This window comes from Rhipicephalus sanguineus, chromosome 1, assembly GCF_013339695.2.
Source record: "Rhipicephalus sanguineus isolate Rsan-2018 chromosome 1, BIME_Rsan_1.4, whole genome shotgun sequence".
Classification (NCBI taxonomy): domain Eukaryota; kingdom Metazoa; phylum Arthropoda; class Arachnida; order Ixodida; family Ixodidae; genus Rhipicephalus; species Rhipicephalus sanguineus.
This window is the reverse complement of record NC_051176.1, coordinates 225,807,803-226,024,499: the sequence shown is the minus strand read 5'-3', so window position 1 is coordinate 226,024,499 and position 216,697 is coordinate 225,807,803. Positions and strand designations below refer to the sequence as shown.

The following is a 216,697-nucleotide window of genomic DNA, read 5'->3' as shown; positions in this document are numbered from 1 at the left end:
CAGTCCTCACGAGCTCTCTCCAACTTCGGCTTTTTCCTCTTCCCTCGGGTGCCGCACGTTCTTGTTGCTCTGTTCCGGTTTATTCTTTAACAAGCCCTACGAGGATTCTGGCGGTGCCGTGAAAGCTTCCAAATTTTCAAGCATGCACGTTCGAAAAATGTGCACCTGTGTCATCCTTATTAATGATGCGTTTGGCGCCTCCCTAACGGTGTCATAGTTTTCTCACAACAGCCTGCCGTCCCCATATTTTGCTTTCTTTTAATACAAACCGTTTATAACAGTTATCGGTTATAACGATGGGATTTTCGTAGCACAGTTGAGTATTGTTATAAGTGCGTTCGACTGTATACGTGTAGAAATTGATACTTCTAACGTCCCGGCGAAGTCCCATTTACAGTGATTTTGGGACGTCCTACGGATGGCGTATATTGAAGTTTTGGGGATCAGTCACGGGTATCCTTCAGACGTCCCCGAAATTCCATGGGGGACATTTTTACAACACCCGTCAGATACATGTATGTCGTTTGGCTGCGAATCCATTGTACCAGCGGCATACGAAACAAATGTAAAAAGAGAACACATTCTAGGGAGACTTCGTTGAAATGTTTTGTGGTAGTGGAATAGAAGTAGGGGTGTGCGAATATTCGAAAATTTCGAATAACGAATCGTATAGCGTTCTATTCGATTGGGTACTCGAATCGAATAGTGCATATTCGAAATACTGAACATTTTTCGAATAATCAGCAACGACGACAAATGCTCGAAGGAACGAGACGTTGGAACAACAGGGGTAAGTTTTCTTGTTTTCGTCATCGAATTACCCAGATATATGCAGCCCATGTGCTTACGGAACTATCGACGCTATATTGATCACATGACGAAGGTGTTTTTGCTAAAACTACAGTATCGCCAAGGCGGCAGTGTCGTCAATCCACTCTCTTCACCATAACACTCATGATGTAAACTCATGAAACTTGGTGAACATTTATGCATCAGTTTTATTTAAAAGGTGTTGACAAAGTACCACGTTGAATACTGCCGTCACTGCTATATTTCAGCCTGCAGACACAAAATATTTCAAAGGTTCTAGTTGCTGCTGTATACGAGCTTGCCTCAGTTTAAATAATGCTGTTATTTTTGTCGGTGAAATGTAATCGTAATGATATTTTGTTAAAGCCTGTGAGTATTTGTTCAAAAAGAAATGTTTTGAAATTGCTGAGGTGGAAACAGCGCAAAAACAGGACGAAGTAAGAATGACCACACAACAATTTTGAAATTCTTGGGATGTTTTGAAAATTGTTAGCTTATCAGTCTAGGGCTGCTAGGAAAATAATTGCCTTACTATTCGAAAACTATTCGAACAGTGTTCCGTGTGTATTCGTATTCGATTCGGTGTCATCACTATTCGATTAGTATTCGATTCGGTTCAAAAATTCACTATTCGTACACCCCCAAATAGAAGCCTTCTCTATAGGACAAGCTGTAAAACCGCGTGGAGGATTGTACGCATCAGGAAAATTCTGACTTTGTGAAAATTTAGTGTCAAACACGCGTTTCGGTGGTCGCGGGATGCGCCTTCCCTTGGGCCGCTCCAAGCGCTGACGAGCACTAGAAAGAAGATGGAAGGCGCAGTGCCGATGCCGCCCGAAAGCAGCGTTCCAGAGAAAGACGCAACCGTGGAGTTTCCCACAGCAAAACTCTACGTCGTCTAACGTTGGACTTGTGGAAGTCAATAACATTTACAAGTGCACGGTTGCATACCTTGGACCTTGATCTTGAACTACGTATCCCGTCCGGCTATCGCGACGTGACTCTACCCTGCTGGTCCATCTGTGGCTTGGAGTGGCCTTCTCAAACGCCTATTCATTTATTATTGGAATCGCTGAGAGCCCGTCATGTGAAGTCTGCGGGTGCAGTAAAACAGTCACGCGCCTTCTCGGTGAGTGCACTTGGGCTACGGTCATGACATTGTTATTTTTTGTCGCCTGCTGTCGTCACAAGCTCTTCTTCTCTTTCATTCTTTCACATTCCCTTTCCCCTTCCCAAGTGCAGGGTAGCAAACCGGAGGCCTGTCTTTCCTTTATCTTTCTCTCTCCATACGCTAACGCATCACTTTGACAGCGTTATGGAGGTAACGCTTACGCAGCTCTCCCAGTAAGCGCTGCCGCCATAGCGCTTTCCGATAAAGAGCTGGCGTTTTTACGCGTGCAAAACAGATCCCTTTGACAGCCTTCAAAGCATTTTTTAACTGCGTATTAGGCATTGGTGTCAAGCAGCCAACGCAGCTACGCTTAACCTATGCGAGTGAGCGCGGCATCCATTACTGGGCGATTACGAGTTTAAGCGGGTACACGTCCCCATGACGCAAGTGTTGCGTTAAAGGGCCCCTCACCAGGCCACATAGCATATTTTAGTTAGACGGTGGAAGTTGTTGTGTGCCGAATGAAGAGCAGTATGCCGCAAGAATTTTTCAAATCGGTTCATTACGAGCTGAGAAAAACAATAATTTGTAGCGGCGCGAAACCATGATGCGAGGAGGCGAGTTTCAAACCCTTGCCACTCGCTCCGTGTAGCCTTAGCAAGCCAAATCCCTTCCGTGCCCTCTTCACTTGACAAATACGCATGAACACGTCATGCGCATGCATGGTCACGTGCGCATGACGTGCCCGAGCCAGCCCGAGCACGCGAGCGGCGTTGCACGGCCGCTACCTTTCTTTTTTATGTAGCGGCCGTGGGCGTTTTGTCGGCGTTCTATGTGGTGTACTGCCTGTTTCTGCGGGACGGGCATGAAAGTTGAGACATTTGTACGGGCACGAGAGTGGCGGTATCATGAGCCAGTGCCGCATCAACGTTTACTTGGACGCGGTAGAATAAATGAGCATAATGAGTGCTCGAACGCGCCAGAACATTACTTTCGTTTCCAGGGCTGGCGTCTGCTCGATGCGCTAACCTCGGGGACACGAACGCATGGGAAAGGGAGGCGCATTAGCTGCAATTCACAAAAAAAAAATGAAAAAGACGCACACATTCTCTTTGTGTGTCTCATTATTCCTCTCATGTTTTGTTAATCTATTCAAGCAACAAATTGCACAAACTACACTGTCGTGTCAAATAATTATCGCAGTGTCACGTGCTACTGTTGGCGACGTCAGAGCACGGTCGTCTACGCAGAGGAGCGATGTCACAGCACTACCATCTACGTAGTGCCATTTTCTCATGTACGTCATCCCCTCATTCTCTAAAGCGCGCGCCCGCGAGAGGAAGGGCAAGCAGCGTTCACCTTGAAATTTGACCCATTTCCGCGGCGCGTGGCGTTGCAAATTTTGGCAGACGTGATCGTGAACGCCCAGCGTACGCATTGCGCTCGTTAACTCAAAATTGTCAAACCTGGTGAGGGGCCCTTTAAGTTACGTTAACGGGCAGATTTTACAAACGCAGTGCTAAGGGTCAGTGCTGAGAATTTAGGCTGTCATTTTAGGGGCGAAGCTCCTTAAGGCGGCACGCGTTCGTCCCTCGTAGTCGTCGTGGTCGTAGTAGTGAGTAACAAGTCTTACGCTTTGACCTCCAAGGTGGTGCCGGTGGGAGATTTCTCCTGTGCGTTGTTGAACAATAAAAAATTCGCAGCGTGCGCGTTAACTAAAAGCCGAATTCTTCTGTCTCTCATTCCCCATTAGCAGCCATTGGCATGTTCCAGTAGGAAATGTTAGTAGAAGTAGAAGTCTAAGTGTTAGCTAAAAGCCGACTTCTTCTGTCTCTCATTGCCATTAGCAGCCATTGTTTACCCCCAAGGTAGTGCCTGGTGAGATTTCTCCTGTGCGTGATTAAACAATAAAAATTTTGTTCAAAACGCCGTTGATTGATGAAATAAACCAACGAAAGACGCCAGATGTTTTGCAAAAGCAGAACGAAAGAACGCCAGATGTTTTTCTTAAAGTGTAGTAGTAGTAGTTGCATGTAGCCACCTCGCCCGATCGTCAACGGGCGAGGTGGACCGGCAACGGCGCGAGGACCCTGCCGTACGAGAGTTAAATCACACTAAAAGACATACTTTGCGGGCGATACACTCTAGTGAGCTTTCAACTTTTCGTCTTAATGTACATGATAAAGAAATTATTTCTACGAAAAACGCAAGGCACACCTTGAGCAATATGTTTGGTTTTGGGACGCTAAATGGAACCATGAGGCGATGCGAAGCCGGAGCACTTGCACGATCGCGTTCCGTTGGCTTTCGTTGGGCATGCTACCGACCTCGCGTCGTGGAACGCGCGTCCTGTCTTCCCTCTAGCCTTGCCTTTAATTCGCACAGGGCGAGCGGGGAATGCGGTCGCTCTTGGCGCTCTTTCGCTCGGGAGCGGACTTCTTCCTTGCATTTCACCGATCACAAGTGATAATGAAAGGACCACGTAAACCAACAGTACAATAAAAGTTTGATGTTTAATATATACACGATGTTTCACACTCTTTATATTATGTACTGGGCGCATTTCACGGAAGAGTTTCACGGTTTACAGATGATTCCCTCCGTAGCTTCGCCCCACTCATCATCATTCACCCCGTGGATATGCTGTGATTTGCTGGATATGCTGGATATGCTGTGACATAATCAGGGGCGATTATGTTTAATAGCGTAAGCGCAGCAGTCCGCTCGCTAATGGGTCATTCGATGCCGAACGTCCCAGCCATTTTGGCGACTATCTCAAATATTATCGGAAAAAAAATCGTGCTGATTGCTTCCATGAAAAACATCAAATTGCTAGAATATTTCGGAGAGAAAAAAATTTTTTGGTCACGTCACGTGAGAGCCTTCCGAATTTCTCAGAATGTTGTAAGAGTGACGTTTGTCAAAAAATTAATTCTGAGCATCGTTTCTTGTTTCAATGCCAAAATTGGTGTACGTATTAAGCAAAAGCGTTTGAGTAAGGTGTTTGAATTTTAGTAATATTATTGCATTTTTTCTTCCATATACGCCTCCACAAATTTTGCCAAAATGTTCTACGTTTGCATTTTTTCCATTGTAATACCGCCCTATGTATGAATACCCCAGTAATCAGTACTTACTCTACTGAAGGTATATTTCCCGGTAAAAATATTTTCAGACCTCTGAAATTTGTAAATCTGGCAAGAAAATATAGTTTCGCTGTTAAAAGCTCGCGAAACATATGACATGGCATTACGTGGAAAGAACTTTATGTTGGTCCAGAGAAACTAGGGCCCGAGGGAAAGAGCCCCCATGCTAACTCGGTGCCTCCGCCCACGTAGGCACCGGTAGGCCAAAGGCTTTCCAGATGTCGTGAGCTCTCCGGACGGCTAAAGCCTGTTTCACATGCAGCGATTTTGCTCCAAGAGCGGAGCGGCTGCCGTCGCGGAAGCCCAAAAACAGGTTTTTTAGAGCGACCAGTGGACGCGCGATTGAGATCGCCGGAGTTGGAAAAATTCGCTGGCGGCAGAGCGGCTGCCCAAGGTCAACCAATGGGGGAGCAGTGACGCGGGGAGCACGTGACCGTAGGGATGGAGACGAGAGCAGCCGCGCGCGCCGGGAGGAACTCGCTCCGACTCGGTTTCCTAGCAGACGACATTCGCTGCAACGAGCTGGCAGTGTAGAAAACGCCGTTCTTTTCCTTTTGTTGTTCTTTACTGCGCTTCCATCAAAGCAGACAAATCGTTTGCACGTGTCATTTTGTTCTTTTGTATTTTTATCGAATCGTGACACCAACATAGGTCCGGACAGGGGGAACCTACGACACTCCGCACTTGTTCGCAGTAGACGTTTCAGTTTTTTTTTTACTACTCTGGTGCAGCACGTTCGAACAGTTTACTGTTTTCTTTTCCTTTTTTTTTAGTGGTCACGTACCCCGAAGACGACAAATGCCGCCGCCTCTTTACTGCAGAATGCCCATAGGCAAAAAAAAAAAAAAAAAAAAAAGAGACGAGCTCCTTCACAAACCCACAATGTCGTCGACTGGGCCGTTGGCATCCGCTTGCCGGCCCATACGGCGCACCAACGCCTTGCGGCATTCGAGACCAAAAGCCACCGAAAGCCCTGTGAAAGCTTAAAACCCCAAAAACAAATTCTTTCTTTTGCTTTTCCATGGCCAAGCGTATGTGCGTGCAACATGACTTGCGTGGTAAAAAAAAAGAAAGCTGGAACAGAAATAAACGTGACTACTGAAGTTGTTTAATTGCACTCTGATAAACTGCACATTTTCATCATTCAAGGTTTAGGCGCGTGAAAATCGATCACCGAAGTAGAAGGCTGGTGAAACTTGCAACCCAAGCGCACCAAAGCAAGCGAGCCCGGAGAAAGGAAACCCGCGGATAACGGGCGCGTCCCACAACCATCACTGCGCATCGCAGAGGCGCGCGCCGCGCAAAAGCGGTGCATGTGAAACGAAGCCGCGTGCGAGCGTCCTGTCGCCGCTCAATCGCCGCGGGCCCCGCCGCTCAGTCGCTCGCATGTGAAACAGGCTTAAGAGTTGACCTTGGAGGAATTCGCTGGATATGCGCCGACACCAGTCCACCTCACTGTTGAGATCTGAAGCCCTTTGGCCGGGGCACATGCAGAAATAGACGCGGAGTGTGTCCGCAGCTTTTACATTCCGCGGGAAAATTCCCGTCAATTTTGCTAAGCGCAAAAGGTGTGGGATAGGATTCGGTTTGAATCATTCTTAATGCGACAGCCTGAGCTCGGTTGAGCTTTCCATGAGGGGAGGAAAAAAATTGGCGAAGCTTGCACTAAGCCGCGCGAGGCTTGACACGGCGAAACTGGACAATTCTGAAGACTAATCTGGTTGCTTCTAGGTTGTTTCGTGGCCTTAGCTGGGTGATGAGTAGAGGCCGGATTTTTAGGCGCGCTGCGAGTATGGAGCTGCTTGTCGTTCTTCGTGTGACATTCCAATTTCTTGCTATCGCATTCATTGCTTCGCCCTTGCGGCGAAAGTGTCACTGTTTCTGTTACATGGTGAGTCAAGCGTCCACTGTCCAATCAGCACACTCCTTGGTCTCTTTCTTTTCGGCATGACGGAGAAGGGCAGCACAGGAACAGATAGCCAGACCGCTAAAAGACCAGGAGGGAGGGGTGCCTCGTATGGGCCGGGTCTAATCGCGTAGGGTAAATCTTTCCCCTGTCGGTGAACACCTTAAGAAGTAAATTACATACAAAACAAAAGCCGCGTGCACATCAGGTTTTAACACGATAGCGTTTCGCAGAAATTCTGGTGTCGACGTCGTTGCTTGTGAGCGAAAAATCAGCGTTGTCCGTGAGCGAAAAGTCGAGAAATAATAATTGTTGGGGATTTACGCCCCAAAACAACGACATGATTATGAGGAACGACGTAGTCGAGGGCTCCGGAAATTTCGGCCACCTGGGCGCACCTAAATCTAAGTATATGGGCCTCAAGCATTTTCGCCTCCACCGAAAATGCGGCCGCCGCGACCGGGATTCGATCCCGTTACCTTTGGTTCAGCAGTCGAGCACCACAACCGCTATGCAACCGTGGCGCTTTGAAGCAAAAAAAAAAAAAAGGCACAGTTTCGCCGCAAAGGCGAAGCAATGAATGCGATAGCAACAAATTACAAAGTCACAAAAAGAGCACCAAGCAGCTGGATACTTGCAGCGCGCCCATCAAGCGCAAAGGACTCACGAAAAGAACGCACACACAATGACGACGAACTAACAACGGCAACAGCTCGACACATGCAGCGCGCTGCGCTGCTTAAATACAACGAAGGACGCTCGAAAAGAACGCACAGGTATACCCAGGACGAGCGCGAACTAACAACTATCATTTATTCATTCGTGTTTGAGCGGTGCGCTACAACCCAACCTCTTAGATGTTTTTATTTTCTTGAAAACTGCGGCGCGTGGAGTGGCCCCTCCGCTACTCCTGCCGCGCGGTATCCGCCTCGTGCGTTGCTGCTTTCAGTGGTACTGGTGGCGCCACCAACGGCGGACGGTGGCGATATGTGGATATGCGCGGCTCACAGAAGCCGTGGGCAAAGCGCCTGTTACTCTCCGTTTTTCTATTCATGTTTCATTCTGGTTTGATATTTGTACTGCCGACGCTGCTCCACTAGACAACCATGCCGTCTGTTACGTCCATTGTTCTATATTATTTGTTTTAAAATGACAGGCCCGTTTTTTTATGCGTGCGCGCGATGCACTGCGTACTTTTCTTACGTGCATGTGTCCAAGTTGTTTGCGTGATCTGTTAACACAGATGAAATAAAAATTGTTGCAGTACAAAACAGCATTCTTGTTTTAATGAACACCCCAAACAGTACAACAACAATGACTATTACGGCTGTATGCCTGCTTAAGAAACGCACAAAAGACACGCGATTTTATCTTCGCCCAACACTCGTAGCACTCAACTAGGCCAAGAAAACCAAAATCTAACTTCCTGAACGTTTTAACAGCCGTCACACAGCTGCATAATAATGCGTGAAAGTACTGTAGCAAATGACCAACAAACATTCACACAGCGTTTTTTTTTTTTTTGCTCACAGACCGTATTAACATATGAGGAAGTTCCAACTGCATTGCAATCACATATTTCAGAATATCTAATCACTTTCACCATTGAAGCCACAATCCTCTAACACATGCGCTTTAAATTGAGCATGGCATTACTCAGACTTATATAGGAAATGCGCACGCGTGGCATTACTCAGATTTATATAGGAAATGCGCTCGCGTGTAATGTATCTCGTATGCTAGATTCTCCTTTGGTACGTGCAGCGCAAAATAAAATGCGATTCTAGAAGTAATGTTCGTGGAGTAGCGAGCATATAGCAGGACAACTACTTACAGCTTCACTTACTTTTGCAAAAACGGTATTCCAATTGCAATTCAATATTAACCGACGCAACAACGATAACAAGACGCTTGTTGCACACAGGCGTACCAGGTTGACGCTCGAGGCCAAGCGCGGTATTTTAAGTGTAGCACAATCGTGCGCGTACAGTACGCTAGAATATTCTGGCACAATGTCGTCAAGCTTGCAGTCACTTCAGCGGTTCCCACGATGTAGCACCAGTTGACGTCCTCGCGTCATCAAACTGCTACGACGCCGAGAACTACACACACAGCTGACTTGGAAAAACGCGGTCTTGCAGGAGGCCATCTTGTCCAGCAACCAACGGACAAAAGTACACAGCTGAGGCGTCTGAAACATTTCCGTTGATGAGATGGCAGCTGAACGAAATCAGGGCTCATCGTCCGACGTGTGGCCACCGCCTTAACACAATATTAACGTTGCAACGTTCAAGGAAGACGCGACGAAAGCGACGAGCCCAGCCGGTCTTGCCGGGTGCGCTACAGCACAGTGCACAGCGCGCGCTCTCACGGCCACCGAAAGAAATAAAAGAAAGTGGAGAGAGGGGCACCTAGGAGCATCGCGTATCGGTGGAAGCAAGAGGAAGTGTTGCGTCGTCGGTGTGGCGTATTGTCGAGAGATGGCGCTAGTTTGTTTTTGCGCAACGAAATCGCAAACTTCATTCAAAATGCATGGGATCCTATGGGGGGTTGGGAGAGGGTACAACCGCCTTAGCCGAGCGGTGGCGCCATCATACCGATGCACGAGGCGGATAGCGTTCGACGCATTGTTTATCCGGCGTTCCACATCGCGTGTGGGTGCACCAATGGGCCAATTTTTAGTGCGCGTCTCAAGGGCAGATTTCAAACAAAAGCAATATTTAGGAGCATTGCTTTAAAGCGCGCCCTGTGGGCAACCTCGCGGGTGATACTGCACATGCGGAAGCACCTCCGAGACCTGCATACCGCCAGCGTTAAATTGTGTATATAAATAGCTCGCCGTTAGTATGCTACCAGCGTGTATTCTACACAACCGGTGGCGCGTAGCCGAGTTTTTAAGCGCCACGCTGAGGAGCGAACGGTCGCAGGTTCGAATCGAATCCCGGTGGTGCACTTCGAAATTTTTTCTTCCGATTTACGTTTCTTTGTTGGTTTTATTTATATGTACATACATATACATATCCGGGACATGACGGCGACGGCAAAAATCAGCCGAGAGTGTCCATATGCTTGCTATTGCAATAAAAAATGCAGAAGTATGTGATGACATCAAGCGTACATCGCGCTATCGCTATGATTGAATAGAAGCATCCCATAATTATGCGCACCTCTGGTCGCCTAGGCATGTAAATCAAGTCACAGAGAGGCGCTTGAAAATACTGCCGAAAAATATCCTATAAAGGCATCATGACCGGCGAGGGGTCACGGTGGCAGCGATGCAATATTCCGTGGCAGAAACGTAGGATCGCACCAGCCGTCACCCCATGTGAAATATGTAACGAACGAGTGAGGGGTTTAAAGCTGCCCACGCATTACAAAGGGGTCAGCCATAACTATCATCAACAGCCACAGCATTAACAAAGTGGTGCGCATATTAGCTTACAGAGGCGTGGCGAGTAATTCGCTGCTTTGCAAAATGTGAATTATAGCCATTTAGGTAGCCAGATGAACGGATGGGGGATTCAAACCCCACTCTCCCAAAATTTGTACGTTTTGTGTGTAAAATTATAAAGAAGAAATTGGCATGGACGTGGAAGTAGTGAGAAGCCAACATCACTGCTGGTCATGAAGAGTACCAGACTGGATTCCAAGAGAAGGCAAGCGCACCAGAGGAAGGCGGATAGTTCGGTTTGTAGATGAGATTAAGAAGTTTGCAGGCATAACGTGCCCACAGCAAGCACAGGACCGGGTTAACTGGAGAAACATGGGAGAGGCCTATGCCCTTGCAGTGGGTATGATTAGGCTATCGATGATGATGATTGTGATAGGACAACTGCCCAGTAGGGAGAGAAGACAACTTTATTGATTTCCGAGAGGTTGTTGGGCTGGGCTCCCACCTAGGAGCTAGCGGAGAGAGCGTGTCTCCCAGCAGCTTCCTCGGCTTGCTGGAGGAGGAGGAGGAGGAGGAATAAACATTTTATTCAAATGGCAAACTGCGTTCCCGTGGGTGGAGCCCCTATTCCAGGGCCCCACTGGCTTGAGCGGCTCGCTTGGCCTGGTCCAAGGTTGCCTGCTGGCTTCCCAAGTCCTGCCGGGTGAGTCGCACCTCCCACGACTTATCGAATTGGTTGCGTGTGATGCTGGATCGCCCAGAGTCTCTGGTCGAGGTCAGAACTGAGCAGCCCAGTCCGCCAACGCGCCTGAAAGCCTTCAATGGAGGCCGCGACCCCAGTATAGGGAACCCAAGCTCAAGTTTGCGGCGCGACGACAGCGCCGCGCCAGCCGCGCTGCGGCTCTGTCGGACAACACTGAACCGTCGCGCGGCCGACTCAGCCTCAGCCCCTTTCACGGTAGCGGTAGGGCGGTAGCGCACGTGCGCTCGCGTTCTTCTCTCGGTGCGGGTAACTGTGGGGCCGTCAGCTCGGCACGTTGAACCGAGAGGCTTGCTGTGCGAAGCTGCGCATTTCCACGATGGCAGAAGCGACCCCGCGGAAGCGCAAGCGTGGTCCGAAGTATTGCGGTTTAGTGGCCAGCCACAACAGTGCAGACAAGGCACACGATTCACGTGTTAAACTGTATCGGTTCCCGGGCGTGTCGCACGAGAAATAAAGGCGGCAAGCGTGGATAGCTGACAGCGCTGTCTCGCCTTCTATTTTGGCTGTCTGAGTTCATCGCTTTCGTTCGTTCGGACTACCTGAATCGGTAAGTAACGGGACGCATGCACGCAGCGACTACAGTAATGATTACTCGCTGTCTTCTCGCATTGTTAAAGTCCAGTTACGGTTGTAGGTGAAGCAACTTTGTGTTTTGATTCCCCGTGCTCGTGAGACCTACCCGTCGTTGTTGAACGTTCACATTCGCGTTATACCGTTAGCGTTGCGCGGTTGGTTGAATTCAACTGAACTCCGCACATTGTCAGAAGTTCGGCGCCTGCATTTCACGCGTCGGGAAGGCTGCTTTATCACGCCGGAACGGACGTCTGTGCATTTTCAGCAAGCTTTGACATCGTTCTGCAGGTTTGCCTTGTTTTTGTCACTTTATTGGGGTGATATATATTTAAGCCGCTAAATATAACTGGCACTTCATACATGCTTTGCAATTGCAACCTTGAATTAACCACCTTCTGACTTTGTGCGATTTTCTAGCCGCGTTCACGCAACAGGTTTTATACGCCTGTCAAGTCGGTATCATAAAAAGAGACTGCAAGCATGACGCGACAGCCGAAAAAACGAGGCGAGCAGTTCATCTTGCTTCACAGTGGTTGAAGCTCAGCTAGCTGCCTCGCGTCTTAATCGGCGGGTGATTCTCTAGCGGCACGGAGGACTTGACTCTAACCTTCTCAGGAAGCAGTGCCATGGCCGTATAATCTTTTTTTCGCACGCCGCAAACGTTTGTTCACGAAAGTACGCGGCTGCTACTGTAAGCATGCCATATCAAAACAACAATCATATGATTCGTAGTCCACGCCGCAGAACATCGATAGCGTGTACGGCTTCATTTCGGAGTGCATGTGGACCATTATTCATCTTTAACGTGACAGAATGAGACTTACCTCGAGGTATACGTCCTACACGGTGTAATCGCGACTTGGGAAATGCATTTCGCTTTGAGTCGGGCGTGGTTGTCGTCGATCGTCTGCTCTTCACCGTTAACGTGATTGACGAGCTTTCCTCATTTTATCAAGTTCGCTTTGCGGAAGTGCCAGTCAAGCTTGAAGATCCTTTTGAAGCCGCACTGCACGCGGTACATTGTGAGACGCCGCAAGTGCACCGCGAGAGCTCTGCACGTGCACGGAAGCGAGCGGCAACGCGGTGGCGAGAAGGGAAAGCGCTCGCTGATCACGCCCCAGTTTCTCTTTTTCTGCCAGAGATGGCGCTGCCTGTCAAGAGCAGCAGCGCCGCTAAGCGTTGCTTGGGAAGCATCTAGTGTGGCTTTGGTGTTACAATACTGGCATAGATTAATTATATATATGTTCCTGGAACACTTAGCTGGGCAGCGCAAAAAGACACGGCAAGCTAGAGTTGAACAAGCAATAGTTCCGATGGTGTGCACGTTTTTTTTTTTTTTTTTGGCAGCGCGTGCATGAATGCGAGCCCGGCTCGCGCTAAGCGATGCGCGCGGCGGGCAAACGGCATTCGCGGCGTCGCGGGCAAGCTTAACCGACCCAGTTATAGAACCAGTTACACACCATCACAAGTGCTGCTTGACGAAATATTGAAATATAGGGCTCGAAAATCATAGCGGACAACATTCTATAAGCTTTCTCCGCCGTCTTGGTTTGCCCAGCAAGTCTGCAACGGACTTGCTGCGTACTGCTCTCCCATAGTAAAATACACATTGTACTCTAACTTGTTCACTGACTTTTTCTAAATTGTTCACTATTTAAGAATTAAAAATAAGAATTTTGTTCCTCGCCATCATCATTAACCGCCAACTTTTGTCTCCGTGAGAGTGCGAAGTGAGGGCAAGCTAACCAAGGAGATCAAGAGCAGAGATTGCCAGTATGTAGCGGAGTCCGTATGCTTTCGCGAATGCGCAGACAACTTGAGTTGTGTTCTGCCCAATTTTGTTTTTCTTGTCTATTATGTTGAGAAATGCGAAAAATGTGACTTACAGGTTTTCGTAGTAAAAACGGTTCTCCTGCTTCTTTTGCGTTTCAGCATGCACCATTTGTTGCCGATCGTAGTGGGAATGTCCAAAGCAAAGAGAAGCAATTGCGCAGTTTTGGGTAGAATTGTAAATCGAACCAACGGAATTCACATGGTGTGCTACATGAACTGACGAACTAACGCTTTCAGTTCATCAGCACTTCACCCGAGCCATTGTTCTATGGAATGATCTTCCCGATAATATTGCATCCATCAGTAACCACCAATCATTTCTTGATCAATTGCTGAAACATTTTCCGAAATAGTATCAAGTTGACATCATTCTTTTCTAATTCGCGAAGTTTTCATGCATTCTTTCTTTCGCGCTCTCGTGCGCGTGTGCGTGTGTGTGTGTCAGACAACTAGAAGAGGAAATGCTGAAGAGAAAAGAGGAAGAGGAAATTGAAGAGGAAATGCTGTTTCTCTTATTGAAAATGTTTTGCACTGTATTTTCTGCAGATTTTTTGCCCTGTGTAATAATTTCTCATTAACTGCGCTGTAAAATTTTATCCATTTATTTCCCTGTATTTATTGATGTTTTTTTCTCTTATATTCACTTTGTACTTGTCCCCGTACTCAAGCCCTATTAGGTTCTGTAAGGTGTCATGAACGAATAAATAAATAAATAAATAAATAAATAAATAAATAAATAAATAAATAAATAAATAAATAAATAAATAAAAGGCGAGTACAGCAGCGTGCTTGTGTGATAAGCATCTGGATCCGACTTTGACTGTTGGTTGCGTAACTAATTGTGGCATATATTGTAAATAATCTTTTTTCAACACCTGCCACAACATAGACTTGAAAAGCAAGGATCTAGTTCATTCGTAGAATCGGAAGTCGCTTTGGCAGAATGATGGTGTACCTATCTATATCCAGAGGGTATAATTTCCGAGGCAGAGGCCAGGGGGCTGCGATACGTATATAGGAGGCCATAGAAACTTTGGAAGTTACAAGAACAGCTCCCAGAAGCATAAAAGTTTTCGAGAAAACAGGGCTGCATTTTTATGTTTCAAAACACACGATTAGTTGACACTGGAATTGAGGTTTTTTTGTTTTTTTTTTTCTGCGGAAAAGTGACATTCAACTTAAGTACACTCGGAGTAAGCCCCGACCTTTGAAGGAAGTTAGCGTGGATGACTCCTTCACTGACGCTGCTTTCGTGGCTGGAACTCTCGATTACCAATGTAGAATTATTGCGTTTTTCAATATAAAATGTGCAGGAACCTTCATTAGGTACAAGGCAAATACGAAGACTCCCTAAGTGACCGCGTTTGGCAGCCGCCGTACGCCTGCTCTTGCAGCACGGGGAAACCAATGTTTGTGATTCACGTGGGGCGTCGCTGTCCAGCATGTAACGTTCGCCTGGTTCATTCAGGGTGTGCATGTGAGGCTGGTATAACAAAGGGCTGTGTTCTTAGCTTTTTATTTAAATTTTGTTTGCCGGTGGTATAGCCCGCACATATGCCGTCACACGTGTGATGAAGTCGCTTCAAGGCACCTCCTGCTTTTAGCGATGGCAACCTCATTGAGATGGTTTCGTGTGCCTTTACTTACCAACGTTGCTTGGCCTATACGAATGCAAAACACACTCAAAGTGCAGAAGCGCACACATTCTGTGGCAACGCTTCGTTCGACAAAACCTCCATCTTTCTTGCAATTAATGAGAACAATTGAACTCTGCCGTTTCATAACAACAGTTTATTTCCTTCGCATCGTGTCGTAGTAGACATGGCAAACCAGAAACATGTTTGGAATGTTTTTGTACGTGTTTTGAGTGTTTTGATGCACCTTTAACAAGACAACAAGAGTCCATTGCGAGGATGTCATGACACCGTTCATGTTCCCAAATCGTGTGCTGTTTTCTCTTTTAATTTTTGAAGCACATAAGCTTGACGCATAGGATGATTATTGGCTGTTTGCCCATGTTAACTGTGCCTGACGCTAAGCATTACGGAGAATACAGTTTCGCCAGAGGAAGCTAGCTTGATCTGCAGAGCTAATGAGCGTCGTTTCTCTATCACGTCCCTGTTGATCTTGCATGCGGTCGCAATAAATACAACAATACAAAGGAAAAAGAAACAAACTATGCTTTACTTTTCTATGTACATGCATTGTTATATGTGCTTATGACCTCTGCAGTAGAAGAAGAAGAAGAAAGAAGACGGACTTGAATTCACATATCGACGCAATGAAAATTAAACACCTAAGCAGAAAAAAAAAAGAGAACTTAACGTGATACGATTCGGTGCAGTATGCTATTACTCGAAAAAGTTGGTGGGTGATTTCGCGCTCTCGTCACAGTAAACATAGTCGAACTGGCTTGTCGTACGAGAGTCGCTGTCCTTGACTTGACCTTGCCGAGAATAACAGCACGGCAGCCAGCTACTCAGACACGTAAACAACCACTACACAACTCACAAACGTGCACTTTCATTTCAATGAAACAGTCAGGAGGACGAATGGTTGTTCTGCTCGTGCTCGAAACAATGATAATGCAGACAGTGTAAGGAAGGAGGGACTCAAGGCAAAAAAACGGCACTCGTTTCTCTGCCAGGGAGAGCAAAACAAATAGCTGATTTCAGATCTCAGTGGAAAGGATGTTCTAGGAACTTCGTTACGTGACGGCTACTACATGCACACGAAGAGTGGCGCGCCGCAGTCATGCAGTTTAGCTGTATGAAGCTTTCTCATCCGCTTGCTCGCGCATGGATGCATTGACTAAGATGCAAGCTGAAAATATAACGAGGGTGTGATTGTCGCACGGGCGCTCCCAATTGACAGACGCTAAGCGCACTGGCCTGACAGTTAATAGGCGCGCTCTATGGAACTGTATGACGCCACTTAGACCAAAATATACGTTTCTCTGCTCTCACTATAGGGCGGCCTTTTTGCTTCCGCAAGAGTGCTTGGCGTTTTCATAAACGTCAGTATGAAAGCGTCGCGGCATATCACTGAGGCCGTTTGTGTGTAGGCCGCAGAGCTCGGTTCGTTATCATTATGCATCATTAAAGGAACGCTTGTGTGGGCTATTCACTGTAAGCAGCAACACATGTGCGGTGAAAATATCAGCGAAAGTCTGGAATGAAGTTTTCGGTCGCAACAGCGATAAACGCGACGAATTTTCTGTTAGCACTGAAGATTGCCGTTTCTCCCCGTCTGCAAGCCAAATATGCCGGAGTTGTTGGTAAAGACGGTCACAGCGCAGTGTTCGGCCCTCTCTGTGCACCAACGGCTAAAGAGCTCAGGTTTTCATCAGTGGACGCAGAATAATCAGGGCAACGAGAAAACAGCGAAAAGGCATCAAGGTTATGCAATACGCAGAAGCTCGGTGTCTACCCTCCAGAATGGTCCCATGAAGCACCGCGGCACGTTTTGCCATTTGTGGTTTAACGAACGGTCTTACCCTGCGCACAGTATGCTTAATGATATAGATAGGCTTATCCGGCGCGTCTAAGCATTACGGCCAAGAGAGGCACCGGAGAAAGCGTCCTTACATTCAAATAGCTGACGATGGACACAGGTGAAAAGAAGTCTCTCACAACGTACTCATACGGGTTGTATATACTACCAACTTGCTAAGCTGTTCATTTAACTTCATAGCCGTTATGAGCAAAGGTATTCTGTTTCGTCTAGCTCGTGTTGGGTTACGAAGCAGACAGTGATCCCTAATTCACCCAATTTTACTACGAATACCGCACTAACCTGCGAGCTTCGAGAAAAGTTTTCTCGTTTTTTTTTCGATAATTCCTGGCTGTGTTCTCTTTACGTCATTGCGCATGTTTAATTAAGTAATAATTAATTTTGCCCCGATAGCAGGCGTAGTCATGTTTGAAACGGCGACAGACAACTACAAGAAAGTATGGAAGCGCGAAGCTAATTTCTTCGGCTTTCTGACCCGAGTTTTTTTCCTGAGCTTAGAAAAAAAAAAGAGGTGGGGTGGGGATAGATAAAAGGCGTAGCAGATTTTGACCACTGTCGGAGGGCAGCGAGAGAGAGAACGTTCCTAACTCAGTTCAATGCCCAAACTGTCTTTCCAAGAAGGCGACGCGACTAGTAGAGGCATTGATACTTTTCATCGGGAAGGTAATCGTAGGATGTCGGGGAGACGAGGACGGCTTACGGTAAAATGTCAAGGCTATGTGCAGCGCTACTTTGCCAGCGATAGGCGCCACCGCTCAAAGACCTCGTTACTCAAGCGACTACACAAGCGCGTGACTAGGAAGGCTCCGCTCAGCACGCGGCACTGCACCTTTAAACTCTTAAAAAGTGCAAACACAGCTGTGTACACATGTACAGACTTCGATGCACACCGCACTAGTAAATAAGCCTCAGGCTTTACTCATTCACATTATACTATGCGACCAAGGGCTGAAGAGTGACATAGTTAGCACTGGCACGATAAGTTACGTCGCGCTTTACCGGTGAATTCACGGGAACTTGCTCGTAAGGTTTTTTTTTTTTAGAAGCTGTTCATCACTCATTTAAGGATAAAGAACGGAATTGCCCCACGCTGTTTAAGCTGCGTGGCTGTAACCTGAGCTTGATCCCAAGTCCAGTCAGGTAAGACACAAATTTTCTCGTACGTCTTCTCTGAAATAATATTTCAGCTGAAACTAAGAACATACTTATAGCCTCTAACGACAATGTGTATGTTTTTACACACTCTTAGGTCCACCGAAAAAAAAGGGAGTATACATTTGATATAGGCTGGGCGTGAAATGTAGATACAATCTTTTCCTTCGTAGGGTCTAGCACGACTCAGTTCAGCACAATCAGTTTATAAAGCCGCGCGTAACGTAAACAAATTACAAGAACCAAACCATCCTCCTACACCATGTGCCGCAGTGCGTACGGCCGCTACTCACCGTGTCCCAGTGCTCAGTGCTTACGCTAAAGCGATTACACTACCGGACATAAGAGCACTCGCCAGAGTTCACTCTTGAGCTGTTCAGCTCCTATGCAGAGATGGTAATAACTGTCGATGTCACTTGGATCTTGCGCGCCAATGGCGGCGCCTTCAAGGCTAATAAATCTGAATAAAAGTAAACTAACGACTAAGTTTAACATGGATTCTTACGTCCTTGATGTCATCGCAGTAACGGCGGCGACATGATATATATGCGTGCCGCAGGTCGCTATGTCTAAATACAAGGAGAACAGGGAAACGGATTCGTTCTCGCTTTTCTATGTCACACTACCTGAACGTTACTGGTGGAGTACAATGGAATGCTACGTTCCTTAGGACATGTAATCTACTGTTACCTGGAAACATTGTCACCCATACACTGGTGCGGGAATATTAAGAACAAACTATGATGGTAAGACATCTGGAAAACTTCGGGTCTGACAATACATGTATACTACAAGGTAGCGAAACTTGGCAAGTTCGATTTATTTCTTGAAGTGGTGCCGGATTGTACTTGTTTGCCACAACAGCATTGTTTGCCTTAGGCCATGAAGTAACGAGCGCAACAAGTTTTTGGACCGCGACGTGTGCTCTAAAAGAAGAACTTTCTTGGCGTATGGACATCTATCAATATATTGGGAAGGTAAACTAAGCGGCACCAACCCTGCATCGCTCCCGCGGTAAGCCACAGCATAAGCTTCTACAAGCTAGGAAGTGTTTGGGAAAGAAGTACGCGATAAATGCGGCATGCTCCGTTGTTTTACACATCTGAAACATCTCAGGAAGCGCAAGGCTCATCATGATTATCAGAGGACGCGCTCAAGTTCCCACTGCCTGACCATTCTCCACCAAGACTATAGCGAAGCTATTTCACTTGCAGTCTGATTACTGCGTCTGTTCTTCCTGAGTGTCAAGACCTCCCACTGAACAACATTTCTGTCAAAGTGCTTTACTCAAGCAATCAAGCAGGTTATCTATGTAGCACTGAGAAAACCTGCACTGCGTACTTTCCGGCCTCTGGAGCCTTCTCATGGCCATTGACCATTTCTGTGCGGCATGGTTTGCCACCTGCTGTAAGCACGCATTTGTTTGTGCTCGTATGTACAAAGCTAAAAGGAAAGAGCACACCTCCTCTTAAATGCACATCTATCAGAGATCCCGCGTGTTCTCGTAAGCTGGCAACGGCAGCTGTTCTTACAAATCGCGTGGCGCCACACGCGAAAGAAAAGAAACATTGATTTCAGCGGTATGACACAGCATAAAATTATTTGTGAAAAGTGTCACTTTTTGTCACATTTGACATTTCGTACGCCGCTGCTTTAAACCATGACAAAGGACAACGAAAACGGCTTTCGTAAAACCTTGTGGGGGGATTCTTGTCCCACATGATCCATGCAAAAGAATTATGAAAGCCAGTTATTCAATACGGCTAGAATAAATCCCACATCTGGATCTGGTAGCTGTACGTACACCCAGGCTAAAACAGCAATATAGAAGACGCACACGAAGTGTGCTTATATATCAGTTCTCTGTGCCAATGCTTCATACGAATGAAGAGACATCGTCATCATGAACATTGTAGTTTGCCATGGGAGGGGTCTGTCGAATGCTAACCTTCTCACTGGTATAGCCGAGCACAGGTTGTCACGCACGGATAGAAGCACAGTCGTCATCCGCTGTTTCTCACCATTGGGCCACCACAGCAAGACACCTTGTCCATCAGGGTTGCCTGTGGTGGCCACGGGTCACAGGAACATCAACAACTCCGTCCACATCACAGCCGCACATGCCTCGAGCCACCGCTCTCAGAATCGTCGCTCTCTAAGTCAATGACTGTCTCTTCCCAACGAGAAGTCGGAGCTAGCGGTTCTGTCGACGTTGTAGAGGGCGGGCCTTCTTCGTCGCCTCCTTCAGCGCCTTCTCCCTGCGATGGCGCCTGTGCGAGCTCGGCACCGAGCTCCGACGGGGCGCCGGCGATTTCCGGAGAAGGGCTGTCTTGGTCCTCCTCGGTCACCTCTTCCATCGGGGCGGCCGGCGCGCCCGATGACTTGAGTTGGAACACCTCGAAGACATCCGGAGTTGAGCGCTTGTGGCGGTCCAGCCGACCGAGAATCGTGGACGTGGGTGACTGGTAGGCGATGTACTCGCGATTGTCGATCCATGACGGGAACTCCCGCTGGCGGACGCCGCCGTCACCGCTGCCGCAGCGGGCGCGCACTCCCGCCGCGTCAGGCACGTCGTCGCGCTTCCAGGGGAGGGTGGTCTCGGTCTCCGTCAGGGCCTCCGCTTCGGGAGGTGGCGAATACGATCGCGGAGAGCCTGCGCAGAAGTGACCGCGCACAGTTACGGCTGTGCAACATCAACAGACCCATTGCAGAGCTGGTCGAGTTTCTTGTTTAACTTTTACTGTTTGAGCAGAAACATTCTCAAATTCTTTGTACAACGCTACTAATCATTCCGCAGTGCAAGCCGTGAGAATGCGTGCAGCTCGAGCAGCTCTTAAAGGCACTGAAGGTTTCAGCTTGTGACTATATGTTATATGTGACAGTGAGAAGTTTTTACGCCACGTGTTAAACGTTATACGCCCGTAGTTTATACGATGCTTCCCAGCAATCAGGAGCTAAATTGTTTCGTGGATTTTAGCTCAGTGCCTCGCGTATAATCCACTGCTTCAATGTGAAATGCCCAGAAGCATAGTGATGAGACGTCGTTGAACAGGGAACGTCACTGGAGCCAACGTTTCGACAAGTGTACTTGTCCTCGTCAAGGCAGCAACTATAGAAATATATAGTGCAACATAGTAGCGCTTATAGTGCAGCAGAGATAAGCGACGTGCAAACTACTCAAGGAAATTAGCAGTGCATATGTACGCAAGCAACACTCTGCAGTCTCGTCCCCCAAACCGTCAAATAGCGGACTCTGACAGCAGCTTGACATTTCCTACCAAAGGCGCATAGGAGTGAAAATTATCCTCAAACGACGATAAATATTTATAGAAAAATTAGAAAGGAAAAGAAAAATGGGCGTGATGAGCACCAGTGAATTCCTTATGTGCGTGAAGTAAATAAATTCTCTGCAATAGCGAAGCAGTTGACACCCGCGTTGTGGCAGCAGCTGATCGTAATATTTTTTAAGTGCCAGAAAGTGATTTACAAAGCTTCCGCACTAACATACTTTCAATTCAAAGGGAATACTTTCACATTTACAATAGTTAAAACTCGTAGGACGATTACTTGTTTGAAGGTCCACTGCAACCAAATTTTTGGCCCCGTATCAAACATAATTTGAAATAGTGTACATTTACACAGGAGCTTCCGTACGAAAAAAACAGACAAACAAACAAAGACGGTATTACCGCTCGCCAGAAGCGCGTACACATGACCGCGTACACATGACCGAGTACGCGTGGATCCTCGACACGACCTCAGAGGTTTTGAGGCGTCCGCGGCTGTACGCGACACGCTAAAAAAAAAAAAAAAATCTAGGAGTGTACAGTCGCGCTCAATATGAGTTGCAACATGCTGCCCGTGGCCAAAGCGGCGCCAACACTACACGGTGGCGCCGACGTAGAAAACAGTAGATGACGTAAAGATTGTTTCGACCACTGGTATTTCCAAAACCAATTTCACCTTTGTCGGTGTTACAGTATAGATTTGGGGCCCCTTCAATAATAACCACCGTGTTGCAACTCATATTGAGCGCCACTGTACGTGCTGGGACTTTCGCCATATGCGTTCACGCATCATTTGCTTAGTGGCATCTAAAAAATTCGACATTTGCCACTCCTAAGCCTTCACGATTGCTACAATTGCATTACTACTCATTTGCAATCAATGCAGCCTAAGTGAAAGTTCGTTGCAGTTCACCTTAATGCGACCGGGTTGTTGGAGGAGAGAGATGCACTCTGTTCACTATATATATGTAGTCGCTGCAATATCGCGACATGTTTGTGTGTCATGTGACATGTGTGATGAGCCACAGTAACAAAACAACAGGCATTCAGGAAGAGAATCACTTGGCCAGACTGCCAGGCCAAACCTGCTAGTAACCTCCATCTCTACCATTACCATATTAGAAGCCACCTCGCTCATATGCTTCCGTTGCATGAGAGCGTTGGAAGGGAATGCAACACACCATCTCGCCTAGCGTTTCCATTTTTCGTAAGGATCCTGGTCCCACGGACTGACCTTTGAGCGCCGTTTCGTCTCTGGGACGGGCCACGAAGACGATGCCTTCATCGTCCCCGGCTTGCTGCAGGCTCGAGTTTACCTCGGGCTTCGACGTCCCATTGCCCGGCGCCGTAACCTTGTGGGAGTCGATGTTTAACGAGCAGTCGCCGTTCATCGGAAGACTGAAGCGAAGCTGCGGTTTATCTGAAAGAGAACAGCTTGTTTTAAACATGGTTACGCTGAATGTTTGCTGCTCGGACACCTTCGAGATCGAAGTAGGCATACTGCCTAACATGGCAAGAACGTATAAATTTGTTCCACAAGCGAGGCAAGGTTTACATTGATAGCTCCTGCTACGCGAACGCCGGGAAGAAGAAAAAAGCCCCTAATTCTTTTTCATTGTACAAAACTATCACTTCTTTTGGCTCTTGACTGCAGCTATTTTTAAAATCCACATTATCTTCTCCCTATCAGCCATTCTTCCTTTGCATACATCATTCGTCAGCCACACCAAACCCACCTTCCTTGTACGCCTGCCACTTTTTCCACCTATATACTGGTAAATTACGGGATGGGAAATTACGTGTTCCGACCTGTCAAAAATATGCTCCTTAGCTATGTTTTGCACTTAGGAGTGCGCTGACTTGCTGTGTGGTACATAATTATGCATCTCGGACGCTCAGCCCTTTCTATTCAACTTTGATTTCTCAGTAAGAGAGCCTGGCAATTTATAAACAGAAAACTGCATTTTTGGCAACACTGGCATATGGGTAGCCATAAACTATAGCGTGTGAGGCAAAATGAATTGTCTTCTGCAGTTATGCAGCCATGGGGCGTTTGACAAAAAGATGTCATCCACTTGGTTATTGGCCTTTATAATCAGAAGTACTTATCCGGTCATTATCCGGCTATCACTTACATGCAATATCTGATCTAGAAGAACGTAATGCGCATTAAATGCATATGCACTTGATGATTAATATACATTAAATAGGGGCAATAACAAAGGGCGACACAAAGAGCGCCTAAAGTGCTTGCGTTTGGTGATCATTCCTCTTCAGTTCTTGCTTAGTATCAAGTGCACAATACCAACTAGGCATCTGGCACCGAATTCACAAAACTTCTCTTTCGTAAGTGCATTTTCCCATTTGTCAGTCGGCTTCGCTAATGATATGTCCCGCATAGGGATTGGCTGAAATATTCTCTTACAAAAATTTTTAGCGTAAGACATTTTTGTGACTACGGGCCCTGATGGTACGCAGTTGGAAAGAAAACTCTGCCGCTCTCTCGCCATCTTGACTAAGTAAGGCATGCAGCGGCCGTTGCAATTACTGTAATTGACATTGCTGTTACACAGGTGCACATTTTAGTGGGAGGTTATTCAATCTAAAGAACTATGAAATTGATAACATGTAGCGTCGCTGTTGCGAATGTTAACGTGACCGAGGCATTATTCAATGTGCCATTTTGGCGCTCTGCGCCAGAAGCCGACGCTTGCCACTCAACTCTACGTGCGTTTAGAGGTAGCAGTTTGATACTGACTAAACAAGGTCTGTATTGAGGTCGTGCGGCGTCGGTTGCATGGCAGTTTGCATCTGTCTGTATCTCAAAGGCCCCCCAGAAAACCACGCCAGTTGCTCACTGAAACTTTTGCATCGTCGCAGTTCTTGCGAATCTCGTCTTTTGAGAGTCGAACCACACACCTCCATTAGGAATCTTGCGAGGTTCGTGCACGTGTCGGCACGTGAGCGGAGCCCCATCGTTGCCATCGTGGCGCGGCAGGCGGCCGTTACGGGCCTTGCGCATGCGTCGTCTCTCTTCTCCCAAGAAGGTGCGGATTTGCATGCGCATGTGATGGTGGAAGGGCGGGTGGTCCTCAGTTCCGTCCACACGGTCCCTGTACAGCCGCTTGACCTGCGAACGCCGCCGGCATGAGACTCCTTTCGCGAACTCGCACCACCCAGTCGTGCAGTGGGAGACAAATGGAAAGTGAGGGAACGTTCCGCACGGCACACATCGACAACAGTTTGCGCGAGTGACGAACACATTCGACATGAGCCGCTGAGTGTCAGAGAATCACCGCAGCAATATTTGCTTCATATGCTCGTCGTGACTATGCGTATAGGTAATAGTTATGCAAGTCAGCGATACGATCAGCGGTGTTCTGATTTACCTGAGAAGGATCCGTTGAATTGGTTTAGGAGGGTTTTGCACGGGCCAGTCACAGAGTATCAAGGCGCCATGCCAGTACATTAGGCGAAGTCGCAATACTCTAGCACTTAAAACTGTCAGGAAAAAAAAATACGAAAATATTGCAACGGTAATTGCCATATAACCCGTGCATGCTAAATGCAATGATGAGCTGAAGTCTGAGGCTGCTGCAAGGGAAAGGAGACGTTACATGCATACATTCAGCCCGTGTGTAGCTGTATAAGCGCCGGTTCAGCTCCCGCAAGAAGCTTTTACGAAGCGTTGATGTCTTTCGTCGCGTCTGTTACTCGTGCCCTGCTCTGTTCTCGGTTGGCACTTAGACCGTATTCAAGAGCCTTTAACTAATCATTTTGTTTCGCTGCACACGGGTGATGTTGTCATTGCCGTGTTGTGTAGCACTTCAGAACGTATGAAACGCATTAACGAGCCTTTAATTACTCCTTTTGCACCACAGCACATGACGGGCGCGTGAAATTGAAAAACAGGGGAACTCCTAGGATATGACTGCAAGCACTATATTCAACTGACAGCGCTGTTTGAATGCTTGCGAGACTATAATACTGCTTGAACAGTGTAGCTCCCATTTTTTGAAGTTCTCATGATTCATCACATTATACTAGATCCCCGGTTCAGGATAGACAAGTCTGCCGAATGTCCGCATGAATAACGGTTGCCTTTTCTCGTTTCTTCGCTTTGTCTGGCATTGGGGTACGTGCAATATTTAACAATTAACCTAACTAACTAACTAACTAACTAACTAACTAACTAACTAACTAACTAACTAACTAACTAACTAACTAACTAACTAACTAACTAACTAACTAACTAACTAACTAACTAACTAACTAACTCACTCACTCACTCACTCACTCACTCACTCACTCACTCACTCACTCACTCACTCACTCACTCACTCACTCACTCACTCACTCACTCACTCACTCACTCACTCACTCACTCGATTAGTCCTATCTGCTCACAGTTTTAACGCTGCGCCCTTGCTGATTCAGAAAAACATCGACACTTTATATTATATTACAAACGTCAAAAAAGAAAGCCTTGAGACAGCAGCGTTATCACATTCACGTATTTGTACGAACACTAGCCGAATTCGAGGCCAGCATACATGTCTACAGATAGTTTCGGAAGCCTGTCAATTGCAGTCTCGGTTTGAAACACATTTTTTTTTTCGCCTGAACAACGTAATTATATAAAATGATGATGGATTTCTAAAGTACGAGGCGTATGTTAAACCTTCCCAACTCCTTCTCTTATTTCGAGGAATCATGCTTGAGCTCAGAAAGCTCCCGTGACGTCAGTAAAGAAGAGTATCAGGAATACTTTTGTTACTGATAATTCATGTTCAAATCAAAGCGGATTAGCATAGCGTGTTTTCAAGCCGCAGAGTTTCCTCCACTTGAGATGCAGTCATATCTCAACAGTTCACTTTTCACATGATGTCCTCGGTGCCCGCGAAAAGCGAGCTCAAAACTGGTTTTTAGTGCCTAGCAGTACTGAGTTTTATATTACGCATATAAAAGCACATTTTGGTCACACATACCCAGGTGAAAGTATCGTCTCTACATACATTAACTGAAATTAACTTCTGAAACGTTTCCCTAGGAACTCCTGTCTCTGTTCGTGTCCACGTCAGACGGAGGTCGCTCACCTTCCTGGATGGCTTGAACATTGAGTCGGACAGTATGTGGTGTAGCTGGGCGTCTGCGTAGTCCTTGCTGCTGGGCGAATACTGCAGCTCGTTCATGTCGAAGTTGAGCACGGTGGCCGACCGGTCGACCGGGAGGTCGAGCTCGCGCAGCGTGTCGCCGCTGGCCGACGCGGCACCCTTGCTCAGGTTGGTCTGTGTGTAGCTTCGGAAGAGTGAAGCTAATGACACGCCATTTTCACCATTCATTACAGGCACCAGGCTGTTGTTGTTCTTCAGCAAGTTCATTGCGTCGGCAAGGTTCAGCTTGGAGTAGGTTTCGATGATCTTAGGTTCACGTATACTGTGGTCCTTGAGCAGCATCGGCCTCAGAAAACGATTGTTGTAGTACTTGAATCTGCGCGACAGTCAACATGCGCTATGAGCCAACAAGCCAATCGACACTGGACACTGGGCACACGCTACTCGACGAATAACAGGCCGCTATTCGCACGCCAAGCAGAAGGAACAACACGTCCTTCAAAGCAGAATGAACAACGCGTGCAGGGTTCTGGCAATCAATGTATAGTTACATATAGAATACTTTAAACAGATCTTGCAGATAGATCGCGAATGAAGGCACGAATTATTGGAGCAAATAAATAAAAGAATGGGAAGAGGGCGGATTTAAAGACATGACGCCTGTTTGTGTATACATACAAGATTATACGTGGTTTGTTGAGCGTAGTTATTTTCACGACTATAAGATTGCGACACAATAGCTTGCTGAGTGTCGATACCTTGTATGGCGGTTTTTTGTCGCCACTAAAGCTGATAAATTTATATGCCCCAATACCTGCCTCCGTGCACAAAACTCGGCGCTATTATGAAGGTGGGCAAATTACCACGAAACTTTCTTAATAATGTTAACTGGTCAACACGGGAAATCAAAAACAATACATGGCTTTGTAAGATAGTGACTGCAGTGTAAATGGCGAATATTTGCTTATAAGCATGAGCACAACTGCGTGTGCATAAAGAATGCATTTGATGATGCTGCGTTGGTTTGCAAGCCGAACTTACTTGTCTCGTATTTTGTAGTTGCCCATGAACTGCCCCGTCACGTCTTCCAGGCCAGCCATTAAGTGGTCCATTAACTGCAATATGACGGTAGTGCACCTTTCGTTAGCACACAAAACTGAGCACTGGGTAGCTATCGTGCTCGTGACTGTAAAAATGTAGCGTATGATGCTTACCCTTGTGTGCAGCCTCTCGTTCATTGACATCTGGCCCTTGACACTCCGTGGTACATTGAGCAGGCGCACTAGAGGCCCAATTGTCATCCCCTACAATAAGAAGAAAACACGTTTGGCCTTTCCTCTACCGCATTTCTCCCTTATATTACGAAGACAGCATAGTCGCATAATGGGGCAACACTCGACATTTTACTTCTGAAATAAAATGCCGAAAATGGATTTGACTTTAATGAACTTCCGGCATAAATTCTGCTGAGTTATAGTAATAACATTATAATTGTTGGGGTTTAACGTCCCAAAACCACGATATGATAACGAGAGACGCCGTAGTGGAGGGCTCCGGAGATTTCGACCACCTGAGGTTCTTTAACGTGCACCTAAATCTAAGCACACGGGCCTCAAGCATTTTCGCCTCCATCGAAAATGCGGCCGCCGCGGTCGGGATTCGATCCCGCGACCAGCGGGTCAGCAGTCGAGCGCCACAGCCACCGTGGCGGGTAAAAAAAATTCTGCTGAGTTAAGAGAGAGTTAATAGCATGTCGCTGTTTTGTTCCTCCTTGGTCACGTTCCTTTCAAGGCTTGTATACCACTGCTACAAGTTATTTTGACTCCTCTCCCCCTTCCTTTCACCTCCGTGGCGGGTTCTACGAATCGTGGCAGTGTGGGGCCCACCAAAGGTGCCTCACCTGGACGAACACGGTGAAGTAGATGACTGCTATGGTGGTCGTCACGAGCATCTTCTTTGTCGGTATGACGTCTTCGTTGACAACCAGCACTAGGGCGAAGGCCACGGCTCCCCGGAGGCCTCCGTACGCCATGATGAACTGATCCACTTTGTTGAGTGTATGTACGCGGAACCGGTTGATGGGCCACGTCAGCAGAACCACTCCTGCACAAAAGGGGCTCAGTGAGACGCGTTGTCGGGAATGTAGGTGCACAGTTTATGGACTGACGGTAAGGCAGCGCCAAAGGAGAAAAGGCACGTTACAAAACGGGCACATTTCAGCCAAACTGCGACGTATTGTCTATCTTGCCCTTGTCTCATTTGCAGCTATTTTCCAATTAAACGCGACGTACACAAAAAATGCGGCGTCTTGTCATGTCCACATCTGGTCTGGTAATATGCTTAGGCTTGTGCCAGCACAAACGTGCAAGGTTGCTTGTCTCGAACGGCGCACATGTTGTAGCTAAGAAAATACTGAGCATCACCAAATTTTTCGCGGCCCAGCTGTTTATACACTATGTCGGATGCATATTAACGCAGCCGCCGACGGCGTGCTTGCCCGAAAAAGGAAACAAGCAGATTCACGCTCTAGTTGTCACGAACGTCAACTGAAATCGAAAGTGAGCTGGGTGCGAATGTAGGCATCAAGAAAAGGAGAAACAGCTCGTGCTTACTGAAGCGTATAGCTGGATTCTTCACAAGCTTCTCATTCCATTCAAATTTTAACGGTTCAACAGCATTGCGGAGACAGTGCGCTAGATACGACTACACGACAGTTAAAGAACAAAGTAAAAGTACCGCGCTTTGAAGCCGAAAACAAGTGTCTTGAATTTGTCGTTGGCTTCTTCAGATCAAGGAGAAAAGTGTGTCCTTGACACCTTTCGCGGCCGTCCCAGTCATACCTCTCTCCGAGAACGGAGCTCAGCCTCGACCTGTACTATCATTTTCTTGTTCAACAAGTGTCATCGTAAGAAAGGACCCAGAGTTCCTAATCCTAATACCTGTGATGATTCGGCGTTTGTGTGTTTCACAGTGATCTGGTTCGCCGCTGGCTTCTACTGCACAAATCAAAATAAGAGGAAAATAACAAATACGAGGGGTATTCATAAGAAGGCCCGTTTGGCAGCGAAGAAAAAATATTTTCGGGAATAAAAGTTTCTTATGGCGGTTTTAGCTTCGCACAGACCTTCATTTTTCTTCAGAATTGCGGTAACTTCCGAGCACTTTTCGCAACGCTGTACTAGTTTTTAAATCCACCTGCATTGAAGTTCGTGTTTCTCATAGCCCGATTCCCTAGGGACGTTAAACCCCGTAAACTAACATTGAATTGCGCCGCCTGGGAATGGAACCAATTGACAACAGGGGACTTGAAACTTTTTTTTTATGCATTGGTGAAGAAGAGTGGCACCACTGCATTGACTTTCATTTAGTTTTTGCGTTAGTATAGATTATATATTGAACTTTCCTGGCCTCTTTTGTTCATACCGTTCCGAAAACGGTCGTTCGCTTGACATTCTTTACTCTCTGTGTTGTTCGTTAAGAATTTTCGGTACCCGTTTTGCATACAATTAGCAATATCTGGGATTTTGTGTTACAGCCGAGTAAATAGTGGAGGCGTCCAACGGATGGAAATATCAGTAAGAACACTTATCGTCAGTCATTGATCAAATTGCAGATCTTGCTTCACTTATTGAATGGTTTCAACGGCGTGGATACTTGGCGTGCCACTCCGCTTCTCACCATGCATGTTTCTGTTGCCAGTTTTGAAGACTTGACATCATTGCATAAGGTTTCCTTCACTCATTGTTGTAAGCCTGTAAACTAGACAACTCTCGATGAATTTTGGCACCTGGTGATCCTTTCGCACAAAGAAATCGAATCACAGCACGCACTCGGCAACTGGCGGGAGTGGCGAATTCCTCGTCGTCTGCATTCACCGAAAAGCTAACTGCTGGATCCCAACAATAACCCAACTGCCTGCTGAAGTAACCGGTAGCTAGCCCTGCATGTGTACAACTTCGTTTTTACTCTCCAACACTTAAATATGGTCAAATCGTCAAACGGCCTTTTCATTCTGAATATGTCTCGTGTTTTATTAGCTTGGGAGGCAGAAAGTTATGTGGGCAGATACGATGAATAAGTTTGCGGAGATAACGTGGCCGCAGCAAGCACAAGACCGGGTTAATTGGAGAAGCTCGAAAGTGGCCTTTGTCCTGCAGTGGGCATAGCCAGGCTGATGATGATGCGATATGCTGAAACGTTCTGCGCATGTTAGAAATCTTGTGTCAACGGTTTTGTAGCATCCGCGTGTATTCCATTTTAGGCAAGATCGCATCTATTCTTGGCAAAAAAAAGTAAAAAGCGGACAAAAAAGAGCGAGGGCACCAAAAAAAAAAACGATTATTGAAATTTTCATCAATATTTTTGTCAAGCGCAATAAAGTAGATGAGCCCTGGAAGAAGTGTCTTACCGACAGAACGAAAGACGGTGATGAAGACTATGGTGAGGATGACGAACCAAGTGTTCCATCTGTGGATGTCGTTGACGGTCGATACACCGAGGAACATAAATATGATCGTCTCCGAGCAGTTGGCTAACATCTTCATTCCATATTTCAGCGTGGTGTGAGACTTCTGAGAGATGTTCTCCTCGACATAGTTTTTCATTGTCAGGCCACAGAAGGTCAACCTGCGCACGTACAAAAAACAAATTGAAGCGACAATCGAGAAATCCCGGTTCCCTTATAGCTTTGCTAAGCATTTCGAAATCTTAATGCAGTCTGACGACGCATGCTTCACCATGTGGCAACCCTGTAAGCTTTCGTTCTTCCTGTTTGGCATTCGTACACCCAGAGCAAATATCTAGATTAGTTACGGACACTCCTGGAAAATGACACCCTGGTAGCTCGGATTTGACCAGCCGGCACACATTCGATAAACATCATATTTGCAGTATCACTCTAGACGAGCGCTGCAATGACGAATAAAGCACAACCGGGTTAACGCACTGTTCAATGGCTTTCCTTAACTATATAGATGCTCAGCAGACGCTGTTCGCAGGATAAACCCAGAGGCAGGAAGTGAACATTAGCGCGGTGTTTGGGCGCGCTCCTTTTGTCCCGTGCTTGTTTTCTTACCCCCCTCTTCGTAGTATACGTTGCTCAAACTACGAAGCGCAACATGCGCGCATGGATCCTAGGCACAATAACTCTCACTGTTCGCTACACTTCCCGAATAACGCACGCTAAGATGTGTGAGGTGTGAGGGTTCTAAGGGAAGCGTGGAACGGGGACTCACGCGAGGATTCCGGACAAGTGGAACAGTTCGGCGCTGAGGTAGGACAGGTAGCCCAGGATGAAGACGAACAGGGGCTCGATGGCGCGCACGTGGTGCGTGAAGCGTGACACGAAGGCAGCCACCAGGCCCCAGAGGATGCCGACGGCCGTGCCACCCAGCGCCACCACGAAGAAGGAGGCCACGCCATACACGTAGTCAGTCGGTATTATGTTCTCCGTGCCCATGTCCGTGTAGCCCTCGAACATGCGGTACAGCACCTGCGCACATACATCCCACGGCCCCGGTTTATCGTCTCGTGCCGATACCAGAGAAAATGGTCACACCATGCGTTGGCTAACCGATACACGTTGTAGTTATAATACACGGCCACACATGGCATTTATAAAGCTCTAAGAGGATTACCTGCATTCCAAGTACCGGCACAGCCGGCACTTGAACATAACTGTCGGGATTTCGCGGCAGTGTCTTCTCGTGTGACAGTGTATAACCACCAAACTGTAAATCTATAGAGGTGACGCCAGCTGATCAAAGGTCATATAAGTAGTGCGCACATGTCATATGCAGTTTCTATGATGAACATTTAAGTACGAATTTCTCTCGCACTGCTTGATGGCTATGGCGACATTTCCTGCATGCAGTAAAAATATAAAGCTAATAGTTTCCCTACATCAGTTATCTTCACGAGTTTTGGGGGAGAACTCCAGACCCGCAAAAATGCAGCGTTCACAAAAGGAGGCAATTCCCATGATTACCGCTGTGATTGCGATGCACGTATTAAGCCCATTATCTGAAGCGTGAAAATGTTGGTTATAACCAACTAATACCTTTCGCTTTTCGTAAGAACTTCATGGAACTAATAAAAAGATACAAGTAATAGTTGAAGAACCTTGCTGATATAGAAGAAAATGTTGTCCCTTTTAATACTGGAAAAAAGATCGGTGGTCCACACTCTGTCTACGTACTATATATGAAGAACTTTTGATACATTGCGCCTAATGTCTGAAAAGAACACCGGGGCTGTAAGAGATCAAGCTTAATAGAGGGCTCCGGGTTAGTTTTGACCACCAGTGGTTTCTAAACGTGCGCCTAAATATATGAGCGCGAACCGAACCCGCGACCTCCTCCTGCTCATGAGCAAATCGCGATAGCCACTCAACTCAGCCACTGCTGCTGTTCAATGCTCTGAAGAGAAGGAGGACAAGAAGGAAAGGCACGAAAGTTAAATAGACTTTGTGCGGTACGTTACCCTTCACGAAAGTTCTCATTGAGGTTTTACACTGCTTATTATTTGTGTTATTTTGCAGAATTCGTGACAGCCTTAGTTATCTTGGTTCTCCACCAGTTAGCCATCGTATCAAGTTCAAGCCATTGTTGCCGTTCTCAAAGGCATCAAACTTGCTTGCACAAACGGCTTTAGCAGTGACTGGTTACAACCTGTGTCGAATAAGGGGCCTCTTTCTCTCTCTCTCTCTCTCCATTTATGTACATTTCTGTCTCGCCCACTATCTCCTTCTGCAGTACCAGTACACGGCAGCCAACTGAACATTACATTTTGGTTGACCTCCCTTCCGTGGCTTTCTCCATTTTTTTCTTCTTTCTAGCTATCTCACTGGCAGTTGCTTCAGTAGTGAAAGCCGTGAGCGCACGAAAAAAAAAGCACTTCCATTAAGTGTTAGTGCATTAAGCTCACGAATTAACAGTTTCAACTTATACGAGAAAAGTTCCGGCGACACGTATAATCAATACTGAAACGTGTAATTACAGTCGGGTAGATAACCACGCTTGCCACTTCTCTCCCAATGGGAAAAGCGTGTAAGAGAGGTTCCCGGGGGATTTATCGCTATATGGCTTGGACGTGCAGCTCTCACTGACCACTGTGACGGCGTCGTTGAGCAGGCTTTCACCGAAGACGAGGATGTATAGGACGTCGTTGACGTGGATCTCCTCGAAGACGGCCAGCACGGCCACCGGGTCAACGGCCGAGATGATGGAGCTGAAGAGCAGTGCGTCCAGAAGGGGCACGGACGTGCCGTACAGGCCGGTCAGGCCCACCGCCCACAGGCAGAGGCCGATGGTAAGCGCGTTCCACACAGTGCCCAACACGGCGTACGTCATGATCGACCCCAGGTTGTCGAAGAAAGAGCGGTTGGGCATGTAGTAGCCGGCGTCCAGCACGATGGGCGGCAACATGAACAGGAAGAACACGTCCGGCGTCAGTGGCCCCACTGACGTCAGGCCCGTGTAGAAGAGCAACAGCCCGATCACCACACCGATCACGATCAGAATACAGCTCTCGGGGCAGATCAGGTGCAACTTGGGTGTCACATGGAAACCTGCGACAAGAGAAACATCACCACGCATGTAAAGGTTGTTGCCAGAGAATACACCGTCGGAGAATGTCCTAGGTGGACATCGTAGTTCACACCACAAAATAATGTTGAATTCTTGAAAATTTCATGTACTTGCTGTCCTCGGTTACTATCATACTTGTTTCATTCATTTATTTTCCCTAGTAAACGTGTTCATGCACTCCGTTTAACGGATTTCGGAAAGGACGCGGTTCCTCAGCTAACGTACTCACGTTTTCCCGGTTTCTTAAAGTCATGCGATTCTTTTTCTGGGATTCATCAGTGATGGAGGAGAGCGGATGGTCTTATGCAACGTTACGCCTCCCATTATACAATCTCAGAAGAAAAGAGTAGTCTAGCTTACTCTTTCTGGTGAGTATTGACTGGTAACATGTACAACTCTTTTTAAAGATATACGTTAACTCCCTTAGGATATCATTATACTCTCTTTGGAGCGTCGTGGGAGGCGCGACCCTCCAAAAGAGAGCTAACGTGTATCCTTAGAGTTATACATGTGAGGAGTCAGGACTCACCAGGAGTAGTAACAGGGGCTCTTTTTTTTTCTCTTTAGAATGCAGAACGTGAACAAAACGCAGCCTGTGTAAGGAGGAGGCAATTTATTGAACTGTACAGACACTTTCACCATCGAGTCCTTTCCCGTGATTTTGTTTCACACGCCGTTTACACCACAGAATAAATGCCAGGCATGCTACAGCGTCTGTCCAATATAATCCGAAGGAGTCTACGTACTGCACAGGTGCGTCATACTAGTGTCAAGCATCAAAATGCAGTTGCCATTGTCTCTCACAGAGACGTACTACATTACAACCATTGGCGCTGAGCTGTGCTTCCACCAGGGTTGCAGAAGACAGCGCCATCCTTCCTAATTCATCAAGAACCAGTATATTACAGCCAGCATTATTTACAGGCACTGGTTAATTAGGAGTAATTATCGCAATAGAGGTCACGCAAAAGCCATTTCAAGGAGAAGTAGCCCATAAATAGCAGCTAATTAAAAGGCGATTTTCGAAATATTCAGAAACCTTTACAGCAAGCTCTAGATTGGATAGCGTCGCCTGACTGCAAATTTGACAGCTCTCAGCTTTCTTCTTTCCTGAAAATCAGGGATGATCTTTTTTATTATTATTTATTTTTCCCTGTGTGCATGATATCAGTTCGGTGGTAATCCGGTTGAGTGCTTTCGGTGGGAAATATGGGGTCACGCCGGTTATCGGTGCACCCACAGCGGTGCTCGCACTCGTATCGGTTTCCGCGGTCTTGGCGGTCCCCCTCCCGACGACTATAAAAGCGAAACGCGGTCAAGCCCGAGAGGTGGCGCGGCCCAAGGTGCACTCCGCGCACGAAGCCATCACTATGACCCGCACGGCATGGAATGAGTTCGGAACCAGAGGAGTCTCCGGGACGCCGTTTTCTGAATGTCGAAAGAAACGCGGAAGCGCGACAACGTTTACAAATTCACCGGGCCGATAAGAACAAGCTCCGATTGCCCGCATGTGTCGTGCACTCGTGGCACTCATTATGTGCGCGCAGTTTCCTTTTCTTCTTTTCCGTATTATCGCCCATGCCGCATTCAAGAAGCACGTTTTCGTGTTACGCGTTCATCACAGGTGGGCAGGTTAATGGAAACACGAGGCGGATAAACTTTTCAATTTGAAGTACACGATAGCATGCATGCGGACGTCCTCATATCATAAATGCACAAAATGTGGCTAAATATCCGAGGCAGCCCCCGCCGGGAGTTTTGAAATTGGTACTCAATTGCTCAATCACTCACAGAGAATTCGAACGTCCCCATCGTGCCGAAGAGTGGGGAAGGGGACAGGGGGGGGGGGGGGGGGGGCATTATTACTGTCATTCGCCAAAAGTGAAACAAACGTACACTTGCAAAACTTCAAGAATTGAAATTTAGGCGAGTTTGTAGGGATTCATACTTGAACAAGTAGCGCAATAGGAACAGGAAGGAACAGAACAGGAACACAAGAACGAACAGGAAGACCCGACGAGCGCTAACTTCAAAGTAAAGTTTATTCCCAGAAATCAACGCCTATTTATCAATCAACACTGATCCCTAAACTACATCAACATGCACAATTAGCAAGCAAGCACAAATGAGAAGGGTAGTTATCAAATGACAAGAATATCCCTTATTATGACGAATATATACGAGTGATGGCGTGAGAATATTGCCTTTAAGTTTTTCTTTCTGGACATTTTCACCGATAAATTCATGCTCGACCGACGCTTAGTAAACAGTGCCTTTCTGAAGATCGCAGAGAAGCCATTCAACCGCTAGAGCAAAACGAGGTTGGCTAAATAGACACTTCTAGGTATACTGGCGGGCGCCACCGTTTAAAAAACACTCAAAGCCTGGCAAAAAAAAACAAAAAAAGAAAAGAAAAAAAGAAGAAAGTAAAACATGATTAGCTACACGGTTTCGGCCAGTAAAAACGTCGCTCGCTAGCGCATTGACATCAGTACGGCTTCCGAACCGTGGTGATGACGCTCTTCAAGGCGCGACTTTCCAGTGGAAGACGCGGGGCTTCTATATGTCTCGGTATGCGATTCGTGAACTTCGAGCCATACATTTCACTCGTGGGATTTCTCTTATATCCGCGTATAAGAGATTTTATTCATCTTCCTCATTCGTGATGTCTTTGTTCCATCTATATAACTATATGGAGCATTCATAAACATTTTTTTATGAAACGGTAATTGTCAACGAGAACGATGCTTTCGTCAAGGCCACTGTACTGCGAAATAAAATTGAAGAGCATCAAGCGAACGTTGTTGTTTCTTGTCACTACCCCAAACCGCAGCTACGGTAACTTCTTTCCCATAAGGTGTTGTGTGACGTACAAGATGAAGATTGTTCATTTTGAAGACAAACTAACGGAGAAGCGCGCCATATCTACCTTTCGCGTCCCCACAACCACTACGTTCATGAAACTTAGCTGTTGCTGACCTAGCTGATGTAGTGGTTCACGCACGTGAGACGCGCGTCAATGACGAGGGAAAAAGTCGAGTTGTGATTGGGCACGTCCGGCGACTTTCGAAGGCCGATCAGTGAAGGGAAAAAAAGTGTGGGTGAAAAAAATGTGTGTGTGTGTGTGTGTGTGTGTGTGTGTGTGTGTGTGTGTGTGTGTGTGCGTGTGCGTGCGTGTGCGTGCGTGTGCGTGTGTGTGTGTGTGTGTGTGTGCGTGTGTGCGTGTGTGCGTGTGTGTGTGTGTGTGTGTGTGTGTGTGTGTGTGTGTGTGTGTGTGTGTGTGTGTGTGTGTGTGTGTTGCTCATGTATGCCCCTGTGCGATTCGTTTGAACTGACGACTCCTGCTGATTGCTTTCAGAAACGCCGTAGTGGTACGGTGTGGAACTTCTTGTCTTGCTCGCATAGCTCGCACCTATCTGAACACAGTAAGAGCATCAACAGCCAGCATCAACTGCTTGCCTCCGAACGCCGGACCGCACTGGAAGGCAAACTTCCTAGCTTCACCAGAACCATTCCATCGAAGGCAGTGCGTTCTCTTTATTCCGAGTCACGCACCGGAAGAAGCGAGACGGAACTGCGAAGAGGGTGATTCGGAAACGAGTTGCGCGACGTGATCACGCAACGGGTGACACACGTCTCTCCTTTGCTGGCGTTCGTGTGCAAACTGCGTCACGTTGCTCATAATCCCAAATGAACAGAACAAAACAGCAGCCGGCACCGCCGGCACGTAGTCGATTTCCTTGTCGGCCTCCCTCGCTGTGTTCGCGAACAGCGCCTCGTCGTACTTTGATGTTGCGCAAGCTCGGGTATATTTTGGATGGTGAATTCAATTCCTTCCTTTTTTTCTTTACATGAAAAGGAAATATATTACATTTAGTAGCTTGACGGGGTGAATTATTGCTCCCTCGACACGACGGCAAAGAACACGACAAATTCACAGATTTTGTTGTGTGTGCGTGTGTGGCCCATGCTATCGGAGCGCTTCTTCCCTCGGCAGTGCACGCTCGAAGCACGGAGAAATCAGAGTACAAATGACGGAGCATCGTTGTCTGATTGACGCATCCACTCCACCACGCATATGTGGGAAATGACGTCACACTGCTGGGCGCCTAAATCGTCCAGTACTTACGTGTGAATGGTTCCTAAGCGGGAATAATTAAAAAAAAATTCTAGGGCTTTACGTGCCAAAACCACGATATCGTTATGAGGCACACCGTAGTAAGGGCTCCGGATTGGTTCTGACCATCTGGAGTCTTTTTAACGCACACCTAAATCTGGGTACAAGGGTGTTCTTGCATTTAGCCGCCATATTAGTGCGAACACCATGGCTGGGAATCGTACCCGCGTCCTCGAGCTTAGCAGCACCACACTTTAGGCGCTAAGCTGTCATGGCGGGTCGGGGATAATTCGACTCAACGCTGCGTTTTCAAAACAGGCGGTTGTGATGCGCATTTTCGGCAGGCGCGCATCCACAGCTGTCAAAGTGGCTGCGAAGCGTGCTTCCTTGAAAACAGACAATTAAAAAAAAAAGGAAGGAGAACGGGGAACCATAAAGAAGACTGCTGAAGATCGCGAAACTAAAAGAAAGGGAAAAAAAACTATCTTCGCATGTTTGTCTTAGCCGTGCGTGACGTCGCTGAAAGAAATAAATCGGGAAAGAGGAAACGTTTGGGTAGCTGTCAGTCCTTGCCTCTAAATTCAGTCACGGAGGCGAATACTCGCCCAGGGCTGAAGTACGGCGCCTCATCCGTCGCAACTCCTAGAATAGACGTCAATGGCATGCACGGGAGAATACGCGTGCATTCTGATTTTGGCTCCTAGCGCAAGATGCTGACGTCGTCCGGCGCAAGATGCGACGGACGACGTCAGCTCGCTCGTCCGTCGTGAATGCCAAAGGACACCAACGCACACAGCGGAGATCGCCTATTGCTACTTTTGTGCCGGCACTACCTTCACTACTGCAAGCGCGCACTTTAGCGCGAGTTGCGGCGCAACCTACATGCATCACTTTGCGCGCTCGAGCAGTGCCGTATATTAGCGGTGCCGCAAGGCGACGGATGAGTAAAAGTCGAGAGGTATTCGCTGTCACGCCCAGAGGGAATGCACATTACCCCAGACTGTCTCTTGTTCGTCCGCGTGAGAAACTGCCTAATGAAGGCCATGCCGTTTCAACACTGCGCCCAGTCATTTGTCCGTATACACTGGGCGGGAAGACGTTAAAGCAAATTGCAGGCGCCAAACTGTCGCCTTGCAGTGGCTTCGGAAGGAGTAGGCTAAAAAAACAAAACAAAACAAAAGTTTAAACGAACGGCATTGCGGATTTCTGGGAACTGTGCAGTTCCTGTTCTTTATTTCGTTTTTGATAAACGGCATAGCTGCACAGAGACAACTCTACGCATGTAACCCGTAGCGGCAGTGACCATAACGTGTAAAATGCCGCGCCACGTTTGCATTGGAAGGAAGTCCCTGCGAACGAGGTAGCGGGTAGCGGCGCGTGCTGTATTGCGGCCCCGATTTATCCGCCGTATGGTCGCTCGGGGTACTCTGCGCGTGATTCTGCCCGGCCTCGCCGCCCGCTTGCTGAGCCACTGGTGGTTGTACAAACGTGCGTGTTAGAACAAATTAATTTAGACACGCTAACAAACCTTAGGCAGTAAACGACACGTACATCGTTCAAGAGCCAGTCCATACGAGTAAACGAGAGGCATGAGACATGCATGGAATGACTAGCTCAGGCCACTCACTTGCATTCGGAGAGTCATGACGTAATATGGATAGAAAGTGGCATGGCTTTCAATAACGGCTCCCCAGCAAGGTGCAGCCAGTGGAGCCCACGAACCGCGTCTCATTGAAAGTAATTTTAAACGCCAAAGTTACAAAAATTTTGCGTGTTAATCACATAGGGTCATTTAAGAAGCGTGATCATTTCGGTGGGGGGATGTCACTGCCGTCCAATTTTCTCGAATCGATGTCAAGTCTTCGGAGTGCCGAGTGTAGAGAGAGAGAAACGATGGGGAAAGGTAGGGAGGTTAACCAAGCCCGCGCTCGGTTGACCATCCTAAACGTGGGGAGGGGTAACAGAGAATATAGAAACGAAAAAAAGAAGAGTATGAAAAATGACAAATGGACAGTTAGTGCGAACACACAGAACGAGAACACAGTAGTTAACGAACGTTAGTGAAGTCCAGCTGACTTCAGGAAACCCAATAGGGCTTTTGTGGCCTTGCGCACTTGCGAAAGCGTACGCCAAGGTCCCGGGATCTTGTTTGCCGAAAGTGGTCTTACGTCAAGGTGATGGAGTTTGGCTTCTTCAGCACGTCGTTGAGTTTGGTAGCATGAACAGTGACACGGAATGTGTTCAATCGTCTCTTCAAAGCCGTAAAAGCTGCATGCCGCGCTGTCGGCTATTCCAATGATAAAATAATATGCCGAGTGGAACGACGTACTGGAATATACATGCGGAGTAACTCAACACTAATCGCTTCGCTCGCGTGTCTCGCCGCGACAGATCCATATGATACGACTATTTCGGATGCATTGCGCAATCGTCAGATTGCGAATAAAATTCGCCGTTGACAAGCAGCCAATTAAAGTACGTGACGCTAAGCTGAAATCATACACGTGTGGTCAGCGAGCTAAAAAATAAAAGGAAAGGGAGCGAACGGACGAAAAAAAAAATCTCGGAACAAACAGGAGTTCGAGCTATGCTCTTCAACCAGGCCATTTTCAGGCTCGCGGCGGTCATGCGCCGTTTTGGCACGTGCGCATAGAGCAAGAATTCTTTCTCTGTTTCATTCTATTCGAGAAACCTGCCATCTCTTAAAGGCTCGTTGTTTGCGTGTTGGTCATTTCATAGGTGAATACAGCCTGTCACAGTGCCGGACTGGCAGCTCCTCGGGATCTGGGGGCCGTGTTTACGATACCATCACCGTCACGTAGACTTATTTGCCCATGCCATGAGTCTAGGGCCAAAGCGACTTGTCACCTGTCAGGTTTTCCCACGCTCCTTGGAGGCTTGCTCAAGAAGAAGAAGAAAAGGCGAGTCTCTCGCAATGGCAAAAGGGTGGAGTGACATGCACGTGAACACCGCTGCCGCTTCTTTCATCACCCTGTCGACACCGAATATTAGCGTGCGTGTGTGGACCACGTGTCGTTCTGCTGCGACTCGAAAGGGCGTACGAATTAAAAAAATATCTAAACTATATACGACATGCTGTGACCTCGCTTTCCGTAACTTGCGCGCCGCTCTACGTTACCACGACAAACTTAGTGTTCTTTTTTTTTCTGTTCGAAACGAGAAGAGGCAATGGTAATAGTACTGATACTGATATGGTATGAAACAATGGCGTCGAATCATCTACTATCCTTTTCTCGTTAGTAAGAACAAATTTTGCGTGCATCAGAATTGTTGCAAAGAGAGCGAACAGAAAAGAATGTTCGTTTGGCGAAGAAGGAAGAGCTTTCATGCACAGTATACAGTGGTGGGCTATACAGTAGATGACTAAGCGATGCAGTCTTGCTTAGCGGGAACAGATTCATTACAAAATTAACTGTTGTCGAACCGTAGCACGGCATCTATTTGCCGGCAAAAGAATGACTGCTGCTGAGCGTTTAGAAGACTTTGCCGCGGAGGCTGAGGCTGGACTGAGGTATGCTTCCATGACAGTTAACCTGACGAATCGCATCGCAGGCTTTCTTTTTTTTTCTTTCTTAAAATAGAGAAGTGATTTTCAAAAACAAATCGCATGGAGCGTTTAAATAGCGCGATTCGGTTTGTTTAGCTGAACAAACTTGAGCACACAGGCGTTACTTGTACGACAAAATCGCAATGTCCAGGTAGCTAGTTTCACATATACTGCTATTAAATTTTTAATCATGCTCTTTGGGTACACGCTAAAAATGCAGAATTGAAACCTATATATACGAGTATTGAATTCATGGCTGCTTAGTAGAGATCCTGAGTATGGCAGCACTTTCGAGACATCTGTTTCCAAATCTCGCTAAAGCATTGGTATTTCGGCTCAGGTCGCCCCGAACTGCTAGACGAATGCTACGGGGAAACTATTTCACGGAAACGCCAATGTAGTACATTGCAATATTTTGAAAATGAAGCTATTCTTAAGATTTCAGCTATGAAGACGTAACTTCACTACTGAACTCGAAGTGAGTTTCACTGTTCCAACTTGTGCCTAAAGTGCTTAACTTATGAGGCATTTCAGCGCTTCACTTTTGTCCTGCAGGTGATTTATGCGAAGGTAATCTATTTGAAATAGAAAACAAATAGAAAAAAGCACACGCACACACGCAACAGGTGGTTCACATACGCACATTATATCATGTACAACGCATCGAGCGCAGACACTGTGAGTGAAACTGGGTAATGCAGCGATTCTTACGCGAGGCCGTGCATTGATTCCAGACACGTATGCGATCACGCGATAGCCGCGCGAATACGCGATACGCGGTTATAGGTCTGTAGTTGCATCGCTTTGCGAGCTCAGAACCTTTCGTAAAAATTGATCCAATTATTGGGGCATGAACCTCGAGGGGCGCAGACCTGCGTAGGCATCCGCGCAATGCGGAGATTTACAGAAGGAGTGAATTCCGAAAGGAAAGTATTTTAAGCGCCTCGAGGGTTTCGCAGGGAGTGCGTCGTGCAAGAATTCAAGCGCACGTGCGCTTGCAAAATGCGTTCCACGATGCATGGCATTCACATCATTCGCAAACATATGGCAGTATCTTGTTTTTTCGTAGTGGTACTCCCACAGCGACCGCTTCACTTTTTTTTTTCTTCTTGTAGCAGCAAATGTACCGCTAGTTTCACCGGTGCTGTTTATTTAAATGATATGCGCCACATAAGGCCATAAAACGTACGTTTTATGGATGTGCCGCGAACACGTTCGTCATAAAAAATACGCCGAAGTTGCTGACTACGGAATTTGCCTTGCACATGTTCACTTTCGATGATTTGAAGGCCATGCGCGGAGTTCGCCGCTTCATCAACCCATTTGTACTTTTTTATTAGTCGAATATACCGCAGGCCCGTCGCGACTCGCGCGTGGAGTGCATGGCTATATAGACGCGTTAAAAGTAGAAGGTGTACATAAATAGAAACTTTTCACGGCAGCCGCGGTGATACAGTGGTTACGGCCGGTGCTCGGCTGCTAACCCGAAAGTCGCGTGCTCGATCCCGGCCGCGGCGGTTGCATTTTGATTGGGGCGAAATGGTATAGGCGCGTGTACTGTGCGGTGTCTGTGCACCTTAAAGGAGTACCAGATGGTCGAAATTTCCAGAGCCGTCCACTGCGGCGTGCCTCATAATCATATCGTGGTTTTGGCGCGTAAAGCCCCAGATGTTACTATTATTATTAGGTAATCTTCCCGGTGGAAATTCAATATACTGTATTAGGTTTATAAAAGAGCCAGTGTCATCGCAAAACACAATATCGTCAAGCAAATTGTTCCGATGGAGGATAGGTAACGGAAAAGGCGAGTATTTGCGAACGTTAACACGGCATTATATAAATAAGGAAGAAATTTCATAGACTTATCAGCTCAGCTTGGTTCACTTGTGTATCATTAAAACCGGTTATAACAACATGCGCAAATATATTAAAAAGAAAAAGTGCCGCCTACATTGAACACCGCAATTTGCCTGTCGGTGTAAAGCATTTAGAAATGAAAATTAATACGTCCAACTGTGAAGGCACTCTTCTGCATTCCACCAGGAACACACGTGCTATTGATGCTCTGGGTGTCTGGCTTTGTTCAAGGACAAACTGGACATGGTAGTGCCTGTGACTGCTCAAAACTCGGCTTGACTTTCAGTAGCACCGCACTTGAAACCGTAAACCTCTCAAGCCCAATTCTCACGATAGCGGCGAACACGCGCTGTAACTTGAAGAAGGAATGGCAGGTCAAGAGAGCCATCTTTAATTTAAAATATAAAGTAAAATAGTGACCGTACATACTGCTACATTACACTCGAATTTTTTCGGTATAGGATCCCGGTTTAATGTATCACCGCATGTGAATTCCACTATAATAGTATCAATTGTGGGGTTTTACGTCCCAAAAAGCCAACACACTCACGTTTGCAGTGATGGTTGTCTAGCTATGTTGGCATTATCAGCGCGCACTATCATGCAACCAAACGTCACGTGAGGCGAATTGCGTGCTGCGCGTTATCACCGTTCCTTATCAGAAGAGCGCACTAAACTAATAATAATAATATCTGGGGTTTAACGTCCCAAAACCACGATATGATTATGAGAGACGCCGTAGTGGAGGGCTCCGGAAATTTCGACCACCTGGGGTTCTTTAACGTGCACCTAAATCTAAGTACACGGGCCTCAGACATTTTCGCCTGCGCACTAAACTACAGCTGCGTCTATATCGAGAATGCTATAAAAAATCTGAGAGGCGCTGCGAAATGGTGCAAGCATAGCTAATTAACAACATGTTATCGAATACTAGCGCATGCAATGTACGAGCAAAACTGGCACAGTTTATCTGCTATGCAGTCGATCGAGGCGTATCACAGCACCGCTCATCTATAGACTATGCGCCGCACAGGGGTTTAGTTTACAAAGCTTCTAATTAATTTATAAGCGCTGGTGTCCGCTTGCAAGACACTTTCGTTTAAAAAAACATTCCCAGCATCAGTATTGGCTATAATTTCGTCTTGCGAACAATTGTACAGCTCAATAGCTTTTTTGTTATAGGAACCAAGCTGTTTTGCGAGCGCAGGAGGCAGCCCTGAAAGTACACGCCGTCGCCGAGGCATCGCCGTGAGCACTGTATGCGCGACTATATAGCTGCTTTAGACCTGCGCCTATAGTCTCCGCCAAGGTGTGGCAGGTCGCTGCAGAAGCCGTGCATGGTGGAAGGTGCACAGACTGCGAGGCCGCGCTGCTCTGAGCAGCAATAACAGCAGCAGCAGCAGTAGCAGCAGCAGCAACGGTGACAGCACTGAACAGCGCAAAGGCCGACGCCCCTTCAGAATGCCCTCCCCTTTGCACGGTGAATGGGGCGGCGGACATGCGCGGGCGCCAAGACGCTTTATGCAGCGGCGCGTTCAAAAAGCGCCGCGTCTAAGGTGGGGACGGGGAATCAAACCAAAGCCGGAGACTCGCGAAAGCGCCGCCAGCAGCATTTAGGCCGCGTTGTTTGTTTTCCCCTTTAACGCCGTTCTTTTAGTCAGCTGAAGTATGTTAACGGCCTCCGTGGGTGTGCACTGTAGCGGTACTCGAAGAGGGTCAGGTCGCCTTCGGAGGACGAAATAATTAAAATCGCGAGCGTGCCTTCAGGATGAGCGTGGAGGGCACGCGTCTTGGATGGAATGGAACGCGCGCAAGAAAGTGTAAAGAAGGAAAAAAAAAGCGCCATTTTGGCGGCGCAACTAACGGTATCAGTAAAAACAAACATACAAGTATCATGACATAACATTGAGCACTGATACTCGAACTTAACTGCGAAAGTTGTGAGCACGCGATCGCTCGCTAAACTGGTGAGGTGGCACATACAGTTGAACATTAGAAAAGCAGAATCAACATCGTATGAACTTCACCAGTCCACCTCGTCCAATCAATAAATGTTAAGGATGCATCTTGTGTGGCGTTTATTATGAGGAAGAGAAAAGAAAAGAATATGCAGTCCAGAATCGCTGCATGCGCCAATTAAGTAGAAGGGTTCATCAAACACAGATACATAGCTGACGTTCTCTTTGTTGCGTTGTCACACGTGGTTCCTTAGTCGTGTAAACGCACAGGAAGCTTTACTGCCACCCACTAAAACCAACAGGTGCACTATACCGCGCACCGACCGAGATCTCTCAGAGCGATAACGACTGCATTTACGAGCATGCACTGACGCATATGTCCTTATACATGAGAATCGCTGTCATCAAATGACTGCGCAACACGCTTGCAAGAAAAGAAAGGCGAGACGGCAGCTTACGATTACGATACGCGTCAATTCTTATCTCCTATAGGACATAAAGCTCCTACTAACATGAAAAGCGGAAAGAAACATTCTTTTTTTTTTGCCTAAGTAGCTTTCTCAATTTAGTGGTTTCCGCTTTTAACCTGTGCCGTTTGTGCTACTGACTGTCCGCAATAGACGGTCTTGTTTTTTTAAATAATCTACACAAGTGGTCCCGTTAGACAAGAACAGTCATAAATATGAGTATACCGATAACTCGGTCAAGTACAGATGCGTAGCAAACAATTTCTAGCGCTCAATTACATATCTTTACCTGCAACAACAACAACAACAACAACAACAACAATTTTTTTTTTACATTCACTTGGAGAAATTTCTTCTCTAGACCTTACATGCTGAGTTCTATGTCGGAGGTGACATCCAGGCGTCGCCCTTCAAGAGTACAAGAAAAGAGTGTGGGACACTGATCTTAGTTACTACAGCATGACGGCTAATGAAGGCGCCTCTTGTGCCCGAGTAGAATCCGAAAGCGTGGACGATCTAGTTTGTTGCGTGGTATATTAAAGACAGGTCCCGTGGGGACAGCGTCAGTGGGCGGAAAGCGTGGGGTTACGTGACTTAAGTGTAACGCGCGCCCCAATAACCTATATTGCATATATGTACGATAAACGGGGCACTTGCTATGCTCATTTGAAAAGACCATTACGCGATGCACAAGTTACGAGACGTGCAAGCTTTTTTTTTTTTTTATCGTTCTTACCGATGTTTATTCGAGGAGCGTAATGAGAAAAAAGAAGAGCGACTAAATGAAAAAAGAAAAGGGAGGAGTAAATTCGTACTTTCTCTCATCCTTTCCTTCGGCACTATTGTACGTATACCTTCGTGTCAACGCTACCGAAAGGACAGTTGGCAGGTCCAACCCAATGGGTTGATCGAAGAGCGTATAAGCAGTCATACCACATGGCATGTGCCCGGCCCGTTCTGTCTTCGACAAAGAAAGACGTGGTGCGCGACCCATTTCGGCCTTTCATTTAAACCCAGCGACGTTTAGCAGTTTGCTGGACACGCGGGGCAGTGGTGGCGAACAGGGCCCGTGTGTACGCGAGGACCAGGGAAGAAGCAGCAGCGGTGCCGAGAAATGACAATAATAATAAAAAGCTGGCCGTGCAGCTCTTCATGTACGCGAGCGTATACGACCGCGCACACATCCGTAAACAGTGCACCTCGCTTTCAGCCTTCCAAGGGCCAAAGGTCGTTGTCGTCGGGAAAGAGGTGCAACGACAGGTCGCGTGCTGCGAGCGTCGAATGCGCGTGAAGGGGGCTCGCGCGGCATGGATGCTGGTATTCATGCCGTCGCATGGCCTCTGTTAGAATGTCTCCATATATAGATCAACTTTTCATTAAAGCGCCAATGTGTCCACTATTTTGCTTTTCCATAGTAAGTACGTACCGAATTTTTTTATGTTGCGAACAACTGCCCACGACACAAAGGTGACCTTCAAGAAGAACGAGGAGACTACATCAAGCTGACTTGAGGGTTATGTGCCAAGCGTGCTCCGAAGGTCTAATAATTTTGTCAGGAAATTTCTCTTGAAAATACCGTGCAAATATGCTCTCGGGAGGGAAGTTTTGTAAACCGACGTAAGCTACAGCTATCGTAAATGAAGGAGCCTATATATACTCTGTTCACGTTTACGGCAACAAACTCCAGTGAGCACGGCATAATAACGAATGCATGTGCACTGAAGTCGGCCGCATACGAACGCCGAAGTTTCTGTTTTATTACAACTGCTCTGCGTTTTTTTTAAGGCGAAAGCCTTATATGCCTCTCTAAACACGAAATTTGACCGTCGGCGTAGGCGTCCCGCGTCGTCGGTGGCGTCTCGCATCCTGCGGCGTCGGGGACGAGTGGTGCAAAACAATCATCACCACGTGATGATGTCACCGTATGACGTCACAGATTGCAAATTTCGTGGCGTCATCGTGACGTCACTAATTCTAGCGTGACGTCATGTGGCGTAACGCCACATAATGCCGTTTTAACGCCCTCTTTTGGGCGGCGAACAAAACCGGAGACCGCGCGACCTCAAGAGAAGAAAATAAAGACGGCACTTCGCAGTGACACATGAAGTCACGGCTCGCGTTCCCTGCTGGCGTCGATTCTGGTTCAGCCGTCTCGTTCCTTCGCTCCTGTGGCATAAGCCTACACCGTCATCACATGACATCGTAGCTTGGTCAATGGAGGGCTGATCACGGAGGCAGTGCAAAAGCAGGTGAGGTGCCTCCAATCCTGGAGGCAGTGCGAAATCACGCTAGGTGCTCAAAGCTTTCGGAGCGTGGCGGGGCAGGATAAATACATCTAGGGAGCCTATATGACCGGTCGTTCATGTAGGCTCCCGAATACATCGGCTGAGAAGAAAAAGAAGATGGCTTTCGCCTTCGAGTCGTTTCAGGTGAATGCACAAGGGACCATGTGACTTAATATATATTTTTTTCGCTGTTCCCTTTTCTCTTTGTGTGTCCGAATTCACGAAGCTTTCTTTTTTTTTCGTAGGTGAAGTTTTGTGGACCAATTTTTTGTTTCGATCTCCGTATCGCCTCCCATTTTCGCCGCTTCTCCTGCGAATAACATATCGTCCATATGGCTAGACTAACATATCCCCTTTCCATCAGTGCTTGCGTCTCTGCAGTCCTCGTCGACACGGCTGCTTCCGAGGCGCCTGCACGGCTGACTTATATTTGTCTCGCAGCGAGCATCCATTCGGGAGTCACAAGAGCCTCACGAATGGTGTGGGCACGACTCGGACAGCCAGATCTGCGAATTGCGGACGCGAGGACCAAGCGTCGCATTGCGTCCGGCAGAGACCACTCAATCGTCTTAAGTGGCGGAAGAATGAGCGTGAGAGCAGGACACCCTCGTCGGCGCCCATATCGCCCCTTACGATCGATCAGTCGAAGCAGCGCCGCCACAACGGTGGACACTGCAGCGGAGGCCGCGAGAAATCACTCCACAGAGAAATGAAAAAGGCAAGAAACACGAAGGAAAACTCATTTAAGAGAGATTCGCGTATACGCAACGGCATGCTGGGCCAACAAAAAGGTGCGAAGCAGGTAAGCGCTGAAATTCGTTTGCTCGAACGATACCGCAAATGTCCACAACACCCTCATGATCTTCTTGTCATAGGCGTTCAGGCAAATTTTACGGACGAGGAGGGAAAGCAAAATAAAAAAAAGAGTGACAATAGACACAAAGAAGAACGATAAAACAATAGGTTGCTGCAAGAGAAAGAGTGCTGGGGTAGTTGGCGTGACAATATCAGAAGTAAGATTATATAAGCAACAAAAAAAAGTTCGAAATTTTAAGATTTCGAAAGAAAACTGAATGTACGAGGTAGTACTCATAGATTACCTCATCGTCCAGGCTGAGTAGAAATCTAAGATATTTAATGTATGCTGCACGTATTAACATCCGTTATTTTAGCGGGCCAAGGAGACCAGTGTGCTGCTTTCTAGAAATATATTCCTTGGAGTGGCTCTGCTCTCTGTGTATAGAAGGTGGATGCGCTCGTTGCAAGTCGAGCGCCTTCCAGAAGATAGGCGTGTTTCGCAGCCGAACGATATAGCCCTGGCGCTACAGAAACTACGAAGCCAGAGCGAGATGAGCGCACAAAACGTGCGTGGGTGGAGCGAAAAAACAAGAACAAAAAACCCCACACGCTTGACTGAGAAAAACGATCGTTCGGGCGAGCCGCTGGACCAAACCGCTCTTCTGTCTCTTTGTGGCACTCCACACGCCCGTCACGCACACAAACGGTCTTGCCGGCGACAACGTCGGCGACACCTCAAGGAGCGAGCCACAAGAAAGCGAGAGAGAAAAAGACAAGTGCGAAGAAAGGCGCCGACCTCCATAGCTATTCGGGCGGCCGCGCTGCTCTCTATACGGATAGAGCCAGTGCGTGGTCGCTACCGCCAACCGAATTACGTGCGGGGAGCATAGGTCCCGGCCACAAGCGAACGGCGTCTTCGTCGTCCCGCTTTCGGACATGGCCGTGCTTTGTGCGCAGAGGCAAGCACCGCGCCCGCGTCCAGGGCGTCGTTCGGTCGTGCGCACGAGACCGCGGCACGTGTTCAAGCGCAACAGTGTCGAAGTGGAACAGCTGATCTACCTATCCATGGCAGCCCAGTTTCGAATGCCGGCAGCGAGAACTGAGTAGGATGGGCGCACGCGTCGTGGGCAACAGTTGCCCATGACGGGTGCCTGTTCCATTATGTTCCATCTTTTTTTTTTTGTGCACATTGTCATTGATGGGTAGGAGATAGTCTATAAAGGGTAGACCTGTCGTCCACGGCCCGCGCAGACGCTATACTGGAACATTGTCCGTACCGATCGTCTGCCTCGAAAACATCGAAGGCACCTTTCGAGCTTTTTTCAGAGTGGTCCTCTGATTGCGTGGTGCTTGCTGTCCACGCGCGTGCAGGCACTGGCGCACGTTTTTTTTTTTTTTTTTTTTTGTTCAGCTACCTTCCCTCTCTGCTCCATAAAACAGTGCTTGTTTTTGTCCGACTGTGCTTAAACGAGAAAAACCTCGGCACCGACGCTTCCACAAAAGGAATGTTTGTTTGTCTATTGGTGTTCATCTTTGCGCGCTGACTCCCTTATCCCCACACTTGTCGGTGTCGGTCTTGCCCGTTCTTACTTGTGGCGGGTGAACTTATGCTCCTCACTTACATTTGTTTAGGCGTAAATAAAAAAAAAATATGTGTGACTAGACGTGTGAAATATAGTGCCCATGATCGCAGAGATCTTCGCTAAAGTATGTCCTTGTCTGTCCACCATGTGTTACAGTATTATACGGTGTATATATAAACTGTGATGACAGTTCTTTGGTTTTTTTCCTCCCACCCCTGCAATGACTGTGTTGAACTTGGGTGTCCTGTCTTGCGAACTTGGACTGTGCAATTGCAGTTTCTGTAGAGACAGTTTTGCAATGCCTTTTTTTTTTTCTTCCAGAGCGCTCCTCTTTTTATCGCACGTAGAAGCAAAGCAGTTTAGCCGGCGGCGCGTCCAGGAGGCGCCATTTCCTCACATACGCTTAATGAAGAAGAAAAAAGAAAAGAAACACGGGATCTTCAGTATTGCTGCATCGCTACTAGAAGCTTTTTTTTCTGGAGGGGGGGTTGGGGGGGGGGGGGGTTAGAGCAGGGCAGATGCTGCATGCCTTTGTTAGAGGAGCTTCTGAATTTTTTATCTACCGCGTGAATAAGTTACCTTACACCTTGTGAATTCTCACATCTGTGTGTGCACACACGTTTTCGCCTGCCTGTCTGCATATGTTACCAAGTGTCCCCGTTCTGACTCTAAACATCATGCTCTGAGAACATGATGACATACATCCGCATTCCTGGTTAGGCGTAATGATGCTTTTCACGTGTGCTGTTCGTTCACGCCACTTGCTCGTGGAGGCGTAGTAAGTTCATTCATAAACTAATAATTGTGGGGTTCAATATACATCGTTTTGTACCAAGCGCAAACGTTTGCAATGTCGCGGCGTTCTTTTCCACACGGACTGTATCATCTATTCAGCCGTAGCGGTATATAGGAGCCGGTAGAGAAGGCTGCTGACAAGAGGTCAGATAGCTTTCCGTTTCAAGGTATATAGGCAAATGTGGGTTCCGTTAAATCCGAAATAAACTGCAATTTAAAATTTAATTTAAGTAAAAATTCCAGGGTCCTGAGTGACAAAACCACGATATTGTGATGAGGCATGCCGTAGGGGGAGGGGGGGGACTTCGGATTAATTTAGACACCAAGGGTTTCTTCACCGTGCGCCTAAATATAAGAACTAACATAAGTATAAATATACATAGAAATATCTATCATCGAAACTGACCTTGCGTGCTGACATAACGTCGCTTCGAAAGAATGTAGACATAGAGAGAGTGAGCTATCGGTTTAGAAAAAAATAGCCTCCGAATTACGACGCTCTCTTGCTCCTTGGTGTTAGGTCACTGTAATGCGGACATTTAAGTTATCAATAATAATAATAATAATAATAATAATAATAATAATAATAATAATAATAATAATAATAATAATAATAATAAGAAGAAGAAGAAGAAGAAGAAGAAGAAGAAGAAGAAGAATGTCATAGGAATACCACCGTTCTGGTGTCCAATCACATTTCAGACAATCTCGTTGTATATGCGGCCCATTGGGAACGGGTTGTCAGCTGCGACATAAAATATGAGCCCTATGTTCCGCTAGAAAAGTAAAAAGAAAAAGCGCTGCGTTTCCCCTCCCCCTTCTCCTCCTTTCTCTTTCATGAGATTCCTCTCTAGTCTCTCTAAACATGGCGACAAGGATAATCTTTCTCCGTTAATTTATGCTGCCTGCACGACAGCATGATAACCGAGGGACGTCACAAGGCCATTACGTTTTGATCAATTAACGACTTCTTCGAACGAACGAGCGCTACTTCGTAAACATTTAGAAGTGCTGGATTGAATCGTTGCGACATATGCAGGTGACCTTGACCTTGCAACGAGACTCTCTTTAAGTATCTGTGCCGAGCGCATTCCCAGTGCAAGCCGCGGCTCCTTGAGCACGCGGATCACGTACGTGCGGATTCACAGATGTGCCCGGCCTAAATGTCGTCCCTTGTGGCCGCTGTTACGTCTCCCTCTACGCGAAAGCGGTTCCCGCGAGGCGTTGTAGAGGTAGTGTGGTCTTTTGAAAGCACAGCACTGGCACACGATCGAACAACGCGAGAGAGGGGCCTGCAAGGTCGGAACTGCGTCGCCATGGTTACCTTCACTTTCCAAACATGTAGCCGCGGCATCGCCCACCCCAGTCACGTGGCGGAAGCGTCACCGCGGGCCTGGGCAGTGCAGGGGTCGCGACGTACCCGGAGTACACGCGTGCGCCGCGGCCGGACTCCGCTAACGTCCCGTACACGAGTTCGTGTGCCGCGCGTGAAGCTGCATCGATCTCGAAGCGCGCGGAGCAGTACACTGCTGCGCGCGCTTTGAGCAAGTGTGCAGCAGCAGTAGTACACTGCTGCGCGCGCAGTGCACGTGCGCTAGGGCAATGCGTGCTGCAAGATGCGCTCCTGGATGGCGGCGCGGCGCACGCGGACACTCAGAGCCTGATACGGTGTGTTTTTTCATAGTTTCGACGGGTGCGATGATGGATGTGTGCGGATACAGCGCTCCCTCGTTCGAGCACGTGGTGGCTCTAGTGGAGGCAGCCGCTGACGTAAAAGGCACAGTTTCACAAGTCGACCTTCTCGAATCTTTGCAATAACAAAACACAACACACGTTCGTATGGCTACACAGCGCAGTGGAAGAAGAAAAGCGGGACCCGTATACAATACCAAAACACCAATGCATGTTTCGACACATTGCCGCCAGCTGTGCTCACCCAAAACAGATTACGAAAGGGACAGAAGGAATGGATGAAAAAAAAAATTGTTACTTCTTCCTCACGCAATCGCACGGCCGCTTGCTGCGAGATGAGGGAAGCAGCAACCACCGCGGTTGTAAGCGTCGCTCGTTCACTCGCTCGGAGATACACGACGACGAGTCGTGAACGGAACACAGCCGAAGACGACACCCCGCATGAGCGCTAGGCGACAATTCGCAGCAACGTCCCTGTGGGCGTGTAATACACACGGTCGGTCGTTAACAATCCATTAGCCGGGAACACGCGTGGCGGGAGCACTCGCGTCGGGCACACCCCTCTCGTTTCGCCGCCGTTCGAGGCCCACTCAACAGCGGCGCACGTCCCCTTGAAGCATGCCATGTGCAAACGCCACGCAGGCAGGCAAGGGTTCATGCAGGAGCCGGATCGCCCGACGCTGCGCGTCTGCACACTTGCCGTCTTTGCCTACTTGCTTTTCCTCTGTTGACTGTCCTTCTCGGAGCCAGAGGCTCGAGGTGTACGTGCGGTTGCATGTTGAGCGATGCAGCGATCGACTTGCTTTCCCTGAGTAGGGTGTGCACTGTGTGCGCCATCATGCAAATGGGTGCTCTTTACTTTTCTGGACGTCACTTATGGCTCTACTTATAAGGAGATAAGAGCTCACGTATGGAAACGCGAACATTCGCGTATCGCATTCCTTGTCACATTTCTCCCTCTTCCCCCGGAAAAAGTAAATATTGCGAAAAAAAAAAGAGATTGTTCCATGCATCATATATATATTTAACCTGGTTTGGAAGTGCCCACACCGCAGCCTGCGACCATTCAGCACATTCCGTGCGACTGCCCGCATTAAAGTGTACAGGAACAATGGCTTCCCATCGTGCCCAAGCGCTTGTGCGACTGTCCTAGCATCGCATCAGAGGGCTGCGCAAACGCTAATCCTCTTCTTGCGATCCACCCGCATGTGTGAACGCCTCTAATTGGAACGCCCCTTGTAGGATTTAAAAAAAAAAATTCTTTGTCTCTCTTTTTCTCTCTCTCCTCTTTTACACACAAGATACAGTCTCGTCACATAACAGTATAGTTCACATAAAATGTAAGCACACGAACACTGCATATGCTGTAAATAACACGAAACGTCCAGTCACAAAACAGTACTGAAGTTCGCGAATTCCAGTCATATGGATACCAAATGAGTTTGCACATGAAGCGACAGATAAAATGCCTATTTTCACTCCCTCAGTGTAGGGCAGCAAACGGAAACTGGCACATGATTATTTGTGCCTATATTCGAATGCAACTGTAAGTAAATCGGAGATAGCCCCCGGACAAAGAAAGAACACGACGTAGGCGTTTGCGTCGTGTTCTCCCCCTGTCTCCGTGTCTTGGTGTTTTACTTGCAGTATGTTATACCGTTTCGGCAAGCGGACTTAATACTTAGTAAAACTATAGTTGTTGGGCTAGTTGGTACATGCTTACCGAAATACAAAAAAGACGCGTAACCATCAAGGAGGAATTTCAGACAGAACAGAAAAGGGCGTCGCAGCAACGGCTCCGTATTAGAAAGAGGGGAACAGAAGGCAGATACCACTATAGAAGAAATGTAGCTTAGTCCTTAGTCGACACGACTTAGTCCATTTGTCGAAACGTTGGCTCTGGCGACATTTACTGTTCAATGATTAGTCATCATTATGAGCACACTGTATGTTTGTAGGTATGATGTAGTTAGCCTGTCGTTTTCGTGTTGTTCTGCGCTGTTCTAAACTTTTAACATGGTGCACTAATTTATTGTTTGATTGCACAGAACAAACATTCATTCACTGGCTCCTTTATGCGGCTCAGAATGCCATCCTCTAAAAGCCAGTTCTCTGAAGAACTTGGGTTATCTGCACACGAGCAATGTAGTGGCCGTGGTGGAGAAAGCTGTCTTTTCCTTCGTCCCTATTGTTACATTGCGCTTAAGATGAGGAGGTGGCGTGATAACAACGCAATAACGCTATTTACGACAAATGGTCGCAATCGACCACGTGGAATGGGTTTTATTTGTAACTTGTTATAAGCGGGCGGATGACGATTTTTTATTTCCGTGAACTTGTCTGTCGTCTCGCTTCGTCGTTGTCCCTTGCGCTGCTCTTAACCATGAACATTCCTGCATCCTTCGGGCTTCCACTGGGCTGATTTGTCAAACTGAACGTCCCTCTGCTTCGACAGCAATACAGAAATGTGAAGAATTCAGCTACAAAGAAGTGAAAATCGACAGGCGGCAAAAGTAACTGGGGGCGAAGAAAGAACTGAACAGGAGGGGACAAAGGCGTGTATTGAGTGAGAAGCGTGGAGCCACAAGAATTGACAGAGTCAACAACGGAGAGGGATACGGTAACGAGAGGGCTGCGCAGGAGATAATTTTTTTAATGGTGTACCGCTACATTGATTCAATGCTAATAGAAAACACGTCAATTTCATTGTGAGATGAAATCTGGGGGATGGCTCTTTTTTTTTTTCACTTTTAAACAATGTCGTAACAGTAGACGCTATTCCAGGACAAGCTACGTAAAAGTAAACACGGTCCAAACAAAACACAGGATGCGCAACACACAGCAGAATGAGGGCGACATGTGTCTTTCTCTTTGTCCCATGCTCGTTGAATTACGTATACACTCGCCGTGCCTTTCGTTCAAGCATGCAAAACTATAGGTCAGCGCCACCTCTTTTTGAATAAAGCACACCTTCGAAATTTGAGTTACAGCAGGTAAAATACGGAATTCGGCGGTCGAAGAGCGGGTTTTTCAGGGCGTCTCACACAAGTGCTCCTTGTTGATTCACGAATGTGCGGCGCACTCTTTCGGACGCCACGCCGAGTCTTGGTCCGACCGGTAGTTTCCTGCCATTCACGCTGCTGCTTGAGCACCTATATAGAGCCATTGTGCTGTTAACCCAATTAGGCGCGCGCGAGGCCTCTTGCCCGTTGCCCCCACCGTTGTTTATGAGTGCTCTGCCTGGGCACCGCGGTCAGGCCGCGCCGGGGCCACGCACGGGCGACACACGCGCTCCTGCTATAAGGTCTTGCTTAATTAACACGACAGTGGCAGGTTCTTCGCAAGCGCGCATGGACATCACATTCAGTATAAGCGTATGTCTTCAATCTCCAAAAGAAGCTGAGCTGTTTGCCCCGATAGTAAGTCGTGCAGGTGCATGAGTTTTTGTAGAGTTCGATAACGTATACATACAGTTTCCGTTCCATTGAAACACTGTCACTTAAACTTGCTGGAGCAGTCGATCGGATTAAACACTGCGAAAGATAATATTAGGATGAAATCACAAATCTTTTTGATCGTGATGTATACTATTGGCCACTGACCGGCTACCTTCGCTATTATTATGAGTGGAGGTCACGACCTCCTACTCATAAGAGCAGAGGCCACACACGGCCTCTGCTCTCACGAACGGCTTTAGCGGAACGACTCCTTTTCTTTTTTCGTTTTAAATACGGATTATCGGGAGGAATTCGCAAGCCCTTAGATCGTAAGAACTGCATGTGATTTACTGAGCAATGGCCATTATATTTCCTGTCATGGTTTCCTGGTGCCTTCTTTCACTACCACATCAACGTATGAATTGTTTTATGAATATCACAAACATACGAAACCTTCCTTGCGCAAAAATGCTTCTTAGGAGGATACGTCGAACAACGGTGAGAGTGAGCTTTGAGCGGTGGTGTACTGACCATGTTTTAAGCGAGATCGAGCGGCCTAGCATTTATATCTATACTTGCAAGCACAAATAACTACGAGAAATCGGCATCTGCTTAGTCTTCAGTGACACAATACGTGACGGTCGTGAAACGTAAACAGTCAAATAAACGAACGACTGGCCATGCAGTAGTCCAAGTGCATTGTGCGAGCCCATCTGCTGCCCACACAAACCGTTAAATTTCACCGGTATATAATGTAATGATACGTTTCACTGTATCGTATTCCTTTACCACTCACCTTTCACGAGCAGTCGATCCTATTTATAATGGAACACTGATGAAGAGCGAGGAGGAATATCTTTGTAATGAAATCGTTGCGTGTTTTCTCTCTCTCTTTTATTGCGACAAGGCTTAACCCTTAAGGCACAATTCTTTGTGTGTATATGTGCATTAGATGTGTGCTGCAAGTCCTGTGTTGTGTATGAATTGTAGCAGACTCTTATCGACCTTGGATTTTTTTAGCGTGTATGAGAAAATTACTGAGCATCGCGAGGCTTGGGGTTTTATGTACATGCGCAGTTTTCCTAAGAACCTTGTACGAGCCAGAAAGGTCACTAATTACGCAGTCTTCTTTCTTTGTTTGGCTTTATTATCATTATTATAATTATTATTTTCCTACTGCATACCAAGAGGCAATGGGTGTGGGGACACAGTAGGCTGAGAGGCTGAAAATGATGCTCACAGCGCGATCTTCCAAGGCCCACAGCGTCACGAACAGTGACTTCCGCATCCTGCATGCCTGAACGACTGGTGGAGACGAGCAAGGTTCAGCAGGTCCATTACTTTCGAGGTCGTTACGCTTCCTTCTTGCTGTGCACAGAGGGTTGCCGCCGATGAATTCTTTCTCGCTAGCGGTGAGCTAATATTGCTCTTCGGCGAACCTGACTCCATATATACCGCAGCAATGGACATGACGTAAATACGTTTCTCGCACTTCACTGAAAGTCGTTGCGCTTTTGCCGCCGCTGAACCACTGCAGAACAGGCGTCTGCTGCGATTACGAAACTTTACGTCCGCTGTACATTCCCCGGCCAACTTGTGTACGGAGCGCGGGAACGGTGATGAGCTTCTGGGCACGTCAGCGCATTCACGGAGAAGCCGTTGGTTTCAGGCACACCTGCAGAGAACACCTTTAACCAACTATACATCTCGCTGCAGTGGGATTCGGAGTGGCGCCGTGCTAATCGTGCGCCTTGCTTTTGTTTCGTGCAGCTCTAACTTATCAATTACCTCGCGCTACTGTAAAGGAGCAGAAGGGTTCGCATTTGGGCAGGTTGGTTCGTGATTACGGAACAGAAAACAGCGCTGAGAGACGGGAGGGACAGAGAAGATCAAGGAGCCCTCCGCAGATATGCAGTCACTCGACGGCGAGGCCTTATCGCTGTGCGTGTCCTACCTGTCACCGCTGCAGCCATCACCTTTGCCAGGCTGGCTGATCCGACCACGCATGCGCAAGAACAACGCTGTTTAGAAACAAGGGCGCGTACGAAACAAGGTGCTATATATGTGATGATGGCGGGCTGGCTTGACAGCTTTCATATATGCAGTGCGCGCGCGGGCCTTGGCGCCGATCTCAGAAATATTATGCTCATTACGCCCATCGGCTTCCTCCACTTTCTTCCTTGCGCATTAGCGACGAACTGCTCCCAGGAGCGCAATTATGTCGCCGCCATCCGAATGACCGTTGCTTGAAGTGCGGGTGCACTACGGAGCAGTGTAATCTAGTGCTTCCTCTTGCCTGCCTCCTCTTTTCGTGTGCGGGTGTGTCGAGATCACTCTTTCCTTCCGTATCTATGTATTCCCCTAATGCATTGCAGACAAGCGGCTATTCTCGATTCTTCGTAGGTCTGAAATAGAAACACATGTTCACTTAGGACGTGCGATCAGTTGTAAGGGGAACGTTTGGAATGTGATAACTGTGTTGGCTCGGGTACACGGCCAAAGGAACTGGATGTTTCTTCTCTTTTTAATTCTCCCAGAGAAGGATGGCCGTTGCCCCGGTATTTTTAGCCGTTCATTTTCTTTTTTATTCTTTAAGCGCACCTCCGCTGCGTTTCGCTCTCACGCGTTCTATTCATGCTGAGTAAAGAGCGGTGTATTTTAAGCGTCTGCACTATCCGCACAATTTCCTTTCTTCAAGCCTCAAAGACGCTAGCATGCAAGACACCCCGCAAACCGCGCACAAAGGAGCGTTGACGTGCACAAAGCCCTAGCTTTGTTGTGCTTTCCCGATATAATTCAATCGTTGAAAACGCCATTTTCGATGTTACTTCTATGAAAGGCGCGAAATAATTTGCAGCATGTACAGGTGCCAGAGGGGCAAACTGCAGCTTTTATAAGAGTGCGACCCCTAAGCGGGAGAACGCTATTTTCTCCCGCGTTTCTGGAAATGTAGGCCAATAACTCTTGTCGCCAAAGGTCAGATCATTTTCGTCGCGTACTTGTAAAAATTCCGCCAAAGCGCACAAGCATAAAAGCGCGAGCAGCCAGAGAACACTGCGCCTAATTGAGAGCAATTATACAGTGTGTGCGAAAGCAAGCTTCTCTGTCCCGGTTATCTTTGGCCAGAAAGAGGCCAGCAAAAGAAGGGCGTCTCGCGAAGGCCTCCCAAAGCCCGTGCACAAGTGCGAAGGAATTACCCCGTGATAAACACTACGCACATTATCACTATAAAAATTACGGGGACAGGTCCGAGAAGTAATGATGACAAACGGACTAAAGCTTAAAAAAAAAATGGCCCTATAACTGCCTGGAAACATGAGCCTTTCGGTATAGCGTACGTATTAATTGCATCAAATGGTTTACAGAACGTGACCAAGTGCCTAGCAAAGTACTGGCAATATACAAAGCACATTCCGCTTCAGTTCTCGCTTGATAATGTGAAGTATCTTGGCGGCAGGTTTTCAACACCTGTATAATGTGATAGGATTCCACAGTTTAAACTCAGAGATATATGATGTCATCAGTGACGCTATTCTCACAGCTCAACCGACAGAACGACAAATCTCTTTAGTCGCATGAATGGCAAAGTTCATACTGCGCTGGGGTAAGAGCTTGAATTACAGAGACATATTTAGAAACGTGAAGAATTTTCTAGGCGCACCATAGATAATGGTGTTTATTGAAAACTGAATGGCTTCATATATGCATATGCATCATCGTAACGCTACGCAACGAGCTCTTGTATCTGAATCAAGGTTCGTACCCGGGCTATCTGACACAAAAAGATTTAAACGATGCTAAAGGGGTATTCAGACGGGGGAGAAATGCTCGGGGGAGACGGGGGGATTGCGGATCACGTGACCGCGACGTCACGGATTAGCGAGTGGGCGTGACCCCCCCCGCGCCTCCTCGGGCGAGACGGGGACCTTTTCCCCGAAATGACAAACGATTTCGCGGCGGTGGGGGATATGGCGGAATTTCGGGCTCTTGTTTGGCCACATTGTTGCACTTGCTCCTGCAGAGAGCGGCAGCGGGTGTACAGTCTGCAGCCGCATGGTCGTCTGCAGCTCGTCGTCAGCAGCTCGTCAAACGGGTGGTGCAAGCCACCAGAGTAGTCTAGTAACACTGGTCTCCCCCTCCGTGCGCCTCGTCCGTGTGAGTGGGGGGCATTTGTGGAGACTTCTCCTCGCGAGCTGACGTCACTATACTCCGCCTTTATCCCCCGAGCATTTCTCCCCCGTCTGAATACCCCTTAAGGACAGGACGAGAAGGAAACACACGTGTGTTTACTTCTTGTCCCGTACTTTGAACTGTTTATAGGTCTTTCTATCTATCTTACTGCTGAACCTTGAAACCTAGATGTGTTTTTCTTACAACAAGATTGAAGGGGCCGTACCGACATATTTGGGACCTACGTTGATTGCGGCTTTTATTTCTATAATTTGTCGCGTTCACTTATTCTTGTGGGATTTGGTTATGATAAAGTGCGAAATATAATATTTAAGCTTAGTTCCGTGTCTCAACTATATTTCATCCCGGGCCTCAGATATGTAAGGACTGCAACTTCACCCTCCGCAGCAAGTGCGCCCTTGCTGGCATATATCTGGCTTTGACTTGACAATTGTAGGATAGCACATACTAAATCATATTAAGAATGAAATAAGAGCCTCGGGTGGTAAACATTTTCATAATTTTTTGCGAAATAAGATAGCAAAGTGGGAACGTGCATAAAAATTAAAAATGCGAGCTCCTTTTACACATGAACCCCTAATAACTCAGCTTTCTTTTTTTTTTCTCTGTCTAACCACTCTGACACGGTTCATTGCCACCAACGCGTGCTACGAGGTTCCAGTTGGAGGACTTACACATTAGCGAACATTTAACGTGCGAAGGACAGACGGATCTGGAGCCGGCCGACGACTAAGCCAAACCGAGCCAACTCAAGGACTACGAGAGCGCCGGATACACTTCGAGTGAAGGCGATTGGGAGGACAGACAAGCGCTTTCTGCTTCTTCCGCGCCAGCCGCCGACGATCGTTGCAGACAGCAGGACTTCGCCACAAGGCCGGCCCGAACTGCGGCATCCAAGGAACGTCGAAACCGAGTCGCTATGGGAGCTTTCGAGCAACACTGCATGTTCTGCGTGCATTAGTTAATGACCCGCTGTAAGACCGCATGGACACCGATGCTGTACCAGCGACTGGCGTTTTCGAAATACGAGACACAAAGGGAAAAGGAGGTGCTCGCAGTTTAAGAAACTGGCGACGGTGCCGCAACCGGGCCAACGGCATATCTCGTAACGTCAGATTTGTGATGACAGATGAGTCGACGCATATAAGAAAAGCGTACGCCGCCTGCCACGCACCCCTCACCGTTACATGCCTTGTCGCCCTTACGAAATCCGGAAGGCGCCACCTTCGCGTGCAAAACACAGCAGGTGCTTTCCCAGCAGCTTGAAGCACGGCTCCTGACACCAGTGTAGCGTATACATACTGCAGTGACCATGTCCAAACCAAAGCCTGATAGTATATGGATGATCCACGATGGATGATCGCCGGTCGTGGCGACCACTCCGGCTGGAGGGCACCACCATTAGGAAATATATTTCCACACGATATATCCCACCTGCTTCCTTCCCTTGTGACTCTCGATCAACCTTTCTTTCCCAATCATCGCGCTTTCGGGATATACTTGGATTTACGCGCCTTAGCCCTTCTGGGTGTATACCTGCCTCCTTCGACGTTTCTCTGGAGGAGCAAGTCGTCTAAGCGTTCGGTCTGCGTCGGCCTTTAACACTTTCCGTCACTGGCATCAACAGCTGAAGATGCCGTGAGCTGTCCAAAATGTTCTCTTTAGTACTTTTGGAGAATGTTCACCATCCGCTGTGGCTTTGCCCAAGAGCAAGGACTACGATTGTGCGCGTTCTAAGAAGTGTCAACTTCTTGTATTACGAAACTGCCAGTCATATAGTACTGGTTCAAAGATTATAAGTTTTCTAAGTTTGTACCTCATTGTTCAAATAAATAAAGCCTGCACATTTTCATTTGGGCACGCATACTGATGTGTAAAAATGAAAGAAAGAGAGAGAGAGAAAGCGCGTTTTAATCAACGTCGCACTGAAACACGTATTCAGTCGTCAAAGATGGATTTCTTGGCATCTTTCTACCTGTTTCAGAAGTCTTAATTATTTTCCTTCTCCCCATGTTTGTCTTCGGCCCTTTCCCTTTCCAACGTACTCAAGAGGTCAGGCAATAGTCTTTTACTGCAAAAAATAACAATAATAAAAAGATCAAGATATTAATGCTGTAATGTGTTAACATATACTACTAAGTAGTAGTCGTGCCGACAGATCTATTGAAACGGCGTAGCAATTGCTTTATCACATTTTGGATTACGCAATTATGTAAGCCTCGGCTTCACGAGTGATTTATTTGCCTCGCGTTCGTCTGCGGATTGCGAATCCGGTGCAACGTACTTTCGTGGATGAGCTATAAAGATGGAAACACACTTGTGCTCGACGCAGACAGATTCACACTCTTTTGAGGGGCCCCAGCTGCCGGGACGATTGAAAAACTTCGCCGCAGCAGGTGGTGAGTTTGGAATGCGCTCTTATAAACATGAATTCGTATGCCCATCAACGATGCGAGCCTGACTCTCGTACATCTGTATTGACTGCGCTCGGATGATCGGCAGAGGCTCGTTCTTGGAAGGCTGCATTTAGTCAGTAGCCTTGAATCCACGGCGGTGTCGACAGCGTGTGCGCCCACGTTTAATAGAGAACGGCTATAATGACAACCGCCCCTTCCAGCTGACTGCCTTCCAACGCGAATTCCGAGTAAGAGGGACACGCCTGAAGAGTGCGCTGTTTGTTTGTTTTCTCTGTAGACGTCGGTGGCGCAGCTGCGTTCGTGGATCTCAAAAGCTTACGGCATGTATTATAAAGACGGCATGCCGAGTGCTTATGTATTCTCTGTTACTTTATTTACTGACATTCACTCAGTTAATTAATTATTGAGTGATCTATCGGTCGAGCAAAACTTTATTGTCTATGGTATCAAAGTTTACTCCCAAGCCACGTAGAAAGAGAAGCTTTCGCGTAATGTTACATTGCGCCGGTTCAAGTTATGATAAAGAGAGAGGGAGAAAGAAAGAGATTTGTGTATGCATCATCAGTCAAGGAGGCCAGCTCCCATGGCCGCCTTGACTCAAGACTTGGAGGAATGAGCAAAAAGGACCATAATTTATTTCGCTACACGTTTGTAATCTATCTGGAACACTGCCATTTTCCTGAGTCATTTTAGACTTTTATACAGTACCCGCCTAGAAGGTAAGATGTTCCGCCGCTTAGCTCGAGCAGGTGAGTCCGATTCCTGGCCATGGGAATCGAACTGATATTTAGACAACGCCCGCGTAATTGTATTTAGAAGAAGGTTAACGAACCCCAGGTGGTAGAAATGGATTCGAAGACTCCCACCTGCGGCGCGCCTCATAATCATATACTATTTTCTTGCACGTAAAACTAAAAAAAAAACAATATATATTTTTAAAATAATAATAATAATAATTGTTGGGGTTTCACGTCCAAAAACCACGATTTGATTATGAGAGACGCCGTAGTGGAGGGCTTCGGAAATTTTGACTATCTAGTGTTCGTTAACGTGCACCTAAATCTAAGTACACGGGCCTCAAGCATTTTCGCCTCCATCGAAAATGCGGCCGCAGCGGCAAGGATTCGATCCCGCGACCTGCAGGTCAGCAGTCGAGCACCGTAACCACTAGACCACCGTGGCGGTAAAAATAATTCCACGAGCGCGCTAAGATTGAATGTATTTCATTTTTCGTTGTCACCTCTTCTTCCCCGTTCCACTTCTCTACACCGAATATATAAAAGGCAGGGCTACAGAATCGCCAAGCTGCCTTTCTGTACAAATTTCTCCTCGCTCTCCCTGATTTTATACCCTCTGTAAAATGTAACACTCTAAGTGTTTATAGAATGAAATATTAGTTGACTTTTTCGTGCCAGTGTGCTCCTATAACACAGAAAAAAAAAACAAAAAAAAACATGCCTGATCCTTCCGTCATAGGAATCGGCATAACACGAAAGTGAAACGTGTCTACACAGAGGTAGTGCTTATTGTGTAGTGATATATAAGAACTTGTAGAATGTCTATTGGCGTTTGGCAGCTATAGCACCGTTTGACGTGGATTCCCCAACTCCAACAACGAGCCGTCGAACGCTAACACGAAGCGAATGGCAAATAATGTAAGTGCATCTAGGGCGACAGCCCGTCGCCAGCGCGGCCAGTGTTCTTCGCTGGTATCGAGACGCTTTAACCATGGCCTCCGAGACTGCACGCCGGCGCGCAATCTCGGAGGTCATGCTTTAACTGCGTCGTCGCCGCATCGTTCTCTATTGGCGCTAATAAGTGTCATGCCGCATTACTTCACTGCACCGCCCGCCCCGTCTAGTCCCGCCAACGGAGATAACCGTGCGAGAGAATGTGTGAGAGATATAACGCGCCTTTGTGAGGTGTCATGCATCTGCCTCGTTAGCTTAGTCGGTAGAGCGCCGGGCGCTTATCGTCGCTGAGCAAGAGGTCGTACGTTCGATTCCTGGCGGGGAACTTTTTGTACAGTCTTCTCTTTCTCATCCGTTAGCATCGATTTCGTGAACGTCATATCTGTGACGGAAATACGTCACTGAAGTCTTACTAAACCCGGCATTAAATAAACTTTCGTGTTAAAAGAAAAAAGCAAAAGAAAATTTACTCGCGCTTTGCCATTGGAATATTCAGAACACAATACCGAATGCAGTACCCCGCTTCTCAAACTTGAATAGAGCAATCTGTAAACTTGTCGGGAAGCTGTATGCAATACGGTTCTCAATTTCGGACTGTATAGCTACCTTGCGAACGAACTCTTTCTTTTTTAGATGCTGCAAAACATTGTATTTATTCGCCGACATTACATTAGGCTTGTTTCTCAGTCCCGTATCTGGTTCATAAAAGCGTATTTCGATAGCGAAACATGTAAGACAAGCCTGGCCTGTGTGTGTAGGTGCGATGAATAATGGATCAACTGGTAAAGTACCAAGGAATACGTGCGGACACGCAAGTACCCGCTGTGCAGCGCAAGGCGACGCATCGGTGCACAGATAACACAGTGGCACGGCCACAACGTTACAAGCTAATGCTCTCTGACACGGCACTCATTACTCACTGCAGTACACCAAACAATATGCATCATACGTATGTGCCATTGCATGGTAACAACATGAGCCCTTGACCGAACACCCAGTGCAAATGCTTCCTGTCCAACGCGACAACCTTTTAACTCGCAACTTTCAAGCTCGAATATCAATCTTGGGTGTGGAAAACCTATTTCTTATAACTGAGGAACCCATTTGGAGATATGTATATGGAGTGATATCAAGTTCAAACATTGGGCACAGCGCAGCGTGGCCTAAATGATAAGCTTGCGTTCTTGAAAATTTATTTGCTTATTTTCTACAACGTGTGGAATGCAAATAAGGCCCATTAAAAGATAACGACAAATCCTTGGGAACGCGGTCTCCGCGTCCGCAAGGTTAATCGACGCTGTACTGTGAGAAGAACAGCGGTCGTCCAGCTAGGCGGAGGAGGTTGGTGTCGCTGCGCGGCTGCGCCGCCACTCTTTGCATCCCGCGCACCTGTTGCGCGTGACGGCTGTCAGGTGGCGCCAGCCGCACGACAGCCGCGAGCCACGCTCGGGAGGATGAAACCAAGCGCCCGCTGACCGACCCGCTTTCTCGGATTCAAGGTCAAGAATTGGGTCCCTGCGGTCTAACGAAGGTTACTCTCGCTTCAGCGGGTTCGGGGTGACCGAAAGGTAAACGCGGCCTAATGAGGTCGAAACCGTTTACGAAGCGCGCACCACCTCCTCGTTGCGCCTCTCGCGACAGAACGGCAGCTCCAATTCATTCCCGGGCAAAGGCCTTCGTCGGTCGGCAAAGGCATGCCGACGACGAATCCCGACCCATGCGTGCCCTGTGTATGCAGCGGCCGCAAATGAGCGCATGCATTGATGCCTCGCTGCCGGCGATGCTGCGGTTACTGCGACACGCTTGCACGTTTGTGCTCGAGGCAGGACCTGTACTGCTGCTCTCACGGTCACTCCTCTGCAAATGTCGCGCTGCTTTGAGCAACAGCGCATCTCTTCTGCGCGTGCTTCATGTGCGCGCTGCCCTTTCGTTCTCTTCTTTAGCGAAGCACTTCAAGCACAATTATACATCAGCCAATGAAAAGCAAGCGGAGCGTAACTAGCTTGCAGGTCATGAATGAAGGACCGTTCATTGTTCCAGGGTCTTTACCACGCCGCTAAATCAACTGCAGTCCACGTTATATAGTGAGCGTAAGTAGTGATAGCAGCTATTAGCGAGCATCTCACTTTCGGGAAATCGAGCCACTCCCGCTTAGCAGCACGCACGAACGCTCCTAGCGACTGTCCCGCAGCCAAACGGCAATTCCGGCGTGTATGTAGTGGCGCGCACATATAGGCGGCACTTTCTTTGAAGTGGTTCCGAGAATGGCTTCTTTTCCAAGGTCAGTATTGTCCTTGTGCTGTCTGTGAGAAAGGGGCAGACTTAACTGGCATTTGGGACGGCATTTTAGTTAACGCAACGCGTCAATGAGCCCGCGACCAGAGAAAGAACTCATTTGTGTGCGCGCCGCCGGAAGCGCAGCTGGGGGCAGACAGGCCAGTAAGTATTTTGAGCACGTCGGTGCCTACAGAGGTTCTTTTGCGGCAGCGACGATGTCCGGAGGGAGCGAGCCGCAGCTTCTGTAACATGCTTAGGAACAACCGTCATTAGCTATTAACACGCTTCAACTTCTCATTTTACAGGCTGGCTTTAACGCAGACCACCACGACATGTTTCACCTTTCATGTGTGAGCGCTGAATAGCAAGGTTGAAAGAATCTGAAGGAGAGAAAGAGGCAGTTGTCATGGTCATGGGGTGCTTACAGCATGAGTTAAGATAAATTTCAGCTCAACAAAAACGTCGTGTTTTCTAAGCAACGTCCCTGCGACGGAGCCACGCACTCTAAACGGTATAACTTGTGAAATAGAAGTTGGACCGGTCATTGCGTGCGCGCGCGTTCAGGTACAAACAAAAAGGATGACGTTCGAACATCATGTCGTTTTTGTTTGTGCTTGTACGCGAGCTGGAACTGATTTTGTGAGCGTTGCTCGCCGACTTCAGTAATCCGGATGTTCACGCATTTGTCTGAGAGATAATTTAGAATATCATAATATCTGGGATTTTACGTGCCAAGACCACGATGTGATTACGATAGATTAGTGGAGTGCTCCGGAAATTTCGACCACCTGGGGTTCTCTAACGTGCACTATAATTAGGAATATTGAGTGTCGTAAAGCAGCATTAAACACGGAGACAGTGGCATTGGCTCCGATGGGCTGCCAGTTTGCCTTCTTCATTAACTATGAGACAGGCGTTCATATGTCTCATCCTGTACTCTAATATATATATATATATATATATATATATATATATATATTCGCCTCTCACCCGCCTTGCTCATCTTGCAGCAGTGTCATTTGCCGGTTTCTTAGGATCGCGCTCGCTCCTATAACCACCGCGGGAAACCGTGTCACACAGCGACCGAATCAGGACAGAGCCGCACCGCCAAAACATGGGTGTGAGGGAGAGAAAAAGTCGCGAGTCGTATTCAAACGGTAATGACAAAAGAAAACCGCCGGGTGAAAGCACAGCTCGCCGGCGGGGTAAACGAAGCGGTCCCGGGGGCCGCACGAGCATTGTATGGATATGCGTGGGCGTGACTCCAACGGGACGCTCGCGCGCTCCTCCGCAAATGGACTGTAGAGCCATTCACGCATGCACACGCAACCGATGACCCGCGAAGTTCTCTCCCCTACGCGGCGCGCGCGTATCGCCAAAAAGTGGCAGACGAATTTGTTGCGCACACCTCAGGCTAGACGCGACACGAGTTGCTGTAAGCCGATTCAGAGCCTGAATGTCCAACCGAGACGGAATGTCCAACGAGACTGTATGTCCAACGAGACTGAATGTCCAACCGAGACGGAATGTCCAACGAGACGAAATGTCCAACGAGACTGAATGTCCAACCGAGACGGAATGTCCAACGAGACGAAATGTCCAACGAGACTGAATGTCCACTATTGGACATTCAGTCTCATTGTACATTCCGTCTCGTTGGACATTCAGGCCGCAAGCGGCTTTAAGCCCCGTCGCCCAAACCTCTTTACCCGGCACGGGCGGACTGTGTGCCGCGCAATGAACGCTCACTCTTACAGCAATCACTTTACGACTGGGAGCGGTGTTTTCACTCTACCTGATACGGAGGTGACGCCTGCGAGTGTTGCACACGCGGCGTAAGCATTACAAGACGAATTGCCAGGTGTGAGTTACGCACTCAAACTTTGACGTCTGCACAGGTCTCTCTCGTTCGTCTTATGAGGCGCATGCGCGAAGACAGCCATTTGCTCACTGAAGAGTCACTTCACTAAAGTTTTCAACAGATGTGACTGCCTGTAAATTGCGCTTCAAGGACAGCAGTGAAAGTTGCCTCGAAAGCTGACATACGTACGTGAACCGGAAAGGGACTTTCGACACAAAATCAAGTCGAATCGTCCTCATCTTACTTTTATCAATGATGGATGTCATTCACTTGGCTTTCGTTGCCCACAAGGGGCGAAGGAAATGGACAGCACAGAGAAGAATTCTACACAGCCGGAGAAGGCAGAACACTTTCGGCTTGCTACCTCACCCGTAGGGGGAGGGATTTACGTTGAACTAACAACAAGATGATATACGGAAAGAGTATATCCGCTCAGCGCAGCAAACGGTGGTAGGTCATCGCATCTATACTTTAGCAAATGCAGAAATACCCACGCTTCTTTCCGAGCTATAGACGTGGGAGGCCAGAAACTTTGGGTCTCTTTCACCAGTCTGTTCAAACTTGACAACATTCAAGCCATAGCGGGCCCATGCTCTAGATGAAAGCGGAAAACAGCCTTAGCGCAATACTTATTCGATCCATGAAAATGAAACAGTAGAAACTACCATTCAACGTGTAGCTAAGCATCGACGTTGTCCACATATTAAGCGTCGTAATTTATGCCCGCCGATTGATAACGTGGGGGTCGTTTCATATTGGAAATAACACAGCCTACAATGGGAGCTTTGTTTGCCACCTTTGCGTTATCTATTTTACATTCTCTTCGTACCGCTTCGCAGTTACAAATAATTACCCACATTAAAAGCTGACAAATCCCCATTACGAAGAGTGTCAAGCAAGAGGGCACATTACCTGAAAACCTATACACGGTATAGTCGGAAGAAGCGTTAAAGATGTCAGATGACATCGTGTAATTCAACCGTGAATGGAAACGACTTATACGAGATCATCGAAGATCCTAGCGGTCATAGGCTTGACGATTAATGTCCAAAATACCAAGGAAACGTTGAACCTTGACTTTGCAGGCGGGTAAGCATTCGTGATTAATAGATAGCCTCTTGAAGTTCTGCAATAATAAGTTTATATAGGCGATCGAGGAATACGGGTCGTGATAAAGAAACTTGTGGAAGAATAAAAATGGATAGGAGCGTATACGACCGACAGTTACTGTTATGTTTGAAATGAATACAGTCAATGCGTGACGCCTGTATACTTACCTCTGGGACAAAAAAACTGAGGGGTAGCAGAAAACAAAGCAAAGCTTGCGAAGAAACTACCGACAGTGATAACTAACTCAATCGACGTAACTAGAAAACGTGTGTAGGTGAATATTTTATTCACCTAATAGAAATGGCGTCGTACAGATCATAGAATGCGTTGAAGATAAGTCTAGTGCGTTGCCTTTTGTATTAACGGAGTGGACGCTGAAAGGCAAACGCGGTCGAGCAAGGCATCGGATTATATGGTGCTATGTTAAGAAATTAGCCTATTAGCCTATTGTGTTTTCAGATTTCTCGCGCAAGTAATATCCACCGCTTGAAATAATCGAGCTCAAAGACAGCTAGTATGGTGCTTACCTGTCACGGGTGATTATTTTCTTAAAATTCTCTATAGTATAAGAAATAACTGTAGACATGGCTGGTGGTGCGATGTGATGTGATGTGCTCTCCCTGGAAATACAGAGAAGCGATTCGGATGTTCTTATAGTTAATATGCCCTTCCTCTCACCTGCGCTGTTCCGTCGAAAAATATTTGTCGCTCGTGCAATTTCATACGCATCGCTGTGTGCCTCGGCGGTTACATACGCGTACTTCGGCGAGACAGTAAGCGGGGAAGGGGGAAGTTTAGGGAGAGACATAACAAGCCATCGCGAATCTACGGCGCCAGAGATTGGCATACACAAACGTGCATTCGAGGGAATCGCTTTTTTTTTTAACAGGAAGAAGACACCCTATACGGACACGACATCTGATCCCATACAGAGATACAGGTTCGGCACACGTGGTGCGGACTTATATATACTTCTCGGCTGTTGTCATCTCCCTGTCAGCTTGCGGCTGTTATCGCTCCAAGGTGCGCATGCGAGAGTGCCCATCGCCTAGGACATTCCCAACTCTTCGTCTACTTCCATGCGTATAAATGCGGGAATTAATTGCACACTAATTAGCAATAGCCGTAACGTTGAAAATGGAAGCATGAAGAAAAACAAACGCCGAATGATTGCGCTAAGCGAGAGGTATTATCCCACAAGGGTCACGGCTCTTGTCTCTCATGCCTTCTCGTGTATACGCCAGCGTGTACCGATGGAGCGAGGTATTTCCCGTAAGTGCAATAGCACCCAATTAGCGCCTTGGAGCGATTGCGCTTTCCCGCTCGCATGCTCTCGTGTGCAGTCTTGCTGCTTCGGGGTATGCCGCTAATCCAGCGAAAACTTGTGCTTTGTCCAGCGGCTAAACAAGTATGCGGACAAGTTTTACTTGTACTTGAGTAAGGCAAACAAGATTGCCGTAGCTTTCTGTTTATTTTTGTCTTGCAAGGCTGGGACGCTGAAAGACTTGAGAAAGACGTTTCAGAATTCTCGGTGGAAAGCGTCGCTCAATATATGACAACGCCGAGCTATGGAGAGCCTCAAGCAAATAAACGCGGGTCGTAGATTGCAGTATTTCCTTCACGTTTGTTTAATGTAATTTTATTTTAAAACACAACCTTTAATGGAGCATAGTCGGGGGGCACGGTCTACCTATACCGATTGAAATATCTGTGCGCTAGCAGCAAGCAACGAGTATGAGCCCGTCAGGTCGTGTTGTAAACAGTTGTTGTCTGCTTATGAAGCTGCACGTTCCGTAGGAGTTCTCAGAAGGGGCAAAAACAGGCGAAAAGAAAGAAATAGTGCCTCAGGCACATCTCAAGGTTAACTTGCGCGAGACTCCTTCGGCGTTTCCGTTATTTGCGACGATCGGGAATTTTGTTTGTGTAGCTCAGTTGGGCGACAGAGAAAGGTGAAGGGTATGCGCGCTTACGTGAGCGTCGGCCTCTCGTTTAGAACAACTACGCGTATGGGAAAGCCGGTATTGTGCCCACACTTTGGCACGAGCGAGCGCTCTTGTTCGAAGGTACAGAAGGGCTTGCTGGTATACAGGAGGCACAATCGAGTTGGAACGATCTTGGCGCCGGCCCCGCCGACGTTCCCTATTCGTATTCGGGGCAAGCAAACAGTACCGGACTTCCCCTCTCATGTGTCTGCGGCTGCTTGCCATTCCGCTTTCCGTCTTGTGAGCGGCGAGCAAAGAAGAGCGCCGCAAGAAGCCGCGCCGCTTCGTGACTTGTCAGAGTCCGTGCGCGAAGTCGAGCACACTGTGCGGAGGAAGACGGAGAAAAGGGGGCCGCAGCCAAAGTTTGCACAACGACAGCAAAGCTTCCTACACGAAACGTGCCTAGCGAAGGAAAATAACGATAAATGCGTTAGCGTCGAGCGCAACCGATACGGACGTGACGATATATATTTACCATGCGGCGGTCATCCTATAGCAGTATCGGTGTGTGTGTGTGTGTGTGTGTGTGTGTGTGTGTGTGTGTGTGTGTGTGTGTGTCTGGTGATGAAAGACACCGCTGCAGATGGCACCGAAGAGATCAATCGACGCTAGCCGAAAGGTAGACGCGACGTTGAAGTCAAAATGATCGCGCACATGCACCCTCCCCCCTTTCCCATAAAAACAAATAATAATAAGCCTGCACGTTTTTCAGACATACTTGCTTCACCAGGCCACGAACTTATGGTATCTTGCACCTGTTTAAAAAAAAAGAAAAGAACAAAAAAGGGGGGCGGGGGTAGGGAATAATGTACACAAATAAGATCAAGTGTCTGCTCTTTAGAGTCGTGTGGAAAAACTACAAGTATATGTCTTCTAGTCCCTGCCATACAAGAACTTCTGTTCCGTTCTAACATGCTTGCTGTGGAGAGCTTGAGACTTGTATCACCTCAGCTACTCCATTTTCACCAGAATTTAACCAAACATAATTATTTAACTTTTAATTGCAGTCCTCATTGTAAAGATGTCGCTTGAGTGCTTCTGGAGAATATAAGACATCTGAAAATGTTATGTTGCCCACCAGGTGCACATTACATCTTTATTATTTTTTTCCCTACAATTATACAAAGCCCACAAGATATCAGCAATGCCATGTGACTGAGCACAGAATAGCAGCGCCATTACACAGTCTCAGTAGGAAATCGAGCTGTTCAGATCAGTTTCGCCGTTCGTGGCTGTGCATATTTCCTTGATATTGAATGCGAAAATAATGACCCAACGCTGTCGGTCGCGCGGAAAGTACGCGTTTCGCTGCACGATGTTTTCGTCATCGCTTGGCCGACAGAACGTGCGCGAAAAGAAAAAAAAAAGAATCTTGATGTAAGTCATATGCTGACATGTGTCGTGCATTTTCCGTGATGTAAAATTACCTAATATCTGGGGTGGTCGTATTTCGATGCCGGGATCGAACCAGCGACCTGCGGGTGAAGATGTAAAAAAGAGCGAATAAAAATTCAATTAAACTGAATCGAAACGCCAGGTTCCAGAGCCCTGGGAGTACTTTCGATGCTACTGATAGAGCGCGTGACGTGAAGTATACAAACAAGAACGTTACAGCAAGAGATCGTCTATTGAGTACTCGCATATAACGTTATATGCGAGTGTAGTTTTTTCTATGTGTGCTCCTTGGGTGGCAGCGTCAATTTTTCGCTTCGAAGTCCCCGCCCCCCGCCTCCGAGTTTCTGTACTTCACTGTGGTATTTAATTTCGTTTTTTCAACGACTGTATCTAAAGCTTCAATGAGATGTCCAAGTTCTTTGTTCGAATCTCACCAGCTGAGGTGCCTGAATGGCTATGGCACTGTGCTGCTTGAAGACGAAGTCGAAGACTCTACGTCTGGTCGGAGTGGCTGCATTTCGCTTGTATATAGCTTTTTCGAAACGATACAGTTGTTTGACTCATTCGCTTCAACACAGTGCGTGAAAATGGCGCACTCGAGTTCGGAATCATCCGTTGTCTCGAGCGCGTCTGCAAATTGCGATTTGGTTGACGACAGCCTACGTGCCGCGTCGCCTTGCTTGCCACGCTGTCGAGCGAGTGTATAGTCCAAATAAATGAGTTGACGCTAACCAGCTACCTATATCACGTGTGTACAGCTCGAGAAACGACGAGGAAAGATGCGATCGTACTTGCAATGGCCCGATGTCTGATGGCTGCGATTATGAGCCGATAATGCGGGACATATTTACGATGTATAGTATTGCTGCATCTATATCAAGCCACACACTAACCAAGCCGTCATCGCTGTTAAAATGCGCCCAATGTATCAAAGTGTTGAGTTGCGAGGTATATGCCGATAGGAAGTGCCAAAATAATTATGTTTTCATTCATTCGGTTTAAGGTGTGCAAATGCATGGGGAACGAATCAACTGAGATTGTAAGAGAAAATGCATCTGGTGTGTGTGTGTGTGTGTGTGTGTGTGTGTGTGTGTGTGTGTGTGTGTGTGTGTGTGTGTGTGTGTGTGTGTGTGTGTGTGTGTGTGTGTGTGTGTGTGTGTGTGTGTGTAAATAGACGCGCGCATGTATTTACAAATGCGCAAATATTTCAGCCGTGTCCACCAAACTTTGCATGGCTATTGATGTCCGATCTGACGCTTTTTCTGGCTGCAGAGACCACGTTCAAGTGGAGACATAACACATAATACCACACCATGTCTGCTATTGTTTCGGAATACGTTAAGACCCGCCGCGATGGTCTAGTGGTTACGGTGCTCGACTGCTGACCTGCAGGTCGCGGGATCGAATCCCGGCCGCGTCGGCTGCATTTTCGATGGAGGCGACAATGCTTGAGGCCCGTGAGCGTAGATTTAGGTGCGCATTAAAGAACCCCAAGTGGTCGAAATTTCGAGAGCCCTCCACTACGGCGTCTCTCATAATCATATAGTGGTTTTGGGACGTTAAACCCCAACAGATATATTATTATCGGAATACGATAAGTGATCCCTTAGTCAAATATAACGACTATACGACGCCTCCCATTATCAAAGTAAGCGTCTATATAGGATTCATGTCTCGCTGTTTAGCCCGTTATATGTCACAAACGGAAAAAGGGGCGAACTGATCGAGGGCCTGTATACAATGACAGGGTTGTCTTTTCCGGAGCTTCGGACCGACACAGGCCTCTGATTGTTGTGCGATTCTCGGTGGGAGAGTTCGCGCAGAGCGCATTGAAACGCTATATAGCGGCGAGGCTGGCAATCAACTGTCGTGTTGCGCGCGAACGCGTGTCCATGGTCTTTCCGCTAATCCGATCACGGGCGCCGTATATGATCGATCTCGCAAGCGTCGCGGAACACGCGCTCGCTTTAGACGCTCTTAGGTTTGCGTACTGTACTCAGTTATCCTTCCTTATGTGGTCAGCACATTGTCTCACGTGGTTTCCGTCGACATGTATCGAAGCGGGAAAACCACGGCATCCTGCGGTGTGGTGATCGGACGCCGCAGTAATGAAATGGGCGCCTCCGCAACAGTCCGTTGCCGAAGCTAAATATATCATCTGCTCTGTGCATCGCGCGGGAGATAAAATTAGAGTTGCAGAAAATAATTCCGCTCGCCTGTATGCCGAAATAATCGGCTGTTAGGCAGGACGTTACAACGACGCGTATCCCACCGAACACGCTGCAGGTACCGGTTTGGGAACGTGACCTGTGCGAAGAGCGCTGCTGCTAGGTATACGGTGATGCGAAACGCAGGTCGATGCCTGACGGACACATTTTCCGCATGGGCAAGCGTACGCGGTGTCTAAATGAATTATGCGAGGGGACGGCCTGCATAATTAATTCCGGTCCGATCTGCATCATACACACGCAATTACGTCAGACAACTCACACGGCGTGGAGGTTTCGGGCGAAGCTACATGCGGTGGTAAAAAAAGGCCGCTTGATAGAGATTCATTAAGAAAGGCGAGATCAATCAATTGCCACGATGCATTCATTGCGTTGCGAAGAGCCATTTATTGGCTGTTCGTTAACGAGGAGCCGGATGGAGACACAAATAAGTGACAGCGCGAAGAAGACGCCATGGACTGTGCAGGTTCTTTGATGAAGGAATATTCGCAGCCGAGCCCGTTATATATCAAGCTAGCGAGAGCCGTAAGCCGCGAACTACCTGCGGCGTTTTGTTTTCGTTTGTTTGATTTTTCCTTTGTTTATCGACAGCAGTAAATAAGTAGGTGATGATACCAACACGTGGCGCGGGTTACTTGTTTTCGCATGAGTGAGAAATAAAAATAATGCCCTCCTACTTTATTAGATGAGAAACGTTAAATGAAAATGATCAGTTTTTCTGTTCATATGATCATTTATAAGTTAAAAGAAAAAAAAAAACAGCTCAATACAGTAGTGTATGATGCAGGGAACAGCTCCGAGCAACAGATACGACACGCTTTATAGCGAAGTCGTAACGAACGCGAAACACACCCTGAAACGACTTCTGTAAACGTACACATGATTTGCGTGAAAGCTACGGGCATCCAAAAACTTCAGAGCCTACCTAACTATAACCTTGTTGACTGTTTCTTGGCGGGTGTGTTGCTGCATTGCAACGTGGGACTCGGGCAAGCGGAATGCCACACGATCTTCGCTCGTCGTGTGTAAGTCTCTCAAGTCGCAGGATTGCGTGCACGAGTTGCTCAAACAAGGATGCGAGCCATCTGCCCGGAGAATGCTTGTCAGCGTCCCGCACGTCGGTGTTGTTATAGTACACGTGGCTCCCACAGGGCACGCGAGGTATAACAACGGCCACGAGACGCGAAGGCCGTTTCTGGAGGCGAAAAAAACAAAAAACAAAGTAAACACGTTCTGCAGTTTCGATGGCCCCGTTGACGTTATTGCTACGGAACTGAGGAGCACTCACATTACAGAAGACTCTGATCTCGTATTGTTTTACGGGGAAGGAAGTACAGGTTTGTCCGGTGGTATACATTGTGCGCAGCTTGTCGCGCGCGTTGCAAACGGCTCGTTGTCATTCATTCATATCAAATGCAAGTGAATGTATGAAGCGGCGCGAGCTGGGCGGGCTGGCGAAGACAATGGTCCATGAGTGCCGGCCTCATATCTGCAGTGCGCATCTGGGCGTGGGAAGAGAGAGGGAGGAGCATTGGAAAGTGGTCGCGGCTTCATCGTTCGCCCCTCGTAACGGAAATTCGAGTGCAGCTATATATGTTAAACGCTAACGCCCTTTTGACCTGTGGTGGACCAAGAAAGCAGAAACGAGAGCACCAATGGGCCTTGGACACCCTCAACTGCCCAGATTGCCACGCATATAGAGCGCTCGCTGCTTTCTCCACCGGCGCGTCGGCCAAACAACCGTGTTTCCTGTGGTTCCACGAAGGACATCGCATATACATATGCAGCCATTTATATATGCGCGCTTCGCGAGACTACAGGGCCGCTACGCATCTACGCTATATATGAAGAATCTAAGCACCACACTCCAGGAAGTAAGGCAACGCGTTTGGTTCGGGACGGAGGCCCACACAGCGGCTGTTACCACCACTGGCAGCCGAGCTATGACTTAACGCTGACTCTGGGTACGGTGGTTTGTCGTTGACTTTTGAATTTATGCTAATTTGTATTTTTTAAGCAATCAAAAAGCACAACTGACTCAGTCTTTAGTAGCTACTAAAGAAGCTTACTGAAGATGGAAAAAACATTATAATTTAGTGGCTTGAACGCTGTACGTCATGAGAGGAGAGAAAGTATAGGACGTGTAAGGCTGCTTCTATTCTTTCGTGCGCAATCAATGATTTTTGTTCTCTCTCTCTCTCTCTCTCTCTCGTTCATTTTGCCCTACGAAGATTGTTAAAAGGGACAAGTAGATAGGATCAAAAACACGATGCTTCCGACAGTTTTGTCGTCAAAAATATAAGTGCCGCTAAGATGAAGCGTCTTGATCGAGAAACTGCGCGTCCACTGTCGGCTCACTTGAGATGCACTTTGATAGAAAAGATAGAGGATAATGGGCAAATACTTCTTTGTAGCGCCAGTAACAGGTTGTCTAAAGTATACGGGAAACACTTTTAGTGCCGTGTGGGACTGTCTTTCTGGAAAGCCACTTCTGACATATCCTTTTTTCGAGACACGCGCTTCAGTGACCTTTGGACAGTTCAGCTGCCTAAGGCGCTGCAAAATAAATCGCGTTTGTCCTCCCACTTTTCGTGCTTCAGTCTTGCAGAGGAGACTTACAGAACGTGACTAGATGGCGAGAAAGAAACACACAAGGTAGCGACCGAAAGAGAAAGAAATTGAGAGAAGACTGACAGGAGCTGTGCGACCAAGTAAGTGCGTGCGGGAAGGAAGAGCCATAGTTCCCCCCTCGTTACGTCCCCGCCTGGAGCTCACACGATTGCTCCCATTGTAACGGTCTATTTTTAATTCGCCTCTCGCCCCCTCTCCTCTCCGTCTCTATAACAAGAGTCACGCCTGGCTGTCCGACCGTACGGCTCAGCACGGGAGGGCCAGCAGAAAAGTGGACGCCACCAACGACAACCTTTCGGTGAGAAGAGCCCATTCTATCGGGGGGCCCCATCGCTTCCTGAGGTTAACAAGGTCCACTTCCGGGATGCCGGAACTGAGCTTCCCTTAACCCAGGAAGGAATGCCAGCGGCTCCGGCAGTCGGACACGCCGCGGCGACAGCGGCGTCAACAACAACAACACGGCCGGCACCGCGGAGTGAGTGGTCAGTTTCCCAGAGGCCGAAGTGCGCCCTGTCCCCGCGCTGAAAGGCCGCCTCCTCATATTGCACGGCGGGTCAGACAGGCCTGCAGACCCCCCTCCCGACAGTGCCGTTATGTATAATGACTGAAGCGTGCTTTCTGAAACAGAGGAGTGGTATACGCTCTTGCCGCCGCGATGGTGACCGGTTCGCGCGACTGTGCATACTTCGCCAAACCGGTCAGCTGAGCTGCCCCGTGCAGTGCTCGCGCGCTGAGCGTGCTGTTCGAACGCGTTCCGCTGCATGGGAACTAGAGCTGCCGACGAGGATGTGCGATCCACTCCTATCCGAGAAAAAAAATAAAAAGAAAGAGAGCGAGAGGGCCAGGATGGGAAGACATGAACAAACACGGTTTTCACACGAGGTAAGGAGGTGTGCACGCTAAACGGCTATTAAAGAAATACAGGCAATGCGGTGCGAAGTAATATATACACGGAGACAGCTGTACATTGAAAGAGCGGTGTGGATTTCTGGGCGTCTGAATAAAACGTTTTTCAGGGCGCGGCTGCCCAAACATGTTTTGTCAGCCACAAGGTTACCTGGACCGGCAAGGTTCGTTTCAGTGCGCATGGCGCTCCTAAAACCACGGCTAAAATTTATGCAGTTCGACGAATTCCACCAGAGCCGCAGCTATAAGAAAAAGGAGAGAGGCATGAATTATTGAGTGGAGAAACCTGCAAAGTCCCTCGCGTGGTCTGCGAAAGATATTTTCTGTTGACAACCTCACTCAGTGCCCAGATACCTCATTCAACATTCTGTGTCAGATATGTATTCTGCGTCTATATGCGGTGGATGCACAATATATGTAATTCCCTTCATTAGTATTGCATTACTCCGCGCATATATTACCTCGTCGTCTTTCTCGACCGCCGTATAGTTCACCCTGGTGTTCTTTTTCATATTATTAAATTGAACGTATACGTAAAGCCAGACGAATAGTCGTAGTAATCAAATGAAACATCTAAATCATATTGTTGCTGCATACTTCTTACAGTGTTGTTTAACTGAAACTCTCTTTGGTTTTAGCTGAAATTTATTGTGTATACGCGCGTGCGCGCGTGTGTTTCTTCTACTTTGACACATCTTCCTGCTTTATTAAAAATCGAAAGTTTATTATTTATTTCATTCCAGTTCCTCATTACTTATATAGTTCAATAAACAGACAGTTAATTTTCCTTATACTCCTGCTGGCTTACGAACTTATGTCGTGCTGGCTTTATGAATGAATTTTTTATAAGTTTATACACTGTGTACTAGGTGATGAGATGATTTTTCAATAGCTGCCAGTTGGAGAACAGGCTTCGAAATGTGTGTTATCACACGGGCATACCGACACTAGAATTTTGGCACGACACTAAAAAGAAAAAGACGAACTTCGGAGTCCACTTTCTCTTGCCGCAAGCCAACGTTTTACCGTTAAGATCATAAAGATGACTTTTAAAAGAATACCTTATCAGTTTAAACAGAATTATTATTTTGCGTTCGTACCCATTTAGCTGGTAATAACGATTTCTGTTGGCGTCTTCTTGGAAACCGAAGGGCGTAAAATATTCATCTAGTCTGCTTGAGCGAACCAGGTACTAAAGATATGTGCATAACAGTCTAGAATGTTGCCTATCTCTAATTGATTTTTTTTAAATTTTTGTTCAAACATATATATCTGTACTGGACAAATATCTATGCCTGTTACAAGTCCGTTTATATCAATCTCTTCCCTATTTTCTTTTTTGACAATAATCTAAACGTCCCTTGATCATGTCGACTGCTGGTCAGTCAGTGCTTACATCCGCTTTCAACCACGGCGCTTCTGGACGGTGAACTTTCTTAAGGGTCTTGCAGGATCTTGGCATCCCATTAGGATGCGCCGCGTCGTTTCCGAACTCCTAAAGTACACAACAGGCCTGTTACGAATATTTGGTCCGGTACGCTTTTATCCTCAAGCAGCCATGAAGCAACTCGGGCCTCAAATAGCTGATGACCGTCTCCTTGAAGCGGCACGGTGACAAAATGGTGCGCTACAACCTACTTAAACACTGGCGCTACCTACAGTACTGGTAACAAAGGTAACTATTCAAAGAAAGACATACAAACGGGGGTGCGGAACAAACCTTGTCCTACTGTGCGTTCTATTACTTTTGGGTCACCTGGTGTGTGTTTATGTGAACAGCCGACGTCAAGGTCAGCTCGCAGCCGCCTCTCCAGAGCTCCGCGGCGCGAGCGTCGAGAGAGAGATTCAAACGAGGTGTTTTACCACGCACCGGCGGCATGATTCGCGGCGAGTTTTATTGCGCCCTGTCGCCGACGCTCATTGGGGTCCCCTATCGGAACGCTGACCTATATTCGCTGTCGCCCGGTATTTCAGCAACTTTCTCCGCGGCCATCCGTTCTTTCTTTTCTCCTCTGACGGCGCGACCTCTGCGCACGTGCTCGCTGGTTTCCGCGGCGGCGTATATGGGCCCACCTGACTGCCAGCAGGGCCCGCTGCGATCGCTATCACGCAACTCTATACTTCAAGTGTGGCGCGCCCCGAAACAAGAAGACCCGCTACGAGCCTGAACGGCTTTTGCTCCCTCTCTATGTCGCACGTACAGCGCCGTTTCCTTTGCAGGTGAATCGCGAGCGCCGTAAGATGCGACAACAGTGGACTTGGAAAGGGAAGCGAGCGGCGGGGGTCCGGATTTCTCACCTTATTGGACTTGGCTGATGAGATTTCCGATAACGGTGCTAAAGTACAGCTAAACAGGTAGCGGCGAGCCGCATAAGATGCAAATGGGCTGAAACGAGGTATCCGCTTTGGCATTGGACAGTTTGCCTTGAAAGGGAGGGTGAAATCCAGACTTTTACTTCTAACGACGGCGACGCTATAATAACCAACAATTAGTCGTTCCACATACATACACTTTTATACCTCACGGCGTGGTATTGGAAGTTTCCGTTCGGCGCACTTCAGGTGTGAGTATTCGAAAGTATGTTCTCACGTTCTTGGCCGAAGCGACTCCTTGCAAGGAAGCCCATTCAAGCCCATCGAAAGGATGAACTCAGTACACATTCAACTGTAAACGCGAATCTTACATAGATAGCATTCATGTGTTTTCGCGATGCGAAAGTTTAGATGTCATGGAAGGCAGCGTGAGAGAGAATCAGGGGATATATGAAGGGAAAGAAGCTTTTCGCAGATGTTCCAGGCCAGTTAAAGCAAAACAACAACGACAACAACAACAGCAGCAGCAACAACGGCGACGATGACAACGACATGAAGCGCGTGCAAGACTTGCTTGTTCCCAATATCCCATCCATAGCTCCGCACAATACCATATTTTTTGTTGTTTTTGCAACCAGCAATACATCCTGTCTAACGAATCACTCCTCATGTCAAGGCTACACAGCGATTCCGCAATCCGTGAAAGATCGTCGAGGCGTACGTGCACATCATGTTCATCCGTCGCTTTCATAGTCTGCTAGACAGTTATTTCTAATGGAAACCACAGAGAACCGTCTTCTTCCTATATGGCTTCTACTTTTGCGACGTTTTCCTGCTACCTTTGATCAGACAGCGACAGGATTTTTTGGCCGTTTCTGGCAAAATTCATTACGAAGTAAGCTGAGCGGCTGTCACAGCTGTAGCTGTAGTATACGAAAAACAGGGTTTGTCAAAGGTCACACCGGTTATCCTCAAAGCCTACTAGCTCACACAATGCTGGTTTGTTTTGTTGAAATGATAAAAAAAAACGTGATTAGGAATTTATCATAATTATTCATTTAAAAGCACGTCTAACTGTGACCTTCTATGGTAATGACCATTAGGTAAGTATTATTAATGCAATGTTTTGTTACTATTGCTCACACTACTTGTTGCATGGACTAGTTATTGCAGAACACCTGGAGAGATAAGTTCGGTTGCGGGAAGTTGGGAATACTGAAACACACGATTCTCCATCATGGCCTGTCCTTACAGATGCTCTCAAAGAGTAAAATTTTGATCTACAAGGTGCAGCCATTATGAATTTTAAACAAAATAATAAATTGGTAACTGAAAAAGTTTCAGTGTTGAAGTAATCAAGCCGGAGCAAACTTGTGGGGAATTAACTGTTAAGTTTAATTGAAATGTAGAATTAATAAGGAAAAGACAAAAGAAAGTGGACGAAATGAATAACCGCTTGTAGGTGGGAGCTGCGAACCCACATCCTCCGCTGTGCGCGTGCAGTGCGGTTGATTGGCCATTTACGTGTACTTCTAGCTATACGCTCGTGTACTTCGTATCATTGAAGGCTCAAATGATGTTCCACATCAGCCGCCATGACCGTTAGAGGCGCCGGTTAATTAATCAATTAATCTATTTCCATTTATTACGGAATGTTGTCAGTCCTGAGGGATGATTATTACAGGAACAGGTATAAAATGCACACATTATACAAGCATAGCTAATGCACTGCTTATACAACAAGAACACACAAGAAAAAGGCACCCAAGAGTATTGAGATGGACACGCACATTTGTCTGTCACTCTCACAGGAACATTGGGATTATATATGCATAAAATTGGCAAGCACGATAATGCGTTGGTTACAGAACCAGAACGACACAGAAATGAATGAAGAAAATAAACGTTCCAGTGAAAAGGCCTACACACGTACACACGTACGCAAGCACTAGGAACTTGGGAGCACTGGGATGAGATGCAGTAACGCTTTTGTTTGGGCCATTCGGTGCATCTTAGAACTCTTAGCAGGGCAGCGCTAAAAGACACGGACAAAGACCACTCTTCCGTGTCCGTGTCTTTTCGCGCTGCCCTGCTAAGTGTTCTGGGATGAGATTCTAAATTTTTTCTAAAAGCTTTTCTGGCGTTGGCTGTGCTACAGTAAATGGATCAAGCGCATTCTATTCTATTATTACTTGAGGGACAAATGAAAAAAAAAAACGGAATGTATTATTATCGGAGATGTATTCTTTAAGCACTTGGTCGTGTTTTTAGCGCACTTTCGCTCCTTAATATAAATAAGCGAAGGCTGAGGCATTAGTTTTAAAGTGACCACTCAACAATTGATAAGAGAACCTCAGACCAAGCATCTTAGCACTGTCACGAAGTGTATAGATAACTTTGCCCGGTGCAGGAGTTCGGTAGGGGAATCAGCTCGCTTTGTCGTGGTTAAAGGTAAATCTTGTTGCCTTGCGCTGTACGTTATCAATACCACCAGGTTTAATATTATGCTCATACAGAGACACCCAAGAAAGGGGACGGGAGGTTGGCCGAAGCGGTAGTTTAATTATAGTTCAGTACCGTGCCCGTAAGGCGCGAAATGTGAGTTAGCTATAGCGCTCCTACCAGTGACTAATTATCGTTTCTTTCATTTTGATTTGCCGTCTCCTCGTTATTTATGCATTTTAATTAAACATAACAGCCAATTTCTCCAATAGCTGCCTAGAAACATCATACGAAAATGGAGTCATTGAAGGAGAAGTGTGTGCGTGCGTGTGTTTGTTTGTGAGCGCCGGATCTATGTAACTTCGCCCTTATCACGAACAGGCCGTCATATATATCAGTGCGTTATGCCACGGCGCATTCAAGTAACGGTGGCCATGCGGTGCTCGCGCCACGACGACATCCGCGCGTGTCTATCTCTCGACACCCTTTTTTTTGCCTTTTTACCTGAGGCCGACCCGACGTCGTGGCTAAGAATACAGCTTCTCTTTACGTCCGACCCTGGCGGTGGCCCCTTCACGGAATTGCGCGATGGATTCCTCGAATCCCTGCCATGCACAGCGAAGTCTTTTTTCGGTTCTTATATAAACGGTGCTCCGCGCGGCGTCTATACAGCTCGTACCCGTTCTCCAGCAAGCTCGTCCGTGCAGATTCTGCGGACCTCCTGCAGCGCGCCCATATTACGCCGTCGATCCACTTCACGTGCTTCACTGCTCAAGCGCGTTGTAGTCGCCAGCATTCAGCAGCCCAGCTGTTTGTAAGAGATGTCAAGTAATGCCGCTCATTTCGAGTTCCTCCTGTTTCGCATTTTGCTGCATGGCGTCGTAAATAGATACACAGTTTTCTTGTCTATGATATGCGCCCCCATGGGTTGTCCTCCGCCATGTACGTTTATCGGCCTACAGAGGTCCATCGCAAACACAGCATAAGACGCACGAGGAAAACAAGCGCGTTTCAGCGCCGCACTATACATACGACTGGCAGGGTCTGTTCAAGCCAGGTGCCTGTTCTTAATCTCACACAATGGAATGCAACCAGAGAGCTGACCTTAACGGTAACTTTCTTTTCGCATTCTTCAGCAGTCTTGGCAACCTTATTTTTTTGTAGGAGCAACCGTTCGGCTGTATCATTCGGTGATGTGTTTCTCTTGACGCCCGCGCTGAATGAGCTCAATTCTTGAATAAACGGCATCGCGTACTCAGACTATACGAAACAATTCGCAAAGAAAGATGCCCAGACCCCCAGCGAAGGTTGAACGGCCTCGAGCTCGACACGGATGGTGGTGGCCGACAGTGCGGGCTTATATGAGGCTGAATGCACGAATGTCAGTCTCCAATACGATCCATATCGGCGTCGAGTCCCGCTACATCCTCTTGTTTGTTCAGATGGGCCCGGGATAAGACCGAGCGCCTTTTGTCAAACACCCCTTTTCACGTCAGCTCTCTCGACCGCTCTGGGCATCGCCTCCTTTGTTAAGGATGTGGGCCACCGTGCTCGACAGTGGTTCTCAAAACGCGCTCGGGTTCGCCCGTTGATGCTAGTGAGAGAACGACGACGCGCGCGCTCGTGCGCCGCGAGATGTTTCCATTTCGAACCCGGCGCAACAAAAGGCGCACGGGCGGGCATCGAGAACCACCTTCCCCTCAGCGCCCCACATGCGGACGAGCTATCGCATGAGTGGTCAGATATCGTCGTCATCGTCGTTCGTCCGTGCGCAGGCCGATCGCCGCCGAAAACGACCTGGAACCGCGCTCTCCGAACGAACTGACTGCTCTTCCGTGTCAACGAACGAGCCGCGGTCACTTGGCGAGAGCATGGAAAGTATCGTTCCTGCGAGGGGGGCCGGTCGGGAGTCCGCCTTACAACGGGGCCCTCTGCCACGCGGGCGTCGAACAAACTTTGACCTTTTCCCGCGCCGGGACGCATGTGGTTGTAAGTAGCCGGCAGCCCGCATGTCCTCCTCCGGGCAGGTTCGACTCGTGGCCCCTTTGTGGCGCCGCCTTATGCGATCAAAGCCTTTGTTCTTTTGCTGCTGCGTGGAGGCACCTCCCACTCGTGAGGCGTCTGTTTGCGAATGCAGTCGCTAATGACGTCTCGTTCCCTTTTGTCATTTATTCGCTACGCGGTGCAGTGAACTCGCTGCAGTGTAACCTCGTTTATAGGAGCAGCCTCGCGCCGCTGCGACACAGGTCCATCCTGGCCTCAATTCGCGCGAGCAGGCATTGAGCGCACTTTTGTGAGCTTCATCAGATTGCAGAAGGCGAAGCTCAAGGGAGAGAAGACGAGAGTGTCGCAGCAGCATCACGTCGGTGTGATTATTTTCCTATGGCGACCACTAAACGAACGTCGCGGAAAAGTGCGCGCGAGAGCCCTCCTACGTAGTCCGCTCGCCCCTTAACAGCTTGTTTCGCTTCTTCATTCAGCTCGAGGCGAAAAATGCGATGCTGACCTTTGAATGTTATCTCAGCCACGCGTGTTGAGACTACACGACACTCATCATGCGTCAATGTGTTTTTGATATTATGTGCCAAGAAAGTGTGTCGCGTAGTTGGCTTTCGCTGACGGACGTCCTGTCCTATCGATCTTAACATCTACGATGCTATCTCGTATAAACCTCCGTTGGCCCGCTGAAACGCTGTACCGTAATACAAAACGAATAAAAAAAGCAAGCCCACAAACTTACACGGTACAAAGTATACGGGGTAAAAAAAAGTCAACTACGCCCCCCCCCCCCTTTTTTTTTCTTTAAATAGAAGGGGGGAGTGGGGGGGGGGGGCGTAATTAACAGCCCACACGGTACTTTTTGCTCTCACCATGGGTGACACAATGCATGTTCGTAAGAGGCTGAGCACTGACAATTATCGGTACAAGCAAGTATAACAAACAAATGCAAGTCGACACTAAGGCATCGGCGGCAGCCAGAGTACCCACTTTTGAGTTTGCAGGTGAGAACACACATTCTTCCTCTCTCGCCTCATATATATATAAGTGTCAGCTCACGTTTTCTTGCGACAAACGAAAAGTGAAAGTGCGCCACTCGCGTTCCGGCCCAAAAAAGCGAACGCACGTGGGACGCGTGCACTGTGTAGGGAGAGAGCAATCAAAGTGGGAAATCCGAATGCGTGCCGGCTCTCGCTCCCGGTATTCCCGGACAGCGGCATCTGAACGGGGAAAAACACCTTTGATAGTCGAAGTGGGGCCAACATCCGCCACGCGCTGGAGTCGGATTGCGCTTCCTGGTGTATACAATAACGGCCCCAGATGTCCAGGACATCACGAACTGGTGCCGGCGCGGCTGCGAGCCTCGATCTCACATATACAGGCACGCCTCCGGCCGCCCTTTGGCACGAACCTGGGACGCGCACCGCACGCCGACGGGCCGCCTGCCGTCTGGAAACGTTGCTGTTTCATTCGTACATATAGAGGACATCATGCCAAATCACCTGCTCATGCTTATTCGATAGCCAGGAGGTAAACAGCGAGCAACATAATTCTGCAGGATGCGAAGCCAAGTAAACTTGGTTGCGGGCAGTTCAGTATGACATCTTGCGATGTCACGTGACTACCAGCGTTGTCTTTGGAAGGTCACGATGTCACCTTATTGCAAGCGTACACGTTTGTACCGATCTTGCTATACTGCGTTTTTATAATGAGTTCTACATAATATAAGGAACGACGATATCGCCACACCCACTGCGAACGAGTCCTCCGGAACAATGTAGCACCAGCTTACCAGATGATGACATCGTCAGATGAGTCATTTGTTAATATTAGGCGTTATATGAATAAAGTAGTGCACGTTCCACGTCTCTGCTGTAACAGAATTGCAACTGGGTGCTGAATCCGACGTCCTGTTGATCATGTTAAGAAAATGGCAACGGCAAAGCTTACGGAACAATGATGCACAGTCAACAGCAGCTATACTAGCAGCTGATGGTGGCGTTTACTCAGCGCATGCGGGGGGAATGAGGAACACATACACACAAAAAAAGCCTTACGCACAGTCATATGTATATTTCTAGGTGCTCTCTACAATATACCGGGAATGTATTAGTATATTCAGAGCTACTTCATAGAAGTATTAATTTACTGTAAATACTTGTCTATGATGGTGTAAGCATAAAACACATCGTTGCGCAATCTGTGAATGAAGATTGTGTATGTAAACTTTAATCACACCTGATAAACTAATTCTCAAGTATTCCTAAAACGCTGCACAAAATGAAAAAAAAAATTATGTTCATTTTGGAGAGTGCAAGAGATTGCGGTTGTCGTCACTCATACAAACCAGATATAATACAGGGCCCCATAATAAGTGCGAAAATAAAAGCGAGACGGTGCACATGACATCAAAAGATACATCCAATAAACGGAGTGAAACGAAAATAGGGTGTGATGTTATACGAATAGAGCATGTGTACCTCTTGTTGAAGTTGCATCTGCACACTTTCTCTATGTCTAATGCAAGCGAATTGCGCCGTAAACGACTGGAGCAAGTAAGCGCGCAATAAAGCGGCAGCACGTCTCAATACCAGCCTTCGCCACGTGCCACCAGGCGGTCGCCCAGCCTTCCATGTGCGCGAGTGAAAGTGGAAGGTCGTTTCGCGGGCGCACCGCACAGTTCGCTCTGAACCGCAACCACCGCATTCTGCGCCATGTCGCGTGCGCGGGTATGCCACGGCACCAAGAGGACGGCGGGGTGTGTGCCGCTCGCGGGCCAGGCGCAATTTGTAGCTGCGACGCGCGATCCACAGCGGTGCGGCGAGTTGTCCCGCGCACCGGGTAGACTGAAGGCGAAAATCTTTTCCTGGTTCCAAGCACGCGACACTTTGGAACCCGGAATCGCTTGGATTGCCGGACCTCGGAAGACCTCAAGGAACGCTCACACGAAGCGATTGAGCGCGTGGACTACAAATGAGCGCACATATTGGGAGCTACGAGTTGAGGCGCATTTCCGTCGCTTGCGTCAGCAGGGTGCGACTGCTGCCAATGTACCTTGACTCAGTGTTCAGTGAAGGGCTTCGACTTCCGAATCGGGTAATGCATTCGAGGAGGACCAATAGGTGTTTATCCCCTGTCTGAGACAAAGAGAAAAAAAAGGAACGAAAAAGAACGACAGCACGTTTTCATTAAAAAACTGCCACCCTATACAGGCTTGCGACTCGTACAGGACCATATCACAAAAGCTGTGCCTTTTGGTACATTGTTTGTAGTGAGGTCTTACTAATGCTCTCAAAAAGGACCATAAGGTAGTTCTTGCTTCCCGTTTACTTTCTTGCTTCCCTACTCTCTCTCTCTCTCTCATCTTTCTGTTCCCTTTCCCATTCCTCCAGCATAGTGTAGTCAACCCACATGCTTTTCTGGTTAACCTCCCTGCCTCTACCGTTTTGTTTCCCGAGAGCCGATGGAGGCTAAATTCGACTACTCCCGTGTTATGAGACTTCTGTACCAATGAAGTTTTTCCTTATTAACATTCTCATCCGGCTAATAATAATAAGTGCCATCATATACACGTCTATTCCTTGAATTTAAGAGGTCCCGCTTCCTGTTTTTCCATCGCATCTCCCGTGCACACTGTCACTACATACATGTTGCCATATTTTTGTCAATAATACTCAATCGCATTTGAGCTAAATTAAGTTACATTAGCTATCACACTTTTGTTTTTTGTTTGACCATGATATTCGGAGAGAACAGTAACGTGAGAGTTTATTTGACAGAAATAAGATATATTTGAATACTAATTGCAGCTGGGTTAAAAAAACTTCACTTACTATCTTGAGTATCCTAACTGCGACAGCATGTAGTGTGCTGACAAATGGAGGCTGAATTCATAAAGCTTTAAGGTCACTAGTACCACTTACCGAGCTCCGTTTCAAAGTAGGACTCTTTCGTGTATTCGCTTTCCTGTTACGCTAGCGATAAACCATTTGTCAATGTCAGCCGCTTTTCGCTATATCGCGATGGATGGTACTTCTTCTTGCGAATCTTTGCAGAGTACGAGCCACTTAGCGAACATGCTTTGAGCTTTGATGCCCCTGCAAGTGTAAAGCATGTATGTATACTGCAAACCAGGCACGTAGCCAGGATTTTTTTTCGGGGGGGGGGGGGGGGGGGGGGGGCAAGGCCTAACTGTTCGAACGACAGTCTTTCCATGGCAAAAACAAAAAAAAAGTTGCCTGGAAATATAGAGGGCTGGAAAAATTTCGGGGGGGGGGGGCGCCCCCCCCCCCCCCTTGCCTACGTGCCTGCTGCAAACAACGACACTGCCTCCGGATCCATATCGAACATACGTATGTTGGACGCACTCATGAGCCGCGCCGAGTTGCATGACGATCGTAAGGCTCGTGACAGTGCGGTGATAACTCCGTACCGCCCGCTGCCAGACGTCGCGTTTGGACAAAACGAGAAAAGCGACGCTTTCCTGTCAGGTCATGGCGGTCGGTGGTCGGCTCAGATGACGTGCACCGAGATGCGAGTAAGGACCTTCTCTCTTCTCGGCCTGCTCATAACAGGCGTTTTGTTCACAGGCGCTCGAAATGGAGCGCCGTTGTTGATTGTCTATGAGGAAGGCCATGGCACAGATAAAGAAAGCGAGGATTGCATGTTCATTTTCTTTCCTTTAGTACTCCTCTCTTCATGCTCTTTTATGGCACCGAAAGCGACGAGCACGCATTGTACATATGCTGCGACCGTTCAGTTTCGCTCGGCGAGGCTTCCAGCACTGCTCATGAATATGAAGCACAAATAATCATTTTAGTTAGCACGACGCGCGAAGTAAACATTCCATAGAATAACAAGGGTGTTGTTGAAAAGCTTCTCAACTTTAAGAACAACACAAAGGCGGCATATGGCTGCTACGCATTGTTTTATGCATTTCGCGTGTGTTTTTTGAAAGGCAGGCCCGTAGCGCTTAATTTTGATATAGATCAATGCGATTGATACCTTAACTTGGCCCGAACAGGAAGCAGGAAATATCTGCATGTTTCAGCAGACTCTGTCCAACCTTCCAAAGTTGAGTTGGCAGGCAGCCAACAAGCGGTGCCTGTTACTAAGCAATTTTCGAAGAACGCTTTCGGCTTCGAATAGCCTATCGTATACTTCAGAACAATTGAACATCCGCGCATCGCTGTTCTATAAAAAGAAAACAATAGGTTCTCTGCGACCTTTGACAAAAGCAATTTTTGCCTGTCCCGAATGCTACACGTCTTTTGTGCGGAGTTTCTACGGTGGTTACGAAGGCGATTCGGTAGAGAGGCCGGCCGACCATCTGTGGTGAATTTCGCTTGGCAAGCTAATATAGAGCGACCAAGGAAGCAAATTGTCGGCGCCTAGCCACAGTTAGATTGTAACAGAGTATAGCGCCATTGCAGCCATTTCAATGGCATGTATCCTAGTGCGTGTGTGTGTGTGTATGTGTGTGAGAGAGAGAGTGTGTGTGTTTTGTATGCGCGTGTGCGTGTGTGTGTGAGGAGGAGAGAGGAGATGGCGCCTGCCGGTGATGCTTGCCCATGTATACAACACGTTTTTGGTAGGGGTGTGCGAATATCAAATTTTTCGAATACGAATCGAATACGAATATCCACCTTCGAATATCGAATCGAATATCGAATATCAAAGGAAAAATGCCTCCGCAATAACAATATTTTATTTAACATTATCCATTTGAAGAAAAAAACATTAACAGCCTGACTGGCAACACAACATACACTGCTATCTTCAGAACACAATGTCCAGGCTAGCACAATGCACATCACAACACAAGCAAATATCACGGCACAATGAATGTAATGACTCGATGTTATCATGAAGAAATAGGAGTTGCTCCACATGATCAGGCAGCAGGCGCTCCCTTCTAACAAGGACACCCCCCCCCCCCCCGCCTGCCACTGAAAAGGCACGCTCCCTTGGAACAGAAGTGGCTGGTATAGGGAGGTACATGGGGCAAAGCTTTGCCAGACTGGGGTATCTGAAGGTGCCTACAGTCCGCCGCCAGTCACATGGGTCACTGTCTTTCTTCAGAAGTGGTCCCGCATAGTGAACGAGTGGTAGTGCGGCACGTTACTGCCGCCTAACATTGAAAATGTGTGGTCACATGATCGCCAACAGCGCTGCACGTCGGAGATGCACCAGCAATAAATCATACGTATTGGGGAGCTCGTCGCAGGCAGATATCGTGCCTCCGTGTACTTACGATGTTGATCGCTCCTCTCGGCAACGTTTTTAGCTATACGAACGCTGAAGAAATGTGGAAGACGAGTTATTTTATGCATGCTAATCGAATAGCATATGCGAATTTTTCGAATATGCGAAGTTATCGAATATTCGAAACTTTTCGAATACACAATTTTCGAATCGAATACGAATATTGCGAATGGAATATGCGACGAATATTCGAAACTTTCGAATATTCGCACACCCCTAGTTTTTGGCGATAGCGCTGTGATGAAGCATAAAAACGGCCAGGTGTCCATTGAGATGTATATGTGGCACGGAAATCGCCAAAACATAGTCTCAGCACATGGTCAGGAAACATAAATCGCGCTATAATTGTTTTTAAGAGAAGCTAGCAGCCAATCGTCATTCTGGACATACTGTTACCAAAGGTGATTGGAAAATGGCTAACATGTAGTCTACACGAACAAGAACCTTTTTCGGTACTCATAAACCTTGCATGTCGTAAGGGTCATCAACTGCCTCCTAGACAAGGATGTCTTTATAGTTAAGTTGACGAAGAGCCACGGAAAGCGCAGCAAGTAACATTTTAAGAATGATAACTGCCCTGGAAAACTGCACACGCGACATGGAAAACATAGAAAGAAAACAGAAAAAAAAAAGAAATGCTGTCAGTGGGTTGCTAAAAGCCAGGAAACGGCAGGGCCGATGACAAAAGAAACTCTAATAAAAAGCTCTCTTTCTGCGGGTGCGGGCATCCGTATCCGGAATAACTCCACTTTCCATTTTACCTCGTTTTCACTCTCTGAATCAAACCTGCCGTTGTGGTGATGTTGCAGCAGGCGGGGTTAGCCTGGCACAGAAGCTGCCCCTTTTATTCGCGTCTGCTGTTTTATGCGTGAATGTGTTTAATGCGCAAATTTCTGCATATATTTCGGGCGTAGCTGAAGAGGCATATACCTGGCTTCTCATCGCGTGCTCTAAAGAAGAGCTATTGCTTGTTTATCTGACTGCACCATCGTATAGGCGGAAAAAAAAGTGATACACGAACGCAAATACGCGCGCTTTCACTGATTGACTTAGATGAGAATGTTGGCTATGTTCGATGAATGCAGCACTTGTACGTAATAATATACAGCTGGGAAAATGTATGCGCCAACATATTACCACCCCCTTGTCGGCACTCTGAAATATCATCTTTCACAGATCATTTTTCCTTCTCTATAATATGAGGTAGCCAACATCTCGTCTATTTTGCCTAATCTCCCGGTGTTTGTTTCAGTTTTATCTATTTCGTGCATATAGTTTGTCCTTCTGCAGCGAGCTTTAAAGGGGTGGTGCCACCAAATTTGCGGCTTGCGCGTTCTTTGCTGTAAGCGTTTCCTATAGCTCCTGGAAGCATGATGCACGCACCAAGATTCATGTATTCTCGCTAAATAATTTAATATCGCCTTTTGATGTGGACAACTTTCGGTTTCGGTTTCTGGGCGCCGAGGTTGTGCAGTGACGTAGAAGTGTAGGAGGCGTGGTCACGTGACCACACAAGGCTGTGACGCACTTAGCCAGGAAGCGATCGAAACTCGGCGAGTGATGCAGCAACCGATGCTTTGCCGGTACTATAGTGAACTAGAATATATTCTAGTTCACTACAGCCGGTACGTACGTTGCGGAAGTGGCGGAGGTCCGGAGGTCACTCACGTTACTACAGCAAATTTGGTGTGACGTCACTACAACTTTCGTTGCCAATCCTACAGATCTACGTCAGTGTTGGCGCGCTAGCGATGGGTTTCGCTCGGGAGAATGGGCATTTAGGTACACTTTGGAAGTGAATTAAAATATATTCTAAACGTTTGCTGTGTCCGACACTTCGTGTGGAGTGTCCTTGCATACAGAGGAAACCAACAACAGGCTTGTTATAGCCTCGAAATTTGATGGCACCACCCCTTTAAGGACGGCGGTTTTGAGACACCTTTGTTTTCTGTAGAAACACGCATATGTGAAATCTGGGCAGTTCCTTCACGCAGGCCGTCGATGTGGCGCTATATTGCCAGAAATGGACCTCGCGCGAAGAAGAAAAAAAAACAAACATTAGTGATCATATTGCCAGAGACCGCGTCATCTCGAAAGAGAGTGGCGCCCTTTTACAATGGAGAAACGTGGTGCATCAGTACGCGCACTCGTGTCAGCTAGACAACACCGTTGAGTGGCGTCGTAAAACACAGAAGCACGCCAGCGCGCTCCACGTGTCAGCCGCGCACTCGCTATATGAACGCGTGTAGCGACCGCGCCAGCCAGTGTGGCAGCAGGCAGAGCAAAACTCGGCAGTTATTTACACTTATTTTACTTTTCCCGCGTCAAGGGGTACTGCCTGCGGCCCGTGATCATTTTGAGGCACCAGTAATAACACAGGACGGCTCGCGCCGGGAACAAGAAAAACAGCGACAAAACGAGGCCGAACAGATTAACTCGTCCTGGCCGTAATAACGCCGCTCTGTCCTCCGGAACGCGCCGGGCGCTCCCTTTGCCCCACGGCTTTCCCCTGCCGTCTCGTAAAAACAAAAACAAAAACCAAATCAAGAAACACAAACACAAGCATCTTGGTTGCCGATTCGCAGGAAACGAGAAAACGAGCCCGAAACGCCTAACGAGACGCAGCACGGACGACGACAACGACGCTAAGCATTTTCGCACTAACACGCGCGCCGCTCTCCTTTCCACCTCAAAAGAGTGACACGCTCTTCTCTCTCGGGAGTAGGCTTTAGTTGGCCGTGTTTTTGTTTGCAGCCTTCCTTTACGCCGTGTCTGCGCATGCGCCTCGTAATTGCCGTGATATAATCCTGGAACGCGTCCCCCCCCCCCCCCCCCCCCCCCCGCCCCGCTACCCCACCTCCGGAAGGGAATTCCCCGACCCGTCGTGCACCACCTACGAGACGCTCTGTTTTTGCGAGGCCGTCCCCTTCTCGTACCGTCGGCGAGCCACAGTTCTCGCATCGGTGATCGCGTTTACAGTGCGCGCTTCGCCGGCGCACATCTCCGGAGATTCGTGACACTGTTCCTTTCCGAGCGCATGCGCTGCGGGCCTTTTGTTGCTAGACGAGCGAAGAGTTCGCACTCTTTCGTTGTGATGAAACGGAAGCACGAGGTCGGCGGCCGCGCAAGGCGGGTTTTGCGTATACGCCTCGGCTGCAGCAGAGAAGGGGCTTCCCCCGACCAAGCACTGACCCCGTGGCGCGGCAGACGGTCGCTGCGGCGGCCACTGCGAGGCCAAGAGCCGCCGGCCTTGATCCGGGACGTGTGGGCAGGCCGTCTCTGCGCGGCTCGTGAGCTTCGAGGTGAGAGTGGACCTGTCGCCTTCCGAGACTTGAACTCCACGTCAAAGATTCGCGTCGGCGCGACGAACAATACACCGCTGATAGTAATTTCGTCGAAGCGCCGATGAAAAACTTAGTATACGTATCTGACACCGCTAAATTTCGCTGTCTATATCGCTCACGTGTTTTTTAGTCGGTGTCACTTGCTTGACAGCTGCACTACAGCTTTGAAATAGTGCATACGTACGTTTACTGATGGGCAGCTGCGCATGCGACAAAGCAAGTCACTTGAATTGTTCTCATGAATTCATGAAACTGCTTGTTTTTGTTGTCGTCAAGTGCGAGTGGCTTGTCACGGAGAGGCCGGAATAGCAAGTTCTTCATTGATTCGCGTAATTTTTAGTGCACCAAAATAAATAAATAAATAAATAAATAAATAAATAAATAAATAAATAAAAAATTACACCATCTCCCGCTAAAGGGGACCATGAGGCGATGCGAAGCCGGAGCACTTGCACGATCGCGTTCCGTTGGCGTTCGTTGGGCGTGCTACCGACCTCGCGTCGTGGAAGGCGAAGAGGGACGCTACGCGCGTCGTATCTTCCATCTAGCCTGGCCGTTAATTCTCACAGGGCGAGCGGGGAACGCGGTCGACAGGCGGGCGAGAGGGGGGCAGCGTAGGAGAGGAGAGAGAAGGGGAGGGGACGCGCATGCGCTCGAGCTCATCGCGGCGTTGCGCAGGAGAGAATTTCGGCATGTCTAGCCCGCGTTTCAGAGGAAGAGTGGAAAGGGGGAGGGGAGAGGGAAAGCGGAGAGGTGAAGGGGAGAGGGTGAGTGGAGAGGGTATGCGCATGCGCAGTAAGGGTGGTCACGCCACACACCACCACCACCACCGGATTGAGCTCCGCCTTAAGATACTTCGCATCTAATAAATTAACGTTGTCGTTGTACAAGAGGTTTAGGGGCACGAGAGAGTCCATCCAATGCTATGCTTGTTTTCGCCGATACCCACCAGTCTGCGAACCCCTTACACGTCCTCCCACTCCTTCACTGGTGAGTTGCGGGCAGTTCCCTGATGGGGTTCTTTACTTTCGAGGGGAAACGATCGCAGAAAGGCCAGTGACCGTTTGGCAAACAACATTCTCCTAGGAAATGTTGGTGTAGCTCGTAGTACATATATTTGCAAAAAAAAAAGTAACACGCGCTGCTATGCGGGCGGAAATGACTGCACCAGGCAAAGAACTGGGCGAACCACCCACTATGTGCGAAAAGGATACGAGCTTTTCCGGGATGAGCTACACTTCGAAGAACTGATCGGTCAGTTAGGCTGAGAGAGTGCGCCAACATGTTTTCTAGCAGGCCTCGGCTGCAGCGAAGCTGCAAGCCCACCGCCCACGGTGCCCCCGCCCACACGGCGTAAGGAAAGTGTGGGAAGCGTCGGCTAAATAAAAAAAGAAGAAAAAAAAGAAAGAAAACTTATGTCTCGCGAGCATGAAATAATGCAACAATTTTATTCCAACCTTTGTTTTTTTCCTTTCGAAGCTTCGTAAGTTCAGCTTGCCGCCTATGTTATCAGGCAGCTTTGACTGGTCGTGAGTGCTCGATTACCAGAAACGAATGGAAAAGACCATAAAAAAAAATTCGCACCCTCTTCGATTATCTTGTCCCACAACAATAATCGTCGTCAATCTTGTGTAGACCTTTATTTAACACTCTTCTCCCGCTACTTTCTTGTCAGGAACGCCTATGCCATGACTCCGTTCACGTGCGTGCCGTTCGTGACCTGAAATCATACCGGGAGAACACAGCAATAAAGAGAGGAAACGCGCGCAAGATGGATGAAGCTTATTGTTTGAGGGACCAGATAATCCTCAAAGGGTGCGAAGTGTGTGTGTGTGTGTGTGTGTGTGTGTGTGTGTGTGTGTGTGTGTGTGTGTGTGTGTGTGTGTGTGTGTGTGTGTGTGTGTGTGTGTGTGTGTGTGTGTGTGTGTGTGTGTGTGTGTGTGTGTGTGTGTGTGTGTGTGTGTGTGTGTGTGTGTGTGTGTGTGTGTGTGTGTGTGTGTGTGTGTGTGTAGTTTTAGAGCGCATACTTTTGGAGGCTTACAACGCATGGAAAGATGAGGACAAAGGAGGACGTGACACGCAGAGGCGCTAACTTGCAGCAGACTTTATCACGAGCTGGGAACCATAGTATATAGGTAACATTTTCGCATAGGCCATCATACATGCGCTGTCCTCGTCTTTCCATGCGCTATATACCTCGTGATGCCATATCAACAAGCCCGAAACACTATACATTACTGCAAGGTATACACTGGCAAAATACGCAAAGCAGTGCACATGCGACGCAAGGATGGGCAACATGGTCTAATTCGCCGTGTTTCCGCATAAAAAGAAAATAATAGTTCGAGGGAAGAGGTAAACAGTATACGTGCTGAAGAAAGCTCGACGTAGCACAGTCACAACTATACAGCTATCGCGAAGATCATGAGAGCCCCAGGATTTGGTTGTGAAGGAGGAGAGCTCGGCATCAGAGACTGTACAGTACAGAAATGAAAACGCGTTCGCCCATGCGAAGACACAGAAAGATATAACAAAAAGCGGTTTCTCCACGGCGTTGGCGGTTGGTACAACGGTTCAGAAGACGTAACTGCAAGTCATGGAACATTAGATGAGAGTTACTGTCGAAGACGTGACCATGAGAAATATTGAAAAGCATCCGCCCTTGTTCATTATCATTTATGACAGTGTGGCGGTGAACGCGAGCCCGATTTTCGGCCGCGTTGACTTATTACGGTATGGGAAGACGGTAATATAGTTTCCAAAAATAATGATATATACCAATAGATAATGGATATAGAAATCTCGTCTAAGAAAGTTTTGGGGCGTGTTATCCCATGTTCTCAAGTGCGATTAAGAGCATTCCTCTGCGGCTTCCATCACAGCACACGTTTGGGAGTTGAAACAGGTTAATTGTGCGTCAGGGAATTTGGACATGACTTACAACGCTGTTATTACATTTAATTGGATGAACCAACGCTTTTGCAACGGTGTCGTCGAATAACGAGGTACACTGTATCGGAGACAGCGCTGTGTAACGCCGGCGCGTATAGTCACGCGTCGAGACAAACGACTCGTAGCAGGACACCCCAGGTATCGTGCAAGTACACGTACCGGGTGAGCATGCGTCGTCCGGGTTTGTCCAGCAGCCGGAAGACGGTGCACGGAACGAATTGGGCAATGCAAAGCGGATCACTCACTGGGCGAGCGGTACACGCTGGCCGGATGAGGCGTGCGTTCCAGTTTCGGCTTCCTGCGGCCCTGGACGGCGCCGTCGCACGCAGAGAACAAAAAAACTCGGCTGGCCGGCGAGTCCTCCCGACGTCGGGGACGCCACTTTTTTTCAAAGAGCACTGCTGCTGGGCGCACCAAGTGGGATTTCCCGCAGTGAATATTGGATCGCGCCCGCTTAGCGCTTAACAAACCACTGCGCAGCTGGATCACCTGTTGCACAACGAGCGAAAGGGAAGAATGGCCGAGTCCTCGTTTATTTCATCTCTTACCAAGTGGCACGGTAAATGACTGCCACTGAAGCAAGCGCACGGTGATAGGATCAACATATTATTATTATTATTATTATTATTATTATTATTATTATTATTATTATTATTATTATTATTATTATTATTATTATTATTATTATTAGTACTACTACTGCTACTACTACTACTACTACTACTACTACTACTACAACTACTACTTTGCAGACTGGATTCGTGCGAGGTCTGTAATGCCGAGACAGCCAGTTCAAAGTCACCTGTTTTAAGTATATATCTGCCGTATTGTTTTGGCGGCCAATTTACTGTATACAGTTCAAACCTCCTTAATGTTGATGCTTCAAAGAGCATCGCTCCATACGGCTGTTCGGTTAATCACGCCCTCTTCGATGAGTACCGTGGTACGTCGTTTTTATACTGCATGAAGCCTGAGAGATTTCTTATAGCCGGGCGTTCCAACCTTTGGAGCGGACGCATGAGCCGTGCTACGCGGTTTGAGCGGATGGCCGGCTGCAGAGCAGCGCGAAAGCAGCGGTCCTATTCAAGGGCCACGACTAGAACGCGATGCAGCTTGCGCTACGCAGTGCACTCCGCAGCTCCACTAGGTCTCATTGATAGCCGGTACCTGCCGCGATCTCGGCAGTTCCCGCCCCCAATCCGGCTTGCACTCGTCGCGGCGCCGTCTCGCGTCCCGAAAGACGCACGCCACCCGACAACGCACGGCGACGCGGCTCAACGGCGATGAAACATCCGGGTCTTCTTTTTACCCTCTCTTTTCCCAACTCCTCAGCCCCCGCAGCCCTTTGGCTTCTGTAATATTTTATTTTGGTGTCGCTCTTGCGCTTCCTTCCAAGCAGCCAAGTCCGCGCCGGGCGTGGCAGCTTAGAAACGTGGCAGCATGTCAGGTTGGCAGGGCTTCGCGGAGACGTAACACGCGGAAGGGCTGGGTCAGAGCGAGTTATCTAGGCTGCCCCCATGGCATGCCTGCCCTACTCTCAAAAACGGTCAGCCGGAGAAAACTTGGACGCGTCCCCAGCCATGATTGAAATGAAACATAGCAGCGATTGACTGGCGCAAGCCGTTAACGAAGCCCATCAGAAGTGTCGAAAGAGGAAGACGCGAAATTTATAAACGAAGAGAAAAGTGCAGCTGAGAGAACAGGGCAAAGATGATCGCAGCACTCTGGTATTTGCTTTCAATGCACAAGAAGGTGTACCGGCAAGAGCTGTGCGACAAAATAAACATGAAGAAGGGGGGGGGGGGGAGGGCACGAATTCGGAAGCCGAATCGAATGACAATCGAACGAACCGAACACTTTTCGAATAGTACGTGTATCCCTGAATACTAGCATTTCTGTGAAACAGTTTTTGATCGCTTCAGTCAGCCGCTTCAAAATTATGCGAGAAGCGTTTGCTCTCGACTGCCTCAACATTACATCCAGAAGGTTGTGATTGAAACAAGAGCGCTTGCATTTGTCGAATTAACAGATAAACGGACTAATCAATACTGCTGCAGTGCATCCATACGTCTCCTTGCAGGAGGCCTCGTGCACGAGCTATTGAATAAACTTGACCGCTATTAGTGCAAGCTGACAGGCTTTAATTAAATAGCGTAGAATGACGTTAGTAATAGAACATATGACGATGCAGAAGACGCCTCTAGCGCCACTTCATAGATCCTTGTGAGCCGCGAGAATAGGCAACTTCGTCAGCGATAAACTTGTGAAGAAGTTGCGTATTGGTCTTGGTTAGAAATGCGCATTCTAAACGTAAGGGGATTCGTTGATAATATGTTGTCAACATGCACGATAAAAAAAAAAAAAACGCTAATGGCGCTTTAACCGTACTAGAAATTCCGAGAGAAAGAGATATGACACAGAGTAGAAGTAGAGAGGTTAACCGGAACGAATGTCCTCTTTGCGGCTCTACACTGAGGAGCGGGCGAAGAGACTATTTAATACCGACTTTCGATTCGAGGATTGAATGGGACCATACCGAATAGCGGGATAACCTCATCATTACGCGAACAAATTTAGATATACTAGACATTCCATCACGCTATAGTTACAATAACATTTAACGGTGGTAAGAACGAGTTCGAGAAATAGTTATTTGTGACGTGTTCTTTTAGCGTTCGCGATGTTCCAAACGCAATTCTCAAGACATTCTTTTTCCCTTTAGAGAAAATTATGTGCCGCAGTTTTTTAGCGACGCGGCAGACTGTAGCCGACAGTCATTTATTCTCAGACGCTGCAGGGACAGCGCGGCTTCGTGAGGGGGAGGTGTCGCGAAAAAGAAAAAAAAAAAGGTAAAAGCACGCGATCGGGGAGGAGGCCGCGGAGCCACACCCTAACCAGCTGCGCCAGAAATTCCGCCTTCGAGCGCGCCGTGAGCGGCGGCGAGAGGCTAAACCGAGAATCAAAGCAATGTCAAGACCGCAATCAGAGCAGAAACGCGACAAAAAGAGGTGCGAGCCGCGCGGAGTAAAAAAAGGAGGCAAGAAAGAGAGTGTGACCACAACGGCCCAAAGGCGCCGCGCAAGTAAAAGGCGACCGTGGTGTGTGTGCGTGTGCGTATACACACTTGTACACTGACGACGGAAACTGCTGGCGGAGGTCGCCCAGCTGTCTAGCGTGCGGACAGCACCGTTCAGGTGGCAGATATACGACGCACTCGGCGCGTCCGGTTCGCTGTGTTTCTTCGCAAGGTTGCCCGGCCATTGGGCTCACCGATTGCCAGAGCCAATGCCGCGGCCCCGCACGCCTGCAGAGACACTGCTATACACGACAAGTTGTACCTGGCTGTTATTACGTTATAACATTCTGCTTTGTTCACGAGCTCAGAGGTGTTAATAATAATAATGCGGAGGACTGATGCTGCCTTATTGTTACGGCGTTTCAGACAATCTTCGCGCGGGTACACGTGGAGATAAAGAAATCAGATGACATAAAAGTGCTAGCTGCCAAGCAGCCAGCTGGCGCTCATGTGTTCTCTTCCGCTTGTGCTTGTCTGAGCTACAATTTCATGAAACAACAGCATGCGTGAGCCATATTTTTAGCAGTTTATAACAATATATGTAGTCTTACATACGGTAGCATTGCCTCTTTTCCATTGTCGGAGCTGCTTCCACACCACCATGTGTGATGTGATGTACAATCATGACAACGACGTTATGATATTATAGCGTTCCTTGAGTAAATTTGCGGATATTCCTTAGTGCGGTCTATCACAGGGATGATCATCGGTCTAGCAGCCAGTGCAGCTTCCCGTTGTAATTTGTACTGAGCTTGATTTTACGCCTAAGTACACCTGGCTGCTGTTTTCAACCTTGGCGCGAGCACGAAACCATGACTCACGCTCGGTAAGGGACGCGCTGACCCTACGCGAATCGCACCAGTGCTACGGGCGCTCTCCTTGTCCGGCGGAGTTCGCGGTATACCCGTATATATAAGCAGCCGTCCAACCTCGGATGATATGCACATAGCCACGTGCGGCTGTAGTACGCGACCTTCAGAGATGAATGATTAACGTTTAAGACGAATGGTTCGCAAATGAAGGCTGCAGCGAAAGGCAGATTTCATTTCGTGATCCTTCCGTCCCATGCGGAGTTCCGCCCGCCCACCGCTTGCGCCGGAAAAGGGCTTTTGCGTTTAGTAGACGATAGCCGAAGCAGCGCTTCGATCAGCGATTAATGAATGAAAGTCACGTCTGGGAAATTATAGCAGTCGGCACGACATGAACACGAAGAGCCCCTCAAATGACGACGCTGCGCAAAATGCCCTTCAGTCTTCATTCGAACAATGCAGCAACTTTTCTCGTAGGAAGGCGTAATAAGGTAGCACATATACGCCGTCGTCGTCCAGTCGAAAAAGCAAGTGGAAAGCGGCAAAATGTCGCTGCCTGACAAACGCGGGCGCAAGCTGAAACGGTCGATCGTTTGCGTTCTTGGCGCACCTATAGTATACGTGCCCCGCGGCGGCAGGCAGCGCCGGATTCTCCTTGACGTGTGGCGTCCACGGACCACGTTCGGTTGCCGATCCTTGGTGCGATTGTGTCAATCGTCGCGGTCCACTGCGCGTGCCGGCTGCTCGTTGTTTCTCGCCAGGGGTGTTCGTCTTGCTCCGGAGTCGACCGGATAGCACGCCCGCACTGCAAGGTCCTGCGCATTTACATCCCTGCGCCGTCTCTAGCGCCTCTGATCGAGGGCGTGTCCTGTGCACGCGCCACACGACTCGCTGTCTTACGGACTTTTACACGCTGACAGATCCCTTTGACAAGCGCTCGGCTTGGTGTAGCCAACTCCTTTGAGAGCGGCCATATCAACGGTTCGTCGAACGCTGTCGGCTTGGGTTCTTTCTTTCTTTCTTTCTTTCTTTCTTTCTTTCTTTCTTTCTTTCTTTCTTTCTTTCTTTCTTTCTTTCTTTCTTTCTTTCTTTCTTTCTTTCTTTCTTGTTGTCGCAAATGAAATGACTGTCGCAGGCTGACAGCGGGCAAATAGCTCCGATCAACGCTTTCATTTTTATGTGTTGCTCTTTTAATCCATGAGCACTTCTTGGCGAGCTCCCTGCCAAAACCGCCCCTGCAACGTAACGCCTTGTAATTGGAAAATAATTTAATAACTGGACAATTTGTGGCAGTGGAAAGTTATGGCATTACAAATTTGGATAATTGGAAACATTAGGGTGGTCCTTAAAAATAATACAACGAAAAAATATGCCACGGGAATGCACAGGGCTCCGTAGGAAATATTTTGGAGAGTGGTTAGAGTGAACAACGAATTGAAGCCGTGACTTACCTAGTGTGCCGAGGCTCGAACCTTCCACCCTCCGAGCATTCAGGGTATCGAACCCGCGACCTCCGACGTGTATAGAACTCGAACCCCGAACTTTCCAAATGCGTAGGATATCAAACCATTGACCCTCGAGTGGACTTTCTGCATACCTTTTTTTTTTCTTTTTTTTTCGGAACTTAAACACACGAGTGCGAGCAAACACGGGCTAAGAAAACAACTGGGCGGGCATTTGTTTCTTGTTGTGAAATTGCCATCAAACGTAAAGACGACTAGAGCGAAGTAGACATAGAAAAGCTTATAGCGTACGGTCTCCTGCATGCTTGCATACATCGCCTCATAAGTGGAACTCCTACAACGAACGTTGTTGCCCTTCGGGCTGATACCAATTTTAAGTTGAGGACAGTGGCTGTACGCATTTTCAAGCTGTATATTTTTCGAGCGCAGTTTGCAAAGGAGCTGCAGCTGGGGAAAGCTTGTGCCAAACGCTCATTTTTCAGGCACTCGTTCGATTTTATTTGTCCCCATCGTCACCGGAAATAATCTTGTTTGAACATTCTTCCCTTGTAACGGAGGGTACCAGTCTGGATGATTGTACCTCGATCGGGCCGATCTCCTTGCACGTCGTTAAATAAACTTCCATTCCTATTTCGTTCCACGAACGCAAAGCGACTACCGCAACGCAGATATCCACGATAATCAATGCTCCCTCTTGAGACCGGATATACGTAGATAATAATTACACAGGCTCACGAAGCGGCGCCGAACTTTAGATGACGTTAAAAGCACGAAAAGGTAATCTGGAACGATTGTTTGCCTCAACGCGAAAGAACGTGTGGATGAGCCGGCGATCCTATAGCATTGACGTATTTCCAACGCAACTATATCTATACGCGTATCATTATCTGGTGGATGCCTGCAGCGCGAAAGGGGTCGACAAGCATTGACACCATTGATTGACAGTGACGCAAGTACATTTGCCGATGTTAAAATTCGAACGCATATATACACAGCCAGAAGATTTTAAAGCACCAGTGTAAATTGGGGCAGGAAATTTGTCAGAAATATATCCCGATAATTCCTAGGCGCGGTTAGCTCGTCTCTCGGTGCCAGTATATGTGACGTACGCTACATGCGTACCACGCGAGCGTGCGCGTGTGAAGATGCCTAACGAGGAGTCTGCTGAGGTACAAAACATGCGAAAGTATTGTTAATCGAGGTCCCGCTGCAGCTCCGCGTAACTGTCTGACCGCGAGAGAGTGCCGGTGCGGGTGATGGCAGGTTCGCATCAGATCTCTGATACCTAGCTGCATACGGGCTCGGCGCATGCCGACGGCTTGAGAACGTATCTCTCAAATTTGCTTCGGTATGAATCTGAGTCGAGGGTAAATGCGCTCTAGCAAAGGACCGCTGAGCTGATACCACGGCGCAGGGCTATGGGCTGTCACGACCATGCGGATGGCTGGTTGCTGGCTGTTTCGTGGTCCATGATCGTAAACAGGGACGAGCGCATATGTCTGGACTCCTCATGACCACCTTGGGTTCACGGATTTTACCACTCGGAATCTTGGTATACACGGACCACTCGTTACACTGAAGCAGTCGCAATACCGCCGTCGAAGACGCGATTCCAACCCACGACATCGTTTCTCAACAGCCGGTTATAACATAGTCACTGCGTCAGAGCGAGTAAACGAGGGAAACGATGATGAAGAATTTCGGGCAAGTTTGTAGACATCATAAATTGCGATAACTGTCTGCTCTTCAGGCAACGGCGAACACTGTACTCAACTGTTTTTCGGCTTTGAGGGAGAGAGTGTCCGTCCGATATGTCGGCGGAGGAAACTACTTACGCGTCACGTTCGGAAAGGAAACAGAGTTATTTCCTATTTCTGGAGACTATAAAGACGTCCGAGCCTCTCGCACGTCCTTTTGCATTTTTCGTGTCAGGCGCTGCACCCCCGCGCTTTTACGATGTTCGTTACAGTATGGTGTTCCGCGCGCAGTCTCGCGAAGCGCTTCTCAACGCGACCAAAGAATTACATCTTGGCCACTTTGGCATTCCTCCTATTGCTAGAACTGTCTAGGTGTGACTCCGAAGCACGTCGTCTGCCAGATGTTCATGTGCCTTCCATAATGTTGACCCTGCTCACGTGAGTTACTAGTGCCTGAAGCCTCGAAAGCTTTGCGTATTACGGTCGTACTGGGCGCCGCGCTTCCTCATGACGAGTGTCTCGAACTTTGCTAAAAATGTCGCAGTAATTGGGTTGATACTCTCTTGCTTGAAGTCAGAATACGTAAACAATCTTAAATGTGCTAGAAAATGCGGCGAGACACAAGACCTTACTAAACTGTGCCATTCTAAAGAAAACATGGTGACAGCAACCTTGCACCGAAATAGTGGCGGCTTGGACTAGGTGGTGGTAACACATGAGGACGAGCGCTCGTCCTCGTGTGTTACCCGTCCTCCGTCTCCAGCTTGAGCCGTAGCTTTTGTCTTGAAATGAAACATTGAAAATGCTTCGCTTCAAGGTCACTGTTCAAGTTCTAATGCGACAAAAGTGCTTTTTTCGAGGTTTGTCTTCCTTCATGTTCTTTTGTCTTTGTTAATCTGCGCTATTGATTTTTGACATGTATATCCAACTCACCGAAATTATTACTCTCTCGAAGCATTAATTCTTATCTGTTTCGAAGGGCAGAGTTGACTATGGTCCTCCTAGCTGTTACCAGCGCTATTTTTTCACCTTATTCAATAGCATGATCTATATAGCATTATCCAATAGCAATAGGGGCGAGAAACAGCCGTCTAGCTGTTTCTCGACCTATTTTAGCTCCTTATCCAATAGCATGATCGATGTACCATTATTTAATTGCATATAGGGCGAGAAACAGTCTTCTAGCCGTTTGTCGCCCTATTTTTGCTCCTTATCCATTATATAACATTATCTATAGCAAGTGGAACGAGAAACAGTCATCTAGCTGTTTCTCGCCCTGTTTTTACTTCTTATCCAATATATTACGTTATACAATAGCAAATAAGACAAGAAAAAGTCCTGTAGCTGTTTCTCGCCCTATATTTTCTCCTTATTCAATAGCATGATTTATGTAGCATTATCCGGTGGCAAATAGGGCGAGAAACAACCCTCCAGCTGCTTCTCGCCCTGTATTTGCTCTTTATCCAATATCATCATATATGTAGCATATTCCAATAGCAAATAGGACGCGAAACAACCCTCTAGTTGTTTCTCGGCCTATTTTGCTCCTTATCCAATAGGGTGGTCGCGTGATTCCAGGCAATAGCCCCGCCAGTTTTTATTAAAGAGCATGTCTCTATATATATTGTTCGTGCCGCTACATGTATGTATACACTTCAATATGGTCTAGCTTTCGTTTTTCTTTAATCGGTTACTCCGCAAATGTTATGTCCTTTTCGTTAGCGCATTTTATTCTTCTCTGAAAGGCTTAATTTTATATTTGTGCCCACGAAAGCCTGATGTTTGGTGGATGTAATATTGTAAATTGCGTCCGCAATAAACGTGTTTCTTCATATAAAGCACCAATCCCCAGTGTGGATAATATACGCATAAACGTGCTTGGAGAGTTTTGTTGACCGTGCCTGCTCATTAATTTAGAATTTGCACTTATTTTTGAATTGCTGCTGTGCTTCCTTGGGACCCGATAGACGTTTCGGTGCGTTCGACGCAGTAGGAAACTGTTCTCTCCGGAAGAGCAATTATCGCGAAGTCTTGTATCAAACTGTGCAAACAGAGACGTAACAAAAAGATACTAGCGTTTTTATCGTTACTTATCAACTCCATCGTTGCAAATATGGTGCTAGATGTTTCAAGATATCGTCCTCGCAGAACATCTCTTTGACAGTCTTTTTTTTTTCTTGAAATCTAGGCTTCTATTCTCGTGGTGCTGTTTCTTTGGTAGTGCGCGTTTGCTAACCAACTGTCCGATGGTGGTAGTAAGCGCCCTCCGTTCTTGTCTGTTCTTACCCTTGTCTCGCGTTTAGATATTTGCTAAATAGAATAGTTTGGTATAGTGCTAACTAATCGCATTCCGCGTGCTTGGACATCTGATGTATGTATACTTTTACAAGGCCCTGGGTAAAGTGCTAGCTATAGCCAGGAAACTAGACCAAGAGACCTGGTTTCCTGAATATAGCTGGCACTTTACGCAGGAACTGGTTAACAGCGTACAGGTTAATGTTGTGTAAGCCTGGACAATGCACGGAGTTAATGAGTGCATCAGTGAAACCTCACTTGAACGAACTTCAAAGATTCTCAATTAGCTGGTCGCTCAAATGAAAATGAATGCCACAACTTCTTTGCACGTTGATATGAATAAACACTATGTTCAAGTGATGGTCGGTCACCTGGCATTTTACCGTACTCGGGCGCACCAGTATCACTGCCATGAAGGCATTCGAGTTGGGATTCCTAAAATGGTTGCGCGTCCTCGTATAAGGTCTGCGTTGGGCCCGTATAATGTTGGCGTGAAGATTTCTTTACTGTAGTCCCCTGCAGAACGCCGCTAACTAAGTGCGCTGACGAAACACGAAATATATATATATATATATATATATATATATATATATATATATATATATATATATATATATATATATATATATATATATATATATATATATATATATATATATATATGAAATGGAATACTAACATTATCGCCTCACTAGTGTCAAATTAACAGGCCACAAGTATCGATGAGCTCTTTCGTAGATTAATGCTTTATATTGGAAGTGATGAGCTTGATGAGTGTCACGACGATTGCACCATACCTTGTAATTTTTATAGAGAAATTTGATTACTGAGCATGTCTTTGGTTTTTTTTTTTGTGTACGCAAAACTTTTCTACTAATTTAGAGATATTTTTGCCCAACCGACGCCACTTTTTAAAATCAGCGAACTCTGTAATCTTAATTCCATGCCCTGGGGTAGGCTTGTCTGAACAGATTGCAGTTTCAGTTCGTTATCGCACCATGTTCAAGGTGATATGGACACATTCAGTGAACACTATAGCACGAATAAAAATAAGTTATAAAATGCGCAAGTGCTAGTAGGAAGGGATTGTTTATCGTAGATATACAGAACGCCATAGCGGTAACCGCGTAGTCGATTTAGAACTAATCGCATGCACGCAAGGCTTCGAGAAATGTATCTTTGCTCTCCACCTCCCTTTCCCTCAGTACTCAGTTCCCTCAGTCAACTGGAGCCTATCCAGGTTAACCCACCTTTCTATTTCCTTCCTTTATTAATTCTCTTCATTTATTCTGTATCCTTCTCTGAAGCCAACATTCTATGACTCTTTTTTTTTTCATTTTTGCCTTGTGCTTTCAGGAAAGATACTTTTAAAAATTGCGACTCAGAGGGCCCAGTGATCAGCATTCCTGCCAACAAACCAAACGCTAATAATGGTAAGGGCGAAACTTGAGCAAACCTCGTGCTCTAGAGGTGCGAATTCACTGTCAAAAAGCTTCCGTTGGCTTTTGTGTTTGCCTGTGCCATCATTCCATCATCCTCCCCATCATATAGCATTCATCCGCTTACCTTACCTCTGTCGTTTTCTGAAACCTCTTCGCCAGCGTGGAGTAGCAGGACAGCGCTCGTCCCTTGTCCCTCCTTTTCTGCGTGTCTCCGTCGTTCTTGCGCTCGTTTTTCAAGGCATGCGCCGATTCAAACTCGCTCACCTTTCTGCCTTAGTAGCAGGTGGGATTGAGAGCACTCAGGGCGACCTCTCCACCTTCTTTTATTAATGTTCCTCCCTCTCTGTGCTGTTGTTTAAGTTATTCAATGTTCTACCTTTTCGCATCTATACCGTTATTCCATTTCACTGGAAACTCTGAGTGCTTATAAGTTAAACTTTATTTTTGTTCTGGTTGCGCGAAGCCTCGAGGCTATAATGGCTTCCTGACATTAAGCTCCTGACTTCCTGATTTACTAGTAGTGCGGTGGCACATTATTCTGGTGGCTCTGCAACTCTGCTTCGAGCTTTGTCAAGCTTTGTTATTTGTCGCAGTTCTGTATAGCTGGGGCCTGTGTATGTATGCAAGCTGCATCATAGTGTGCTTGAATAAGCTGCTTCAGTACTTGCACACACAAAATAGCGAGTATGTAATGAGCAAAAGCCCAGCTGGGGTGCTGTGGGGAAGTCTTGTGCACCAAAAGCTACAGGCACGCTATTAGAGGTTAATACACAGGTACGCGTTGACTTTCAAACATGGCTCCTTCCCCAGGACGTCCTTTAATGCGTATACTGTGTATGACGCGAGCAATTAAGGGATTTTCTACTTTGCCTCCTTTTCGTCGCATCTTAAGGTGTCAGAAAACAGGGCAGGGAAATGTGTTATTCCCTCGAACAACATCTGCGTACGCTTGCACAAGTTAAAGAACAAAACGTAATCGCCAGAATCACCGCAACTGCGCTTTTGCCAAGCACGTATGTGAAAGCCCTTCGTTATTCCTATAGGCTCACTCATCGTTTAGTTCTGCGCAAGCCGGTAGACGTGGAGAGGAATGGTGATGGAGCTGCATAGCAAATTGCGCCTGCTGCGTTTCTTTCTCAGAAAGAACGTCGCCCATTCAATCAAGGAACTGCGTATATACGAATACCAACGGTGGCTGCTCGCCCCAAAACAAAATGGATGCGTAGTGGGCGCGTCATTCTTTGTTTTCTTCGGCAAAGTATGCACCTTAGTACACCGCCTGTTCCTTCTTCCCGCTGAACAGAGATCCGGTCAGAGCAACGAGCTTCAAGTACCGCTGGCTCACGCATTTTACGAGAAGTTGTACGCTCCTTCACCGAAGAATCGATTACTATGATCGCAGGCTTGAGTCCGAAGCTGGGCGATTCGACCTTTGTTTCAAATGAGCTTATTAATGAGTACAGGCTGAACCTTCCGTCCATATACTCCCACCTTTTGCGCCGATGGCTCACGTCCAAGACTGCGAAACTGAGTTAAAACCGCGCAGAGGATGGAACACAAGTATAAGTAGACAGGACCCGAGCGCATCTGCACTCGTCCTGTCTACTTCTTCTATACTTGTGTTCCGTCCTCGGTGAAGCTCCAACTCCGTTTCCATTAGGTGCCAAACACCAACGCACTTTACTCAAGACTGCGAAGCAAGTATGTTTTCAGTGCAACCAAGAAAGGCCGTGTATGTAAAGGCAAACGCCGCAGTGTCACTCAGCAGTATCTAACACGTGCGGCACTTTCGGAATCGTCTTCGTGAATATTAGCCATGTGAGGATAGAGCAATTTTTTCCCTGCTACCCCGCTCTCATACAAGCTGACCGTACGAGGGTAAGCGCCAGTACTGCATCGAAGTTATCTTCGACTAGCTTGCCTCTCATGGCATCGCTCCTGAGCCAAAAAAAAAAGTGTAAGACGAACTATACGACTTAAGTAAACGAGACAGAAAAAACAAAACAAAAAACGAAGCAGGACACAGGTGATATTTTCGAAGAAGTCGAATAAATACCGCGATTAGGTATGCATAACAACATATAAAAGCGCATATTGAGAGGAATTAGGTATGTGTTTCACATATGTGAAATGCAAAGAGGCTGAAGGAAAGAAAACATTCGATTTGCTACCCTGCATTGGAGCAGGATGGAGACAAAGTGATAGCAAGATAAAGGGCGAATAAGAGACATGCACCCGAAGGAAAGCTCCCACAGCAATGGTACGAAAATTACCCGAGCAATTGTTCTTCTGGAGATAGAGATCTAATCAGGGCGCGATTAGTTACGCCGTGTTTATCATCGCTGCCAGTATTTACCTTCCATGTCATGATGCCACCAAAATGCTCCATACTCAGCAAACGCATAAGCGGGAGCTATCTGAACCGTATGCTCAGCAGTGGAGGAGACCAGTGGAATCAATCAATGAAGCATCCAATAGACCCGTTTGAGTTGCAGTGGTGCGCATGTATGATCTATAAAGCAACCTCAAGTTCGAGGGAATGAACGATGCTCTTTTGCTCACTGCGCTCCTTCTTTTTCTGTCCGTGTTCGCTTTTGTGCCGTTTGACTTTCATTCATGAACGAACTGCAGCGACCTCGCATGCAACGTTCTACATGACAATTAGTCCCCGCAACTGAAATGCATTATCAATTGGCGCCACTTTAATCCCTGTGTTAGTGCGCGCATTCATCGCTGCATGATCCGAGGTGAAAGGCTCGAAGACTACGGCGGACAAGAAGCCGCGTCTTGGCGCCTTTCCCCACGGACCATGCTAACGCCCAGCGGTCCACCCCAAAAATGCTCATTGCACGTCTTTGCGCGTTCCAGCCAAACAGACCCTATCTGCCGCTGAGGACGTGAGGAACTTCGTCTTCCCTTTGCGGCTGGAAGAGGTGAGGGCACTACTGCTGTCGCGCCGAACCAAGTTGGCGCTGGACTTGTCGGAGGAGTGCACTCCGAAGACCGATGGACTTAGGATGACAGCCCCGGTGATGGCGTCTGGCTGGACAGGAAGCCGCAAGCTCGCGTTTCGCCTGCGCTCGGGTAGCTTTCTCGCGACCCTCAAGTCGCCTCTGCACAACGGCACCATTTTTCAAATAACCATTTGGGTGAGCGCCCGTTTACTGGCCCCCTCGTTGTGAGGGATTGATTTTCTTTTCTTTTCAGGGTTTTTCCAGAATCGCCAGTGCGCTTTTGCAGAGGAAATCTCGTGTCTACATGGCCGCTTGACAGCGTAGACTGACCACGAGGAAGATTCGCGATTTCCCTTCGCGGCATCCGCAGCGCTGCAAGGAACGCGTATCGACGCGAAAGCATTACATGCTCCTTGAAGCGGAAATTCGGGCATCCGTCCGGCATTCACATCCGATGATGACAAAACCTCTGTGACAAAGAGATCACGTCACCCACCAAATCTACATCACACAATTCGAAAACTCAGTTGACCCACGTTGAAAACCGACCTGGCTCACTTTCAAAATTCACTCTGCCTATTTCCAAAATTGTATTAACCCGCGTTCAAAACCGCCTTGTCACGCCCCCTCCCCCGGGATTGACTTGGCTCACATCAGAATTTGGGTGCCTACCCTCAAAACTGCCTTTGCCCAACTCGAGCGCATGACCAAGGGATCACGTCATGTGACGTAGCCACGTGACCAAGTAAGAACCCTACGTTGCAAGTGCGCATGGCTAAGTGATGACGTCTTGTGGCAATGTCACGTGAGAAAAAAAAAGATATTACGAACTTCGGTATAGTGTGCACGCCCAGACACGCCATGGTCTCGCCGTCCGCGCGTCATTTCTCCATGTCTGTGTGATCCGCGCTGCTTTCGTATTTATTGCACGTTGAGAGACTCAAGAGCCTTTGTATCTTTATTATTATTATTATTATTATTATTATTATTATTATTATTATTATTATTATTATTATTATTATTATTATTATTATTATTATTATTATTATCATCATCATCATCATCATCATCATTAGTAGTAGTAGTAGTAGTAGTATTTATTCAGTCATTCATAACCTAACCCCCGTATTCCATAGAACGTCCCTCGAATAACCGCTTCAACTCGACTTGAGAATGTAGACGCCAGCGCCGCTCCTCGGCTGCGCATGAGCGATGATCCGGCAGCACTTCTTGAACAGCGCGGTGTCACATTTCAGTCGAGCAGCGGCGCTGTGCTCAACTTGGTCGAGTGAAGGACGAACGTCGATTCGAAGCTTGTTCGGAAATACGGAGATCAGTCTAGTCGATTACGAACGACGCTTCATGTGATCTCAGACAATTAATTACGACAACGATTCAACTACTTATACGAGCGTCATATTTCCAGCTGAACAAAAGCCACGGCCTTCCATGCTCTCCGAACGAGGCTTCCGCGAGCATCATCGCCAATTTCCCCACCTGTCGTAAAAGTTCAGAGCAACGTGTCAAACGGTCCTTCTACGAGCCTGCGCCACAGTTGACAGCCCCCTTCTCGTGAGTACTGCCGCATGTTTCAAAACGTTGAGGCAACACATTAAATGTCATTTCACCTTGTCTGCCGACTACGCCAGGTCTTTTACTTGCATGTTTAGGGTTATATGCAGAAACACCTGCCCGGGGGATACTGGATTGGCTGATGAGTCGCAAAAGCGAGTAACTTGATTTTCTTAAGTAACAGGCGGGTGAATGCAGGCAGCTTTCAAGGCTAAATGCGCCTGCAGTGTCCCCCCCCCCCCAACCCGCGCTCTCTCTCTCTCTTTCACACACACACACACACACACACACACACACACACACACACACACACACACACACACACACACACACACACACACACACACCACACACACACACACACCCACACACACCCACACACACACACACACACACACACACACACACACACACACACACACACACACACACACACACACACACACACACACACACACACACACACACACACACACACACACACACACACACGATTCAAGCTAGTTAAAAGCTAATCTTGTCCAAGAGCTTAGTTAACGTGCTTGAAAGGACGAATGAGATTTATAATGCCCTCTTTGATGGAGCTGTGTCGACACCTTCCATCGTAGCTTCCCGAGAATGGAGATTCGTTGTTTGTTTGAGCTATCACCTTTATAACCTGCTGTTCGGCGAGTTGGTTACATTTTGCTGAGAGAGATATCACCGCATAAAAAAAAAACAACTTCTCTAACAATAAAAACTCGCTGGTAACACTCTTTGTCGCATTTGTCACAACAAACACTCTTTTTCGTATTTCTTGCGCGCTTCTGCTTTCTTTCTTTTTTCGTTATCTCGCTTATATCATAGTGCTGCGTCGGCGTTCCAGTCACCCAAGTTTTCAGCGAGAATGGCATTTGTTGCAGGGAGCCGTGGATATTGCGGGACCATCCGGAGCAGGATCCCGTTCGCCGGAGGGGTCCGAATCCCAACGGTTGCCAAGTGGTCTCCCTCAGTGTGCCCCTAGGAGGCGACGTCCCAGACAACTGGGTGCTGGCGCCGAGGACATACCGGGCGAACAAGTGCTTCGGCAAATGCCTTTTCCCTAACATGTTGTCACTCAACAGCACGGGTCACTCGAAGCTGCTATACCTCTCTAGTCTCTACCGTTCGAGCATCAATTACAAAGTGTGCTGCGTGCCCATCAGTTACGAGTCACAGAGCCTCATCTACGTCGACAACTACGGACACGTGGTGCTCAAGAATTTTGCCAACATGCGGGTATCAGCATGCGGGTGCCGCTGACAGTTCCATCGTAGCAAGTCCGCGCTGTTCAACACATAAGCAGTTGGTCAGTGACGATAGGCCTAAAAACGCAAGCGGTTATATATCGTGGCGACCGCTGTTCTGTCTATACAGTATTCAAGGAGCTGCACCCCCTTTAACTCGCTTGTGTGAAAAGTTCGCCAGACGTGAGTCTGGTCAACAACCTCCCCGCATTCCCTCTCTTTTATCTCTCTCTGCGACACCACCTGTAACTGCCTTCTCGTTCGACCTCCTCAATCATATTCGGTGATCCTGTACCGTTGAAAAGCCACTGGTTCTGAGAAAACGTGGATCATGTGCTCTGTATATTATGGATCCGATCGCTCGGAACGTCCCGTGACTGAATTCTGCGCCCTCAAGAATTAATCTAATCAATTAAACATCTCACGCACCGTCCAATCCGGGAACGACCAGGCGAGCAACCTCTGGTGTCAGAGAGCTGCTGAAGGAATCTGACGAAAGCACGAAAGAACAGAGCTGGGAATGCGTACGATTTGCATGTACATTTAAACGAATGCCTGCCCATTTTTGAACAATAATGTCACGTGAGAAAGTCAACGAGCCACGAATGTCGTCAGGCGATAGTTTGGGCGGTCTTATTTCTAAACCAATTTATTCAATAAGGGCGTCGGGCTTTGATGTGAATATGCACAGGTCTTTCGTTGCATAGGAAGTGTAGCTGGCTTATATAGCATAATGCGCAATGAATAGGGAAATGCAGGATATATACAAGTCACACACGCTGAAATAAAGAAAAGCGGACGTGAATAGTCGGATACAGTTAGACGGTCGGTTAACAAACGTGCCAAAGCTTGCGGGGTTCGAGTTCGCGAGTGTGGATCATTCCACGGTTCAAACGCACCTTCTACAGCAAAAGGATTGTTGATCTTGAAGCTCACTGCTATGTGGTTCATAAAGAGAAGGATCTAAGATGACATGTATAACTCCCTAAAATCTGGGGGCCTTCGAGTGTTCATTACTAGCACTCTATCGTCTTCTTCTGTCTCCCGCTTCAATATTCTTTCTTTCCTGATTAACAGCCTGCTTTTTACCTCCTCCACTTGCTGCCGTTCTTGACCATGACAATTTATGCAAGATGTTAAACGTTCCCGCACGGGTGACTGCACTTGTAACAACGAAATATTACACGGCGTGTCCATTAAAGGAAGCTGCCCGTTCGTGCAACATCGAGTGTACGTCGGTAACCTCAAGAAACCATCCTCGTTCCTGCTTCCATGGATGCAGAAACGAGGATGATTTCTGCTTTCATGTCTAAAAAATACATGGTGGGATACTGCAGTATGCCATCAGGTATTTGTTAGACCGCAAAGTATATCCCGAATTTGTACAGGAGCATAGGCAGCTGTTAGATGTTGCCTCATGGCAGCCCTATGTTACTGTAATACCTTATATCACTATTTATTTATTTATTTATTTATTTATTTATTTATTTATTTATTTATTTATTTATTTATTTATTTATTTATTTATTTATTTATATTATCGCTGCAGTACAGTTGCAAATGAAATGGTCCATTTCAACCCAAGTCTGTCCACACAAGCCCAATCATAACAGAAACAAACCGATGATACTGGAAAACATTTGCGAAGTGTCAAAGATAAATAACACCAGTAAAAGAGCGAGCGTTGCGAGTTTATCTGATGCTTCTTTCTTTTTACTGCGTCCTCGTTGCCGCGTTGAAAAGTTCAGTGATTGCAATTACAGTGTGGCTATGTATAGAATTTACTTGTTGCTTTCTTTTTGCGTTTGTGCGTGTTGACTCTTTCAGAAATAACGAAAATGGTTAAAAATTGGCTGGCGAGGTCAAAAGGGTCAATCGACTTCGAGCAGTTGTATGGGGTTGCTATGTTTGCTTATTTATTGACTTTATAATGTCATAGCATAGCTCTAGGAGCATTCACCGCTGCCCTACTTACATACTTGAAGGTTTCAGCTGCTAGAAATGTCCTGTTTTTCTTTCATAATCGAAAAATTATGACTATCAGTTGACGTGAACGTGGCATCTGGTGACCTGGTTGAGACGTCACCTTATTCATGCAGTAAGCAAAGTGAAATAGAGGATATGTACTTTAGGCTGGTATTACATTTATGAAGCATGCCTGAAAAGTTCTCGATAGTATACTGGGAGAGGTTTACTACCAGTTATAGCAATGAGTTGCTTCTTTTCTTCTCAGTGTCAGATGCCATAGTGAAGTATCGATCGTTATCATCAAACAGGCACGCGTAAGATATCGCTACGTTTCGCGAGCGACTCCATCTTGATAATATATTGTACTTCCTACTATAGTGAGCCCTTATTGTGTTTTCTTATGGCGCGTTTCATTTGTCCTGTTGAGACCCGTAGTTTCTGTGCCAGACTGTTTTATTTCTTGTTGCGTACTGCATGTCCGCAGTTGGTTTCATACTTGCACCTTAATTTAGCAACATCGTACGCTTGCATTGCTATACTTTTCGTAACGAGCCCCACTGCGCAGCTTGCAGTAGCATTGACTAATGTATAATGTATATCACACACACACACACACACACACACACACACACACACACACACACACACACACACACACACACACACACACACACACACACAAATACTATATATATATATATATATTATATATATATATATATATATATATATATATATATATATATATATATATATATATATATATATATATATATATATATATATATATAAAATGCTCGTGCGTGTCCCTTGCTTGTCGATGTGTTTGTTATTTGTATGCAATGTACCATGAATCGATGCCTGTATACCTTTGATAAAAAAGCCATGTGTACCCTTTCTTTCCTTTGATTCCTTCGTCCTTTTCTGTATTTAACTGACGTATACGAGCGGCACGCTTTTCATCGCTCAAGGCTCACGCCAGCACACAGGCAACAGTACCTCATTCGAACATTGCTTTATCGTTTATTCATTATTTTATTTTTACTGAACTAGCGATTACGAAAATGCAACATCAGAACACCTATAGCTTCATAGTTTGCGCGGGACATGGTGCGAGGGAGTTGCGCAGCTCGTTTTAACGTCGACAGCCCACCTTTCACTCGTGCGCTGCTGCAAGAGAGACACGCCAGCAAGTTTATGGAACGTCTACAGGCGCCCGGTACATTTTTCATGCCAGAACTCTTTGTATAAGCGTCAGAATATGACTGAAAGCAATTACGAAACAACCGAAAATAAAGCTGTGTGAATTTAACCCCTGCTGCATTTCTACACCCCCACTGGAGAGAGCGGCTTGCGTTCTGTAGGGAGCGCACGAAAGCAGTTGTAAAGTAAGACCGGTCATAGAACACAATATCACTTCGCAGGAGCGCTGACAAAGCACGAAAATAATAAGCGACTATACGCCGTATGCGTGCACTTCCGCTGCGAGTATGAAAGAACGTTGCTGCACCAAAACTCATGAGACCGAGCGCAGTAACTGCAGGCGACTGCTACAGCGGGCGCCGCGACAGCCTCGGGGTGAAAAAGGAAGGGCACAAGCGGACGCCTGGTCGTCCATAAAGGAGAGAGAGCGACAGCAAAACTCTACAGGCAGGTTTCATTTCCTACGTCGCCTAACGTATATATAGGCGCTCATCTGACATAATTGCCACGTTTCGCTGCCGCCCCCCGCATGGCAAGGATCGTTCCTGCTTTCGCGCTCTTTAATGGCCATCATTGTGGTTAAGAAAAGAAGCAGAAAGCGGGTGCCAGATGCTCTAATGAGAGGAAGTGCACCGGCCCTACACTCTGCACAACGACGATGCTGCGTGGTCGACTTCTGAACTTGCGATCGTATATAATACTCAAAGGGGGCGCCGTTTCCACCATCCCTTCCTCCCTCTTAAATTCACGCCCCTAAGTGATCGAGACAAACATTACACGAGATGTGCGAGAAAGCGTCTTTCAAAGCCCCAGCTCGTGCTACACACTGGCGTGGCGTGCGCTGAAAGAGCAAGGACGTCGCGAGCATTAGCGCGATACTCCAAATGTAAGAAGTAAGCACGGAACTAAGCGATGCAAGAAGAAAGAAAAAGACACGCCGGAACTCATCGGAAAGCCAGCTCCCGCGATTCGGACACGCCTCAGTGGCTCTGAGCCAACACAGACCGGAGGCCCAGATACACAGCAGGCAAGCGGGTCTCGTCCCGCCGCACGCATGATCGCGGAGCTATGCCGGCGTTGTGGCGACGTCGAAATAAGTGTCCCCGGAGGTGCGTGCGAGAAATAGAGACATTGCAAAACGCATCCTGTGCGTCGTACGCCGAACGGTCCGTGGCTCGTGTCACCTTGGCCAGCGGCCCTCGTGCGCGAGTGTGTGGCGCGTGCCACTGGCCGTATAATGAGTGGTCGGCCATTATGCATGTTGGTACTACACTAAGGTGCGCGAGCTTGTATCTACGGCGCGCACAGGGATGCACGCAACAGTAACCACGGACATTCTCTGCGACGGCGGCGCGCCGCTGCGTCGATCCCAAGGCATGAATACGATTGCGCCGCAGCGCCAACAGGACATGCATGCTCCAGGGTGGCGCTGCAGCAGTTTCTGAGGGCGGTATAGATATGCATGCTACATACTGCCCTGTGCGGTGACTCAGCGCAACTACAACGTTCTCTTGCTGTCTACGAGGTCGTGGGTTCGATTATCCTCCGAGACTGCTGCATTACGGCGGGGAGCGGATGGTCGAAATGCCCGTATATGTGTAGACAGACGTGAAATGCAGTGAATGCGGATCTCTCGCGGTAGGTTATTCGGCATTCATTCGGATCCCTCACCCACGGCGCCTTTCTTACAAAGCAAATGTTGCTTCGAGACTTTAAAGTCGCTGCTTGAAACTATACAGTGCGACAGAGCACGAAAAAGAAGACACGCCGGACTGCGCTCGTCCTTCATGTCTTCTTTTTCGTCCTGTGTAGTTTGGCGCTGTAGCTTCAAGCGCGTATTACAAGCACGTCCAAAATGGCATTATTTTCTTTAGGGTCAGTCAGTCAACTGGTTTGTTCCGTATACGTACGTGTTTCAAAAAGATCAGACGAAGGTCTGAGAAATAATAAAGTACTCTATTGCACTAAGCACTTACTCATGATACTAAAAGCGTGCGGCTTATAACAAGAAGCTCCATGATTATGGGGTACTATAGCCTAAATATTCCAGCCATATTTTGGGGCACGGAAAGAATTTTAAGTATTCAGAAAAGCTCCAAGCCCTCCATGCAGCGCCTCCCCTGTGAGACCTCGGCATGTGACAGATACACATAAGTGAGATACAAAAGGTGGGGACGTTAATTCGAAGATAATTATCCAGTTTGCTACCCTGCGCCTTTGAAGGGGAGAGTGAAATGGAGAAAAATAAAAGCATACGCAGATATAGCATAAACTGTATACATGACTCGGATTTAGTCAGTCCTGGTGCTAGACATATATTTGTCTAGGCGGCTGCCCAGCGGCAAAGAGCATATAAGAACAAATAGCTTTGTGAATTTCGGCCCCACTGTCCTGTTATGCACCCGCCATGGTGGCTCAGCAGGTAAGGTGTACCATTGCTCGAGGACGCGGGTTCGATTCCCAGCCACGGTGGCCACAGTTAAATGAGGGCGATATGCAAGAACACCCGTGCACTTAGATTTAGGTGCACGTTAAATAACCCCAGGTGGCCGAAATTAATCCGGAGTCCCCGGCTGCGGCGTGCCTCGATCGTACATCCCTAGTGTGCTGTGTACGCTCCTTGTGGCCCACAGCGTCAATCTCGCTGCCGCTGCGGCGGCATCTGGAATGCAAGCGCTCCTATCGCAGCGCTCATCTTACGCGTAGCACCCGTCTGCTTGTTTTCCTTGGGATCGTTTTTCCACCATCGACAGGAGAATTTGCTGGGGCAGGGTGTTTCTTCTCTGCGACGCTACACCGGATTAGACTGGTTGCCGCCGCGGTTGCATGTGGCGATCGGAAGAAGCTCGCGATGGCAGCGCCGTGTCAGAGGAGAGAGGACGGAAGTGAATGGATGGAGGGCAATGCAAGAGAGCAGGATTTCCTTCTCGGCTCTCCTTCGACAGAGAAATCACCAGAGATGAAATAAAGCGTTTAACCAGGGGCGTAGCCAGGGGGGGGGGGGGTTGAAACCTCCCCTCCAAATTTTTTTTAATTTTGCATGTGTATATATACACGCACACATACAAACGCACGCACGAACATAAAAAAAGGATGACTGATCACCCCCCCCCCCCCTCAAAAAAAAAAATTCTGGCTACGCTTCTGCGTTTAACAATATGGCTGCTGGCATAGGTTGCAGCAGAGAGGGCCACGATATGAAACTACACGATATGAAAACACGATATGAAAACAGTAAAGCACCCGCAGTCATCAGTGCACATCGTCGCATACAACCGATACACGCGCCCATAGAATAGAAAGAAGGAAAGAGCGAGCGAGAGAGAGAGAGAGAGAGAGCGAAAAGTCGATGTTTAATCAAACTACGTAAGCAGAATAACCGGCCCCTCGGTGCATAATTTGATACAGCCACGCTTTTAATAGGCTGTACGTGACAAATTTCGAGCTATCTCGTCGCGCGCTCGCCACGGGTGAACATCTCTAGGCGTGTGGAAAGGCCATACAAAGTTCAACAAAGCGCAAGCTAGCGAAAACTTGGCAACGAAGTGAACATAACAACTTATGCTGCTTCACATGCGTGCGCGTGTTCTGGGGCATTTCTGCGCGAGTTGGTGACTCCATGCGTGTTTCAGGCGCTTTTCCAGTCAGCGCCGTGAATGTCCTCACACATGCACAAAATAATAATAATATTTTTTCTCGTCCAATAATGGCACAAAGATCGCTAAGATAGGCCCATGTTTATAAAGTAGTTTGGCAAGGATGGGCCCCGCCCTGTCGAAATTACGGAAGAAGTATCCGCGAAGACGTGCAGGTAATCAAAAACATTCTTTGCGAATGCAACACTTTGTCAATTGGGCCGTTGCTTCTTCAGCACTTCTGCATGACTTTCTTTGATAAAATAGACCGATATGTCTTACGCAAACAGCGTTGCTCACAGAGCCTCGCGGATAATGCAATAAAAGAATGTTCCGCGAAGTGCCGAATGGCTCCCCGCCAATACGAGAGGTTTCCCATCCACGTTTTCAGACGAGCCATTCATTTCAATAAAAGCCTGCAAAAGGCAGCCTGCAACTAACTCCAATCGGACATCCGAGGCACGCCGTTATCTTTGTGAACTATATACAGTATAGAGTACGTGAACGTACTGAACAAGGACGTAGGCACTGTCTGACAAGCAACGCAGCGTTTTTTACATGCCCAGAAATGCATGTACGCCCTCAGCGTTGTTTTGCCGTGAGGGGAGGAGTAAGAAGCTAGGCCTAGTTTTCCAATGTGACTGCGAATGACGAAAAAACAACAGGAAAAAAAACGTTCACGATAACGATGGTTCGCTGTACAGTGCATACGACTTCGTACTGCTGATACTTCGAGTGCATCTGCATAATTGTTTCCGCCATAGCCTCCAGTCCTGAAAGGCGGTGCATGAGTGTGTGTCAGAGGTAAACTAATTTCCTCTTCAGGATCTGAGCTATAAGGGCAAAATAGCGCGCTGGCATTGCACTCACACGACCATACAGGGCAGCGATGAAACACGAAGGCGCCAGGAAAAGCAACGAACACGCGTCGGCGCCTCTCTCTCTCATTCTTCCTCCTCCCGGTGATTCTGCTGCATGCAGGTATACAGGCATCGTCGCGCGTGCTTCCACAGCGAAGAAGTCGCTCGCCCACGTAAACGGCTGGAAAGCTGGTCGCCGCCGAGCAGTGCAATTCGATCCGGCCTCCTCCGCGTTCATTTGACGTAGAGTGCGGCGAGCCGTCACGCTTCACGGACTCACCACAGACAGACCGCATTTTCATCTCTCTCTGCGTGCGAGATGAAATCTCTCATAAAGGTGGCGTACTTAGACTAAGCCAAAGTCCCCCTTCTTCTTCCCTTATTTCTCGCTTTGTCTCGTTCTTTTCTGCCTCCAAGCTTTGCTATAGTTGTACGTCGGTCTGGGAAGTACGAGCGCAAGAACGGTGGCTCGAATTGAATGGAGTTGTGCCTGCTGCGGTGCCGAGAGAGAAATTGGTTTCCAGTGCTACCGCCGTTCGGCAAAGCAAGGAACTGGCGCTGTTCTGCTCGATTCTTGGTCGCTTGCCCAGCAGCTGCCGCTCAATGTAGGAAATTTTGCTGAAAGCTTTGCTTGGGTTTTCGCAAAGCCACGTGTAGTTCCGCTGAACGCTGCCGTTGCGTATGGATTAAGGGAAGCTCCTGCTTCTAAATTTGCTCATTTCGCAACGTTACTGCATTAACTCGGCGAGCATCCCATCTATACACATATCACACGGGGGCGCACACGATAAATAACGGGCGTCGACCTACCTATGCATTTCGGAATAACGGGAGTGAAAATGTGAACTTCGCGGATATCCGTTAGCCGGAGAACGCTTCACAGAAAGTCTTGAAAAGCGTGTGCAATTCCGCTGCTTCCCGTTGTACTTTCAGTTGTACACAAACTTTTCACTTCGTGCTGATACGACGGTGTATTATGGGCGAGCAAATCACTTTCATAGGGAGTAAACTGATATATTTAAGTTCTTAAGTTCTTTATTGCGCGAAGCGTTATCACTGGGTATCATATAAACGTGGGTGCCAGCAGCTCTCGTGGAAGTTCTAAAGGGGGCCCCTAGGTTATGTCTTGTTATAACAGAGGGGTGCCCTATGTGAAGGATTCCATGCAATAAAAGAAAGAGAGAGCTGCATAGCATGGCACGATTTTCTCTCTCTCTCTCCGGCTTGCCTGCGTGATATCCCAACTTGTGGAGGTTAACAAAAGCTGTAGCAGGCATACCTGTCCATGAAACGTTTCTCAAGGAGAACACAGAGCAGACCAAATCATCCCATGTAATTTGTGGAGCTTCCTTTTCAATCGTTCATTCTAGTGCATGCGAACGAAAAACTTCCGGAACGTTGTACAGAATAAAAATAAAAGAAAAGAAGTCTGAGAGCGTTAACAGAAAGTAATCTAAGAGCACCGCCGTGGCACACTGCATAATTAGGGCGTGGTCGCTATTAGAGTAGGATGGCTCAAAGTTTGTTTGACGCCGGAAAAAAAAAATGCTGAAAGTAAACGAGGGACGCATGCAACTTAGGCTCGTACGATTATAGAATGTCCGGTCGGGTCGGGTCGACGGGTGGGTGGCAAAGGGATGAGAGCTCATCAAGAACGAGGCGACGCTCCAAAACGGGGGTCAATCCGGCATGCTTCAGGGGATAAGGACGCGCCGACGGGAAAACCGGAGCAGCAGGCGGCTGGCGGCTCTCTTTACCAGACGCGAAGCCCGCCCGAGACAGCTCCGCGAGACGATAAGTTCAAGTGCACAGAAGCCCCCGCGCTGCGCATCAACGCATAAGGCTGCCAGGGTGAGCAAACTTTGGCCGCCGGCTTTGCAGGGAAACCGGAGAGAGGCATGCTGAAGCTTTCACAAATTATGCACTCATCTCCATTCGAAGCTTTCGAAAAATAAGTCGAGCAGACAAAACTGAGTCAAAAAAAAAAAAAAGAATAGGATGGAGACCTAACCGTATTCAATGGGACGCCCTGTAGGGATTTACTCCTGCGCCTCTTGTTTAATGTCCACTTAATCGGTCGAACTCGGGCAAGCAAGGCTCGGGTGACGTTCCGAGGAATATGCATGCTAACCCGCCGCAGTGCGGAGGCGTACTCTGAGCCAGTATTGCGCTGGTTTAACGCTTTCTTTCTCTCTTTAAGGGTGCCGCGCGTTGAAGCTTTTCCATATCGCCTCCACTCTCTCGCGAACGTAATTATAAACTTTGATTAACTCGGTGTCCCGTTAGTAAGGGAGAGTATACGGTTAACTGCATGGGCTCCCAATAAGAAGGCTGAAAGCAGCATGCCTCTGTCTATTCCATTCTACTTCTTGACAAAATAACAATAATAATTCAGCAGAGAAAGAGAGAGAGAGAGGGAGAAATAGATTGGGAGCTTTTAATTCATTTGCATGTTCCTGCCAGATGTAGATGTTACAGGTTCCAGTGGTGAGTATCCATATAGGGACGCTAACGCCTGCACCATGTTGCTCGGAAAGATACGGCTTTAACTTCATAATTAAGGGCTTGCTAATACCCAAATAACAGACAAAGTGAGTGGGAAGATGGCCGCCACGGTAGCTTAATTGGCAAGACACCACATAAATTGGAATTGTGCGGGTTAGACTCCTACCGGCGTCAAGTTTTCTCTTCGTCCACGTTAGAATTTTACTTTCCTCCTAGTTGTTTATACGCTTCCATTGAATACAGCAACTGATTTCTCCCATGAGTGTCCAGGCTTCATGGACTGTTTTCTTAGAGGCATAGGTTTCCCATTTGCATGGAGGAGGAGGTTCGGGGGTTTGAGTCCCGTTGGACGAACTGCGCATTGAGAGTGACGTACGCAAAGATACATCTGCCACTGATCAAAATTTGGAAGGTCTTCTATACAATGTTCATTCCAGCATATATGCTGCGGGTCTAGAACAGAGTACAGCCGCTAAGTAGAGCTGTAAGGGGGGGGGGGAATGGTGAGGGTGGTGCGAGCACTTCGTCAATCCTCATTTTCTTCGCGCTTCTTTGAGAAAGATGCGATATATCTCAGCGGGTGCAGTTATAAGTACACTACAAAAATTATACATAGAAAAATTGGAATCAGGAACATAAATCCCCCCTATTTAACTCGTCGGGAAGGGCATACGGAGAGAGGTATAGAGAAAGGGAGATAGTAAATTTAGCGATGTCAGGCAAATTCGTATAGCGAGAAAGCTCGCGCGATACTCCAGCTGAGCTGGCGAAATATCAGAGCAAAATAATGAGGGCGTGGATGGAACAAATGCGTGCTTTAAAACTTAAACCACGTTCCTCTCAACGAGGTAGCACGGCTTATTTTTTTTTTTCGGCCTTTGACCTTTCATAAGCGTCAGTGGGGCAGAACTTGCCAGGGAACAAGAATTGGTTAAGTTGAAAAGAGACATCTGGTGGTGAGATGACGCATGATGAAGAGGTATGGCTTGGCCATAAGACTCAATGCGCTAAACTCGAGAAGGGAAATGGGCGCGAGATGGCACGATGGCGTCACCATGGCGCATAAAAATTATATTTAGAGATCGTGAAGTCGTTAAATAAGCGAGTCAAAGTAGTGCTTTCGGCTGCGCGCGCGGTTACTATGATATGTATATTTCGACTTGCTCCGGGCCTGTACGAGACAGATAAATCAGTGGTCCTTATACGAGGTCTATCTCAACGAGGAAAGATCACAGCGCTTCATATTTCCTTGCTGTCTGCGTTGTGTTCTCACAGGGCAGGTAGCGTCAAGCGAATAAATAATACCAGCACGCTGGAGCTGCAAGAACGAATGGTTCTCTTCTTCTTCTGCTTTTTTTTTTTTTGTAATTGTGACAAATCGAAGCACGCTAGCTTTTATGGGCCTATGTAAAATAAACGTATTTATCCAGAAGAAGCATTTGTTTGAGAACACACTCCCATGCGAATTTTCTCAACACCCGACGTGATAGCTCATTGGTTGTGACGTTTTGTTTGTGCACACAGTGTTTCAGGCACAATTACTGGGCACACCGATAGCCTTCTGATGGGAGCCGAAACGCAAGCACACTGGTTACCACGCTTTAGACAACATTAAGTAGTAAACATTTATTCGAAGATTTTCTAAAGCCACCCACCACTCGTATGTTGCTTCGGGAGGTTAAGCAGGAAGGCGCCGCCAGCATTTTTCTTAAAGCACATTTGCGCAATGCTCATGGGACGCGCTATTTTGAAGCGAGGGCTGCGAGTGAAGAAAGACAGGCGCATTCCTTTAACGAAGGAATCGCACGCCTGCATTTGTTGTGCCACATGTTTTTGGCGGCTTGGAAGAAACGCATTAGCCATTAGCATACTAGTGCGCATGCGCCTGCACGGACTTTATAAAGACGATTAAGCATATGTAATGCCCTTATGCATTGCTATTTTAAGACTGTATTAAGCATTCTTGCAGGGCGTCTATAAACATCCTGCAACAGTCAGCGAGCTATAGTCGAGCAAACAAAGAAGTGTGGTCGTCGAAAACACTATGCAACCAATGGTGAATTAAATAGCCGTTACGACGGGAGCTAATGGCCTTACGACATAAGTTCACGACAGGAAATGAAACAAGAAAAATGTAGAGAAAACGAAAAAGAGACACACAGTGAATGCGTCGTTTTCATTCCGGGTGACCTAAGGGGTCGAGGTGCAGCATGGGCAATGAATGGTAAAGAAAGAAAAAAAAATGAAAGAACGCCGTATGCGAGCGCGAAATAGTTGCTGTCCGTGCCCCCAGAGACCACAAGCAGTTTACTTCAGCTTCCAAAGTTGTATGCCAGCATCCGCCCTTCCCTTGCCATTAAGCCTTCCCACGCACGCAAGGGCCTGACACTTTTTATCGTACAGTGTGCACTCGGCCGCAGGTGTACGGCCAACATTCCGGGTACACAGCGGCGCTTTACGGCGGCTCCTGACGGCTGCTATAGGTTTTCTCTCTCTGGCTTCGGAGGAACGCGCGCGTACGCTGCGTGCTTCGGTGGAATCAGCGCCGTTGACGAGGAACGGCCGTTCACGTGGCTTGCATGTGTAGTACTACTACTACGCGTATGCAGCCACTTCCCTCGTGTCCTGCCCCGTCTTTCCTGCCGACTCGCTCTCTCTGTGCACCGTGGCGTCCCTGGCCGTCGAAACGCGCGCCGGGGATGATTGCTAGCAAGGGGGTGCGCAGCCATCATCAGGGACCGATTACGTGCGAGCCGAAACAGAGTCCCCATGCATGCATCCTGGCGCATTATGCGCGTTGACTGTCAGCCGCCACAGTGTATTTCTTCTCTTTTAGTTCTCCATATCTCCAAGGCCCTGCACGCTTCTAATATGTCCCGGCACGCACTGAAGACGAGGCACGCGCGTAATTACTGCTCCCTCTCATGGGTGGCAGCCGAGGACAACATTATTCACGCGGCAGCTTCTACACTCGCACACGGCAAACGTGCGAACAGGCTGTTTTTACGGACCGTACTTTCCGAGACGTCGACGCACACAGCGCCCACTCCTTTTTACTCATTCGCTCTTGAACTTTCCACAGACCCCTGCGCATCGTTGCACGGAGATCTACGGTGTATATATATATATATGCAGTTCAAGGTGTAGGAATTTATTCCCAGTGGCGTGGGTTGAGCTAACGCTTCAGGACTGCATGCAGGATAAAATGAGACGAGAGACCGCGGCAGAATGCCAATTGGCAACAGGCCGTTCGAAATTCTGTGGAAGTACGCTCAACGCCGACTAACTGTCTGGCACCAGCGCATTTTAAAATTATTATATTCAGTTCACGTGGTATACAGTTGCTACGGTTTATCGGCAGTGCTGGAAACCGAATGTCATTCGTAGTGTTAGGGCGTAGACTTTCGGGTGCTTCGATATTAGCCGGCAAACACTCGACGTGTGCATCAAGTTACTTGTAAAAAGAAAGTTTAACGTCAGAAATAATTAAGTAACATGTCTTAAAAATATTTTGCTACATGATAAATTGTGAGGTAAAAAGAGTGACTGAGACGTGTCTGATATCTCACATTGAGAAACGCGCGGATAAGTTAACGGGACCGAAAGTCAGGATATGACGTGAATTGGAGCGGCCTACGCAGTGCTAGGTCCGTGTCGTAAGCGGTCGCTCAATCCAGTTCAGCTTCCAGGAATCGCTGCAGCTCTACTGTGCCTTCCCACAGCTGTAAAATGCGGAACCATAATGACCAAGCACAATTATGCTAGGAACGTAGGGTGCGTACCAAACACCTTACACCTTTCTAAGCATTCACGCACTTTTCACACCCATAAGAGTGTTTCGATCACTGAAACAGCCTTATTCCTGCCATGTTTTCTTTTTTTCAAAGGGTGTAAATACGACAGAAACGCCCTTTGCACACCCTTATTTTAAATAAGGGCGCAAGAAGGGCATATGTTCAAATATAACACCCTAATAACTGGTAGGATGTGAGGGTGTTCATTGGAAATGTCAAGGGGCGAGAAGGTGCCGCAGCTCCAAGCTAGAGCCGCGCAACACAAAAGCGCTGTTGGTGTTCTTCAGGAACACTCGACTTCACGAAAGTTTGTGAATTGCTATTTTGTGTATATATGCGCGTTTGTGACTGCACGTGCTATTTGTGTGTATATGTGATCATTGTATATATCATAGTCATCACCGACACATGGAGTAGCAAGCTAGCCGATTAACCAGGCTAACATCTCCGGGAATTTCATTCAAGATTGTTATCTCTGTCTTGCAATGTTACACCTATACATTTTTTGAAGAAGTTTCGGTATGTTACCCTGGGGAAAATTTTAAGCTGTTTAGCCTCAGTTACAATTTACAGCTGCGAAGTGCGACATCCCGCTTTTCTTTTTTCTCTCGATTATGATCGTTGTGCGCACACACCCACTGCTACAACGTTTTACGATATAGCATGCATGCACGAAATAAGCACAGTTGCATCCGGTATTCTCCCAGAGTGGGTGGTGAATTACAGCTCTCCCCTGGAAGAACTATATACTATGGGATTTGCTTTATAGTGCTTCAGAAGGAAGGGAGGAGGGGGGGGGCATATTTATTTATATTTTTTTTTAGAGGGACGCCACGGTGGTCTAGTGGTTATAGTGCTCGACTGCTGACCCGCAGGCCGCGGGATCGAATCCCGGCCGCGGCGACCGCATTTTCGATGGAGGCGAAAATGCTTGAGGCCCGTGTATTTAGATTTAGGTGCGCGTTAAAGAACACCAGGTGGTCGAAATTTCCGAAGCCCTCCACTATGGCGTCTCTCATAATCATATCGTGGTTTTGGGACGTTAAACCCCAACATTTATTATTATATATTTTGAAAGGGTATTAGGGCGTATGTTTGCTGAAACACCTCATTCCACTTTTGCCATAAGGGTGTAGTTTTCATATTACCTTCTTGAAAATTGATGAATAAAGGGTGTAAGTCCGTGAAGTATGCCCATGAAAAGGGTGTAATCCTGCTTGTTACGCCCTTTCTGTGGGGTGTATGGGTATGAGTTATAGACACCAAGAAACACCTATATGGGTGTAATATGGTTTACGGTGTAGCGCTTGTAAATGTGCGATATACACTGCGGTACCCTTCTCCAAACGCGGCGCACGTGATTTGAGCCTCAAGTGCAAGAACAAAACTTTTTTTTGTCAACAGCATCTCGTAGCGAAAGCTCTCGATTCTCAGCGCGTGGGAAAAAAAGATCGCGTGCTTTTGGTTAGCAAAAAAAAAGAGTTTAAGGCCGAAGACGAAAAGCTGCGAGCGCGCGCTCCCAGCGCCACTCCTGACCGTGGAGTGAAGTTTAATTAAGGCTAGCTGCGGCTGGCCCACATCACTCAGGGGAGGCTCAGACGTTAGCGCTTGCACCAACGAAAATAAACGACTTGGCAGGGAGCGCAGAATAGGCCAGTGCATAAGCCGGGACTGCGCAACGCCGGTAGCGGCGTGCCACTCCCGCCAGACCGATCGTTCGCCGATACCGGCGAACGCAGGCACGACGCGTGCGCGCCCAGCGTTGAAAAGTGGGGAGAGTCTCGAAAGCGCGTCGCGCCACTCGGCCACTTGGCGTGTCCGACGGGATTGCTTATGCTCGCCGATCGCACTTCACTGGAAGTCCAGCGACACAACAAGCAAAAGCGCTCGTCGAGGGTGAAAGAGATCAAGGTTGGCAGGCGGAGAACGGCAATCAGCGCGCGCTGTTCCTTGAGGTGGATGACTATAGCGATGCTTCCAGGAAGTCCTCCGTGAGGCGGTTGTTACGTGCGCTCTGCCACCCTCAGAAGAATTAGACAATTTACCTAGTGGGCTTTGCCGAGAGAGCGGACGGCGCATTGCGAGGTGTTCATGAAGGATCAAGCGCCAAGGCTTCGGGGCCGTTTGAAGGGGTGTTGGGGTGTTCTTCATGGCGCCTGTATTTAGCAACAATCTTCCTGTACTCACTTCCGATAAACTAGAAAGGGTCCATGCCCTTACGAATAATCTAGGCCTTTGCACGCAGAGCGAACCTTTCGATGAGTGTTGTAACGTGGGCTTGTTGGTTACTCATATTAAAGGCTTTTGGTGTAGCGCGAAAGGAAACGCGGACACGAGAAGGCACATAGGAACGCCACACAGCGCTGTACGGTGTTCCTATGTGTGGCGTTCCTATGTGCCTTCCGGCGCTACACCAAAGGCCTTTCATACGAACCTTTCGGCTCTCTTGTATAAGGTTTAACCACGCCCAAGGGAAATTCTATTGACCGCGCTTCATCTCGCCAATATTACAACGAGGATCTTGTATTTGAGCTAGGGCTTCCAGTCCAAAGTTTTGTCGGTCTTTGCAGGAAATTCAAGAAATAACGGAAAGCAAGGGGCCTGCAAGTACCTCAATGCATACCTGATCATGGCAACACCGCGACCCAAGGAAGGAGTGGAAGATTATTTATTTAACACACACACACACACACACACACACACACACGCACACACACACACACACACACACACACACACACACACACACATATATATATATATATATATATATATATATATATATATATATATATATATATATATATATATATATATATATATATATATATATATATATATATATATATATATATGACTTATCTGCCCGAAGTACACAGCAGGAAAAGCGGACTATTTCAGGGGGCGACAGACCTAGTAGCACCAAATGTTGACACAACGTTGCCGCCACATTGAGAAAGCTGCTTCAACGTTGTGGCAACATTGCGTGCTACTGGGAAGGCATTTGTCCACATAGGGGATATCGTAAAATGTCCGAAGATATAAATGAAAAAACAAAAAAACAATAATAATAAGACGTTTAATAACAGAAGATGAAAGGAAAGGCAACATTAAATTATGGGCTTAACGCGCCGATACCGCACAGGGCGCCGGATTAAGATATGTATACATAAACGTGCAACGAAAGCCCGATACGCCAGCATTCTCGCGTTCAGCCTACATCGAGACGCACAGCCTTGCTTTTACAGCGCAGACTCATCGCGGCTGGTGGCACAGCTTCTCGATGAACGCTCTGCACGGACTAGCGTAGTGCATGGTTGTCCACAAGCTTAGCTTGAAGAAAAACAAGAGGATCTTTGCCAGCGTCCTATAAACACAAATGTTATACAAGAGCGTCTTTGCGTATACGTGGAAAACGACCTTGCCTAGTGGTTAAAATGATCTCCTTTGAACGGGGATCGTTTCATTTTCATTCGATTATATTCATTTTTGCGCAATGTCGCGTCGTATTTGTAGGAAAGCATGGAGAACCAGCGCACATATTTTATAGCTCCTAACTGCAGATCGCAGTCTTCTGTTTGCGGAGCCAGTGAAAGACGTATTTTGCCACAAGTTAAGATACACACATGAGGAAGGCACATGGACGGCGGCACGGTCGGTACATTGCTTTTACACGCACAGGAAATGGTTTCACAGAACTTGATCGCCCCCCCCCCCCCTCTCGCTCCCTTTTTTTTACGCGGTGTTCTCTTTTAATTCTCACCCGCAAGTGCGTTTTCTGATCTTTGACGACCTTCGAGTGGCTTTCGATATGTTCAAGACCTGTATTCATGCTTTCGAGTCTCGACGACCTTCAGACTCACCTCCGCGCTGCCTTCCATGGGCTCACTCGTCTTGCCTTCTCTTCGCAACGCCCCATTTGTCACAGCACGTCACGCCGCTAATGGACGTTGCGGCGTCCAGAAAGAGGCGTGTGCATTACATGCACACCGCAAGCTGCGTCGAGTGGGTATCGGATCCTTTCGTAGCATGCCGGATATAGCAATCGGTTGAGCAGGAAACTCGGGAATCGATACAGGGACAAGGTTCGATCTCTGCGGATGTGTCTTTTGTCTTTGTGTACGACGATGTTTAATGTTTCCATGGAAACTCTATTCGTTGCGCAGGCTCATAATAAGCGCGTTCGATATGCCGCAGCTATTAACTTGCACAATGCTGATAATTACTTACTGAATCGACTTTCCTCCCGTACGACCTAAATCTGGGGGAGGTCAGCGTCAAATTGTCGACTGCATGCCGTGCACAGACCTGCGATATATTGTTCCGGCTCTCATATACATCGCATCCCTCGGTGTTTCAAATGCAATGATCTATCCGCTGGCACTTTTCGCACCACCATTGAGCGCTTGATGATCGTTGCGGGGCCAAATGCAGTCACAGTTCGTCACAATGGCCCTCGACTTCATCGCATACCACAATGGATCAACGCCCAACGGTGGCGCGCCAGTCGCTATGCTCGTCGATTAGCTCGTTTGAATCACTGAGAACTCTATCGGGCCACTTACCAAACGATTCGTCCTTTCTGATGTCTATTTTCCTTTACTTTTCAGTCTAGCAGCGCCAAAACTATCGGTCATTAAACCTGTGTAGGTCACGTTTTACGAATTACCGGTTGAAAACTTCACAGCATTCGACGATTACCATATTGTATACGCTACTCCAAGACCAGTAAGATAAGCTGCGTCAATACGACCACTGCACAAACATAATGCGGCTCTATGTGGGTCTGTGTTCAGACCACCTGGAAGCTACTGTATTCGAGAAGGAACTGTATAGTGTAGAAGACGAGACACAAATCAAATCCTCATCGGAGTCATTGAAAACATGACAGCGCAATTGCCGGCATAGATTGTCAGGCTAACTTCATCACCTGGAGAAACACCTAAATCAACTAACAGTGTGTGCCTCATTACCAAAAAGAAAAAAAAAAGGCGCTGAATGATAAATCGCTCTCGCAGCGTTGTTGTAGCCCGCGTATTCACTTGACACATGTTCGCGAGAACTTGTTGTGGTGTGCATGACAGCATTGGGTCAACAGTAATATATACATTGATACACATTAGACCGAGCTCCCATGTGATGCAGTGAGTATCAAATAAGAACACACGCGCGTGAAATGTTTGCTTCCTTTTCAGCAAAGGCGAGAATCCGTGGTGTAGAATGGCGACTGGAAACATGCATCTCATCGACATGCGCCTGCGTCGACGAGAGTGTCTCAAGCATACTGTCACAATCTATATATGTCACACCGATAGAAGGACGACGATACCTATGGTAGTTTGCGCACATCTATATCGGTCTCGAATGTCGCGTTCTGCATGCACTACGGCATCAGACGCGTTCACTAGAAGAATTTACATTTTTCATATCGTTGTCTGAATCTGTTGCGTCTGCGTAGCCTGGCCGTGATCTTCCTTTCTCTCGTTTCTTCTCATGCCTTGCACCGCGATGTGCATCTGTTCTACCCTGTTTCACTTATCGCAGTAAGTAAACTCCGCGGCGGCTAGAACAAAAGCTCCGTTTTTTTTTCTCCCCTCCGTCTGCGCGGTCGGCACCCAATTTTTGACCATGGAGCTATTCAGTTGCGCTAGGTCCTCCTGCCCGGTGTGTTTGGCAATGAGTGCGGGCTGAGCTAGAAGAAGCGGGCGGGCAGATTGTACGATGCGATGGGAAGAAAAGCCAATATAATTCGAGCGGTCACAGTGAGACGGCGCGGCGCCTCCATTATTTGCCTAGTTTGCGTTCGGCGCTGCACGCTCAGAAAACTCGTTTGTGGCGCGTGCGCTTTCCTTTGTCGAGGCCCCCTTTCGGCTATAACCGCGGGCTCTCTTCTTCGCACTGCAGTGTCGCGCCGGGCTCTAGGAACAAGTCGCACCGGCACGACGCACGCGAGCAAAGTAACCGACACTGCAAAAGGGAGACGCCGCCGCACCAGAATAGCAAAACAGCCTCCAGGTAGCCAAAAAAAGCTGGTTGGTCAGTAAACGCGCTGCCTTTCTTATCCGTTTTTCTCTTCTTGGTTTCTTCTTGCTTCGCGGCGCCTGGCCAGTCACGCCGAACGATTCTCGCCGTGTCCGTCACTGCCTTTGTTGAAGTCTGGTCACAATGGCACCTCGAAGGCGACGCTATAGCGCTCTGTCTTCCTGCTGCGCTACGACAAGGCGCGAGAGAAGGACTAAAAGAAAGAACGCATAAAGGGAAGAAAAAGAAAGTGCCCCATAGAGCAGTTAAAGCGATCGCTGGTTTTTACTGTCCGCGACGAGTTGAATTAGAATTACGCCAAGGAGCTGCAGCCCCGCAGCACCGTCTTCGCGGACACACGCGTGCTCCGACTCTTCTGGCGCATGCAACGCCGACGACAAGGCATGCACGTGGAATGGAGAAGGAGCAATAGAACACGTTGCACGTACCATGCGTTGCAATCAGCGAACTAAATTGAGCGCGATCTATTTGGGTCGTTTCAACGAGCTATCGCGCGAACGCAGCGTTTGTGTCACGGCTTACGATCACACACTGGGGCTGAACGAAGTCGCTTACCTACACAAGTGATACTGATTCGTTAAGTACCTGTGTCGGGAAGGCCCGCATACTTAGAAATCTTGTGCATGAAATCAATAATAATTATAACAATATCTGGGGTTTAACGTCCCCAAACCACGATATGATTATGAGAGACGCCGTAGTGGAGGGCTCCGGAAATTTCGACCACCTGGGGTTCTTTAACGTGCACCTAAAGCTAAGTACACGGGCCTCAAACATTTTCGCCTCCATCGAAAATGCAGCCGCCGCGGCCGGGATTCGATCCCGCGACCTTCGGGTCAGCAGTCGAGCGCCATAACCACTAGACCACCGTGGCGGGGCCTGTGCATGAAATCAATGCAGTCAGACATTTATTATTCAAGTTCAGTTGGTATATCCTATTGCTCTAACATCGACGCTGCTTCTGGGTTAACGATGACTGTCAACAAAATTTGCTCTTTTTAAATAATCGACGTTCTACAAACTCTATAACCTCCAGACCATAGCCTTGCGCATTCTACAACGCGCATGACACCGGCGTCCCGAGCATGCCAGCGAGTAACTTTAGCCTCGTGGTATCATTTTGCTCGCACTGCGGTCGTGGTGGGTTCATGCAGGTCAGCCGCGTATGCGCTTCGCACCAAAATGTCGGTCTAGGCTTCGAGCACGCTGCCAAGAGCACGGAATCTCGCAAATCGCACTGAAACTGTCAACACGGTGGTTCTATAATGGGAGGGGAGAGAAGAGGCCTGATGGATTCTCGGAAACCTAATTATTCTACGCAAGGTCTGGCGTCAGATGCGCTGCCGCCTGTCCGCCACTGTTTCCGGTATATCAGGCCAGCGGCACGGTGCGCGGGAGCGTGGCGGCGGGATCTCGACGGGGGTGCCGCGCGCGGTGACACCTCTCGACACCTTCTCAGCTGGTCGCTGCCACGTGACCGGAGGGGTCGCCGGGTCACATACTTCTGGCGGTGAGTGGAATGCAGCCCACCGGCATGCCTCACGCATGTCGCGTGCGGATCACCGACATACAGCGCTTGAAACCGTGACCTGTTCACCGCGGGCGCTGCGGCGAGGAGCGTCGAGGCGGAATATCGGTGAAACGGCGGAACGACCCGATCGTACAAACAAAGACACCTTGCTTGTTTTAGGGAGTGCTGTAACAATCATCGCTCACCATCGCGGATATGCGACACGCAGTTCTGGAAAACAAAAGTACGGCAGACTAAAACGTGCTAAAGCCCTGCGTATACAGTACCGCATGCACGGCGTGGAGCTTGTCCACCGTGTCCTACTTTTGCGCTGGGAGTTGCCGTTTTGCGGAAGAAGCCTCATCATAGCTATGTAGACTTGAAAGTACGCGGTGTTTCGAGCGATATTGGGCATGCACGCTGTGCGGATCACTTGCGTGTTCATATTCGAGAAATACGTGCACAACGCGCCCACTGCACACTCCCCTCGGATCCTTGCGCTGTCCTCGCGTCTGTCGAAGCAACGCCGGCACAAAGACTGTCGGCGTTTCTGTCATTCTACGAGGATGCTGCCCGGAAGAGTTAAAGGACCGCGTCCGGGGTGCCAGCGCAGCCTCTTTGGTGTATACGTCGCCGCGTAGACAAACAAGGTTAACCGGCGTGACTCGTTTCCGCGTCTCAAAGCGCACGAAAGTCTAGCCCGGTTAGCTCTTAATTGTTGTCGGCCGGATCGTTAGCGTCCCACTACCGGTAATCTGTGTCGCTCCGCGTGTACAGCGTGCGCGGCGCGCTAACGGACTTCGCTTCTTTCCGCATTGCTGGACACGTCGAAAGACGCAGCTCAACGCATAAGGGAAAGCGAGCGTGACCGAATGACAAACGCTCAAGGGTGGTAGAAAGACAAGTTGGAGACAGTTGGGAAAAAAAAAAATACGAAGAGGAACCGATGTAAAATGTTCGGCGTAGTGCTTTCAGACGAGACAATATCTTACAGACAATGGTGGACATCTGTACATGCATGAAAAGGCTGAACATTTATATTACGCAGCTTGGACATTAAAGTTCACTGCCTGGAATTGCGTACGGTACTTGTAATATGAGGTCGACAGTATTTTCCACGCCTTGGCAACGAGAAAACTCACTTCGCTTTCTTACTTTTTTTGTTTTATTATTTTTAGCGGTGTTGCTTAGATTTGCTCATGTGTGCATGTTAATTCACAAGAAGTTATCGATGCAGAAATAGCATTATTCTAAATACGCAAAGAAAAGCAATTACAGGGAGATGAACTGATGGGAGAGCGCCGCAAGAGCAATGAAAGCGCATGCTTAGACTGCCATACACGTATGAAAGAAAAAAAAAATCAATAGGAATTGTGAAATACCTAGAAATTATCAAAGGTGGCTAAGACGGGGCATTACGGCTGGCACTAGGATCACCTGTCGACGTTTCACATCAAGATATGCAACCACTGCACTGTATGTTACACACTCTTGACAGTTCTTCGCGGGCCTTCTGCATTCGCAGTAATACATCCCGGGTGAATCGTCTAACTCGGACCAAGACTTTAAAAGAAATCATGCACTCTAGGAAAGTTTTACCTGCTGTGTATTAGTGGTGGTCGTGTGTACTTACAACCTGTATTTTTTTTTCATTACAAACTATTAGTTGAATAATTATATTTCATTAGCCAACTTTATAATCGTTACTTCAATACGTAAAATAGCGTTGGTGGTGGTGTTGATGCTGCAGCAGGCGGTGTTAAGGGCGAGACAGACGGTACGATTTTTCATGCGATTCGACATCCGACACGGCGGAGGGGAAACCGGAATGGTAACCTTTCATAGCATCGTACAGCCACCATTCCCTCTCGCCCACCGCGGCGTCGGCCGTCGGATCGCATGGAAAATCGGACCCGTCTGGCCTGGCCTACACGGCCGGCAATAGTTCCGGCTAAGCATCTCCTGACTTGTAGGGGTCTGTCACCAATTGTTTAAACAGCCCAGTGTCTTGCAGGATGGCCATCAGAATTCGCAGTTTGTAGGCCGCCTCAAATAACCTCGGAATCAAGCATTTAGTTTGTGCTGAAATCGGGCTGATTTTTTTTGCCGAGAAAAAAAAAACAAAAACAAAAGCCCGCGAAACACGCCAAACATGCCCCAGACGCGCCCTCGCGCGCCGCTACTCAAACGCTTCCAAGCGTTCTTAGGTTGATACACAGCTGCATTCGTTCATCGCCGCATTGTACAGAGTTTCACGCTCTTTGATGGGCTCGTCAGCGGGGAGTTTTCATGCCGGGTTTTAGATTTACGAAAGCTTTCTCCATGACAACAAAATTGGCATAGAGAAGACAGACATGCAAGTTCATTTTAGCAGTTCAAGAAAAAAATCATTGTTATAAAAAGTGGTGGGTGCTTAGAATGAACACTATCTTAAGGTATCGATGAATATCTCGTATTTCAAAACAACGTCCGTACCAGCGATGTATACTGTCGGCTGCAGTAAAGTTACGCCTTGCTGCCACGAAAAGTCGTGGTTGTCGTTAGTATACGAGTTATGAGCGAGAATATTGTTGTTTCTGTACAATTGAGTCTGACGGAGACCGTCATGCGTCGATGAAAAGCGAGGCGAGCGTTTCTCTACGCGGCCGCATTGTTTATAATAGCTCGCCGTGCGCGCGAAAACGAAGCCTTTGTTCCAATATTTGTACTTCCAGCCCAGACGATCAACTTTATAGTCCCGCAAGTGAATGTATGAGTACACCGCGCGCTCTGCGCTTTTCAAATGGCGGAAGTAATGTGAACGTCGGCATCGCGCGAAACTGCAGTGGACGATGTAATGAAACGTATATAGTTAGCGCTAACAAGCACCGCGTTGTCTGTATACGTGTTGTTCTGTGTGAGCCAACCATATTCCCAGGCGGAAGTACATATAAGCCGCGTGGTGTGTTTGATGAGATGGAGCGGCGGCGCGCCATGCACCGATCCGCTCGACGACGACGACGACAGGCGTCCAGAAGGCGAGGAGAGACAACACGGAAGGCGACGACTCCTGGCCTCTTGCGCAACCGGGATGGAGCCCGCGTTTCTGCGTGCTGCACGTACGGGATCAGTGCGTGCAGGCGCCATATCGACACGCACGACTCATTTCGCGCAGCACACGCTGCTCATCCGCCTCCGCTGTGACCCCCATAGCGGCATCGAAGCCGGCCACACGGTGAGGCTCGGTGACAGTGTCGTCCCCCCAACTTCCCTCAACAAGTCAGTTAATATTTGCTCAGATGGCTGGAGCGTACGTGATAACCACAAATAAACCAATGTCAAATGGGAAAGCTTATACAAATACACTAATTGGTGATAAGAATTTTGTTTTAGATTGCCGTGACGCGCGTGCTAGTATATACTGTAGAATGGGAGCGTGTCGTGCGACGCAGGATTCTTGGTTAAAGGAACGACGAAGGTCACCAACATTTTACACCCATGAACAAAACAAAACAAACAAAAACGCTCTCAGTTTTTGTCTGCCGGCTTTGCACTGTAATGCCCGAATTTCGTTTATCCGGGAGTGTTCACGTTACCACGCCAAGTTTTCTCTCATCCCGAACGAATCAAGCACACCATTCCAGACAAGCGCGTTCAGTCTCTACACGTGATACTAATTGGAGCGAAAATTAGTTTAATTACTATCGAAAAGGACATAACAAAAATAAGTAAAGTTGATGCCGTCAATCGTTTGTCACGGAAGGGCTTTTCATTTACAGCTGCGTGCCGCACGCGATGCATCGAGACAGTGTGAACCTGTCTAGACAGCATGTACAAAAATAGCCCAATATGAGAGAGAAGGAAGGTGAAGAAAGGAACTAAGAAAAACAGAAGGTCAGAGAAGTATATTGCATTCGGCCGACACAAACTATATATATGCTTCATCAGTAATACGACGTTTGTTAGGCTAACTCACTAAACCTTTTAAGGTCGCCCCTTTCTTCTGAAAGTGCTCAGATCATGGATTTCATCGTCAGGTACTTAAATCACTAACATCGTACAACATCTCTATCGAAACGAAATAATCTCGCGAAGTCTGCCACGCCTCAACCATATATATATATATATATATATATATATATATATATATATAGCGCACATGCTCACCATAGTGATTTCCCATGTTGGCACTGGCGAACATAGCTTTTGTTCGAGCCTGTCACACTGTACATGCTAACAAGGGGACATCCCATGCGCTTCATATATAACAGAACTGTCTACATACGGCGGCCGGCCAATAAGTGTCCTTCTGGCGTTCAACGTTGTGACAAGAAGCCCCTTGCTTCGGGTTGTAGTAGTAGTAATAAGCTTCATTGAAAAGAGCAAATGACTTCTCGTCGTTCTTGGCGGATGGCCTTCTTAAAGCGGGATGTCATGGGCCCTGGCGTCCGCTTCGCCCTGCCCACAATTTTTCTTTTTGTTCATTCAAAAATGATCAGCGTTGTTCGCTGCTGCAGACGCAGCCAGAGCCAAATGAGCAGCCTTGGCTTATTTATAGCTCACCGCGTCTGCCTCCCAGTGTGTGGTAATCGAATGGCAGAGAAGACAACGACAAGCGTGCGTACGAGTCCGTGCAAAGTAACCTCCGCGCGCGCGCGCCCTTTGCGAGTAAGCCGCAAGAAAATGGCGCGAGAGAAAGGCGTTCGGCGACACTCTCGAACAAGCCGTGCGGAAGGCATATACACGACTGGTATCGAAAGCAAACGAACACAGAGATCGCGAGAGGTTACGCTGCCGCGACATTTCGGTTTCGTTTCTTATAGTTTTTTTTTTATTTGTCTCTCCCCTTAAGAATGTGCCGATGTTATCTGGGACGCCCTCCTTTGTTTCTCGAACGTTTAGGTGTATACATGCATGAGGGAGTTTCGCGGTATGGCGTTCGGTATGAATCGCAACCTAGATTGACGCGATACGCGCGTTGCTCCGGGGTTGCGGAGTTTTGTGACGCCCTGTGGCGCGACGTCACAAGTGGCCAAGGTCACTCGCACCTATTGGGGAAACTCTCTTTAGACCTCAGTCAGACTATCATCGCATTTCCTCGGGATAAGTCAAGCTTGCTGACATCTATTCCGGAGTATACCGGCTCCTACAAGTATTAGTTGTAACCGCTCGCGTCAAAGCAAAATGGGCTGCAAAAAAAAAAAAAAAAAAAAGACGAAGCAAAATTGAACTCAGACATTCTGGAGTTCACAATTTGCCGGAGCAGAAATTTACTCGTGACTGCGAAAAAGAGGGTACGTGCTTTCGCGATGAAAAATAGTAAAATCGAAAATTCTTGGCACTGACGGATACTCTAATCGCATTGCGCAGTTGGCATGGCGCGTTATAATTACACCGACACCAGTGCCGCTCAAAACGTAATTTTCTCGTAGTCTGGAGGCCAGTGGACGCGTGGTAACAGCGTTAACCTCGGGCACACCTAGGCGGCTGCCAAGTTGTGCACCTCTTCGAGAGACACTGTGCTTGAGTGTGTGCGCTGCAATATATGTGAATGCCGTTGAGCTTGAAAACTGGGTCTAAGATAAGCAACAATACCATCGACTACATTACAGAAAAAGAACGAAAAGCTGAATCCCTCGATATTGGTGACACAGGGTCGATTTAACTATATGGTAGCCCCCGTCGACGCGAAACAGCGTTCAAGAATATATTAAAGACGGCCTGTGTTAGGGCAATGAATCATTTTTTTCGTAAATCATCGTCGGGCCATTGAACGAGGGGCGTCGCCACGTTAAAAAAAAATGGTAATGCCAGGTCCCTGCGAGTTATGCGTTGCAGTCGCGAGGGTGGGCTCGCCTTGAGCAGTGGTTGCCGGACGGTTGCTCACTTTCGGCCGCGCGGATATCGCCAAGGCTGAGGCACGAGTCGAAGCGTGCGCGCGAAATAAACATTAACAAAAAGCAAGGTGCTGCTGCAGTACACAGACTGATCGGAACCGCGCGTGCCCTTGGCTCTGTCTCCAGCCGAGCCATTACACAAGTTACGGTGCGAGTCAGTCAGCTATATTGTATATTATAGCTATAGCAGTGCACCCGAACATAGCAAGCACCTCGCCATAGCATTGCAAGGGCCAGCCCGGTTTTGTTGATCTTGCGTTTCTCGTGCGCATATACAGGCGCGTATATCAGCCATTCGCTTCCGTTCTTGACCCCCCCCCCCCCTCTAACCGAGTCGCGTTGTATGACGCAACTCGTTTCCTACCGCAGTCGGCCGTTACTTTTTGCTCCTAGACGCGCGCTTGGCAACACTGCTTGGGTTGCCGAGTCCGTTGGTAACAAGAAACGGGCGTCGCACCTGTCCTTTCCACCACAGCCTGGCTGGACACGCTGTCCTTAGCGCCAGAAGGACAGAACGGGCCGACGCCTCTGTTCAGCCCCTCTCCCTTCTTTTGGCAACGCATTCCGGCTGTCACACGAACGCAGTCGCTAACGCGAAATCAGCGGTTCTGCCTTAATTAACTTTCCCTGCTTCTTCCTTAACATTTAGAGGAGACGAAACGAAATTTCCCGTCCCCAAGCTCTTCGCGAAGTGTTGATTTATGGCGCTAGCCGAAGGGGCGCGACGCAAAGAGGGAAATATGCTTCTCTCTGAGAGCGCAAGCCTGATTCCGTTTGGCGTATGCGAAAGTACCGGCTAGAGGCAGTCAGTGCGCAGCTGTCGGAGAAGCTATATTTGTGAGCCAATGTCGCATTGACTTAGGTGCCAGAACTGGGAAATGCTGCCAATAACGCGATGCTATACATTTCGTTGGAGCCCCGTACTTTGAGCGAATGCAAAGCCCTTGGTACGTCATCGATAGCTTCACCGGTTCTTTCAGAAAGCCTGCCTTTCTGCGTTTCGCTGAGCCGGCTTCCGAGACGGCAGCTTTCCACGAGACATTCGACCAGTGCACTGACCACCGTGTAAATGCGGATGCGCATGGCTGCTTTCCTCGTACGCGTCTATGCTTGCTATTTCTGTATCCTTGCTGAGAATAAAAGAAATTTCATCCAGGCAGTGACCTTATATAAAGTGCGCTTTTATGCATATAACGCAAGCCTCGGTTCATCTGCACCGCGATGTCAAGGCTCCCATTACGAAGCGTATATGGTATAAACCACGAGCACAGCTCCGTACTCTTCGCGCAGCACACGCAGGAAACGCGGAGAGATTGACCTACACTGGAGTAGGCGCTGCTAGTTGGCCGAACAAAGCTGCACGAAAGGCAAAGTCTGGCGCATCCAAACGCAGCCATGAGGAAGAGACCTAGTTTCGAGCTGTTCGGAGAAAATGATGCGCAAAACAGCGTGTACCTGACTATATGCTGGGAAGCCGCCAGCCAGCGTAATTCTGCTACGTGCCTACGCTGAAGTGTGTCCGAAGTACGCTATCTTTGTCAGAGGTCTCCAAGCCATATCGCACGTGTTCTGTGCGCACGTTCCTCGACGCACGTGTACCGGCCGTCTTAGGAGATTTCAAATAAGTCTCGAATTACATATCTGTTTGCCTGTGGCACGTGGGCTTACATAAGACTTGACGCGTGACGAACGTCATGCAGCCCACATTTTGATGCAGCTATGACCTTTTCATCGACAGCGTCAAGCCGCACAGATTGGATCCACTGAAAGAAAAAAGCGAAAACAAATAAATAAAATGTACACAGAGAGGTAAAACAAAACTGTCGGCGAACAGATTGAAGGACTATTTTCAGACTGTACTCTTCTCATTAATCCTCAAGCAAAAAAAAAAAGAGCTTGACTCGACAAATTTTCGTTTTCGTAACGCCGCCTTTCGTAACAAACCGATTTATTTAAAGTGACGAAGAGAAAGCAGTGTGGGCCCTTTGCCGAGAACTCAATGTTTTTTCTACAAGAGCCACTGGCGAGGTCGCCGTAACGCCAACGGTTGTTATGAATACGCACATGCCGCACTTCTGTACCGGAGAAACGAAGTTTAATACGACCAAGTTTAGTGCTAGTATTAAAGAAAAAAAAAGATATTAAGTCATATTGCCTAGTCCCACACAAGCTGCGGGTCTCAGTGGCTGCTGCGCTTCTAAACAGATGCGCTATAGTCGACTGCCACACCACTGCCTTGAACCAGTGAGGCGCGAAGCCGAAACAGCAGCAAGCACAGTGGGAACGCCGAAAGTGCATATCTAATTGTACCTACACAGGTGCACCTGGAGGGTGACAGTCATCCTGCTTTAAAGCGAGCGCGTGTGCCTCGCATATTAACGAAACTCAACTAAACAGAAACGCTGCACGGACGGCGGGTAAGGTTGCCCTGCCCACGACCTCGGAGGCCTGGCGAGCGCATTTCAAGGAGACGCAGTGCTTTGCACGGTCTACGTTTTCGACTCCCGGTATTTTTCCTACGCCGGCGGCCGTCGAGGAAAGGATCGAGAAAAATGAAAGGCACAGTATCTATGCAGTTTACACCGCGAAGCCAAAATAAATACGACCGAGCGGAAACACAACGTCGTTTGTTTGGTAGCAACTTCACATCTGCAGTAAACGACACGAATATTATTTAGGATACACTTAGCGTGTATCCACACGACGGACTAAATCCGTCTTTTCCGCGGCGGACGGCGCATCACGTGATCCCGCGTCACGGATATGTGCCATCCGTCCCGCGTCCGCGGACCTCGCGGACGGAAAATGCCAAGCTAGTTTTCGCATCCGGATTTTGGCGGTCTAACACAGTAACACAGCCGAGAGTGTCATTGTAAGTCTGGCAACAAGCGCTGCTTTTTTTTTTCGCTTTGTTTTGCAGATTTAGCCGACGAAAGGTCTGGCAAAGGGCGCTACCGTCCTTTCATTTTTCGCTTGTTTTGTTCGCGCTTTTGCGTGGACAGTTCGCTCGCCCTGCTGCGACGAACTACAACTATGAACTCGTGCAACGACGCAACTTTTTTTCCGCTACATCTTGTTGAGCAGTTCCCCGCATTGTGGGATATCACACTCGCTGAGTACGCGTACACAAGAGTGAAGAAAACTATATGGGAGCGCATTCTAAGCGAAATGAACACGGAGTGGCCTGCAAACGGGCCCTACGATGCTCGTAAGTACTATTTATTCTGCGTTATCACATCGGTAGGTTTCGTGATAATAACCTTCAGGAATGCATCTGTTGTGCATGGCGTGGGGCACCTCGGTGGCTACTAACGACAGCAGCGGTCAGTCCTACTGCCAAACATGCTGCCATGCCGCAGGTAGGGACGCTTAATTCAAACGCTAGTTTCGATCAAGGAATGGCCGCACAGGTCGGGGTCACTGTGAATGCCGACGTATCCGTCAAACCTCGCTTGTGGTATGTAATCTTGCTGCGAAAGTGAGGACAATCGCGGCACAATTCGTCAGAGCACCGCGTACAAAGACAAAAACAATAACAACCCCATTAAAAGCTCCTACCCTTTGCGCCATCTAGAGCGAGAAGAAACAAGCAAACATTCATACACTATGGCCTCTGAGATTTCCTAGCACTCGAGCTACCTCGAATCTCCAAGCTCATGTTCTGCCAATAGAGGCACTCGCTGAGCCTACAGCTCCGTGAATACGAGTACGGCTCTCTGAAACAGTGGCAAATGGTCATAAATGCTCTGCCGTCGAAGCTTTCGGACACAAACCTAAAGCAACTACAAGCCTCAGCTTGGAACCAACAGGCCACGCAATGCGCGACGATGAGCTTAAAGATTCGAAGCGGGCAGCTCTCGCTTCAGACGGCGCCGCCATGCTTTTTTTTCTCCGGCGCGTTCTTCTACTCGCTTCGTCCGCCGTCTGGATGCACTTCACAGCCGGACGGGCCGCGGAACCATCGTTCGCGGAAGGGATTTCCGCGGGTTGTGGAGGCATGCATGCTAGCGCAAAAGGCGCTGATAACAATCGCTGACGTGCACTGATTATCTGAGATTACGATCCTTCGTGAGGACACCGCTGCGGCTAGGGTTCGATTCCTACAGCGACTGCGCACTGCGGTGGGAATTATAAGCGCACTGTAAAACGCTCGGTTGTGTAATTTTAGTATTACACGTGGAAGAAAAAAAACACCACACCCCGAATGTCGTCCATCTGCCGCTCGTCACAATGTGGTTAATGTAGCCCTAATCTCCACCTCAGATGCCTTTTTTTTTTGTCTTTACGATATTTTATGAGTTCAAATCTCTCACAACATTCATCTTGTTTGCTGTTTTATGTCTTTATGCTCCGTTGTTCCGGGTCGTTCTATTTCAGTATACTCACTTTTGTTTTAATGATGGAAATAATGGTGACTGTTCGACGTGTTGCTCATGATTGCGAAACTGCGTAATAATCCCATTGAACTCGTAGGGCTGGGAAAGATTATGCTTATAGCCAGTTCCTACGGACCACGTAAACAGTGAAGTTGAAGACATTCCGAATAGAGCAGGTTTTGCTCATTTTCTTTTCTCTTTCTTTGTTTCACGAAAACTGTGCCGTGAGAACACAAACATGCCCGATGAAGCAGCCTCGCAGCTCAGTCGAGTTGCTTTCAGCACAAGTGTCAGCGATCTGTGGTACTTTTCCTAATGCCATTCGGATCGCCACACCAGTTGCTATCGCAGCCTGTATACGGGCAGTTTTATCGCCGCAGTGCATCTGCGTCCCTCAGGCTTCGCTATAACGCCTTGCATGTATACGAAAGAAAAAAAGTAAATTCGAGGAAAAATAAAACTTGTTACAGTTGGACGTTTACGAACTCGAGACGGAGAAGACTTGAACGCAAAACTTAACAAAACCCAGCCTTTCGCTTGTGCAACGCGAAGCATCGAGTTTAAATAAGGGGAATGGGGCGTGCCCTCCTCCACTGATCCTGTATATAGAGTCTACATAGCGGCAGCCGGCTGAATCTTCAGGGCGTGGGATTCTGCCTGAATATAGTGACGCGCGTTGGCTCGTTTAAAAACCGTCGATTAAAGAGGCGTATAGCATTTATCGGCGCGGCCATGGCGAAGACTCGTCGAGGAAATGTCTGCGAGCGCCCGGCTACCGATAGGACTCCCTTTATTTTTTTATTCCAGGAGGACAGATGGCTCAGATTTTTCCGCTTTCTTTTTTCTTGCTCTCGCTGAGTTTTGTTTTCTTTGCCGATGTTCGCACGCGGACCGATAGCTTCAATTTGCTTCTTTTTTTCTGTCCTCTCTAGCAATCGCGTTTTTTTTTTCTCTTCCTTTTGCAGTTGTTACGAGCGTTACAATCGCGCCACGCCGAAGACTCCAAACGCACTGCATGACGCGTGTACGGCGTCTTGGATGCTCCGACGCGTGAATTCTTCTGCTCCTTCCAAGCGCACATAGCGAAATCACTACACGCGGAGGCATTTGCACGGCCTTCGGCTGTGTGGCTGCGATGCTCATGATTCGCGGAAATCAGGCGCAATGCACGCGAGAACTCCCGGGTGCGACAACCGAACAAACGAGAGGAACAAAGGACGAGAACTTGCGGCACTTCTTTGGTTTAGTTCTGCGCCTACACCCAACTAGGGAGCTCGAAGCGATATAATGCAGGGAAATATTTTTTTTTTTTTGAATTTATCTGTAGGCAAGGTAAGGAAGAAAACTAAAGTTTGCAAACATAGCCCTCTTCTTTTTTTTTTAATATGTTAGCGCCCCAGTGCAAACAGGCAACGAGCCGTCGCTTCGAGAGCACTTACCGAGTGCAGGCACCGATAGAACCCATGCATACGTCGAAGTTGAAATAAGAAGGGAAATGAGTGTTATTTAAAGAACTCCTTACATTAAAGAATTTATATGAAAGAATTCTTGAATTTAACTTCCATTGCATCAGCGCGAATTTTTTTAATGTAACACCTAGACAACGTTTGGCACCCACCACCATATTTTTTGAGGACCCTAAATAAAATAACCGGACAATGAGTCGCGAATGGATAGTGCCCTTTTTTGTGCCATGTGTGACGTCTCAGTTACAGCCGACATTGCGCCATAGCGCGCGAGTCGGTGAACACGATTAGCTTTCTCAATTAGCTGCAGGCGGGACGCGGACGAACGAAACGAGAAGAAGGGGCCGCTCGAAAAATATAAAAGAATGCGACGAACAAAGCGAAAAACGTAAGGGTCGGACATGCTTCGACGGCGCTCGTGGCGCACATACCGTGTCGTTTACAGCGCGCTCATCCCGCGTCCTTGATGGCGCCAGAAACACCAGGCACGCGCCTTGTATACGCATGCACCCCTCGTCATGTCTTCCAAACAGAAGAATGACACAGTCGCGGCCGCGGCAGGTCGTTCGCCAGGACGTGACACCTGTTTTTACTTCGTACGAAACGTCGGCACGTGGCACGATGGGGCATGAAGTTTGCGTCGGGATGAAGGGCAACGTGAACGAGTGCCCGTACCGCTGGCAACCAAGTTATACGCGTATATAATGACGAGGGTCGTTATGTACGCGTATACGTTTAACGACGTGTGCCACAGTACACTCAGTGACTGTGGTGTTTAGCTACTGAGCACCAGGTAGAGCGCTTCGGTTGCGCCAACCCCGTTTCGATGGTGGCAGAATGCAAGAACGCTGTGGTATACCAGGCTGCACCTTTTGACGCAATCAATTTGCGTGGCCATAGTCCATAATGTGGACTCGACAGCCTCCATCCCTGAAGTTGCAGCTCGCACTGTTCCTCTCCTGCTGCCGCGGCACACAGTACTCTAAGATGAACGTGCGCACTGTTTTAAAGACGCTAGTCTTTCTTGGGATACTTAAACGGAAAAATTTTGGTCTGTCTGTCTGTCTTTCTGTTTGTCGGCACGTCCCTCGATTCAGCCACTTGGCCAAAGTTGAACCACATGCCCAAGGGCCAGCCATCTTGAACGGCTGACTAGGTTCATACCTGTGTACATTGTCGATCAAAAAGCAAACATTACGCATATATGAAACGCAACATCAAAGTATTAGGTGGTGTGTTCCTTTAATAGAAAATGCATACATACGTAATTCTAAAGACCGTAGTTTCTTAAGCTGCGCTGAAAATGCGACTGCGCTGAAACTTGCCTTCCTCCGTGCCTTCTGCACGAGCTCATTGTTGTGTTTCGGTTTCAGTTCTGTATTGCACTGCAGGAATGCCATGGGGCGCCGCTCTGGCATTCCTGTTTTCCCTAGGCGACGTGTAAATAAAAGAGTGTGTGGAGAGTACTCGTTGAGTGCCGACGTTTCTTCTGCTTCAGCGCTTCGCGCCAAACCGCGTGTTCGGGCTGGCTGGCGTCCCCGCCGGTCGCGCTGGTCACCGGCGGTCTTCGCCTGCTGCTGCGCCGGGACTACCGGCCCGCCACACAGCGCTCATGTTTCCCGACGTATTGCCAGATGGTGTCCATATCTCACGCAGCGCCTCTTCTATCGTCTTTAGACGACATTTGCAGCGAAGCACGCAGATACGTGGCCAATTTTTTCTTCCCGCTTACAAGTATCCTTGGGCCGCTGTCAAATGCTCTACAAGTCTCAGAACGGGACACATGCATGGCTGCATTACAGAGGTCCACGTCAGCGACCGGGCCTGTGCACTTTTGATGTGCGCCTCCGGATCGATGGTCAGGCCCTCAGTGTTCTCTCTCCTTTTCGTCTTTCTTTTCATATATTCGTTCGCCTGCGCAGGGAAACAAATCGACCTGGGTGAAATTCTCCAGTCTTTCATTCCTTCCTCTTTCTCTCATCTCAGAACTCTCATTCCAGAGTCTTAACTCTAGTTCTTTAGCAGCGTGACATGCGAACAGGAACTGCTGTTCGATCATGTGTCCCGCAAGGGGGGAACACCGCAACGTCATGTGGCGACCCCTCCCTCTTCTTGGTACTCGTCTTCACAGCTGGCTGTTGCAGCCTATAATGATTTATCTATTTAGTTCGTCAACAACAACAGCTCTCATCGAATACGATACAACACTAAATAACAGGAAAAAGAACAAAGCAAGCACATAGTTGCAATATGCCTTCCAGGAGACTCGATACGGCTATCTTCTGGCTTGAACCCTGTCTTTCAAAGGTCGGGCTTGAGAGGACTCGTGGGTTTCTATAGCGCACGCCTCGTTTTTCAAGACCAACGTGTAATGAAGCACTTAAGGCTTTCGCTTAACATTAAAGTAGGAGCAGCACCTCCATTATTTAGCCATGAAATAAGTAACTAATTCAAAACTTCACAGTAAAAAAGTATGTGCGGAAGTTCTGAATTAAGTGCGGGTAATTGCATCATATACATATGCGGACGAGTGCAGTTCTGAAGATTTAAAATTTTGTACATGCCTAAATTTTTCTTAAATTAATCTTTTATTTGGGAAGAGCCAGAATGGGGGAGTTGTGGTCAAGACCTAAAGATAGCCTTTTTCAGACCAATACTTTGTGAGCATTTGGAATAAAAGAGCACTGCTTGGAGAGCACCTGCTGCTACGCTCCCATTTGCATATTGCACACAATAGTGCTCAAAGCGTGCGAGCGTGGCCTCGATATTACGATCTGCCAGTGTTTCGTGCGGGCATTCAGAGCGTGAAAAAAAAAAAAGAAGAAAAAGACTGGAAGAGTAACAGCATCGTTCCGGAAATTGCACCGTTGGGTGTTATTTCACGCTGTACGACTTTACAACTTGGCCATTTTCACGCATATTTCACGCAATGGTGAGACGCTTCTTTCATTAGGTAGTGAATTCTCAGTCTACATCTTCCTATTGTTTCCGTCGCAGTGTAAATATGTTCTTTATGTTACCGAGTCGGTTTAATAAGCGACGTCTTTGCTGCCGTTTTTAGCGACTCTATAACCCGGCCCTTCAGAGCGTGTTATATAATCCTGTTTATGTCACAAAACTTACGAACAGATACTGTCCGATGTTTTGGAAGGCTTACCATTATGTTCCCGATACATTCCCGTGGCATTGGAGTGATTGTTTACATGCTAGTAGACGGTACGCGGCATATTTTGTAATGGATTCGCTTACGGTATTAACGATAGTACTCAGGGTTCCGATCCCTTATGTAGAACATGTGAAGACTCAAGGGAATCCCCGATAGCATAGGACCATGGCCACATGCATCGCTATACTTTAAGCCTGAAAGCAACACTGGTATTTAAGTCAGCAAACCCAACATTTTGCACAGACCTGAAGTACAGTGGGGATGGAAAGAAACGCGAACAGTGCGGCATCTACATTCTCTTCTGTATCGCCTTACTTTGCAAGCGGTTGTAGCCTGGGTGGTAATAAAAAGCCGCTAGAGTCATCCATGATACAATCAAGAACCATTCTAGCATTTCTTTATTGCCACTAAGGCCAGAGCGCAATGAAAACAGCGCGCCGCGCTGTTCGCGTTTCTTTCCATCCCCCGTGCACATCTTCTGATGTGGGTGCAATCAGTATTATCTATCGGTCACTTCTTTCTCTGTTTTCACGTGTTGCATGTCCACACTTCGAAGGATAGCAAAGTGGGCTTGCAGCAAGTTAATCTCTTTGCCCCCTGCTCCCCTACGTTATTCAACCGCACTCGAGATAATCACGTCAGGGATCGAACAACTAATCCATACAACAGTCAGTCGTACTCTTTATCCACTTCACGCCCCTGTAGTCTCATATAGACGAAGAGCGCTTCCAGAGAGGTGCCTCCGGAAGACATCTCATCATTTTCAGCGTCAAAGCATCACTCTCTGCATTCATCTCCCTGTTTCATCACCTGAGCCTTAAAGCATGTTCACTTGCAAGAGCTGCTGGATACGACCCCCTTTCTGTAGTCTTTAACAGTGCTCACTAACACACCGCGGAGCCTACGGAATGGCTCCTACGGTGACACTAGAGAACGCTAAGCAGGTACGCTGAAACTGGGAGGCGGCCTCCAACACGAGAGTCGGTTACACGTTTGCGCTTTTCGGCACCGTGCGCGCTTTGAAAAAGACGCCTGTGGAACTCACGTTATCGCTGCTCTAGCTGGTTACCCTCCTTGCGGCTACGCATTTGTTTTTTTGTTTTTTTTTCCCCGGTTCGTATGCATAACAGAGGCGCGCTGTAGCTAATCTGAGGCCCGGTATGCATAATAAATAGAAGTCGTGCAGAGAAAGGGTCCGAGATTGAGTGCTGGTCAAGTAAGACGCTGCAGCCACGCAGGTGCCATAACTACAAATATATAGCTGTACCGAGGCTGACGCGAAACAGGTTCTTGCCCCATTAGACGTTAGCCATACTGACTATACTCGGATGGTGTCGAAGCTCGTTATGCCAACTTACCCTGCAATTTAGCAGTTTGTCCAATATGGGATACATAACACCTGTAGAAGAATTGCGACTCGAAAAATCTGCAAAAGTAACCGTGTAAACAGCGCATTCAAGGTAAAAAAAAATAAATAACAAAAATAAAGAGACCAAAGCAACGAAGAAGTCGGTAGTGAAAGCGTGCCGAGCAAATAGAGGTAGAGTCACACAATGGCTCTCTCTTTCTTCGTGAGAACGTTCACTGCACCTAGAGCACACTTCACTCGCTAAAGAATACGGCTCGTTTCCACGACTGAGAAACGCAATGTTTTGTTAAGCGGCGGCGAAGACGATGGTGCTCCACGTGGCAGAGAGCTGACCAGCTCTCGGAGACCGTGAAGTGCGGAGAAAGAGTGAAAAAAATGTATATATATATAAAATTAGAAAAAAAAAAAGCCAGCCCGGCACGCAGCATGGTGACGAGGACCTTTCGCTCTCGGTGAGTGCGCTCAAGCCGGCGGCGCTCCTTCACGGCCCGTGCGCAGTCAACCTCTGTCCTCCTCGCCGAGGCGCTCAGAGGTTACCGCCACTTCCTTCCTGGAGCGTTTCGGAAGTGCATTTCCTTACTCGCTTCCTGCTCGCCAGTCATTACTCTGCAGCAGCCCCCGGTCCGGTTTGTAAACACTCTCTCCGGCTGACGAGTGCTGCCGACCGAAATAGAGGAGCCGATGCCCTCCGCCCGATCGCCGCCGCCGCCCGCAGCGAAAGCCGCGCACTGGCGCATCGCACGCGACGGAACAATGGGGCACCGCGGCAGCCGATCGCCGCGACATCACGGCGACGAAATGACGCGTGTATGTAGACGGTGGCAGAACGGGAGCCAAATGTTGCCAGCGGAATATAAATAAAAGTGCCGTGCATTAAGTATACCGTACTTTCTTTTCTCTTTTTCAACACACGCACGCACACACACACACACACACACACACACACACACACACACACACACACACACACACACACACACACACACACACACACACACACACACACACACACACACACACACACACACCCCTGCTGTAGCGGCGCACATGGTAATAGGAATCGGTTATTTTAATTTTTTACTTTAGGACACATATTGAAATTGCGAAATTCTGACCTACACATTAGTGCCTGGTTAGTGGCAATCCTAGGACTTGCGCATTTAAATCTATATCTCTTCCCCAGATCTGCTGAACAATGCTTGGACTTTCCACCTTAAAGGGACATACGTTGACGGTCTCCGCATACCGGAATCAGACGACACATATAAAATATTTTAATCTGATTTTAAAGTTTTCGTCGCTGAGCATCAGAAAGCCATCCCCACCGCAATGGACATTATCCCGACGAGCCAACACAGTTCCACTGAGTTTGCGAATTCTGCATCCTGCATGCAGCCTAAATCGCAGAAATCACTGTCGGGATCACTGGACGACAATTCACTCATCGTTTACGTGCACCACGAGCAGATGACAGATCTGCCGCTAGTATGTCGCCAGTTGCTGTTTCCCCGTGACGTGACTCTGGGATGGCAGGTCACTGAGAAGCCGCCCCCTCGACATCGAAACCGAAAGTGTTTGTTTTTTTAAGTTAGTGGTATTAAAAATATATTCAATACATTCCAGGCACTACAATGTTCTTTTTAGGGTTCTCGACACCAGTGTTTTTATTTAGAGCAACAATCCGAAAATATTCGAAATTTGTGTCAGTTCAGCAGTCCAATTTAAGATCGTCCCAACAGTTATGAGGATGCTTGTTAAAACCTCAGCTGAAACGCCTATGTATTCAGTAGCACATTTTAAGGAGACACGCGCAGGAACTAACGCAGAGAGATAGATGGAAAGAGAGAATTAATGCAAGTAAACAGAAAAAAAAAAGAAGACAGTTATTACAACAACGCAGTTTACGAATGCCTGAGTGTACGGTGTGCTCGTACGTAACAGGCAAAAGCAAGGCAGGCGGCTGCAGCTCGTGCGCACAAGATCTGCACATATACAACCGCCACAAACAATTATACTCGTTGCGAAAGCCCCAGCCATTAGCGCATGCAGCATCCGTGTGCCACCCGAAGGAACGGACTGCATGTCTTGACCGTGCTCGCCCATTGTCTTGTTTCCCGGACATCCCTATCGGGCCTTCAGCCGCAAGAAAGTGAGAACTTAACGAACGGGACGGTTGCCAGAAAGACGGAAGGGCGCGCACCTTCGTAAAAATAAGCGGCCAACAGGGGATTCCCGAAGGCGGAAACGATGATCCCGACCTGGGGGTGGCCGTCGGCAGTGCCTTGGTTGCAGCGGCGTTTCAGAGGAGAGTTCGATTAGGAACAAGCACCTTTGTAGTCCTAAAGGAATCCGTGAATCGCGGAAGCGAGCAAGGGGGCGCCCCCTAACGTACGTGCTCAATCTCTATACCTTCGTATCCACGTTCACACGGGTCGTTGTTGTCGTAGGTCGCAAACTTTGCGGGGAAGAACGGCACGGGTAAAGCCCGCCGTTCCACTCTCCTGCTGGCTCGCAATTACGTAATCCTGGCGCGATCGCCATCGGCTCTCGAAATAGCAGGTGGTACCGCGGGGCATGTGCACGTGCTCCCGCCTCCCGCACAACGCGACTGGGAAAGGAGGGGACGCCGAGGCATTGGAGCCGATAAAGGAAACCGCGCGGAAAATAAGAGCAAAACAAGTGGCCCGAACGAAATAGCGCGAAACGATTGAAAGGACATTGAGTTGTGGTGGCGGAAGCGGAGTGGGCGCGTCGCTGGCAACAACGACGAGCTTTACCCGCTACAAAAGTGCGTGTGGCGCTGACGCCGGGCGCGAGAGGGAATGAGGCTGAGAATAACTTCGAGGGCGTGTAAAAGCCCCAGGAGAGAAAGAAACGAAAAAACGAGGGCAACCCTTCCGTTACTTGCTCCTGTTGAACGCAGCCTGCTTTCTATATTTGAAGAGATGAAGCCAAGATTGCGTAACCCGTGGGCATGACTGCTGTTTTCTTGCTTTCATCTCGGTCTTCGTGCTTTGCTGTCGACCATTTATCTTCGATGAGAGTTCGCGAAACAGAATTCGTATGCCCGGAGGGCTGATGGCAGTGCCGTTTTTGTAAAGGATCCACAAGTGGCGATGAACCCGCTGATGCACGAAGCGCCACGAATGCAGCGAGCTCTCCTCTCGGGAAACGGAGCAGCCGCCGTTCGGCCTTTTCAAAGAAATCAGAATGTATAGAATGCTTCACATTACCTAAACAGAGCACTTTGGTTGAAATCCTGTGACTTCTATGGATTATATGAAATTGCACCGCAAGGAAGCCGAGTATTTATAATGCAACGAAAACGCCCCAGAAAGCCTGGAATGACCGTTCACCTGTAGCGCTAGTGTTCACGGAAAGCGTCATGTCATGATATAAATTTTGCTAGTGCTGCTAGACAAAACAGAAAAACAAACGAGAAAGCAAATTAAGGCTCCTGCAGTGACGTCCCAGCATCGATCTCTCGCAATAATTGAGTCTTTGAAGTCATAACTTCAAAGGACTCAGGCATTCGCAGTGAGTATGTTGTTTCTGGGAATACCTGGCCGGAGCATTATTTCATAAGGCCAAGTTTCATTTCCGTCTAGCCTGCCTGTGTTCCTTCTTCTGGTATGACTCGTGAATAATGAATGAATAGATTATTAAGAGGTAGAGTGTAACCAGTTGGATTAGCGATCGAACCGAAACGGTTCAAGCGACGAGTCCGTGAATGGATTTCACTGTTGTGGTATGCAGATATATAAACAAACACTTGTATAACCAAATATTACGAATAATAGTCAAGCATGGAGCGCCTAAGCTACCATACCAACGCAACGTGTAGCTTCGCAATGTCTCTTTTCGACGCGGCTCACGTACCTACTCTGGAAGAGCCCGTTATGAACAGCGTCACAACACACTTTCCTCAACCTACACATCTCGTTTAGTGATTGAGACGACTTTCGCGCGTGGTCCTTATCATAACTTGCCTCCGACCCTGCTACGTGGAATCTGGTCGTCATTCTGTTTTAGGAGATGGAGCCTACAGGAAGCCCTGAGGCCAGTTTTTCTTGTTTTTCTTTTTTTATGAGCACGTTGACACCGCGCTAATCCCGTGACCACTGCTGTCGCATCAGCTGTATACTTCTGCAACATATGTAACGTGGAACACTACGCGGGAACTTCAGATCAGTTTAAGTGGCAGCAGAATTAAGCTTCCCCTTACGTAATTCCATGCGTATTTGTATAGGAGAAGAAACATTCCTTAGTAATTGGAAGAAGAGTTGTAGTAAAGACTGTATTTTACTTTGGGCGCTATAGGGCAAGCGTGAGTGAGTCTCCTAGGTTAGGGGCCCACTGTCCTGCGCGCCTTGCTGGGCTTGGTCGAGCAGAGCAACTTGGCTCTCTATATACTTGCTCCTAAGCTAGACCTCTCACTGCCTGTCGAATGGGTTTCTCCCTAATAAGAGATTTTTCAAAAGTATGACAATTGGCTATGTGCCATGGTAGAAACAAAAGGAACGGAACCTATAAAGTCATAATAGGGCTTTGGGAGAGGGGGCGCGTTAAAGATATATGACATTTCGACACGCGTACGTTTCTTGGTGTTGGGGTGCTTAAGTATTCCGATAGACATCTTTAAGTTGATCTTATAGGGGTATGTTTCTGAAAACATGTTCAACAAGGAACATGCAAAGGTTTAAAAACATCTATCTATAGCAACCTTTGTCCCCTTCTTGGGCAGTGCATGCATCTTAGAAGGAACTTCTTGCTGGGCGTGTTGGGGCATGTCTTATTGTAGGATATCTGCGCAAAGATCGGACGAACACCGGAAAAACCAAGTAGACAGAAGGAGCGCAAACTATCAACTGGTTTATCCGTTCTTGAAACAGCTTATATAAGCTTCTTCAAACGTCACAGGGAAAGGGGTTAAGGAGAAAATGCAAACAATGAATGTCCACCTCATGGCAAGCAAAACCTGCGCCGGAAATTGCCTTCTGTCTTGTATAGGTCAACCGAAGTGTCGCTTCGGTTAATCACATGGACGCCATGACGATTTGCTTGGTGGCAGCACCGAGTGCCCGCCGAAAAAGAAACCCATTGTTGTGCCGTATATGCACAAGGTCGGCCATGACATGAAAAAAGTGGCAAATCGGCATGGCGTCCGTGTCGTTTTTTTCGGCACCCAGAAAGCTAGCCGGATTATGCTCTAGGATCGGTGGAAAGGTACCCTTACGCAATGGTTGCGGAATCAAGCATGCTGAAAGCTTTGTGAAATGTGCCACGAAAGTGGAGTATGAAATACCGCGCAAATGTGGAAGGTCCTACGTGGGACAAACGGGGCGCTGCCTGAATGAGCGCGCCAAGGAGCATGCCTTGTCAGTTCTACATAGAGAAGGAGCGCACATGCCGGCTCATTGTGGCACATGCTTAGGATGCGAGCCTTTGCTCAAAAAGATAGAATTTAGGAAAGAGGAGGGTGATGATAAAGAAAAGGGTGATGATTGCGTAAACGACACTTCGGTTAACCTATATAAGACAGAAGGCAATTTCGCGCGCAGGTTTTGCTTGACATGAGGTGGGCATAAATTGTTTGCATTCTCCCCTTAACCCCCTTCCCTGTGGCGTGACGCCCGAAGAAGTTTATATAAGCTGTTTCAATAACGAATAAAGCAGTTTGCGATCCTTCTGTCTACTTCGTTTTTCCTGTGTTCGTCCGATCTTTGCGCACATATCCTACAATAGGTCAGTGCATGCACTTGTAGTTTTGTAATTTCCCAGAAGTCCCATACTGCGGGCCTATCACGCGGAGCTATATTTGCAAAAGAAACCCGAGCGTTTCCTGCATTTCCCTTGTGCGTCCCGATGCCCCCCCCCCCCCCCTCACATACAGAAACGGCATGCGCGCCGTAATTGTCGCACGTCGGTACCCGGCTACGCACTCGAATGCTGCTTGAGGCTGTGATGGTGTCCAGTGCGCCAGCAGATGGCGGAACAGAACGCAAACCGCATGCATGCACGCCGCGCTCTGAAAACGTTCCCGCCGTCGCCGTTAGCGGGGTGCGCCCGCGGACAATGGGACTGAAGACACAATTGCGGATTGGCTGCGGAGTTCCCCTGCTGTCGTTTGGATGTCGCATTCAGAGACGGCCGCTAATTTGATATTCGCTAGCTAACATCGGCAAGTTATAATGCCTCTTTAGCTTTGCGTACTTCCTTCTTCTTTCTCGTTTGCCGAGACGGAGTGGAATGGAGCTGGTAGTTGTTGCTGTCAGTGTACAGCGACGCAAATTAAATAAAGAAACATTGAAAGGCAAGTGCAGCGTCCACCATATCGGTTTTGCTTTAGTTAAAGAAGGCGTGCAACCGCCAAGCCCCCTTACGGCAATAACACAGGAACTCGACAAAAAAAGCAACAACAAAAAACACGTGATTCTTGCTCAACGATACTTAAATGTTGAGACCTCAGCAAGGCGGTGTTATGAATACGTACAACAGTAGTACGCACGCAAAATAGGATATTCTGTACAGTGGACATACTGACCAATGCCTAATTTGCCATTGATCCTATATTATTAACCTTTCTAGGCGAATATATATATATATATATATATATATATATATATATATATATATATATATATATATATATATATATATATATATATATATAAGGGAGGTCAACAGGAAACAGGAACTGCGCAATATTGAAGAAAATTTTGCGCTTAGATTTTGCACCAAGCGTTGCGAAACACGCGTGGGCGCTTTCCTATTCTGGGCGTAGTTCTTGCGTAAAGGGACAGCAAATGAAAAAGTGCTTTCAGCGCTATCGCTGACGCACTTTTCGTTATAGGATTGCTTCGGTACCGTTTGATAAACGGATATCATAAACGATCGCCCGTTAACGGCAGAGATGTAAGGGCTATTCAGGATGAAAGAAAAATTGAGCAAACAGAGGCTACGTTGCAAATTTAGCTCAAGCATATTAAGCCGCTTCTGCTAAATAGCGTATTAACACGCGAGAAAATGAATACTAAAGCCAGTTACATGTAGTAGTAAGAAAGACGCAAGTAATAAAAAGAAAGTTCTTATAAAAGCCCGGCCTCGCACCTCCGTCTGCAGCAGCGCTCGCCACGGAAGCCCCGGGAAAGAAAAAAAAACAACAAGAAAAGAAACGGAAATGGTCTGCGTGGCGCCAGCCAACTCATAAACGCACTTCCCTTGCAAGTGACTGAAGCCGGCATGCTAGGGCAGAAGGCGCAGTACTTGACCGCGACTCCCGCTTTAACGGTGCTGTGCATTACTGCGAGCACTCGTGAAGAAGGGCATGCACAAGAAGAAAACAGCACGAGCACGTATAGTCATTGCAGGCTGATGAGTCCGGCAGAATCTCATTTGTCGCGGCATGCTGGGCGTCCTTTGAAGTTCTGAAACTGTCGAAGCAATGCGAATCGCTCGCTTGGAACCGCTACTCGTGCAAAATGACTATGAATTAGCGCTACCCAAAGCTGTCGCGCTGCTGGACAAGGCAGTCTGATACCGCATCGCTTCTGATGCAGATTACAAATCAAGAGAGGTGTACGCAGGAAGATGGAGACTCGAGCTCATTAAGAGCACAAAGAATGTCGCTGAAACGAAAGTTACGGCAAGATTTCCCATGCGAAGAGAATTAATCACGACTAAAAAACAGCGCTACTTGAAAACACGGACAAGAAATAACACACAAGGACGGGCGCTGCATGCCTCGTGTGTTCTTTCCTGTCCGTGTTTTCAGGCAGCGCTGTTTTTCCTCACGATGAATATACACCAAGGAGCTCGCATTCGACCCGTTGAAGAGAATTAAGTCAGCTTATGGCATCGAGTGACATTTTTTATTCTATGCTACTGTTAATCCCCTGGAATGGGACACTGATATTTCTTGTCGGGGCCACCAGCCGCACGTTTTGGGCTGGACGCCGGACAAAGGCGCACCCGGGGGCTGGTTTCCTATATCGCGTGCCACTCAGCAACGTCCAGCTTCCCAGAATAGGAGACGCGGCTCGATCAGTGTTGTCCGGAGACATCAGCGGGAGAACGGGCGCGCCTGTCATGGCTGGCCATGCGTGGAGAGATCGTGCGACCGATGACGGACGCGTGCTCGCGTAACAAACACCGACGTGGCGGTAACCTTGTTCCTCCGTGCAGCTGACTGGAGGGGTGCGTTATGCGCGCACGCGTCAGCCGAAAAACGACAAAATGCCTTCGGCGTGTTTCCTCGAGTAAGCCACCGGCATCGCGGCAGCAGCCGCGACTCCGCGAGGCATCAACAATGCGCGCGGCGCGGCACTTCCTGGTAATGGTTGCGGGACACGAACTGCCACGGTTCGCCGGCCGTGGCTAATGTGGCGGACGGGCTATCGGCGGCGGCCCACTCGAATCACGCTCCTTGCTCCCCTGCCCGAAATGGCTTCATTCCGCGTGATAGGAGAAGTACAAGGCGGGAAACTCGGTCGGGTCAATCAAAAACGGACGCGCCTCCGAGGCGAGAGACACCACGTTGCGTCATAAGGATCCCGGAGGACGGCTCGTTCCATGACCATCGCAAATCCAGCAACAAATGTGGATAGTCGCAAAGCGCTGCGATGTCTTCGGTCAGAGCATCTTACGGAAGCATACCCACAACGATGTACACTTGCATGTTTGCATATCTTCCTTTGTAAGTGCATTGCGTGTTGTTTGCGGACTTATATATTAAGCGTCCTACCTATTTCTTAGGTTGTATTCATTCGTGTTTTTTTCCCCTCTATTTTCCTTCCAACGCCAAGCGCTGGAAATGCATGATGGGCATTGTCTGGCTTAATATTTATCAACTGATTTTACTCTCAAACTTCCCTCACTGTACCAACGTAAGTATCTTGACAAGTGTACTAAAATGTTCAAGCTAGACACTACTCGCTTAACTGTAGAATTCAACGCCTTCATTATGACGTACGCTCCATGCTCAGGCCGCATCTAACTTTATGCTGCAGTTTCCACATTCCGAAAGATTTCGTGGTCCGCTATATACTTTCGGAATGTGCCAGAACGGAAGCCATTTCAACCCTGGCGAATAAGGGAAAAAGGATTGAAAAAGTCACTGCTTTACGCAGTCTACTGAATTTTTTTTCTCTGAATTTAAATCCTGCGTGGTGGAGGCTCTTTCTGGCAGAGCCACCTGGCGGCCTAACAAAGGGATAACTCGACAACCAGTCGACATTCTAGCACACTAGAGCAGCCAAAACACAAAAGCTGTGCACGACAAGGGGCTAACGACCGGAGGCATCAGCGGGCGGCCTGCGCGTCGCTGGGACACTGGAAATGAAGGATGGAGTCACGCAAGCGCACGACACACACGAGCCCTGGTCCACGCGTCGTCCGTGTCATTGCGGCAGAGGCCGTGCCACCGCATGGCGCCCAGCCGCGCATTAACTGCATCGTCACGCGACGGCGAAAGTTCCACAGTGAAAGCGCTGCTGGGGTGTAACCTTGAAACTGGGCACGAAGGGCGCCGTAACTATAGGAACCAACTGCAAGACACAAAACGGAAAGGTTCGACGGGAAATCACGCCACTCCGGAATATGGCATCCCTAAAATCGAGCGTTTGAGTTAAAGGGACACTAAAGAGCAAAACGATTTTTCTCGCATTAGTAAAGTAGTCTTCCACGATACCAAAAACACCACGCTTTCTGCGCGAAGACGCTTAATAAGAGAGAAAACGCGCAAAAAGAAAATACAGGTGGCGACGCCACCTTGGAATTCCCGCACCATTTGCCGTGACGTCACATATTTTTGACGGCGCCTGCTTGGGCCTACGTAGTTCCTAATGGGTTAAATCGAAGTACATTGTCCTCTGAGGGGGCCAGAGGCTTGACATAACAAGTCTGTGAAAATTTCGTCGAGCCAGTGGCGCCAAAATACGTTAAAGGGGTACTGACACTAAATTTCGCGGCCGAGATAGCCTACTGGATCGATTCCCGTGTACGTTCGTGTACCAATCTGCAAAATATCCACAGCTAATAAAGCTTGGTGGTATTTTATATGAATTTTGAAGTTCGTGAGCGCGATCCAGCATTATAGGCCACACCTGGTGCATTGAAACCCTCGGAGGTGACCCGAGGTGACCCCCCTACTTCCCCTACGTAACCGTTGCAGCCGGTACAAGTTATGATTACGTCGTAGCTGCCATTTCTGTTTTGACGCGCTTCCCGACGAACCGCTCTTCGCCAGCGGGTCAAACCTGAAGTGATTCGCCACGTCGAAAATTCATTCGATCCCCGCCGCAAGAAAATCGTCGCCATCAGACGACGATGAGCCCGACGACGACAGACTGCGCGGAAATGCGTCACTGTTCTGTGTGCTCATGTGACCGAGCGTTTAACTCGCTAGGTGGTGATAGTTGCACCCGGCGGCTGGTCGTTTTTGGAGCTCTGTCAAACCGAAACTGAGGCTGTGTCGGTAATGAGGAGCTTGTAATTAATTATCTGTCGCGCGCTGCAGCAAACGATGTGCCGTGTTATGACTAACAGGCCCCCAGCAACATATTGCAGCAAAAAAACGCGGGGCAAAATTTTTGTGCCAGGACTCCTTTAAATGCCCTTTGAAGTCTTTTACGTCACGAATTACAACGTTCGGCGCGAAATTTAAAAATGAAACTTTGAACTTGGTTTTCTCCTTCAAATAATAAACCTATGGTGGTGAAATAAACTACACACGAGTTCTCCGAGCACACTTTATCAATCTAAACCAATTCATTGTTTCTCTTTAGTGTCCCTTTAAATGTAGGTCATCTGAACCTAAGGCGAACCATATAAGAATTTACAAACAAGTGGCTGCATATAACAGCTTTTAGCAGCTATATATTGTACTGAGGAATAAAGACCGACGCAACGACGACGACCAGCAGCTCAGCGGGCGCGAGACAGCGACTTGGAGCTAGACTATTACGCAGGGTCAGCTTTTATATAAACCCCTTTGTTATATAAACATGTATCTATATATACAGACATAACTATACAGCGATGGGGGAAGCATGAGTTATAGCGTGTCTTATTTTCTACTTCTACTTGTCTGCTCCGACATCACGGAATACTTTCGCATTGAAAGCGCAAGTAAAAACTATGATAACTTCATCAATAAATCAGAATAACGCCGTAATCGTTTAATTATGAGATTTTTGTTGAAAAGCACTTCAGTTCCATAGTGATTTCCCTCGCTGTTAGTGCATGGGCAATGCGTGCACATTTTTTTTTCAGGGAACGCTTATCAGGGCACGCTTTTGATGAAGCGACCTTTTTTTTTTTGTCGTTATTCAATATTATTGTTCTGAAGCTTACGCTAGAGCCCGTAGGGCAGCTTGAAGGGCGTTCACGAAGTATATATACTTATGTTTCATACGACTCGCTTCAACTCAGGTACTGCAGACGTCCGTTGCACGACAGCGTCGCTCTCTTATAAGAAACAAAGCTGCACACTCTGTTCATCGAGATACGCGGGGAGTTCTTCCTTTGGTGTTGGCACGAGGACGCCTGTTAGAACCGGCGAAGGTCGCGGATCGCGCTGTTTAGAAAGCCCTCTTTGGCGGTTTTTCTTCTGCACGGCCGATCTTGTGCACACAGGGACACACGCCGAACATCTCCGAGATGTACACACGGCGCTTTCCATCAGGCACGGGAGCAATCATGTTAGCAGCCCCTGGGGCCTCTCGCATCGGTCCGTTCAATTATTCAGCGGGCTGTGCGCTACACGTTTAGGTGTTCCGGTTTGGATGTCCTCGCGTGGTGTGACTTCTTTTCCTTCCTGTCTACAAGTTTTACAGCGAAAAGCTTGCCCATTAGCGAGCGCTTCATTATTATCGACGCCACATTTCCCCTTAATTCTTCTTTAGCGCTGTGCTGGCAACATTCGAGCGCTATAAGAAAGAAGTTTGTACATTTAGAGCGCCACAACAGAACTTCGAGTGGAGACACGCGTAGAAAACACCGCTAATACGCAAGTGGATTGGTTATTCGAAGAACGGCCTTTTGTAGACCGTTGTTGAGGCTTTCTTATCAGGTATCCTAATTTTATACTGCGTAATCTTTTCATCCCGAGAGGCGCACTGTATGATCTGGCACAATCGGTCCAGCACCGTCACACAATTGAAAAGGATATAATTTCTCTCTGGTGAACTTACCCGAATACTTAAGCACCGATGTACTACGCTCGCGAAATGAAGATGAATGATTACAAACGCCAAAAGTAGGTGCATGCTTAATCGACATAGCAGCTTCGCCGGTATTGGAAATGCGCTCCGTTATAATCAAACATTCGCATTATAAGGTCGTAGTTTCTCAACGTAGTTTCGCAACGTAAAACTTCAGAGTTTAATTAATTTTCTTCGTATCGACCAGACACGCCCGACCTATTCCTTGCCGCGTGACAATGGCGGCGCGATTAAACAATTCACTCGCCGTATTCGCACGGTCTGGTTCTCATTTTCATCCACGCCGCTTCTGCACCCCGAATTCATTGTTGGAACAGTTGCCAGCCAATTTCCGCGGTGCAGTTCGTGGAATGCGTGGAACCGTTCGTTTACTCGCAAACGTTATCCCGTGACGAGAGATATCGGTCTGATTGTTCTTCGGTAGATGTGTGAATGTTTACAGTAGAGAAACATAGTGATACTATTGACAGAACTGCTACATTTCATTACCGCGAGTGTGGTATTCGTCGCCTTTATTGCACGAATACACGTTGGTGTGACAGCATCCGTGCAATTAAGCTAACCAGGGAGAAAATTAGGAGCTCTTTTCAATTAGAATGGAGCAAGAGGGGCGTAATCAGCGCTTCAGGGCTACATAGAGGAGGAATTTAGTGTCACTACGAAACATTGCGATGGGCGAGAAGAAAACCTTATTGTTGTACAAGGGAACTGTTTTCGAATAAAAGATTCAGTTGAAAGTCAGTTATTTTGTAAGTATCCCGCTGTTGCTCACGGCAAGTATAATTGACGGTGAATCAAGTAGCCCGACACGCCGATATTGCAAGTTTCTGAGAAAATGTTTGCGAAATCGCCGCATTGGATAGAACATTGATACAGGAGGTCATGCGCGACTTCCACGGATCAATATTGCTACACCACTCGGGGTTCCATTTAGGCGATTTATTAATGTAGAATGAAGACGATGACGCAAAAGGTTTTTGCATTGTAAAAAGTATTCATGGCTCCATTATACCTTCTCACCACTCATGGTTATAAGAAAATTGAAGATGAACGAGCATTAATTAGATAGACGTGACGTGAACCGTATACGCTTAGCCATCTTCATTTCAGAGCTCGTGCAGAAAAAAAAATTATTATTCGAAAGGAAGGAACGAAAGAGGGAAAGTTTAACCCACGCGACATATGCGAAACTGGGTTTCAAAAACGCAAAGACGAGATAAAAGTCAGCTGGAGAATGCCAGTCAAAATGCTAAACGTGCTTGGATTTGTGAAACGACCTGACTGTCCTTACTCTTCGCATATGCAGCACAGCTTCTGCTTTCGACGTTCATTAATTGCCGCTGGTGCCGTATTTATGCAGGAAGACAAAAATTTAAGTTAACTCTCGGAAAACCGACTGAAAAGCTGCGTCACGTCGCGGTTCCAGAAGCTGTAGTTTCTCTTCGTTCGCCGCAACATTCTCAGACTACTGTATGTGAACGGCGTCGAAGAAAAATGGTCGGGCTTATATATCAGTGACGCGTAAGCGACCTCGGCTGTTGGGCAAAACGATTTCTGCGACAGCCGTTATTGAATTTAACCTCGGCGCGCAACGTTATATATATATATTTCTCTCAGGAGTGTTGCGACTAGTAGGATAGTCGCGCTAATATATATGTCGTTGAGGCACGTCAAAGACAGACAAATATATTGCCAGAACATGGAAATACCGGGTTGCGATATAGGATATATATGCTGGCGAATGCGTTTGGAAGATGTTGCTTTAAGAGACTGCGCACTGCAGGCCTGTCACAGTACGGTAGCGTATATATTTAAGGCGCGTTAGAAGGAGCGCTAACCACTCCGGTTAAGCGGGTTTAACCGGAGTTAAGAGCCAGTCGGCACTTGGCAAGAAAAGAAAACTATATCGAGCTCCTCGCTGGAACATGCTTTGTATGCTTTTTATATCTGTCGAGGAAGAAGAATGTTAAAAAGGCGGCTACGAGCACTAAGTTATTTTACTCTCTTTCTTGATAATCAAGAATGAACTTATTTCGTGCTCATTTACAGAATGACGCGAAAAGAAATGCCTAACCAGCTGGCGGCGAACAGCTGGCGCACCATTGCAGACGCCTGCGGGTACAGGCAACGTGGATCATTCTAAAGAAAGACGTGGGGAAGCGCGCCGCAGGTAAATTAATTGAACTCAAATTCACGCCGCCTCTGTTTGCCAATAACGGCAAATGAAGCCCTCTCTCTAGTCGCCGCTGCTGCTTCGTTCCGCGTGCGCCTTTGACGCCTTGCGCGTATAAGTCGGCGTTCCGAATCATGGGAGCGTGATTAACGCGGTGATGTTCGGTATGGTATCCGTCCGTGTAACTGCTACACTGCAGCGGATTCACAGCACTGTGGTTCATGCACGATTAGCCGAGAACAATGGGTGTGACGCTTTCCTCTCGCGTATGTATAACATGGCACGCTGCATGCGCGTCTTCGTAACGGCATGCGTCGAGGTTAGAACGGGACGATCGTTACTGCCGGCTGTGCCTATATAGACGAGTGTTCGGCCCTGAATGCTCGCGCATGCATCGCAGTGCTGTTTAGTTGCAAATGAACTTGGCAGGCATGAAGGGTATAGAACGAGGAAAGATTGCAGTGTGTGAACTAAAGGCAGCTGCTTGCTTACTGCACAAAGGAAGGAGACGAACGTTAATAGTTCAGCAGGGAGGAGTGTACAAACGCGCAGCCGTGGTCTATGAATGAGGCATGAAGACCCGAAGGAACTGATGTTACACGGTAAATTGCCAGAATTAAACATCGCACGGTAGAGTAAACGTCCATGCTTGAATCTTGAGTAGCACGGAGGTATGCCCGCTCACGTACGCTTTTATAGGCATCTAATAATGAGCGTTGTCTTGATAACAAGTGATAGCAGTAACCAGAAAAAAAAAAGGGGTCGAAAGGCAAAATAATGATCCGCGAAGCGAAATTTTCTCTGGAAATAGAGCTCGCCTCGGAGCCATTAATTATATATATTATCTTCCGGTGCCCTGCGTGTCATTTCTCTGCGAGAAATAAGCAGCCGCCGCGAAAGGTGCTGAACCATGAATGCCTTACAAAAAAGAACTGTGCGCAAAATAATTGGCGGAGGCCTGAATATATGAGAACGTGTCTTCGGTGAGTGAGTGTTTTCACTGCGAACTCTTATTAGCGCCTCGGTTTCCTTGTTACCGGAAAAGAAGAGCTGTTGAGAGAGAGAGGACTCTTGGCCGGCCGTGATGACCACACCCTAAAAGGCAAGCTGCGTGAAAAAAAAAGAGAGAGAGAGAAAGAAAGCGCTGACCCATGCAGATCACTTCCTCTTTTGCCAATGTTGTCAACTTTTGTTACCTGACGAAATTGCAGCGGAAAGGTCACAGATGAAGTTGCACTATGGGCAACTCTTGAACTGTTCACTTGTTGCCGCCGTCTGGTGCGGCCGACATACATCATAGCTGACCGTTTGTGCGCTCCAGATATACGTCCAAATAGCCAACTAAGGCGAATGTTCTCGGCGAAATGGAATAACTCGTCTATCCGTAAAGTGATTGTGTTCTTTAGATAAGTGTCCGTTTCGGAGGCCCAGCTGTACGGTTGTATTTTCACCTTAGTACGGCAGAATAAGCTGAAGAGAGAGAGAGGGGGGGGGGATGCAAGAGATTTACTTCCTACATGATATAATGTGTAGCACGACCGGACGAGGACGTAAAGGAAATGACGACACACACACGAATCATGAAACCAAATCAACTAGCCCGCCAACGCGTTTTCCTTTATACCGTATAGGCGAAAAGGTGTAGTTTCCACTTTGCCTATACTAACTGTTGGTTTTATGGCACAGATGTGCAAAGTAAAGGTGCATTCTTTCACTAATAACGTTGCCAACCGCCATTTTTGCTGCAGTAGCAGGCCAGCATCGATCGCATATAACGGCGCGCCATCTGTCGTAAAATGAAGTGACTTCACCGAGTGAAGAAGAAGAAGAAGAAGAGGAGGAACGCATGCTTCGAAGTTGACTTTGTAACTCGTCCTAATCCATCTGATTCCACCTAACATAAGCGGTCACTTTGCAGCAGAATTAAGTGCTGTCGACGGCTGCGTAATTTCTGCTTCGCCAGGGATCACTGAGCTATAGGTGCATGCAACTAGAGGAATACCGGGATCCGAATAAGCCTGGATCCGAATAAGGGATCCGAATAAGGGACGCGGAACACTAAAAATTTCATTTACGTGCACTTGATGAAAGTTATGAGATGCGTCTTTTACTTCGATTTCATTAGATATGAAAGCACCATAGCGTAGCCGATGTGTTTAGTTGCTGTCGAATTGGCTATTTTGCCGACTGTAATTGGCTAAGAGGCTGGACAACACATTCTCTTGGCTTGGCTAAGAAAAAAGAAAGACACAGGTTTCGAACGTGTCCACGATAACATTATGCTCATCCGAGGAACCGTCTGGGGAACAACGTTATTCAGTCATCTCCACCTGCTGGCTAATCTCAGAAAAACACGAAATAAAGATGAAGTGCAAGAAACGACCTAGTTCTGCAGGCCAGTTTATTGAAGTTCTGCGTATCTATGATCGCCTTTTTCCTCACGATTCTGGAAATCTTGCTGTGAAAAAGCACTGACGGATTTTCTTTTTCCGAGCGTGCTAAGAAGGCTTCTTCTGCCAGCCTGTACGCAGGAAGTAATGTTATAACAACCACGGCTGCAGTGACGGGGGCATGCGAAATACGCTATTATCCTATTTTGGCTGTACAGCGCTCTTTAAAGCGACGTACAGGCACCCTATAGAAACAACTTGTTACCGTAGGGCGCAGATATTTAACCGCCGAGCATGCACGTTGACTTCCATTGCCACGTTACACAAATCTGATGGAAAAAGTGGGCGATTCTCATCTTAAGAACCAACAAACACGCCCATTTCCTCAAAGGGAAAAGCGAAAGAACTGGTAAAATATAGCAGCGCACCGCACAAACTACTTCATGGAGTAATACAAGTAACTTTTTGCAAAATCATCTTGTTTCTCGCTAACGGCAGCTCCTCGTGCACACCAGTTAAGGACCCAACAACAGCAAACCACATATAGCGCGAATTGCGTTCCAAGAGAGGTATTTTGTCTTTGCGCATTTCATTGAATCTCGCAATGCACACAAAAGACAGACGGAGGGCCGCCACGAGCAGTCTACGCGTGAGAAGCGGCGGCCATCCCCTTCCATCCTCGCCGCTTTTGCAATGCCGCCTGCCTGACTGCATTATTTGCATGCATTATTATTCTAGCCACGCCACTACTAGCCTGCGATACAAACAGGCACTTAGACATCGATTCTTTTTCTTTCTCTTTTCTTTTAATCTGCGTCTCTCTTTAGCGAACCCAGCCGCTGCACTTAGACGCCGGCAGAGAATGGCGTCTCAGTTCAAGAGGGAGCTCCGTGCTTATGTCGCTTAATTGGGGTTCCTTTACATTACGCGAACGCAGTTCTGAGCACCTCCTTGACGCCCTGAGTGCGCACGTCATTGATGCAAGAGCAATCTTCCCCGTCTTTCACTAATTTTTGCGAACCTAAGTGGAACCTAATGATCACTCAGTGGCTAGGAGGGAGGCATATAACAAAGAAGTGAGAAGGAGACAAAAGAGACAAAAGCGTTTGGCAAGCAAGGAAAGTAATCGCCACGAGTTGGAGGCACGATGAAACGACGCCGTAATTAACGCACTCATCGCCGCGAGTGTATAGTTAAGTTGGAAACTATTTCGTTAGGTGGTTTGGCTGCTTTTAGCAGCGCGGCTGAAAAAGAAAGAAGGCGTAGAGCTCCTGTAATGACCTTGAGACGAGGCAGAAGCTCGCCGCCCAGTTTGCCTTGTCATATACCTCCGTGCAAGCATACTCGCAGTCGATATCGCACTCAACGCTCACCAGAAGTGTGTATACAGCAATGACAGAAAAAGGAAGCCCCACCGCAAGCGCACTCTTTACGAGATTAGAGGCAGCCGCACGTGCATATTATGAGCCTCAGTACGTGAGAAAAATTGTTTCACGTTTGCGAAGGCTCCGCTTATGTAGAAAACGGGCGCACCGACTACAAATAACCAAATGAATAAAAAACAATTGGGGAGGGGCGAAGCATGTAGAGAAGGGTGTTGCAGCTCCACTAACGTGAAACCTGTGGAGGGGCGAAGCATGCAGTGTGCGCCAGTGTTTCCCACAGCGAAATCACTGCTCATGGGCAATGTGAGACAGAAGAAAGATTAGACACGGAGACCCGCAGTCCGCTTTTAGTTAACGTGCACGCTGGGAATCTTTATTGTTCAACACGCACAAGAGAAATCTCCCATCGGCACTACATTGCAGGGTCAAAATCCAGTGCCTATATATACGGGGTGGCCTGTGAACGGTTATGCAGCGCGAGCACTCGGTTTTTATCAATCAAGAAACTTCGCTAGCAGACGCTGCCTGCGTCGGCGTTGTCTCTCGCGGACGAGAGCGCGTTCTCGTTCCTTGCGAGCGGGTAGTTCAGCGTTCATCGCAGAAAGAGCATTTCTACAGTCAACGAGCGCCGTTCGCTCTCTCTCGCCCCACGGCGATGTGCGGATGCGGTGGCGCCCTATCTTGATGCTCAAGCAAATGCACCGTCCCGACAGCAGACGAAGATGCACGATGCACGCCGACACGCCGAGACCCTAAGGTGCTTCGCCCCTAAAATGCAAAATATAATTGCGATCCAGGCATTAAATTTTTATCTTTTATTTTTCAGGCATCGTCAGTATCAATGAAAGAAGTGATTTTATTTGAACGACATCCTGTGTCCGTTTTTTGAGTATTGAAAACACGTGCGTTACTCACGGTTTGATTAAGGAGGATAGCAGCCAGAAACTGATTTACCATTCTTCTAGCTGAACTGGTCTGTCCAGAATAAGCGAATGATTGCAGCTGTAGGACAACACCTAAGCTTTCTAATTATAATTTTGCCTTTGCCAGGTAAAATTAGTTTATATGCCCTTCCAGGAAATGGGAGTATTTCCTGCAACAGATGTCAAGGCTATGATATAAGGGAAATGAAAACAACGTATGGGCTCAGTCGCGTAGGTTCGAGACAAGAAACAAGCAAGAGGAATTAAGGCTCTCGGAGCGTGCGCAAATTCTTTTGCTGTTACGAGTTATCGCTAACAGCTGTTTGCGACGTAACGCGTTTTATGCTATCCAAGAACCAACATTGGGGCTCAGAAGACAACGCGACAGCACAAGTGCGTAATCGAGAGGTCTGCTTTGGCAGCAAGCCTATAGCCATAGTGAGGCGGCAACAACATAACAAAACGGGGTACAAATCGATCATCTGTATGCTATAATAGACATGTTCCGCATTTTCCTCGTCGACGTCTGCATAGCCAGGTTTTCCTGAGCACGCTGTCTTATTTCACACACCCGTAATCGCGTCCTAAAGAGCGAAAGAGAGACGTGGACGTAAATGTCTAACCCCTCCCCAAGCCCTCCGAAATTTCCGAGGGTGCATCCCACTGCCATGGTTCCTTGTCGAGCGCTTTGTGGAACTTCCCCGGTGTCTCAACGATTTGGCGCCTCGAAAGCGCGCGGCCTCTCATACACGGGTGGTACGAGACGTGCGTACTTTTGACACGCAGTCCGTTGTGTCAGTGTTTCGTTCCCTTTTCGCACTGGAAACTCTTTACAACGAAGGAGCCGAGGCGCGCAGGAAGGAAATGGCGTGCCCGACCCTAGTGAACCGGCGAGCCGTCAGGGAGCGGTTAATCAGCTGGGGCACCTGCTCCATGCATCCCGTCCACATCGTTACGATACTTTGCACGATGCCCCCTCCCCCCACCTCTTCCAGCCCGAACGCCGCACGCGAGGAGGCGCGCTTATTCCGACGCAGTGGCTGTCGTTTCCTCGAAGGCCGTGACTGTGCACCGGGAAGTTCTGACCACCGGCACCTGCTTGGCAGCGAACCAAAGTTAGCACGCCCGCCAGACAGCGCGAAGGAACGGAGACTGTGAAGCGCTTCCGTCAGTGCGTGCGTGCGACCGCGGAGAGAATGGGCGCCTCCTTTCTTTAGATTATTATTATTTCTTTACTAAGCCTCGGATCTGCATAGCCCGATCCACGAGGGAGAGAAGCACTGCGGAAGGACGCCCGTCCATGCCAGAATTGGCGAAGAACGAACGTCGCTCAGTTCTCCTCTCCAACGCGCCGGCGGACGAAAGGGACACACATCACGTGCAGAGCGCAATGCGTGCGCATGTGTAAGAGCCGAACAAAGGCATCCTGCTACTACATCGAGGCAGCACAAACGGCTGGTTGGTTGGCTGGGTGCTGGCGGAATGGCTTAACCAACTACGGGGGAGTGACTATGAATCGTGCGGCAGTAGAAGTTGTGGAAAAAAAGAAGGAAGAATGCTGGAAAGACAGTCAGTGAACGAACGAAAATAATAGAGTGGTGGGTTTGGTTTCTTTATAGTATGTTCATAGTAAAAGAGTTAATTTTCTCTTATTTAATCTGTTACCAATTAAAAAAAAGCCTCTGTATGGATGTCATTAGTCTGAAGAGAAGCCGTCCAGAAGAAAGACCTCTGGCCGGAAGAAGATAGACATTAGGTGCTAGCGGTAGAATCAGTTCAGGAGACGGGAAAGAAACGATACAAAAAGCGCAGAAATAATGCTGTCCGATACGTGACCAATTCACCGTCAACAGATTCCGCCAAACCACCAAGTACTCGAAAGCAGTATTGGGCTGTCCGCAACGAGATGCGGCAGTATGAGCGTGGAACGACAGACGAGCTTCGGTAGCACTGGAGTAACGGCGAGCGCTCTGTTGGATGCTCGGTCTCCTTCTTTAAAGAGAGAGAGAGAGAAAGCAAGACGAGGAAAGGCAGGGAGGTTAACCCGACGAGCATTCTGTTTGCTACCCTGCACGAGGGATAAAGTAGCGGGAAAGAGAAAGAAAACAAAAGGGAGAGAGAGAGAAGGCGAGCACTGCACGAACACCGAAGTACAGTGTCGCCAGAATTCGCTAAGCACTACAATAACAAAATACAAAAATTGCCAGCTAAATAGAGCACCTCTTCACTGACACAAGCATCTGAATGCTAATCTCTCTTCTTACCCCCTTTTTTTTCTTTGTGGTGACGTCATGTTTCGGCCGTGCAATCACTAATTTTAACAAACTATATGTAGCAGGAGTCTCAGTGAGAGATGCGATTATTTATTTATTTATTTATTTATTTATTTATTTATTTATTTATTTATTTATTTATTTAGATAATAGTGAACCTGCTTTTAACTTGGCCCGTCACTGACGTTTCCACATTTCTTTTAGCCATGATGAAAATGAAGCGTGACACATAAATAAAGAGAAAATAACATAAGTGTAGAACACTACACTTTAGAAACGTAAGCCAAAAGACGGTCGCATATCTTGAACAGCGTGTCCGTGAAGATTTATCATGCACGAAATATACAACAAATCGGTACTTGAATATACACTGAGTATCGCCGCAATAAATAACGCATCAATTTATGATTCGGCAACGTGATTGGCTTTCTGCATCACTAATGCATAAATTAAAGAAAAAAAATGCTTCAACTCGACAAAAAAATTGTGCCTCTCTTCTACGCCAATAAAAAGTTATCGAGATGGCGAAAGACAGGAAGCCCCGCGACGCTCCTGCCGAGGGTACCAAAAAAAAAAAAAAAAAGAAAAAAAAAAACCAACCGCAGATACGCGTACGGCGGCATTTCCTGTTCCAAGAATCTCAGAATGACAAAGGAAGTGCGGCGTCAAGTGAAGCGAACACGGATTGAATTCCCGAAAGTGCGAGGAAAGCTTGCTCTGCCAACGCACGTATATGCCACATGTACGTAGCATACGTGCACAAACACGGCGCACAACGGTACAAAAAACAAGAAAACAAAAACGGCGTTCTATATAGGAAAACCTCAACACACATCGCGCAACGGGCCGTGGGCAGTCACGCAGCAACGCGTAGAGACAAGGAAAACCGGAGAAGTGGAAATGACATCCATCGGAGAGGCGCGCCGGTAGTACATAGCTGCATTGAGTGGCGAGAAAAACGGAAATGTTGCGGCCGCGTCAAATTTGGGTGCCGGGTCGCGAACATACGAACGCTTGACAGCAGCTAATTTTCGCCACGCCGCGCACATATGACGCTTGACGCGTTGTTTATTAGGCCGAGAGAGCGGCTCAATTCGTTCCCCGCAGCATAAATGTGCTGACCGAAACACATTTGCAAGGAAACGTCTCCCACTATAGAATGGCTGAACCTCGATGTTTCGTATAAAAATCACTAAAGGAATGGTAGGTAGAACATGCATTCATGGCGGTAGAGCATTGAGAATCGCACGAGTGGACGCCCTCGTATTTGCCCCTGCTGCGTTACATTCGTAAGACGCGTTCATAAAGGACTTTCTCATTAACTATAGCCACGGTAGGCATAAAGGCGAGACTCTTTACGGGATGGGCTTAACTATTAAAATGCAAACACATATATTGCGTTTTAGTGTTCGCTAACGCACACGTCGCAGTATACCTGCGGCGCGTTCCTTGCCATTTAGTATACCATCCGGTTACGCCGGTAATGGTAATGCCTTGCCATTTAATATCGGCCAGACAAATCATTGCTATCGGCCAGATAAATATTGATATCGGCCAGATAAATCATTGAATAGGCCTCGTGAAGTGTACAGCGCAGATTTAGGAACACTTGCGTGTAGTGCGAACTAGTTGGCGCATATGCAGTCGAGTGCGATGCGGAAGCCTTCTGGCTAGCCATCTAATACCCTTGTCACACGGGTAAGCTTAACCGCTGTTATACCCAACTGCAGTTAGCGGATTTAACCACAGTTACCGTAAACCAGACAGAGGCGCTGTCACACGTTTTCAGCGCTTCCAAGCGTTCTTTCGTTGATACATGGCTGCGTTCGTGCAACACCGCTATAACACCGCCTTGTACAGGGCTTCACGCTCGATTATGAACGCGTCAGCAGCGTGTTTTGATGCGCGTCTATCAAATAGCGTGAAGCCCTGTTTAATGAACGAACGCAGCCGTGTATGAATCTCGTGAAATGCACACGAGATTTTTGCAGCACGGACAAACTTGTACCTCAAAGCCGGTAGTTTATCTTCCCAAATGCGATTCAACGCCTCTGTCGTCGCAACGGTCCAGTTGACACGCTTTTGGCTCGATATTTCGCCGGGAGCCGAGCCGCTCGCATCCGACATGGGGGCCGCCATGTTGTCAGTTAACGGAGCTAACAGGGGTTGCCTACCTCCGTTTACGAAAACGGTCGTTAGCGGATTAACTGCGGTTATAGTTGCCGTGTGACAAGGTAGAACAGCCGTTAGACGTAACGGCTGTCGTACTTAACTGCGGTTAGACTGCCCGTGTGACAAGGGTATAAGATTGACTTGCCCAGGCATCAGGACAACAGCGAACCGCCAAGATCCACCACTTGGCCCTCAGTAAGCCTTTGCTCAAACAAACAAACAAACAAACAAACAAACAAACAAACAAACAAACAAACAAACAAACAAACAAACAAACAAACAAACAAACAAACAAACAAACAAACAGCATATGACCTCTTAGTTTGCGTTAGTAATTAATGCACGACCGAAAATATCAAAAAGGCCGCGTTACGCACAACTTTGCCCCTTGTCACTTTTGGAGATGCTTCCTCCACGCGCACACAGTCCCAGAGGAAAAGCCAACCACAAGGCTCAACGTACCATGTGGCGGTGCCAGCAGTTGTGGGTCCTTGTTTCTGGCGGACCTTGAGCGCTTGAGCTCAAGACACACAAAAAATTATCGAAGCGATGCACAAACTATCAGTGTTTAAAGAATAGTACAGTCAGGATTATATGGGTTCCATGCTAATGCGCACAACGTAGGCGCGCGAAGCGCGCAGAAACGAGACGGACTGCATGCACTCGCTATCCTTCTTTCGACTGATTTGCGCGGGCCCCATGCGCTCGTAATTGGCGCGAAGTTTCAGCTTGCACGACTCGCAGTTGTCGGAGCATATTCCGCCATACTTAGTAACAGGAAGAGCTGGAATGCAGCGTCGAAAATTGTTACCACACTTCTTGAATGGAGAATACCTAGAAAACAAGGGCTGAATTTGGGAAAGCTTTTCGTTCTCACCTACTGTTTGCCATCGAACGGCCGTTTTCGCTAATTACTCGCCTTCGCGCACACGTAAATGGAGAATGAGCGTCTGAATCGATGAACACCGTCAAAAACATCGTTAGCGGAGAGTAACCTTTAACGCAGTTCACTTCAAAGTTCCGGTCTTACAAAACAACCTCATTACGCGCTTTAGTACTGTCCTATAGTCAGGGGCATTTCACTACTTATCTTTTTTCTATAGTTTGCGAACAAAGTTGTAAATTTTGACATGAGTACTTGTAGAGAAAAGTTGGAAGAGGAATTACTCGTGACAATTATTCACTTACATATTTAATTCAGCCGTGCAGTGCGAGCCCTTTTCTGTCGGAAAAGAATAACCTTAGCTGTACTGAACGATTGTGGGGGTATAACGTGAGCAGGCGTTGTCGTCGTTTACTTAAAAACGTCATCAGGACTTGTCGTTAAATAAACCGTACTCATTGATCCGCGTCCAGCCGCGCACGCGCGTGACCCCTGATTACGCAGAGTGTTAATCAATAACGGCCAAAATCAGCTTCTTGTACGTGTCATCGATCTCCTCCCTCGGGGAGACGTAGAAAACACCACGCCGTAGGTTTCCAGAGAATAGACCTGAGTTATACTGGGAGCTATCGATTGTCCCGTTGTGCTCTTCGGTGATATAGACCACGACAATGACGAAACATGTAGGCAACAAATATTATATTTTGAATAGATGCAGCATGTCGAGGCTCGTTATGAGGGATTGGACCTTACGGTTTGCTCAAGCTGCCGTAATTAAGCTCGCGATTCGTTACTGCGTTCTAACCCAAAGAAGACATTAAAATCTCAGCCGTTGTTCAGATCCTGAAATGCCAACGCTTTAGCCGCTTGATGGTCTTTGCGCTTTGTCGCGCGTAAAAGCACCGACGTTGAGTTTATGTGAAGGCACAAAGTGTTGGTGTGGCAAAGAGTACGCACACAAACAGAAGAAAACAACACAACAACACTGATAAAGCTAATGGCTTGCTCTAGAAGCAAGCACAATAGCGAACCCCCATCGCTTATTGCTGAGCGAGCCGGTTGTAACCGACGAGCGAGTTCAGCATTAAGAGAATCGAGCACACCGTTCGCTCTTTTTGAGATCTAAAACCAGCGTTGCTGATAGCATCGCCGCGGAAGCGCTGTGCCGATAGCACCCTTAACTGTGTCACGGAAAGCGATCGGAGAACCTCGGTCTCCGATCGAGGTCTCGCAAACGTAGAGTTGTCACTCCGGTTTGCGCGATTTTCGCCCGGCCGCATGCATACGCGAAGCGCTTACGCGCCCACTTGAGAACAAGCTTGTATTCGGATCTTGGAAGAACATCCCATCAACACCGTGTAAAAGTGCGTTCACTGCGAGGGAAAACGTAGAGGTTCTATCATATTTTGTATCATTCACTCAAGAAGAGGATACAAGGAATGTAAACATTGTGTTTATGGTATGTGTCGCCTTTCAACACCAACTAACAGTGGGTGGAGAGAGGACAGTAAGGTCCGCCTCGTTTTGCGGTATACGACGTAAGAAAGACATGAGCAACACGACATACAAACGCAAAATCACACGTTTAGTCACCTAAAAAAATCGCAGCATATCCACGGAGTGAATAATGATGAGTGGGCGAAGCTGCGGAGGTTCATCGGTAAACCGTGAGTCTTCCGTGAATTCTGCCCAGTACATCATCACCGACGTGAGATCGGGCGAGTTTATACTAAAGGTTCGATGAGTTATGACGACTTGCAGCTTACTTTAATTTTACATGTACGCTGTGAATTTTCATTGTTTAGAAAACCATTGCTTTAGAAAACATCTGGCGTCTTTCGTTAAGCAGCTGGCGTCTTTTCGTTTTGCTTTAGAAACATCTGGCGTTCTTTCGTTTTGCTTTTACAAAACATCTGGCGTCTTTCGTTGGTTTATTTCATCAATCAACGGCGTTTTGAACAAAATTTTTATTGTTTAATCACGCACAGGAGAAATCTCACCAGGCACTACCTTGGAGGTAAACAATGGCTGCTAATGGGAATGAGAGACAGAAGAAGTCGGCTTTTAGCTAACACTTACACTTCTACTTCTACTAACGTTTCCTACTGGAACATGCCAATGGCTGCTAATGGGGAATGAGAGACAGAAGAATTCGGCTTTTAGTTAACGCGCACGCTGCGAATTTTTTATTGTTCAACAACGCACAGGAAAAATCTTCCACCGGCACCACCTTGGAGGTCAAAGCGTAAGACTGGTTACGCACTACGACTACGACTACGAGGGACGAACGGGTGCCGCCTTAAGGAGCTTCGCCCCTAAAACAAACTAATTAAGCAAAAAATTAACGGACAACAAGATGCAATGATGAATAAAACCAGAACACAAGAACGTCCACCCCTCACCCATGAAAACTAAATAAATCAACAAAGAAAAAGCGACCACATTTCGCTGTAAATAATTTAACACTGTTGCCATCAGTTCGGAAAGTCAAAAGAATTCAAGCAGGAAGCCCTAGTTCGGGAGTTTGCATCTAAATACACGGAAACGGAAAAGTCGTTTTTCAAGAAAAGCACTGCACCTAATCTGTTGAGGTTTGTTACACACAAAAGAAAGAGTTGCAGTCCAGTAACTGTAAAGAAGCCCATTATTCATATTGGCAGCGATTTCTAAAGATGCAAATTGCAACGAATAATAAAATCTCAAGAAACTAAACTACCAAGTTTCCAACAGTGCAACTCAACAATAAAAAGAACAATAAATTGCAACTGATAATGAAACTAAATCAGATAAAATTGATGTATCATACACCGTTTTGAAATATGTCGGCAATGTGTGAGTTTGACTATTGCGAAGCCCTTGTGAACATATGGACAAGTTTACATAAGATTCATATTAATATATTAAATTTGTTCTTTTTAGATGTTCTCACGGATACAGTGTAGAGACTCTGATATCTGGTTTCGGTGCACTTTTATTCGTTTCAGGACGGAGGTGGACTTGTAAACTTCGTATTTACAACATTTTTAATTACCCAATTTAGGTTTGTGTTTGTTTAATATATCAGGTCCTAAATCAACGTTTCGTTTCAAGATATCGCTGGAACTTACCTTTATCGCTCGAGTGCACTAAACTTCATTCAAATCATTCCAGCGGTTGCCTAGTAAATGAATTTTCACTTTTTGCATGTATTTCCAAAATGAAATTCGACCGGAGGCGCCCCGAGCTCAAGCTTTAACGAATTGTGCCAATGGTTATGAGACACAAGTTTTTTTTTATGTTAACGAGGCAGTCATCAGATCGGTTCAATGATGTCCTCAAAACACTTGTACGTTAGTCGTTTCAATTTTTTTTTCATTTGATAAAAAGAAAGTTCTACTTTCTTTCACTTATAGGCTCATTCAGAGCAACGCCAAGTTTACTATGTATGTACTATCAAGAAATAAACGAGGAAACACAGAGCGCTGTGTGTTTTCAAGTGTGCCTCTGACTGCGTATCCTTCATTTCTGTCCGCCATATGCAAGAATCTAGCCTCGACTTAACTCCCACAGATTTTCGTTTGCAAGTATTCTTTGCTATGGGTTGGCCAACTTCTCTGATAACATGTACAGCATGAAAAAACGGCGGAATTTTTTTCTCCTGCTGAACGAACAAATCTGGCGTAAGAGTTCTTTTGCGATCACGGGCACCGTTCGATGAAGTTCGTTTTTGGTTTACTAGAGACATAAGCTGATGTGCAGAAATGTAGTGCAGAGCAAACACAGACGCCTTGGTTACGAATAAGGTTCGTCGGAAGGTTACCACACGTTACCTCTATAAAATATAGTATAACAGAAATTTACCAACGGCGCGTAGCACCGATAAACTCTTTTTTTTCCAGAAAAACGTACGCAAGTTATCAGCGTGCTTTCTTAAAACAGCTTGTTAATTCAGTGTTCAAGGCAAAGATTCCACAAGCAGGGCGCCTTCCATCGGAATTCTCAAAGAACGGCGCTTGTAGTATACAGCTAAGGCGATGACTGATAGCTAACCGGTTTCTAACCACTTTAAAGGCGGCGTCCGAAAACTAGGACGAATACAATGACACGCTGGGAGCTCCAGGATAGATGCTAGCACACGGAGCTCGCTCTATCCTTTCCGGAATTTCAGCGCACGCCTGTTGCTGCACTGCAAGTCCTAAGATAATGCGGCCTCCATGGCCGGTTGGGAAGCAAACCCGCACCCTCGTGCTTAGTAGAACAATGCCGTATCTGCCGAGCCACCGCATCTTATGTAGTCAGTGTGAAACGCTACCTATATCTTCGCTGCTGAACTCAAAGAAAGAAAAAAAAAAACGAGAGAGAGAGAGAGAGAGAGAGAGAAGCGCGAGGCTTTCGTTACTCTACTTGAAAAGGAGAATGATCGCGAGGAGAAAGAGATCGACAAAGGAAGAAAGCCGCAGCTGACTATTGCCTCGTAAGCGAATATGCGCCGACATTCAGGACGGAGGAAACTTGAACAGACTTCAGGGATAATTCCAAGTATCTTTTTTCTTTTTTGCAAGAAAAAAAAAAAAAAAGAGGCGAGGTGCCACTGGAGGATGTCAAGGCGAGCCTTCCTGTTTAAGCCCTCTTTCTTCTCTCACCGTCGCTCTGCAGATAACGCGCTTCTTTTCTTTTTCTCTTTTCCTCCATTCTTTTTATACATGCCTGCTCGCGTGGCTGTCTATAAGGCGATCCGGGACTCGCAGGGGGGCACTCGCGGGCGATTGAAGAAAGCGGAGCTGCACCGGTACATCGGATCCCAGCGTCTCAGGTCGCTGCCAGAAAAGCTGCACTGTTTGCCCACCGGAGATCGCCACTTCATGATAGTTGGCCGTAGCGAGACGGAATATCGAGTGCGTAGTGGCCGAGCGGGCTAGGACTGAGAGAGTACAAAGATCGCCCACCCCAGGAACAACTAGGGGCAACAGAAAGACCAACGAACGAGGCAACGGAAAACATGCCAGGAGAGTCGAAGGCCTGGACGGGACGCGGCGAACGCGCGAAAAGATGCAATAGGCCCGCTGGATAACGAGAAGAGGCATCTAGTCCAGGCCGGCCCGCGGTATCCCCGTATACGCACTCGGTGAGGCATGCGTAGATGAGGCGGCGTGTTCGGAGGGGAATCGGGAACGCTTCGTTTACTTGATACGACACGAAGAAAGATGGACTAGCGAGACGGTAACTGAGAGAAGGGTGAAAGGGGGGGGGGGGTCGAGACCGACTGGGGTAAAAGCAAGATTGGCTAACGCAACTACATACGTGACGCTGATATTTCACGTGCGCTGTCGCAAGTCTATGGTAATGTGCACGTCCACTTGCAGCGCAGTTAACGCGACGATGTAGGAAAGAAAGAAAAGTTATCGGGAAAAAAGGGGCCACGTGCAAGCTCGGTATATGTCCAACGTCGATACAAGAGCGAGAAAATGTTCGGACAAGAAATAAAACCAGTACGTGTGTATATATGTACTCAGCAATAAGATAGCTGTGCACACGGGTGCACCGTGGGAGTCGATGTTGCGTGAAGAATTTCGCAGTTATGTGCCTCTGTATTACTTACTGTTTAGGGTTCTTGAAAGCGTGACATGACGAAGCAACGTGCCTGTATAAGGCGATCAAAAGTGCGTGCGCTGTGTGTATGTACGAAATAAATCCGGAATCCCACATTACGCCTTGCCTCATAATGATGTCGCGGCTCCGGCACGTAAAATCCAGAATATAAATGTTTCATTATTTAAATTTGTGACTTAAGAGGGTGTTGAGCCGAACTCGTTGGTACGGATCCATTAGAATGCACAGCGCTTCATGAACACAAACACATGGGGAGAGAACAAGGAAATTTGTGAGATTGCAAGGCTAAACTTTAGCATGATGAGGTGGCCTGACGACATGGCTTAAGGGAAAACAGGGGCACAGCAAATCCGCAGTCAACTATGCCTGTTTTGTGCGTGTGTCATATATATATATATATATATATATATATATATATATATATATATATATATATATATATATATATATATATATATTCTCTCCTGTTGGCTCTCCTGTTGAAGTAAAACCTCACTGCTTGTGCAGCAAAATACCTAAATAAAGATCTTGGCTCTATCCTGATAGGTGGTGGGAGGTCTTGTTTGGGTAGCGGGCGGCAAGGTATAGAAAACAAGATAAAGTAATCCAGCATCGCCTGCCATCCATGGTTGCCCAGGATCGCTGGCGCAATTTGTGACGAAAGAGGGAATGGTAGGTGCAATTTCTCACACCTGTGCTGACACTTCGATGGATGGCAGAAAACAATACACCCGTTTATGCCGACTTCTGTTATTCACACACAAAAAAAAGTTATACTGAGTCTGTTATAGGGTAAATTACTCGCGGCCCCTGTCACTTCTCGTACCCAAAGTCTCCCGAATTCATCTTCATCAACGAAGACCACCCTCTTCGTAGGCGAACCTAACAGGTTAGCGAAAAGAAAACGAAAGCCTATATATAGGGGAAAAGATATGACAAAAAACCGGAAAAAAAACAACAACTGTGTTATGCATTTCGCTGCGCGATGGATCTTTCCACGCGCGCGCCGCCGCTTTTCGTATTTTACTCTAAACTTTCGCGTTTCCTCAACGCGCTTAAGAGAGAAATGCAGTGGCCAAGGGCAGGTGCGTTCGTTCATTTCACTTTTGTTTTTCTGGCGCTTAGAGATAAGACGCGCCATCTTTAGCAGCGTGCGCACGTTCGCACCAGGCAGAAAATATTCGCGGCGCTGAATCCGAGGCTTGAAAAACTGGCGGCACCGCCGCTGCGGCGACGGGGGCATTGCGCTGTGGTGCGGCGGGTTCGATCACCGCGGCTAAATTTAAAATGGGCGAAGACGTTCATACGCGCTTTTGCATCGGCCTCCATAACAGCGCCGTATAGAAGCGGGTAAATGAAACTCCAGTGCGGCCATGACTGCTAGCCTCGAATGTATGTAAACATCCGCGCTTCGTAACAGCTTCTTTCCTCAGCATGCACAACTTTTAATTTCCGACGTCCGACTCACAGAATGCACGAGTGAAACGCGACAAGGCTCCGAAAGCGCATTACCGCTCGTAAGTACACGAACTTTAATGACTGTTGCGAGAAGCGACAATGTCAATAGCCACGCCACATGATGGAGAAAACAGCTGTAATTACAGCGAGATTTTTTTTTTTTTTTTGTGTGAAGCCGTCAGATTTTCGAGGAACGCCTCTCCGGAACTCGGCGTGACACGAATGTTGATGTAATCGTTTGCTGTAATGCCTTTGACCCTGCCGACGTTGCTGGATGGCGGCATATCCTGCCGCAGTACATACTGAACGGTTTTGTTTTGTCAATACGGCAATCTTTTTCCCAGATTTTTTGAGGTGGAACTCTCGTACGATTGTTGGAAACCATTATACGACATCAGTCGCTGAGAGTTGGCGGCCCATATCATAAAGCCAAAACTAACTGCAGTGAAACTTAGATCCGTGAAAATAGCGTCTCACTCTAGACACGTAGTCCGCGACGACCGAATGCCTCTATTGTCTGGCTTTGCATATGGGAAATTTTGCCGTTCTATAGTATCTTGGAAGGAACATCTTGCACTGCAACTATACGTTACGCATGCTCAAATGGCCTGCCTGCTCACTGTGCGCGAAACATTCATGGCGAGTTACAAATATCGCGCACTGGTTCTGTCGTCGCAGAATCACTTGATTTTTTCTTTACGCCTCTCGTCTTTCAATTCTCTCGTTCTCTCACCAACTTTAGAGAAGTCCATCGGACGTTCTGAGCAACCACATCTTCCCTAAGTTTTTCTCCTTTCTTGTGACATGACGGTAGAATGTAAAGACACCCGACAGTGATTTCATGAGCACATAAATGTCAGGAATCAAACGAACAAAGTCATCGTCTCGTGTTATGCTCTATTGCCACTTAACTTGCGAATGCGTCGAAATTTGTTCGTAATTTAGCTCTAATTTCCTGTCACACGCGTATATAATAATGCAAACAAATAGTCGCCATGACATTCGGAACTTCGTTTTGTTTCAATTCTTTTGCGTTTATAAAACGGCAACGAAAAAAAAAAAAAACGAAGAACTTCTGACGTCTTTCCGACATCCATCTTGATGCCACTACTGAATCAGAAGCACGGTACAAGCGATATGGGGACTGTCCATTTTGCCAAAATAACTGTCATTACAGCTGCATCAGAGGCATCTTTGGGCGCATACGTGACTATCCACGTATGCTGGGGGAAGCAAAGGAAAGTCACGACGGATCGAAACTCTTGCCACAATAAAGCTCCGCCTCACGCGACTGCCTACATCAACAGTGACCGCGAGCGAAAACAACGTTTTGCAGAAAAAATTATTCCTCAACAACCGGGGGCTGTAAAAGGTGGCTTCTGCAATGACGGCATGCCGCGCGAGTGTGCCAACCAATGGCAGCGTCAGTCGACGGCTCGTGGCGAAAGATGCCACCGAGGGGCGGCGGCGTGCACATGTCTCGTCACGTGGGGATGCTGCGGTTTTTTTCCCAAGCTGCGCACCGAGTTTCGCTGCGGCAGCAGCAGTAGCAGCAGCAAGCAGGGAAGATGTATATAGGAAAAATACACACTCCTCTCCCCCGTGCGTCGCCATTTGACGAGGAAGCGGTAGCGAGCCACCGCGCACCTTTCAAGGTAAAAAAGCACTGCAAGGGTGTCCCGGCTTTTCTCTGTATCGAGGGAGGAGGGGGCCCGCGAGCACGGCTTAATCACGGGCTTATCGCGCGACCGCAATTGTCGCCAGAGCAATGTACCCGCGACGGCAGCGCGCGATGAGGCCCTGAAGAAGCCTTAACGGGACTGTCCGGCATCCTCGCTCCCCGTTATCTGCGGAGAAAATAACACCCGCCCGGGCCTCCTCTCTCCAGCACACGAAAGAGAAAACATGCGTGGCGAGAGGGAGTGCCCTGCCTTCGGTAGAGCCAAATGATCTGTTGCGTAAGCCTGGCCAAACATGCCCTAAACCCATAAAAAGTTGTGACCACAGCGGCGCCAGTCAGGTGGGACCCAGGTCTGCCGACCGCGGCCGGTTGCCAAGGGGTGCGGGACATGTGACCTGCTCGCTCAGCGCGACCATCGCCCGAGATGACTCTCGCGAGCTATACGGCACACCTCGCTTTTTATCAGGAGCTGCTGCAGTCTCGCGGCGACAAGAGTCGGAGCAAAAGCAAATGCACCCCGTGCAATGAAGGCTGGGCACGTTAAGCTAGCCACTCACTTGGAAAACTCCGGTCTCAAAGTTAAGACGGATGAAGAAAACACGCGCACTGACGAGACACACCATCACGAAAAGCCGTGGTAGGAGCTGCTGCGCAGCACAGCCGAGGCAAAAGTGGGAGCGCCCATACCCAGTGGCGTATCCAGGGGGTGGCACACCGGGCACGAGCCTCTCCCGAAATTTCTTTCTGGCATGGGATGTAGAGCACAAAATGACACTCGACCACACTTGCCATCCCGGCCACAACTTCGCATCAAGGACGTGCCCACCCGGAAATAAATTTCTGCCAACGGCACTGCGCCTACCTCAGTGCGCGACGCACAGTCCGCGCTTCTTAGGGCTAGGACCGCCGATGAAGGCGTGCATGACATTATGATTGACACCGGCTCAACGCAAGTGCCAGATGTCATTTTTCCGGCAGACATCAGCTCCGTATAAGGAGCGAGTTGGCCACTATAAGTGTCATTATATCTGCCTCGGGTGCCGTCTACACGAGCGCGGTTGCATTTCTATTCAGTGCTGTTACAAATGAGTCGCTGTAGAATAAAGTTAAAAACATGCCTTACCTACATGGCATTTCTGTCGGTATCTAGCGGGGACGAGGAGTGGCGTGGGTCAATAACGCCCTTACTAAGGGCTCTCACCCTACGAGGAAAATTCTATTATTAATGAATGCCCGTCTTGCTCTCTGTGCAGCAAAAGCAACCGCAAATAAATACCGCATCAATAAATGGTTATGAGAAAGTTGCCGCCATAAGGTCCCACCTGCATGGAACATTTTCTGAAATGCGGCTACCTCAGCTGAAAAAAAAAAAGTGCCGCACACGGATAACACCAAGTTCCGCTAGCTCGCTGCTCATATATCTCACCATGTACATAGGCAGAATTATGATGCACTGTAATTCCAATTTACTACAGAAAGTCATATTCTAAGTAAATCGGAATACGACACCAAGAGGTTTACAAGATGAAGTGGGTAACTGTGTAGAATTAGGCGATCACGCAACAACAAAACCCAAAATCAAGCGAAGCAGGACCTGAGTTCAAAACGACATTTTACGCTGGAGTTGTTCGCATGAGAGTATTTAAACCAATCCTGAAGCTACTATCTAGACATACCATTAGCGAAGGCGCTTGGCCCATGGCAAAATGGTGATTACGAAAGAAAATCTTTGTGAACCCTGCCCTAGATTTTAACGCAAACACGCCGCGGCCTCCGGCAACATCCACGTTCTAGCCTCGTAGCGATTTTCGGGCAAGGAGGCGTTTCCGGTTCCTGTGGAACTTTTTCGTCAGCCCTCGTGTTATCCACCGCTGTGGCTCGGTGACTATGACATTCTGGTTCGTTCGATTCCCGGGAGGGGCTGATGCATTGTGTTTGAGAGGAATGAGAACCGCGCTCCTGTTCTTAGAATTAGGTGCATGCAAAAGAACGATATAGGTGGTCGAAATTAGTCCAAAGCTCACTCCACTGTGGCATCACTCTTATCCTGTGTAATTTAGGGAGGGTTGTGGTGTTTTGTGCTTATTCTGCCGGTGCAAACATCAATAGCAATGATATCCCGACAGAAGGAGGAAGCTGGTGCAGTGGTGAACCCGAGCCTGCTACCCGGAGCTGGGACCCGAGAACTTATCCGTAACTTGCATCCCACAATTTCATTCATTTAGTGCTGGCGCCAGCCCTCAAACTCAGAAAACCTTTTGCCGCATGGAATGTCAACAATATTGCTTTGCTCCTATAGCCTGGGTTGATCTGCATCTTCTGTAGCGATGGCAAAGCGTTGAGGCCAAGCAAGGAGACAGACATGTCGGCAGTAGGGTTAGTTTCCATTTTTCTCCAGGCAATTAAAGAATGCGCTACACTCAAGTATGTAATCTTCATAATCGTTGTAGTAATTTACTAAGGTTACCTCAGCCGCTGAAGGAAAAGCGTGTAAATTCTCACATACATGGCGCTGTGAATACATGTGCCTTTCACTATCTACTAGATCGCATATATATATATATATATATATATATATATATATATATATATATATCGGCAATGGCAGGGAAATCGGAGACGAGGCCAGCAGTCCTTCTTCCCCTGTCATTCCCGAATATCCTCCTTGACACTAAGCAATCGCGAAGATAAATGCGCTTGCTGTTAATCCACAGTCTGTTAGCGAGCAGATCAACATGCACTTACAACTCACACTGAACATGCAAACGACATTACATTCGTGTTTGAAAGAGAGTTGGACCCCCCCCCCCCGAAAAAGAAAGGAATTGTAAGGAGTCGCGTCGAGAATGCGATGGTGCGGGTTTCCACAATGTTCTTTCCTCGTTTCCTTCTTTTTCATGGTGTTTCGCCAAGGAGCATTAATAGTAAACGCTACAATAAAGTCATAAACAATTTCCCGCCGGCTGCATTCGTTCGCTCCATTAATGGCAGCAGCGGCTATCTGGCAGCACCTTGGCTGTCGCGTGCTTTCCTTCCCAAGTAGGATCTCGTGCAGAGAGGTGCGCTCCTCCGCGCACGCGACCGTTATCTGCGCGTTCCGAGAGGAGTGATTTTTGCGGAGAAAGCCCCCTCCGTTATTTTCGGGACCTTTTCGCGCGCCCGGCGGGAGAGTGATGATATGCGGCGCGGCTTTCCTTTCGTCGTCCACAGCGATGAGCGAGCGGCCAGCGGTAACCCCCCGTCCATTTCGCGTCGCCCACGCAGGCCCACTGACACCGCCACGAGCTCCCTAGAATAGAAAGCTCGGCGCAGGCAAACAAAGGGACTCCACCGTTTCGTTATGCAGAGCGGGCGCCTTATTTGCTTGCCCACTCCGTGATCGGCATAACACGAGCGCGTGCGAAGGACAGGCATTGAAATGAAGATCGCCTCAACGTGACAAGGCCCGACCGCACTCCCGCAAACGATTTGTTGCGGCATACGCGTCTTGTGCTTATGTGCGCGCGTGCGTGTATACGTGTGCATGCGGCAGACGGGGCGAAGGGCTAACTTGTTTCTCACAGCCCAGTACTAAGGTACTGTCGTCCGAGATCGGCGAAATGGGAGCGGCGAAGAAGACATAATGCCGCAGGCGTTAATCGAGAACGGCTAAACTAAGCACTCCGGGCGGCAGTGGGAGGCGCTCCCCAACCCGAAGAGCAAGGCTCCCCGTAATCATAAAAGCCTCTCCCGCTAGAAAAAAAAAAAGAAGAAAGAAACAAGAAGAAGCAAAGAGGGAATAAACTTCTAGCTGGACATATCATCAACGAAGGTGGACGACCAATGACAAATGCTCTTGAGAACGCCAACCTGTACGTGAATTCACAAAAACCTCTAACGACGAAACTGTTCGTTAGAAAAAGCTTCAGCGGATCCTGATGCTAGACATATATAGGCGACGGCAGTCGGCCGCTAGCAAAGAGACGTTACGAAGGAACAGCTTCGTCAATTTGACCGTTGTTTTTTAGATACTTACTGAATTACGCGTAAATTGAGCTGAGGTGCTCGGAGGTACTCTTGACCCAGATCGAGAGCAAGAACATGTGACCCCCAACTGCCACTTCGGTATGCAATGCTCGCCGCGAAGTAAAAAAAAAAGACAAATAAAGCAAGTAAATTATAACGGTGAGAAGCCCGCGCCAAAATTACTGACTTCACTTTCTCTTATACGACCCATCTAGATAATGAACTGTTCACCACGGCTTTCTCAACACACTCCTACAGACTCTCGTGCTTAATATTAAGCCTGCCTTGACTGCTTCTAGCGGCGCACCGTATGCTGAGTGCGCTGGCATTCATTTGAATTCTAATTGTGTCGGCACCATAAAAGGGGGACTGGAAAAATTAATGAAATGTACAAATAGAGAGATAAAGGGACTGTTTGTTCGTTTGTTTGTAAGCTGCATATAGAATAGCAGCCGCTTTCACGGGCAGCCTTGCGTCAGCTATGCAGCATAATTAATTAGTCGCAGTCTGGAACTAAAATCGAGTATCGTGTGACACTTGGGGAGAGAACCTTGCCAGAGCAGGTGCGCGCGTAACAAATCACTGAAAATGACGCCCGGCAACGAGATAGAGGCAAGTAAAAAGCACAAAAGAAAATAGGACGACAAAACTATGGGACCAAGCCCACGGAAAGGTTCACAGTTGAACCTTTACGTGCGCAAGTCGTGAGACGCTGAATCCCATGCTATGGCGAAGGACGCAATCACAGAATACAAAGCCACATAAAGGTGACGATAGTTTCTATATGCTATGTCCTGATTGTTCGTGTCTATTTATTTTCATTCTTAAGTTCTTCGAACGAGGCACAGTAATTGACTTACTCGCTACTCTGCGCCTCAAGAAAGAAAGAAAAGGAGATTAAAAAAAATCCTTCTATAAAATAGGTCAGGATGGTGTTGCTTCTTTCTGTGCTATAATTATTGCTTTAAAATGTCCAAGTAGCACTCCTTAAGCTGCTTTGCGTCTTAATGCTGTTGGTGCCTGCGATTTTACTCAGGGAGACCGCACTATCTCTGTAGAAAAAAAAAGGGGGAGGGGGGCGGGGGGAACGCGAGATCTCGAAAGAGTGGGAGATGTAATTGAAAAGCACGCTTTTAATTTTCTGCGAGCAGGGGTATTACGGAAGATGGATTAGTAGTCGTTTGCTGGTTAGCCACAGTAATTACCTTGAAGTTCTTTAAAATGAGCGGCGTGCTCTTTCTGGCGTGCAGCTGACAAATCATAGAATTTCTGCTGGAAATTTCAATTATACGACGCAGGCCATTAACTGGAACACGAAGCGTTCATAAACAACAGAGCATCAATTCACAACTGCAGAGTTGAGGTATTATCTGTAGAGAAACGAACGAGTCAACGGAAGCATTCGGTACATTGATCTATGAAAAAGCCTCCCGACGGTAAAAAAAACAAAACAAAAAGAAACCACACACACACAAAGATCCAAGATCAACACTTATGAGTAAGTGCCAAACATTCGTTTTCCTTTGTATGCTGGGCTCACCAACAGTGCTCAGCGAACGACTGCGTAGTTCTTGAATGACCGCGTGTCCTAATTCTCAAAAGGAGTGTAGGACACTTACTGTCTGCCGCTTTAGCACCAAAGTGTGTATAGGACAAGACGCAAGCTCACCTATTTTGGCGAATCCTGCGATTATTATCCACACCGATATAATGAACGGTGTGGCAACGTGGTGAAAGTCCACCTTGGCCACCTGGAATCGTTTGGGAGTCCCGTCGCGCGCACCGCTGCCGTGGTGTCCGGCGGAGACGGCATGTCCGCCGCCGACACCGTGGTGGTGTATGGGTGACACGATAACATCGTCCGTGCTCGCCGTGTGGTCGTCCGGGTCCGGGGGCACGGCCTCGTGGTGTCCACGCGACGCACTGTCCACCACGGGCGCGCGCGCCTCGTCGGCGCAGCATGTCCACGAGAGCGCGGCAAGCACCGCGATCCACGTCCACAGGGTGCGTTGTCGCCACAGCAGCATCGCGACACTGTCTCGGTCGTTCTTTTCCTCCGCTTTTCTTTTTCGAGCACGCGCCTGTAAATTACGAGATCGCGGAGGGAGCTATCATCGTCGAGGAAAGCGCCGAGGCGGGATTATAGGCGCAGCAGCAGGCCGCGCCGGCTGCGGTAAGCAGCCGGCATCGTCTTGGCCGGACACGGTGGCGATGCCGCGTCAAACAGCGGCTGCTTGACGCAGGGACGACACCTCTCAGGGTCCAGCCGCTTCCAGCTGGGAGAACGGAAGCGGAACGACGACGTCGCCTGCTTTGTGCTGTGCTTTCCTATGCGCTCGACCCTCGTTCGCAATGATCGCTTTGCTCACTAGACGGGCACTTGAAGAAAGCAGAGCGCGATCAATGAAAACCAGCAGAAATAACGGGTGTGTGTCTCTTCCTGCTACTGCAACAAATCGGAAAGTGGAAGCGGCACGGCGAGAAATATATTGCCCACAATTCAGCGGCGCAAGACAAGTTCTTCAGCAAAGCCGAAACTAAAAGCAATGTCGTCTGCTACGCTCTCCTTGCTTTATCTTTTCGCACAACTCTGAGGCCGCCTATCGCGCTTGCTCCAGAAAAGCAGACGCCGCCGAACGGGCGAGAGAAGTGCGTATATCGCCGGCGCGTCAGTTTCGTCCCCGCATCACGGGCGAGAGCATTGCTCCGGCGCCTCACTTACCCCTTTAGCTCACCGCGACTAAAAACCGGCGGATTGAGGGAGACCGAAAAGTGTGGGTGACAGCGGCCCGTCACTCACGCAGAGTCACCCCGGGTGCGCACCGCTGTTCGCACTGTCACACGCAGGTGGGCAGAAAGCCGACGTCGGCAGCAGCAGCCGGCCACGCCGCCGCAAACAAAACACGTAAGTCCGCTTCCCCGCAGCAGAACGTGGTGGTCCCTCGCCGACCGACTTCGCGTAGTCTACTGGAGAACTGCAGCAGACCGCGCCGGACGACGACCGCTTTACGCGGTCGAATTCTCTCCACGCCGGCCATTGGTGCGGGAAAAGACCTGACGAAACGGTGACGCCTGCCGACGTCACGCGTCGTAAGCGTGCCGGCGTTCTCTCCATTGGCTGGCAGCCACGCCGCGGCGCGCGACTGACGCGGAAGCGCGCGGCCAAGAGAAAGGATTCCCGCGGCGCGCGCGCTTTGGTTTTGCAGAAAGTAAAACGCGCGCGAGTCGGGCCTACAGTTAGAACTGCTTCTTGTACAAACGCTTTTGTAAGCCTCTCTGATGCGTAGCTTGCATCATAACTCCTTGCGATGGCTTGAACATCGTCTCAAGTTGCTGACAATTGATGTAACTGCCGTGTACCGACAGTACGTTGCCAGAGAAACCAAAGTTCGCATTCCCCCTTATTTTTATACGGTGTAGCTTAATCTAGCAACTCTGCTCAACGAAAATTCAAAGTTGTAAAATTAAAACGACGGACAACAAATATTGCATTCACTAGGGACCGGATTCACAAAGTTTTTTTTTTTTTGTTTTAGTAAGTGCTCACGGCAATTGGTTAGCCGGCATCGATAATGACATCTTGATCATCAAGATTGGCTGAATTTGTCTCTTACAAATTTGGAAATAATTCTAGCGTAAGATGTCCTTGTGAATGCACGCCCTGCATGGCTGTGCGGCGTTCGAATTTGGAACCTCCTTCTTCAGTGAGAAACCAGCCGTCTTCGGTGTCATAGTTTCTGCATCTATGACACCAATTTTGTAACAACAACATGTCTTTCTCCAAACACACAGCTCTGCACGGCGGTGCACACTAATGAGCTTACTGTGTTATCTTGGTTGCCATTGTTATCCCTCTCGTTCTTTTTTTTTAAATTTCATATAAGACGTTGCTATTGATATATATATTACACGCTTATACAACTTTGTAGACGGAATATATGCTCGAATTCGTTGTTCGCAATTTATCTGTCCGATTACGTTCTCGTTGCTTACAAATTAACAGTAATCCCCACTGATACTTAATTTGAGACTATATATCTACATGCAATAATCCCATATTTCTTATAGCAAGGAATAGAACAAAGACATAGCCAATAATGCAGGGCGTATGATTTTAATACACCAAAATGTTCTTGCTTTCTCTTTTTTCTTCTTTATTCTGCCTGTTATTGCCCACTCACCCCTCCTCAAGTGTAGGGTAGCGAACCGAGCACTTGCTTGGTTAACCTCCCAGCCTTCTCCCGCCACTTCTCTCTTCCTTTCTCTGTCTGCCTTCCGACCTGTTTTTTCTCGCCGAGCCTTGCACTCCACAGTAATAACGGAACCACTGATTGCCGTCACGGAGAATGCAGGGTCACTTCCCGTTTGTTTTTCTCACGTTGGGATTTCCCTCGCGGAAAATGGTTTTATCGCGTCAACAAAATAGAAAGTTGTTCGATAAAAATGAAGCTGGAAAAAAAAGAGGTATTGGAGTAGTTTCATGTTAGCAGTGAACGAGATAGACGAAAAACCGTTTGTAAATGGAAACGCGTGAAAGAGGAAGGGCTGTGAAATTTCCGCAATCTGTTAACTATAAAAATCACGCCGCTGCACGGATGCATTCTTAGCTCCAAGAAGTGCCCTCGAAAGAAGGATGTGAACGAAGACGTTCCAATTGTCCCATATATAGATCATTTTTGTGCTTATTTTTTTTTCCTGCACGCGTTCTATTTCAGGTTGGAAAGGTCCGAGTGAGAAAGAGAGAGCGTAGGCGTGCGGGAAAGCGAGGCTGAGCAGTGGCTGATCGACCTGCAGTGGGAAAAGGTGGAAAGGGGACTGAAAAACGACGAGGCGAAGGTTACACGTTAGAGCGACTCGGGGCCGTTGTTATTTTGTTTGTTTCTTTGCACCTTGTTTTTGTGCAAGAATGTGTTAATATTTGAGCATGACGAAGTTTCCTTTTATTGACTCATATTAAGCGAAAAGTTTATGGGCGCTGGCTAATCCTTTTAACCCGGATGCAGTATACGCCTCGTATGTATGTGACGTCTTTCGGTGGTTGCGGACAATATGACGTATTTCTATATATTATTTCAATTTTAGTCGTATTAACTTTGACAGTCATGCTCAGGTGGCCCTCACTGCAATCCTGAGATCATAACAGCGGAGCAGTTTAATTCGACTGTTAGTTCGTGCAGGCTATCCATGCACGCTAGCAGAGCATAGCATAGCCTTGTATAGTATAGTTATGGCTCCGTGTTTTCGGATAAATCCGAAAAAATCCGATAAACACTCGCCGGTAAAATTTCTGACAATTCAGATTTATCCGATAAACTCCGATTTTAAAAAGGCAATTTCAACGTTCAAAGGGAATTTTCAAAGCTGAGAATCATCAATCGAAAGGGGCGCACCTCCATCAGCGGCAGCAACCTCGCAAAATATGCTTGCGTCTATTACAACAAGCTTTCAGGTTGTAATACGAACAAACGTAGGTGTTTTGTATTAAAGCATTTGTGCTTGTATGCATATGTGTTTGTGCGTTCAAAACCGTCCAGACATCTAATACACTTAGTGTGTTTGCATGTTTTCATGTTCAAATGTCATTTCATCTAAGATTTCGGAGTATTGATAATAATAATAATCATAGGCCCTTTATTTTTCATCAAGAAGATGATGGAGGCTGGGAGAAAAAGCTGAGAAGCACCTTGACTACAGCTCCTGCCCCCCCAAAAGTTCACCTTGGCCAGTTTACAGCAGTGCACATTAACGACTTTATGAATAGGGTACATGAACAGGAAGTGACAAAAAAAAAAAGAAAGGATGGAGGAACAGGATTATCGGCTACAATGCAACGCATTTTCATTGGAAATAAAAATTAATAAGAACACATAGTAAAATCTAATGATGTAAAATTTACACCGAATTTTGGAAATTTGGAGATTTACCTGAAATAAACTCCGATAAACACCGAATTTCCTCCCAAAAAACAAACTACGAAAAACACCCTCCAAATTTCAAGAAAAATAAACTCCGAAAACACGGAGCCGTAAGTATAGTGTAGCAAGGAGGTGGGAAAGGGAAGTGAGTTTGAGGAAGAGGGAAAGGAGGAGGGGAGAGAGTAAAGCATACAAAGAAAGAAAGAGAGAGAGAGAGAAAGAGAAAGAATGCAAGAAAGAAGCATAACATAAAGAGAGAGAGAGAAAGCTAAGAAAGACAGAAACAGAAATAAAGAAACAAATACAAAGAATCGAGGAAAGAGAGAGAGAAAGAGATAGAAAGAAAGAAGCGAAGAAAGAGAAAGAAAGATAGAAAGAGCGAGAAAGAGAAAGAAATACATAGAGACAGAAAGAATGAAATAGAAATGAACGGAGACAAAAAAATACGTAGTAGAAATAGAGAGAGAGACGAGCGAAAAAGAAAGAGAGGGAGGGAGAAATAAATAGAAAAATAAAGAGAAACAAAGAAGGACACCCAGCTCCGCACTTACTTCAGGCTTGGCACCATTAGTGCTATGGTGCCTTAATTTCTTCAGCATAATCCAATATAAAGGAGATACTGGCTATGTGTTGCCAGGCTCGACCACTAACTTTTCTTATGTAGCAATTTGTACTGCACAAATTGCATAGTAGTATCATAAGTGAGCACATCCTAATTTTGGCTGAACGCGGCCGCTCAGAAACAAAAGAAATACAATACAGGGTTGCGCAGTCGTCTTGATCGGAGCCCCGAACTGCTTGTACGCACACTGCACCAAAAGAATGCCGCTATAAGAGCAAAGCAATGTTCTTGCGTTACAGGCCCGTAGCCAGGAATTTTTTTCGGGGGGGGGGGGGGGCTTTTTTCGTGCTACGGGCCTGTTGTGTTAATTACCCAATGTTCTTGTCCTATAAAAGCGCAAGAACATCGGACTATTAACAACAACAAAAAAAAAAAAACAACAAAAAAACTCGACGAGAAGCGTGGACCACCATGCATATCTAACGATTACTAGCTTCTCCTTCCGTAATCTCGCGCTGTGAGGCTGCCTGCTCGCATACGCTGTGTCCCTGAAGTCACATTTAGTGGGCCCAGTAAATTAGCAAGAGAACGAAAAGCAGTGACGTTGACGCCAGTAAATCAATCATGTACCACGCAATGCCCCCGCAACGAGCGGCACCATGGGTTGAAGGCGCCGAGCCTGAGGCAAAGGGCAAAGGACTGCGACCACGTCGAGCCTGTCAGTGTCGCGGCTACGCATTGGCGAGTGAATGACGTCCATTGCCGGACTTCGCTGGACGTTCGGCTAGAGTGACGTGCTCGGCTTGGGGGACGCCTTGTCTTTTTCTCTAGACTCCGATACCGGCCTTACGAGATTATCTCGCCTTTGTGATGTGCCACTTTACCTACGTTGCAGCCATGCACAACTGGCAGAGAGCGGAGCGTGACAAGCTCAACACGTTAATCAGGAAGGCCATCAAGAGAGCTCTCGGGCTCCCTATGTACACAAGCTCGGAGAGACTGTTTCGTCTCGGAATGCACAACACGCTGGAAGAAATTGCGGAGGCTCAGGAGAGGGCGCAATTCGCCAGGCTGTCGACCACGCGTTCCGGTAGGAACATTCTGCGGGAGTTGGGGACTCCAGCGACGGAAATCGAGTCTCGCTTCTGCAGCATTCCTCGTGAACAGCGAGGACGAATCACAGTTGTCCCCATCCCGCGAAACGTCCACCCCGAGCATAACGATGGTAGGAGACGGGCCAGGGCAAAGGCTCTTTTAGAAAGGGCTCACGATCAGGCCAGGGACTGTTGCTTCGTCGACGCGGCCCGGTATTCCGAGGGGAAGGCGTATGTGGCAGTGAGCATCAACCACGAGGGGATAATCACGAACTCGACAACGGTCCGGACGACAGCAGCCGAAATAGCGGAGCAAGCTGCGATTGCGTTAGCCTTGCTGGACAACAAGAGGTCCACGATTTACAGCGACTCGAGATCAGCGATTAGAGCATTTGCCAAGGGCACCATCTCGGAACCGGCCTTGCGGATCCTCCGGGACAAGAACATCGAGCCACACACACTCGTCTGGTTCCCAGCTCACATGGGACAGATCAAGGGAGCCCCGCCCAATCTCAATGAGTCGGCCCACATAGCTGCGCGAGGACTAGTAGACCGCGTAGCTACCGGAGGGCGCGCTGAGGTTTTGGAGAATCGGGACCCGCCCACCTCGTATAACGAAATTACCAAACATTTTTACCTGGGGCGGAGACAGTACCCTCCACCACACAGAAAATTAAGCAGACCACAGGCTCTGACACTCAGGCTACTTCAAGTCGGGGCGTACCCTAACCCCGCGCTATTGCACAAGATCTATCCTGAAATACAGCCAACTAATGCATGTTCATTATGCGCAGATATCGCTAATCTCGAACATATGCTCTGGCGGTGCCCCGCGTTACACGGCGGCGAAGTCATCACGCCGTCAAAATGGGAAGAAGCTATTACAAGCTCCGGACTCGAAGCACAACTATGGGCAGTCCAACGGGCCCGCGACGCAGCAGAGAGACTTGGTCTTTCTGTTCCGACGTGGGAGCGGCCCGCAACGTGCTAGGGCGCGTTCCGAGGGACCGAAATAAAGTTTATTCATCCATCCATCCATCCATCCGATACCGGCCGGCGCACGTCACGAAGCGATCGACCGCACGGTGACCAGCCGATAAAGCCGGTGGTGGTGGCCACTTAGCCGAGCAACATTCTCGGAAAAGTGGCAAGCCGGTTAATGCCGCGCCGGATTTTGCGACCGACCGGACGGAGCGTGTGTGTGGCACGCGCGAATACCGCGTGCTGCAGCAGCGCGCAATGCTGTCGCCGCAGGTTGTCCTCGTTCCGAAATCGCAGAGACCACGGAACGGCACTCCTTCGCAACCCCCCCCCCCCCCCACACACACACACTGTTAATTCCAAGCTCTCTCACTCTTTCGTGTCACGCTTACCAGTAATTAAAATAACATATCACGCCTTGCGGTATGCGCGTTTAAGTTCATGTATGTAAACACTGTTGCAAAAATCGGCACGGTAGGCATCTACTCCATCAACAGCCTCCTTCGCCGGCTTCAAATTTAACCATTTATTCTGTTTTCTTTGCATAGATGGCTGTTTTAAACAATAAAATAAAGATAGAAGCAGGTTTGGCGACCAGGCTCATAAATGGAGGCACATACGGTGATCCCTTGAGGTCTATGAATCGAGAGGCCTGCGGTCAGGGATGTAATGTCTTTACAACATGGTCTTTTACAACATGGTAAACATGGTCTTTTAGACCATGTTGACGGTCGCTGATTAGCAGTGTTGCATGAGAGTCATGACACAACCGCAACACGGAAATGATACGGAACAAATAACAGTAAAATTATTTCAAGGTTAGAAGAGTCAGTTTTAAATGTACCCGCCATGGTGGTCTAGGTGGTCTAGTGGTTATGGTGCCCCGACTGCTGATCCGAAGGTCGCGGGACTATAATCGCGGCTGCGGCGGCTGCATTTTCGATGGAGGCGAAAATGCTTGAGGCCCATGTACTTAGATTTAGGTGCCCGTTAAAGCACACCAGGTGGTCAAAATTTCCGGAGCCCTCCGCTACAGCGTCCCTCATAATCATATCGTGGTTTTGGTGCGTTAAACACCGTCAATCATTATTATCAATTTAAATGCGAAAAATATCCTGGCGAACCGAAGACATGTATTTTTGACCGTATCTACCAATTTATCTAGCCTCCAAGACCCCGGTGCTATCGTGGCCGTTTAATTACCTTCGTAAATATCAGAATTTGTACGGCTTGACTTCAGTGCAAGATAAACATGAATGACGGGTCATTCACGTTTATCATGAATAGCATGATATACATTGCGTGAATGTCACGTCATGAATGACAAAATGCCGTCGTGATCCAATCGCGGTAATTTCATTACATTGGTGTCACTATGCCAATGCGAGACACATGGGCCTATGTATGTACATGCGTGCATGACAAACATGAATGAAAGTTCATGACATGACGCACACTTCGTGAAGCCGTCCTGGTTGTTTGATCACGCGGCATATACCAGAATCTGCATACATGCATGACAAGCATAACTCAGTGAATGCTGTGACATAAATATTCTGCATCTGATGACATGAATGGCATAAATGACGAGATAAACGAAAGGGGAATTTAAGGACTCGTTTTTCTTTATTAGACACTTTAATAAATGACGAGATGTCATTACGGTCGTTTCCTCTAGGTATTATGAGAATATTCATGGCGTAACAGATATAGCATAACATAGACGCAAGGACATGTACCGTATTTACTGGCATAATACCAACACTGGTTGGCTAACTTACGACTAGTGTTTCTTGTTTCTTTTTTGAAATACAATATAACTGAAGGAGTTGAGGAGTTGATGCCATTTCTTGGTGACGGATACCCCTTTTCACTGGGTTGTTACGATAAAAATAAAATTTAAGAATTGCTAATTTTCGCTAGTAGTTGCTAACTGGTGGCTAGCACTTGCTAATGTAGGATGTCAGCTGGCGTTGGGTAATGCTGGCTAGCACAGGCCAGTGTTGGTTAATTGTCGGCTAGTGCTGTCTAAGTATGGCTACAGTAACGTTCTTTTATCTGTCCGCTCTTATAACAATATAATAAACATTACATATGTAGTACTATGACTCTTCCACTTATAGTCTAGCTTTGTTGGACCTCACAAGAGTGCACCAACGAAAGCTGCTTATGAAAGGCACGTCAGCGCGCCGGAACGTTCATCTCTCCCCGATGCAACCGACGTTTGTGCTCGTACGCGAGTGCCGACGTTCCGTCCCGCTATAAACAGCTCTTTACAGGCGTCACCCTGTAGTCGACGTGTCTGGTAAGCACGCGTCACGCATACAATTATTCTATTTGCATAAAGTCATTACTCTGCCTCGCAACGTTTAGCTCAAAACTAAGCAGTGTGGTAAAAAACTGACTGCTTCGCATAAAATCGATTTCCCCAGTGCTTGGGATCTGCTTGGGATTTTTTTTTACACCTATTTCTCCTATTATAAGTTGAGCTATATTTGTGAACACAGAACGCGCGTGTTTTTTTTTTTTTTTTCTAAAGAGCTGCTGTGGGGAGTATAACAAGCAAAAACTAAAACATCGCAGCACGCGAACGTGCAATGAATGCATTCGTGTATTCCTAACGATGTAAATACAATCACGCACAATGGTTCTTTTACAGGTATATAGAGCGCCAGAAGAGCACCAAGCGCAAGCTGCACTGAACTAATATAGTATATGGCTTTAACGTTCGAAGCTTTGATCGCCGTGATTGACGTTCTCCAAACTTCCCTTTGATATCTGTATACTTGCGAAGTGACACAAAGCAACAGCGTACATATAACGTGGGGACATGTTTATTCCTCAATTTCGCTAAGAAGTTTGCGCGCTAAGATAGTTTGTAGTAACCCGTATTGTCCAGTAATGGTAGCGAACCAAGGGCAGCTTCGTCGGCGAGGTCGTTGCCGGAGATGCCGCCATGACTTGGCAACCACTGAAACGCGACGTTGTGTCCTTTTCCAATTGCATAGTGCAGCATAGTGCATAGGACAGATGTGAGGGTGAGAAGAAGGGAAAGGAGGAGTAGGGAGAGTTAAGCATAGCATAGGAAGAAATAGAAAGAGAGAAATAGAGAGAACGAAAGGCAGAAAGAGGAAGCGAGAAATACAGAGAGAGATAAAGAGAAAGAGCGACAGAAAGACCGAGAAAAAAGAAAGGAACATATAGAGGGAGAGAGAAATAGAATTAAACAGAGGCAAAAAAGACATGCACCGAAAAACGAGAGAAGAGAGAAAAAGGAAGAAACAAAGGAAGAAAGAAAGAAAAAAAATTTCGAAACTTAGCAAAACAGCAACAGCCAGGACTGCCTAAGTGCCCATCAGCTTCGCTGTCTGTTTAGCATTGCGCCTCCAGTGCAAGCTACGCTGATTTTTCTTTTCCTTGCTACACATAGACTAGAAGTGATCACTGTTATAAACAATAGCTCACCAAAGTAATAATCTAAGAACTGTTGGTCACTAATTGGTCGCCTTCGCTGGTTAATATCGTATTCGATGTCACGATTGGCAAACGCCTGTTTGCCGATCGCTCAAGTACCCGCATTTCTTTAAGATACGGGCCCCGTTATTTAAATAAAAATAAAGAACTGTGGTTCAACGTACCGAAGCTGCGCAGTGCATGGGTTATGAATTTCACCCCTCGTGATTATTTAAAGTAATACAAAAGGAAAAAAAAAAACGATTTTTCTCGTATTAGTAAGCTATGCCCTTTCGCGCAACTCTTTCCGCGTGAAGGCTCTCGCTAAAGCGCGCAAAAAGAAAATGCAGGTGGTGGCGCCACCTTGAAGTTCCCGCTTCAACTCGCTATGACGTCATAGATTTTGACGGAGTCTACGAGGGCCTACGTAGTTCGTAATTGGGAAAAAATGAAGTACATTGTCCTTTGAGGGAGCCAATGAGTTAATGCACAAAGTTTCAAAAAATTTTATCGGCCAATGTGGCCAAAATACGAATAAATACCTTGGAATCCGTGACGTCACGTTGGCATTCTAGTGCAGATATTTCGGTGCGAAATTGAAAAATGAAACTTTGACATTCAATGTTCCTTCTATTAATAAACCCATGATCGTGAAATAAACGACAGTTAAGTTTTGAAAGTACAATTTATCAATCTAGACTGATTCATCACGGCACATGTGCCCTGCCTCGTATATCCCTGGCCCGTACTATGATAAATATTTGCATGCGTTGAAAATAACAACGACCAGATATTTAAGGAGAGGTAGTACATCTGGAAATAGCAAAATAAAGAGAACAACAGAGGGGGGAAAACGTCCCACTACTGCATAAACACTCCATCTATACGTGTCGCATGCGTTATTACTAATTAAATACCGAGTCGCTGTAGCGCCACTGTCAACAATCGCGCAGGGGAGGTCGTTCGATCTGCCCACAGTGGTGTCTGTCCACTGCGCAACAGTACTGCTGTCGAGAACAGATCCCCGTGAAACGTTTCTTTCTTCACTGGCGCGCAAGCACACATCGGGGACAGCGGAACTCCACCGAATTAAGCAACGCTCTTCATATCGACAAGATGAAGCAACCCGTCTGTGCTGACTGTGACACGACGTGATATTCACGAATGCCGATTCATTCGGCAATGGCATTCATTCCGAATTCCGAACTGTGGTTGCGAGAAGATAATCAAACATCCGCTTCTCGACTGGCCTCGCTACAGTGCGCATGCGCTGTAACGATATCTTGACCAGCGTATAGACAGGGAGGGTTGGTGCGAATAATGTCATTCGTCTGTGGAGGAACAGGCGTCTACAACGTCGTTAAAACGTAACATCTCGCTCCATTGCAGAAGAGTCCATATCTGAGACAGTTGGTTGATGCTACTTAAAAATACCAGCAAAAACACGTGTACGCCTGCCTCTTTTTCGTGTCTGGTCTTTTTGCTGGTATTTTCAAGTACAACATTTCACTCCATGCAACTTAACCCCACGTGTGTTGTGGGCGAGGTTATCGCGCACTTTGTTGCGCTGATCGTCACAGATCTGAAAAAGAAAAATTTCTTACCACCTTGCGGTGATTCGGATCGTAAAGCCGGTGCCTACACCTGTTTGGCTTTCTGTCTCTGCCTCCCGCGACCCGCAGGTCGTGGTATCGAATCCCGGCCGCGGCGGCAGCATTTTCGATGGAAGCGAAAATGCTTGAGGCCTGTGTGCTTAGACTTAGGTGCACGTTAAAGAATCCCAGGTGGTCGAAATTTCGAGAGCCCTCCCCTACGGCGTCTCTCATAATCATATCGTGGTTTTCGGACGTTAAACCCCAACAATAATTATTATCTGCCTCCCACCTTCATCGCCTACTTGAACAAATGTTGGCAACGCAGAGTCGGCACCATTCTATACATGAGTATATAGTGTTTTAAGACTCTTGTCAAGGTTTCTTTAGTTTAGTCTGTTCTAAGTTGTGCAACAACACAGGAGGACTAAGAAAAGTCGAGGACAAGCACTTGTCTGGGCTTTTTTATTTCGATCATTCCGTCTTGTCACGACACACCACCTAGCACCATGGAAAACTAACTAGCCCAATCCACTTCCTTTTCAAATTTTAAGCGCGGCTTGTTGCGAGGCAGCAACATGCAACGTTTATGTACGCGGGTTCACTGTATAGTGCTGCTGAGCCTGCCGAGTTTTCTGAGGGTGTGCAGTCATCACTGCAATCACGCACTCGTCGCTACAGTCGTATTATCGCGAAGCATTCTTTGCGTCATACTATAGAGGCACTTTGAAGTTGCTAAATTTCACTCTCGCCACATTAAAGGGACACCGCCAATAAAAGAAAAATCCGCGAACGAAGGTGGGCTTGTAGCCAGGGTCCAATAGCGCAATGGTCTACCGATTGAGCCACCGAACGCGTGCCCCCGTCTCGTGCTAATGCCGATTAGCACTTTGAGACTACAGGTGCTCGTGTAGTGTCCCACATAAATTGTCTCGAAAGAAAGCGACAGTGCCAGACAGTCCCATCGTTCGCTCATGACTGTTAACGCTTGGAGCACTGTACCAACGGCCATAGCGGCACAGGGTCACCACATTCACCAAAAACACTTTTGCCCTAATTATTTGTTAAAGAAAGTTCCAGTCAACCCTGATACTGGACATATTAATGTCCGCCACGGTAGTGCAGTGGTTACGGTGCTCGGCTGCTGACCAGAAGGATCCAGGCCGCGGCGGTCGCATTTCGGTGGAGGCGAAATGATAGATGCCCTTGTAGTATGCGATGTCAGTGCACGTTAAAGAACACCAGATCGTCTAAATTTCCAGAGCCCCCCACTAAGGCGTCCCTACCAATCATATCGTGGTTTTGGCACGTAAAACCCCAGATATTATTATTATTATTATTATTATTATTATTATTATTATTATTATTATTATTATTATTATTATTATTATTATTATTATTATTATTATTATTGGACAGCCTATTGCACAGACATCTGTTGACTGCTCTGAAAACATTGCATACAGAATGCATTTACTTTTTCGTTTTTTTTTTTAGTTTCCACGACCACGAATGCTCGCTTACAGCTATGGTTCAAACTGACCCTAATTTATTTTTGTTGCGCCGTCATTGCTGTACCAATTTTTATATATAAGTGCCGTAAAGATAGCGAGCAGGACTTTTATAATTAGCCCTTCACAAAATAGCCCATCAATAAACTGCGTATTCCGACAGAGCAAAAGGAGCGATAAAGCTCGAAGTATCTATTCTCCTGACGCATGAGATTGCCAGGCTTTTATCTTTACACAAACGACCCTACAACAACAGTGAAAAAACTGGGAGGCAGCAGATTACTTCAGGGAAGGGAAAAGACGCACGCCGTTTTGATGACGTATACGCATAGGAATATCACGACATTTGTGCAAGTGGTTTTCCTTGCAAAAATGAACGAATGACGACGCCCTTCCTTTCGCATATTTCACGCCTTTATCTTTACATCCACTAGCCGTTGGCATCAGAAATACGATCGGCACGTTAATTATTTGTTGCATGCTATAATAATAATGATAAATGTCGGGGTTTTACGTCCCAAAACAACCATTTGATTATGACGCGCGGCTTAGGGGAGGGTTCAGAAAATATTGACCACCTAGTGTTCTTTAACGTGCACCTAAATGTAAGCACACGGCAGCTCTAGCATTTCGCCTCCATCAAAGTGCTGCCGCCGTGGCTGGGATTCGATCTCGCTACCTTCGGGTCAGCTGTTGAGCACTGTAACCACTATAGACCCCCCGCGACGGGTATTTGTTGAATACTTCGAGAGGAAAACAGAAGCTGTTATATTGTGAGAAATTTTACTTTAATTCAATTCATTTAAATTATATTCAAATTGCCCATGAAAATCCGCCTGTGTGGCACAGTGGTTACCATAGGTCGGCAAACTCACTCATGAGTCCACTTACTCAGACTCAGATCGGGCCGTGAGTCTGAGTCCGAGTGAGTCCGGATGAGTAAACTATTGGTGAGTTTTAGTCCGAGCGAGCCCTAAGTGCCAAATATATTTCTTGAGTGAGTCTGAGTGAGCTCCACCTGGTATTACCGACCTATGGTCCCATCTGCTCATGCTCAGCATTACTATCAGCCTTATAGAGGCTGAAGTTTATACTCGAGTCTATTCACATATATCTCAACGCACTAGCGTTCATGCGCCATCTCAATATTTATTTATCAGAAGCGTGAGTTTTTTTTTTTTTTTTTGGGGGGGGGGGGTGCCATGCCTTCCCCCCGCAAGCTCTTCTACGGGAAGTTCATGATAGAATATCTCGCGTGAGTCGCATATTTCATAAAAATATCCTTGCTGGATTGAAACCACTGATGACTCGTATTTGACGATACAGATGAAATGGAGTATCGTAGAGCATAGATTATGTGAGATATTGGCGTTAAAGAGCATTGACACCGTGATCAAAAAAGCTAACTTTACGCTAGCGGACTCATTAGTCAACTCACTCAGGCTCACTCAGGCTCAGGTCAAGCCATGAGCCTGAGTCTGAGTGAGTACGGCTGAGTAATGTGCTGGTGAGTTGGAGCCCGAGTGAGTCCGGTTGAGAAAAAGTTTGCTTAGTCTGAGTCCGACTGAGCTCTCAGAGCAAAATATATTTCTTGAGTGAGTCTGAGTGAGCTCCATTTTTTTTGCCGACCTATGGTGGTTACAGTGCTCGGCTGCTGACCCGAAGGTCGCGGGTTCGATCGCAGTCCGCAGCGGTCTAGCTTCGATGGAGGCGTAATGCTAGAAGCCCGTGTACTGTGCCATGTCAATGCACGTTAAAGTGCGCCAGACGTTCGAAATTTCCGGAGCCCTCCACTACGGTGTGCCTGATAATCATGTCGTGGTTATGGCACGAAAAACTCCAGATATTCTTCTTATTAAGTGCCCATGAACAGCTATAAGCCACAGTAACGGTGCGCTCGCAATTCACAAATAGAAAAAAGAAAACGAACCACGACACGTCAATTAGTACAAGCTGGCTGAAAAGATTTAAACAGAATCAGTACAGAAGTCCGTCAAAGAGTTTACACAGGGAGTTAAATATGTTAACATTGTCGCGCAAAGGAACCTTGTTGATTGAAAGATGCTTTAAAGCAGCAATGGTAGATAGACGCTGATTTAACATAGAAAACATCGGGATTGCGCAAGCTTGGGCGTTAGCATAAAACACTACTAGCGATAGTAATCATTGGCAGAAAACGTAATTGTGGAATACCTCTTAATATCTCCGCCCCACTACTTGGAGCCTAATGTTAAGTTCGCGCAAAACACGCTCATAGTCATTGTAGATTAACATGTCTTCTGAAAAAGTGATCTTCCATAACGCGAATGAAATATCGCTGAAAACATTGAATGTTTGCTAGGCTGGTCAAATTAATATAATTAAATGCAACAGGACTAAGTTTTAACCTAGACAGGACAAGAGATAAGTAGAAAAGAAGAAAGCACCCAGCATATGCAAATGTACATTCTTTGAATTGTATAGGAATAACATATCATTAAAAAGAAAAGATTTACAATGTCCGAGACATGCTCTTCACGAAAGTTAGTCGGGGGTGAAATAGTATTCCTAGGGGGCGCGTACAATTTACTCCATCCAAAGGCGTATGTGATCTTAGTGACGTGATACTTTTAGTCACGAACGAGCGCACCCACCAAGCGCGGGCCGCCGCCTTCAAAGAGCCGCGTCGGATCACGACGCCAACGAACAGCTTCGAAAGAGAAGTGCTGTGTTATGATGTAGTGCCGTCAGTCAGTCGGTCTAGGAAAAAGTGCTGTAAGCTGACGAAGTGCGGTCAATGAAGAACTTCTTTTGAAGAAGTGAGAGAAGTCTCCTAGATGTCGATGCCGAGAAGGGACATTTAACTACCTACTGCCGAAGGGGGCCCACTGGTCTGCGCTACATTCATCGAGAGCCCACGTGTGTGCGTGTTTCCGGAAGCGTAATCTTCGAGAGACACCGGTCAAAGACGTCGTGGACGGACTGTACTGCAAGACAACCGGTGAATAGGAAAGGATTAAGTGTTCTTGAATATTCTCGAGTGCCTTGTAGTTCAGCGCAATTCGATTACTTGTTCCGCATTGTTGTTAAAGCCCATCTGAGTTGTATTCTGATTTAACCAGCCAAGTGTGCATGTATGTGAGATGATTTAGCTGCCTTTATTGAGAATATACTTTTTTGTGTCATCAACTCTTGGCTCTGACTCGGTCTTTGGGCCACAGCCGGCGTTCGCTGGCGCGCTAAAAGGACCTACCCTTACATTGTCCAGGCTTTCGTGGTGCGTTTCGGTGGGCCAATACGTCAGCCCTTGAAATCTGCCCGGTGATTGTCTCCCGTTAACGGGTTGTGACACTTTTATATTAGCCACCTTTCTGGGGTATAGAAAAGGAAAACGTCACTGAGGAGGAGTTGAATTCACAAAGCTTTCCGTTCTTAAATGATTTCTGCCATTTGATAGCAGCCTTCGTTAATGAAGGCTGCTGCCGCCGTCAGGATTGGCTAAAATATTCTCTTACGAACAATCCTAGCTTAAGATTCTTTTTTTTTTTCTCAATACGCGCCCAGATCACAAATCTACCACAGCTATTATAAAAAATAAATGCTTCACAGATGTAGTAATAGGCCAATCTGACGACTGATACGTCAGAGCCGACGAAGCTGTATCTGAGGTGTTCCCACGCACTTATAAAGCACTATCTATGGGTCTGTCTGCAGGCTCACAACCTCGCTCGAACGCAGCGTTTGAGCGTGATCATGGTTGGCTCTTATTGGTGACAGTTCCCGTGTACAGGCTGTTGACAGCACTGGGAGAATCTATTTGAACCTCAACAGCTCTTCGTTACGTGACCTTAGCAGAAACGTCACGTATAACGTTATACCACTGGCGTACAATATGAACGAAAGGCAACGTTCCAGGTGGCGTTAAAGAAGTATCGCAATTTTTCCAATGTCAGTGGTTGGTCCGCGTCACTGGGGGGCCAGTGACCTACGCCGTGTCGCTTCACTTGTACTGCCATGTGCACGATGGGCAGATGGTAGTAAAGCTACATGTAAACGTAACATGTCTTAAATAGGTCTCAATGGTCATCATATACTTATGGTGTTGCTAGGAGTCGTCAGTGAACACGACGACACTTTGGCAACAACAACAACACAGTTAAAAACAGAAGCTAGCGCAAAAAAAAAGGCGCAATCGCTTGTGAAGGTACGAAGAAGTTCTACTGAACCGTATCGCGGACTCACACTCTTTAATCAGCGACATAGGTCGCTAAATATGTACGAGATGAGTGACATCACCAGCCCATTCGCAAAAACAGGGCTTTCACGATAGACGATGCCGATAGTCGTGTGCCTATGATGCTCACTCACTGTGTGGTATCAATAAAGCTTCTCACTATCCCTCGTTTATAAATAAATAAATAAATAAATAAATAAATAAATAAATAAATAAATAAATAAATAAATAAGAATTTGTAACTAAGCTAGAGAACCTTCTCGCCCAAGCAGTAGTTTTAGCAAGCTAGAGAGCTGACACAGCATACGTCATTCACCCGGCGGCACTTGTCCGCTCGTCTGTTATGTCTTCCTGCAGACGTGATAAACAGTCATCATGGTGTATACATACGTGCTGCCTATCTGCTTGCCAGCGAAGTGCCCATGCCACCCATTTCTTAGAGCGCAGATGGGCCGTGGCCGGCGCCTGTATACGCTAATAACACGTTCGCTGTTATACGAGTGGCGGATGCCCGCATTTGTAAACACTTCTAAAGAACGATGAGCCCGAATGACAACGTTTCTTTTTTTTTTGCGTAAGTGCTTTTCTGATTGACTGGCCGTCTCCTCTAATGATACGTTCATCGACATGATTGGGGCATTCTAAGAGTATATGAGTGTAGTTTGCATAAGTGACCGCGCAATGACAACAGCTGACATTGAGGAGTGCTTGAAGCCTGCTTCGCCACCGCCGCAGGTCGATCCTGGTATTGTACTATCACGGGATAGGCCCAAGCTCAACCCCCCCCCCCCCCTTTCCCCCTTCCCCCTTCTTGAGGACGACGGGCATGCGCGAACGCCTTTAACTAGTGGTGCAGTCCCGCACGCGTCAGCGAATTCACCGCTAATTTTCTTCTTTCCCGCCCATCTTTCTCTCTCATCTTTCCATTCTCCCTTCTCAATCCCCCATGGGGCGTAAGGTAGCGAACGGGACACTCTTCTGGTTAGCCTCTCTGCCTTCTGAATTTATGTTTCGTTCCTTTTAGTCGTTTCGTACGCTTTCTCGCCTGCTACACGCTTTCGTGATAGAATCATCTGATTGGCTGCCTGTGTTGGATGATCTTGATAAACAGAAACGTGTTAACGCGTCATACACCATGCCGGGGGATGTGTTTGTTGTTTATGTCGTTCTATCGGCAAATAAAGAAAACAAAGAAACGTGTGCGGTGTTATGGTTATGTCATGGGGATTCTGTGCTGCAGTTACTGTGTTCGATTTCCGTGTCACCTTTAATTTCTTGTTTTGTGCTTTTAAATTCTCGTATTGTTTCTCTGTTTATTTTTTTCATGCAAGTTTTTTTTTTATTACGTTACGGGACGCTGCTATCGCGGACGAACGACGCACCCATTCTTTTCCAACGCCTTCGGCTCACAATGAGGCTTACAACGCTTAGGCATTAATAGGGCCCGTACCCACTTAGAAGCTTGTACGCTACAGCTAAATGCATGAACCAGACATGACAGCAAACTAAAGATTGGTGAATACGCCGGCAAATGGACTCTTACGAATGTCGACAGTTGGTTCGTTCTTAGAAGCATTCGCTCCCTTGTATGTAATTTCAATGCTCCCCCCCCCTCCCCTTTATGCAGTGCCGTGTTAAGGGTCAATAAATGATGATAATGATGAAGAAAGCAAAAAAAAAAAAATTCAGTGGAGGCTGCGATAAATGCGAGCTGTCGCTGTAGCTTAGAGAGCTCGTGACGTTTTCTGCGAGTGCGTTGACGTCAGAAGCGGTCAACGCCATTCAGAAATACGGGGGTGCGCGCGTGCACGAGCGTTCTGGAAATTATCGCCGATATCCGCGGCATCTTGCATTACCGGGACTTGGAAAGTGGCAAGCGCCCGGGACCTCCCATAAACGGCAACAAAGCTGCAAAACCGGGTTTTGCCCTCATGAAAAAAAAAAAAAAGATGTCGGAAGATTATCGAATGTCACCGGCCTATAAAAACCCGCCACTATGAAGGCAATGAACTAGTCGTTCAAAACGTATGGGGGTATGCAGTTCTGGTTGGAGTCCGTAAACTCGCACGCTTCGGCAAATTATATCAGAAGCAACATTATACTAGAGGATAAACCCTTCTTTCGGACCGGTATACTGTCCACTTCGGCAGGTTTCTTAAAGCCAATACCGCTGCTTATAATGATCGCGCATTCAGAAAGGAAGACGCGCGTGCTTACTGTGATGGATCGTCCAATAATTAAGCGGCGAAAGAAAAATACTTTAAAACAGGTTTAAATTCAGTTTGAAGCAATGACAGTAAAAAAGTGGGAGCAGTCAGAAAGCTCAGTTGCAAAGTATCCGTGCATCTCAATACTACAACATAAAAACGCAAAATTTCGTTTTGTGACTGACCTAACATAGTGATAAGGACTGTAATAAAGGAGGCTGTCGATGCGTTATAAAATATTCGAATGTGACCCACGTCCAAGAACAGAACTTCGTACTGCCTTCAGTTGTACGGACGCATTTAAACCTCTGTTTTAAAACATGGATGATTTCTCTGTATAACTTAAAAGAAAAATCATGAGCTCGCATTTCGCGACGGCATACCTCTGAAATTACAAATCAACAATGCAGCGCCATTCGAACACATGGAATATATCTGCCGATATTTATGGGTGAAATAGTACAGTATGCGTACGAGCCGTTGGTTGCCCATAGAACTGAAAATGTCTATATCATCAAAATAGTATAATTACTGTTAATACCAATAACGAAACACCCAGCTATTCGGCGGCTTTTTATGATAAAATATGCGGACGTAATGCTTTGAAACATGCTGCATTTACTTCCCTTGTGTGTTTTACGGATGTTTTCTTCGTTATTGTTTAGACGGAAGAAAATTTGTTTTTACTAAGACGGAGTGCATAGCTGAAAACTGCCCATACCCGTTTTGCGACGGTACGCATAGAATACCCACCAATGCTGCGAGCCAATGTAATTGTGATTGCATCTTTATTCTTCTCAGTTAACACCTACTCTGTGCAGCTTCATTACAAACCTAAGTTCATGCAGGTATGTTTTATAAAGGCAAGCGAGCGTGTCTATTTTTATGCAGAAGTACACCTGTTCCATGTAGACTATATATCTTGCTCAGATAAAAGCCACGCGCACTTGGAGGATTGATGCTTTGTCTCTTTCTTGAATTCTACAATTCCCGATATGCCCTGTCCACCGTGGATCTGCCCCTGCCTGATCATTCACCATTGTTTTTGACGCATTCATGAACTCTCGAAGCAAGGCATGGTGACCTGTGCGTATGGCCGTTCTGTTTGTTCGTTTTGCGCATAATTCGAACCTGGGATGTTTGGGATTTTAAGTCTGCTGTTCAATACGGGTGCGACGTGATTAACAGTTTGCTTTTCCGTATTACAGATTGTCCGTCTTCGCAGCTCTCGAGTTCTTTCATTTTCTAATTACCAAAATAAGATTGACAGCATTTTAACTGAAGGTTTCCTGGGAAATTTTTTTTCTTACATTCTGCGTTGCTGATTTTATTTCTCCTTTCGTACTTGATGATCGAAGCATCATGCACTGCCTGCCAGAGAAAAAGAAGGAAAATCAGACTTCTTTGAAAACGCTTACTGCGGCCGCTGAGCGTTTCGGTGCAGTCGTGCAGTGATTACTGGACGCACATACTTAGTATTTTGAAGAAACCTAAAGTGCTTAATGGTGTGCAGCTCGTCCAACGTTGTCAGTAACGTAATAAACATACACTCCTTGCAAAATGGAAAGAGGGTACGTTTCCACTTTTTTCAAACTACCGGTAAACTACCCGAGCTCTGATATATCCCTCGTACTGACACTATAATATCTCTGCTAAGTTTCAAGCTGTTCAAGACATGCAATATTTACCTGTAAAGAAACTTGAGCTCTATTTTTCCCAGTCATCATTTCTTTTTTTATTATTCGGCAACTAACGCTTGCAAACACGAAAGACAGGTATAGAGGGAGGAGAATTTAATGAGAAGAAAGGAGAAAGGGGGGGGGGGAGGGTTTGGAGGTGAGCCGGAAGAGCGCATCTCTCAACCAGCTACGTGCAGGCTATGCACACAGGCCGTGGGGCCGCGCTACATTATACAACGACTCGCAAAGAAAAAGGTAAAGCGACGGTATCGCCATTATAAAGATGTTGCATGAGGCCGGCAGGATGTTATGACGTCTAACTGAGGCTGCCGCGGGCAAAAAAAAGTGCTTATACGCCTTCAAACTGAAGGTAAACAGCATAACGTTGCTTACCAATTTAGTTGTGTTCTTTTTTTTCCCTAACATGCCCGATAAGGCCTTGTGCGTCACCCGGAAAAGAAACGTCCATTTTATCGTCACTGTGAACACGTAAGGGTTACGCCACTCCTGCGCAATGCTTAGAAAGTCGGGTTAATCATTGTATCAATAAAAACTGAGGTGTCTGGAAAGTTACCGCAAAGGGAAGTCGGTGCTGCACTCTACTGTACGTAAACATAAGAGCAACCTTCACTGCATCGTACGGTTTAAAAATAGGACAGGACAACCACTTGGGCTAGATGATGCAGTCTGTTAAGTATGGCTTGAGGGCGCAAATTACGATATGCGAAAAGAAGAACAACATACATATGAAGTGATCCTGACGCTGTTGTATCGCCTTCTTAATTGTAATTCCGCATAACTTTTATTCGGTAAAATCACACACGGGAAAGGGGTGCTATATTACCTTCTCCAGGTAGCCATCAGATTTTTAGCCTTTTTACACTGCATGTGCTTTCGCGGTACTGCATTCATCGTAAAACGCATCTAGTAATTAATTGAAGCATTTATAAATGCAGACAAGTTATTAAAGTAACCTCTGTTGCAAGCCCTACGCCACAAATTATTGAGGTAGGTCAAGTGTTGTAGCGAACTTGCATATTCTCCCGAAGCCAGCAACATAGGCTTACTTGTGGAAGAAATGGTCTTACTGTAACAAAATACCGATGTCCTGGTTTCTATACTTTAGCAGAACGATCGTATTCACAACAAGCTGTCTTTCTATAGTCGGTAACAGTCTAGAAATAAAAAGAAAAATGTACCACTTTCCGTGCGTAAAATGCGCGTCCAATCGCGGCCGTTCCTTTCTGTGACGCAAAGATTAGAAGAACCAAGAAAAAAATGCAACATCGAGTCGTTTGCTGAGACGAGAGGCGAGGCACCACTGCATCGGTAGGCCACCATCCGGATTTTCTTGTCATGTTTGTTTCTTCCAAAAGAACGTCTCTAGTACTGCTATTCGTACGTACCTCCGCGTCGCCTTCGCCAGTCATCATTCTATGCTGTAGAAGCTTGTGGTTGTGCCGCTCTTGAAGTATAGCGAGCCGACAGGCGCTCGGAGTGGTTATCGCGTACCGTCGTTTCGGCAGCGGCAAGTTGCAACGCGGCATGTGTTTCTTGCATCGCTCGAATACACCAATGATATAGCCTGACGATAACCACACTCGCCGATTTTTTGTGAGCTATACTTGCTTTGAAGCGCGGAAGCGCGCAAAAAAATAAAACGAAAAAAAAAACGCAGTGTGGCCTTGTGGCCGGAGCGTATACTTATGCATAGGTTGCAACGAACTACAGAATCGTTCGTACAAAATAATATTCTAGCCAATCCAGATCTTGAACATCTCCCATATTCACAAGAACGACGTACGCTAGAATAGTTCGTAAGAGAAGATCTCAGCAAATTGTAATGATGGACATATCATTCGCGAAACCGGCTGGCCAATGACAAAGAGAACGTACGAAGTGAAAGCCTTGTGAAATCAACCCCGTATTATTAGTGAAGGCACCAATAATCAGTGGTAAATAACTAACGCTGATGGTTAAAAAAATGAGCGCAGCTTGCACTAAGTCGCGCAAGGCTGGGTCATATCAGAGCTGGTGGGTATGTAGCTGGTCCTGGCTTGGCTAGGCTTTTACCCTCTCATCTTTCTCTTTCCCACCCCTTGCTATACTATACTAAACATGGCTATGCTTGCTCCCTTTTCTTCTATCTTTTTTTGTCTGTTTCTATCTCTTTCTGTCCATATCTTTCTCTGTCTTTCTTTATTTTTCTCTACTTCTGCCCTTCTATTTTCTCTTTCTTTTTTTTCTCTCTCTTTCAGTAGTCGTTCTCTCGCCTTCTATCGTTTTCTCCCATTCTTCCCTTTCTTGTTATTTATTTCTCGCTCTCTTTTTTTCTATCTCTTTCTTTCTCTCTCTTTCTCTGTACTCGTTCTTCCCTCATCCTTTCTCTCCTCCTCAACCTGACTTCCCTTTCCCACCCCCTTGCTATACTATACAATACAAGACTATGCTATGCTCGGCTAGCGTGCCTGGATAGCCGAGTAGTTACGACGCTCGCCTTCGGATCGCGGGTTCAAATCCCGCCTCACCAAGAAATTTTTTGCCAAGAATTTCGCTCCTTTTCTTTCTCTCTCTCTGTACACGTTCTCTCGCCCATCAGAGTTATTGAATCCCACGCCGGACAAATCGGTGCACGTGTTCTGGGAGCAAAGCAGAAGATGAAGAAGACGACGAAGAGAAAGAAGAGGACGAAGAGAGCAAGTGCCGGTTCATGATGATGATAGTTTTTTGTCGACGACTAACGGCATAATGAAAGCTTAACAGCTCCGCTGCAAAAGCTCTCTTGAATTTTCGGTGATAAGAACTCTCTACCATTTTTCGGACGCACTAAACATACAATTTTCGTGAAGGCAGGGGACCGAATTCACAAAGGTGTTCTTTCGTAAGTGGTCACTACTATTGGCCGTATGGCCTCGATGATATGTCCAGTATCGTGATTGGCTGAAAGTTCTTCTTACGACGAATTACAGAGTAAGACGGATCCTTGCGAATACGGTGGTCCAAGCTGATTTGTTAAAAAAGAGCTCCGCCCTTGCTCACTAGAGAGCCTGTATACTACGACTTTTCGTAAGAGCGGGTACAGAATGAATGACGTTGGACATGGCAATAGCAAACGTGTCCACTCAATGGTCTAGATAGCTTGCGAATAAAAGCTTTGTAATCTATAAAGTGAAGTTTACGATCCTAAACAACCACCTGATTCTGAGGAACGCCGTAGTGAGGGAATCTGAATTAATTTTGATCCCCGAGG

At 47.5% G+C, this 216,697-nt stretch overlaps 1 protein-coding gene across 1 annotated transcript; it reads right to left on the bottom strand.

Moving 5' to 3' along the window:
• Positions 1-15,309: 15,309 nt before the first annotated feature.
• Positions 15,310-193,222, bottom strand: LOC119373437 (Na(+)/H(+) exchanger protein 2). Its single transcript, XM_037643463.2, has 11 exons — positions 191,910-193,222; positions 33,706-34,166; positions 31,834-32,090; positions 31,008-31,225; positions 28,500-28,702; positions 27,814-27,903; positions 27,641-27,714; positions 26,582-26,975; positions 24,405-24,615; positions 22,720-22,905; positions 15,310-20,851 (listed from the first exon to the last, which is right to left on the bottom strand). The coding sequence occupies exons 1-11, from the start codon at positions 192,265-192,267 to the stop codon at positions 20,307-20,309; spliced, it is 2,997 nt and encodes a 998-aa protein (XP_037499391.1). The 5' UTR covers positions 192,268-193,222; the 3' UTR covers positions 15,310-20,306.
• Between the last annotated feature and the right edge of the window lie 23,475 nt (positions 193,223-216,697).

Excerpts from the sequence above, each read along its gene's own strand:
- LOC119373437 (XM_037643463.2), bottom strand. The coding sequence starts at position 192,267 with ATGCTGCTGTGGCGACAACGCACCCTGTGGACGTGGATCGCGGTGCTT. Across the intron at positions 31,226-31,833 it reads CACTTGTCCGGAATCCTCGC|GTTGACCTTCTGTGGCCTGA; the intron begins GTGAGTCCCCGT and ends GTACGTGCGCAG. Across the intron at positions 27,904-28,499 it reads ACTTCACCGTGTTCGTCCAG|GGGATGACAATTGGGCCTCT; the intron begins GTGAGGCACCTT and ends TTCTTATTGTAG.